This window comes from Pleuronectes platessa, chromosome 11 (assembly GCF_947347685.1).
Source record: "Pleuronectes platessa chromosome 11, fPlePla1.1, whole genome shotgun sequence".
NCBI classification, from domain to species: domain Eukaryota; kingdom Metazoa; phylum Chordata; class Actinopteri; order Pleuronectiformes; family Pleuronectidae; genus Pleuronectes; species Pleuronectes platessa.
Window position 1 is genome coordinate 24,456,152 of NC_070636.1, and position 258,883 is coordinate 24,715,034.

A 258,883-nucleotide genomic window follows, 5' to 3' on the forward strand; every position below is an offset into this window, starting at 1 on the left:
TTTGTATTTGCCCGGTAGGGAGTCACTGTCTGACTCTGCCCCTTCCTGGCATTGCCAACAGGAAGGGGCAGGAAGGGAAAATGGAAGGGGCAGAAAGGGCAACTGCCTTAACCCTAACCCTTTTCGTGGTGTTGCCTGGAGGCAGCAAAAGGCACTGGCACAAACTCAAATTTGGAAATAAAGTAAAACTGAAAAGCTTTCTTGACAATATTTCATTCACTTTTGAAATGGTTTTTAACTTCAGTTCATTGTGCGGTAAAAATAACATCATCATTCAAGATTTATCCTGCGGAGCACGACAAATCTATTATTGAGTAAACCTTGTAGAATATCTGACTTCAAACATCTGTGCCTCCTTTCTCCTTCCAAAAACTTATTACGCTCACATGAAATAATTCAGACCTAAAAAAAAATTTTAAGCCAGAATTCTTCTGTACATCATATTGAAACTGAATTAAATTTTAAAATTTGAATAAAATATTTATAGTGGTAATGGCTTTTGCCAAAAAGATGGAGAGAAGGACAGAAAGCCCCCTGCTGCTTCCCACTTTAGTCTGGTGTTTTTTTGGAGAAGGACAGAAGAGAGTAAGACACACAGAGAGACTGATAATATGAAGAGAGAGAAATGCTGTTTTAAAGATTGCTGCTAAATTGTATTTGAATAAGTTAACATGTGCAGTGGTACAGAAAACTGTATAGTTATTTTACATTTGATAATTGTGCATCATAGAGGATCACCATGCAAGCACAGTGCATTTTTCAAATAATATGTGGCACATGGAAACCAAGTCTTCCCTTCTGTCTTTTGAGGATAATCATTTTAATAAACTGTAGGTGAAACATTGAATGCAATTACAATAGTTGCTATAAGAATCACTCGATAATCCTTTTAGTTGTTTCTATGTATTCCTTGTTGATTGAGTTTTTTATAATAGTTTGAAATCATTCAGCACAATTTTGAATGAATGGCGATCATACAATCGAGTGGGTATCACACGTGGGTGGTTTGGTTTATTGAGTGTTTTCCTCTGGCAAACATCAGAATGTTATCTAAGGGACTTTGTAACATGACTGTTGGTTTGAGTATGTCGGAAACTAACAATCTCCTGTGATTATACAAAAACATCTGATGAGCTCTTGATGTCAGAGGTCAGCGGAGAATGGCCTCAGCTGTCAGAATTGAGAGGAAGACTACAGTAACTCAGATAACCACTCTTTACAATGTGTTGAGCAATCACGACACATACTTCTGTGCCGGAGCTATATACTGAAATAGTTGCTGTGATACATACAGCATAGACATAACTGCATGTGTCTAATTAACATTATACTTAACTCTGGTGGCAAAGCACTCTTTACATGGCTCTGGCAGCACGATACGTTAGCCTACAGTTTGCCAGCAACTACCTCGAACCAAAGTCGTAACAACAACAAAATGGTCAAAAGTACGCAGAAGTATTCCAACACCAGGACATGCAGCAAATCTCCGCACAAAAGCTGAGAGCAGGGAGCCAAGAGCTGGGACCAGCTGCTGCTGCTGCCTAAATCCAGGAGCAACAGCTCGTAGCGTTGGTGGCGATATGCACCTTGTTGTTAGTGATGCTCCGATAAACCACAGGAAGGAAAAAGGTAGGAACATGACACATTTAATGAAGCACAGGGGTGCTTTTGTTTGACTGCTAACGTGACTCCATGACAAGCACATCAGTCTGCAGTGTGGGGGTCCCTGACGCCAGCCTCGAGGAGACAATTAATGATGAGTTAGTGGGCAATACTATGCACTATTAAGCATTGCAACTCCTACTTAATATTAACATATTGTAGTTGGTTTAGGTTTGAATTTTTACGTGGTCTTTTTATGTAAATTTGAGTTTTGGCATTATATATTTAAATGACGTATTCCTGAATCTGTTAAAGTGTTAAGGGGTTAAATTTCTACTTCGAATTTGCAAGTTCTCTGTAATTTTATATATATATATATATATATATATATATATATAAAAAAAAAGTTCTGTGAAAGTTTAGGTCCTAGAACCTTTAAAAAAATATTGTTATGGCACTGGTATTGGAAAAACCCCAAATGATACTCAACCCTCGTCACCATTCCCAGATGTGATGGCAGAGGAACACCTGTGGGAAGTGATGGAATAAGAGATGGCAGCCTGATGAATCATGTCAACATGGAGCAGAGTCCCAGAGGTAAGTTTCCAATATCTTGTCACAAATCATTGAAGCTGTTTTGATATCAATTTACTCTTCAACATATTTCTGTTACAGGTAGTAGGAGGGAATCAGGGAGTGATTTTCGACTTAGTCTCAACATGCTGTATATGCACTGTATATCAATGGGGGATCTGCTGTGAAGCACCCAAATACTTCTAATTATCAAACAAGCAGAAAACATGTTGATTGGATGCTGGTAGATCCAAATGCAACATTTAGAACAAAAGCAGATAAATTATTCTGGGGAAATGAGCAGCGATGCTTATTCCAATGTCTCGCCTAGAATGTCTTCAGCCCTGCCCTCTTACAGAGTTTTTTTGTTTAGGTTAATTAACATGAGTCATATCCAGTAGCAGTTCATACCAGTGTCTTCAGACCACTTGACTTCTGCACACTTTGTGCTTGGTAGAAGCTCCTTTGGCAGCAATTACACCTCCACTGTTTTGGGGCAGGCCTATACAGGCTCTGCACACCTGGAATTTGGCGGTACTTCTCATTATTCCTGGCGGATCCTCTCAGGAGCTGTCAGACTAGATGGGAAGTCTCTATGAACTGCCAGGTCTCCCTGCAGATGTTATATCAGGTTTAATTCTGGACTTTGGCTGATTCGCTCAAGGACACCAGTGTTTTCTTGACTGTCTGCTTCAGTCCATTGTTATGCTGAAAAACTTAGCCCCTGAGTATTTGGCTCTGTTCAGAACTAGTATAAACATCATCTCTAAGAGAGAGAGGGAGAGAGAGGAGGGTAGAGGGAATGTCCCAAACGCAGCTTTACAATCAGTCAGATGATTGACCTGTTGTTTTGTGGAGTTACATTTTTTGTCTGATCAAATCAAATAAAGTTTTTCCTCGTGCTCGCTGTTGTATTAATGTCATCTGACAAATTCCAAGCAGGCTGTCATATGCCTTTTTTCCCTTCTTGCCCAGTTCTTGCCAAAACTGATCAAAACTACACCACTCTCTAATATTTGTAAAAATAACAATCCATTATGTTCTTGCCCTGCCATGTTTTGTATAATAGTCTCCCCTTGATGATCTGGTTTGTCTTATTTTAACATGAGCTGTGAAAACAAATGAGGGGTTGAGCAGACTCATAGTATCTTAGACTCATAAAATTGTGTTTTTTAGATAATATTGCAACAGTGGTATGAGCAACATTGTGCCTCTCTGTAGATTCATTCATTGAACATTTCCATATTTAGATGTATAAATATATTTATATATTTTGGTTGCTGTATTAAACATTTCATAGTGAATCAGACATTTGGCAAGTGTAACTGGGTTGTTGATTTAATTGTATTTGTACTTTGACCATGTCTCAGGTGCAGTATATAGTCAGTAAAACATGGGACTAACACCTGTAAAGCATGAAAAGAAAAACTGGTTCTTTCCAGGTGACACTTTGATGCTCTAGAAACCTTCTGTATTCCCCTGAACCCTGCATTTTATGGTTGGGGAACTAAATAAAAAAAGAGTTCTTCAAGAAACAGAATTTTAAATAACCTTTTGGAACCATTTCTCAAACGTTTATAATATTATCTGCTGCAGATCATAACATATCTAAAGCGCATGAATCTGTAGGACCAGGCTAAATTGTGTTTTTCTGTCTCAGAATAGTGCATGAAAAATACGTGATAGAACTGAAAAAGAGGGAGGGTAAAGAAGAGTGTGGTGGGGGAGTCACTGAGCACCGGGCTGAGGGAGGAGAGGGTGGAGGAAGGAGGGGACACAGGCGCTGCTCCACATCTGACGTCAGGGTCTTGCTCCAAAGATAAAGCTTCATATGAAGTACAATGTTCGATCGAGAAGAGCGGCGGACCTGGAGCGGCCCGGCGGCGCTGAGCACCTGAGGACGCACCTGATCCTCCTCCGTCTCCCGCACAAACTCTGGAGCAGCCGGCGGAGCGCAGCGTGAACCATGAGCGCAGCGTGCCTATGAACACGGAGTTTCTCTCGGAGGAGATAGAGGGGAAAATGGGAATGGCGAGTGAGGATCTGCTCGTGACTCTGCAGATACTACCTGGTTTCTTTTCGAACTGTCTCTTCCTCGTCCTGTACGACTCCGTGGTGCTGGTGAAGCGCGTCGTGGCGCTGCTCAGCAGCTCCAGGTCCGGCGGCTCCGGAGAGTGGCGCCGCATGTTGACCTCCGCGGGACTCCGCTCCATCTGGAACAGTTTCCTCCTGGACGCATACAAGCAGGTGAGCATGTGTCTGTTGTTAATGCTGCTCACTGTGACTCTATATAACCTCACGTCTGAGCTCCCGTCGGTATGACCTTACGACCTTTAGGACCACGTCTTGGGAAAGCCTTGCTTCTAGTTGTTTTGAGAACTCCAGGTTCATTTATTTCTGCGCATAAATTATTTAAAGACCAGCAGTCATGGTTAGTTTTATCTTCTTCAGATATATTGTGCCAGATGTTCAAATTAATATTATATAAATTGTCCCCCCCTGTGCACATTTTAGCTCATACACACTTTAAGAGTCTGACCTCAGGAAGTTGACTGGGACAGTGTTCATCCGTCTGTGACATCACAGCTCTCCAGTCCTTCTCTCTGTGACGTAACTGTGTCTCTGAGTTGTTCTAGCTGCTGACATTCAACGACTCACAATTGCTGAGGGTTACTTTGCTGTACAAATATTGCGGTAATCAACAGCTCTTGTGTAACTGATTGAATGGGGAAGGGAGGCATATGCATTATAAATGTATATTTGAAAGAAAATCACTGTTTGGATAGTTGATAGATCACCAGCTAAGCACAGGTCTTACTTTCACCTCATTCCCTCTTTAAAAAGGAACCGATGTCTGGGAGGTATTTTTATTAAATTACATTACATTCCATATCATTTCGCTGACGCTTTTATCCAAAGCGACTTTCAATAAGTGCATTCAACCATGATTGTACAAAAACTTCACAAAAGCCAAACTACAAAGTGCATCATGTAAGTGCTTAATATACAGTAAGTGCAACTTGACTTGGATCATCTTCTTAGGCGAGGTGTAGTCGAGTATTCTCACCACACATTGTAACTCTTCCTCCAAAATTTAGATTTTGGAGGTATTAAGATTGTCTAGAAAGGATCTTTTCAATGATGTGACATTAGAAACTGTTGAACTATACATATTTAACATTTCAGATCCACCACCATGCATCACCTGCTCCTCCACTATTACTACTGGTCAACCATGTAGGGTGTAATTTGACTTTAAGGGTTGCCAGATCATAGTTCAGTATCCGCCCCTCTTAATGAGGATATCCAGCATTTTGCAGAAATCAAATGGAAAATATATATTGGTATAAGAACAATTTTAAAACACCTTGACATTAACAATGGTTCTGACAAATCTTTGCCCATGATCACAACATCCTCAGACTATGTGTTATGTAAGTTTTTCGTTGACCCAGTTTCCTCATCAGTATTTTCTTCACCCATATGGCCCTTGTATGGCCCCAGTAAATCAAAGTCTTACTGGTAAATCATCAGTTTCACTTATCTGGCTTGGCACTTGGCAACTAGAATTAAACAATGGCATCTTTATGCATGAGATACTGAATCATTCAACTGTTGCCTAGTTTGAAGTCATACATTTAAATACTTGACACAATGAGGATTTATCGGCTTTGCTTTGGCAGGAATCGCAAGTTCTTCTTCAGACATATTGATTTTAATGTTTTAAACTGAATAAATCAAGATTAAAGTTACACTTTCAAAGTGCAAATGTATTTTAGTTAAATGCCTTTAGTTACTTTTCCTTATCACCTCTGTCAGTTCAGTTGAAGTGAGCTCCTTTTATGATTCTGATAAGCTGATGGAGTTTGGCGATGATGAGTTAAATCTCCTTGAGTTAATATTGGATTTTTGGGGGGGGCGGATGAAACTGTATAATTGAGTAGGCTGAAAAAGACTTGCACAATCTACTTCAAAAGGAGACTAAAGGGCATTGGCCTTGGCTCCTCAGTCCCTCTACAGGTGTGTGGTGGCTGCATCATCACTGTGTGGTAGCAGCTCTGCTGGAGACAAACAGGAACTGCAGCAACCATAAGCAGCAGCGTAGCCACGATCAGTGACATAAATAGTAGCAAGTGCAGAAAAAAAAAAAAGATTCCCTTGTTTACATTGTCTTTTTAATTGTATCTGTTTTATATCCATATAACTGTTTTTAGAGATACGCAAAAGTCTTTCTTGGATCTAAAACAACTTCAAAAAAGTATTACGGACTGTGCTTCATGTGGAGTATCATTTAACTAACGTCTTATCTCTCCATTTCAACTACATTCTCATCTCTTATGTTGCTAGTCAGACTGAATGGCAAATGGATGTACCTTGGCCTGGGTATACGCTGTATACATCAGAAGCCCCCAAATTATTGGCCAGTGCCCCCTAGAGGCGTATTCTTTGTCAGATGATAGCCAACAGCCCCTTGATGCTATGAGACAGGACTTTCTCCATCTCACTGAACAGTTAGCTGCAATGATGGCTTTTGTTTCGTATCAGGGCGTTGCAACAACTTCAACTTGCCAACTTGGCTTCCTTTTTTGTCATTCAGATATGTGGAGTCGTAATCTTATCACTACACCCTGCTCACGTACACATTTTTATATTAATTAACTTTGGTAATTGAGCTTTAATATGCTTTTTGGATTGTGTTTCTGGGATTGACATGAACCAGAGCTGAGAAACAAATTTTGTTCCATGTCACGTGTCCCTGTTCTGGAATGACCATATAAACATCCTCATCTGAAATAACTTTATCCATTAATATTCTTAGACCTGCTTGATGTGTGCATGGTGTGAGGTAACATTAATTCCAATATATGTCTCCATAGGTGAAACTTGGCTGTGCGGCACCCAACTCCAAGGTGGTGAAGGTGCCAGATGGCCCTCGGTGTAGCAGCAACATTAGTAATATGATCAATGTGCCAACTGGAGCCAGGATGCGAAATGGGGACGAGTGCCGCCTTCTGGATTTTGGCTCATCAGATCGCCCTCTGGTGGTCAACTTTGGCTCAGCCACCTGACCCCCCTTCATCAGTCACCTGCCAGCTTTCCGACAGTTGGTGGAGGACTTTAGTGGTGTGGCTGACTTCCTGTTGGTGTACATTGACGAAGCTCATCCATCTGATGGCTGGGTGGCTCCTCCTATGGGCTCCTCCTCTTTCAATGTACGGAAGCACCAGAACTTGGAGGAGAGACTTGGAGCAGCGCGCCATCTCACTGAGCACTTCTCACTGCCACCACAGTGTCAGCTGGTGGCAGACTGCATGGACAATAATGCTAATGAGGCTTACGGTGTGTCCAATGAACGAGTGTGCATAGTGCAACAGAGAAAGATTGCCTACTTGGGTGGTAAGGGGCCTTTTTTTTACAATCTGAAGGATGTGCGGCAATGGCTGGAGCAGAGCTATGGTAAACGGTAGGTGTAACCAAGGACAAGTACAGAGGAGGATATTTCCCTATTTTTGAGTTGGGAAATAAGATGTCATTCGGTTTTATCCAAGCACAAAAAGGCTTGAATTTGCCTTTTATTTTACTTTTGAAATAAGGCCAACTTTTCGCACACCAGTTTGTTCAATCAGATATGAACCAGTCAAAACTTGTGCCACCTTGCATTGAGCTAGGGAGCGTATTGATTGGAAGCCTCATGAGAAGATGCTTAATCTGTATTTATGCCTGCTTTTGTTGGTTAATCATATTTTACATGATTTTCACTGGAAGTAAAAACCAAATAACTGAAGTACGGAAGAACTCAATGTTCATATTTTATAAATATTCTTGTCAAAAGAATAGGTTTTTAATTAATTGAGCGATGTTTTAATATTTAAATATCTTTTCCGCTGTGGTCTATGTTCTTATGCACTATTTCAACATCTTAATTGTATGTCTAATCTTTATTTAACTTCCTTACTCTCTGGATACATGTTAATTCATACAGTATCACTTGTCCATCTGACAGCTCTTTTCTATAGTGCCTATAAAAAGTGTTTGCCCCACAGAAGTTTTTAATTGTGCAATACTGAATCATTGTTGATTAAATGTGCTTTTGTGATTCAAAAAACAGATAAAACGTGAAAATGCATCAATTCAATTTAAGCAAGTATTCACACTCTATGTCTAACTATTGGTGGGTTCAGTCTCACTGGACACTACTCAAGCTCTGTCAGTTTGTATGGAGATCACTTGAAACCCTGTTTCAAGTCAAGCTACAAAGTCCCAGCTGCCTTGAGATGTGGTTTAGCACTGCCAACTCATAGCAAAGAGGTGCCCAGCTCCAATGGTTTGGCCAGGGGCATGCCTGTCATGATTTCCCCATGTCGATATAGGTTTCGCTGGGTATTCCGGCTTCTTCCCACAGTCTAAACACATGCAGAACGAAATTAGGTTGATAGGAGACTGAATGGTTTTTCCCCTGTATGTTGGCCCTCAAGAGGATTAGCAATACATACTCGATAATAAATAGCTGAAAGTTATTCTCTGTGTAGCTTTGTGAACATGTTTGGGTGTTATTGCCTGCAAGCAAAGAAAAGTTAAATTTTTCTGTAGGCTGCATCACGTCTTCCTCTAGAGCTGAACGCTCTGGATTTTAAAGAAAGCATGTGCTGGCTGCTGTCCTGCCTTTTCTTCTCTTTCTACATTTCTCAATGATTTGGTCCTAGATGTGGTTTATCTCTCTCTCTCTCTCTCTCTCTCTATATATATATATATATATATATCTCTCTCGCTCTATATCTCTCTCGCTCTCTCTCTCACCCCCCCCCCCCCATCCTCCCCAGTGTTTGACTAACCAGAGGTTGGTTGTATAATAGTAAGTAAGGTAAAACCCCCTGACTATATTCAGTTGATTCCCTTTCTCTGATTCTGTAGCTTCTAAAACCAGTAGGCTGCACCTCTCATGTTTTAGTTATGTCCTATTAAAGAGTATGAATACTTGTATGTATGTATTTAGTTTTTTACTTTGTAATTAATTCAGATAATTTTTTGATTTTTTTTTCTGTGCCACCTCAGTCAGTGTCAAAAAAGTCACATTAAACCTACTATGATTCAGTGTTGTGAAACAATAAACAGAAACCCTACAAAGTTTTTTTCCCAGGCACACTGAATTAGTGCACACTAATGTTTGGTAACATCATGAAGACTTTACCTTCATGTATTGACTGAATTGGATTTAGAAGTAAACACTTTTTCTGCCGGTTTCGTTTTCAGGAAAACTCTTTTCCAGCCCAGGAAGTTTTCCTGTCTGGTCCAGCAAAGACGTGGTAGGAAGGACTGACACCAGTCAACTGGGTTTCATTCTGCGTGTGGTTAGGTGTAGGCTGCGAAACGCTTTGGTTAAGGTGAGGGAAAGTTGAGAATTTTGTTTAAATATTGAGAAAACAATCTCCATCAAATCGGCATTGACCCATCCCACCAGAAATTTCCCTGAAAAAAGCATCATTCACAATAATTGATCAGCATTGTCAGCTGCTTGTCGCTCCACCTCAGACACATGTCCAAACTTTACTTGAACCGACCCGGTACACATATATTTTCCAAGCTTCACCCAAGCAAAAATTAGCCGTTCTGTATTGTGAAACTGGTTATCAACTGGCTGTTGTCGTGACAACCGAAAATTATATTCAAACAGGTGAAATGACTAGAATAGCATTAGAGGCTTTAACTATAAATAAATGCAAAAATGTATGGTCGCATGCCTGTAACATAATGTGAGTCGAATGATATTATTTTCCTCACAAAAGACCACGGAGGGTTTTGTTTCAATTTGTCATCCGTCGCCTTGCTTTGGTCTGCGCTGCAGTGATAGAATAAGAAAGTAAAAGCATCAACACTGTCAGGGAATCTGTGAGGTGTGAAAGAATCTTTGCTCAATTAAAATGAAGCTATAATCAGTATTTAATAGTTAATCAATTGGGTAAATGTCCGTCCATTTCTTACAAGCTCAATTTTAAATCCACAGCAGACACAGCAAGCCTAGAACTGCAAAACAATTACACTGCTTTATGAACACGTCTAACGCTCTTTCTCACTGTCACTTTACTGGTCAATCTTTTGTCGCTGTCAGGACATTTTTGTAAAGGTGACTATTTTTTTTTTTGGTGGTTTGGATCTGACTGGACCATAGTTGGGCTGTGAACAGGTTTTGATCTGAACCTCTGAAGTTGCTGCTCCACAGCAGATTAACAGTGCAGCACAGGTTACCATGGTGATTCACAGTCAAAAGCAGCTTCGTGATACAGGAAAATCCGGAGATTAGAAGAGTAGCCCAGAGAGGATAACCTTAATCCCGCTTTGAGAGGCAGGCCCCTAGTCCAAAAATGACTTAAGGACAATTATAGACAGAAGTCAGATTCTGGTGGCAGCATGATGGTTCAGCAATTGAGAGTTGAAATGTCAAATGATGTTGAAGAAACTCATCTTTAAAAGAATTAAATAGAATTCCATCACATGGGCAAATATCACCCCAATTTTGTATTCACTTCACTGTCTGAACTTGCCTTAGAGACACAAAGATCAAGACCCAGAGCTGGTTACTATGTTATTAGAAACTGAGTGGACCTGTCAGCACCTGTATGATACACTTTCAAATGTCTTCTTGTCTTAAAACTGAACAAACATGTTATGGGTTCTTCTGCAGAGATTTGAATTATTTGGATTTTGATGACATGAAAGCGCTCTTAATGTTCTTAAATAGTGACATATTCTCAACATGTTAAGATTGACTGTTGGAGGTCTGTTAAGTGTGCGTGGTTATGTATGGTTGAGATGGGTACAGAATGTGTGAAGCTCTGTCAGTCAGTGTGTAGCATTGAAGCTCCATTGGAAGCACAGATGCTTTGGTCTGGTCTCCGTGACCAAGGTGTGCAAATGAAAACCTTTGGCGAAAGAGTCAACGACTCAGCCTCTGGTTGGATGTGAACTGCACCTGGTCAATGAGACACAGAACCGTTACATCTGCTTTCACTGTCAATGTGCTACAGTATAGACCTACATCTCTGTAAGTGATACACACAGAACTGAAACCTTCTGTTCTTTTGGGCTTTTTTCATTCCTGCTTAGTGCAATGTTTTGTTTTTCTAGAATGTCCAAGGAGAGAAATAAAAGGAGAGTGTTTGCTGCCAAAACGGTTTCATATGTTTTCTTTTTATACAAAAGAGATCTTGCATGTCAGAAGCAAACGGGGAAGCTGCCAGGGCTAAATTGAGAAAACATTTCACCAGCAAATCATACAACTTTTTAGTGGCCACATATGACTTTTTATAATAAAAATAACATAAATTTGTATAGTGCAAGTATCGTATATTCTATGTAGCCGAGAGGTCGATGATGTTGTAGAAGTTGTTGATGATGAAGAAAGGACTCCGAGGACCTAGTACCTTCAGTATAACAAAGTTTATTACACAGAAGTTTCACAGGTCAGGACGGGCATCTAGAAACCCGGAGACATCACACAGCCAAATGGTGAAAATCTGACTTGCAGGGGTCTTACACACAGTTATATAGGAACATTGGTTCCGCCTTTGACTTCAGGTAAATGACGTCCCCTTATGGGATGTTTGACTAAATAAGGGCACGTTTTTGTGTCCGAACATGAAGACACATTGGTCAAAAAGATTCCATCCACCAGCTGGTCAAGACAACTCCCTAGGTCAAAGGTCATACCAAAAAGGTAGAGAGTAAATAAGACAAACATCTGGTGGACTCTCTGAGAATGTCTGAGTGTCCAGAGGGCAAGCACCATAAGTGTAAGCCTATCATTATGTTTTAAGCACATGTCAACATGTTTTACTCTAACGAATACACGACATAACCCCCCTTCGAGACTAAACAAAGTCTCGAATAATCAAAAGAATAAAACATACAGGTGTGTGAACATGACAAAAATAACAATCCGTCTACAGCATAATTTTAACAACATAGCAACAGTTATGGAGTTTTAAGAGTGAGATTGAAAAACCTGTCAGGCAGCTATCTTTCCTTAAATATCCATCAAACAAACTAGACCCCTCTGCCCAGGCGGCCATACATCGTACTCCATGCTATTGAAATGAGGAATTTAGCAAAGTGTTTAAGGAAATTACTTAAGCAAATACATATGGAACTCTCAGCAAATAAAAACAAAACAATGTCCAAAGTCAGCCTGGTCATCCCATTGGAGCTTCCAATGGACCTTTCTCTGCCTAACACCACTATCCTTAATGATCACGGAAAAGAAAACATCTGAGATCCCAGTATATTTACTTAATAACAGAAAATGTCATTTTCCAAGTAAGAATTAACATTCAAATGATATAATTCACTTTTAATATCACTTCTACATTATATAAGAGAAAACATAACATAACATAACATAACATGCGTTTCTCAGCAGCATTGACTCTCAGTTGTAGTATCGATGACATGTTGAATCTGGATATTTTATCCTTGTCCAGAGTCCTTCAGTCCATCCGTATTTTTCATCTTTGAAGTGTCTGAGTCCCTGAACATCAATCACCCTCTCAGTGATCTTCCCCCAATATGTTCTAGAATGAAAGAAAAGAAAACCAGTATCTTTGCATACAAAACAGACACAAATTAAAACAAATATAGATTTGGAACAGACGAAGCACACTGTTGTACTACGACGTTGACAACTTAGAAATCCTGGATGAATCACAAATCATGTCATCCTCTGTTCTTTCTTTCGCTGATGTTTCTTCAGTATTCTTCTCCTCGATATTCTATCCAGCTGTTGCACTCACAGGCAAACTGTCCACAATTATAACATTCTTCTGAATGCTGTTCAAAATTTGGATCGAACCTTCCTCTCCAGTTCTGCGCTAGATCAAATTCTGACTCTTGGTAGGAGATGACTTGAGTCACAGATGATGCTGGAACGATTGGAGCTGAACCTGGTTCAGCTGTGATTGTAGTAGTGATTGTTCTAGTGGAGCCTGATTCTCTGTAACCAGAGCTTGCTTCTTAATTTCCTTATTATCCACCAGTTGTATTTGATTGAGTTTTCTAAGAACATCCTTGTCATGTTCCTTCTGGTCATGTTCCTTTTTCCTATACAGTACCACTTAATGGGCTATATGATCTGTATAAACACCTTTTTCCATGCTTCCCAGACCAACCACCTCTGCCAGTCTGCTCCTCACTGTTAGGGGCAACCCCTTCTGTATTTTGGCTCTCAAAATTGACTGCTCCATTTGATTCAAATCAGGATCATTTCCTGTGACATTTCTCCACACTTGATGAGCTCTTGACACATATGCCCTCGGGTTTTCTTCCTGTCCCAGTGGTTCAATAAGAATGTTGTCAGGATGTACATTTGTCGGAAACGTCTCTTTCAGCGCTCTACACACTCGACCTCTATTTGCACAAAACAGCTCTGAATCATTCACAGCAGTTCCCACATATTGATTAAGTCCTGCTTTCTGTAGAATATCTCCCATAGCATGAATTCCAAGGAGATTAGCCAAGAGTCTCTTAATATCTCCCATGGCAAGTTGTTCTCCCACCATAATCTCTTCCAACTTCGAGATCCAAGAATGTGCTCCATCTTGGAGAGTAGGTAACTTCTCAATTATGTTTGACATATCTGTAGCCTACCAAGGCCTATACTCCAAATTCTGCCCTCTTCTTCTTGTGTGTCAACTGTTTTCTTGAGCGCAAAGTATTTTCCATGCACAGTAATTGGATGCCTTCTTTCTGCAGCTTTTCCCTCTGTGTCTGCAACTCCTCTACCTGGTTCTTCAGCGTTATATGTCTTTCTGTTTGTCCCTCTTTTTCTACGTCCCCATCTCTCTTATCGTTTGCAGCTTTGATCAGTTTCTGTCCCTCATTTTCAAACAACTGGAGAATGCCAAGCTCCACCTGTTTCTTTTCTTTGCGTTTCTCACCCTTCTTGCCTCTCTTTTGCACTGCCTTGTACGTTGACACAAGAACTCGCATTATTCTGATAACATCTGGGTTCATAGTCCCCTCTACCGGCCATGGTCGTTCAATATTAGCCCAGCGTTCATGCCATTTTCCCGATATTTTTGCAATGCCTTTAACTAAAGGATTATTCTTCTGTACTACATCAACAGGAGTAATTACTTTTGGACTTTTAGTCTCCTTTTTACCCATAGTAGCAGCTACCTTTTGCTCCCTTATTGTAAATTTAAAAAGTAATTGCTAAGATTTAAAGCTGCTTAAAGCTTTTTAAGATTACTCCTCCCCCCTTTTAGGAATTGATTAATCAACAAATCAATCAAGCACTCAATAGCTCAACAAATTAATCGATTCATAAATCATTTGGTAAAACCACTAATTTACCACAGTCAATAGAAATGAAATTGACTTCCCAACTGCAAAAGGCAACAAAAAACAGCACAACCCAAAAGTCCCCTTATAATATTTGACAGAAAGATGACGCGCTCCCAAAAGTGACTGACTGTCACCAAATGTGCTCTTAATTGCAGCAAACAATCACCCAATATTCATCTCAAATCATCAAAAAGTAACAATAGTGTATCTCCAACACAGCTCAGATCAGAATAAACCACGCTCAAACAGTGAAACTCACATTTGCCACTCTCAGCAGAGTTTAAATCAAACAATCCTATTCCATTAATTAATTAAATGCATTAACTGGTCAGTCCGTTGTCAATCCTCATATTTGACTGACTACAGCATGTAGCTTTTCATGTGCATGTAAGCAGATGAATTTGCTCTATCAATCTCCTATAATAGCTCACAAATGAAAGCAGGTTGAAATGGTTTTCAGCAATAGTAACTATAAATGAGAACAAATACAAATATGTAAGATGCAGGTGTTTGCCAAAGAGTTTGTGGATAGATTGTACCCGCCTTGATCAAACTGGAGACTGAAGCTGCACACACTGAGGTCAGCAAGCCTCAGGCCGAGACCTGTAACGGCCAGCTGTCTTTTCGGCTCTCCACCTCAATTCTCACCCATCGTAAGGGAAAGAAAAAGACAATGATTTATTATCTTAGAACCCATCAGGTCCTTTTAACGGCAGCACAATCTATTCAGTATGATTTGCACACATTTGCACCCTTTATTTGCCAGCATTTAGGTCAACAGACGTTTTTTTTCCTTTAAACACCCATCATGATTTCATACCATGCATCATCAATGTATAATTTAGTTTATTTCGGTCTAATAATATCTTTAAAGTTCTCCATAGTTTATTATTTATTCACGGCTGTATTAAAACTCAACAGTCCTTTCGTAAACAAATATATATTTATGATTCTCCGTCTGTGCATCGCACATTTCTAACACCCAGTGAGGAAAAACAGATATGTTATTCTTATTTTATATCAGCCCATAGTGTAGATGTTGACACACTTGATAAAAGCATATTTGCACTATCTAGTAAATGCAAACAATCTTTTCACGTTATCACCTTAAAACAAAATTCTGACTATCTCTCCTTCTATCAAAATTATCATTATCCAGCATTTAAAGCCCAAAAATTTCAAATTAAACCCAATTTGTTCCCAAAGTGAACCCTTAACTAAGTATTGTCGAATTTAATGAAAACCAAATAAAACAAGAAAGTTCAAACAGTGAAAGATTTTGTTTAGAACTACAGACGTATCCAATCTAGCTGAATCAAACAAACAACTTTATGTCCTAATATTGTCTGCATAATTTCGCTTTACCACAAACAAACAAAGAAACAAATTGTCCTTTTTAGCTTTAACTAAAACCCCATTAACGAATTGGTTTTAAAATACTTTGTGACTCTGTCCCTGTGACTCACAGAAGGTTTGTTAATTACGGTGCAAATCCCCCTCACGTTTCTACACGCAGAGTCATGTTCATGCACGAGAGACACACAGACACACACACACACACACCAGAAAGGTGGGGGCTGTGAAGACAAGGGAAGACAGACTAATGCAATAGTTCCCTGAAAGGGGCTGTTTGCTTTCTCTAATACAGAGATCAAAATATCAGTCCTTATAAATTATCAAATTTCCCGTTCGCAACCACAACATATATATATTTAATCAATCATAAAACCTTTTTTGTTATTAACTTTAGATCACACAAACCAGTGCCTGCTGCAGTTTTTCTCACACAGCTAGAACAGAGCAATGTCCACATTTATCACACACTCACACCAGCACATGGAGAAAATGGTTATCAGTGGAAGGAATCAAAGATGTGGTTATATTAATTAAGTCCTCCTAAGGAGATTCATTATTTCATTACGTCTACTTTATAAGAGCAGCTCATAGTTTCAAGTCCCCTTAAATAGAGTCTCATTGTGTAATTGAAAGGCTCATATTTTATCAGTCCTCTCATATATTTATATAGTTATATTGATTCAATCCCCGACCGGGAGACAACAAAATACACACACAAACAGCACTTATCTCAAAAACAACTTAACAGTCACACAGTATATCCCTTCTGCATTTTTGTCTCACTCCCACACACACACACAAACCACTATTTGAGAAGGGGGGGCTGTTCCTGTTACACACAGCCCCACGACGCCCTGTACACAGACGCACACACCTTCTCTCAGCCAAGGCTCTCATTCACACCCGAGCATGCTATTAGCTGCTATTTCTCTCTAATTCTATTAAAATTTGTGCTACCTTTATGAGATGTAAATCATCCAATGAGGGGCTGCGTCAGACACTGTTCGTCAACAAATGTCAGAGTGGGAACATCTATAGAATTTTTAATTTTACAATCTTCAGTTATTACACTGACCTGTGGTGAGGTTAGTATGGGCCGTAAGAGCTCCTTCACTGAGGGCTTCCACTATCCAAATTTGCGGCTCTTCCTATGATCATTTCCTTACTCTTATTTTTCTCTTTTATTACTCTGCCTCTTATCACTTATTTATTTAATCAAATTGACCTGGGCCCAGGTAATCCCCAATTTTTCTCTTAAACTCAATTCTTGACTATGCCTTAGCAAATTGTAACGCAGTGATTAATACACACATGTCTTACCGTTAAAAAGTTGAGGTACCGTCTTTTATAATCTTGCACAATGTCATTTAACCACCTTATCATTACAATTAAGCTATTCTAAACTATATCCTGTACGTTTAGTACTTTTCTTCCTTTTTTCACACTTATATCTGTTCTATATTATTCCCCCTTTTTTAATTGCGATGGCCACTTCGCAAATAAAATCAAATTTAGCACGGAGCTTCACATCACATCAAACAACACAACATGCCCATAAAAACAGGTTCTTTAACGGTGTGGATAAACAGACACACACAACAGCCACAATGGACTACCAGCGTCCAGTCAAAATGAGAAATGCTCACCCCGTTGAAGCTGTTGTAGGTGTGCAGTAGGACAAAACACGCCCAGAATTCGCGACGCCAAGTTCTATCGTATATTCTATGTAGCCGAGAGGTCGATGATGTTGTAGAAGTTGTTGATGATGAAGAAAGGACTCCGAGGACCTAGTACCTTCAGCATAACAAAGTTTATTACACAGAAGTTTAACAGGTCAGGACGGGCATCTAGAAACCCGGAGACATCACACAGCCAAATGGTGAAAATCTGACTTGCAGGGGTCTTACACACAGTTATATAGGAACATTGGTTCCTCCCTTGACTTCAGGTAAATGACGTCCCCTTATGGGATGTTTGACTAAATAAGGGCACGTTTTTGTGTCCGAACATGAAGACACATTGGTCAAAAAGATTCCATCCACCAGCTGGTCAAGACAACTCCCTAGGTCAAAGGTCATACCAAAAAGGTAGAGAGTAAATAAGACAAACATCTGGTGGACTCTCTGAGAATGTCTGAGTGTCCAGAGGGCAAGCACCATAAGTGTAAGCCTATCATTATGTTTTAAGCACATGTCAACATGTTTTATTCTAACGAATACACGACACAAGGAACCAAGGATGCTTCACATATTTAAGGGACATCGACATATCTAAGACAAAGACACGGTAGTGCACAAAAGTGTAGTGTTTTTAGAAGGATTGCGTTCAGTCAGGTCATATACAGTTTTTTTCATAAAAAGATGAGTTTTGAGTAGTTTTATGAATGTCCAGATGGATGTGGAATTGCAAATCTCTGTGGGCAGAGCTTTCTAGCGGGTGGGGGCTTCCGCACTGGAAGCTCTATCCCCAGAAGTCCACAATCTGGTGTTGGAGTTAGTGAGCAAACTCGGTTCAGAGGAACGTAGATTCCTGGACGGGGTGTAAGGTTAAACGAAATAGGTTGAACATAAACATAGTCAAGGGAGATATAACTACCTTAGCGTTGGATGCACGTCCGCTTCATTTTTCTTTATCCCTGTACTTTTAAAGTTCCAATGCCCCTGATCATTGTATAGCATTACTGTCCTTTCACCATGTACCAGTCAAGAGATGATGAAGTTGTGAATATTTCCTTCTGAATTTCCTTCACTTATGATCCATGCACTCAATGTTATGAGTTTAAGCAACAGGGAGGAATTTGCAGACTTATTTGAGCGTCAACACAAAGACTCGCCTACCTTTTGCTCTCCTAAAAAATATTTGAACAGAACATCAAAATGATACAGTAAAGCAGGGAGCCCTTTGTAGTTTTTTTCGTATAGTACCTTTATTGTGGAAAGTATTAAAGCCCAGTAACCAGAAGTATTTGAACATTTCGTTGCTGTTTATGGTGTGGGATTCAGCATACATATAAACGACAAACTGACCAATTTGGAGATGAAGGCCAGCTCTGTGGTGGAGATGGAACTGGACAGTGTTGAGGCTGAAAAGAGGAAGAGAGGGAAACTACGAGGCATTATGGAGAACCCATCTCGTCCCCTCTCTGCTGAACTGAGGCTGCTCAGGAGCACGTCCAGTCACAGACTCATCCAGCCATGTGTCTCAAAGCGTTTGGGTGCTCTTTTGTGCCATCAGCCATTAAACCACACAACAGCACCTACAGTCAAACACTGAATCTATATTTCAAGAAAGAACTGCTGCACATCTTGTACATTGTATACTTCAGGAATGGCCAGTTGCACCATAACAAAACTTTGATCCCTATCTCACCATTGCACATTTTTGAAAAAATTGCCTTGTTCTGTAGCATTTATATTCCTACAATATTCTTCCCTTGCAGTGCTGTGTTATCTGTCAATTTCCTCTCCAGAGGATCAATAAAAGTACATCTTATTTATCTTTCTTACCTAGTTTTACTTAAGAGTAAAGTCTTTCATTTTAAGAGCAGGAATTATTTATTTCCATGTTACCCCTAAAGGTTTCCCCTTAAAGCCCTCTCCCTATAATAGCCCCTGGTCATGCGTACATTTACTTGGCTCCTGCTCTAAACTCCTTGTCCTCACTAAGATTTACTGCTGCTGCTGCACAAATGTCCCGTGCCTGTCTCCTCAGGCTTGCTCTGTGCACTCGCCAGACTTCTGCTCTCAGACTCCTCTTGTCTTGCTGTTAGATTGTTGTGAAATAACCTGGTCAGATCTTCCCAACCAATAGATTGCCTGCTATGACACTGACACTGTCTTATTGAGGGTGTGCTGGATTGAGTTGCGTGTACGTCTTTTTTGGTCAGGTTCACCTCATAGATTTGATTGCCAGGTCAAGCACCTAAAACAAGTATTTAAATCGTGCGTCATATTAGCAGCATGATAATACTTTGATGATAATATGCTTCAACTTCAAAATATAATTACACCGCTAGGGGCCATATCTCACATCCAGCAGACAGTGGCGGTTGGTTTCTTTGCTAGTTTCCCCACAGATGCAGTTTTCATTTTCCCATCCTGCATCCATCCATCCATTCAGTATTTATACCGCTTTTCCTTTGAGGGTGCTAGGCCCTGGAGCCCATTCCAGTGACTCGGTGAGTCAAGTGACTACAGTTGCTGTGATGTAGCTGTTGTGGAGAAGCCAGAGAAGCCAACGTAGTTGTGTGTGTTCACAAGACCATCTGCAGGCACACACAGCTCAGGGAATTTCAACATCTTCTCCAAGTGCGGCATGTGACCAACTGTGGTTTCCACTGCTCTCTGAGGCTGAGCCGTGGCAAGACTGATGGTCTGCTAGCTTGGGTCAGTATCATAAATGGGAATGACACAAATTGTGTATTTCTCACATAGCACCATAAAAGACATAAAATGATTGTCTTGGCATTGACTTTGTATGTAATATCGTAACATTTAGTTTGAACACAGCTTAAGAAACATGTTGGTCTTACATGAGGTTTGGTCAGGCACCAAAATGGTGCTTTTGACCAACAAAAATCTAGTCTGTTATTCTTAGGGCACATTATTGTGGTAGTAACATGCGCCTACACATGTGGGTCCACAAAGCAAATACACTGTCTTTGTTACACACAGAGATGGACTGCTCATGCGTTTCACGCCCTGCAGAGAGGACTTTTCTCTCTCTACCAAACAAGCGCATGTAGCTTTTAAAACAAGTGGGAGGTGGACCTTTTAATGGTTTATTGCATGTTACACTCAACCCACACTAGGATCAAGTGGAGAATTTTGGAGAATTTGAACCAGGCACAGTGACCATTTTCATGCTGTTACACTAACATAAGTGGGTTTGAATGTGCCCTTAATTCACTTGCACCATGAGCTTAGAATAGAGTTAAAATAGAGCTGGTGATCCCTCAGGAGGGGGAGGATGACATACCACTGAGATACCACCATAATCCTGCTCTTAAAAGACAAACCTGTTATGGTTGACAGAGAAATCTATGCAAATATCATCAAGTAGACCTCTTTCTCCATGACCATTTACAAACCCTAATTTTATTCAAAAACACATTATCACATTTTTTTAAAGCCTAATTTATTGTGACGAATCATCTAAAAACCAGGGTACATGTTTACAGAGCAGAGATTAACATATCACATGAAAAATTGAAGATTGTGCCTTCACTCTACAAAAATGCAGTTTTCTGATCATGACTCAATGACTCATGATTAAATTCAATGTTATTTGCATCGTATATTATTTCAAGGCACTTTCCATAGTTAAGTACCTAATGGGAAGCAATATTGCAAATGGTTGAATTAATCAATCAATCAATCAAATTTTATTTGTATAGCCCGTATTCACAAATTACAATTCATCTCATAGGGCTTTAATAGGGTGTGACATCCTCTGTCCTTAACCCTCAGCAAGAGTAAGGAAAAACTACTAAAAACCCTTTTAACAGGGTAAAAATACGTAGAAACCTCAGAGAGAGCCACATGTGAGGGATCCCTCTCCCAGGACGGACAGAAGTGCAATAGATGCCACGTGCAGGAAAACATCATCAAGATTAAAGTCTTCAAGATTAAAGATTAAAGTCTCTAGCAGCATTTGATGAAGGTAGACATCCCGAAGGACATGAACATGCCAAGCAGTCCCGCTGCAATCACAGTCCATGCTCAGCAACCAGCAGGACCACGATCCACCATCCAGACCAGACGCCACTCCAGTCCTCAGTCACCGTCCACCGCCGCCCACCAGGACCCATCACGAGCCACCACGCGCTCCTGGTCCACCGCCCGTGCCCAATGCCAACGCAACACAGGGTCCGCCACCAGCACCACGATCAGCCCACATAACTCAGAATCCGCCACACTGGATCCAACACTGCGACCCCCGGTGTACGATCCACAAACCGCAATCCATGGTGCGGCCACAGAGGCCCTGGATCTGCGGGTGATAAGGCAAAGGGATTCCGGGGAAGGGGGATAGGGATGGAGAAGAGGAAGGAGAAGCTGGAAAGAGAAGCTCCGTGTGTCATGTGTCATAAAATAGAAAAAGTTACGTTCTTCCGCACTAATTAGCTCTAACTATAAGCTTTATCAAAAAGGAAGGTTTTGAGCCTACTCTTAAATGAAAAGATGGTATCTGCCTCCCGAACTGAAAGTGGAAGATGATTCCACAGCCGAGGGGCTTGATGGCTGAAAGCTCTGGCTCCTACTCTACTTTTAGAGACTTTAGGGAACGACAAGTAGGCTTGAATTCTGGGAGCGGAGTGCTCTAGTGGGATTATAAGGTACTAACAGCTCTTTAAGGTAAAAAGGCGTTATATTATTAAGGGCCTTGAAGGTGAGGAGAAGAATTTTAAATTCTATTCTAGATTTAACTGGAAGCCAGTGTAGCGATGCTAATATTGGAGAAATGTGCTCTCTTCTCTTTGTTCTCGTTAGGATACGTGCTGCGGCATTTTGGACAAGCTGTAGAGTCTTTAACGACTTACTGCTGGAGCATGATAGTAATGAATTACAATAGTCCAGTCTCGATGTAACAAAGGCGTGGACTAGTTTTTCTGCATCTTTTTGTGAAAGGACATGTCTAATTTTTGAAATATTACGCAAATGGAAAAAAGCGGTTCTAGAAATTTGTTTTAAGTGACTATTAAAGGACAAATCAGGTCCGATTTAAACGAGTTAAGGGCGGTTCCATTAATGTTAATTAACTGTTTGAGTCTATGTAATAAAATTTGATCGTCAATTGTGTCGAATGCTGCACTGAGATCTAACAGAACGAGGACAGACACAAGTCCCTGATCTGAGGCTATTAAAAGGTCATTAGTGACTTTTGCCAAGGCTGTCTCTGTACTATGATTGGCTCTAAACCCCGACTGAAAGTCTTCATATATATTATTTTTCCTGGAGAAACTCACACAGCTGATCTTTTTCTAAGATTTTAGACATGAAGGGGAGATTAGATATTGGCCTGTAATTGGCTAAAACCTCTGGGTCTAGAGTGGGTTTTTTGAGTAGGGGTTTGATGACAGCCATTTTAAAAGACTGTGGTACATAACCTGATGATAATGACAGATTGATAATGTTAAGTAACAAACTATCAATTAGGGGCAGAATTTCTTTAAGTAATTTGGTAGGAATGGGATCTAAGATACAGGTTGTTGGTTTAGAACCTGAGATTATTTTGGTAAACTGATCACGGGTGATCAGAGAGAAACTGTCTAAATAATGGGTAGGATTCTCAGCCGTTTCTGAGATCTCTGTTGTTGGGAGGGTATTAGGGCCAATTGAGGGCAGGAGATGGTTGATTTTATTTCTAATAGTTTGAATTTTATCATTAAAAAAGGTCATAAAGATATTGCTATTTAGGGATGGAGGAATACTGGGTTCGGTGGAGGTGTGACTCTCTGTCAGCCTGGCTACAGTGCTGAAGAGAACTGGGGTTGTTTCTATTCTCTTCTATTAGTTTTGAATAGTAGGCGGCTCTTGCTTTGTGGAGAGCCTTTTTATATTCTTTAACCCTATTCTTCCAGTCTATTAGATTTTCAACATGGTTGCTGGAGCGCCACTTCCTTTCTAGTTTTCTTGATAATTGTTTTAACTCATTTGTCTGGGAATTATACCACGGAGCTAATTTACTATGTTTGACATTTTTCTTTTTTAGAGGTGCTATTGAGTCTAATGTTAATTGTAATGAATTAACCTGTTCAAATGAAGTAAAGTGTGCTTCTCTGGTTCACTTTTAGCAGTAATTTCAACTAGGTCCTCTCCAAGTCAAAAGAAGAGCCCACACTGCTCCTCTATGGAGTCCCTGCCTTGGCTTCCTGTCAGTCAGAGCATATATTTTATGATCCGAATATCTGTCGTTAAGTCATGCACTTTCCCCCAGGCTCTGTAGTTGATATGCTGCCAAGATATATTTCATGTGTTTCTCATATAGACTTGCTGCTCACCATGACAACACATGCTAATAATAAATGGAGAAATCTTTCTTTCTCTGCTCATATTTTATCCGTCACTCATTCGATCAACTTTAAACTACTTCTGTGCTGTTGTTGACCCAAACAGGTGCAGCATTTTATAACGTTTCTTATAATTATAGCAGTTCTTTTACAACACAAACCCGGCATTAACAAGCTTCAGCTACAAAGCAGTGCACAGGATCATCGTTTCCTTTAACTGCATGTAGGATTGAGAAAATGCAACTCACAGAAGTCTGCTGTTACAGTCTGTAAATCGTTTCTAGTATGTTCTTTTCCGTTATACGCAACAACTGCAAGTAATCCTCCTTTAGTAAAGATTTAAAAATGAGGATAAAAATGTTCAGCTTTTATGAAGTTCAGTTAAAGGATGTTTATTTGTTTTAATATTCATGTTGACTGAATTCTCCTCGGTGTTCCTCATCTTTTATCAACTCTAATTCATAGAAAATGGGAAATATAGAAGTACAAGGAACGACTCTCTGTATACGTCTGTAAGTATCACTTTAACATCTCAAATAATTTTCCATATAACTGTTGTATCATTATAACTGAAAGTTGTAGTCATGCGCTCATTTCTCCCCACACTTACTGAACCACCTCTGAGAGATGCGCCATCTGCACCGCACAGATACTGATGGTTGAGTTTTCTGGTTTTAGATATATACAACATATATAAACTCTTCTGTCAGTGTTTCACTCTTTTACATTAACAGCTTTAACAACAGCTGTCTTTTTATGAGAAGCCAAGCACATGAGAGTGAAAAGCTGAAGAAGCCATAGATGACTCCACAGAGAAGTTGGACTCAGTTTTCATGTCTACATTGTACGCATGCGTTCAGTAGATTTAAACAAAACTAAAGAACCTAATTTGAAGCAGAGATAACATAACTTTGAAGCGACACCATAATGGATATTAATGTAAGACACAGAAATGATGCCACTCAAAAACTTAACATGAATTTCAAATGCAACTTTAACTTCACTGTTGTTGTGAGGAAGAACATGAAAACCTTTTCCTCATATATGCTCTGAGATACAGTTGAATGGAAATCTTCCGTATGATGCCATCTCTCACTATATTTCACATCTTTTTAATAAATTGTGTGTAATCTAATGTTCTTGAAAACGTTGGAGGGGTTTCACTTTCATGCTGTCGTCGTGCTGAGATTACAAATGTCGCTGCAAACTGCTGGTTGAACCTCCAGCACATTGGATCACTGGTTCACAGAGCACATATAGTTCCATGCTGAGCTGTTGGCGGGACATTATGTTGTAGGCTCAATACGTTGGCTAAATAAAAAGCAATTTTCACATCTGGTCGTAAAATGCGTGGGAAAGGGTACAATTGGCCCTCATTCAAGTCATATATATTTATTGGTTCCAGCTCAGCTCGGCACATATGGAAACATTACATCCGGGTATAGTTTTTGCCACACTCCTGAAATAAGTTTTAATGACACACCTTTACTGACCCAAACATCTCACATGGAGCAACATGCTGGTGCGATTAAAGGAGCACCAGCATGTTGTTGTCCTTTGATGTCCCATGTAATAATATAAACCCCTTCCAAAAATTCCAGTAATTGAATTGTGATAGCTGTTTTGTTTTGTGTGTCAAGAATAAGGAAGGATTTCATATAAATCAAATTAAATTGTTGCGTCTGAATGTAGCAAAGGAAGTTTTTGGATCTTTGGTAGAAATACATATTTGTAGGTATCGGGGCCTTTATGCTTCGCTCTAAAATTACAGGTCTAAATATAACATCTGCCCCACCCTACAGAACGAAAGTGACTCAGAGGCCGGACTCAGTCATAACCTTGCATCTGTACCTGAGCCAATATATGGGGCAGACTTCCAAAGGGTGATGATTGATCTGCATAATAACATAATCAGGAGCTTTAAAGCAGACAGTGGTTGTGCAACATGCTATTGTCTATTGACCTACATACAATGTTTGGGAGTAATAGTGTTATGTATTTAAACAGGTACAGGTAAGCTTCTGCACAAAAAAGCTTTCACTCAAACCTGCTCAAATTATAAACCACAAACCAGAATGCTATAGGTCACAGAATTCCTCTCAGAACGCCCGCCTTGATCATAAACTTTTGGGCTTAAAGAGCTTCCACCGATGGCTCTGCTATTCCAAGGCTCTAGTTATTTGCTTAGACTCTGTTAATTGTTTACTTGATCTGTGACTGCTTGTCTTCCAGTTCAGAGCATGCAAGGTTTGTGGCTCTATCAGAGTAAAATGTTCCCAACAAGGCAGTTGAATGGAGTTCTAATTTATTAGGTTACTGTGGAAGACCTATTCCTCTACCAATGCATTACTATTCTGCTTCATACTTCCCAAATTGGGGATTTTCTACGAGCCACTTCAGTGGTGAGCAGTATTTCAGGACTGGTTCAATAAAATAATTCCTTTTCTAACTGGTGATCAATCAGTAATATTAATCCCCCCAGGAAGAGCGTGGGGATTTTTGATTGTTTGCATTAGAGATTTGATTTGTTAAATCAAAGTAATGGACTTCCGTTCCAACAAATCTAGTTCCAACAAATGTGTGTGAAGTGAATGTTGGATGCAATGTTTTTGAGGAATTGAAGCAGGGGGCCAGTACAAGTGCTGGTGTCCACAGGCAGAGCGTGAGAATGCAACACATGTGAAGCCAAATTCACACCAAGGTAAGCAGAACGTTTTAGTTAACCTACTGTCACTCATTATACACTGCAGCATCTATCTAGCTCATCCTTCAGTGCCAATGATGATGCCCTAGAGCAACTTCAAACCTAGACACGCACACACATTTCTAAAATGAAATGATGAACAGCTATGGAATTGCTGGAGTCCTCTTAGAATTGTATAGTTTATAACTATATATCTGAAAATATCTTATAGATCGAATCCATTACTATTTCTGCTTGTGGGCTTGTGAGTTTTATGTTACATAATTCTGCCAAGAGCATGGGAAGGCAGGGATATTTTGTAGATGTCGTAAAAAAGGGCTGAAGGGGTTAGACAATAAAATCTTCTCTTGTGATTGGAATTCTGCCAAAAGAGAGCACCGATGTGTAGTCCTGTGTGTGTAGATGTACTTGAAGAGGAGTAGGTTCCACTGCCCAAACACGCCGTAGGTCCTGAATTGAATCGCTTGCGTCCTTTTAGTTAGTTTAGTTAATCCTTTTGTTTGACTCTTAATTGGAATTGCGTGTTGGCTGCTGATGTGTTATACATTTGCTGGGGGGGGGGATACATTTAACCTTAATATATATTAGTTTACATTTAATTTAGCAGATTTAAGAAAATCGTTGGACTAAGTTGAGAAAAAGATAAGGAGGGGGAGACAGACTGAGAGAAACAGGATCCAAATGAATAATTTATTGACAATACAAAGGCTTAGTCGAAGGAAAAGGACGAGTGAGTGGGAAAAGAGAATGAGACAATGAAGGTGGTTTGTTAGAGTGACCATGTCCTTTGAATAGTAATGTGTACTTTGAGCTTGTGTTTTAGGAGTGACTATGATGTGGATTAATAAATCAAAGGGAAAGACAGAGGAGAGCAGATGTCTGCAGTGAGCATGGCCATTTTTCGAAGGACAGATTTACAGTGGATTCTGAAGAATGAGATATGGAAGATTGTGAAGTTAAAATGTGTTTGTGAACCTATATGAAGGTAACCCTGATGTATTATCTGGTCCTCTGTCAAGCAAAAAGTTATCAAAGCAATCAGATAAAACACAAAATTACATTTGATTTTGTTATACATTAGCTATGAGCTTACATTTACTGGCAGACTATCACGATTCAGAAACCGCTGAAAGCTTTTTACATTTTCCACAGCCCTTGTGGTGAAGATGTCCAGCCACTATAGAGACTGACATCTTGGTTCAGAGACTATAAAAAGCCCCCCTGAGCTATTAGAACAACAGAAAAGTCCCCTACACTAACCCCACTTATCTCTGGCCACACCAAAAAAATTATGAATAAAGATTACCATGAAATATATTTACAATTTCTGGGAACTTAAAAATGTACTTTTTTTTTTTCCTTTAGTTCTTTAAAAAGAAGGTCAAGACCATACAAAGTGAAGCCCGGCTGCATAAATACAAAGGCTACCCAAACCATTTTGCAAGCACACTGACATCAATTTGAAATGGTGTGGTCAAATTATTAATCTCTCGCTCGAGAACACACACACACACACACACACACACACACACACACACACACACAGTTTGAAACAGTTAAAGTCAATAACAAGGGTCCGTGCATTGTAAACAATTGTAAACACTGTCCAGGCCCTAGCTTCATCCATAAACAGGATCTTTGCATGTAACAGTCTTTATTCATGTGGTTCTGGTTACAAGAGAGAAGGTTAGAAAATACAATCATGACACCAGGCCCAGCAATAAAGCTATAGCTAAATCAAAGTCACAACCGCCTGTAAAGCCTTTAACATTCACCCAAAGTTGCAACTGAAGTAATCAAATAAATGATTTGAGGAATATATAATCACACACATAAATGAATGCCCATTGGGACTAACTCACTCTTCCATTGTTCACGCTCATTGGCAATTTACTCAATGAGTTGTGGGCAAAGAGTCAGAACTAGAATTATATTTTATCATTGTACGTTCATTATTGTGGCCATAGGTTTATTTAGTTTAGGTTTAGTTTAAATTGCCTGCTTCAGCCAAATCACCTCACAACCTGTCACTGATGTGGCTGTGGAGTAGAGTGGTCGTCCTCCAACCTGAAGGTCGGCAGTTTGATTCCCAGTCTGACCCATCTGCATGCCGAAGTGTCCTTGGGCAAGATGCTGAACCCTGAATGGCCCCCCATAGAATATCAAAGTGCTGCGAATAGATGCACTGTATATAATGTGTGTGTGAATGGGTGAATGTAAAACTGTACTGTAAAGCGCTTTGAGTGGTCATCAAGACTAGAAAAGCGCTATATAAATACAAAACCATTTACCATTTACTGAGCCGTGAAGCAAATTATAGCTTTACTTGTTCCAACTGTTAAATAGACACAAGCCATAAATAGAACAGGTTGATTGTACATCAACAGTTTAACTGAGGAAATACTCCATGAAACATACATTTCGTAAAAGGTAACACACATGAGTGTCCATTTTGGGCTGAAGAATGTATTGATATTTTTTGAAGACAATGTATTCTCAATGTTTAGGTGAACAAAAGTTTTTAACACCTTTACCAAAGTCTTTCAAATCAAGTTTTTGAATGCCACAATCAAGAGGTTTCAAATTTCTTGAATAAATTGAAACGATTACAGCACAGTTTTTTTCTTATTGTATTATTTTAAGGCTATGTTAAAAATATGTGTCATGATGGAGATTAATATGCATTGTTGAAATGTGTTGGACATAACAAATAGCTCGGTTCCAACAGTGTTCATCCATCTAACTACTGCCTACAAACCTGCTTCTGCACAACATGGAAGCTCATTTCAGGCTTCATAGGGCGTTAGATAAGTAGGTACATGTTTATATACAAGAGCTGGGCCTAAAAAAGGGGTTGGCGCTGGTATCATAAGGGTAGGAAACCCAGGCCCATTTACACTTATTACAGGGAGGAAAAACCCAGGCACTCACCATTTCACATTCACAGCATTAAAGGGTCTTTGGTTCTTCACATTCCAAACATATAACTCCTAAATTCCCCCCCTATTGAACTTTGTTGAAGGCTTAGTCAAAATATCTGCAACCATATCCCATGTTGGACAATGTTGATGGTGCAATTGCACCCTGGTTATCCTCAAAGATTTTCAATGGTGCATATTGGCACTCACTATCCATACCTCGCATTAGCTGTACCAAATACAAACGTTCTTGTGTAGTTGCAGCTAGCGTCATGTATTCTGCTTCACATGTGGAGAAAGCTACGGTTTGTTTTTTCTTGTACTTCCATGAAATAACAGGTCCATCGTTAGTCAGACTAAAACAGTAACCTGTTAAGCTACATCAGTCTCTGTGATCTGCTGCTCAGTCAGCATCACTGTATGTACTTACATTTCTTGCACACCATTGATTGAGTCATTATGATTTTCAGTGTGGGCCTCCTATGTCTCTTTTGGACTTGGATCCGTCACCTTACCTTTTTATTGTCCCTATGGGGAAATTGATATTGGGCCAAGATGCTACAGCAGCTGAAGAGCAGTACATTGTACAACAAGGAAAAAACAGTACACAAGAACATATCATGTAAGACCTAGAATGCAGAATAAACATTATTTGAATATTGCACTTGCCCCGAAAACACTTAATATGATAAAACACTTAAATGGTTAAGCTGATGAAGATGCAAAACTGAAACTGGAATTAAAACTTTAAAACCAAATTGTAAAAAATGTGCCAGACAAAGTGCAAGGGTTATTAAGATACATGGCCGAAGCAAGATGTTTTGTTTTTTGAGTAGTGTGATAGACGTTCCGATGAATGAGAGCTTGAGGCAGTTTGTCTTTTTAATGTTAAAAATTAGATGATTGACACACCAGTCTTTAAAGGTGTTGATCTCATCCAGGTACATTGTTGGACAGTCATCCCTGTGCAACAAGCTTAAAATCACTGTATCATCAGAAAAGATGTGATGTGATTATTTGTGCGGCTGCTCCTGCATTAATCAATCTAAAGCATTTAGAGGAAAGGAGAGCTCCCACAGCCTTGTTGGTTAATAAAGAATTAAACCAATTAATTATAAAAGGAATTATATGCATGTCGTTTAATAGTAGGTATGGTTGGATAGTGTTAAAAGCTGAAGAGAAATCGGCAAATACGCCCTGAGCGTAAGGGTTAGGGTTCTCTAGATGCTTGCTGATTAGATGTGTCACACTGGGGACCATATCCCCTGCACTTGGCCCCTGTCTGTAGGCAAATGGGAGGGGGTCCAATCTTGAAACACCTTTCCCTTTTACAGCATAATGTTCCCTCAATACCTTGAGACTATATAAGTCTTTTCTCCCGTTGTCCGCTGCCTCTCTCATTATCAGGGAAAGACTTTTATCATCCAAAAACTGAATCAACTCGGCATAAGCATCTTTATGTTTCACAGCATCATCTCTACCTTCGTCTTCCTCACCTGACTCATCTAAGATGGCCACTTTAAGTCCTGGTAGATGCAGGTGGCCTAAAAAGGTTCTCTTGTGGGCCCATTACCTGTTGGCTCTGACTTCATAAGGTTAGAAAAACTACACACACTGATCATCGGTCTTTACTTGAACCGGAAGAGATTCTCTTTATCGCGCATGCTCAATGGTATTTTGGACTCCAGTGTAAGAGCACACACTAACAAAGGCTTATCTTATAACTTAACAAAGGGTATTTGTAGTAACTCTCTCTCTCATATTCTGTAGGTATCTCTGACTGCAGGACTGCAGGATCAAGAACGGACATTACTCATTGAATATTATGAATATCACTGTTGTGCCACTTCACACTTAAAATGAACTTGTTCAAACAAACAATAAGTAAACATCATGTACTGATCAGGTCCTAATAACTTGTCATGAGTGTTGTTGTTTATGATTGGTAATGTAAGTGCAGGTCGGCAGGAGAGTGCAGGAAAGATCATCGTGCAGCGATAGGCCGTAGCAGAAACTTTCATTAATGACTTCTTTATATCTATACATATCACATTTATTATTTGCATTGTAACAACCAGTCTGACTGAGCTTAAATATGACAGTTACCAAACTGTACCTCTTTCTCTCTTCTCTCCCGTCTTTTCCACCCAACCCTCCTCTCTTCCTAATATTGCCCCGCTCACCCCAAGCAGTCGAGGCACATGAAGCCTGGCTCACTTAGAAGTATCGTCCTGTTAAATAGGAAGTTTTTCTCTTCACAGTCACGAGTGCTTGCTCATTGTGGGAAGTGTTGGGTTTTTCTATATATTTAAAGTCTCGACCATACTGTGTTTAGTGCCTTGAAATTATGTATGAAATTATTTGGCTCTATATAAATACAATTGAAATGAATTAAAAGCGAGGAATGTTAAGACAGTTTGCTTTGAGATCAAGAAGTCGAATGAAAGCCTTTATTAAATGGGCTTAGTGCCTGAGATTTTCAACAGACAATCTCCATCAGGGCATGTAAAAACAAGTGGCAGCCCACAAGTAAAGCTGGTGTCAGTTGTCAGGTAATCAGAGTAGCACCAGCTGCAGTCAGGAAAGGGCGTGAGTGTATAATTAGGTGAATTCCAACAAGGTATTGATATCTTAGAGGTTAGCGATGTCATCACTTAAAATCCGGAACCTAAGAGATAAACCAAAAGACATATAGGAAAAATTACACTAAACAATGTAGAAAATCTACAAAACTCTGTTGGGGTTTACAAATTTGCTAACGTTAAAGGGATGATGCTCCTTGACAACTGCACTGCCCTCATGTTTAGCACAGTGAAACCCCATAAACCAGAATGTAGCAGTGCATCTGGTTTTCGATCAGCCTAAAAAAGCACCTAAGTCCGCTGCACATCAAGCTCCCCTAGCTACCCATGGCTGATTGAATCAAATTCATGCTACTAATGCTTACTTACAGAGGGACATCAAGGTCTGCTCCTCCGTAATTGAACACCACCATGGGCTCAAACTCCCTTGCAACCACTGCGTTGCTCCAAGGATCACTGTTTGGCATTGCCGTCACTGAACCCAAGGCAATCAAAGTGCAGTTCAGGTTTATTCTTGCCTGATGGTGGCAAATGTGGGGTGGCTCCCCAATCTAGCTCCTACACCAGTACATTCTAAATTTTAAATGCATAACTTTTATTACGTTTCTGGCATTCCCACTACTTCCGAGTTTCAAGCCCCCTGAAATAGAGACTTCTTGAAACACAACTGGCATTGTTTTTGATTAAAGACTCAGGGGGTAAGTGTTTTAGTTTGCACAGGGAGAAACAGACCTGTACTCACTCACATCTGCTTGCTCGGAAACTTGACTAACAGTGTTGTACGCAATGCACTGCTAACTCTCACTGTCAGTGACGGTTCCACTTTAGCTACAAAATAATAGAGCCAAAATGTTCAAGACAGTGGTTGAGGGGAAATGATAAGAGTGTCACTGAGCTGTCATGCAGTGTGCAGTCCACAACGATTTTTTGAAAGTAAGTGAAGTGACTTATGTAACTGACTGACATGTTATCTGGAATATGATGTTAAAAGACATTGACACTGGGTTTGCAGACCTGTTAAATACTCTTATGGAGATTGGGACTTCAGGAAAAAACACACTTCCTCTTTGCACCTCGGGTTTTGTAAGGACATGGAAGCCTCAGGACTCATGTGAAGTAGAAGCCTTCCAAAGTCTGCTCTGGCTGACCCTGTTCATCTAGGCTGGACCTTTGTTCACTCAGATTTACCGATTAATCCAAGGAGAAAAAGCATGGCTGAAGGAGGACAAAGGTTAGTAAAGAACACATAAAAGGAAGGAAGGAAGAGGGATGAGTGCATTTGGTACACATGCCCCTGCTTTTCACACAACCGTCTCGCCCTGTATCAGGGATGTGCACGTATATTTTGTGGGGCTGTTGCTGTCATCTGAAAATAGGGCACCAACACTTTAATGTTCATGAATGTTGCAAACCATTGTCAACAGTATTTCCCACTCAAAGCTGCTTGGGCATGGTTGATCTACTTAAAATAGAAAGTACTTTGAATATACTTTGTATGTTCAACATATCCTACACAGCAAAATCACGATACCCAATCCGATTTCAACTCTTTTGAAGTGTCTATATAGGTCCACAGCCCCAAGTGTTAATTTAACTCTTTGTGAAGAGTTAGTACTGTAACACTAATTAAGTGTAATTATTAACTCTTTTTTAAGTTAAAATGTGACACTTAACGACACGACAGTGTTGCCCCCCCCCCCCCCCCATTAAGTCTCATAGGTGTTAAGATAGTTCTTCTTAATTACTAAAACTAACAGAAAAATGAGGATGGCTAAAATAAAGAGGCCATCTTCGGTTAAAACACGTTTATTTTTTAAACATGCACCAAATTGACATTTTAAAATTAAAACATATGACAATAAGGAACAATATATGCACATAAACATATATTTATATATAAATAGTTTTTTTTTATGCCATATTCCACCTTTACCAGCATTTTCTCTGAAAAGATGAGTGAGGTTAGTTTTCTGTTCAAGTTATCTCTACAATTACTAAATTAAGAAATAATCAGATCCAATATCAAGTAATGCTCCTGCAAATATTTCACAATACAAAAAAAAACGTTTTAAACAAAAGATTGGATACAGTCAACAGAAACGCTGGAGTTCTTTTATTTGAAACGCCTACAGAAAGTGACATGAATCAGATACACATTGAAACTCAGGTGAAAGTTCATTTTTACTGTTTATTCTGCAGTGAACCACAATATTTATTTGTCTAAGTCACAAACGTATTAAAAACACTTCCCATGCCCATTTCAAAGTAAAAAAGACGCTTGTCTTCATACAGTAGAGTCCTAGTATTTAGTTTAGAACAAAGTCTGAATTGTATTCAAGCAAATGCAGAAGACAATTAACAAGCTCTTGACAACAAAAAATATAAAATTCAAAAACAGACAAAAATAAACAAGAATAAAGACACAGATCATAAAAGTCATAGACATCATGCAATAAAAGCTTTTTCATAGAGATGGGTCTTTAAAAGAGAGATGAAACAGGCAACTGATTCTACTAGTCTTATTTATTCTGTCAGATTGTTCCAAAATCCATAGTGTAGGGACCCTCACGGCAAAGGCTCTATCTCCTTTGGTTTTCAGCCTAGATTTGGGAATGGCTACCAGAGGATAATCTGGACTACAAAACTGGTCAGCAACTGTTTCACTTAAACCTGGGTTTTCTTACGTGGCTAGGAGCAAGTTCAAGACGCTGAGTTGTTCATACCAAGCAACGTTGTTATAACCATGAATACATTACTTCACATATGGGAAGAAATACTGATATCTTCTGGTAGGGTTGGAATTAGTGTCATCCAAAAGTTATAGTCATTCGTTGCTGTGTCAGTGTGGCTGCCAGCTGCTTCAGCCTCCCAGGGTTGTGCCTTCTGGCTCCGCAGGTCGCAGGTCACCCACTCAAAGTATGAAACAGATGTCCAGCAACTGTGCCAGTCATTTCTGGAAGAGCTGTGCACCCGCATCATTCATTTATTGGGTCTTAACCATGAGGAGCATCATTTAGCTGAAGCATTTATCCAAAGCGAGTACAAACCCAGAACAGCAAGAATCACTCATGATGTTGTGCAGCATGTATCTATAGGAACAGGCTGTTGCAGCAGTAAGGAAGAGTTGACTGTCGAGTGTCACACCCCGGTTGCTTGCGGTCTGGCTGGGGGCGACTACAGAGTTGTCGATGGTGATAGTAAAGTCATGGGCGGGAGAGCCTTTCCCTGGAAGAAAAACTAGCTCGGTCTTGTCAAGGTTGATTTTTAGGTGGCGTGCGAACATCCACTGAGAAATGTAAGTCAGACAGGCAGAGATTTGTGCTGTTACCTTATTACACATATGACATCGTTAAAATCTTCTATATCTGCACACTTATCTTCACAAACTTCAAACTGCCCTGTGGTTTGGCATTTATTGTTGAGCTGCATTGTTGGTTGCTTTAATTTTTGCTGTGCCAACTAAATTCAACGTTAAATTAGTAGATCCCAGGATGATCTTTCTTAATTTCCTTGTCATTTCAAAGATCTAACCCTTTCTGAATGTTTGTGAAAATATCAAAAGCTACAAAATCCATTAACACAGATTACACAATCTTTGAATAACCACAAATAGGTATAGTAGGATTAAGGCAATTTATTTTAAATGTTATTGTCTTTATAGTATGCTACTGATACCATAATACATTAATGATGAATACTGATTAATATTACTGCAAATGTAAACACAATTTTGCTGTCTTGATATTAAAAATACATTTTAATATACACATTAATTTCATAAAATATGTACTAGCCCAAGTACAATGTATAAAAACTCTTTATGCTTCTGTGCTATAGAAAAATAGAACAACAAAAAAAGTAGATCACTGCAAAGTTTTTGTTTTTATATTTAAGCTAGTATTTAGTGCTTGACAATAAAACAGACGAGGATGAACAAATCACATGAAGAGCATAATGCAATGTGTTATCTTTTAATAACTTTCTTGGTTCTCTCTTTGTAGAGGCGCTGGCATTTAGTGCCACATATCCACTCAAGTTCTCAACGTAGTATATTAATGTACCTGCCCAAAGAGTCAACCACCACCAGGATCCATCTTGTGGTACCTCTAATGTTACGATAAAGAGGCACAGTTTGAGTTTTTTTAGCATGGCTCAAATACAATAAAAAAATACATATGTAACTTCTTTTTTTATTATCCATTATGTTTTAAAAATGGAGGCGCTGGACCAGTGGCAGAAACTTGGACTATGGGCAGAGAAGGTCTCTGGTTCGTCTCTGGTTCGACTCCACGGAGAAAAAACAAAAAGACGAACCTTGATTGATCCGTCCAAAAATCCAAGAGGATTCTCCCTGCCCTGTCTAGTGCCCCTGAGCAAGGCACCTTACTCCCCCAACATCTGCTCCCCGGGCGCCGTACATGGTTGCTCACTGCTCTGTGTGTCCTGCACCAGATGGGTTAAAAGCAGAGGTTAAATATCCCTACAATTGCATGAGTGTGCCTGTGTTTGGGATAAATAGATGTATCTTAATCTTAAATGTGAAAAATTACGGTAAAATATTGCATTCTGACTGACCATAACTGGTAATTGTCCTTCCTGGCCTCTCCAACTTCCATTCTGACAGTTCCTCCATCAGTTGCTCTGCCAGATGTGCGCTGAATTAATGGGATGAGTTTGCAGAACGTGCCTATGTTCCAGTCGGATGTGATGTCAGATAACTCTCAGTAGCCCTAAATCTACAACCATTCGTCGTAAGAATGACTGCAGATACCTTGGATAAGTTGAGGACAACTCTAACTTGTGTTTGTAAAGGGATGGTATAACTTGCTGGCGAGGGCTCGTGACGGGGCTCGATTACTTTGAGCATGTCTTTAAATCCTGCATTCTCAACAACAGAGAACGGTTTATATCCGTGCAATAAAAACACCTATACTGTTTGTTAAATTAATATCTCACATGTTACCGACTCTACTTCGCAGTACAGAGACATCCAAAAATCCACTCCTATGACAAAACACTCCCACTGTCATGGAAAAACAGGAAACATCCGCAGATAAAACAGTTGAAAGAGCAGGGGGAGGACCAGGAGGCTGCAGTGCAGATGTCCTACACTGTCATTCGTCCATGCAAAGCCTCAGAGGATCAGATTCCTCTGGTGGAATGTGCTCTGATGCTCTGTGGGGGGTCAATCCCTGATGAGAGATAAACCTGTGAAACAGCCTCACAAAGCCAATGAGACAGGCGCTCTGCAGACAGGGGAAGCCCCTGAGGATTTTCTCTATAGTGCACAAACAGGCGCTGTGAACGTTGCAGGAAAATTAGCGCAATGGGCAGAGGAGATGAGATGTGAGGAGGGGGGGAAAACTCCTCCAAGGTGATCACTCTCGATCTGTAGCTTGTGATATGTTAGGCATAAAAGCCGGATTAGGGTGTAAAATAGCCAAGCTGCCATCTCTTTGGATCCGGAGACATGAAGGAGCCACAAAGTGAGCAGACAAATCACTGACTCTCTTTGCATATGTCAGAGCCAACAGCAGAGGTGTTTTGACTGACAGAAACTTAAGTGAGATCTGATCCAATGGTTCAAAAGGGTTATGGTTAGAGTCAGGGCCCTGGCGCCCTGAATAGTGCGCACAACACCTGAGAGAGGTCCAGCCTGATCGCTCCCTCGGCCAGAGAGAACCCTGCGCTACGGCATTTCCAACGGCCGGCCCGATATCAGCCGCTGCAGACATGGAAACCATGACACTGCTGTGTTTATCAGTTGGCCACCTGGGAAAGCGTAAAGGAGCCGATGTGCTATCGCGTCCACTCCCAGTGGAGGCAAACAGATACGTTTCTGCTTTTCCAAGCCTGTTCCAAATCTGGGTCACCAGTTCGGGATGGAGGCTCCAGTCCCCATGACGAGGAATTCCTATGGACAAAATGTCCGCTCCCATGTTCAACATGCCGGGAATATACACGGCTCGGTCTCCTCCCTGGCGACTTATGTAGGCTACTGTCGCCTTGTTGTCTGTGCGGACCAAAATCTGCAGAAAAGCAAAATGCTGGAGTACTTTCCACACCGTGAGGAGCTCCAGCGCGTTGATGTGGAGAGACATGTGGGCTGGCCAGTCCTCCCACCACTTGTGACAGACACGTTCCCCCCCATCCCGAGAGAGATGCGTCTGTGAAAATGTATGATGTAACTCTGCCCAGCGGCACTCCCGCTGACAATGTGCAGGGATTCTTCCGGTAGACTAGAACAACCATGCATCTTCGCTGACGCACCGGATCGACGTGCAGACGAACAAACCATCTCTGCAGACGTCTCATGTGTAACAGGCCCAGGGGCACTACCACGTGACCTGCTGACATCATGCCCAGCAGGCGCATGACAGAAAGAGCTGTCACAACATTGGGGGGGGGGGGGGGGGGGCATTGCGCAGGGGAGAAGAGCTGTAAAATTCTCCACTCACTGTTGTGAGAGCGGCACTCGACTGCTGAGTTTAGCTCCACTCCCAGATAAGTCACGATCTGGACCAGGCTAGACAGATGACAGACCAGTGTTTTTGTCTGTAACGCAGCTTCCTTCCTTGAGCGAGCTAATAATAGCAGATTGTTCAGGTAGAATAGCCACACACTTGGAAAAAGTGGAGCCAGAGAATAACCAAACGGCAGGCGCTTGTACTGATATGAGAAGTGCAGGAATTTTCCATGTGTCGGGATGATGGACACGAAGAAATATACGTCCTTCAGATCTAAGGAGGTGAACCAGTCTCCTTAGTGAAAACCCTACAGCACTTGTCTGATCGTGAGCCTGTGAAAATGTCTCTCTAACGTCTTCAACGTCAGAGCATAGACGATTATCCTGTCCATCCATTTATCAAATATATGCGCTGCCACTCTTAGTAATGCTCTGACAGCCGGCGCAGATTATCCGACACGCTGTGGTTATCATGGTGATGAGCTCAGCCAGAGCCCTGATCACATTGTTCGTATCAGAGCACTCTCTGGAACAACCCATGGGGGGGCTTGGGCCGAAAGGGCTGGACAGATGCCCCCGGCGAAAGCACTATGCACAGGCTCCCAGCCGGGCGCTGACCGGAGGAATCATTGTCAGAAGTTGCTGTTTAGGATGCCTTTTCTTTTGATCCCCCTGAACGTGACTTTTAAGAGCAGTCAAACTCTCACTCATCGAAAAAGGGGGAGGGAGACGCTGAGCGCAGACAGAGGAGTGTGTGCGCTGTCCCCACGAGACGTAATGATGGCTCTCGTGGGCTCATGATCATACTTGTTGTCGACAGAAACGTGTGTGGGGGGACCCTCTGCATGTGTGACAGAGGAGATGTACTGACTTAGTGTTGCGAGTCCGTGCTGCTTGTTAACTGAGAGGTTAACGGCTGCCGGTTCACAGGGTGTGGGGGATGTGTGTGTAACAGCTGCAGCAGTCAGTAGAATTGCGGACAGACAGTTTTTTAAGGGATAACCTGCTCTTCAAGACCCCGTGGACTGGTTAGTGCAACATTAAACAGTCACGTACAGGCACATAAACGGTCACATAATAAGAGGTCCCATTAAACAAATCACAGCCGACTGTTCATTACTTCAAATGTTGAAAGCCACATTCACATTCACCTCTTTAGCCCTGTGTCTGTACATTTTTTCATTTAACCAATTCTCATCCACCACCTGTAAATTTCTCTCTCGGAATTTCCACCTCCTTCTCTCATTTTTTCCAATTCGACACACACATTCACCCATTTCTTGTTTTTTTTGGCAACAAATGAACACTTCATTTAGCCTTTTACATCATGTGAAACGTTTGAGGTACAATCTAGCGAATAGTGTCATAGTGTTTGCAAAAAAAAAACTCACCCTGTGCACTTTTTTGAGCATAAGCAGACACATGAATACACAGACACTTAGGCATGCTGAAGAGTGCAACAGTATACAAAGCTGGATGGGAAAGGACCAATTGGCTACACATGTTCAGGTGCCAAAGAGAAGAAAAGAGGAGCTGCTTTGTGTGTGTGTTTGTGTGTGCAAGAAAAAAAGAGTCATAAAGGGGAACCCTTTTCTCATGTACTTAGAGCTCCCATTGCCTGGCAATGGCCTAATTTAACTCGAACACACATGCTCTGATGAGAAAGGAACTGAAAGGAAGTTTTCAGTCTAGTAAAATGAATAGTGCAGAAAACTCACCACTTCAAAGGATCATCAAAACATCCAAGGATTCAGCATGGCACAATACCACGACAGGTAAGCAGTCACTATAATGCTTATGAGAGTAAAATATTCTCCACTTGACAATTACAATAATTACCATTAAAAATGTGTCAGGCCTCAGCAGAGCAGACGGCTTTTATCTTATTTAAAAAAAAATCACAAACAGCAACATGTGGTTTCGATGGTGGCAGATAGTACCGATGTACCGAGTATATATCACAATCATGCAATTTCCACACCTCTTTGAGAACCTCAGTTGTATAGTGAAAGATTGTGTCAGCAGGGTGCATGGGGACAAGTAGACACATTTTTTTTATCCCAACTGCTTTATTTTTTCTTTATTATTATCTGAAGAACCTTTACCATAAATATCTGACCTAATGGGACTGGCCTGGGTACTTGCTGTTTGGAGGTTGGCTACGTTGCAATGGTCTGCTACAAAAGCATAACACCTCCTCATGGATGACTTTCCCTTGTCCAGAGTAGATCACCAGCGTTTCCATTATATAAGGCACAACCTCAGGGGCCGGTTCATCAAATTTCCTCCTTACTCGCCCAGAGGAACTTTGTATGTCTTTCTGTTTGGAGGAAGTAAAACTCTTCTGGGTTGTGGACAACAGAATCAGCATTGGTTCTTTAACAAAACCAAAAGACATTCAAATTATCCCGAACCCCCCCCCCCCCAAAAAACCCTTGTAGTTCTAATGGCCAGTAGTTCGGCCATTGGCCTCTTCAACCCCTCTGCAGTGGCTCCCTGTACAGTGTTGTGCAGGTCAAGCATATTTTGCTCAAACGGTGAACTAAACGAAACAGTTGTCATATGAGTGACCGTCACGTCCAAGTTCACTTTTTAAATCATCATCGTATCAGGCAACCATGGAATACCAGGAGCGGGCGAGTGTGTGTCTGTGTGGTTCACTTGAAGCAACCGGCTGCTTCTTAATAGTGGAAACAGTGAAAACACAGAGTTTCTCTGGCCACAGCTGCTCAGAGATCAGCGCCGCAGCTTCTTGATCAGAGTAAAAGCTGCAGTCGGGTTGTGCAGAGCTTCAGTGTTTGTGTCCCCCTCCAGTCTGACCTGCTCTCACTTTTTGTTTTAATATTTCGTCAACTAAAATATATCTTTTTAAGCTATTAGGCTGCAGCTACATGATTTCATTTATTTCAAAGTGGGCTATTTCTTATTTTATACTTTTCTCACAAATATGGGGAGGACTCAAATAGGCCTGCATAGTTATGTATTTTATTTATTTCAAAGTAGGCCTACACTTGCCAGTGTATTTTTTTCTCCTCTTCATAAGAATTTATAATAGCAATGAAATGTCAACAGTTTTCTGTATTGTTGTTCTATAATTTCATAAATGCAACAAACTATAGTTTATAAAAACTATAGTTATATATATATATATAGTATAACTATATATAAAACGTTATAAGCCGAGTTATCAAATATGTTTTGCAGCTTGTGGAGGAAAATTCCACTGACCAGTGTCTAAGGTAGTGGAAGTCCTCTGACCAGGTGTCTCACTGCTGTGATACTGTCTACCTGACAGGATGGAACCTTTATTTGGCGGTGTCTCACTGCTATGATCTTGATAAACAGGATCTATGCCATTATTTGGTGATGTTTACTTCTAACTGCTACAGCGGAAGGACACAGCAGATAGACACAGATGATGATCTCATGTCTTTCGTGTCTTTCTACCATATTATGTCTTATGTACCGCCTCTTTGTATAAGTTCTGGCTTTTGTGAACTTGTGGCAGCTTCCATTTTGAGCACCCGTGATTGTTGTGTAAACTCTGCAGAGCTTACTATTTTAAAGACTCAAAGGCCACTCCAGTCTGATAATTTTATTATTTCAAATCTCAAGATGAATTCCATCACAGGCTCCAGTCAAATTAAATTTTTTGGGGGAAGAGGGGGCAAAATGGCTTTTTTCTTAATAAAGGTTGCCTACCCCTGTCCTATACGGAGCTGACCACCTCGTATTCAGGAAACAAATATTGCTGTTTTTTAGTCATGCTCAAGTGTGACACTTTGGCTGTGCTACCAAGGAATGGAGTTCAACTATTTCCATTTGGCCAATTCCTTTGCAATCTGATTCAGTCCACTTTACGTTTTGCCTCTCAGACTTTCTTTTCTTTCTTTGTGCTTTCATAATTTTTCAGATTCCCTTTAGCAGCTTCAACTTTAATTATATTTTGTGCATTTTCCTGCACAAGTTTGCTTTCTTCCTGTCATTTAGTGTCATTACTTGTTTCTCTGTTTAATGTTAAGGATGCTCTGTGATGCCTTACATTTACATTGACAATCTTATCAGCACCACTTTTGGGCGGGTTAGGTTGAAGTTGTGCTAGGAGTTCTATGGGAGTTGTATCCATTGACTCAGATTAGAAATTCTATGTTTCTTCTGTGGTTCTTTTCCTTTGGCTGTGCTCTCTCTGATCTTGCTTCCACTGTTGACTCACTTTTTCCTATTCATTTCTGGACAGCTGCGGCTTTCGCAATTGGTCCGTCTCTCTCCCTCCTCTGATAGCTATGAAACATGAGACCTAATAAACTGGCATATTCCCATTAAAAATCTCCAAGGTATGACTGCTATTTGAAAGCAATAAGCCTCACAACAAGATACATTTGTACAGACTTGCAGTGAATCAAAATACATAACATTATTTTTTATATTAGCAAGATATGCTTCTCTTCCAGCTGGATCCTTTTAAATGTTCCTTCAATCAATAGTACTATCTAAAATAATAAAAATTGTACCATTTTTCTAACCTAAAAACATAATTTATTTCATATCGTGACATTCCTTGCAGTTGCTTCTCCTGAAATAATCGTTCATCCACCCAAATAATTCTAAATAGGCTAAGATGCTACCATTAGCTTACATTACAAAATACATTCTATTTTTGCATAGAATACATAATTTCATAATAAAATGATATTTTCTGAGTTTTACATTAGTTGTACCGCCTTATATGCAGCAGCAGCGGCAGAGTTTGTTCAGTGGATTTCACCATAAGTTAATTGGGTTTTCCCCTGGGAGCAGATTTTCTGCAAAGGTCATATAATAACAGGTAATTGGCTTCCTGAACTCATTGGACTTCAGACACTGGTTGATGTCATTCCCAAGGAAAATCTTTGGTAAGGTGATGGCTGTAGTAAGGCTTGAGGAAGTGATACTCTCAGGTACAGAGAGCTGACACTGCTGCAAAATGCAAATGTGGAGGATGGTAGGAACAAGAGGAAGATTGCTTCAACACATTCTAACACATTCTAGCGGCCCATTGCATAGGTGGCATAGGCGTTTTTCAAAAGGCAGGGGGAATAGCATGATAGGCCAAAGAATGCAATTTCTTTTGCTTTGTTTTGTTTTTGTCATGTGTATCCTGCAACGAACAAATTATATTAGTCATGGTCACAGTAACGACATTATCAACAAAACAGCCCTCTGATTACATTAATAAACTTACAATGCTCCCTAAACTGGTTTATCGAAATGGTTTGAAAGCATGAAGGGGCAATGCATACCCTGCATGCATGTTATATGTATACTATAGGCCATATCATACTATGATAAATATGGTGAAACCTTTGTGTGAACAATAAGTATGAAGAATTTCATTACTAACCTGCATCCGCAAACCAGACCCAGCCCACAATTATCTCCAAGTCAAATCGGGGCTCGCTCAGAACCATTTATGAATGACTCGCAACCCGACCCTTCATCTGTGATTAAACGAACATTCTACATACATCGTCACTCAGTTCTGTTCTTGGAAAAAATATCGATCAGGTTTTGCAGCACCCGTGTTCCTGCTGCTGTCAATGTGTTTTGACAGTAACAACATGCCTGGGTAAACAATGTTTACCCATGGGATTTCCCCTGGATGCTGTAGCAACATTTATAAGAGAGGAACCGTATTGTGTCATTGACTTTAGTTTGAGTTTTGAGGGAAGCTGCTATTTTACTAATCCCTTGCTAAGTCTTATATCTTTCTTGACATGTCAAAGGGATGTCCACCTCTCAGTGGAGGCTGTCAGAGAGGTATTGAACCAGACTCCTAGGACCCATGAGAAACCTATTATACAGCTGGAAGATGACGATGATGACGATAATGACGATGATGCTGCTGCTAACGTTGTTAATGATAAAAGTAATCAAATGGAATTCATTATAAATTCAGTTTTCATACTTTAGAAAGGGTGCATAAATTGATTATTTGATTTGAATTTATTAGTTCATTTTAATATTAATTGTAGTCAGTGTACTCCACTAGACATTGTTAGCATGATATCAATGTTGACATAATATAAATAATATTAGGTTATGGTAGTGCAATGTTTGGAACATGGGGCATTTGGCTGCAGTTTGATGGCAACTGCATCTGCACATCTGGTTAGACATTTACATCAGCTCCTTCCTGTAGACGTTATTAAAGTTGTTGCATTCGAACGTTAGGGTCAGCTAGGCCAACAAAGTAGTATACACTCCTGTGTCATATAATGTGGGTTGCATAATCTGCAATTTCATTACTTTAGTCAATTCAACCCTTCACCCCCATATTACTCCATCTGAGTATTATGTTTAACTGTATTACGTACTACAGTACAAGAACCACAAGATGGTGCTAGTGACATTTGAAGTACAGCAGTGGAGCAGTGCAGGTCACTTTAGTAATATATCTCACAATAAAACCCTTATTAAGAAATAAAGGGATTCTGTTACCTGATATGCTTTTATCTTTGAAATCGATACAGAAAGATTTAATAATTTAATGGACATATAGGACTAATTACAATTTTACAGATCAAAAAGGAACAGATTTTAAAACAAGGAGGCCTTGTACCTTAATATAATCAAATATACTGATCAAAGGTGGGAACTACAAATAAATGTCTAGCCTAATATACGCCTGCTTCAAAATAAATGTCTGACTTGAGAGAGACTATGATTATAAGAACAAATACAAAGCAAATCAAACACCTACAACAGGTCAGCCAAACAACTCAATGCAAACACATGAAAGCTGACATTTAAGGTTTTATTGTGATGAAAATCTCCATTAATGGTAAAATCTAGTCTTGGTAAATGTTGATAGATAACATCATGTGCTTATGAGCATATTTGTGATGTCATATCGCCTTATTTGCAATCTGCCTTGTGTCAAAAGGTCTCAGCCTTTTACGTCTTCAGTTTTTTAATACAGCTGAATTCACTACAGATCTGGTCTCAGTTACATGTTTTTAAGCGGCTGTTTTCAGTCAATGGGAAGAGTGGTGTTCAGTTTACAGTCAGGGTTGATTTGACCTACACTTCCCCCTAGCGGATATTTTAATCCTCGAAATACAAATGTCATTTCTTAAGATTTAAAAGTGTACAACCAACATTTCCACAACCATCTTGACATTGCAGTTGTAGGTGAATGCAATGGCACTGATATCAACTTAAAGGGCTCTCAACAAGGCCTCATATGGGTTAATGTTTCATCCCAGTGATTTCCTTCACCTCAGCCCAGAATGCCATGATGTTTGTTGTTTCCTACAATTTCTGATGCACAGCACACCTCTGCTAATGATTAATATTGTCAACATCCTATAAGGCTTGTATGTACCAGGCCTATCCCCCACATCTAGCACATCTCCTTCGTACGCAGTCGTCCTCAGGAGAGACGTTCAGCTGTGGTGCCCACGACTCAAGTGTGGAGAATAGTTGAGGTATGACTTGGGGAAGATTTGTCCATCTATTGGCTCTTAAAAACGCATCCATTTTTGCCCTTGGGTTAATGACTCTGTCGCAGACAGTCTTTATAAGCCTCATTAAACAGTCAAGCAGCTTGAGCGGATCCATCTGTTCCCTCTCAAAAGCCTTAACAGCAGACTGCACCTCGCTAATTATAGATTTTTAAAAAGTGATGAGGAGGTTCTGCGGGTCACTGTACAGGGAATGTTCAACCTCTGCCATGAAGCAATGTTCACTCGCCATGATGAGGCTTCAACGCAATTTCAATTCCACCCACTGTTCCAGGATTCTGGAGACGGCAGACTACAGAAACCCACGGTGAGGCACAGAACTTAGTTATGGTCAAAGGCATCCAACAATTCATTGTCTCCTAGACAACTTCTTATTTCTCCCTGCAATGATATAGCGAATCAATTACAGGTTGGTGCAATGATTCAAATACATTTTTCTTGCATAGCGTCAGATCATAACATACATTATCTCAAGCCACTTTCCATGGTAAGGTCACCACCTTAAAAAAATATGAGCGAAACCCCACAGTTCCCGGTGGGTTGCTATCAATTCATAATATCATACAATATCATATCAAATCATATAAGTTAATGAAATAATAATAATATACTACTACTACTGATTATAATAATAATAATAGTTATTAAGTAGAGTCATATCTGGATCCTCCCCAGGCCAACCTATCCCAGGTTACATTCTGCTGTTGGGTCGAACCAAAAAACCAAGTCGCATTAACATTTCCCCCTTGTCTACCGGCAGCTCTGTTGCTAGACGACAGCAGTAAAGGCAGGACAAGCTGGTGACACCAACCAAGTAAATCCTCTGTAGACCAGATTGTCTGAGCCTACAAATATTGATTGCCCCCTGGTGGCTGGCTGCAGAATTAGTCATATATTAGTAATTTACAGGTAAAACAGAGTGAAGTGTCATGGCTGACATCTGACACTGACCTGTTATTTATTGAGTGCACGTATCAAGCTACATCGCAGCTCCACTTCACAATCCCTACTGCGCAAATGATGGCTCTAGCTCTGGCTCCAAAGGATATCAGCGGGGCAAGACGGCAGCGCCCGTGTCCGAGATATCTTGGCTTCACTTTTGTTACGTTGTTGGAAGTTGACACACATCGTCCAGCTTTATATACAGTCTTTATGATTCTGTGAGGGAATCAGGGCAAATGTCAAAGTGGCAGTATATCGCCATGAGGAACCATCGATTTCAGATTATACAACTATAGTATGATTTAAGAGAAAAAAAGAACGTTTTATTTGCTATGAATCTGGTGAAAAAAGGGTTATGGAATGTAACAATTGTAACATAAAAATGTAAATCCCTGACAAAAAAAGGCTCACACTCACATCTTTGAATGAAAATGGCTTAAAATGGAAACAGAAAAAGGCGATCAAATTGTGTCAAAACAAGAAGTTGCGATAAAGAAGTGACAAGACAATGATTTGAGGTGAGCAGTCACACCTAAAAGACACCATTTTAGCTTTTTATTAAAAAGAAATGTAAAGCCCCATCCATTATAGCCTCTGTCTCTCGGTCTTTGTCATATCTCTGACTTTATTCTTTATTCAAAAATAAACGACACTAGTGGAACCCAGAACAAGAAAGCCATAATACAGAAGGAAGGGCACCTTGTATTTGCTGGACAACTGCAAGTAGTTAAATATTCATGCAACTTTAGAAACATCTCTGGTTAGATCTCTAGGCTAACAATACATTTTATTCTTTATGAATATCAATATGATTCTCCACATTCTGATTAAAGTCTTTCTCTATGTAAAGTAACAGTTAATAGATTTCATCATGTCAAATACGCTGTTAAACCATATCTTCAGTCTGTACAATAGAGGTACTAAAAAATTACAACTGTCATGGTATATGTACAATTTCCTACCTACAAAGTACAACAGCTAGTGTGTAATAAAATATGTAAACAAATTTCTTGTGTTTTTTTGACACAGCTGACTGTGACAGCAGATAGAATTCACACTTTCAACATTAGATTTATTTTTGTATACACATCTGTTAACAGTTGTTGTAGTACTGCATTTGTCTTCCTCCTGACACCTCCATAGAAAAACGATATAGGCAATGAACCAACATACAATTTGTCAAAAAGATAAAACTACCACTTGGTTGTGCACCAATAATATACCTTTTCTTTAAGAGATGTTTTTTTTTTTTTTCCATGGTTAGCAGTTTGAAGGGTTCTGAAAGTGGGGAATTGGGCTGAGAGCTCTGATTTGACGACAACGTGTTTTGGCATTAAAGAGAATGTGGTCCAAGTCGAACACTGTATACTGGACTTTTACCATACTGTACTTTACTTTAGAAGTAGGATGGCATGCATCTCACAATAACTTGCTTTATACCAACAGAACTTTCCACTTCTCTCCACAGAGCTGACAGTCGCTCTGCCCGGCAGACAATGAGAATAGTTGTGGTGAATCAGATGCCAGAGCAGAACAGATTCTAAATTCTGCCCACGGCAATTTACTCACTTGGTTTCATTTTATACACAGAAACAGGATTTTTTCCTTATTGTTCTTTTTGTCATTTTTTCCATTTTGCTTGAAGCAAAAATAAGTAAGACACCACACTTGTATTATGTATAAACCATAGAAATTTGTCATATTCTGGTACAGCAGTCCTTTTTTACTTTTACAGTGATCATGTGCCTGACCCCTCGTTTTGAAGCACTACATGTTGCTTACATGCTGAAAATGTAGAAGATTATGAGCCATTTGCCATTAAGAATTTTACAAAAAATTTTTTTTTGTTTAACGCCAAGGATCACATAGCTCTAAAAGTCACTTAGGAGAATGGTGTAGCTGTGAAATATTTCTATACTGACAACGTCTCTGACCAGATAGAAGTATGAGATCTCTAAAGTTGCTATTTAGCCTTGTCGTTATGCTTACAATAGTAAGTGTGCTTTATATTACAGTACATTTCATCAGTTCATCTACTCAGCACAGTACACGTTTATTCAAGTTCCATGTTAATACCATCATTTGTCATAGCTCCTCACAAGGAAACTGATAAGTAAATGTTCTCTCAGTGCTTTCTTCCTTCATTCTCTTGTGTTCATCAAAGTCTCACAGTCACACATAATACTCCTTATCCTTATTTTTCTGTTTCTTGTTGCTGCCTTTCAAGCTCTGCTGTTTGTCCTTCATCACAGCGCCATTGCTTTGTACAGCTGAGTTGGTTATGTAGTTCCTGCTCTCGTCCACCTGGTAGGAGCCTTCATCCCTGTTCCTGTACTTATACATGGCATACAGGAGGATGAGGATGCACAGGGCAGCGGCCGCCACTATTCCGATGACCATCCCGGTGGTGCTGCTAGATTCACGGACCACTTCCGAGGGCCCTGGTACTCGCCTGACGCCCGGCTCTGTGGGGTGTGCTGTGGGTATATTACGGAACATTGGGGAGGTTATTAATGGGCCCCTCAGCTTGGTGCTGTCTACCTCAAAGGATGTGGGCAATGGAAGCAACACTAGGTCAGGCTGGGGTTTTAGCTCGCGGTTATTCATTTTGCCGGCCGGCTGTTTGGCCGGAGCATTGTGGAGGGTTGCGGTGGAGGCAGATGTGGCGGTGGTGCGGCTCTGGTCGGCGGTTAGTAGTATGGCGGTAGAGGTAGTCCTACTGCGTCTGGAGACTGAAGGTTTGTTAGGTCTAAAAGTCTTGGGTGTCTGAGCTTTGTAGCCACCTTCAAAGCCTGACGTGGACAAGGTCTTATCTGTTACCAAGGAGAAGGTCGAGTAAAAATCTTCATCATCAGTAGGGGGCAGGTTAGACTTGAATGCTTCCCCAGAGCCATACCCCGATATCACCAAGCCATCATCATCACAATCATCGCTGCCTCGGTCCGACAAGCAAGGTACCCCCGCCTCAGTGGCCTTGGACAGGGACTCTTTGGTGGTCTCAATAATGGTGAGGAGTGGGTGGTGGGTTGAGGGTGTGGGAATGAAGGGTGCACGAGGAGCTACAAAGGGTTGCGCTAATGGATCCTCAAGTACTGGGATGACTAACTCAGCTCCTAAGGTTAGAGAGAGACAGGTTAGAAGGCAGCATGGGAGTTTTGTGAAATAAGCAATATTAGACGTATCTGGACAAAAAAACAAAACAGGCAACTACTAAAACAAAAATCAAGTCAAAATACTTGCCATATCAGAAGTAAAGTGACATATTTCTAGTATAAACTTCCAAAAGGTTTAAGAGTTCTGCAAGGATGAGCCAGAAAGACAGAGCAAAGTTTTCTTTATGGTCAACAGGCTCACTCTGGTTATATCTCATTCTTCCTCTGGTATATCTTGAAAAGAATATGTTTTCATTTGAAACAGTGTTATATATCAGACATGATCTCTGTCTACACTATGACATGCTTGTCATACCACATGAACATTAACGAACAATAGACATGTATGTAGACAGGACGCAGATTGTTAATTATGCTCTAGGTTGCTTATTTACAGGAAATATTTAAGCTAAACTCAAAGGGTTTAAAAAGTGACCAGAGTGGTTTTAGTCAATAGTGTTGTCATTGCTATTTCCCTTCATTTAATAATGAAATAGAAAGAAGGAACTAATATTAAGAAAAAAAATCTAATTCTAAAGAATGTTTTACACCACTAATTTAGATCAATGTAGTGTTAAAACAGATAGAAACATACATCAGAGTTATATAATAATAGAAATGACCGACTCAGCAGTGTCACGTCTCAGTGGCTCTCACATCATCTTAAACCTCTTGTTTTTTACACAGGTCTGATCACTGCAGTTATAGTTCAACAAACATTTCTCAGATACAGAGCTGTTCTTTGGTTGTGTGGCCACCTCATCCTCAGATTGTATGTGAAAAAAAAATATAACCCCTGCCTCTTGATACAGTTATCTGATTTCATTTGGGTCTGATTTAAAAAAGGATGCACATCTTTAAATCAATTAAGCACCGAATGATTATATACATAGTTAACAGTCCTTATAGCCAAGTGCAAATCATCTGAATTGAGTAATGAAAAACAAATTATTAATAATCATAACCTAAAATTCAACACAAAATACCATTCTGCATAATAGTTTAATTATAAGTCAGTTTCAAATCTGCAAATTTCAGGAATCAGGCCGTATTAGTTTATGTATGCATCCTTCCAGATGGTGAAAGGTCAATTAATTAGCAAACGGAACACTGGTCATCACATATTCTGGTTTCATCCTTTCTCCTGGGCTGCTTTATTCACTAAGAACAGCTCTGTGACCAGGAAAAACCTGTTTAACTCTAACTTTACCTTTAGGTTTAGAATATGTCACCTGAATGCTCACTCCTTAGTTCAGTTAGAAGATCAAATAACAGTAAATATGTACCTGCACTTACTTCATACTACATTTTTTTCAGTTCAAAATTATGAAATCATGAATATTGAAACTTGAATCTGAACTCTACAATGTGTATACCACAGTGACGGTCTCCTTAGATTCGACTACAGAGCAACCAACCTCACATTTCAAAGTCTTTCTGATGAAAGTCTATTTGTGCTCACATAACATCTAAATTGCATGTGTATGCATGCATGATTTTTGACTATTTCAGAAGCCACTCCTGGTCAAATAAGGGATGTAGAAAATGGAAGCCTGCATTGTGTGTACAGTGCATTGTTAGTAATTTCTAACAAATAGCAACTGTCCACCCAATTAGTGCGTTGGTATTTGTAACTTAATTAAATTACAGCAGCGTGTAAAATAAATAAACTGAATAACTGAGTACTCTTGCTTCATCTGGTCACTGTGGCAAAGTTAATTACACTGGTATATAGATTGACTTCATGCTAAATAATGATTGATCATTGTCTTCTATGAAAACCATGTGGTGGCTCATCAGGCGTTGCTGCTACAAATACCTTCAATCATGACTTTATAAATCAGCAACAACAAAAAGTCTTGAAAAGACCAGCATTTTAACACTGTGATTAAGTTGCACTGTAACACTGCATATTTTTTTGATCCATTTAGCAGTGATAAATTTTTCTCCTCAGTCTTTGGAGGTCCTGTATTAAGTGTTGATTGTGCAAATAGAGTGTTTTCTTTGACTACAGCATGGCTGCGTTCAGTGCCAGCTGGGTGCAACTCTTGTTTTCCAACATGACACAAGGATTAAAAGAAACTGAAACCCATTTTGAAGTGAAGCGTTTGATTGACTTATAACGGAGGTGCAATTTGAGTGAACATTCATTTTAACATTGACAAGCAAAATATCTACTGCCATCAAGCATGTGCGTACTGAATCTTTGAGGCACATTTCAAACTCCATGCCAACAAAAGGAATATTGAACTAACAAATTATCACAAAAAGACAACACATACATTCACAAGCACACAAATCTGTAGATCAAACAAATGCCATTTTATTCTATAATATCAAACAATAAAACACAATATAAGATTCAGTAGTCAGTGTACACAGCTTGATCGCAGATGCAGTTTGAAATATCGGAAAAAGTGCGGCTTCGCACAAAGGATTTTCTTAAGAACAAATCCTGTAATTGTACCACAGGAGTTCATTGAGTGGAATCATATGTTATATTTTGTTTTGCTGATTTTAAATATGAGGAAGAGTTAGTTTGCAGGATGATTAACAGTGGCTGAGGGCAAAAACAGATAAGTGACTTGTTGAATCAATCAATGTGTCATTATATATGTACATACATATATATTATGATCAAATCAATACATAGTGTAATTACTTTCTGTAATTATAAATACATATTTCTGTAATTATTTATTATTTATTTTTATTAAGTCCTTGAAATAAGGACTTTAAATTTAATTTAATCTTCCCTTTTTTATAAACATAAATAAATGAATACGTATATTTAAAAAAATAAATAATGGGAAAGTCAATAAACAGGGCTATTGATACAAAAGTAGTTTTTGTGCATTTAATGCCATAATAATTTATTCATTAAGTGGTTTGTTTAATTCCAGATTTTTTTCATAGCAGTCTATACTGTGTCCATTACACACTTTGCTACAAGTGTGAGATACATTAGAATGAACATTTCGATTTTCTCCCACTTCTCACAATTAACAAACTGCATCTTTAAAACAAAGTAAAACAAAAAAAAAACAATTCAACAAGAAGAGAAACATATGTACTGTAGATTTTCAACTTACATCATCAAATTGCCCGCATGATTTAGGCATGAAGAAAACAATTTACAAAGGAAAGGTTGTGTAAGACTGTTGGATAGCCACTTGGTACCGTTAAATATCATTTTTATCCATTGTAGAGTTTGTTCTATCTTAAAACATGACGGTACAGGGAGGCAACAACACATACATCCACACCACATAACATAAAAAATAAACACCATAATTCTGTTTTTTTTTCTGTGTTTTTCTTTTTTCTGGTAAATAATTTCCTTTTACAAAAAAATGTGTATCTACATTTTTTTTCCATTGCAATAGACTTCAATATTATCTAAAATCTATTCATGTAACAGTTTTTGCTTAAATTGTCATTTGTTCTTTAGTGTTGAATGGATAAATGACTTTCATATTTTCATATCTCTAAAGACAAGGGAGAAGGTGAAGAAGGGGTGGGACCTATGAACACACTACATAGGAAATGAGGGTGATGAGGGTGACAGTGTAAGTCAGTTGCCATGTCCATGTAAAGGCAGTACGAAGCGGTCGGGCGGCATTAGAGCTTTTGGCTGTAAGGAAGGGATGGGGATATACAAACAATGAGCAATATACATGCCCATCTACAGAAAAGAACAGAAGAAATCTAACACTGACAAGTCTGACAAACCCTAAACTGCAACTTCTTAGCCATGCAATTCATTTGTTTTTTGTCTTACAGTCAAAATATTATTCAGCAAAGATGAATTTGTTTCGTAAAGATAGATTAAAAATATCTGAAAGAAATGGAAGGTATGTGAGAAGTAGATCTGGAACTGCTTCATATACCAATTTGTGGGTTTGGGCTTAAAATTTAAAAACACCAGTGGTTGAGATGATAGCGCATATGCTTGACCTTTTGCTTTTTTTTTCGTATTCAATATTTGCCAAGAAATAATACTGAAGGGAATAAAACACACAAGTTAGTCACTGAAGTAGTTCCAAATCACAAAGTCAAATTATATCAAAAAATATTCCACACTGTCATTTGAATATTATCTGATTGACAAAAAAACAAACCAAACATACTTAATAAGCCAAAAACCATAATCAGAACCAAAATGCCAGCGATCAATTGGATAAATGCAAAAGGTATGACCAGTTAAAACTACTAAATGATATGTGTTAAGATGAAAGAACAAAGCCATTTAAAATTTTGCACACACTACAACCAGATGCACACAATAGGAAACAGACGCGGTGAGAGAGGCACTCGACTCGAGGACGGGCTCCTCTCTCATGCCTTTCTGGATGACAAATCTGTAATGTTAGTCTTTAAACATGAACCGGCCGTGCAGTCTGGGTGTACATTAGAGGGAGACGGTACTGGCTGAGATGGGTTACTATTATTCATTTTTGGTTTCGTTTTAGTCGTACTGCAGGATGTTGATGCATGCTTAAAGTAAGTTGCATTTAGGGAGAGTAGAAAATAAAACAACACAGCAAACTGAGGGCAGGTAAGGCAGACTGATGTTAGAAAATTAGGAGACGGACACTGTGTCCCAATCCCAATACTATGAAAAACAATTGATCACTGAGGTCATGTGAAAGTTGGAACTGGCAAGAACTGTCATGTGATTCAACATGCATGCAGACTGTCCAACTGCAACTTTGTGAAGCTACGGTTAGTATTCTACCTGGATACAATGTTATCCATTATCACTGCACTTTGTATGTGAATCCAGTTTGTTACTACACCAGTGTGAACGCACTGCTTACCCCAACCCCACCACCCAGAAAACCCAAGTCAAATTTTAAGTGCAGTATGCAATTGGGACACAGCTCAGGATTAACTCATAGCGGTGGGGGAAACTAAAGAAAAAAAAAACACAAAACCAACATATATTGATAATACTGTGTTATGTACTAGATGTGGAATGCAGTTTCTTCCGGATTCGAAGTAGGATTAAAGCGTCAAACGACAAGCTTAATGCTGATATCCATAAACACTGTGCAGCAGTGGAGGGCGTGCTCCAAAGGTGGCAGCTTCTAGTTTATCAGAACCTGCCAAGGCTAACACCTGTTCCAATCACGGAAACCTGGTTCCAAATCAGGGAGTTGATGGAAGTGTTGATTTGGTGCATACAAATATAAATACTGAACATGTAGTGCTTCAATTACTGCCATCATCCAACCATGAAAGGTGAGAAGCAACATGTCAGCTCATGACTATTTCTGAGTAGCAGTTTATAGTTGGTCCAACTTTTTGAGGTAGCCAGAAGTAGGGTATTGTTTTCACTCTGCTGTGTGTATTTGCACAAAATATTTTAACAATTTAGGGACAGTTTATTACCTAACTTTGGGGGAATGTTACTGTGGGGGGTATCTACAGATCAAGTTTAGGAGCTAATCAGTTAGTGGTCAAAGTACAAGGACAAAAAAAACAAAACACTATATGGAAATAGGTATTGGGATTCCTACACATTACACCTACAGCAGCTTTTATGACATCCCATTCTAAATCCATAGGCATTAATATGGAGTTGGTCCCCCCTTTGCAGCAATGACAGCTTCCACTCTTCTGGGAAGGCTTTCTGCAAGATTTTTGGGGAATGTTAGGTGGAATTTTTGCCCATTCATCCAGAAGATTATTTGTGAGGTCAGACACTCATGCTGGACATGAGGACATAGCTCTCAATCTCAATTCTAGTTCATCCCAAATGTGTTTGATGGGGTAGAGATCAGGGCTCTGTGCGGACCAATCAGGTTCTTCCACAGCAAACTCACCCAACCATGCTTTTATGGACCTTGCTTTGTGCACTGAGTACAAGCATGCTGGAACAGAAAAGGGTCTTTCCCAAACTGTCCCCACAAAGTTGGATGCATATAATTGTGCAGAGGGCATGGAAACACTGCATGGATGTACCATCAGAAGACTGTAAACCAGTATCATAGCAGCGGCACTCCTCTGGGACAATCAGCACTTGCGGTTTGTTCAGTGGTTAAGATTAAGGATTACTACACGATTTTGAAAAGTACATAAACATTCATTGAAGAATATTATGGATACCAGCTTAAACTTCTATAGTGTCTTTTGACATATAATCTAAATATTTTGTAAAATGCAACCTACATGTGTTGTTTCCATGTAGGTAAAAATGAGAATCAGAGAGGAATTCCATAAGATGGCACATGTCTGACACTTCTATGCTCAAGTGAAAAAGAGTAGTGTCTAGTGATTGAAAAGTAGGAAGGAAATGTATTTAAAACCTTGTGGTGGGCTGTAGGGAGTGGTCAATACTTGTGGATGTCTCACTTGAGATTTATTAATAGAGCCGGTTCACCAACACAACATGTGTCCAAGACAGATTCGACTGCTATTATGTGGGTAATTAAATTAGTGATTAATGCACTACTAAGAAAACCACATGCTATTGATAAAGGTGCTTTCAGTTGATTGTTTATGAATGACTTGTTTGTCATTGTTGTAAATGTTGCTGGTTCAAGGTAAGAGGTCTGTATTTATATGCAAAGTAGGCCCTTCACTACCAAGCAGGTACTTTAGGGCAGGCCTGTAGGAATGAGAAGTTTGCTTGCCCTTTTGTAGCTACTTCAGAATTATTCCTTGTCATTCCTGAGTCCTCCTCGAATAAACTGTCACTTCTTCATTGTCTCTATGCTCGTCGCTGTTTGCCAAACCTTTTATATACAGTCTTTGTTAGAAGCTGCTGTTATTTTTTCATACAACACATGTAAGCTATTTCATCGGTCTGTTAAGCAATCTTCAGACCCTAGTTTACAACTTTCTATATCTAAAGCTATGTAGTTCAGCCCGTTGTAAATCATAGCAGCAACAAAAAGAGTCTGTTCCGCATACAGACAGACGTTTGTGGAATTAGTAGGTCGATGTTCATCGTTGTAATGAACTCATCGGCCTGATATTTACATGAGGTAACACAAGGTCTGGGAAGGCACTCAAGACTGAGTGGAGTGACTTTGCAACTGATAACGAAACATTTTATTTTGTAATGACATTGGCAGGGAAACTGTAATAAATGTCTAAGCTATCTAACTGTATTTCATGGCCTTATCACGTTAATAAGGTCATAATACTGATCCACCGTGTGTGCACCTTATCACAATCAGTCATTATGTTGCATTGTTATTAATTTAGCGTTGTGTTTGTGGTCCGCCTGATAAATAGAAAACCAATATTCAGTTTATTTTATCTCAGTATTTGGTCACAGTGTATACTCCTGACAGAACTACCTGGCTCTTTAACTGCTAACACTCCAGTGTCTGTTAGTGTCTGCCTCCAGGGGAGCCGAGGGAAGCTCAGTGATAATTCACTGCAGGGTCCTCACTATGGGAGACTCCTTTCACATTTCACATTAAGACCATTGCTATTAATGAGTGTGTGACTGTAGTGTGACCTCTCTTGTGTTTTGGTGATACTGAAAATATTGTCTTCACGTATTGCATTTTTCCCCCCGAAGTGAACAGGGGATCAAAAGCAGATATTATTTATCACTGATGAGGTTGATTTCAATTAAGAGGGCACCCTATACATAGCACAGTGGTTTTATTTCTGTTAATACAGGTCTGAGGTAGGTGTCTAATTTTATTGCCCTGACATTTTTTGCCATACTAGTCTTTTGCTCTTGCTTTTTAAAGCATTTCAGTTCTTTTAGAGATATCATCGAAAGGGAATGGTAGACACATTTTTGTAATGTATCAGGTTTAGTGCGGACATATAGTTATGATTCGTGAATATGTTTTTTTTTAAACTGCATTTTAAAACAGTATCTTATTAAATAGGTTTGTAATATTTGTCAGTGACTGAGCATGGGCCTGTTATTGGCCATGGGGTATTTTTCTACTGAGGTCATGTGGTATGAATTTGAACCAATTTACTTGTTCATCATTCAATCAGTTTATGGTTCAATGCCATCTTATGAAATATATTGAGAGAAGACAACAGATTCACAACAGAGCACAGAATCACTTGATAACTTCTCCAAACAGACAACAGCCACACAGACTAAATAAAGAAAGTGTGAGTAAAACAACATTCCAAGACATTCGATGACGCAACGACCGCCCCCCAAAAAAGAAAGAAATATTTCTAACTTAAACACGAGTGTAGACAAGTTTGTCTAAATGTTAGGGGGTGGGGTGTGCAGGGGTGACTTGGTGGTGTAAAGCCTCAAACAGCATGCAAAGAACTGACCCTTAGGAAAGTGATCTTAAGAGCTCACAAAATCATAGTACCAATGAAAAATAAAGTTTAAAGACTAGAATTTGTGGCAATTTTTTTTATTTTTTTGCCATCGACATTGGAATATGTTCAAATGAAGTAAAAGAGAGTAAATTAGGGAGGGATTAAAGAATTAAAAGTGATGTACGCTCCCAGTTTTCATCTATAGCTGTTTGTCATATAGGAAGATTCCATGTTCAGGACCAAAAACGTTGATGGCAAGAAAACATTTTTATTTGCTTTGGAAAAAAAATGTTATTATTAAAAGCTGCATGGTACAAAACCACATGGTACTCAGAGTATATGTGGAAACAATTAACACCCACCAAAACAGCATGCCACAAATGATGAGGCCAAAATACACAAATGTGCTTCTGGATGAGTGGCGAATAGACGGCAATCATGTCTCAAAAAAAAAAAAAAAGAGAGAGAAATAGTAAACCTAAACAGGATATAGCAGTGACTCCCAAAAAGAACAAAGGAAACTTGAAATCAAAGCATGCCACTGTCAACGTCAACGTGATGTTAGGTGTTAGAATGGTGTGAATTTCTGTGTAAACACATGACTGGATGACTGGGGCCCTGTCTTTGTCTTTCTTCACAAATCCCAGTGAATCTCAGGCTACACAGCACAGCTATGAATCTGTCGACACCACAACCTTTGAGCGCTTTGATAAAATTTGGGAATGGCCTTCTTCAATGAGAACCGAGCAGACAGCCCTAAGACTCTCAGCCAGTATGGGTGTAAATGTTATCATTAAGAATTGAGACGAATACTTTCAGGGAAATATTGAAACCTAAAATAAAGCAAACATTCTTCTTTACCTGTGGAGTGTCATGGAGGGGCATTCCCTCACACTCATCAGCAATCAAATAAACATTATTTCTTAAAACTATGTTCGTTTTTTTAAAACAGGTTTTCAAAATAAAACATGTAGAAAGAAATAACATATATTTTGTATTATTATTATTCGGTATGGAAGTGACAACATGCCTATTTGCTGTTTCCTACTGAAATTAGAATTACTAAAATATGGAAATTCCCAAATTCTTTCAAATGTTTGAGGTATCATAATTCTGGAACGTTTAGAATTTTCCTTAAATATTTTGATACAAAAAAGACAGAATAACAAGAACACCTAAAAAAGCAAAAGTATGACCCGAAAAGAAAGGAAGCTTGTACACAGAAATTCAATGATATCTGTTCTCTATTACATGTACCAACACAAGCCTCTTAATATGGAAAAAAAAAACACAAATGATAATGGAAATGAAAAATTGATCAATGTGGTCGAGACAACACGCTGAATATTTAGCTCAAAAGGATTTTAGATTTTTAAAGACACTGTCAAATGTGTGTTATTTTAAAGATGAACGTTTGCAGAGCAGTGAATGGACTCAAACATATGTTGCAGCATCAGTGCAGAGAACATGGTTCACCATCATTCAGATTTTGCACATTAATGATGACATGTGCTAACCCTCATTATTCCTCTTAGCAGACAAAATCTGTATGTGCCCTGGTGACCATGTTAACTACTTTGGAAGACCCCATGTGCAAGTGTAGCTCATGATATTAATTAATTACCTTCTCTGTTACTTGTGTCAACTAGCAACATATTAACTGGACTGTTATTTGAATTTTGCACATGGCATTCAATCATCCAGCTTTCTTTAGATTAGTTAAGGTACAGTGCAGCTTTCTTACCAATGCTTACGATTACCACACTGGCTGTTTTGATGAAGTTACACTTTGTCTAACCATGGGGCTGTGATGCTTTTGAGGATGTCTTCATCCTCTGGTGCAGAGATGAGTGAAAGCACAAAGAAAGCAAGCAAATTCAAACTAACCTAGCCCACCTGCATGGCTAGTCTCGCACTCCTCCAGGTCTTCGTCATCGCTCGAACACTCTGCGGAGGACACTATGTCATCTGATGGGTGCTTCGCGGCCACAACATAGGTCGTCAAGAGGTCACAGCCGCAGCAAAGATACCCAAACACAAAGAGCAAAACACAAAGGAGACACGGAAAGACGAGGGGAAATGGACAAGGGAAGTTAGAAGGTGAGAAGGACTCTGACCTTGGAAACAATTGTGTGACAAAATTATCTTAACTCAAGGTTCACTTTTTTTCTCTTAACTATTCCCCTTAGTTTATATGGGTTTGATCAGTTGCCATGGAAATGGCTCATTTAATATCACATGACCTTAATGGGGTCATATAAGCGGAAGGAACCCTATATCTATCTGTCAAAAGTATCTCTGGTGTCAGATGTGAACGTCATCCTTGAGCATTCTCTGTGGTAGGTTTCGCTTGACTTGTGGTTTTGTCGTTTTGTCTTACACTTCCTGACTCATCCTATTAGAAAAACTTAGGAGAGCAGATGGAAACTAATATTAATGTTGCCTACGGATTCACAGCACCTTACAGATACATTAGCTTACTTTTGTAATGTCTTTGTGTTGCCTGCATGCTTTTATAAATTGTCTCAATTGTTTTGTTGCATTCTCTCATTTAATTCTAAGTAGATGAATATAATCCATCTGTTTATTCGAAGGACAGGCAGCATCTTATAACATTTCTTGTTTTCGTAGAAGCTTTCTTGTGACACCTCTGTGACTTCAGGATACCAACAATAACGTAGAATAGTGTCTACTGGCCTTGCCTAATGGTGCTTGAGTTTAACTCTTGAATGCCAAGCACCATGCATATGACTTTCCATTTTGTAAACAAGAGCTCCACGTGAAGCCAACAATAGCATAATAACATATGGCTTATTGCTGTGTATCGAACAAAGTCAACTTCAATCATACTGAGAATGTATCCTGTCTTATGTCTGATCCCTTTTTGCAAAGTTATAATGAACATTTGACAATACCTGTACAGTTGAGGAGGACCTGTGTTTCCGTGTGGTCGTGGTGGACATCATGGTAGTTGTCTCAATGAAGGTTGTGGACATCTCTGGGGCCATGGCCGTGGTCCTGGCTGAGCCTGCCCCACTGGGCACATCCCCTACCAATCTCACGCTGCCGTTGATCTTGATGTTAGGGTTACCCTCAGCCGCCATGTTCAACACCTTGAGGCCATTATAGTAAAGGCCAGACAGTTGACCCTGAAAGGGCCGGCCATGATCACTACCTCCAATTGCGACTGATGCTTGAGTGTTGAAAATTGTCAACTGCCGCCCTACAGGAGAAATCCACATGGAATATGTATTCAACTGAGGAAATACAATTGGAATATACCTTTTTGTAGTTACACAGTTCATTTGCAACACGACTAATAGGCTTTATTTACATGGAGGCACAACAGCCAGAGGTAGTAGTGCTATGCAGCAGTATTTTTCTGAACTTTGAATACATTTTCTCTGTCTGTGTGGAAAATGCGTGTATATATGCATTTAAAATGTTACTTAATTTTATTAAAGCATTCTGCATTGGTTTGCTGTCTCTAATGGGCAATTATTTCAGTAACCATTGTCCACCGATATGTAAAGATGGCAGGACCGATACAATGGTAAAGCTAAGAAGTGCCAAAGTGATGTGACATCCAGTCCACAGTATTAACTGTGATTACATCAACAGGCTGTGACCTGTGGTCTTATCAGGATGCTTAGTTACAACTCAGTAGCCTGTTGTAACTGTTGTTTCGTGTATTTCTTGTTTTGTCACATTATCAGCAATCATCAGCATCAGTGATGTCATACTTCACTGTGATTGGCTCAGCTCTTTCAATTATAAAACGACACATTTAGCCTTTGCCCACTTGGCCTTCTTGGAACCATGTTGGCAGTGTGTGGTAAGTTGCCCACACAGTTTTTAGCCAGGACCTACCACTTTGCACTGGTTGTTGCACTTACACAATTAAAGTCCGATTCTATGAGAGATATCTTTTCAATTCGTTTTTTAAATGGATTAAGTTCTATTATATAATGAGTTATTTTACAATTGATTCATTCATTGATTTACACTTATTTAGTAGTTTAATAAGTATTTTGTTTGTATGAAGAAGTCATAAGTTCCATCGATGTGACATCTTCTGTGCTGAAGTGAGCCTCACAAAACAACTCAAACCAAACATAATATAAGCAGATGATATTTTCAACATTATACCAGTATCGTAACACATAAATAAAAATACATATTTGTTTGAAATTACCTTTCTCTTGTAGCCACTCTTCTACTGGTCTGGCGTATTTGAAAGGAATTTTCTTATTGGCCATTTGATAGCGTTCAATGTCGCTGTTCCCTTCAAAGTTTAAGAAGAAATTTATAAAGACATTTATTTATCATCAGAATTATGTCACCATGTCATTTTCTCCTCTAACATTTAAAAAATGTTTAAATAATTTTATCCAAGGATTTTTTTTTTTAATGAGCTTGCTTTAGTTACAGTATGGATCTTTAAGCAAATTTAATTTAAAAGATCAGGGGAAGAAGTTTCCCTGATCTGAACGTTTATAAAATGTAAAAAGAAAATAACACAATATAAAGACAATCAGTTATATCAGACAACAGGATTTGCTGTAGTGTAGTTTGCATGCAACACAAGAGTTAATCATCAACCACATTTTTTTTCTGGGCCTTGATTTTCATGATATGGCAGAGGCATTGAAGAACATGTCACCATACAATGCACATCACATGAGGGTATAACGTAAGTTACATGTCACTGGACAGCATATACGTTCATGGAACTGACGATTTGTTCGATAAGTGTTTACTCACAGCCGTGCCTTAGACGGGGAATTGGTAATTTACCAGTGTAAATGCCTCTGCACCTTTGAATTGTGATAACCCCAGTTAATGATGTAAGAATGTGTTCAATTGACCCAATGTAGGAGTAGCTAAGCAAAATTACATCTTGTGACTGTCAGGAGAATAGCAGGCCAACCAAATGTTTTCTTATGTAAAGTTTGTGGCTGACTTTAGTCTTGGATCTATGAAAAGATATCTGGAGAACCAGATGAAGTTTGATGTGAAAGTGAAGTCAATTTTAGAATCAGAATTCCTCTTGATTTTTCTAACAGATGCGGCAGTGTGTGTATATGTGCTGGAATATTTTCCTATGGGGTGACTTGCAGGAAGACCCGTCAGAGATTTTGGGAGAGAGATAAAGAGACATAAGAGTAAGAGATATGTTTTTCCTTGAAAGACTGCTTGGGTCAACTGCGGCTGAAACGGTCTGACTGTCTGCATGTAAAAAAAAAGACTGGCGCTGGACATGTTAGCCCAGAATAAAGTAAGCATGTGTTAACCATGGTGGGATGTTGGCATGATCTCTCTTCACTTTAATTCAAACACACTTTCAAATCTCTATATTCCTTCATTAGGCGTAGCCTATTCACACATTTTGGCTTCTTCTTAAACAGTCTGTTGGAGCATCATCAGTGGTTTCTATTTACTCCTCTCACAATGAAGACTACAGTGATGCTTTTTTTTTAAGAAGTTTCATCTGCTGGCTCAGCAACATGTCTTTTACGATGTAATATTTTGGTCACTAGAGATCTGGAGTTGAGAAGCCGATGTAAAAACTTTACTTCTCCAGAGGACCTGACCTTGCTCATAGACTTGAGATGGGATTGATGGAACTTCAGGTTCAGTTTCCATGAGGCTTTGAAAATAAAGAATTGTGGAACAGCAATTGAAAAGTGGAAAATGTATATGAAATGGGTCTTTCTAATTTGTTTTTACAGAGTGATAGGAAGGAAGACTGATGGTAGAGAGCATAAAACAAGGATATAAATGGAGATAGTAAACGAAAACTGTGGGGAAGACTGAGTAACATTTCATTTGGGCATAAAGACCCTACACAGTGAGCAGGGAATTACTGCACCACCCAATACCCCAAAAGGACGAACACAATTACCACTATCGGACACAATCTTGAAGACATATTAAACCTTTGGAGAGTTGTGGCTCAGCGCTGTGTGTGTGAGGAAGGCTGATAAGAAGCTCACTGAGACTTTGCCATCTAATCCCACGCGATTAAATGAAAACACTGTCACTAGTTTACTACAGTCATATTTCCATCATGCTGACACAGCACAGCTCCCTCCCAGTGTCAGTGGGAAAGAGAGTGTAGACAGAATAAAAGAGGGGGGAAACAGGAGGGCATGTCCTTGAACCACGATGATAATCCAACAGTATTGCGACACTGGCTGATGTGTGTTCAAATTAAGTCATTTAAAGTCTATGAGCAGCGGTTGCAGGGTTTTCAGCAGCTCCATCCTGCCAGTTTCACAAGACTCATTTTATTACAAAGAAGATCTATCTATCAGAATTATTACTCATTAAAGTCTAATCTCTTCCCTCAAGTTCTGCATGTTCCTCTGTGTGTTTAAAGTTTGCTTTATACTTACAATCTAGTTCTCTCTGTCACTTCAACAAACCTTTCCATTCACAATATTATCATCACCATAATCCACTTATGTTCTTCAAGCCAATCAGTCACTGGATGATATCTTTGCAATTCTGCCTGTGTTACAGACCTAATATTGCACAATTGTGCTATAGTACAAACATCATTGTTTTCTGTCATCACCTTTGCAGTTGTTTCCACTTTTGACAGTGTTTTGTGGATGACACAGTGATCACTCAGGAAGTTTATTTATGTATTGACAGCAGGTATCTACAGGCAAAGCTGTTACATTGCCCTTTGACAACTCTGGAAGGTCATGTGGTTTTTTGGTAGGTAAATTACAAAAAAAAACTAAAGTAACTATTGACAAACAACTATTTACTCTAGATGGCAACATTTGTAAATTTTGATTCTCTGTTAAGGTCTGAAGCATCAGTCATTGTGAGTTCAGAATGACAACACACTACAAAAATCTTTCACCAGGAGAAATCCCCAACTCATATGTATGTTCTCCAACTACATTTCATCACAGAATCTAAAGTGAGAAGAGACACGGTGAGTCTAAGAGAACTTTCCTATTATCCTGTTCTCAGAATGACACATCAGGCTGGAGGAGAAGTGAAATGCTTCAGTGGACATCACAGTAGTTTGGAGTAGAGCACGATCAGGCTGAAACTGCCCAAGCCCAAGAGAAAACCAACTAAGCCCAACCCTACAGGTTATTCTGTCCCTGAGTTTGTCGCTTAAAATGTGTCATTATGAGATTTTATACCAACTTAAAAAGGAGCCTAAATTAACAATCTATGCCAACAGTGCCAAATTCAACCTGTATGTCTTTGTTAATGAGTAATACGACAATATGATTAATATACTGTGTAGTTTGTTTATAAAGAGACCAAGAAAATACATAGGGTCTGATGCCAATTATTGACTTAGGTTGGCATCATCGGGGAGATAATATTTCAATAGAGGGAAGGGAGAAGAGTTGACAGTGGAGAAAGTTCCTTGATAAAATGGCGAGGACGAGAGGAGACATGGCTGACCGACTCCTAGAGAAAAATGTAGCTGTGTCAACACAGCAACATTTCAGTTGATTGGTCGTTGTGAGAAATAAATTCACAATGCATCATTGCAGTGCCAATTCACTCTCTAAACACATTGGCAGTCAGCTTCAAATGGTAAATGCTTTTGTATTTTCTAGTCTTGATGACCACTCAAAGCTCTTTACAGTACAATTTTACATTCACCCATTCACACACACATTCATACAGTGCATTTATCCGCAGCACTTTGTTATTCTATGGGGGGCCATTCAGGGTTCAGCATGTTGCCCAAGGATACTTCGGCATGCAGATGGGTCAGACTGAGGATCGAACTGCCGACCTTCAGGTTGGAGGACGACCACTCCACCCCTCAGCCACAGCCGCCCGCAGCTTAAGGGGCATTACTGCCAACAAGTGGACTGCAGTCTCTATGCTCTCATTGGTTAGTTCTAAGTCTCTAAATGTTTCACTTGGGAGCAATTGCTGTCTAAAATGAGACACCTAGATGCAACATTTGATATACCCATCTAGTCCACTTGATAAAAGCTCAGTTATTGGCTTTTTTTTTTCTTAAGCCACAATTGGACAATACACTTATTTTAGCTGAAGACAGTGAATAATTTGTTGTATGAAAGTGTATGTATAGCAGGCTATTTTGAATAATGACAACCCTGGAATTAGTAACGTGTCTCATAGCACAGAAAAAGAGTTTTGACAACCGACAGATATATTCCATCAGGTGCTCACGCAAAGTAGATGCTCATGCACAAGTTAAATACAAGAACAAAAACATTGAATTATGTTGTGTATGCACATCCTGTCCAGTGACCTTCTCAACTAACTCATAATGACATGATCCTGTTGCCATATCAAATCTTGTGGATAGTAATCATTATAATTTGGTTTTCACCATTAACTGACAATCTTTTGTATATATTTACTTAGGTGCTTAGTTTTAGATTAGTTTGATGAATTAGTGTTATACCTGTTGGAAAGTGTTCATTGATGGACCAGTTGTCCACCTGCAGTGTAGCATTCCCACCATTCCTGGTAAAACGGACAACATGATACTTCCCATCATTCACTGTGGTACCGCTTTCTTGCACACTGATATCCACGGTGCCAATGTTGAACGTCACTCCAATTTTCCCTTGTTGCTGAAATGAGAGAACACAATTGTTTATTATAAACAGTGAAACATATGTGTAAGGTTGTGGAATGTAGGGTTATTTAGTAATCATCCTTGACATGAAATTTACACACAATTTGATATGTGTTCCGAAGATATTCCAAAGAAAAGCCAAACTTAATGGCCAAGACCCACTGCCTTTTCTGCTCCTTTACCACTTGGGTCATCCTAATAAGGCAATCGGCATCTGCTTGAGTCCTGTGGCTACATTCTTAAATGTGCACTCTGAGAAAACACATCCCCAGACCTAGGGCTCCCAAAATAAAACGTATAAAATGTTGTTGTTTTTTTAAACTAACTTAGTCAAGGGGATGATTTCCTTATCCCTCACACTATATTTTATAGTTTTTTAAATTCTTGTGAAATAATACTTAATTACTGCTGCACCCAGCATGTTTCACATCTGTACATATTGGCTGTGATTACATTTAGACAACTGAATAAGAGGAGCTGGAGATAAAAACAAAACTTCTTATTTCAAGCGCTTTCTTTCTATTTTCGAAGTTGTAAAATATAACACGAACTGTTTTTTTACTTGAACACAGTTCATGTCAAAGTTGAATTCTATAAAATGTTCCCCCCAGGCAGTGCCAGCACCAGGGTGAATTCCGTTTGAAATAAATTATGTCCTGGCACCAAAGAAAAGTGTTATACCAGTGTGAGCACTGTACAGCTCAACATCTCAAAATGATCCATCCTATATGTCCCAAACAAGATGTTGGTATATATGTTTTCAATACAGGAGAGGACACTTTTTTAATATCAGTGCCAGAATAATTTATAGGTCTAGTTTGCAAATCTGGACGAGAAGCAGACCAGCAAAACTCAACCCGTACCGATTTTTAGTTGAATCTGCTCCAGTTTTTTAGAAATCAATTCTGGACCATTTCTAAAGAACACAACTAACTGAATATACTGTAGGTGTAGAGCTGCAACTGGTCTGAGAAGGCAAAAGGACAAAACCGAAGCTGCAAATCACTGCACGACAGTAACAGGCCACCGATGATAAATATAAATGCACCAATAGAAAGAAAAACATCACATTCAATTAAGTGTATTTGTTTTCCCTCTGCTCAGAACCTACTCCAAGGCACAAACGCACACTCACATCTCTTCAAAGTCCTGCTTACTTTAGGCAGTGTAAGCGCAGCATAGACACCCTCATGAATTATTTATACTGAAAGTCTGTTTTACTCTTTCTGTTGAATAAGTAACATACTTTGAAAAAACAAATGTGTTCATGTCTATTGGACAAGAAGAAGGAGAACAACTGCAAGAATAAATTAATTGGCCTTTAGCTCAAAGCTTTGCTCGATTATCCCTTATCGCCAATATTCCTGTGCATTAGTATTCATACATTTCTAAATAGGCTACTTATCACTGGATCGTCTTGAGAACTAAACCCAAGGCCTCAGCCAGCTCTACACCACGTGTTGAGCCCACTGAAGGTTGGTCCGTGGTGTGCAGGAGTAAGCACAGCAGCAGGCGGGTTTGAAGCTCAAAACAACATCAGGGTAACCGAACTCGGAAATAAAGTTGACCTCCTGGATTTTCAGGAATTCCCCCCTATGGCCTGTCAGTCCCCCGTGACCACGCAAGACTTGCTGGTAGTGCATCGCCACCCGGTGGACGTCTTCTCTCCTTCACCTCCGCACCTGAGGCCAGATCCCTCCTACATCATCCAACTTAGGAGGGGGGCTACTCCACCAACTGCACCCTGGCTCCAGCTCCACCTCGAGCAGAGACGCTCCCGGCTGCAGGTCATGCTCTTCCATCGGCGCTGGTGCTCCTGGCTTAGGCTCTAGTGATGCTGCTCCCTCGTGGAGTCGGGGTAAACCACTCAGTGGGAACCCAAGTATTAGCTACAAACTAACGGGCTGTTGCAAATGACGCTCCTTCGCAACACCCCCATAAGCCTCCCACAACCTTAATAATCGGTGATTCCATATTTAGAAATGTAAGGGTCTTACTCTTTGTTTCCCCAGATCCAAAGTGTGTGATATCAAAAACATAGTTCCAGAAGTAATAAAATCCCTCCCCAATGCTGAACGAGTTATCGTTCATGTCATCACAAATAACATTCCCAAGCAGGATTCTGAACTATTAAAACAGGACTTTGTCCACCTGTTTAATATCCTCAGTTCCCTAAAACGTAAGATCCTCATCTCCAGACCGATTCCCACACATGGCCAGGTATTGGCTGATTAGCCTGAACACCTGGCTGTCCTTTGCCTGTGCTGCTCGTGGTGTGCCTCTCATGGACAATCTGAATTCCTGGTAACGGGTGGAACTTTTTGATCCAGATGGTCTTCATCCAAACAGAGCAGGAGCTTGGATGATGTCTGCTTATTTGGTGAATGGACTCATCTGCTTGAACACACCACACGGAATTATAAAATCTGACAACCTGTCAACTGTAGTGACCGGAAATGACCAGATGTCCATCAGGTCCCTGTCCCTATCTGATTGGATCCACATTGACTATACAGACCAAACAGATAACTCAAAAATTCTGATAATCTCTGTAAACTGCCAAAGGGACTTTGAGATAAAACAATCTGGCGCCTGTCACGAAAATCTGATCTCTATTACAACACTCCCTTCAACTCTTGTAATCACCTTCATTACCCCTCACCCTGCAGCACACTCACAATCACAGCCCTCTGGTGCAATTCATAACAATTTCAAGTATCTTGACAACATCTTTTACCCCCCCTCTTTTAGTTCCACTCCAGTAAAATTTGCTCTTTTAAATATCAGATCCCATGTTATGCCATGATTTTATAACTTTTAATAATTTTGACTTTTTTATCATCACAGAAACTTGGCTTTCCAAAGGACACTATAGTTCTCTTATTGAAGCAATTCCTCCTGATTTTAAACACCTCCATCTACCCTGGCTGTCAGGCAGAGGAGGGGAGATGCCTTGCTTGCTAAAAGTCAACAATAAATAAACAGCAACAGCTGTTGCTATAAAATTTCATAGATTTTTTTTTTATGTAATCCCATTTTTCATCTTGGTTTTATAATTACCTGCATAAACCCAAAACAAATTTTAATATCCATAGACCGTCAAAGCCTGATAGTGTTTTTATTGAAGAGTTTGCGGAGCATTTATCACATTTTGTACCAAAATTTGGTAAAATCCTCATGTCTTATTACAGATTTTATAGTGACACTGGAATCATTAAACCTCACTCATTCAAATGTTACACACTTGATCTTGTCCTTTTTAACGGTCTCAGCCCCAAGAACATTGGAATAAAGGATGTATGTGTGTCTGACCACAAGCCAGTTTTATTTAATTTGGTTTTATCCCATTTACCTTTCAATCATGATGCACCTGTTCACTGCCGCATTTTTTCTCCTAAATGTGTTAGTACATTTTGTTTTAGTAATCAAGTAGTTTTGTCAATGTTGGCAGACAAAACTGTTAACGTAATATTTTACATTAAATGCAATAATGCAATAATGTTTGAGTTAACTCAACCAATTCGCATTTAAGTTGAAGTAACTTAACATTTTAAGTTAAAGATGAAGTTCTTTCAACTTACAATATACAGTGGTGATATATATTTGCAATCCATAGGAACACATAGTTATAAAAATTTAAGTCAGACCAGATAGCACCAGACTTAAAACCTTTGGCTCCAATGTGTCAGCAAAATAAAATAAGAATTTAGAAACCTGACTTTTTCCAATGTCAGCTTTCTAAAAATAAAAAAAATGCATTCTTTATTAGATAATACATAATTTGCATATTCAAACAATTAAAAAAGATACATTAAATACATATTTGTCTTAATTTGTGTAATCAACAAGTTACATTGTGATTAATTCTACTGTTCTTCCCCTATGTTTTCTCTTCTACAGGTATGAACACAGTGAACATTCAATATGTAATTGAAGCACTCTGGGACACAAAGTGGAAAATACCACACATGTTCAGATATTTTAGTTTCTGTGGCACATTCCGTCCTCCCGCCTCTCACCCAATGTCAGCTGACATTTGTTCCAGCCCCCCTTCGACCTTACAGGATAACCAGTATGGACTTCTCCATCCTTAAAGCCTGAGGAGTATTTCAAATCCTAAAGTCACTGCTGAACAAAGTGCTTCTATTCCTTCACCACTTTTCTCTGCTGCTGTTTAGAACGGCTGACACTCCATCCTCTCAGTTTAACACAGCAAATGCCTTGGAGTCACGTGACACTCCCAGCACACACACTAGGTGCACCAAACAGCAACAGGACAAACGTTGGAAAAATAAAACAAAGGAAAGGTGAGAAAGTGCCAGACACAAATGATACAAGCAGAATGTATGAGAACTTACTATGTGCAGCATGAGATAATCCCCCAGACCAGGAGCGCTGTCAATCCGAACCAGGATGCCGTCTTTCAGGGAGCTGCTGAATCCAACAGTCAGCCTGTCGGTCCTGGTGCTCGGTCTCTCATTGGCCGGCCACTTGAATGTAATGAGGCCTCCTCCTTTGCCGAAGATGTACGTTGTCCCAGCTGAACAGAAAAGAAGGAGGACGTGTGGATTTAAAAACCAAGAAAACTCAAATCAAGTTGAATAAAATATTAGTAACAAACAGGTTTATGACATTGTAACAATGATTACATGTCATTTAGCTGACGCTTTTATCCAAAGTGACTTACAATAAGTGTATTCAACCATGAGGGTACAAACCCTGAACAACAAGAATCAAGAAAGTACAGTTCTTCAAGAAAGCCAAACTACAAAGTGCTATAAGTAAGGGCCATTTATGTGCTAAAAAAATTGTTATTTTAAACTTTTATTCAAGGTATAGTTGGACATGATAATAATAACTAGACTTACAAGTTAGTGTAAAATTGTCTGAGCACATAAAATACTGATCATCTAATGATTGGTTGTTGAGCTGCAAAAATAAATAGAGTTGCCTCTCTCCCAATCACATTATTGGAGGACCAAGTAAAAAAGATGTGAGTTTTGATGGTACAACATACACAGAAATAATACAAAATAACCACCGTTTTCCAATTACAAAATCCCAGACACAGACGTTACAACAGCGTTGTAATGGATTAGTCATTTAAAGTAAAGATAAAGTTCAAGAAAAAAAAAAAAATCACCATTGTAGACCTTAAAAAATGTATTTGCTTGGACCTTTGAGTAGAATTCAAAGAGGTTCTGGAAAATATTAATAGGTATTTTTCTATACCTTTTGTCTTTTATAGATAGATGGAATGACAAAGTTATCATTAATGAAAACAATTAGTAGTTGCAAGCCTATATCTTTAAAAAGGCACCCAAACGGTTGAATGCTTTTAAAACACAAATAAACTGTTTGCTGCATTGATGATAAATAAAGACGGAGTGAACGTGAACTTTTTGTCTGAATTAACCCAGTTTAATAGAGGCCTAGATTTCACTATTAAAAAGGTTCCATAGACACTGTAGATATGGCAGATGATTATTACAAGGTGTCATGTTTTTTTGGCTGAAACAAACAGCAATCTGTGAACATTAGGCTGATACTCATTATCAAAGTAGTTGCAACCTGCCAAAATATGTTATTTCACAACATAAACTCATTAATGTTGATGGAAAATGTGATCTGGTCACATCTATGAAGTGTTTTCGCTGTTGCAGTTCAGTTTTACAGAAGCTTCCTTTTTAGAGACAGTGCTGCTGCCACCCACACACCATTCAGTCTGAAGCAGTATCAACATGACTCCCCATATGGGAACAACAGGACACTGTGGTAACAGGACCCAGCACTGCACCACAACAATATTTGCTTCTGCCTGATTTTGCCTTTTTCAGTCCATCTACCCGGATCAGCAGCAGAAGGCACAGAGGAAATGTTTCTAGGATTTTGTCCAGCTTTGAATGAGACTCTTACCGAGTCAATGACAATTATTGGTAATAGAAATTATCTTCTTTGCCGCTCAACTTCGCAGGAGGGGAAAATGCTAACATATTTATTCTGTTCACCTGTCTCTATGGGTTATTTAAACTCTATCTCATACAGAAAATACCTAACAATAAAACACTAAAATTCCCTCTTAAAGTTATTATTATTCACATGATGCTACACTATTTGTGGACTGATATTAATGTTAATAACCCTCTCTATTAAAGAAGTGTGTTTGCCATATTGTTTGAGTATTTAATTAACTGTTAGAGGTGATCAGTCAAATGCCAAGTGCAACAAAACACATGTTCAAAGATTTCTCCATGAATGATAGAGAAAGAAGATACATTTTTTTATTGATCAGAGAATGATTCTCCATCACTCAATGTCATATGATCAGGGACGTCATGACGATGTCTCACAGAAGTCTGAACATGTTCAAAAATGCTTCTTCACAGAGAAGCGTCATTCAACAGAATAAAATGGAAAGTGAAATTAGTCTTTGCCTGTTTCCACTGAACGTGACTTTTGACCGACCAGACCCACATGATATGTTTGTATTCTTCACAGTCTATTGTTTGTATAAAAATCCAGTTTTTGATATGAATTTCTGTAATGCATATGTTTAATAAAGCAAACCAAGTGTTAATTTAGGAAACAAGTGCATTCACATATATCATCAAATATATGTTAATATCTTGTATTTCATCTTTCCCTGATAAAAGTATATGAGAGGACTATTTATTATATGTTAAATGTAAAACCCTATTAAATAGATATTTAATAAAAATAATACAACAAATTTTGATTTATAGAGCGTCACAGATCGCAGCAAATTCAAAAGAAAAATTAAGTTACACAACACAGCAAGATTTTAACACAAATTAGCAAGATTAAGGAAAATTAATTAACTTTAATTGACAACTATGGGCTAAACATCTTACGCCATATTCATGTTATGCTTATCTACCATCTGATTATGGAATTGCTGCCAGTAAGAGAATAGTTGATTAATGATGGATAATTATTCTATATAGCACGGGCCTTTCTTTTTCTCTGAGGAGTGAGTCTGGACATGAGAGTAATAATAAAAAACGTCCTGAGAAAGATTCAACTTGGAATGTGTGAGTAATAGATTTTCACTTTAATGCATGTAAATAGAGGTCAACATAACTAATGCAAATATGTTTGGTGTTCTGCTTTGGCCAGTAGGACAACAGAGGCCAAAATACGGACATGTTGTATAACAGGTTTATTTCTAACCATTTATTTAAGTGAAATACGTCAATGCTTCATTGCACCCACCGAGTTGAGTGAGTGTATCATTCTGTATTTTGGCCACAACATGTTTTTTGTCTTGCCATATGCTGGCCCATATGACTGCTGCTACGCTGGGAGGCAGCGAGTTTGTGTGTGTGGATGTGCAAGCATGTGTGTTGGGGTACATGGGATTGTGCGTTAATATACTGTACCTCCCATGATTCCACCAGAAGCCAATGCAACCAATGCTTGCGCACAAACACACTTAAGTTTGCACCCAGAAATTCACACCTACATACACACACACACAGACGAGCTAATGCTAATAAGCAGGCCCTGGCGGATGTGCATGCTGTTTTCTGCGGGCAGATAACACCAGGCACAATGGCACTCAGTTGCCAGAGCCTGGAACAAATTTTCCTCTTTACACCAAGCTGCTTTAGCCTGTACTAATTAGGGCCTTCATGAAAACATAGCCTCCCCCTTGTGACTGCTGGAAAACTGTTTACACATCTCTACAATATGCTAATACTGCGTGGGTGTAACAGTTTTTGTTGCATGCTCCAAAACTCGCCCACCCCTCCAACTGTTCTCCATGTGGCTAACAGCATGCAAAAGCTGAAAGATGAACATGGACCTCGGCTGATGCCTCTGTCCCTTAGGAAGTGGAGTACATTGCAGAACTGTGTCGTGATTGTGTTGTCGTACTGCAGTCAGGGTCTGACGCCACGTTGTAAATGCTGCGGATGTGATGCTCATCAGAGCCACAGTGGCAAGGTCAGTGGTACAGGTTGCCCTGCACAATCCGCTACACTTGTGTTTGTTTAAACAGAGATGATGAGAGGGTGAATGGATCCACTGAGCTGGAAGAGAGCAGGATCAAGGGTTTGCTTGTGGTGCAGAGTTTTGAACAAAAGATTCCCAGCAAATATTTGTTTCAATTCTATCTCTTCAACATACACAGCTTACCTAGGCACATCTTCAACATCTTGAGGGGAGGGATTCCATATGGTTCTTCCTTTTATTAAACGATTGCAGCTCTGTGATCAGGTCCATCATGCTATGACATTTGTATTTTATGGGTCACCCATGATTTCTATCTATCTTCTATCTGTCCCCAAACATAGATGGGAGATACCCACTCTTTCCCTATTATTATGAACTTAGGTGCACCACAAGGAGGAAGCCTTGGTCCTTCTATGTTTCCTATTTGATTTAAAAACCCATTTCTGTTTCTCCTTAGTGTAGCTCCCAGAGTATTTGCTCTCGGTGGTGTTTCCCCTTTTCTGTTGCCAGAACCAAATATTTGCCTTTACTCTTCAGAATAGATGTGTTTCATGTTAAGGCAATTGCAAGGTGCCTACAATTTTTTTTTCTTCCACTGCCATTTCTTTTACTAGGTTGTTAAGTGTTTCAGCCTCACTCCATAGTTTAGGATTTAGGTGTTGGTGCCTGCTAGGGCTTTCACTAAAGGGCCATTAAAACCATTTGAAGGGAAGAGTAACATCAGCTCTCTGTCCACATAAATCGATACCATCTACAAAATAACCACAACAACTTCAACAGAAAAAATTTCAGTTTTTGTACACAACTAATGCTTAGTGGTACTTTGTGCAAAGATTTGAACTGCACCACTGTGACAGGGGTGATAGTGCCGATGCAAACTTGTTGCCCCATAATTAATCAACTTCAAATATCTTCTGGAGGGACAACAGTAGCTAACAAAGGACAGACAGTGCAGTCAAAAACAGTAACACACACCAACACAGCGACAGGTTGTCAGTCAAACCAAAGAAGCTTAACTTTGTGCATATACAGCCTGGACATTTTAAAAGCTTGTGGCTTTTATTTCTTGGTAAACTGGTGGTTGTTTCACTGCAAACTTCAAAGTCTGTGAGAAGGAGATCCAGCCATCTGTCCCTCTCCTCTCTCCCGCCAGCAGTCCTGTAGGTTTTCTATAGACTGCTGTTGCAACAGCATATAACAATGTCAAGCCACGATCACAGAGCTTCCCTCTACTTCAATGCACAGTATTTTAAAATTAAGATTCAGTGATAGAAGCAATGTGCAGCTGTGTTTTGCCCATTAAGGCTGTGGTAATGAATGTTACTTAGGGAGAATCGAAACTATGTTATTGCAGGAGAGACTAAACGGGCACCGTTATGATTATAACCATACCACCTTGGTTAAACAGCATGCTGTTTGAATACAGTGATTAAATATAGTTTTCCTCAACATGTCAGCTGCTCACTTGGTCATTTACACAACATTTTGAATCTGCAATGAAGTGAACTGTGCAGTGCAGCAGAATGTGATATCACAACCCCTGCCAGAGAATGCATTAGCCGCTTTACCCTTGCAAAGCTGTGTGTATTACTAACATAGCTACTGACATACTGATATAACACATTATACATGGATGTTCCACATCACGGCAAAGGGTGGAGTCCCGGCTGAGCAGTCTCAGAAATACACAAACACACACAAACACACACACACACACACACACACACACACACACACTCAGGATTGCTTAGATGGGTGTGAGAGACTCTTGTGAAAAAGACTGTTGAGCAGCTGACTGTTGAGCAGATATGATAAAATATATAACCCAACATAGGCTGGCTGTGAGTAAGAGGTAGTCGTCATTACCTTGTCCGTGTCCCTATGACACATGCACACACAAACAGGAGTACTAAAAGTACAGCATGTGCAATTCTGAGTACATTTCTCAACCCCATCCACACATACCTAACCTGTCTACCAGCTGTTCTCTGGGAAACAATTATGGCTACAAAGATTACATCAATAAGTGTCCCATTAAAATCACAGAAACATAAAAATAAAAGGCAAGATAAAACACTCAGCGCTAGAAAACCAACCAGAGACATTTCCAATCCATTCACCGGGAGAGGCGGTGGTCTAGTGGCAGAAACTTGGACTATGGGCAGAGAAGGTCTCTGGTTCGTCTCTGGTTCGACTCCACGGAGAGACAACAAAAGACGAACCTGGATTGATCTGTCCAAAAATCCAAGAGTCTCCCTACCCTGTCTAGTGCCCCTGAGCAAGGCACCTTACTCCCCCAACATCTGCTCCCCGAGCGCCTGTACGCGGCTGCTCACTGCTCTGTGTGTACTGCACAAGATGGGTCAAAAGCAGAGATTAAATTTCCCTACCTGCATGAGTGTGCCTTTGCATGACTGTGCATGTGTTTGGGATGAATAAATGCATCTTAATCTTAAAACTGGCCAGATATTGGTTGAAACCCTCATTCTGCTTGCCAAAATGAGAATGAGTTTGGGCAGGGCAACATGAAAAATCCTCCCAGCAAATAGATATAAGGCCCTTTAGGTAGATAAAACCTGTTTCAAAAGTTTAGAAAGAGGGTGCACTGCTCATGTCTCAGAAGTGGTTCAGCTTCTGAGGCAGATGGGTGGGGGGGGGACATATGATGCTGTTACCCAAGATATTTGCGCAAGCAACGTTTGTCCACAAGGTTTGATAGTGGAGCAGAGCCAGGTTCAATGAATGAATCATCTGTGGAAGGCCCGTCCAAGATTCAGATTGTACCAACCTCTGTCTTTGCCCTCTTTGATTCCTTTGCCTCCTGTGACAATGGAGCTCTTCTTTTTCAGGTAGAGTTTCTAGAATTACACTTATTCCACCATTTCTGAAACCTGGGGAAAACTACCAATAGCTTCTGTGGAGCACAATCACCCTAAACTCAGACCCACTTCTTTTGTGGAGGTGACCAGTGGCAGACAGAACAACTTCCTCTCAACACTGATGATGTCATCAGTGCAATCAATGTTTGTGAAATGAAGGCAAAACGCTTGTCTATTGCCTCTTTAAAATGAAAATCTTTGAGACTGTGGCTTTATCTATTCAATAAAAGATGTATCCTGCAGCAGCCCATCCAGGATGTGATTATATCTCCAAAACCATATAAAGCCAATGTTTCAGAATTTTATTGTTATCAATGTTTTAGACTTGAAACACGGAGAGAGAATTTTCAAGCTTCACATAGCTGTAAACTTTAAGGGTGCTTAGATCACTTTAGTTAACCCCTTGAGACTACACATTTGTTGGTCTGGATTTCCTTGATTGTCCACCCTGGACCAATGTATCCACAAGTACCATAGACTGTATGTATGATGAACGACACATCTCCACTTTATCCCACAATCAAGAAATTAAGCCATCTTACACATTTGGATCCAAAGTCTGTGCAGTAGCAATTTGAGGTGTCCTGTCATTTCCACACAGAGGATGTACATACAGGGAAACAAGTGGGTGTATCTTCATGAGGTCCCCCCCACACATACAAACCATTTTGGGGGGATGGGACAGGATTGGAGCTTCGTTTTAACACTGTCATTTATTCACTGCAGTTCCAAGGTGGAAATTGTCAGGTATGGGGTTGACTGCCTATGTTTGTCATGATATGTTTTATATCACATTAAAACGCAATATGGACATGTCACTTTCTCATGTATTATGGTCTCTAGATAAATGGAGAGGCTATAAACGATGTACTACAGCTGCTTGCAGCCATTCACCTACTTCACAATTAAAAAACATGCACAATATGAAACTTTAATCTACATTCATGAACAAATCATCAAAAATCATACATGAACTTCATTTCTATTTTCCAGATCATGACTTGAGTTAATGTGTTATTGCTGAGACCTTCTGCCCATCTCATCCAGTTCACCATTCACTTTCATTGAATACATAGACCCCTTCACTTCCCTGGTGGGATACAGCTATTTTACTGTCAGGAACACAATTTGCCTTGAAAAAGAAATTGCACAATTTAACAAAACTAACATTGGTGAACAAATTAAACAGGACAAAAATAAAAGTGAGCTGGCAAAAGAGCATGTATACCCCACCTCTCTCTCATACTGTTAGTTTATTAATTGGAGCAGAAAGCTTGAAAAATCGACCTGAAACTCACCATGACCACTCTTTAGTGACGCCGAAGGCCTGTACATGGAGATGGGTGGCGAGGAGCGGTGCCTCATCACATGCAGGTGATGTGGCTCAGCACGAGCATACGAAGCTGCTGCCACCCGTGATCTGCTGGTCACAGAGTTCTCTGACCTCCACGACAGGGACATGCCCTGCTTAGCAGACATGGCAATACATCCCAGAATCAGCCATACCACCCAGGTTTTCTGATAGAGGGCAATGGAACCAGGGGCTTGGCAGCCAGGGGTCCTTTTTATGGGACCCCGTAAATATAGAGCACCCATGGGGCGCATGGCAGAAGGCAGAGCAATGCAAACAGACACGGAGTACAACAAAGTGTTCTACAGACCAACGGCCTCATGATTGAGATAACCCCATAATAATAAAGCAGCAGCCAGTCAGCACCTGGTGTTTCCAGACATGTTAATCCCAAACCACTCAGAGAGGAGGCAAACTGAGTTTAGACAACCACAGACAAAGAAAAAAAACTGAGCCCGAGAGAAAAAATCTCACAATTGTCTAACATACATTCTTTCCTGAAGATGACTAGAGCTACAGAGAGAGGAAGAATGAGAACCTCTTGCCTGCTGCTCTGCATAGGACATACGACTCAGCCTTTGCAGCCATTTGTTAGCTCACTGCTGTACCTCATGCGCTCCACTCTACTCACAGTCCTACATCTCTGCCTATCATCACTTGTCCGATTCTTTCATCAAATCTCTCCGGGCAATCTCCTGAAACACATTCAGAGCCACAGAGAGAGGAAGAAATCCTCGCTGTCTGATCCCTGCGCAAGTTGCAAAGTGACTTTACATAGAGAAAAGTCCTGAAACAGATTAATCCACCTCTCTGCCACTTCGGAATGCTCCACTTGTTTGTCTTTCAATTTCACTTTCTGAAGACTTTACAGGCATCCATTGAAAAAATCACGGTTGGTCAGGAGCAAGAAATGAAAAAAAAAAATCTTCAATTTGCCCTTGGTTTCCGAGACTTCTTATGAAGTATACGCTCAATCTCGCCACACGCACTTCAACAGTGAAACGACAGACGATCTGGAAGCCAGAAGAGCTGCAGCCAGAGTGAGGGAGCAAGAGAGAAAGAGAGAGAGGGGGAGAGAGAGGGAGAGGGAGGGACAGCACTGGTGGTGGGGACGGGGGAATGTTAAGGCAAATAGAAATTGAGAAGTGAGCATTCTGATGCAAATGTTGACAGAGACAGTAAAGATAGTGAACTGGATACAGAGATGAATTAAATGAGTGAAGACACAATACTCCAAAACGCAGTGCATCATAGAGAGGAAGAATATAAATGAGAGTCAAAAATAAAATAATAGTGAAAGAGGGACCACACAAAGGGTAGCGAGAGTGTGTGTATGCAGGCAGTATCTCAGCACTATGAGTGACCAGAAGCAGAGAGACGTTTGAACTAAATACAGACTGAACGACAACAGTTTGAGGCTTCTGAAATCAGTGGACACACACCCCGTGAGAAACACATTACTCGTAGTTTAAGCTGTTTACAGGCATGTACTCCAGAGAATGTCCTTATAATTGTGTCTGGACTTTCTCCAGAATTTGCCTTTCACACAGTATCAATGCAGCAGGACAATCTCCATTCATACGTGTTCACAGCAATACAAAAATCTCGAGAGCGTTCAGGCGAGGGGTAGCACAGCAGGCAGGGGCAGGATGTAATGTATGAAATCCACTGCAGGGATCGTTCTTTCACAGCGCATTGACAGCGGAGTTGGTCTGTCTCACCATTAGGTCTCGAATTTGGTTGTCATTCTGGTCTTATAAGAGATCATCTTCCAGGAAACTTCCATAACACATATGACAGGAGAACCTCCGGAGAATGACTCAGACATTGGCTTTCTCACTTGCAACCCCTGTGAATAATTTCAGGAGATTATCCAGAGTTAACTGCATGTCTGAAAGCAGATTTAAAGTTATAGACAATACCTACTGCAACCGTAAGCCATTCAGGTACTGAATTAATCAAATATAATACCAGGAATTTAAATCCGGGTATTCTTAAACCATCTAACAAAACAGGAATTTTTCTTCCAGTGGTCAAGTCCTGGTAAGAATTTGTCAAAGGGCTGTTTCAGATTGTGTTAGTATAAACAAGAACCAGTCAAATGGCAACTGAATGTAGACAACCTACTTTGCGAAAGCTACTAACTTTAATTTTCAATTTGAAATTGACAAGTACGTAGATATGATAGAGGTGAACATGGAAATGACAGCAGGGAAATGACAGCAGAATGATGGGACAGGAACGCCCTTTGTTTTTACTGCTTTTACTAAGCTCTACCTGCCATCACAACAGTCAAATCATGTTGTGTCTGTGGACACCAACTAATGTCTCAGAGCCTCCCAAAATAGTAAATTACCAAAGCTAAGAAGCCTGAGGGCTGTTGATACTCATGCCAGTAATAGAATAATGGCTGAAAATTAAATCAGGCCAGTGTTCATGTTGCTATTTCGAGTACAGCTTTTGCACAGTAACTCTTACCAACAGGAGAGCAGCCAGCACAAAATCAGGCAGAAGCATAAATGGAAGCAAAAATGGTCCATTCAGTTCGGAAATATTCAACCATGATTGTACATGTGTTATTGAAAGTCGACGGTCTCTAATTTTGTGCTTGTGATTACATACTATTATTTTTTTGAAAAAAAACAACATACTGACTGATTATAGAGTGGATGTTTGCTTAATCTGTATTTTAATGGATCAGTGACGTTTATCTTTTTTTTCCCCACATTCAGAATTGCCAGGTGAAGTATCACAGTTTTCTTCTCGGCATTAATTCTGATGATAAGAATAATGTATGCAGCTCCACAACATGAGGACAGAGAGAAGCAAAGAATAGGTACAATTTAAAAAAGAGTGGAAAGGCAATAACTTTTGAAGTTCAGTATCTTGAAAACAACCCAGCATTGTGAGACAAGTTCATGTTCTTTATTAAAACACTGGGATTCCGACACCGGGCTCTGCTCTGCAGTACAAAGATTACACTAAATCATTTATTAAGTCTAGTTACAAAAATGTTTCCAATGAAAAAAAAAATTATAAATTATTTTGAAGCTAAGCCAAAGTTCAGTCAGGACAGCTCCTCTTGCACATGCCCTCTAACTCACATGAACAGTTCCTGCTTATAGGCTTCACTGGCTTATTTTCTCTTTTCATCCAATCACAGCCTGACGCTGGCCGTGAGCAAATCACCTGTAAGCTTTTAAAGTTTAAAATGTTCTCTCCTCCTGCTTCATCAGACATCTCATATCCACGCTCCATTCATCATCTTATCAGCACCTAATCATTAGGAGACTACATCCTCTGCAGCCAGAGTTTGTGCAGCAGTGATCGTGGTGAGGAGCCGCGGTATCGAGGTCCTCCCATTACATAGGCTTGACCAATCTTGAGTCAGTCTCAGCTGTCAATCATTTCAATCCTTGCTGTTTTAGCATCAAATTACACTCGGACATAATTGGAATCATTGTGTTTCAAACTACCTAAACTGCAAACACATTTAGAATAAATATATTTAGCATTCACTTTGACTGTTTAGTTTGGTCCATGTCCCATCTGGAATGAAGACCAGCAGCAGCAGCCCAAAGTATTTTCAGAATGTCTACGCAGTGAATAACATTGACCTTCACCTTTGACCTTCACATGGAGGTATAATCCCGTCAGTGATGTGACCCCACAGCTAAATCGATTATGACTCCTGTGGTGGGGGAGAATTTTGAAGTTTAACTGTATTGGCTCCAGCTTGTGCCCCCTCGTCAGGTCGTTAAAGTAAATTGTAAAGTGATAACATCAATTTGCCATGATGCTCCTAACCAAGGGAACCAAAACGCAGAGAGACTTAAAGACTATGAAGACAGGCCCCAACTTTACTTGGAAAGGATGTCAGTGCTAGAGTAATCCTATTAGCCCTCTTTGTATTATTGCTCAGTCACTGGATTTACTACTTTGCCCTTGAAAAAAAATCATTCTCCTCCAGAACAGAACCACCCGGATGCAAGTCTTCCATGTTGCAGTTTTTTGTCTTATCATTATTGTGTGATTTATTAACATATTTAATTTGATTGCTTGGAGTTCTATGATTTCTTTTGTTGGACTGCAAGCCACAGTCTTACAGCTTTATTTTTCATCATTTGGGTGAATCATGTAGGGTCCTCCACATGGCACGGATGCAGACAGGGAATTTGAATAAATGTAACATATACAAACAAAAAAGGATGGGAGTGAATGTGCCACAGAACATAATAAACATGAACATGAGAAGGACTTTGTCCAGCCGAGAAAAAAATACCTTGTACCTAAAGAAGAGCTTTCTGTTGCATGGATGTAGAGTGGATATAAACACTAGGACACAGACCATAAAACTGCAATTGACTGGTCCCCAAAACACCAATAACCTCTTTCACTGCTGATGCAATAACCATCAAACTGTATGGTGAGAGGCACTAAAGTACAGTGGAGCGGTTCAAAACAAACCCCTGATTCAGATGTTACAAGAAGCTTTTGTATAAAACTATTTAAAACTAGTTCTTTTATAATTCTTGATATTGAACTATTCAACCCTATCAACCAAACTCATATTTTATATTGCAACTTTATACAAAAAAAATATATTTTCTCCAGTCTTCACACTCATTTATATACACTTATTTACCCCATAATGACAAAAGTATTTCAGAAATGGAAAAATCTGAAAGTGTTGATGTAGAATATGATGTAGGTTTACGGTGAACGGGCACTTAAAAACATTACAGCTTCAATCTTTTCAAATTTAATGGAATACCATGTAAAATCTCACTTGTATACAAGTGGCTCTTCAGTTTTGTTATGGAGTCTTAAGCAGACCTCAATAAGCTAAATCCACTGTTATTAACGTCTAAGTTAAATGGAATGAAAATGTTAAGCCAAAACAAAGCATAAGCAACTTTTAAGTATGAGTGTCAAACTATAAATGTGAACAGTTTGTTAAACTGTGTTTGCATTAAATGTGTCCGAGATCACCAACCTAGTGAGACACCAAGATGTCTGTCCCACAGTCCAGACTGGGTCACTCAAACAAGAGAAACCACCATACTCCTATCCCACAGTGCAGATTCCATTTCATCAAGATGAATAAAATCCAATCACTAACATCTTCTTCAGAAGCAGACAGTGTTGTATTTCTCTGGTCTTGGTGCCTTCACAGTACCCACATGTGCTGTGCTGAGAATCTCTCAATTCATCACCCCAGTTTCTCTGGCAATCAGAGGCTGCAGAAAAGCACAGGGTTATCCAGGCAAGTGCTGCGAAAAATCGATCTGGCCACTGAACCGTGGAGGCCTGCCTCCGCCTCTGCCTTGCTGTGAGCCCGGGGAGTAGAGCGGAGTGATTCAAGATAAAACCTCAGAGCAGAAGACAAACTGCATTAAGACTGTGTTGCTCAAAAGACCACAGAAGAGTCAGTGAAGTTGTCCGCTTTGTGTTCTGTATTAAGAATTCCCTCAATACTCACTTGCTCACAACTTTTTAAAGTTTAAGGCAGTGACAGGGGAAAAATATTGAAGTTGGAATACAGGAGGCTTTATATGGCTGAGACAGAGCCACAGGATGGAGGGTGGAAGTAACTAACATTCACTTTACAGAAACGAAAAACAGCAGCAAATCCTTACTGTATTCAGCTTTTCAGAAAATAAATACTTTCTGTCAAACTATTGAAACGTTTTCCGTAAATTAACTTATTGACAAATTGATTAATTTCCCACTAAATCAACAAAAAAAAATTGTACAGCCTGAGCAGGACAACACAGACCACTGGAATTTCAGCCTTCAAATAAAGAAAGGCATGATGTAAGACTTGGTTTCTTTTCCACTTGTGTCAATTTAAGGGTAAATGTGCGCTGGGAGCTACAACAGCCTCATGGCCGAATGTACGATGCTTCAAGTCCCCATCTCTGTCGCTTTTCATTTTTTGAGGAGTTCAAAAGGTTGGCTGGTCATCTGGGCTTGAAAGAAGGTACCGGCTTTCAGGGGAACAAGTGCAAACTGTGAAATATCAGTTCAGTAAAATTATGAAAAATTAAGAAAAGATTGATTTTTAAAAACTACGCCTGGTGAGAAAAACCTATACTTCCTTGGAGAACAAACCTGGTACAACCCAAACTATTCATCTCATGCAAACTATTCCAGATTTTGCTACCAGCTAATTCCTATCTGTAGCCCCTGGGCAGGTAGAATAATTCTGTTTCCTGTTTGCGTTGCAGTGAAAAAGTAACTTTTGCAAAAAGAGGGTAAAATCCCACCTTTGCTGTCAAAACTCTTCCACATATTGAGACTACACTCTTTGTCTTTGTGGATCAAAGTAGGTGCCTGTGGAATGTCCTTGGTTTTGTCTCCACTCGTAAGAAATAATCAGAGGACGTCCTCTTGCTATAAAAAACAAGTTAATTCAGAACGGGTCTAAATCTCTCAGGTGGCTGTTGATACCAACACAACAGTTCCATTAAAGCAAAATTAAGTGCCACAAAGACGGTGCCTCAGCAGAAATATACAGCGATGCCTGTCACATTAACATAAAGCATGCCCTTCAGAAATTATTATACTTCCTAATCTCAAGAACACTCAAATGCAGCAGAGCACAAATGACCTGTCCAGTGTGATGCATGGATGTTTTTTTTTCACCCACTGACGAATTCCAGCTTCCCCTGTCCTCCCCTCTCCTACTCTTTATTTCTTGCTCTCCTCCTTCTTCACCTCTTGTGGAAGAACAGTGAGATGTAAAGCCAAGGCAGCAGCCGAGGCAAATGAAGGTCAACAAACCCATAATCCTACAGTTATCAAAAGTGTAATAATAGGCGGACGTTCCTTTTCCTCTTTCACTACTAAGATAAAAAACTGAGCACATCAGCGTCTCCGTTACTAACCTTTCTGCACCATATGAGAGAGAATGGAAAACACACCAAGAACATTATAATGACACAAAGCTTCATCTATAGCCTGTTATCAAACTACTGCCATCCTGCCACCCTGAGACCCTTCCCATTACAAACTGCAAGGGGGGATTGAGAGCTAGTCCAGGATTAAAGTTGCGTGCACATAGCTATTACATACGTTTGCACTGCAAAAAATGTATTTGTCTTAGTAAGATATCTAATTTGAAATTCCACCGATGTGATTTATTCTGGGGAGTGTTTTGATTATCTAATGCTGTATATGATATAAATATAAATGTATTGTCTCAATTAAAATGTGTATCTCATTTGGGGTTGTGTTTAGCTAGACACAAGAAAGAACAAATCTGTCAGGGACCTACTTTATGTCTTCACACTCGACTCTGACACTTATTGCACATTTTAGTACTGTGATTATCCTAGGACAAAGTTCGAATATATAGACTTTTGTTTTTACACTTTCCATGATTGCAATATGTCCTTCTATTCAATACGATACAAATGTTCTTGTTAATTTGTGTGCCATATTGTTGACAATATTGAACCACATTGATATTTCCAACAGACATGTCATTTGATTCCATCCCTATTGGCTATATATAAAACAACTAGAGCTGTGAAAAATAACGCGTTAACGCGTTATGATTAAATTACAGGATTAATTCGTTTTTTTTTTTTTAACGCATTTAACGCATGCGCAGAAGGACCTTCCAATTCCGCCACCTCTGCACTAGTTGCCGCTCTAACGCCGGGTTCACACCGGACGCGGAAGCGACGCCGAAGCGTGGCGTAAAGGCAGAATAGTCCCGCGACTGCAACCGCGGAAGGCAACGCAGCTGCATCGACGGACTCGTTTTGGTTTATACTTCTCTAACGTGCTCTCTTTTTATCTCTATGACTGCTTGTGTGGCTGTAGTGGATGGGCAGAGGGGGACATTAAATAATGTGGTTGGTAAAAGTGGTAAAATTAAAACTCAAAGACAACAGAACGTGAATACAAAGTATGGGATGCATATTTGATCATTTATATCATATAAAATATGTCATCTATATCGTTTAAAATCATTTTTCAGTGTGTTTCCTGTCGCGATACGCTCGCGTCAAGCGGAAAAAATAGACTCGACGCCGAAACGATCGCTTCACGGCGCTAGGCAGCCGCGGCACAACGCTACGCTTCAGCCTCCGGTGTGTTCAGCGCTGCGGTTTAACATGGGAGTGGATGGGAGCCAGAGGATTGGCGCTGCGCTTACGCCTCGCTTCGGCGTCGCATCCGCGTCCGGTGTGAACCCGGCGTAATGCAGTCAGACGGCAGCTGCCATTCAAACAAACAAACAACATGGATAATTCTGATGAACCTGAGGACCTTCTGGAGGGGAAGATCGTGTTCCAAAAAAACAAAGATCGAACATTCAGTAAAACCAAGGTGATATGCACACTCTGCGAGAAGACGTTATCGTTTCACCGTAGCAATACCCGCCTAACCACCGCAACGCGAAGCATGTGTTGGGCGAGGGGCGTTCAAGTGGAATGCGCCAAACCAGACTCACTCGCAGGACACATTGTGCAAAAGAAGCGGTCAGCTTTACTGTCAGAGAATTTGAACAAGTTAGTTTGCCTCACCAACTGGCTAAAGACCGAGTAGCTAAGAGGGCCTTTAGAGGCATTAGATTGTATCATGGTGTGGTTAATGGTTGTGTGACAAAAAATATAAAAAATGTCAACCATCCTATGGCTAAGAAGCTCAAATAATTTCTGTTTGATTTAAAAAAAAAAAGTTTTATTCAACCACACAATGGCTAAGGAGCCCGAATATTGTTTAGGATGAAGATTATATTAATATTCCATATGGAAAAGCAATGATAACTGCTGAAGAACTGTTGAGTTGCAGCACAAAAGAAAAGTTAAATGTCATAAATCTTGTTTTCACAAAAATATTCCGAGAAAATCGGTAATGTGATTAATCATGATTAATCCATAGAAACCTGTGATTAATTTGATTAAAAATTTTAATCATTTCACAGCTCTAAAAACAACACTTTAAAGAAACATGTTTATCTCATTATGATTGCGATAATAAGTTTGTCATTAACCCCACCAACCACACTCATATTCAGAATTTCGAAAGCACGCTTCAGTCGCATGGTGTTTGGTAGTGCCAAAGCCTTTGAGCGAGTTGGCTTGCTTCCCATACCTGGACACTGCACGTTTGATTGATTCTCCCTTGTCTGCCTGATCTTTGAAACTTCTTTCGTGCTTTGTCTCAAAGTGGCGCTTAACACTGGACGGTAGATAAACAACATTTTCACAACATAACCTGCACACAGCATGGTCCTTATGAAAAACAATAATTACCATTAATTTTGATTGGATTATAATTAGAAATGTGTCACAGTCCTTCTAGTAGATGACAGGATATGTTACAAAATAAGTAAATAACAGCAGGTGGCACTAAAGGATGCTTGGGGTATGGTAAAGGTCATTAAGATTGTCCGTACCAAATTTTAACCCGATGCAGACATTGACTATATTCACATACAAAGCAATATTCCAATAAAAACTGCCATGTAAACAGTGTTTTCTGATTACCATAACCTAAATATGGTCATACTCTGAATAAGCAATAATACTTTATTAATTCAGTGTCCAATTTAGTGACAACCAGAGGTGAACTTGCATGTTGCAACTGAATACCCCTCACTTCACCCTCCCCTTCCAAACATGAAAGAGAACCTGTGTTAAACTTCAGTTGTCATAAAAACTCAAAAGGTATTACGTTTGTCCTGTCTGGACTACTGTAGAAAACATGGCGGCCTCAGTAGAGAGGACACATGTACCTCATACAGTAAACAATTCTAGGTTGGGGTTTTAAAACTAGAATCATCAGGATTTGCTCTGTAACAATGATCAGGAATATGATTGGAATATTCTGTTAGCAGGTCATGTAAACACCATATTCGAAATAATTTCTTATTCTGGATAAGGTCAATAGAGTATTGGTGTCCATGTTAACATAGTCAATGATGTATTTGTATAGATAAGTGAAAACAGCTAACACAGGAAAAGTCAACAGGTTATTGAAGTAATTAAGATTTATCGTTTGCTGAGCACGACTATGTTCACAAAATGTCATAGCCTACCATGCAACGGTGAGCGAAAGACTAAACACATAAAAATCATTAAAGTCATGGTGGCAGGGATCATCAAAGTCAGAGACATCTTCTGGGGACCATCTAATGTGTGTGGAAAATTACATGACAGAAACAGTAACATAGTTGGTGAGATGTTATTGAGGAAAACTAAATTAGTTGACACACTGACATTGTTATAACTAGAGACACAGTACCAGCAGTCAGGTGGAGCCGTGGTTCAGTCATTAGCATGAAATAAAATTAAGTTTTGTTATCTACAATGGCCGTTATTTAATTTAAAGCCATTTTATCTAGATTGTGACTCCTTTTCAGAAATTCAGAGTAAAATAAGCAAACATGAACATTGCTTAAATCCTTGGCATCCCAATGAGCTGTTTGCTTTTCAAAGCCCATATTGGAATTGTTTTCACTTAAATTTGATAGGGTATGTTTACAGTGCAGTGCTGATGGTCAGGGTAAGGATGTGGAGACTGTTGGATCGATTGGAATGATCTAGCACAGAGCCCGACAATTATAAAGACCAGTGAGAGGGAAAATAGACTCCCTGACATCCTGCTGATTGCTGTTATCGTCTGCCAGACCACTCGCTTGTGACCAGCCCACCCCAATCAATGCCCAGCAAAGAAAATCCGGAAAGACCCCCGCCCCCGTCTCACACACACATGCACGCACACCTACCACGTCAAATGTTCATATCAACACTGAATTCCAGCAAAGTTATTATTTGATGGAATTAATTTAGAAAGATGTCAATGATTGGTGTGATGAGTGATCTGGGTAACTGTGCAAAACTAATTTCAACTGTTTTGTGTGACAGAAACTATTTGATATTCAAGAATTAATTCTTCTACCAATACCTGGTATTTAGGGCTGATAGTTACTTTACACTCTCTAAGGAGGGACACTTAAAAGTGTTGTTGCTGTCACAACTCCCCTGCCTGCATTATTCATACTGGAATATTTCCATGTGAGTAGTTGGAAATTCATGTACGTTTGGTTACAAACCAGTGTTTAAGACATACTAAAATATTGGTAGAATCTTGGATGAACTCACTGGCTGAATGATACCGGATGGTGGTATAAATGCTAAGCTAATGACAGTAACATTAATAACACTTCAATACCCTGTTCATATCTAGGAAATATGAACAGTGAATGAAAATACTTTCATTAATACTTTCATACAAATAAATCGGTGCGAGTGATTTAGAAACATCTCACGGTTAAACACCAAAAATTGGCAGAAAGTTGGGCAAATGTATTTTCTAGTCTAATATTGATGGCAATGGTTGTTGTGGCCGGAGAGGATAAAACAGATTTAATATGGGCATATAAATAACTGCAAAACATATTCCCACATGCTCTGTCCACATCACACTCTCACTGTTGTTGTTTTTTAACTCTGGCAGCCTCCATTTAACGTTTTGAACAAACAGAAACTGAAAAAAACCTTCTGAAATGCTTTTTTGATGCGTGAGTCCATTACTATCCCTACAAGTTTAGATCTCTGTTATCCCTCGAAACCTGTAGCTGTCTAGTAGTTGTAAGTGGGTACTAAGTCATAGTTGCATAAAAAACCTGTTTACATACATCATGTCACACCTCAAAGATATGGATATGGACTGAAAGATTAAATGTCATTTTTTTAAATGAATATGATTTATCTTTTAGGCTACATAGAGCAGTTAAACTGTATGTTCTATTAATTTTGACGTAGAGGTTGCATTGGTTCAAAAGATGTGGGAGATTCCCTGAAGACTGTTCTCAGCGATGGACATTTTATCCTGTGTCCATTTACAATGATATAAACTGATAAGAAGGGACATAATGGATGGTACACAGTAGACATGTTAGTCATGCAGCAATACATGTTTTCTTCCTGAATAACAACAACCAATTTTGGGGAGAGGAAATTTGCTTCCATTACATTATCTGTGCTTTGGCAGGTAGCAGACTCGGATCAGGGTGTATCCCTTATAGACACGCAAATGTATTGACAGAAATGCTGACTATGTCTTTTCATCAACATAGAGAGAATTCCTGCAACTGATATATGTGCACTGATGTAAAGACTGCATCCACAGTTGGTATGGACGTGCCTAATGGGACATCTGCAGACACATCTGTTTCTACTAAGCTACTTCAAACATTATCTGTAGGATGGTGGTTTACTTGCATCATCATCACTACACTGACTGTTTTCACTAACCAAGTCAGGTACTGCACACACTTTATGGTTCTTTTCCCAGTGCACACAGTGCTTGCTTCCCCCTTGCCTCAGTATTTTAATTGAATTGAATTGAATTCAGTCATATAAATCAATTGGGCCATAAATCTCGATTGGCAATACCTCTTTCCCCCTGCATATCCATGATTGATCCTCCCATTCACTTTCTGTTCAGAAAGACCAACACAAAAAATAATAAACGATTTCATTCTAGTCCCACGTGACCGCGCCTCACCACAACACTCTTAGCTGAGTTCACCCTGCTGTATTTCCTGTGGTGCGTTCACATCCATATTTCAGCGGCTGCTGGTCTGACCTGGGAGGTCGTTTACTCTCTTATTGCACCACTTCATCTTTTGTCAAACTCCTCATCATAAGCTCTGCGACAGACTTATGATGGATGAAAGCTCCAGCTCCAAGAGGTGTCCACCTCAGGTGGATCATGTTGCATGCATTATTAACAGAGGAACAGGTCAGCCACACTGACCAGAGTCGCACACACAAGATCCAATGTATTTCTTATATCATTCATTGTAGTGTTAGGAATGGTCATGTACCAGCTTTCTGAGACCACAACTAACTAAAAAACGGTTGGTTCTTCTATGGTAGGTCCCTTTTGATGGAGCATGTCTGTCTGCAGTGCATCTTGGTTTTCTCCCTTAAACATAAGAATCCCTCCTGCTCTATATGTCCCACAACATCAGCATCAAAGTACAACATTTTTTTTGCATTTAGTGGGACATGAGTGAGGCATCCTGACAAACCACAGACGCTACAACCAGCAGCCTAGACTGAACAGAACATCCATCTTCAACCAAGTTTATGCTGGACAGGGAATTTTTCTCCTGACCCATGTCCTGCACTAATCCATGTACCCTCGACAGAGCTAGTGAGAACACCAAACTAATGTAGTTCAATGATTTCTTGTAAAGAACAAAGGTTCAAGGCTTGTAGAATGATGAGACAGGCAAGATTTGGAACCAGAGAAATCAATCGAATCTGTTAAATAATAGAGAGGAGTCCAAAGTCCAGAAAACAGGCCAAAGAGTCAAAACTCAGGTTGAGCCTGGTGAAGCTGTGTCTCAATTCAGCGGCGACATCCTGTGGAGGACCCCCTCTATGCAGCCGACGTCAGCTGCATCAATCAGATTTTTGCTCATCTGGTGTGCTTAGGATCAGCTGTCTCAAACTGTATGTAGGACTGAGATGTATTAGCCTTCATTTGGACTGCTACTCTACTGGCTTTATATTTGATTTAACCACCCACATATACATTTAGCATTATAGTCCTAACCAATTCGTCTGATATTTGGAATAAAAGAGACTAGAAAAATTACCCCTATAGATCGTGTGTGAAAGCATAGTATTACAATGCTTACTTAGATTTTATTGTTATGTGACTTTTAATGACTATTGAATAAAATGGGAGCAAAGGAGGAAGTCAGGTGAAGAAATATAAAGTGCACCAAAATTAGTTTAGAGGATGCTTGGAAAAGAGGGATTAGTTGCCAAAAACCGAGGAGATCCGTGTTATAATTTTGGCTTTCCTAAACCTAACCAAGTAGTTCTTGTAGCTAAAAAGACTTCAGGATCGTGATCAAATATGTTTACCTTTTTACCATGATAACGAAGGTCTGATACAACTATTGCTCTGGGTAGTTCTGATTCTGACACTGTTTAGAAGACATTCAGTTCACCATAGGACTGTTGCTTTTTATTCAAAATATAAACATTCATCCGAATATGAGGGGAAAGTTTGTATTCTACCTGTAATGACCCGTTCAAATTCTACATATACGTATAAAGTCTGGAATAGCATCAGACGCTCTTAACAGTTTGTATTGGAGGGCGATTACTGTCAGCTTCACCTATTTCATTCCTCTTGATCTACCAGTAAACTACGTCACTAGTGTTAAATTGTTTTGTTATGAAAAAGCCGTCCTGAGCAGATAATCAACCTGTTTGTCGACTTTTTCACTAACTGCTTTATTACAAATCTGTGGGCTCACATGTTGGCAACAGGAGAGGAGGCACCATACACGAGCAGAGCAGAAGTATTAAACCTTATCTCACTCCATGTGCACAGGGGCTTGATCACATTCGACCACAATAGCTAAGCTCTCTAACTTATCTATAATATTTCCTATGAAAAACGAATACTTTGTTTCCGTGCACCCAGGATCTCCATGTCAGTCACAATGCACTGCAGTCTGCTCACCAGTTCCCTACAGTCAAGCCACAGCCACCAGCCACCAGCCACCAGCCATTCACTCTGCACTGCACTGACCTGCCTGCTCCCCTGCTCTATCTGCCTCCCTTCACATGATAAACGCATGTTAAACCAGTCAGAGTATGTCTGTGTCTGGTCCTGGGTCCACTATAAAAAATCTGAACGTCACATCATCTTCACTGAGTTAACGACTTTTGGATTTTACGAAAAGTTATAAAATCAATATGTTCAAATTTTCACATTTTCTTCATGTGACTACTTGCGGGCAGGTGGCTGTAGGTTTATCAGATCTGTATCCACCTGCTGCTCCTGGAACGATATGACCACTGAGACTTAACCGTACTGTAAAAGTGCTCTGTTCAAAACCATGAGCTAAAACAAACCACTTCTACAGCTGACATCAAGAGAGTGTCAGGTGGCCTTTTTTCTATTTTCCTGACTGTTGAACAGACTGTCTTTTCCCCAGCCTCTTTAAATATCCTGCATTCATCTGAAGTGAGATCATTGACCCGGCAATGGGCCTGCTAATGAGACATTTATCGGTATAGTTAATCAAATAACCCAGGATGGTGTTAGTGTACTGAAGAGGCTGAGACACAGTGCTGCTTTTCAGATGTATCTCAGCTGCTTTTCACACTGTCACTGATGCTGCCAAGGTCAAATGCGCAACAGCTGAAGGCCGATATTTACAACACTGTGGCCTTAGTGGAAATAAAGTCCACTGTTCAGGAATTGGATGAGAAGGCAAAATGAGCAAACCTGAAACACTTTAAAAACTGAAACCATTTTCTGTTCTGCAGTCTAAGTTTTGGAAGGATTGATACATGCCTTGTGGCAGTAACACAAGGCATGTATTACAGACACACACACACACAGACACACACAGACACACAGACCCACTTAGATCTCCCTTTGAAACAGGCAGCTGTCTGTCTGTTGACACAGGGTTTCATCATTGCTGTGGCCCAGATGGTGTGTGTCTGTGTGTGTGTGAGAGTATACAGGGTGTGTGTGTGTGAGAGAGAGAGAGAGAGAGAGAGAGAGAGAGAGAGAGAGAGAGAGAGAGAGAGAGAGAGAGAGAGAGAGAGAGAGAGAGAGAGAGAGAGAGAGAGAGAGAGAGAGAGAGAGAGAGAGAGAGAGAGAGAGAGAGAGAGAGAGAGTGTCTTTTCTTGTAGTACCTTTGGCCAAGAAAAAGTTGATCTTCAAGTCAATTCACAGAAACGTGACTCCTCTGTAGATGTCTGTGATAGTTTCATCCCATCCCCTTCACATACATGATGACCTAATGGTAGTTAAGATGAGGGCTAATCACATATTCCAAGAATTTGAAACTTTCTAACATCACCTAACCCTGCCTCCTGTGATATTTAACATGGCAACAAGAGGTCGCCTAACAGTAAAACATATGTATAGATCATCAAAAGCTGCTGTGTTGACAACCAATAGGCTTGATCTTTACAGAGGACAGTGTTGATACAGTTTTTAGCCTGATACAGGCTACAAACTTCTCACAACTACTTTTACAAACATCTATTTACTTTATTCCTACATGCCCACAGTTATTTGCAAAGTGTGGCCCTCAGATTTTATGTTCAACTACAACCAACTCACCCAGTCACCAGTTCCTCATGGGAAGAAAATAGGGCTACAGCTGCTTCAGATTGATGTGTGTTTGTTTGAGATGCTGGTGCAGGTCTTGGGGACTCATGGAATGAGATCAGGGGCTCAAAGTTGAATCTTTAAAGCCCTCTGGATGGACCAAAGCTTTTAAAAAATAACTTTTTTTATCATGGTACAGACTCTACTCCAACATTTTCAACCAAAAATCAAGACTCTACCTGAAAATATACGCAGAAATAGAAGAAATACGTGTACACGCATTATGCGTCTTCCTTGGTTTTTCGATGAAATAGGGTGTAAGTCCTCAGCATTGTCACTCTGCAGTAACGATAACTGTCACTATAAGACTTTTTATATTGGAAGAATACACACAGTCTGGACTCAGTTTAACATTACATGTGTGATGCTTATAATGTCCAGTTATTGTTTGTGCTCATAGAACTATTATGCTTTAGCTTGTGGTGCTATTTTATTCATGCATCATCACAATATACAATAAAATGTGTTCATCATAATTATGTTTTCTTTTGTTCAAACTATTTTCTCAATTGTTATGTGGGTCAAAGTATAGCACTTGGCACAGGTCCACAGTCAGTCAGTCTGTACAGCACAGTGCACAATGCAAAGAGATAGGCCACATGAGGAGAAGACTAGACAACACCATCCCATCTCCTTTGTCAGTTGTGCTGATGTGACTTTATGGAGATTTTTCAATTTTCAGCACATTTTTAAATGACATGTAGACAGAGATGTGAAAGCACAGGAAGCAGAGTTTTAACATGAATTCAAGATGATACTGAGAAAGTGCATCTATACACCTGCGTCAGAAGAATAATACTCTGTGTATGAAAGCCTACTTTTTCCAGTTTAAATTGGTAAAAAGTCTGTATTTTTGTTTTGCTTTTCTAGTCTCAATGAGTACTCAAAGTGCTTAAAAAGTACACTTTTGTCTATGGGCTGCAATTCTTTTTTATGTAGGGTCATTCAGGCTTCAGTATCTTGCCCAAGGACACTTCGGCATGCAGATGGGGAAGACTGGGATCAAGCGGCTGTCATTCTGGTCAGAGGACAACTGCTCTACCCCATAAGGCACAGCCACCAGTTTAAAGACTACATCCATGATGATGTAAATATCACCAGTCTAGAAGAGGATCCAAATTAATTAGTCTCAATTAATTAAAAAAAATTTGCAACACTGCCAGCCCGAATACACAACTATGTAGAGTTCCAAGAATCTTTTTAATTGTTTCCCTTCCTCATAGCATAGAAAATGTCCAGTTAATCAACACATATCTGTCTATGTTAACATTGACAGCAATATTCTGACTATTGGCCTTATTCTGAATAATACTTTATTTTGATTAGGATACTTTTGATAAATACTCCACATTTCTTCATTCCATTATTGCTTATTCCAAGTATGACCTTATTTGAGTAAAACAGAACATAATATTTACATGGCAGTGTCTGTCAGACTATTGTCTTAATTGGATTAACATCAGAATATTGATGTCCATGTGAACATGTCTTCTGACCGCCAATCATGACAGCAGATGGATTTGATTGGTACGGGTGTTGCAGGCACTATCAAATCCATCGTAATGCTGCTAAGATTCAATCTGATATATACGACATGATGACCACAACCACGGTCTCTGCCTTAAGAAGCCCCAAGAAAACGGAAAGGTGTAAAGATTCAGATGTAATTAGAGTAACCGTCACAAATATCCTTTTATAATTCACAGGTGAATATTCTATTTACCAATGTGGTTCAGAAGCCATTAGAATGCGGCTGAACCTTAAAACTAACATTTCAATGTTACACACAGTAGCTGCTTCCTAAGCCTTCAAACACACAGTTGTTCTGTGTTTTTTGTAGTCACAGCGAAGTCTGCATATATGTTTGCTTTAAAAATGTTTGAAAAAGATGCGTGTATATTTTCGTGTATCTGTGAGTTTATGTGTGTGTGTGAGTATTTGTGTGCATCTGTGTGTGCGTTCATCAGATGTTGGTACTGCACTTTGACGTGGCTCCAGTTTGTTAATGCTGCTGTTGTTGTTGTTATAAAGAGGAAATGACAAGTGCTCTCCCCAAAATGAGATTAATTTACAATGTAATGTCTTCGGACTGTAGGTGTGGTCATGAATGTACAATGACACTGCTGCTTAGGAGCAGGAGGAAATAAATAAAACGAACAGAGCAGCCACACAAGCAGCCATTAAAGACGCTTTAAAAAACTCCTTCAGAACAAACTCTCTCCCCAGACACTTGGATCGGATACATCTTCTTTCGTCTCTCTTACACACACACAGATACACACACACTCTCAAAAACAGTCAAATAGAAAATTTTAAGGAAAGATGAATTTTTCCACCATTTTTTAAAGATGTTTTGAAATGTTTTTATTTTCCTCTTATCTTTCAGTATAAATTTTAACATTATGTTTTGGATGAAATTTTGCCACATATAAATCTGATCATAGCATTGCATCTAGTGTAGTGTCGAACTGGAATTTTGTTGTATTATTTGTGTCATTTGGCAACATCTTTCTCATATATTACATATAGGTATGTACAGGATATTGTATGTCTGACATTTAAAGGACACTGGAAACTTCTTTATTAGTATATGTAATATAGTTTACAGCTTTTTAGCTCCAGTCACATTAAGCAGGGGCCTAAGAGAAAATATATCACGGCCCCCATTGTTGCCGAGCCCTGGTATAATAAATATATTAAAAAAGTGCTACTTCTGGTGCAGCTTAGACATGTCATATGTTCAATATTTATAAAGATGTAATAAACAGGCAACCTGGTTTAGTTGTGTGATGTGTGGACATATGACAGGTCTAGTGTTTCTGTCAGTCACAGTGAGAGAAAACATCACAAACCTAAACTCTGCACACAAGAAGAAAAAAGATCTAACTGCCTGACCATGTTGTCACCAGGAAAGACAGAGACAGAGCAGATAATTATTGTTATTGAACACTTCTTTAAACTACATTTTCTGAATGAATCCATGCATCTATGATAAGTGTGTGTCTAGAAGTTAGTTTTTCAAAAAAGAAACTCTGTGAAGTATAATCAATGTTTGACTGGAGGAACTTTAATATATTAATGGATTTAATATCGACATGAGTAAATATTCTCTGTGACAAGGTGCTACTAGAGTTAGCAGCTGACGTGCTAAAATTGTTTGAGATTCATTTCCTGTTTGTGTCAAATAGGGTTTCATAATCAGCTCATTTCCTCCCAGCTGACTTTGGCTGTCTTGAATATCAACTGTGCATCAGAGCTGTAGGCGTACAGGCATACACACACACAGGGAAGGCCACAGAAGAAAATCAAGTCGTTGACACGTTTAATGCAAAGTGACTTTTTTTGTCATGTTGAATTTGTGCATGCCGGAGTGGTTGTGCGGTCTGTCTGCCTTTGCATCTATAGCTATACTCATAAATGTGGTGTCAGCAATTCAAGCACTCATGTCACTACTTACGATCGTTGCACTGTGTGCCAGTGTAGGAAGTCATGGAGCAGTCACAGGTGTAGTTCTCCCACTGCTGGATACAAATGCCCATGTTGGCACAGGAGTCCTCCTGACAGGTGGTGCTGGGACCTGTGGGAGTCCAGCCATCGCAGCAGCCACACAACACAAACACACACAGTTCTGGTTATAATATTTGACAAATTACCTGGAGGGTTAACTTTAATAATTACATCAGTAAAGCCAGCTCAGAGACGCTGCGTTAAATCTCTTACTAGCTCTTGTTTTGCCCTGCCAACCATATCTGACACATTCATAGTCAAAAATGGAAATGGAACGTAACATCAATGCTTTGACCTAGCGACTGTGAGGTTAGCATGGATTCAGCAAAATATATGAATGTGTTCAAAGCTACGCCTCTTCAATGGTTTTGTATTTATATAGCGCTTTTCTAGTCTTGATGACCACTCAAAGCGCTTAACAGTACAGTACTTTACAGTTGTACATTCACCCATTCACACACACATTCATACAGTGCATCTATTCGCAGCACTTTGTTATTCTACGGGGGGCCATTCAGGGTTCAGCATCTTGCCCAAGGACACTTCAGCATGCAGATGGGTCAGACTGGGGATCGAACCGCCTACCTTCAGGTTGGAGGACGACCACTCTACCCCTCAGCCTCAGCCACAGCCGCCCGCGTTGTGTCTCATCATACAAACGGTTGGGGCTTTCATTAAATTACTACTTTTAATTAATGTGTCAGGTTTTTTAATTTTCAGTTCTCCATTTGTCAAATGGGTCTTCACACAGGATTTGTTTTTCACTGCTTTTCATCTTTTTATCTCAGCTTTAAAACTCTAGAACAAGCCTCAGGCCTCGTCTTTGGAAACTTTGTTCAAGTGCTAAAATGCCACAGCTTAGCCAGACTGAAAAGTAAGGCAGGGCTATTATTGATTATTGTGAATATTGTGTTGATGGTGTCATATTTTTTATATTAAATTCTTATATTATATTATTTAAAAAAAAATACTTTTCGTTATAAATAATATAATTAATAACTGTAGCTTTCAACCTAAAGTGTGTTTGCTGTGTAGTGTCTCTTAAGGGCGCTATGATACAAGGATAATAAATTGATATTTGAATGATACAAAATGAGGAATTTCCCTTAAATTGTACATCTAACTCAAATCAGGTAAATGTGTGAAGTGGAGACTTACCTGGTGATATGATGCAAGCTGCTATGTGAAAGGAGCTGTTCATGTGATCTGATGATGAGTTGGAGGAAGGAATGGAGCTGCAGAACTTACAGTGACAAATTAAATTGTTGGAATATCTGCGTCGTTATTGGCAACTCGTATTTCTTGGGATTGAATTCGTTGCTCTGAAATAGGAGCAGCAAGGCAGCATTACCATCTAGTGGTGAAGAAATATATTGCCACAACCTGAGCTGCCGACTCAGTAATCAATAATAGGCTTTGATAGGGCGAAACGTAAATCAATTCTATTTGATGTAAGTTCTGTCATTAAATACAGGCAGTGCACAGCAATACAGTTTTAATGAATAATCAAATGATCATGAAACACAGTGGAAAAAAGGTACACAAAAAAGCAAAGGAAAAAATGACACATTAGAATGCAATGGACAACAACAAACTGATTGATGACATTTTATTTTGAAAAAATAAATGAATCAGCCATTACTTTCTCGTATTACATACAGTAGAGGGAATAACATTGTTATCTACCCCATTCAGATTGTCACAGCGAGGATGACATACAGTAGATAAAACCTTATCTTCTGTTGTTATTAAAATGAAATGTCAGCACATTAATTTGTCTAACATGGGGCTCTTTATGTTATTGATAAAACAAAATTAAAATCATAAAATAAAGTCAATGCCCACTTTATGATATGGCAGACATATGAACAAAAAACCACAACTACACAGAAAATAACTTCCATGCAAACAAGAGCAGGTTGTGGAAGCTGAACCTGCCCCTTAAAAAGGATGACAGAAAAGAAAATGCATGACTCCCACAGGAGGATGTGACACAACAGTGACACCTTCTGATCATAAGGAATGTTTCACCAGCCCCCTTTGATGAAGTTTAATAAAATGCATTAACAACTAGAAATTTGGCAAGTGTTGCTTTGAGAACAAACAGCTTGGTCTGGAGTTCAGATATGGACTGATACCGACTTCTAATGCTGCTGGGAGGTACTGGCTTTTTTCACAGCTGCCATTTTGATAGGAATCAGTAAGTAAACACAGGTGGTACTAATTAAAACTCCCTAATACAACCAAACCTTCACTGATGTGATCAGTAACTGTTTCATTTCAAAATGGCTGCCGTGAGGTAGGGCTCTTCATAGAATTTTTAAATTATGCTTTATACATAAACATAGATATATTTATATTTATATATACAGTGACTGGCTGAATGACCACTAGACTTATTTAATTGTATCTTTGTGCACCTGTATTTGACTGTTTTCTAAACCCCAATCCTAAATAGAGATAGCTTAGCATAAGTAAGCACAGCTTTCCGTGTGAGAGGTCCGCTCAAGTATGTAGACATTGTGTCAGCTAGCTACATTATTTTGTGGGATTGAAGGGTCATGTTGGAAACATAATTGACACAACCACCAAATGAGAGGCGGTGTAAAACCAGGCACTCCCTGATGAAAACCATTCAGAGTTTAGGCTAACATTAGCAGCTAAGTCATACTGGGGTCATGTCTTCCTTTTTCTCTCATTACATTTCACCTTTCTGTCAATAAAGGGCAGAAGCCCAAAAATATCTTAAGAAATGTAGTGCAACTGTAAACATCAAAATATTCAAGATTTTAATCTTTAATTTCAACATGATCCAATATTTCCATGTCATCATAAATTACTTACTAGGGAAGATGCATGAAGGACATTCCCAAAATCTGCCACTGACAGGTGTCATTTGATGTATTTTATTTTTTGTTGGGTTGTATTTTATCCCGATTCCTAGTCTTAATGATAAACATTAAAATAGTCTGTCGAAATAAAAAGCTGTTGATATCTACCTCTGGCGAGGATCCATTGTTTCAAAATCCACAATAAATCTCCGGTGCAAACGTTATCACTGTTAACTGTATATGCACAGTGCTAGAGTGAAAGCTTGACAGGCAAAGCAACCATTACTAAGGGGGCAGGGCTTAGTCAAGAGTCAAGTACATATGCCATAGATTTTACATTAAAGGATTTTTAAAGTGCAAAATCTTGCTCTTAATGTTTGTACAATCAATTGAATTCACATATCTTTTTATCAACACACCTGAACTTGTCAGAAACTCTTCAGTAGATTCTGAAATTATAATATTATTTAAGGATCTAAACATTGACAAACTTCCGCAAAAAAAAAGGGACAAAACTTCACAAAGCATGAGAAATTAAAATGAAGCACTTGGCAGTATTAAATGTTACCACACTGGCAAAAACTGCTCTGTTATTGAGTGTGACGGCACTGTCAGCAGGCGACCAATGTGGCCAATAATGTGTGGTGGTGTGGGTGAGGAGGTATTTGATATTTGGCCTGACTTTAACAGTGGGTAAGTGAAGCAACAAGCACAGTTAATAGGAGGGAGGGACTTCCGTATGGTTGCAGAGCTGTGGAGCTACTGTTTGCATTGAGCAAGAAGAAAGGGCTGCCGGAGCTTGAGTTGCCGTTTGTGTAGTAGTAGTCTAAATTAGGCTGGGATTTGAGGGACGGTGTACCTTCACATCCACGCTCAATCTGCCCGCTGCGGAACAAGGCGTCACTGAGGAGGTCCGGCAGGCGACCGTTGAGGTCCACTGATGCCAGACAGCCCTGGAAGCCTTCTCTGGAGGCCACAAGTTTGGGCAGGCTGCCGTACATGCCTGGACCCAGTCCTGCAATGAACAGATCACCTGGGGCAAAAGACAGAGTACAGAAATATCTTATATTAATATGTCAATGTTATACATTCTTTCTGTAAGCGTCAATGTCTTACAGATCTATGCAGTTTTTAACTGTCAGGGCAAAATAAAATTTGATGTATTTCTTCGAGTAAATTGTAAATGTATTTAGATATGTGAAATAACTGTAACTCCCATTTCTTGAACAAATTATGTGTGAATAATAATCATCAAATGTTGGAAGTGACACAGTAAAATGTAAGACAATTGCAGATCAGTATATTTGTGATTTACGTATATTAACAACATTTATCATTATGTTATTTGCATGTAATATTTAAGTCCAACAGGCTTTTTTTATACTCAAGCAAGAAAGACTCCTGAAATTACTTAAATTTGAGCAATTAACAAACTTAAACCAATGTGGCTGATTGAAAGCAGTGCATATAGTGAGATATGAACATGTGGACAGTTTAATGGCCTTTAATACCTTTGAGATCCAGGTTCTTGGCCCCATTGATGCTTTGACTCGTGGCTGTTGCATCTACTTTCAGTGTGTGGGTGTTGGTGTTGTCTCTGGTAATAGCCACATTGTGCCACTGGTTGTCATTCAGTGCCCTCTCACTCTTCCCCTTGATGAGGTTCGGCCCATTTCCGAGGTCAAAGACATAGTGGATGTATCTGCAAAACAGAAAAGTTGTTGAGTTGTTATATTTGCTATATAAAAAAATGTCCAGCCTTCTAACTTATTACTTGTGATGTTCATAAACTTGCAGCCCTGGAATTGTGCTGGCCATATGTGATTTCACATCATATACATTTTTCAGTTAAATAAAGGTTGCAACCTAGAATAGTCAGTAAGAGCATGTAACAGATATTATGCAAAACACTGGCATGACTAAGCTCAAGCAGTGGTCATTGGGATGGTACTCTTAGAATAGAGCACCTTAAAACATCATCCATTTAATATTATTATGTATTATTCATTTTGACCACATGGGTGCAGTAGAAACAAGTTGATGTGGTGAACTTATTGACTCATCCAGCAGTTACAGAGCAACATTATCATTCACCTGGAGTTTCTCTGTCCACACGATGAATGTAAGTCCAATATTCACTCTATTTTCCCACTGCTTTAGTCTTTCTAATGTGTATACTGTGGCTTGAACATGGTAGCTGCTTCAATTCTAAGTTTCCTCTTACTTCCACACTACAAATGATTCCTTTCATACAGTCATTTTGTTTTGAAATGATCACTTCATACATTGTTATAAAAATACTAAAGATAGTCACTGTAAGACAATAATCAATTATATCAAAATTTCAACAGACAAAAGCTTTAACAGTACAAAAGTCAAATTTAAACTTACCCTTTAACCAGTTCTACAGCGATAAAATCATTGCCATCTCCAGAGTTGAAAATGATGAAGCCGTCTGGCGAGGTCGTTTTGAACTGGAAGAAGAGATGCATGGATGTGTAGGCCTGCAGTGTGGCCAGGCTCAGGTAGCTGCTCTTGGATTTGAAGGTGACAGGGTCAGCAATAATGGAACGAACCCCAAAGCGGGCGTTGAGCTCGCAATAATCAATGTCACCATTCTTGCATAGGTCGATGTAGAGCATGCCGTTAAATCTGTGGAAAGGAAAGGAACAGGTTTTAAATTACTCTCCTATATATGAGGTTCTAAAGATTTTGTTCATGGATAATTTAAAGTAAAGAAATGTTTGGATAAGGACCCTTTGGTAAGATCCACTCCACAGAGTCTTCGAGCCATTTGGGGCCAGAAGAGTTCCGTACCAAGCTAGCAAACACACTACCTTGTGCATCATATTTCAAATTTTATGTTCAATAAATGTTTAAACATTTGACTTTACATACTCAGGAGGCAAAGGGCAACATAAGCATTCATCTTGTATGAATGAAAGTTCAGTATTAACTCTGCACTCTGGTTTTCCCATTAACTAAGAAAAAGTACACCAGCTACTCAATAAATGTGTCGTCTGTTCATAGACAGAATTCTGGGACTAGACCAAAGAGCAAATGTGCTGTATAACCACAAAGATTATCAGAAAGGGGCAAAATAATCCTGGAGAGCAACAGAATATGGGTGGCAGTTCTCTGTGGATTTGCTAGCTTGTCATCTAATTGCAATCAGAATCATTATTTGCAAAACTTAAGAACCTACCTGAGGCTCTGCAGGTGACCAATGAAGCTGGACGGGATGCTGGAAACAAATCGACGCTCTGTCATGATGCCCGTTTCAATGTTGTGGAACTCCAGACGAGTGTGGTCGCCCACCATTTGGCCTGGAGACGGGGAGGGTGAAGGGGATGGGTTGAAAAGAAAGACAAAAAAACTAAAAGAAAAGAGAACACTGTCTGACACTAACACAAAAGGGCTGATTCAAGGAAAAGATTACATTGGCAGAATTAGATGGATGCAAACTGTCACTAATGGCTACAAATAGAGCCCGACTGAAGTGGATCTATCTATCTATCCATCTATCCATCTGTCCATCTGTCCATCCGTCTCTCTCTCTCTCTCTCTCTCTCTCTCTCTCTCTCTCTCTCTATCTATCTACAGTGGATATAAAAAGTCTACACACCCCTGTTTAAATGCAAGGTTTTTGTGATGTAAACAAATGAGACTTTTTCCACCTTTAATGTTACATATAACGTGAACAATTCAGTTGAAAAATCAAAAATCAAAAACTTACAATAACCTGGTTGCATAAGTGTGCGCACCCTTAACCTAATACTTTGTTGAAGCACCTTTTGATTTTATTACAGCACTCAGTCTTTTGGGGTAGGAGTCTAGTAGCATGGCACATCTTGACTTGGCAATATTTTGCCCACTCTTCTTTGCAAGAGGGCTCCAAATCTGTCAGATTGCGAGGGCATCTCCTGTGTACAGCCCTGTTCAGATCACCCCACAGGTGTTCAATTGGAATCAGGTCTGGGGTCTGGCTGGGCCATTCCAAAACATTAATCTTCTTCTGGTGAAGCTATGCTTTAGTTGTTTTGGATGTGTGCTTTGGGTCGTTGTCATGCTGATAGGTGAAGTTCCTCTTCACGCTTTTTAACAGTTTAACAATTTAATAAAAAACATAATTGGAATCTAAAAAGTAAACATAAGGGGACATCTTTTCTGCTTATTCTTTGAAAAAAGTTTTCATATTGGCAAACGTATCTGTGAAGATTCTCAGCCATCCTCGTCATGGTAACTTCAGGAGTTCAACAAGTGTACGTAGGCAACTAGACTTTCTTGCCTGGTTTCCAATTTACACTTGCACAACTCCTGAAGATACTGATATGTCTGTGAAAGGCTCATATCAGCTGACCTTTATGGACTAATTCACAAATCGGCCGGGCTCCAGTTACATGTCTACATGTTTTCTTTGTAGCAGTTACATACTAATACTGGCGGTCTCTATGGCAACACACCACAGTATGATGCAGTACCTCTTTGAAAGAAAAAAAAAGTACATTTCGTCAAGCACAATCCGAGTTGATGTAGTTAAGTACCTTCTGCTACATCATCGTCAACCGTTAGTTTGTAGGTTTTGCCGCGACGCACCACACGCACTGTATGCCATTCATTATCATTGAGCTTTTGCCCGGCAAACAGGTTCTCCGGTCCCTTGCCTGAGAACAATGGTCAATCACAGAGTTAAAGACACAGGACATGAGGCTAAAACCAAACCTTTGTTTCCTCACCAGTCAGCCTGGAATCTATGGCAGAATTTAAACGACGAGCTTTTAAGATTTGCAAACTAGTTTTCTAACTAGTTCTTACGCCTTCAGGAAACAGAGGTATGGTTTAGTCAGTGAAATATACAGTTAAACTAAACAAACTACTTGACACCTGTGACATAAAGTCATTCTCTTAAAATAAACCTGACCACCACACATAATTTGATAGGAAAGGTATGGAAAATTGCATTTACTTATGACTAAAGTAAAGACTTAAAGACTTTATTTTAATATTACTTTCCTTCCTTACATCTTTTTTTCTCGTTGTATTAAATGTAGCCACTTGGACACATGCTAAATTTGTTTAATCGCTTAGACTTAGCCTTTCCCAAATGTTTTTGATCTATTATCTAATGTTACCTTAAATAGGAAATACAGAAATGTGTAGATTGTTTAAAAAGCCGTGAGGTGAGATACTAGCTCCTAAATAACCATTTTTCAGTGTTTCAAAATCCTGATTGATTTGGAAAGACTTCTCACTAATTTCATTTGTAGTGTTTCCTAATGAGAAGTTCAGTTGGCAGGAAGACATTGTTTGTCGAGCCTTTCAAATCCCTTAAATAATAACCATTTAAAGAAACTATATGAACGTTTCTGGTGTTGGATTTGTTGCCATTGGAGCCAATCATACAGCTAGTTTTTGCCTCTTACACAAAGTATTTTACAAACCTAATTGTATTGTCTGTCAAATACAAAGCATTAATAAATGCAGAATCTGTAATGTTTCTAATGTGAGTCTTTCCAATTGTCTTTCACTTGTCTCTGAACTTAATCCGTAAAAAACGATCCATCATCTTTTTCTTTCCTTTGACTGTAGGCACCACACAGCAACAGGAACAATTTAGATAAGTGTTGTGCACATGTCTGCACAGATGAAACAGCATTGTTGACTGTATTTACATATAAAGGGCCATTCTAGGGTAAAGAAAACTACAATTTGTACAATTTAGATGAAACTCACTATTGAAAACATTACCACTAAATCTTACACACTGGACCTTTAGGAGTAAAAAAAGGTTTTTGGTCTGAGAATATGGATGCACATATCTGGTGTACACCATCACTTAATCATCCAATGTTTTATCTCTTAAAAAATTAGGTTTACCTTGGGTTTCTACACTGTATGACATTTCTGCATGTGTGATGTCTTACTGCATAAGATATATAAAGTACACTGATAGTTTTAAGATAGACATTTAAATTGTATTCATCAAGGGGGAAATGTTGTTTGCACCTATGTGCTTTGGCTATGTTGGTAAAGTTTATAACAAATATCTTTCAATTATTACCCTCATTCTGGACTGCTGTTTTACCAGATTTAAAAAAAACTGTATGTCAGCTTTTCATCTCTAGTCTTCTAAACAAATACTGCTCCATACTGATCAAGATGTTTTGGGAAACAAAACAAAGTAGAGTCTCATTTACTACTTATAAATGGTGCATTAAAATGTCCTTATAATTTATATTAATTATACATTTTCTCTCTAAATATCATTGAATTAAGCAATTTGCAAAAACCGTTTCTCAGATTTTAATCACTTAATGTTAACTAGTATAAACACAATGGATTTCCTTCTAGAAAAATGTAATATATAGTGTATTTTGTTACTATACAGTGCATAATTATGTGAGCATGGCTCTGTTTTTTTAGAGTAAATAGTAAATGGGAGATCAGGACTATTGGTAGTAAACAAAATGCCTGATTTTAAAAGAAAGACGTCAAGATTATTAGAGAACTAATTATTAGGGTAAGTCAGCATTCCTTCCATTTGACTGAGGCGTTTTCTGCTAAAGGTACTCAAACCAACTCATACTCATCCTCCTCACGATAGGCTTAAGAGAAGGTAGAGAGTGGTGACTCATATTTAAAGAAAAAAAAACAAGAAAAAACAACAACATATTTCCTTCGTAAAAATCATCAATAGATCATAAACATAGAAAGCAAAATGAAACTTGAGTGTTAACTTACTGGAGTTACAGTTTATCCTGATACAGTCTAGATGGGGAAGAATAAATGACAGATGAAATTGCATCCTTCAAGGTTACTGCTGCAGACATCCAAAAACAAAAAGTCCACCCTTCCGGGGACGTACACATGCAGAAAGGTGGCCATTTTATTCCTTTGATACGTATATTTAAATCAATGCCATATTATTTTGAAATAGATTGTACATATTACATTTTCCAAAACAAGCATTTAATAGTGCATACAATAATTGCTGGATTTGTCATAGAATTGTGCTAGATGCTTTTTTAGAGCTTGTACCAGACTTCAAATGTATGTATTGTTTAGGCACAGTATTTACACTAAAATGGCCACTTGTAGTACCAGCTACATGAATTTTCCAACCCAGCACTGCCTGTTGGAATTAGTTTTGAAATATTCCAATTAGAAAAGTCTAAGTCACTGGCTCAAAAGCCTCTGCATCAACAAGGTGCAAAATTGTTTTTAAAGCCATGGATCTTTTAGTAGCAAATCCAAATCATATTAGTAAATCGTTCAGCAACAATTTGAATTGGTAAGACAATAGTGTGACCATGACATATTTGGGCCAGAATAACAGCTGTATGTTGCTATAATGACAGTGAGGGTTGGTCGCCATGTGGCTGGTGGATTCATGTGTCGTCAACCGCAACAGAAAAGTGGGAGCAAACAGCCACGATCCAATCAGCACCAGCACCATGCAGAGGCACAGGAACCCCAACCACTGCATCTGGAGTACTATGCTATGCTAACAAGTGTAACCCTATGGATGGATCAGAGGCTAAATCTGTTTTTACACATTTAGGACATCACACAGATTAACCTGGGCTAAGAAACTAAAAAGGCACAGACCAATTTGAGCTGCAAACACTTTGAATTAAACTAGGGTATGATTTACATGAATTAATATAGTCAGATTAAAATGTATCTAGACTTGTTTTGGCAAACAAGCGTTAATGTCTGCTTACAACGGTATTATTCTTACATTTTGTGATATTTACTGGATATAATTTTTACAAAAAATATAAAGTAACTACATTTTCATTGTATTATTCTTTACATATTATGACTGGAAGTATTTGGGGTCACAGCCAGCTGTAGGTTTTGCTGGGCTCTGTTCTCGGGCTGTTCACCTGACGGGCCGCAGGCTTAAGGCCTTTGAAGGGGTGAATACCATCTTTTGACAAAGCATGATGGAAAATGAAGTTCGCAGGGGGAAAACGTAAAAACATAACACTGAAAAAAAAAAGCATAGACTTTCATAATAGACACCATTGCCAGCAAATAAAACAACCACCCAGAAAAAACAGGAGGATGAAAGAGAAATTACTTCATGTCACACTGAAGAATGAGGTTAGTGAGAAAGACAAGAATGGATTCTCCAAATGTCCTGTAGAATGATGGACTGAAGACCAGAGGGCATACTTGGTGGAGGTCACCTCTTAGAAAGTCTCAGCACACTTTGTTCTTTGAAAATACTTTATTAGAGATTCGACTTTAAAGCCCATTATCTCTACATCACAACATGTATTCTGATTACTGTGCTGTGACTGTCTCAAAAGTTCTGTAAATAAGAACATGGATATGACTATGGTTTGTCTTTTTCAAAGATGGGCCATACTCGTTAACCACTGAAATAATATAAGTTATGATGGTATAGCCCAAGCTGTTGTCCAGTATATAGTTGTATTCAGGAAGCAGTCCGTGGTTATCTGTGAGCACAAAACGCATTAACACCCATGCAAAAGATAAATACTCTCTTATCTATGTTTTAATGCTGGTAGGAACCTTTAAGGGAACATAGGGATGAATAAGTGATGAAAAGACGAGATAGACAATAGACAGAAAGAGAGTGAGAGGAGTGAAAGGAAAGAGAGGTCACTGCTCAACAGTAGACCATCTCATGGTGAAGGATGTGGGTGTGGTAGCAGATGGTTTGGGTGGGGTGGGGGTCATACGATACCTAGGTTGACCGTGAGTTTGACGCGACCCCCATCCAACTCCAGCCTGAGTGTGTCGGCTGAGTCTTGGGAATTGGTGGCCATGAGAAGGCCATAGGCTCGCTGGGAACGAAAACGCATGGAGACGTCCTCCGCCTCGGTGTGCATGATAATTGGCATCACCACCTTCATGTACATGCTGCCATCATAGGAGAGGATAGAAGCCTCTGTGGAAGAAATTCCGGTGCATAGAGAGATGTTAGCCATATGTCAAGTAAGGTTAAAGTCATTCCCTGTGACAACATGATACTTTGTGCCAATATTCAATCAGTCATGCCAGCGGTCTCAAGGCTGGCAATGTGGATAGCTTCGGTCAGTGCTTTGGTACAGACCATGACTTGATTAACCTGCCGAGGCTCCAGGGGCACTCTACAATGATGAGAGCTTTTCTTATGTTGGGATACCTTGTCTTAGGTTTAACTTGCAATTTAGACTCTTGACACATGAGCACAAAACTGAGAAATGAAAAAAAAAAAAAAAAGTCTAGACCTCATTGAATAATTCCAACAAATGTTCAATTATATGAGCATAAACCGTCTTGAGATCCTGTAAACGCTCCTTTCCAGACAAAGATATCTCATCTGCTATTGGCTAGCATCCACGATTCTCAAAGACTGAATTCTAGTAACTTTAATAACCAAGTAATAGTAACAATAATAATGATAATAAACAAATTGACATGTTTTGCCTTGCCAATGAATGCAGACATAGCAGCACTAAGGTCAACACTGTATAACATTCATATGTGGAAAAAAGACAAATAAACTTAACTTTGGTGCTCCTCCACTGGCCCAAAAGACTAGACAACTTAGAAATACAAAGAAATTCTAATGATAGCAATATTTTTTTCATTGATAAAGGAAAATTATGTGAAAAGCAAGGTCCTTTCTGGCAGTTCGGGTCACGATCAAGGTGAAAAGAACTCATTCAGAGTTGTTGCATGTCATCGAAGAGAAATTTCATCGTCCAAAAAGCAGCTGTCACAAAATCACATTCTGACAGAGACAATGTTATTCAGGCAAGTTTTCTGGTGAGTGAGCTAATGGCTAAGAAGCTGAAACCTAATTCACAGAGGAAATTTGTGAAGGAGCCTTGTTGTTGCTATGGAGGTCCTAGAACCAGAGAAAAGTTAAATATTTCCAAAGTGTCCGTTTGTCTAAAAGGACCATCACAGAGAAATGACGGATACTATTCTTAGCTAAAAACAGTGGCAGGTCAATGTTACAGGTACCCTGGATATAGGTTTTGTTTGTCTCAAGCTTGTGCATAAGGACTGATCAACAGGTGGTGGTAACAGGCAGCAACATACCAACAATAGCAAGGAAGAAGAAGAAGCTCATGAAGGGACATGGAGGCTAAACACCAGTGATTTAAACCAGGAAAGCAGGAAGTTGATTCAAAAGAGGCAACTTGGTGTGTAACACTCACTGTGAACATAATTTGCTTTGCTTACAAAAACCTTGTCTCGGTATATATAAATATAAATATATATATATATGTAATAATAATATATTATTATATACAATGACATGGTTTCACATGTTACACATGCTCGCCCTGCCTCCTGGCTAAAGCTCAGAAGATTCTTCCAGAGTCTGCATGCCAGACTGAAGGGCTGTGCAAGTCCTTGTCACGGTAGTATCGCACAGGAAGGAAGAAGGACACTAGTCCAAAAAGCCTTGAAGCTTGACCCATTTAGGTATAAATTTATTCTTTAGATTTATTATTCTCAATATCACCATTGTCTGATGAGTTGATCACTGAGTACTTGGGAGCTAAGACACGGATAGATAATATAGCACCCACCCAGGGAAATCATATTGAATGTGACCTTTCTGGATAAATTTACATTGAAGATAATAAAAAGGAATAACCAATCCAAGCCACTATGTGTCACTCAGCTGAGCCAAACCTGTGTCGTTCCTCTATTTGCCCTATTTGATTGCAGGGCCGGGTCTAGACAGGCATGTATGAGGGGGCAGCCACAAATCTTGAGGGGGCATTGTGCCTAACCCTAACCCTAACCCTATTTAGTTTGAGGGGGCACAACATTTATTTGAGGGGGCCAGGCCCCCTCTTGCCCCTGCCTAGATCCGGCCCTGTTTGATTGCCTCAAACTGTCCGTGGTACTACTAGGCACACAGTGGATACACACAGTGACCCCTGCAGAGCCAAAGGCTTGACCTAAACAGCCCCAGAACAAATTGGTATAGCAACTGTTAACAACCACACCCTTGTCCTCGAATGTCAGCTTTACAGCAGTAGACCCGGAAAGTTGTTGAATCTATTGTACATTTTTGATTATTTTGTCGCTTCAATTCTTTTAATTGTTTTGCTGTTGTCAAGGTCAGTGCTCTGTTTTTATGATGTTGCTACATTGGAATCCAACAGACTGGTGTTCTCCTGAGATCCACCTTGGCCGTCTGAGGTGTTACAGAGCTCACAGTGGTCACAAATGGCAACTGTGACCATGACAATACAGATTGTACGTGTTATCTGACCAATTACTTCACCCTCTGTGGATAAAACAACAACAGTCACAGCCAACGCCACCCCTAACCCTAACAATAATTAAGCCAATAGATATTACTGTCACTTGGGCTTGTTGCAGTTAGCCATGTTGATTCCATGTCTTACAGTGTGTAGACTCATGAAAACAAGCCTCTTTTCTCCCTTATCCCATCTCCCATCTCCACTGGCAGCATTTTGTTTGTTCAAAGAACTTTTGGCTTTTCAAGTTTTCAAGTGAAATGAGAACACAGCTTAAAACTGGATCTGCTGCTATTTTAAGACTTTAGTCCTCACCAGCAGAGAACAGGAAGTAGAACGAGGCGGCAAAAAACCCAAATGTGTTTAGGCAACTTTAAGCTCTCTTTTTCTTTAATGAAAGCTCACAGCCAGGATCCAACAGAATCAGCAGCTAGACACCACAGGCTGGTGTTTTTATAGCTGTTATTTCCCTGTTACTGCCCACTCTCTGTTCCACTTCATCTTACATTCATCCAAGCAGTGCTGGTTGCTGTTTTCCTGCACTCAATTGGCATCAATCTGAGGCGATTATTTGTCCTGTCACATTAAACTAATATGATAAATGGACCAATAATATGCTGAGACATTACGTGTCCTCTAAACGTCCTTTGTTCAGTTTTGCTGCATGACGAGAAGGATGAAGTTTTATCAAGTGGCCAGAGGGTGGAGACACAGTCTGTCTGTCTGCCTGGAAATTCTGCAGCAAGCAAGGCAGGGGGAAGAATACAGGAGGTGAGGAAGTAGAACTGATGGATGGAACCAAGAGTAGGAAAAAATAAAAACAAGCTATCACTTGACTAGTGATGAGCCTAATAACTGACATATTGAAAATGGAGGTTTTGAGAAACAAGATATCTGAGAAAGACAGGGAAAAATGGAGAGTGAAAAACTAAAAGTGCCAGTAGATGGACTTCAAGGACATAAATGTGCAGAATAGGGTGAAGATTAAACTATACCCAGGAGTGATATAGTTTAACTTCAAACGTCTGGAGCGTGCATTTAGAATAACAGCTTAAATAGTTTTGTTATGAGCAAATTTAAGGGTGCTATAAACTGACAATTAAAAATGTCATGTATAGTGCATTCATTAAAGCTATAACATTACATTTGCCTGTTAATAATTTGATTACCTTAATGAGTAATCTAACATGTAGATAGGGAAAGATACGCAACAAAAACCAGATGTTTCTATTCCTTTCTGTTCGTTTTTTCAAACATATAGTGACAGATGTGTACTGTCTATGCTATATGTTTTCTTACTGTCACAACTTTGGCACCACACTAGGGGTTGAGTGAAAATTGGAACGTTGATGAGCTCAGAAACCTGAAAGGCTCAGTAGGGTCGGCTGTACAGTTGTAACTCATTTTCTGGACAGACAGGCCCAGAATAATCCAACACACACACAGGAATGCACAGATCTAAAATGCATATCTGCATATGGATATTTAAACACTGACTGCGGACTGTAGTGAGGATTCTCAGGCCTGCAGACAGGTCCACAGCAGGAAACATCTGGACCAGCTCTTCCAAACTGGTTGTCATCAATGAAACAATACATTTCTGTATTGACTTTCCTATTACAGCTTGACAACATTGTCACAGGCTTCCAAATTGTTAGTTAACATTAGCAAACGTGTATGGTTATGATTTAAAATGTATGGAAAATGAACAGTGGTCTTCATGTGTCTAAATGACAAATAAACCTCTTTCCAACCAGGGCTTAGTTACTGTAAGAGAGTATGAGTCAAAGTGACAGATATCACTTTGTAGTAGTTCTGTTCTCTGTAAAGTCCCTGTCGTCTGCAGAGTTTGCTTCATAAGGTGGACAGTCTGTCAAAGTCCAAACCTGCTGGTGTACTGAACACACCCACATGTAAGGGCCACTCAACTGAGGCGGACATTCAATGGTCCCTCTGCTGAGGTTTCCTTTATACTGTCCAACTGCTTCAATATACTTAATATGCACTGACAGTATATACCTTTGGAAACATTGTCAATCAATCAAATTTTATTTGTATAGCCCATATTCACAAATCACAATTTGTCTCATAGGGCTTTAACAAGGTGTGCCGCTGCTAATTGTTGCATTGCCCGATATTTCTTTAAGATATTTTGCTAAACACAAACTGTAAAGGATATTTAACTTAAGATAGCTTTCATACGTATAAAGGTAAATAATTGAATGGTTATTATTTGTAGGCCTTTTACTTAACTGTACTATCAGGGTATCACTTACATTGTGGATATACAGTTTGTATAAGTACTGAAGAATGATGACCGTGTGATACTACGGTACTGTAGTGTTTTGGCTTGTATATAATTTTGTCCTAATGCTGTGTTTTTTTGCTCATGCAAAATAAAAAGGAATACGTATCTTTTGGTCTTAGCTGGTTATAAATTTACCTCCAAACCTTCATATGAACAATGAGGTGATGATAAATATCACTCTGCTCTCTGTTCACCTGTTTGTTCACATGTACATGTGCCCGGGTTCATCCTCAACTGCACATGAAATTAATGGCCATGTTTGGACACACAGGCATCTGGGAGTGATGTCTGTTTGACAAGGTGTCAGATGATGGCCCGGTGTAATATATACAATTTAATTCTCATTACAGCTCTGAGCCGAGCTGTCAGATTAACTCTGACATGTCATATTTCTTGGTTGTTATTTTGCGTGTGTGTGTGTGTTTGTGTGTGTGTCTGTAATGACGTGCATGTGCAATGTCCCTATAGAGTGTGACCAACGGATTGTTACACTTTTAACTGACTGACCTTGCCCAGCTAAACCCAATGACCATTTAATGCATGTGGGTTGTACAGAGGGTTAGATATATGAGGAAACTGTTTTCATAAAACCTGTGCTGCTTGGTCCTTAAGAACCAAAAACCAAATGAGTCTCATTATTGTTGGGAGGAAACAATTTCACTGAAGGGATTCCAGCGATCTCACAAAAATTTGCATGATAAAACGAGACTTCAGAAGAAAAACAAACATGGAGGATCGATGTTGCCTGCTGCACTTGCATGTGTTCTGTTTTGCAGTGAAAAACAAAAAAGAGAATGAAAGGGTGGAATAAGATTATGTAACGGGAGCTAGAGGTGAGCTGGAAATATATTGTGGTATCTTGTCGTAGCTGTACAAGTACGCAACCTAGGTAACACTTCCCGGTCAGCTCGCTCTTAGTGGCAATTGTGCGTATGCTCAGTATTTCGTTGGAGCACGTTGCTGTAAATACCAAACATGTTTGATATTTACAGTTTGAGATCATGAAGGCTCTGACAGAATCAGTAGCATTAAGATTACTTTGTAAACCCCTCACACTTTCGGATTATTAGCGCAAATAATCATCTCCAACTGGTTTATAATCAGTTCCCAACCCATAGTCAAATCGGGTCTAATCGGGTCTATAATCTGCCCGATAACCCTCAAGTTTGCCTCATCCTTTAAGGAAACATAGAAAATAGCTGCAGGGATTTTGATATCCTATATAGTGCATATTGTTTCCCACAATGCTTTGTTAAAATACTGTACAACTAAATGCATTTCTTCTAGATATAAAATAAACATTCAAAGTGAACAGTCAGATTTTACACTGGCCGTTGTTATTGTTGCTTGTCATGATCCTGCAAAAATGACATAATTACCGACGCAGTGAAAATGAGCCGAGAAGTGTCTGGAATTTATTTTTTATTTTGCTGATGAGTTTGCTATATAATCCTCTACATAGGAGACCCTGTATAGTTAAGTAGGGTTTGTGAATGAGTGGGTAATTCCATCTGCTCTAGTTTTGAGTTGTTTTAAATCCAAACTCAACACTTCCTCCATGATTACCTTTTGTCTTACAAAAGACCTCAGCATTGTGTACAATTCACAGCACTGATTGCATCAGTACAGTGACAGAGATATGTTGCATTTATCACTCTGATGCTGGGTTAATTTAATTTCCGTAATTAGCTCTATTTTGCTGTTTTCGTACTCGGTGTGAAGCTTCTGTCGATCATACTCAACACTTCCTGCACAGATGTTTCAGATTAAAAGTCCTTTGCGGTTCTGGGGGCATGATTTTCTGTCAAAAAAATAAACCAAAGATGACATGAATTCGCTCTGATATTCACCGTGATAGATGAATATAATGATCATGTGATTTATGTGTAGTAACCATCGTTTTTCACCCAGCCTATATTTAACATATGTAGTTCTTCATATGTTGGTGATCATAAATCACACTGACAGAACCATTCTTTGGAACCTTCTACAGACTGAAATACATGATCAGATCAGAATAGCATAATCTTTTAGCGTCACATTCAAAGCCACCCAGCTGAATCCCCTCGCTCAGGTGTATACATCCTCATTTACAAGCACCTGCAAACTCTTCTCTTACTGGTATTGTCATGGTTCTGTTACATGCAGCGTCTATTGCACTTCTGTCCGTCCTTGGAGAGGGATCCCTCACATGTGGCTCTCTCTGAGGTTCCTACGTTGTTCTTGGTGGTTTTTCCTTACTCATGTCGAGGTTTAAGGCCAGAGGACGTTGCATCTTGATGTTGTTTTGTATATATTTCGAAATTAATGAATTGATGGTGGAACCAGTTTTCCAAGGTCAACCGGAGTCCAATGTTTTCAGAGTCTACCTCACTGTCTCTATCAATCTGTCGCTTGATAAAACATGCAACATACTTAAATGTTACACTACATTATCCACCAAGCCTTGTTTCAGCCTTGTTTTTCTCAAGACCCTTTGATCTACTGTGCCTGTGATTGAACCACATTTGCACATCATTTTGCGTAAAAGCTTCTGCCATATGAATAAATGTCAAAGTCTGTAGTTCAACAGCGGCAGTCAGTCCACTTGAAAGTGCAATTTAAATATCAAACTAAAGATAAGGGAGACTTATACCACACAGGAAATTAAAGGACTCAACTGAAAATTGTTATTTGTTGTCACGACACGTCCTTGACCTCGATCTATGGTATCGTTAGGATTCCTACCTGTAAAGATTTCTCAACAACTCTGTTGTTTGGGCCAAAGATGTGTAGCATTTATAAGAAATGCCTAATCTTCTGTAAAAACTAATGTTAATTAGACCAAAATGAGCCTCTGCCCAAGAGTAAGAGCTGTGATGTATTTTATATATAATAAGTCTCGTGGATGATATAATGTTTTCATTTGGATACTGTTAAAGGAATGACCTAAATATATCACAATAGAGCGATGTTCTTACATGAATATCTATTAGAGGTGATAGTGTTAATAAAAAAGACATAATGAAATCTTCGGCTACTGGTAATCATATTGCAATATTTCAATAAAATGTCCCTTGCAAAATGATTTAAGGTGAAATATCAGATTGATCCACTGATGCCCCATAACTTTTCTTTTCAAGAATTAAATGAGATTCAGGGGAAATAATTATCCAGCAGCCCACTGGATGAAGCGAGAGAAAAACCTGCTATAGGTAGAGAGATATGATCGGAAAGCAGTTATTTGATATGCTAAAAAGCAGTAGGACCAATTTGTGTGGGCTGGGGATGTGTTAATTAGTTTTCAACTCTGACCAGTCTTTATTAAAGTCTGGATGCTGTGGCAGAAAAGGGACGTATAAGGATACTGGTGAGCTTTCAAAACCACTGTGGCGTCCTTTGGGCAAAAACAATACAGTCCGCATACTGATGCTGTCAAGACAATAACCAATATTGATTATTAAATATATCATGAAACATCAGTTTTGAGATGTAACAGTCAGATGCATTCTTTAAATTGTTTTATTGTCATGTAAATTGTCTGCTTGTCTGGACCTTGTATTAAAAACAACATGGATAAACTATTATTACTAAGTACTTAAAAAAACACTGTTAATCATTAAAAGCACAGCTTTTGCCCTTTGACACACATCAGTATGGTAGACATATGGAATTGTTCCAATGCAACAGAACTGCCAGAGATTTTATTATTGAAATCTTAGTTAGTTGTGGTCCTGTCACAGACTAGTACATTATATTGAAATGTCTTTTGGATTTTTTTGCCCCCTTGTGTGAGTTAATGGGGTCAGCATCAATGCAAAAACCTCTAAGTATAATTAAGTTCAGTTCACCACTAATGCATAGCTGAACATCATCATCTTTTTTAAAAGGTAAAATTAACCACGGAGCTGCCGTATTGTTCTGCATTCGATTTTGTGTATATGGAACTAAGTAAAACAATGCTGCTGTGAATTCTAAATCGTGCATAACAAACTCACTGTAATGTGACTAAAACGTATTTTTATTTGACTTTTGTAAAATACATAGGGTGGTGTGCTTTATGGAACAATAAATTCAATAGAGAAAATGCTTCATGCAGTTTTGAGCAAATACTCCGGCCACTTTTAAGTTAGAGCAAATAAATGAATCATTATAACAAACTGCAACTGTGTAAACAAACTGATTTAGACTTGTGTTATAGAGTTGCACCAGCATGTTGTCCAGGATCCAGGGGTTGGATGGGGGAATTCAGGCGGTCTGCAGGTTGGAGTGTTTGTGGCTGGCAGCAACTTTAGCACTTCTGTATCATCATTGTCATCTTCAGGGACAAGGCAGTGCTTTGTTCAGCTGTCTTATAAACTGTTTGTTGCTGTTTGAGTGTTCATGTTCATACACAGTGCATTGCCAACTGCAGTACCATACTGAGTACTTTTTAAACCTTTAACAACTTGGCCATGTTCATTTAACTTACTGTAACTTGGCAGCCTTACTGTCGAGACAAATAAGCTGACTACTGGGAACTCTACTGGTTGGTTCTCCCACACCAGTATTGGCTCTTCACTCCAAACATTCAGTTTAAAAGACACTGGGTCCTAAGTGTTATGAGTCATATGATCTTGGTTAAGTTAAAAAGCCATGCACACTGCCTTCCAAACTAAATAAGAAGTCAGAGGCCCAGGGTCCATTGAAGTAAGGTTCACCTTAGGAGGTTTTCAGAGATTAAAGCCATGGACTTGCAGTAACTCTGGGTTCTAGATTAAACTTGTCTTCAGTTGTCATCAGAATGAGTAAATTCATGGATCACATTGAACGCACCTTACATACGAAGACAGATGCGTTTCTGTTTGATTGGCGCTCAGTGGCTGCCTCATCTCTTTCCACTTGACTACTCTTAAAGTCTCAACGCTCAAGACTGGGCTCAATTTTTGAATTGAGAAATACCAACACTTGCACTTTCAATGGTCTCAATGAGAAAACTACATGACACAACAATTTATTTTCCGCAAACGGACAAGTACTTCAGTCTACGCTCATTTTGTCTGTATTTGTGCATGTTTTCTAAAAGCTACGGAAGAGAAAAAATGAAAAAGAGCAGTACCATGGGATATCATGGGGTGAAGTGCAGCTAGCAGTTGAAACAAGAGACTTTGCGTGTTGCTGCGAAACAACTTACCTTTGGCACGAGGACAAACAACCACTTATACCTTTTCTAAAAACGTACACGTCACATCGCTGTTGTCAGACGCTGTCGCTACTGTGCTGCCCTCTAGTTGATGTACTGCTTAACAACCATGTCTACCGCACATCACAAAATGCATGGAAGTATGTGAAGAGTCACGGTTACATCTTTGGAAAGTGAAGTATCATGTTACATGTTTTTTACATGCTGTTGTTGTTGACTTTTTAATGTTAACTTGTTGTTTACTTGACAATGGATAGGAGCATTTTTTTAATAGAGTGCTTAATTATGATCAATAATTATAAACAATAAATATTCTTAAAATATTATTGCAGTTAACTTTTTTTTATTTGGCTGTCAGTTGCTGACTACACACATTGATATACCTTATATTCAAATATATATTACATTGAATTAGAATGCTAGTTAGATGTCCGAGACCTTAGCTGGAGGAAATGTTCTCTGTCCGGGTCTCTCCGAATCTGTGATTAACAAAACACACCCCGATAGATCTTTTTTCATTATTGGTGACGTTGGTCATGTGGATTTGGTTAATTTGCAACATAAGATACATTTACATGAGATGTGTGTTTTTTTTGTAGGTCTATAATTTGCTATAAGGTCAACGAGTAAAAAGATTTGTGAAGCTCTTTTTTTTGTTGAAGCATTCTAGCTTTGGACAAATATATTTCCATAATAATCAATGTGAGACATTAACAGATATTTACTGCACATGAGATTTATGTGTTAAAACAAATCATGCATATAAGCATGAATTAGAAGTTGTTTTCAAGGTCAATCACTGTGAGATGAGCAGTAAACACCCAGCCTTCAGTTATATGAAGAAAGAGGTGTGATAATATAATGTCACTAAATCTAAAATGTTCTGTTTATATGTCAAAACTCTTTAGTGTATCACTTATTTTCTATGAATATTTGTAACCTGTTTTTATAATGAACGTGCTGGTCTGGCCCACTATATGAAACAGTCAGGACCAGTCACTCAAGAACTACCTCACAATATTATTTGACATGCTCCCTTGGTTGTTTAGTTTAGTCTTATTGAGCATTTGTCACAAAAAACTAATCTGCAGGTATGCTCGAGCCAAGTTCTAGTCCTGGCTGGTGGCCACAAGAGTAATTGTTGAGCAGAGTCTTTTTTCTTATTGACCTATATTTTCTCCTCCAAATAAACAAAGCCAACTTTGTTTGTTTACAGCCTGACTCTTCATGCTGCTTACCCAGCTATATTTCCATCAGTGATGTCATCCACATTGTGCTCAGCAATCAACTTGCCCATTTAAGTGGAATACCACACCTACTTGTAATCTCACAGGAAATTGTCCCATGTGAATCCAACTAAAAGGTCAAAACCCACAACTCAAACCAGATATAACAACAGACACATACAGCTACATTTAGCTGTTAAGATAGAAGCTGTGTTCATTTTCAGGGGCTCCTTCTCCATTTGTATGTGTTAACGAACAGATCTGTTGCAAAGGGCATGGTAGACAACTGTTCCTTGTATCTCTCTCCTCTCTCTTTCCATCTCCTCCTCCTGCCCCCTCTATCTCTGTCTTCCCTCCCATCTTTTCCATCCATCTCTCCTCTCTTCCTCATTTTTCTCTGCTCCCTCCAACCGGTCGAGGCAGATGATGAGCACATTGAGTCCAGTGTTTTCTCTCCACAGACGCCAAAGTGTTACTCATTGTGGGAACTGTTTTAGTTTTTAAGTTCTTGACCTTCGATTTAATGTGCCTTAAGGTACATTATGATTTGTCACTATACAAATAAAATCGAATTGAAATGAAAAAATTGAAGGCAACCAAATACGGTTGAGGGAGGAGGCCTATGCCTTTGTCAATCTGGAAGAGAGCAATACTACGTTCTAAAAAACCCTCTCTTAGCATCACATAATCTACAGCATGCCAGCTGTTTATATGTTTCTACCTTTTGTGTTGCACTCACAATGACATGAGTATAAGGTTCAGCCTATTAACCCATCTTCTTTCAAGAAACCTATTCTTTCAGTGGGTCCCAGTTTTCATCCGTCTTCTATTCCAGCATTCGATAAAGCCTTAGATCAAAACTTCTTTGATAAAAGTAACAATGACAGGTAAAATCTGCAGCATAAGGCACCCTTGCATCGTCTCAGAAGTGTGTTCTTAAAATGGTGTAAGAGAACTTGACATGCAAACATTTACCTCTCTCACAGGTGCGTGACCAGAAGCCAGTCCCAGTGCAGTCACAAATGAATCGGTTCCAGCCTTCCTTGCAGACGCCTCGGTTCTTGCATGGGTAGCTCTCACACTGCTTGCCTGGCTGCTTGTTGCATGACGGTTTGATGCCAGCACCATTTTGTGCCTCAGCAATTTGACGGATGTCCTTACTTCGACCGTCAATGAAAAGGTCGCGTATACAGCCAACATAGCCATAGTTGAGCATCGCTGTCCAGAGCTCAGTGGGCAGTATGAGGTTGGTGCGATCGTTGGGAAGCCCCCCTAAATACATATCGCCCTCCAGGTCTAGAATCTCACTCTCACCGCTGGCTGTGAATGGGGTCCTTCTGCTGTTTACAGAAATTGTACCTGTGGTAGGTATGGAGGGAGATTAGATTAGTGACATAAGTGCAGGAGACACTGATGTCAACCATGGTAAAAGATAGAACTGTGATTTCAGGAAGAAATCATTCTAAAAACATAAAGGGGAAAATGTAACAGTTATGTATCAAGATCAAATCACAAAAAAACATTTGGTGCAATTTGTATAAGACTAGGAACCAATCACTCACATTCCTGCAGTGTCTCTAATCAACCTAACCCCAATCTGCATGTCTTACGACTTTGTGTTTTTTCTAGTTCAATAATATAGCCCAACTTAATTGAAAACACTTTTCCATTCATGCGAATTGGACAAACAGTTTGATTTCATTTAAAAAAAAGTTATTCTCCAAAACAAATCTGTTCCTTAATTATATGGAAAATTCACAAACTTCGCCATCACAACTGACCTGAGCGTCCATCTCTCTGGATGTCCACGTGATACCAGGCACCATCATTGACCTTTGTCTGGGTGGCCTTCACTTTGATAGTCCCAGAGCCCATGTCTAACAGCAGGTAGAGGCTGCCATCCAGCAGCTCTACAGCAAAGAAATCCACCTTGACAGATGCGAAAGAAGTCATGATCAGAGTTAACCTTTCAGTCACATTAATATCATTACATTTGGCTAAGCCCCAAACACAAATTGTTTATCTCGATGCAGCACATAAATACAATATATTTATGTGAATATTTATTAAAAGTATTCAAATATAAATTGAGGGAGGTCCATTGGAAACATTCTTGGTTTAAATGCTTATAAGTCATAGATGTATGCAACCTGTTATGAAGTGTAATGAGTAAACATTTCTTCACTTCAATTGGCCAAAATGTTATATATGATCTCTGTGATTCTTGGTCCTCCATGTTATCTATAGTTTTTAGGTAAAATGCAACTGGCTTTGCAGTTTGTCTGAAGCACAGTCGTCAAGAGGATTCATAAGTCCTTCTGACTAAATATTAGCACAAATGGTTAGGAGGGCATTTCTTTGAGCAGAAGGGAAATCAAACATCAATGAAATCTTGATGACTATGGACTGACCTTGGTGTTCTTCTGGCTGCGGGCGGCATCTTTGCGCTCCTGGGGTTTGCCATGGGTGAAAAGGATTAGGCCATTGGGCTCAGTCGTGCGGAAGTCGAAAGATATGGATCCCATCCGCTTGGTGTTCCACTTGGGCAGGCTGATGTAGGCCTCGGGAGTCTCAAAAGAAATGGGGTCCAATGTGGCCACATTCTCACACTTGTAGGACACCTCACCCTGGATTTTCATCTTAGGGTCCACGATTCGAGCCAGGCGGGACAACTCGAGTCGGATGTCATTGTTCTTATATATCACCTGTGATAGAGAAATGATAGCATTACAATCAAACATCTGCTTAGGTGTGTTCAAACATGGATATTGAAACTTGGATTACTCAACCAAATACTTAATGGTAAAATTCCAAAAGTTAACATTGTTAATAAAGTAAGCTGCAAGTTTTCTTGTTAAACCTGAATGTAACACAAAGGTGATCAGTTATTGGATTCCAACAACAAATGAGTTGAACTGCTCTATATCGGAAACTGGGGTCAAGATTACACCCTAAAATCCTGAGCTTTATTCAATTGAAGATCCTGGATCCTGAAATGCAAAATGATGAATGTCGCCACACTAGACCGTATTTAAAGATAGAAAGTATGATATCCCCCCAAAAGTGAATCCAAATCATTTTGATCACACCTTGGTAGCTTGCTGCAGAAAAATTAAAAACCCTCCTCATCTTCTCCCATGCCTGGGATATTGAAGCTTCATGTTTGCACAAGGGGACACCGACTGTACACCAATGGTCCTCATCAAAAAGATGAACCACTGTCTGCTTCAAGTGAAACATAAGAGGAGACTGGGAAGTGATTCTTTGTCACATGAAATGGTCTGCTCTGCCTCACACTGACTAATGACTTGACAAAAGAAGCAGACACAATCTCTCTCTCTCTCTCTCTCTCTCTCTCTCTCTCTCTCTCTCTCTCTCTCTCTCTCTCTCTCTCTCTCTCTCACAATCATTCCCCCACACACACTGACTCAGCTGATGCGTGGCTTCCCTCAGCTAATTCAAGAACCTGACTTCAGGCTCTGGCAAAAGATCTGTCAACCATAACGTGGGTAAAATGACTATGCTGATCTGAAAAACATAATAAATGTTTATGATTTGCTTGTGGATAACCAGTGGTATAGCAAAAGAACCAGTAAAGTATATTATCAGAGTACATGTACTACAAGGTAAACTAGCCAACTACATGATATTTACTCATGCACATTTCTACATACCTGTCTACATAAAAATTTGATTTAACAAAACATCTTGTCTGGTACATGAGGGGCCGAGCTGCATTCACATTGGGAGAGAAGCGGGGGGGGCATGTGAAAAGGGTGGCCATTGATGCAGGACTAAAGCAGTGGCTGCCCAGCCTCCACCAACTGTTTCTGAAGATGAAGATAAAGTACGGCAATAAAAATCAGAATAGCACTCACTAAAGTCCTGAAAATGATAGTAAACAGCTGTCTGCCCTTTACATACGTATCTTTTGTAATCTGCTATATTCAAATGGTATTATGCCTCTGAGGGAGAATTGTAAAATATTACAGAACATTATTAGGATTAATTAAAGCAGCACATATTATACAAGTAAAATTAAGATTTTTATTCATCATAATTATGATTTTTATATAATGGAAGTAGTTATTGTTTGTGAGGTACAGATCTTTGACATGACAGAGTTGCACTGCTGAAGCATTTTCATAATCAAATATTATGGCTAGTGCAGTTGTGGACAAGTTCAATTCCCTATCGTAAAGTGGCTGTTCTTTGCTGTTACTGATCTATCCAAATGCATCCTGGGGCATTTTAGTCTGCAGCTGTTGATAAAGCCCCTTTAATTTGGAATTTGGAATTAAACAAAGAAAACAAAGGGGAACTCAGACCATCCTTCAGCCTGTAGCACTGAGAAACAGACAGATGTGTTGATGAACAACAAAAGGACCACATTGATTACAGCTTTTGATGACATGTGACGACCATTTCCAGAAATCTGCGGCTGACACCATGAAGTTCAGTGCTGTGCAGGATAATGTCCTCAAACTTAATTTTGTATGACCAACTGAAACTATTGTTAGAAATTAGAAAATTAGAAAATATTTTGGGATATTATTGTTAAGCAAAAATTTAACATAAGCCTGCTTCTAGTAATGCCCGGATGTCTTTGCAGTCTTTTAGGAGTACAACACATAACAAAAAAATGAAAGTAAAAAAACTCAGTGATTTGTAGTGCAGAGTACCAGACTCCACCTTCATGCTCACACAGTTCACACTGAATAAACCCTACAGACAAGCTACAGACCTTCCTGGGCTGCATTCATACCCAGATACACGGTCTACGTTGCTCGTCATGAAGCTCATTTTTAACCCATGCAGCTTCCTGTATGAGGAGGTGTCTTTTCAATGATGGAAGTTAATGAAAAACACTAAGTGACCAATCTTCTATCACAGTAGCACTAAATGATGTCAATAACAACGGGAGGATGCTGTCACGTAAGGGGTTGTGTGTGTAAATGGAAATCTCCTTAAGTAGCAAATTGAGGGCCGTTTTCCCCTCTAATTCTCTAGGCAGAGAAACACCCTCTGTCTGGCTATATTTTGGGGCACATACATGCACAAAACAAACACACCATCACTTCCATTTCCCTCTCTTTTATATGAATGTCTTTGCGCCTGCTCCTCGCCCGGGGTTCTCTCTAAAAGAGGCCAGTGATGGCTGAGTAGGTAGATTGAGGGGATTGGCCGAGATTATCGATATTCCACCGCAGATTTGACAGTAAATCAACTTATCCCTTAAGGTGCTTGGGGACTAGATGGAAGATTGTCTTTTTCCTCATCTCTCCTCACTTTATTGCCTTTCCTTCTCTTTCTGTTACATCCATTCTGCTCTCTCCTTCCAGATCCATCTATCTCATTCCCCCACCTCCCTATAAGAAATGACCATTATGTCTGCTGGCTCTGACTGAACATAAGTAACCTGAGCCCCTTCAGCAGCTCCATCGCTTTCTCTTCCAAAACAAAAGCCTAAATAAGAATGACAGTCTCTTCAGACTCACCCCCAGCACAGAAGGGAAAGCTAACAACCGGCTTAGTAGAGAATATTAATAATAATATAATCCACATTTCTGTCTATATTGTTAACTGTTATGATGTAATAATAGTGAGTTATTATGTATTTGTTGTGTTCATCTTTACTCTATAAAGATCTGGATTCTGCAGCACCAAGGATCCATACTCTCTGCCAATAAATTCCACAGATATTTTTACACCGGTTTCCACAACAGCCAGTAGCAAGGACATCTGCATCATGTACAAATGGCAGATAAAAGGTAAAAGGGCTTCTGTCCATACCATGGATGGTACTCTGAACCTTCTCATTTGATCAAAGTGTGACAGAGGGGTATCAAAAAGCTATAAAACAGCAGTCAATTTAACTGTACCTCAAGAAATAACACAGGTTGAAATGAATCTTCAGGATAACCCTCCTCATGGTAAGATGTGAAGGTGTCATATATTCAGGAGAATTTTTACAGAGATTGGTGAAATCTACTTATATACATTGTAAGGATTTTAGGGTGCAACATCATCGTGACAATAAAATGTCATCATGAGAGTAATGCAGCTTCAACATGTCAACCTCGATGTCCGAGCGACACTGGCTGCATGAGCGCCGCATGTGCGAGGCAGAACGTCTTACTTTCATTGTAGTGATCATACCACCACACGCTGCCTGTGCAAACAACAGAGGCCTGCGACACGCTGCAGGTCAGGGCTGCCGTCTGCTCATACAGCCATTGGCGCGGGCGTTAAGGTATAGAGCAGGGGTGTCCAAACTACGGCCCTCGGGCCATCTGCGGCCCGCCATCCATTTAAAAAAAACTTTTAGTAGCACTTAAATGACACTTACTTATAGCACTTTGTAGTTTTGCTAGTTCTGGGTTTGTACCCTCGGGTACCCTTGAATGCACTGATTGTAAATCGCTTTGGATAAAAGCATCAGCTAAATGAATTGTAATGTAATGGACTATGGCCCATTGTATGTACTTCTCAGTTTAGACACTAGGTGGCGTCCAACTCAGCCCTGACCTGCCAGCTGTGCCTCAGAACAGTTGGCAGGCCCCCTGGGGCGTGGCAGCGTTTTTTTCTGTATGTGCGAATTTTGTTCTGTATGTGGCCCTCGGGATAAAAAGTTTGGACAGCCCTGGTATAGAGGTTTAAGATGTGCATCCAGCCTCTTACCTGTTAAAGAGGAACATTCTGAAACATTCAGACATTACTTAGTTAATTTTCATTTTTACAAAGGGAGAGCCTACTAAAATATGTAATTTAGAAGCAATGTTAGTGACACCCATGAGACACAATTCCTCTTCTACCTAATCAGTTGAATTCTCAGATCCGCCCATAAGAAGAAGTTGGAATTCTTGAGACTCAGCACTAAAATGTGCACTTTACTTAACCTGGACCATTGTGAACATTGATGGAATTTATGGCCATGTGTCACTATTAAAGAGTCCTGCAGATAATTGGTTCTTTATTGTTCCCTGTGAATAGTAAAGTCCTCAGACTGGGTAGCAAAGGAGGAAGGTCTGATTAACCAATCTCACAGAGTCACATTTGCAAATTGTTGTATTTATAAGGTAATACATGATGTCTATGGCTGCAAATCGAGCATGTCCAAACCATTTGGGTTAGCAATTATAAAAAAAAAGCCTAATTAAGATCCAAGGAATGTTTTTACCAGCCGTGGAATATAAAAAAATCAATGAGCTGTCGAGAAGTGTTATTCTCTACTTGCACAATATAGTGTGACGTACTTCCCATTTCCGCAAGCCAGTCGGTTAGCTTCCTGTCAAAGCCAGACTGTTACTCTGGCATCTAACTTGATCTCCACACAGTGTTTCTCGATACTGTTGGCACTCTCACAGTTAACTTTTTATATATTGTAAATAGTATCTACTATTAGTTTTTGTATATAGCGTTCGATGTAAGAATTATTTTTTTATTTGTTTGTGTGGATGAGTCTGAAAGCAGCCTGTCTGTATGTTGAAACACTCTGAGAGCATCTGAGTTATGTCAGATGTCTGTCTGAGTCACTGTCTTTCAGTGACAAGCTGAGGGAAGATGACATCTATCAATCTGTGAAGCCAACGTTTCTTTGTTGTGGCTTGTTAGTGTTTTATAGTTAAAAAATAGCCAGTAGGGTGTTTGAAAGAGCTCAAAATGGAATGCATGAGAATCCAGAAATGTCTCTCTATCTGTCTGTTCTTCACATTTCTACCAATCAAGTTGAAATTATAGGCGGGGGAATTTCTGACAACCTGGGGGAGGTGCAGTTGTCGACTCGGGTGGTTTGGATGAGCGGTTATTGAGGCAACACTTACGGTGATGTCACTGTGATATCGCCCGACTGTCATAAGCTGCTCTCAGACATGCACTGAACTCTGGAGAGCCTTCGGACTTTCTCCACAGGGGCTGTATGTGTTCCTGTGTTCCCTTCAAAAGACGTGGGATCTTCGAAGCTCAATCAATAAATTACATCCTGCCTCTGCCTGCTGCACCACCCTCAGCCAAATCCTTTGGAGGATTTGATGCTGTTGTGAAGCTGTCTGAGCGGCGAATCTGTGAAAGGCAAACTCTGGAGGAAGCCTGGACCCATTTCTCAGGAGATCCTCCAGTGGTCATTGCTGAAAACGGCTTCATAGGCTCTTAGGACTTGATCTACTTAAGGTTTGCGCATGTAAAAAACGTGTGCAAACATATTGGTCAGAGGCATCTCTTCCACCGGCCCCCCCCACCTGTTTTATTTGCAGATGTTTTATTATGAGATATTTTTTCCTAGTTCTTCTTCTTATGTCATGCCAGCTTCTCTTAATTTCGGAGGTTGTTCTTTTTGTTTTACCCATAGCATTTACTCTCTCGCAGATACTCTCCCATAATTTTTCTTTGAATCATATTAATATTTCAAACAACATGTTTGTTTGCCTCTTCCCCTAACACCTTCAATTCCATGGCATTAAATTTCACTTTGCTCTTGCGGTCACTCTGCTCTCTGTAATGCTCCATGGCGGGAATTTTTAGATTACTCAGAGTGAATTATCCTTACACAGAAAACCCCGGCCTACGAAGAAGCAGAGGCTACAGAGCTAGACAGCGTCAGAGGCATGCAGAATATACAATTTTCTGACTGTTATGACAATTTCAGAATGTGCAGAAGATGGTGTGTCAGCAACAATCTTAAAATGGTAGCGTGCATCTGTGCATTTTATGTTTGATGGTTTATTTCCTGCAGAACAATGATTTATATCACAAAATATCTGTTATATTATGATGACTCCGGGGAACATGAATGTGTTACTTATATATGAGGATAGGCTACATGCACAATGCCTTAAGCCTGCATGAACTACATTAGACCGGTAATAACTATGATCCCTAAAGAGCTCTAATGGCAGCTCAACACAAAATGATCGTACAACGGTCGCATAAAGGACAACAAAAGACAAGATGCAGGCAGTCGATTGTGTACAGATCCTGTCTGCACGTAGAACAGAAGCTATAGAAATGTGTCACCTCAGCAAACATGAGATCTGCAGCTGAGTTCAAAAGGGAGGAAACACAATACTATTATCACTGGCTTAAATGTCAAATAAATTTAGATTGCTGTATTTAGACATTTGTAAAGAGAAATATCAAATCCTGACACTAGTTCAGGTTGGCATGAGTTGCTCAGCTTGTTCATGGATTGGACAATACATTTGGGATTACTATAAATCACTCATCTCAGACACTCATATCTTGGTTTTATTTGTAGAACATGATACATAACGTAGTCTTCAATTCTGAAAATGTCTCCTCGCATGACAAGGATTTTATAAATGTAGTCTTGTCACCAAGTTCAGGATGGTTCTCTTACTCTATCTCTCTCTCTCTCCCTCTCTCACACGCACACACACACAAACACACACACACATTTTTCCCTGTTACCCTGTTTGCTCATAAAATACACCATAACTCATATAAAATGTGGCTCTGGACTAGAGGGGGAAGGAGGGTATAGGAGGAGGGAATGGAGGGTGTAGCTGACAATTTGACAAGTCACTTTAAGGTCCCTGCCACCTCTAAACAATCATAGCAAAGGGGCCTTTCAACATGCAAAGGGAGCTTATCAGTACGCTACAGATGCAGGCTGCAGGTTAACATGAGAATAAGGTATTAACAGAGACTGATAGCAGACTAAGGGATATCCAACACAAACACACACAGACGCGCACACACACACACACACACCTACACAACATACAGTTAGTATACATATATGCAAACAAATATATAAAAATATGTACAGTATATTATACCCAAATACTATATACTCAACAGGCACTTAACCTGGAACACCTGTAAACCTACTCAATAATGCATTTATCCAAGTGCAATGCATTAAATCCTAGAGACACTATAATAATGGATGGAGGCACAGTGGTGTAGTGGTTAGCAGTTCTACAACCTTCCTCCAACAGTCCAAGGACATTCGGGTGAACTGGCAACTCCATATTTTCTGTAGCTGTGAAAAACACACAGTCATAGTCTCTATATCTTGCCCCTTTGAAAGAATGGCCTACTGCACAGTGTCAGTGGCTTTGACTGTGGTGTGAGTTTAGGTTCCAGTTATTGAGGTTATTGCCAATTCTTGGTAAAAGGATTTCTTGCCAATATCTAAACAAAACATGTTTGTAAATACTAAACACCATTAAAAAAATGCATAATGTTTCAAACAAATGCACAAGAATGTTCTAATACATTACGACTTTGGGAGAGAGAGAGAGAGAGAGAGAGAGAGAGAGAGAGAGAGAGAGAGAGAGAGAGAGAGAGAGAGAGAGAGAGAGATTCTGTTGGGGCAACAGAAAGCTATAGAAAATGTCCGACAATGGCCAAATGATAGAAATCCATCATGCATTATCTTTTGCAGCAGACCTCCACACACACACACACACACAAACACGCTAACACATACACACACACACACACACTCTTTTACTGTGTTTGAGAATAAAATAATATTATTGATAAAATAATGATAATAATTATAATAATAATAGTAATAGTAATAGGACTAAGAATAATAATAACCTGCATTATCTGCACTAATCCACACAAGGTTACTAAATGCTTTACAAAATACGTGGCATCTTCTTCTTTGTCTGGTTTATTAACGGGAAGCAACCATCGTCAAGGTTCATTACCCCCATCTACTACTTTATTTCTCTTTGCCAGATCGCCCCTAGAGCAGACATCTTGATCAGTGTCAAAAGCTGTCCCATTTAAGAAACTACAAAAAATGCAGTTGCAATAAAATTAAGATGAAAGGGAATAAAGGGAGTTAAAGCAGTAGCACCAGAATTACAAATTGCATGTTAAAAATGCTTCCTATAAAAATAAATTTTGAGCACTGATATAGCTAGAGAGTTAGTCAGTTTGGAGTTCCAGTGCCTCAGGGTCCTGAAAGAGAAAGTCAGGACACCCTGATTAGCCATCCCGGAGTGGCTGATCTCAGGTTTGTGGGGAATGCAGGGAGTCAAGAGCTCCGAAATGCAAATAGTTGAAAGTTATTTAAAGAATCTTAAATCAAGTTTAACTGGCAACAAATGTAGGGATCCAAGGATTGGCGTGATACAGATTGTTTAAGTTAAAATACGAGCAGCAGCATTTTGAACAAAATGCGAATTGTTACTGAAGTTTGACTAAGGCACGTATAAAGGGCATTAGACGGGAAAAGACAAAGGCCTGTAGGAGCTTTTCTAAGTCAGAGAGAGATTAAACTGATTGAATTTTGGATGTATGTTGTAGGTGGAGGTAGCAAGATTTTTTTTCATTGACATGTGTTTTTTAAAATTCAGTTGGGAAATTGAATGTGACACATCGATCTTTAGCTGCTGTTTTTATATTGGTGGCCAGGGGAACTGTAACTCTGTTAGGAAAAACACGCGGCTGATGTTGTCTGGCTTGAAAGACAAATAGATTTGGGTGTCATCAGCAGAGGAATGATAGGATATCCCATTAGAATACCTGATGATGTTTCCTAATAGCAGCATGTACAGGGAAAATATGATGGGACCAAGAATAGAACATTGTGGTCCCCCCTGCACATCAGTGGAGCCAAGGATGAGACATTATTTCCAATAGAAACAGAAAATCATCTGTCTGAGAGATAAGACTGGAACTATCTGAGGGCAGTTCCGCATAAACCAACACACTGTTTTAGTCTATCGATGATGTCAAATGCGGCACTGAGGTCAAGTAGCAGTAAGACAGAGTCATCACCAGCATCAACAGACATCAATAAATCATTTTTAATCTAGAGGAGAGTGGTTTCGGTATTGTGTTGTGTGCTAAATCTAGATTGGAATTTATAAAAATATTATCATTGTCGAACACAGCTAAAACACCAGCTGTCCCAGGGTTGTACTGCATTTTGTAGATTGTAGCCAAAGCAACATTTCATTGTTAGCGTCCAAAACTTCCACAAGAGAGAAAGAAACTGATGTGGTCAGGTCACTTACAATAAAGCATGTGTCCTCAAACCTTACAAGTACAATGGCTGTAATGCAAAATACATGGGAAGGTTTTGTAATGATCTGCCTTTGAATATCAGTGTTGGGATTGTCCCTGGAGCTTACATGTTGTCCTGAGGGAAGTGTTTGACTCAAGATTATGAGAGAGTTATGGAAAGGGCTTCCTCTCAAACACAGTTTCTCACTGTGTTCTGCCTCACTGGATTTTGATAAATTTCTTGTGATTTTCAGAGTAGCGATAACACACAGTTCGTGTGAAGCACTTAATTAGAAGATTAATGAACAACAGATTCTCAACAGTGAATTTGTTTTGAAGATAACGTAATGATAACTTTATTCTGTCTTTTAGTGAAAGAGTAAAAAATATTACATCTGGCAAGTCCCTTTTTTATGGTTTTGTGTAGTCATTGGTTCTGCTCAGTAAGGATTAGAGAAATACATTAGCTTCAAATTTCCATAACCTTAACCAAAGTGCTTTGGTTTTCTAAACCTGACCACAGACAAGACTGAGGTTGTGAGCTCCAGTCTCACATGTGCGTTGCTCCATCTTGACCACCTCCACCCACACCATGTGTATGATTCTGGTGTGGTACATGAATGTAGCGCTTCATTCAACCAAAAGACCATTGCCTCTGAGCATCAATACAGCCAGTGATGACACTGTACTGCACAATGAAAAGTATCTAAAAAGAATGTACAGGAGACACGGTAGGAATACAGGGCATCGTAATCCTGCCTCCTCTGCATCCCAAAAGAACCAAGACAAGGGGGGTCGCTCTCTCAGTCAGACACCACCATCTCAGTCTCCTGCTGCATCCAAAAACATCACACAACGCTAATATAAAGTGTACATTTACCTCTGCATAAGGCCTAATTTTTGGACTACCATTTAGCTTGAATCCTGCAGTCCTGCTATAATGGGTAAGTCAACATCATACACAAGAGATAGAGAGAGGGATGTCTGTGTTTGTGTGTGTGTGTGTGTTTGTGTGTGTGTGTGTGTGTGAGAGAGCACTGGGAGACAGAAACATTTATCATCCCCATATGTCTGCGGCTGCCTTGCACATGAATCTCCTCCCTACTGACAGCGTGTAGCGTGTGTGTTACATGTGTATGTGTCGCAAATACGGCTCTGCAGAAATGACAATTACCCAGGTCACAAAGAACTACCTGCTAACTACTCAGTTTATACAAGAATGCCTTCAGCTGCCGCTAACACCACATACTGTGTGTGTGCAAGTGGGAGTTTTCAATTTACTCTGTCAGTGCAAGTGTATATTCCATGCATGTAATAAGAAGCCATTTTTTATTCAATAAATTAGAAGGCTGTTAATAGTGCTAAAGAAAAAAAATGTATTATCCTACATATATGCTGTTGCATCATGTAGACACACCAGCAAAAAGCACTTGACAGTGTTTTGCCAAATCAGAGCTTTTGCAGTATGTGGTATTGCCCACAGGGTGGCATCATTTCCTTTGCTGAGCATACAATCTGATCTGGATCCTCCTTAGTCTGATGAAATATAGAAATAGATCCTCAGACTGTGGCTGGTGGTGTTTTTATGCATCGGTTTATTAATTAGATGAGGTCAAACCTTTCTTACCACTTCAGGACATCTTCAAGCATAAACTCTGACCTTGTCTGGATCAGTTGACTTAATGAGGACCAAAGCTTGCCCCTGATGAGGCAAAATGCAGTTTAGTTGAGGCTAGGGTCAAGTTACGTTAAGGTTTGAGTTAGGCATGAATTGGTCATGGGTAAGGTTAGGGATAAGGTTTTGGGCTTTCCAGAATGAATGATCCCCAAAGGATAGCTGCGCAAATATGTCTGTGTGTGTGTGTGTGTGTGTGTGTGTGTGTGTGTGTGTGTGTGTGTGTGTGTCTGTGTGTGTAATTGTGTGTATTTGTGTGTGTGTGTGCTTTCAGTTGGAGGGTATTTTGGAGAAAAACATATTTATGACAATGACTTCATAATTATTGGCCTATATATGAAGTAAATAAATCATTGAAAATGTATTATAAAGTACAGTTAATTAGCCTCATCCTTATAATATATTTCCATATAATCTTTCAAAAACACCAAGTCATCCAAGCTGAATGATTATATAGGTCGTCTGTCCCTTCTGATACTACATATGGGGGCAGGCATACAACCGTCATCATGGTAACAATAGAAAAAACATGGTTTAGGTTGTGGAACAAATATAGGTTAAAGAAACAACATAGATTATTGGTTTCACAAAGAAAACCAACATAATGTACTGTATCTCCTTGAAATGGCCCACACAGGTTCCAAAGAATTAACATAATGGAGCACTATCGACTGAAGAGCCACATTCATTTCTTCAGATTTGATGGAAACCAAACCAATGCTTAAATAGTGTCATTTGCACTGAAGAATGTTATGAATGCATGTTGATCTCTTTCTTTGTCCACAGAAATGTTGGTCAGCAGTGGTCAGCACTGTCACCTTGCAGCAAGAAGGTTCTCGTCTGAATGCCAGCTCAGTCAGGGCTTGTCTGTGTCAAGCTTGGATGTTCTCCCCAAGTTTCCATGGGTTTTCTCCCACAGTCCACCCTGTGGTAGGGTGGACTGAAAGCTCATGTAGCAGCCCTCTCCCCCAATGTTAAAGGATAAGCGGAAAAGATAATAGATGGATCTCGGGTTTTGAAAGTGCCAAGCGGAAAAGACGCAAATTCAATAATGTAGTTTTTAGTAAAACTGCATAAGAACTGACTAATCAGAAGTAAACCTACTCATTATGCAGCAAAATTACCCTTGTCTTCTGTTATTATGAGTCATGACTGTGTGCACAGCTTTTATCCTTGTTTTTTATATTTTGCACATGATTGAACAAAATCAAATGATGTGTATTTTTGACATTATTAAAATGCAAATTTAGATTGAAAGTGTAAATTAAAACACACAAAGATTTACTATAGCTGTAAAATAAATACAGTGGTGTAACGTCACACTCACCTGAACGCATTGGAAGCTTCAACAGGAATCATTCTAATTCATTCTATTGCTTCGCTTTGTTTGTGTTGCGTTGTGTTGTGTTGTAAAGGTGAAGCTGAGAAAGGCTCAACTCCTGAGATGCAGGGGGCAGCTGTACACCAAGCTAACCTTGCCACAAAGTCAGCCATGAAAGACAAATTTCTACAGACAGTACATACAGTATGTGTTCTGTAAGAAGAACATTGAATAGAAATATAGAGCAAGAACCGAGTACAGTACTTGAGTAAATTACCAGTATTTGGTTAAATTCCACCACTGTTTGTTTGGTACCACAGGGATATGAGGAAACGTCTGTGATTCCCTCTTGACAACATGGAGAACTAAACTTAATCACAGGTCATAACACTGAACTTCTTTTGGTCTAATTTAGTTTGGTTTTTAAATCTAATTTTGCCAAAATGTTTTAATGCAGTAGATTAACATACTTAAGAGTGGTCAAAATGCTATGAAAATATGTTTAATGTCAGTAGCAAAATCTGTTACTACAGGAGGAAAGTGAGAATAACAGTCATTGTGTTTGCTCATCCTTCGTGCACTGTCTGTGAACCAGTCCTTTGTGCTTCTTTGCTGGCTACAGTATACAGGCACAGTCAGAGGCCTCCATGTGAGTGGATGATGGAGGTGTAATGACAATGACAATTATAGCAATTATGTGTTATTGTAGGCCATTATGTATTTTGTAGGTTTGGAGATGTAGGCTTTCTCTGTAATTGCTGGCTTATGAAAGGCATAACAATCATGCGCCAGCCAACCACAGGGGCTACCAAGGGAGACCAGCACCTGGTGCCATGGTAACAAAACATTTATCCATGATGCCGCTCTGTGATGGCAAGGACAAGAGCATTGGCAGCAGGCAAATTAGCCTTAATGGCAAGGAGTGGAGGATGCGAGGGTGCTGGACAGCAGAGGCAGAGCTTGTGGGTTCTGCAGATGTGTGGGTGAGTAGCATGTGTGCGACTGTATAAGAGAGAGGGTATGAGGACAATCTTTCAGACAGGGTGTGTTTGTGTGTGTGAGACCATTGAGCATAGATTCATGTGAGTTATAGTGTAACATCTCATGCCATGCAGGAGAACAATAGTTCTCATTAGTAGTCTTATTAGTTTCATCTAACTAACTGTCCATCGGACGTCTGATGAATGTGATTGGAGTGAAATTCTAATTTCTTGGAAATTAACTGCTTGTTGCTGATGTCTTTAGATTGACAATTTATAATTATTGCTCCTGACAACAAACAAAACCTGTGATAACTGATTAATCATTTAAGTCATTTGTGGTGAGAAAACCTATTTTCAATCACGTATGAATCTTTTTCCTTTATTTTTACACACTTACACTATTGCACATGTGTTGCAAATATACTGTGAATGAAAGGCTGGTACTGAAAAATATAAACATCAAATCACAAACACACATTATGATTTGAAGATAGTAGCAAACAGACTGTGATCAGAAATTGATGAATTTGCATGTGATTTATGATGTTGCACTTTTTTCATATCCCTGTTTCATAAATCAACACTGAAACACAAGTGTGACGCTCATGCACAGTTTTTAGGTTGGATATTACTGAATATATAATGTGGGCATCAGCCCACATGAAAAGGTCTTTGTGTCTCATAATTGTAAAGTGACAACAACACTATCCTCGGGAGAACTCAAACCTAATGGGCATGTTTGGGTATTCGTGTCTCTATTTGCATGTGTGTGTGTGTGTCTGTGTGTGTGTGTGTGTGTGTGTGTGTGTGTGTGCGTGTGTGTTTGTGTGTGTGTGTGTGTGTGTGTGTGTGCGTGTGTGTTTGTGTGTGTGTGTGTGTGTGTGTGTCTGTAAGGGGTGGGGGGTACAGGGAATTGCAAACCTGCCCAGCATGGCACAAAGCAGGAAGTAGGCCAGAGGGGGATTAAAGGGCTACTGCACCATGTCCTCCCTCTCCCTGCAGCATGTATGACGCTGTGTACTCTGTGTGTGTGTGTATACATGTGTGTTTCTACGTGTGTGTGTACTACGGAGAAAGCTGGGTCCCTGCTGCCATGCTGCAGCAACTGGCTCCAGTCAAGTACTTCGGTATGACATCATCAGCTTGAGAGAACAATATATTTGTATTTGTGTGTGTTTGTGCATGTGGCATATGTGTGTGTGTTTTTGGTTTAGCTCAGTGTGGTAACTGTTAGTATAACAAAAGCAACTTCAACATCAGGCCCAGTGCTGCTGAGACTCCATTGACATTTAAACTGTAAATGTATTTATGTATTTATATTGCACTTTTTCTAATTTTGATGACAACTCAAACTGCTTTGCAGTAGAGTTTATTTCCATTCACCCATACATTCATACAGTATGTAAATACACTGTAAATGGTGCATTTACTGTGCCTTAACTATGAGGGGCAAATCAGGGTTCAGTATCTTGATCAAGGACACATCGGCATGCAGATGGTGAGAACTGGGAATTGGACTGCCAACCTTCTGGTTAGAGGTCGACCCCCCTATACCAGTATTTTTATATGTAAAACTTAATAAAACTTTGCAAATTACAAAAAGTCTTGTCAACCTTTATCCGTTCTCAGTTTTCTGTCTTTTCTCCAAACTGTTATTTTTACCTGCAATATGTGTGCACATTTTATGTAAGTTTATAGAAGAGGTCTTACATGTGGAAATTTGAATTCTTATATTGAAATGTCCTTTCTGAAGATAGTTTAATTGGGAGTGTCATGTTTGTGTCTCAAGAATGAATTGGAGCAGTTGAACAACCGATTCAATTTGAATGCTGAAGAAATATGTCCGTTCAGCTGAAAACAGCTGAAGTATCATTTGAAGTTTTAATGACGAATAAGATGTAAGTACTGAAAACAGATAAGGTGTGAGGCAGCTGAGATGTCAGTTAGGATGTGAGCAGCGATCCTAGTTGAACACAATCAGCTGGAGTGTCAGAGCTGACACCAGCTGAAGCATGATTAGAAGAACAAGATCTGGAAGTTTAAATTTATTTCTCAATGATATTTAAATCTGAACCATTTTTTAAGTTTTTTGAAAGATTTGGAAATATTTCTTGAGGGAAAAATACATTGTATCTCGATAACAGCATGACCCAGTAGATGTTTGTGTATTTATCTGCACAGACCCTGTCTTTTGTCTATACTTTCTTATTTTCCACTTATTTTGCTGTGTTCAGGAAATTTCTACACCACAAATGTTGTGGATGTGTAGCCACCAACCAATAACAGTGTACAGGGTCTTAGGAGGTGGGACGACATCACTGCATATACAGTACAGACATACAGTACATAATGACCGCACCCTAGTGTCGGGCTGCAGTATAGGTCATAAACTTTGCCCCCTTATTTTTTAACAGACGGGCCATGAAAATAATTTATTTTCCAAAGATGATTTCTTTCATGTAAGGTATCAGTGGAGTCTACTTCAACACTATCCTTTGACAGTTGAGAGTCCTCTTCAAACAGTCCCACAACACACTTGTGTGCTGGAACGTTGTGTGCTAAGCTTTTTATATCCAGTCTATGGTGCAGAGTGAATTCCTACCATGGTTTAACTGCAGTGAAGACTTTCAATGTTTTGAAATGAAACTATTAATGATTTACTGAACTGCTGTTATCTTTCGATACATTGCATGTCGGATATTTCAGAAGTTTGATGAGCAGTTGACATTCACACCCACGTTCTCTACTTTCCAAATTAAAAGCTTATACTTTAAAGTTAAAGCAATTAAATAATGATAATGCAATGAAAGAGAGAAGGCTACCATTTGCCGACCAGTGCTGTAGTTTATCCAAGGACGTAGGAACTCAGTCCACAGACTTACTGTTACGAATTGAATGGTCCATTGTGTAGGATTTTGGTGGATCTACTGTCAGAATGAAATATATTGTTCATAGTTGTGTAGTGTATAATCACCTCAAACAAAGAATTTAGTTTTTGGCATCGTCACAATGAGTTATCAAGGATTAGGTCATCTTCCACAGAGTCAGCCATGTTGCACGGCCATGTTTTTTCAGTAGCTCTTAACAGACAAACTAAATGCTGTTGCCTTTATTACTTGGAACGTGTGGCAACAGGTTTTCTGTTATTCTGTATCTTTAAGGTCTGCACCAGGTAGAGTCGAATGAAAAGGTACATTTTAAACAGAAAAAGACAATTTTCAGATTGACTACAACAACTTTTATCTAGTGGACTTAAGCAAAACACCAGTGTGAAGATAATTATTCTCAGTAAATTTCTCTTTCTATACCCAATTTGTAATTTAAAGCCTCTTTGTCCCAGCTTCCAAATATAGTCTGAAAAGTAACACCAAAAATGTATAATACATTTTAAAGATATACATCAAAACAGCTCCCACTACACCAGCATCACGTTCACTTTCACAACCAATTATCAAAATATCAGGTACTTTACCTCCTTGAGACAGCCCATGAAGTTGTTGCTGACTGGAGAACCGGGCAGGTCAGCGGTGCTGGGGCTTCCACCCACATAAAAGAAGTCATCTGATCCCAGCATGGTGTAGTCCTCCTGGGTGTAGCCTGTGGTCGTCAGAATTCCGTCCACTGATATTGTCACCTGATAATGAGGAGTGAACAGTGAGGCTGGAAACAAAAGTATTTTTTTCCCCATTTGACTGTATTAAAGATATAATCACTCTGAGCTATGCGAATTTTAAATCTCAGACCCTGTGACATTTTATCTCTGTTACGGATCGAAATAGTTTTTTTGCAAATTAGTGCATGTTAAAACTCTTGATGGGCATGCAAGATTAGTAAAAAAAACTAACTTGACTGGGTAAACTTGGCATTAGACACTGACAAACATGGATTAATATTAAACTTCATTCCACAAAACATGTGGTGTTTATCATTCTATGTGAACTTCTTTTATGTCTGAATATAAGTGAGGGACAAAAGAAAACAAGAATCACACTGACATGGAGGAAAAAAAACAGAAAAAAGACAAACCATTAAAGGAAGGAGGAGATAGTGTCACAGCACATAAAACCAAACACAAACATGCAGGACAGGACACACAGAATGGAATATTTGACAATATTTCTGCCATAACCGAAAGTCTGACCAGCAGATGTGGAAGGAAGCTCAGCAGTTCATCACCTGAGGAATTCATGTCATGCTTCTGTATAGTTTATTAGTTCAACACTATATCTATATGACAGCCAAATTTACCATTTACAGGTTGAGACTTCATTACATAGGCCATGAGTAGTTTATGAGCTGTAACATATTGTTATAATGAAAATACCATTGTATATAAAGCGTTGAAAGTTTCTTCAAAGTCAATAAGACTCAATGATTAAATGTTGCTTACATAACAGTAATAATAACCCTCCAATATTGTATAACACATTCACATTTAGTCTATTCTGCATTAAAACAAAGTAACTTTCAACACTAGGCCTATTTATAAGTTGACTACTAGCTGAACTTAAGGTTTCTTGCTTTAAGCAGGTGGTTGTGACGGTCACTCGCCAAGCGCTTGAGCCATCGTTGTGTTTACAAGACAAGACCTTAATGCTCCCCCTGAGCAGTAGATCGGACGCAGAAAAGACGAATCAACCCTTGCATTCACCTCTGGAAACAGGAGCAGGAATCAGGTTTGATGCTGAACTCTCAATGTTTCTTCTGCATCAGTAAGTTATTGAAGCTAACGTTGACTATTAGCAGAATAGCTGATAGCTACTTTAAGGAGTGTTAGCAGAAACTTTGTTTTAAAACTTTGATTGCTTGTGATGAGTATCTGTGCTCTGGCCAAAGTTGAGAGGAAATAAAATTATCCCTTAACTTCACTACAAGTATTTTAGATTTTCAAAATGTCATTTTATTCATGGTTTCAAATAACAATAACTTTTGTTTTTACTTAGATAGTAGATTAAATACTACTGTAGACCACTGTAAGATAAAGAAAAACAAACTGACGTCTGGCCTCAGCTAAAGGTTGAGGCGACTTTACCTGCTACTAAGCTTACTACTGAGGTTTACTGAAACCACACTGTGCCCAAGTCTGACTCATGCTTCAGTATCTATGACAAAACATGAGCAGGTACTCTGTCATTTCTCATCACTATCCACTGTTTATTAAGTGACAGTTTTCATCGACAGAAACATTTGCTTTGAAAGATAAATCCGCTTTCATATTCTCCTAGTATGTTGAATCCATTTATGCGCAAGCCAAAATGGTTATAGTTAATCAGTTTTCTCCAACAGTATTGGTTGCCACATATTTTCAAGTGTTCAGAAGCATGAATGAAGATGAAAGTCAAGTGTGAGGAGGATTTGGTTCATGCACTTGTATTGTACAGTTCCAGTGATTGTTTCTCTCTTTTGGTACTTCTGACAGCTTAGACAATAATATCACCCCAAAAACATTTACCAGCAGAATCTGGAATGAAACAAATTCCGTAAACCCTCGAGGGTAAAACCCAAGCAAACACCTAGAAGAAAAAGTGATGGGTGACCGAAAAAAGGAAACTATAAAAAATATAAAGGTACAAAAACAATGTGAGTGGATGAACCAGGAAAAGGACGGAGGGACAAGGAATGTAAAGTTATCATGAAAACACATTAGGGAATCATTTCTTGATGTAGAGAAGTCTATAAAGCAAAGGAAAAAGAACACAGCAAACCAAAAGATGACAATAAGAATGATATCTACCATACAGTGGAGTTTGTTTACCATAGCGTATCCAATGCCTGTTTGCTTTGCAGAAAGGTGGGGTAGGCAAGTGTGTTAATACATTAAAAAAAATCAAATGAAAAGCATATGATGAAAAATGAGAGTTATGACAAGTGTTAGTACAAAAATGGTTGTATAACCAAGTGCATTAAAGGGGAGCTGTATCAGAACAGACTTTAACAGAAGTGAGGGTGAAAAGACTGGAAAAGAAATCAGGGCCTTGTATCCCAAAGGTAAAGATGTGTCTAAACTGTCTTCTTATGTTTGTGGTGTCTTACCAGTACCAAGCCAATCGAGGACTGTTTAATGGATTTGTGAAAAAAACTCAAGAAATATAAAGGATTGGGGCCATCTATAGACAGGTGGCATTCTATATTTCTTATTGTCAATACATTCAAAAGCATCCTAATCAACAATGAATGTATACTACTAACAAGTATTGTTTGTTTATCCAAAGTCAGATATATCCTTTTTATTGTTTGAAATAGCTTCAAAAGCTCACATCATTACAGGTGAGGCAGGAACGGGTCAATGTTGGAGGAAATGTGGAGAACAGCTGGCAGATCATTTCCACATATTTTGGAGCTGCCCAGCCATTCAGCCATACTGGCAGGTGGTAATACAAGTAATACAGACTGTTTTTGGAGATGGATTTGACTGTTCCTTTTCTACAGTCTATTTGGGCAACATCGCAGCTCACCTATTGGTGAAGGACAAATATTTGTTAAAGATATTGTTAGCAGCCAGCAAGAAAGCTGTAACAAGAAAATGGCTACAGGCCAAACCCCAACAGAGACTGACTGGACAGATATTGTAACTGATATTAAAAATGGAGAGAATGACTTTTTCGCTGAATCTACGATTTGATACATTTTTGCGGTATTGGGAAAAATGGATTGTGTTTCTGACCTCACAGGATCATCCCTGATCTGTTACTGTGTAAATTGACATTTACTTCCATCAGTGTACCATCAGTTTAAATTTATAAGTGACCAACTTTTTGTTCCATTTATGTATGTATGTATGTATGTTGCAATGTATCTTTGTTTCTTAAAAAATAAAGTATAAAAAAAATAAAATAAGCTCACATCATTGAGCCAGATGAACCTACACTTTGAGTGTTAAACAGGCTGAGTTAATTATTCTTAAGATTGTAATACAGCTGAATGCCCTTAATATCCTGAAAGCTGATGTGCTGGAAATAACTATTTAAGTGTAATATGCTTAAAGCAAAATCAAACATTTTATTTGAGAGGACTCAAAGTGTCTTGTTCATTTTAAATACCAAATCAATAGGCATTTGGTTGGTTAGGAAACAATTTTTAAAAGATTCTCTCAGAAGCCATCATTAAACAAGACTTTCCCTGAAAAAGAGCGGAATCCAAAAGGCGAAAAGTGGCTACATGTTAATGGCAAATCTAAAATATGTGGACATTAACTGTGAAATGGCTCATATTAAAATTCACAAACATTTATGTTTTCAAGCTATATATTAATTCTGTAAACTATTTGAAGCGATACAGAAGCCTCCAACTTTTTTGCAGTCAGTGATCAAACTGGTTCATACTCGTCCAGTGATGGTGAAAAAGAACCCCCTGATGGCCGTGTGTTTGACTGCGGTTTACTCAAACCTATCCACAGCTGAGGAGAGGGCACCTTTATGAGTCATAGACCGACCGTGTCACAAACGGTTGTGAGAAGGTGGCGTGTTGTTGTCGTTAAATGAGCCCTGATCGTGCCCAGACAAGGTGAGTGAATAAGACGATTAGAAGCTGGCAAAGTGCTGCAGTGCTGATGAGGGGGGTGTGGTCCAGCCTGAAAACTGATGCATTGACATCTGTTCAGCTCAAAAACACACACACAAAACAATGACCCCTTTTTATTATAACAATATTCCAAGTATGATTAAGTAATGAAATCTGTATTTTTAAATAATATCATTTTAAATTAGTAAATTGTAGTCATGTCTTCCCAATCAGTAGATATGATTGAGTAAAGACTCAAATGCTCAGCTATTTTGGAAAGTTTTGAAACAATATACTATATGTGAGCTGTTTTAAAAGATTTACATCTTTGTTAAGAATGAATTAACTTGGGGCTGGCTCAGTGCCAAAGACAGGGTAGAGGTATCATGATGTGTTTAGAGATGGGCATTGTTGAGTTCCGTCTTTTTACAGGATTTGTTGACAATAACAACGCATACCTGTTCTTCTGAGAAATGTAGTTTAAAAATTAAATTGTGTTCTTGACACTATTTATAGTTGCCAACTTTTATGCAAGTCATTTAATTATTTACATTTTCTAATTACGTGGCTACTTTACATTGCAAGACTGAACTGTCCATCTTTTGGATTCATCTGTTGGATTCATCTGTTGGAGGATTCACAAGAAACAGTACATAATCCACCATTCCTTTCTGGAATTTGATCTCACTGAAATTAGGACCATATTAGAGCTGGATTCAGCTATTTCTCATGCAAACTGACAGTCCCTACTGTTCGACTGCTTCACATTAAAAGCACTCACCTAGCAATGCATAGGGTGGCTTTTATTGTGAAACAGTCGCATATGTCATAGTGCGGACCACAATCATGATTTGTCAGTAAATCAGTTTCAACCAGTGTACCCTGGAAGACGCAGGGTACACTCAGTGAGCTGTTGGATGAAGAAGCGCAGGCAACAAAGCTGCTTGTCTCCAACTTCTCAGAAGCTCATCCTCCTTTTCCTATGCTCTGTTAAGTGGAAAAAAAAAAACTAACATTATGCACAGCATGTAGTCAGACTGTAGTTGCAATTATTTTTCAAAAATGTTTTTTTTTACTTGGGGGTTTACTTGGATACACTGTGAACCGATACACCAGAAGGTCCTCTGTTGTATTCCTGACAAATTAGTTGGGACTCTGTCTGATTCTATTTACATATTAACACATACAGCCTGGAAAGTTTTACTAATGATCAGTTTTGGATAATCAGTCTTGGGTGACTACATCATATCTCCCTGATCACCCCAGAGATAGATAAGACGAAAGAAATAATGAGGAAGGAAGAGAGAATTGAAGGAAATGGAGGCCGGAAACTGTGCTCTAAAACTATGAAATATGAATTGGATGGATGGATGGATGCAGAGGTGAGAGTGGTGGAAGGACAGATAGATTGATGGATTGATGGATCGATGGATTGATTGATGGGTTGTGTGGTATGTAGGTAAGTAGGTAGTTTGGTAGGTCGGTAGATAGATAGAACTCAAATACCAGCTACTCTCATCATTAATAAGATGTGTTTTAAGGAAGCTTCAAACCTAATTACTCCATACACATTTTCAAATCATGCACCAACTCTGGGCCTTACCTGTCTGAGGTTGCGGGTCACTTTGACATCATGCCACGAGTTGTCATTGAACTTCCCATGGACGGGCTCCACGATGGCCTCAAAGGCTCCAGAGCCGAGGTTGATAACAAGGGAGACCGCGCCGTCCTTCAGAGCCAGGTTGACGTAGTCAGCTGATTTGCCGGTGTGAAGGATAAGGCCATTGCGCTGCCACGTCTTGAAGGAAAGAGTGATCTCATCGCTGCTGCTCTGGATGGGGTTCTGGGAGAGATCATAGCAGAAGTACTCTGAGCCACGGAAAGTGGCCACGTTCTCTTCCCTTGCTGTGGTGAGAAGAAAAAAGAGTGAAAGGTTGAGAATAGTATATTTTCAGTCCTCAGATGCAGGTTTGCATTGTACAGCCAGAGTTGGATAACTGTTCAACAATATCCATTCGTAGAGTGATAAAAAAGAGCTTTTTCAAGACTATTTTCAAACTTGTCCTCAGCATCATGGATTTATTAAAATGCAGAAACCAAATCTCTTTTTAAAGCCTATTGCTGCAGGTCCAGTTGACTTAAATCCTGTCACAGCAAGTCTCAAAACAAGTCTCAAATCCTTAAGGAAAGGTCAAAGTCAAGTTACAGTTCTTTAAAAACTGTGAGTGCTTGACAAAATATATTTATTCCTTTGTTTTCATTTTTATTGTTCTTGAATTGTATTAAATAATCAAAGTCTATTGAAACAATTATAGCACTAATAGTGTGCAGCTGTCATCATGAAAAAAAAACATTGGTCAGGTGGTGCTTAGTTCCATGCATTCACCACCATCACCCCTCAATCTCCATTCACACGAAGGTCCAAACATTACTTATTGTAGGTTGTTCCCTTGTTCCATTTATGTGATGGACTCCTGACCTCTTCACCCCATCCTTTCTATGTTGGAGAGTCTTCAGCAGCTCATCAAGCATCAATAGGATCATTGGTATACATAAAGCACATGTGTCCGGACAACATCTGTTTCTTGTGATCCGATCACAAGTGGACAAATCTGAGTTTAACTGTTTACATTCGGCATTCAAGTGCATCTCTAAAATATTGAAATCAAATATGCTGCAGTCGGCTTGAACATATATCACTGACTGCAAAACTTAGAAATGTCAAATACTTTAAGTTCATTATGAAACTGTAGCGGGTCAGGCAACATCAGTTGAGTGGGGGGTCCTTCAAAGCGGTCAAGGGCACATTTGCATCTACACTACTAAAAGAATGGGGCCACAAGTGCCTCAAACCACCTCCTAGTGTGGTCTGAGTGACTAGTGTGGGATCCAGTAACAACACGATTACACAAAATATCTTATAATATTAAAAGGACCTTGTAGAAATTAGAAATATTTCTCATTATAACTCCTTTTTTTTGTTATGACAGCAATACCCCTGTCTTCTGTATAGTGTAATTTCTTTTTCTAAATTCGAAGCTATTGTGTAGCTTCAAAGAAAATAATAAATTAGGTTTGTAAGGTTTAACCTGACCAATTACCATTATAACCCCTAATATGTACTTTTAAACAACTAAAAATGAGCAACAATTAAATAATAATCACCGTATAATTAAAATCCATCCTGACTGACTAATAGAGAGAGTCACCTACTCCAGAAAAAAATAACCTTCAGAAATGCTCAACACGTGCCAGAGAGGGATGCAGACAATGGGACAAGTACCGGGAGACTGCAGATACCTATCATCTGACAACATCAAAGGCCCTACCCTCCCACTAAAATTGGCATTTCCAGTCAAACAGATTGCTTGTGACACAGTGGTTATGCCTTTGATCAGAGAGAAGGAAAGATGGGAGGGAAGGCACATTGAAAAGCCAGCGTAGTGTGCACTGACTGTATTTGTGGCAGTGGCAGAAGAAAGAAAGGGGAAAACACTGAGAGAGATCCTAAAGGGCACCGGAGAGCTGAGAGATAACAAAGACAAATGGTCCAGTCAGGAGTCGTTACCTGTGAGATCATCTTCAATTAGCTCGCAGTCGTTTAAGCAAAAAATACTGGATTGGGGGCCAAGCTGCGGCACTAGCACAATCTAGCAGCCGCAAAGACACTGTGAGGATCTGCTTGAGCTCTGCGACTCAACCGCGACTGAAAAAAGGAGGAAAACACTGTGAAACTAAACACAAAATGGCCACAGCTTTCATCTCCTTAACACAGACACCTCCGGCACCTCTTCCACAGAGAAGACTCATCTACACACAATGCTCTGGCACAGTGTGGTGAGAGAAAGCAGTGCAGGCTTCACTGAATCATTTGAACGTCTCTGAAAGTTAGAGTTGAACATGAATCCATGATTATTTCTGTAAGACCTTAGAGACAGAGCGCTTACCTGCACTGCACCTTTTATTAACTCACATTGATTGCATATAAGCAAAATAAAGTAAAAGTGTAACCTTTGTGGCAGAATTTTTTTTAATTAGAATCAGAACGTTATTAATAGGTGGCCATGGTCATGGAGGTCTAAAGCTGCTGCCAAGTTCAGTCCAAAGATTCTAGTAAAACTACAAAAACCTTCCCAAGCTGCAATTTGGGATTTACCTTGATTAAAGAGTTGTATATAAAATGTATATTTCAATCATAAGCCATAAAAGTATTATTATGTAAATAGCTTAAAAGCCTTGAGCATCTGAGTGGCATTAGTTGGGTGGGTAACAGCCTGTCCTCCAGGTGGGGAGGTAAGCTACTGGTGGAGAAAGACGTGGTACATCGGCCATGTATGTTGATACAGAAGTTTTGTCCTATTCTCATCAAATCCATGTAGCAATAAAGCTCTCCACAACTAGCAACACAACTGTCCTTCTACAGCATTCAATGATTGGAATTCTTACCATGCTGGTCATTTCACATTCAGTTCAGAAATCAGGGTAATTACCGTGGCCACAGTGTTGTGTTTGTCCCATGGTATAGAAAAGAAGATTTTTTTGTGAGCTTGAATCAATATCTAGTGCAAGGCGGGAATGTTTCAAATGGCTAAATAACAAAATGTTGTCTAAAACTATTGATTTGCTAGCAACAGGGTAGGAGCTGGGAACCAACACCCAACCTATTATTTAACTAAAAGCCATTCTTTGGTTCCAGATGGTGTGATGCAAATGGCCAGACTGGGTACTTAAATATAGTCATTTAAAACTATTGACACACATTTGTGATTTGTGATAGTGGCTTATATGAATGTGTTGCGGTCACAGATGGGGTGTAGCAACAGGAATAAATCTGGCTCTTTGGAGAGCAGAAATAATACATTATGGGTCATATTGACAATTCCCATCCACTGCATCAATATACAATATAAATATATATATGCTTCAGAAAAGGAAATACATGTTTCCCTTATCCAATTTAAGTTTTCCAGTTTCCTCTCATCTACCTTTTGGGCTGGCAAAGTCAAACTGCATTTCATCTCCAACATCGCTCCCCAAAGGTGAGAGCGCATCCCTGCCTCTCTCTCCATCTACAACCCACTGCCAGGGGGAGTACAAGAGGAACCATGCTAGTTTATCCCTGAGGACTTGTACCTGCAGGGTTGGAATAAGAACAGTGGCCTGCTTCATACTGCAGACATGCAAAAAAAAAAAGAAGAAGCTCAGTGGCACAAAAAACTGATCAATATTGTCAAGTTACAAAAATGCCTTTGTTATGCTCTGCAATCTGCTAGATCTTTGTATACCATATGTGCACAATACTTATATACTACTGTTTTCTGGTAACTGGTGAGATATTAGAAATGTATCAGCCCGAGGTAGTGATAGCCATCTTGCTGCAATATAAAATACTAATAAACTGAGAACGCACAGAGCTTCCTTCGCACCGAAATGAGGGTGACGTGAGGAAATTGTTATCAGCTCGTAATGGTTTTAATGGCATCCGTACGCCGTTCCATTCGGAGGCTTCATTTGATGTATGAGTCCTGCGAGGGGTCATCCATAAAAATGTCAGAGGGAGGGTTGGCAGAAGGAAAAAATATGGCCACAGTAAAATTCCCTCATATTTAGGAAGGATGCTCTGGGTGGCACAGAACTGAATTCAACCTGTTTTGGTGTAAGGGTTACTTTTCAGCAGCATGTGCTATAAAGTATCACGTAACGTTTGCTCCCAGCTTTACAATTGATATTTATATTTTATTTTATCTTAATATTCCCATAGAGCATTTTCATGGTGTCCCGTCACTAACTAATGACACTTTATTGGCAGATCTGTGAGTTCAGGGACATTTGAAATACTAAATCTAAATCAGCTCAGATATTAGTATGAAGTCAGAGCCACATGTGTTTGGACTCTGACCACTTTAAGTAACTAATAAGTATATGGCTGAGATAAATAACTGAAAAGCACTGTTAAATGAATAATGTGGATTGTTTTCTGTGAATAATTAATGTTACAACTTGTCTCAGTGGCACCAGGGTAATGAATATGAATCAAATCTGTCTCTCATTCATAATTGAGTGATATCATGATTTATGATGTCTGTGTGTTTTCCTGCATATTTCTGCATGGCTGGCTGTGACAAATCAGTGTGTGGAGAGGCCATTTTGTATCTCTAATGTTGTAGATTAGTGAAGCCCTGTTCACAGTGTGAAACTCGGGTGAATACAAGTTTTAGAAAGAAGAATGGAGCCACTAAGATCCCAAAAATGTATTACTTTGGACATGGAGAAATGACAGTGTCATTCTGGGTACAAAATTATCCACTCATAGTCTGGGGTTAGTAAACCTACAATTAAATTACTCTCATGGACGACATTGATTGAATTAAGCTTAATAACATTCATGTGAGTATTGAGGTTACATTATGTTATGTTCATCTTAAATAATCGAATTATACATATACATATACATATTTAAATATATATAAACTACTGCTAATGATGCTTATCTATCTGTTATATATTATCCATCTCCATTTACTCTGAGAGTCGTGGGGGGAGCTGGAGCCAATCCCAGCATATCACAGGGTCAACATATAGAGAGAAGTCCCCAATTAAACCCGAACTGTATGTTTTGAGACTATGGGAGGAAGCAAGCGTACCTGAAGAAAACCAAACCAAACACAGGGAGAACAAACTCCACACAGAAAGACCCCACAGAACTGCAATTCAAAATGACGATGAGACATATATTTAAAATTGGTAATCTTGCTAATTTACTAACAAACGCAGATGAAAACATAACCTCCTTGGCGGAGTTTATAACAAGGCTTTAAGAGTTTTTAAAAACTTAAATCACATCAAGCTCAATGCCACAGTATGAACACAACTTAAATATTTCTTCAAACAGATAAGGATTCCATCTAGATGTCAACATATCCCAATCATTAATGAATAATGATCTTTAAAAATCGTTACAAAGGATTTAACTATCAGGCCTGAGACTGTGATTTCATCAATAATCCATCACGGCCAAACCAGTTTTATCTGAGAAACACCTCCATCAAATAATATGCACAGATTATTTAGTCTCATTAAGCCCCACATGCTAAACAGAGAGTTATAACCATCATACACACTGTAGATAAACAGACGATGAGCCAATTGGAAATTTGTATTCGGACACTTGGCTTTGACAAGGTTTTTATACACATCAGCCACGGCCACAGTCTTATGAATGTTGGGCTATGACGAAATGTCCCTCTAGACATTAGTGAATGATAGAATACCCACTCTCTTTCTATTTAAAGTTGTCACCTTACAATGAGCTTAGAAGCCCAGGTGTGGGTTGTCACATATCACTACTAACTTTTAAATTAGTCTAGAATCTAGGCTCAGGTGAAAGATAATTGTATCCGTTTATGCTGCTGTGAACCACAATCTGTCTATTTCACAAACGTACGTATTTCCACCACTTATCAACAATAATCCCTTTCAAAGTAAAAGCACTCCAGCGTTTCACTTTCTAAATCCATCGTATAAGCTAATTTGGTTGTGAGTGGTCAGTGAGCCTAGACCCACAACATGCCAAAGCACGCTGAAATGCATTTTCATGGACAATCTACAAGCCTCACACTGATCAGCACTGGACTGTTTATATCCTACTTCTCCAAGCATACTCTTCAAGACCATGTTCAGTCCTAAAAGCTCATTTTGCAAACATTTCCCAGTTCAGTATAATTATATAAATTACAAGTACTATTACTATGTCACTAGTAACCGTCACAAGGTGGCCACTGGCTGACTAATCAATCAACACTGCCCATTCTAAAACTATCTTGTATTCCCTTTATAACTGCACCTCTTTCTCTACAACTCTTTCCTAAAATGGCGTCCAGTGGACGTGGATCTGAAAATGGTGGCTTGGTGTTTCACTATGAAAAGGTAAAACCTACACTTTCCATAAGAATTACCTATGTGAACTTAGTGCCTCACACAATATACTGGCATTTAATATACATAATAAATGCCAGTATATCCAATCAGACAGCAGAGTATTTCTCATCAATCTGTTCTCATGATGACTTTGCTAGACGTTGTTGCGATCGTAATATTTTAACACTGCAGTGAAGCAGAGTTTGGATTGACAGCAATAGTGTTTATGGGCTGTGATTAAATTCCTGTTTCATAAAGTTCAATCGTCTGACAAGAAAAATAGAAAAAATGTAAGAACAATTAAAATTGAATTTGGCTTCATTAGATCATAGGTGTCAACAGAGGGCGGGAGGACACTGAACTGAGCTGTAACAGGCTGGAATAACCATTCATGTGTGTGTGTGTGTGTGTGTGTGTGTGTGTGTGTGTGTGTGTGTGTGTGTGTGTGTGTGTCGCGTAAACGTTACTGTTTGACAGCAAAGTTAAGAACTCTGTCATAATTTGTTTGATTATAATTTAGTGATCAAGTGTTTTAAAGGTTGATATAAGTGATCTCACAGCTAAGTTTTTCATTAATCTGTTTTTGTGTTGATTTTGCTTGACAACATCTTGACAAATACTGATGTGGTTGTAATGTGCAGTTTATATATTTATTTATGGTTTATTTGATATGGACTGATACTACGTATTTAGAAAAACTGAAAATAGCTGTGTGAAGTACAAGTGTTTCTGGCAGATGCTAATTTGCAACACATGCCTCTAGAAGGGCTTTAATGAAACGATTAGAGTAAACAAAGAGACAAATGATAGAGAGAGATTAAACAGGGTAATAAAAAGATGACAATATACACTAAAGCACCCATTCAAACATTACATATTTGACATGGGTAGAAGTTTGCTGCTGAATTAACCAGGATTTGGTGGCTAATTGAAAAAGAGTGGCATAAAGATAAAATAATTGAAAAAAATTATCAACTATATTGATATATTGTTTTTTTCTCTATGTCCTTTTTCTGGCTCTGTAATTTTAAAAGTGGTGACGTTTTTGCATTACATATGAAGTTATCAGGACTTTGCTCATTTCACTTCAGACATTACTTTCCCAGAAGCAGCATGGGTCATTTGTTCAAGCAGGGGATGACCTGAGTCTCTCCTAGTGTTGTCCATTACCTCTCCATCTTTCCTTCTCTGAGCCACTCACCCCTCATTAGACAGTCAATCTCTCACTGAGCCTGACCGCTCAAGACACCTCTTCATCTCCACCCACTCCTCTTCAACATTAGCAACGGAAAATTTAGAAAAAACTATGATATGTTTCATCACCATATGCTAGGAAATATGTGTATGGCATATTCCGAATCATCTTTGCTGTTGACAACAGTTCTTTTTAATTTGTATTAGGAAAACTATCAAGTAAAGTCCTCATAAAAAGACTTGGATTTGAATACATATGAATAAAAAAAAAGGTCACATTATGGTTCACTGTACAGACCACTGCCAACTTTAAGCTACACTCAAACACTTATAAGCCTCTTGACAGGATCATTGATTGATTGTATTTATCTATGCAGTCAGCAGGAATTCAATAAAGCTTCAGTTTAATAATTTACCGGGTATAAATATGTTTCAATCAACTAAGATGGGTGTTTACAGCAAATAGTTTAGGTCATAATTTCACTGTCTCTTCCAAAATCAATTTGACAAACCTTGGCACTATTTTTTTATTTGCCAACTCTCTTACTCCACATTTTAACTGTGTTATGATGTAACCATGTTCTCAGATCACTGCTATCTTCGTGATGTGCATTATGTTAGAATACAAGATGAGAATAATGGTAAGGCTACCAAAACTGGACCCAGGGTCCATTAAACCAAGTTCAAACTTTGAAAGTATTCATATCGATGTGTAGGTCAAACTACATACTACGAATTGCTGTTTTGTGAGCGGGAGTCCACAAATTGTTGTTGTTGAATATAAGTTTGAATTAATATGCACTGTTCCATTAAAATAAACACATTTGAATTATCCCCAAAGTCCTAAATTTGGCAAGTTACAAATGTTTAAATAGCTTGAAAGTGCCTATAATGGCCTTTACAATCTTGCTATACACTTGACATTGTCATATAAATGTAAACCACTGAAAATGCTCTCTATAATACGATTCTTGGATTCTCCCTCCTAGGGTGGAAAGTGTTGATGAGAAGTGAATGAGACACGTGGGGGTGGGGGCAAAGTAAAACAGCATGTATGCCCTTGGCTGCACATCACCAGCGTATCCAATAGAGGTGTTCGCCCACACCATCAGAGTAGAGTGGGCTCAAGTATAAGAAGTGGACACAGTAGAAAAGGCACAAAATGGCTGCTTTGTCCAATCATTTGTACCTCACATTGGTTGCATAAACACATATGAGGAAGATTTTTACATTGAAATTAAATGAGCTTACAATTCCAGGTTAATGTCTCTACCTAGAGAACCACACTGTGTTTCTAAAATACTGTACATAAAACACAAAAAAGCAGTACAACTCAGGCTGGGAAAACAGTTGGAGTATTGTCTCTGGACCCTGGCACTGTAGCTTGTGCTGCGGACACATCTACAGGAAGCTAGAATCTATGAACAGATTCTCAGAGTGAATATGCAGAATCTGTAGGTGGGGGACAAAATATTAGAGCCAGACACCTTCTGGTTTCCATTTATAGTTTGACCATTCATTTTTGAGCATATACAATGATGCTGTTTTAGAATGGAATAACTATTACACATCTTGATACCTATGTGACATGTTTCCTATATTTTTCTTTTCCTCAAGATGATATCAGATGAAATATTCAATAATGGATTAGTCCATCTTTCAGTCCTTTCTCACAACAATGTTGTCTGTGAGGTTCTGCTCCAAACCCATTGGTCTCCATGCTTATAGCTTCCTGCTCAATGTAGTTTCTACCAGAAATAACTCAAACCGGAAGAAATCCAGGAAGGAGAAAGCGCTACCAGACTCTAAAGGCCAATGTATGCTTCTCCGAGTCTGTTACGGACGGATGGACGGACGGATCGTACGGACACTTTTTGATTTAAAGTTCTCCGGTGCTGAAACTATTGTGCGCCAGAACAGTAGGTGGCGCAACGGAAGACGAGCTTAGAGAAGCCTACCTCATGAGTTCTCAGAAGAAGTCCACGTTCATTATTTACCTTCTCCCGGCTTTTCACACACACAGTGTACGATGGTAAATAAATAAAATAAAGTGACACCCAGCGGGTCATAATGCTTATATTATCGTTTCTTAGCGCAGCGGTTCCCCAGTCTTGTTTCTGAACTGTGTTTCTAATTCCACTACTTGAAGCTACATGGAAGCAGCTAGCTTCCCCTCCAGCTTCCACACACAGTCAGCAGGGACTCCCGATACTAACTACTGCCAAGTGTTTGCTTCTAACCTGACGGTGTTTGAGAAACAGTGTCATGATAGCCGTGGAATTAAAGTCGTCACAGCATGTTTTTCACAGATACCGCCGCAGTTAGCATGGTGGCTAGGACGCTAGCGCCGTTATGAAAGTTTGTTTTAACCGTATGTGACCGTACACACATGCCGTCAGGGCTCTAACCAGCCACCGTCAGCCGGACAACTCCGCTGGCTTAACACACTTGTCACATTAATCGTAGAATCGTAGTTGTGTTTGGGTTTATTGTTATATAGGAAATGAAACAGGAAGTTAGAGGTCCTGAAATGCTGTCGTTCCGAAATGCTGTCGTAAGCGGACCAATCACAGCCAATGGCTATCCGTAGGCTCTCTGCCATGCCGAAGTGTAGTTAGAAAAATCAGAGCTGCACGAAGAGCTCTCCGTGGAGCCTGGAGAGGAGGTTCCACGGCAAAGAAGGCGGTCCTATCTGTCCGTGACCGTCAAAACGGAAAAGCATACATTGGCCTTTAACTCTCTCTACTCAGATACAAATTATTAGAGTTACGCCACCAAACCCTCAGAAGCCGGCTGAGTTTGTGCCAAGCAGCTGCCCTGTTGGGGCATTTTCATAGCCAGCTAATACAAATTTGCCAGATCTTTTTTATCTCTTGGCATTCGAAGCATTTTGTTCATTGACACATCTTTTCAATTATAGTTTCAAGACTACAGTGAAGGGGAAGTTAAAGGTAAGGGAGCATAACACTAATATGGATCCCCTAAAAAATCCTCTAAGTATCAGCAGTGATGTTGTACTTATACTCAATTTGACCTCTATGTAACTGCTATGTGATGACCCCTGCCCACCTTCCTGTCATCCTGCTTCTGTCTGCATTTCAGCTGTCCAATAGATTTGGCAGGGATTATCTTGACTAACTGGTAACACAAACAGCACACTGTAACACACAGTGTGCTGTTGGTGTAAGACTTTGCAGACAGTCTCTCTATACCACGGTTCCTGTAAGGAGGAGTATATGTGGCTTTAGTTCAATCAATCAATCAATCAAACTTTATTTGTACAGCCCATATTCACAAATCACAATTTCTCTCTTAGGGTTTTAACAAGGTGTGACATCCTCTGCCCTTAACTCTCAACAAGAATCAGAAAAATCTATGTCATTTTTTTTTAACAGGGTAAAAAGAACGTAGAAACCATAGAGAGAGCCACATGTGAGGGATCCCTCTCCCAGGACGGACAGAAGTGCAATAGATGCAACTTGTAATCAATAACATCAGAAAGATAAGAGTAACAGTCCTTCTCATATGTCAGTACAATGTTTTTATGTGTTTTAAATGTGAATTGTGTATGTTTAGCCCTGTTGAAGAAGATTTTCATTCACTGATAGGACAGATGATAAACATTAGCTATCCGTCTATCTTTCTATTATTTATTTACTTTATTTATTTTTCATGCACTCACAACATTTACATCTACAAGTCCACTCTCATGCGCAATCGACATAATTTTGACGTGAATTTAAATATTTTAGTTCGATTGATAGATTTTCTTTTAAATGCCGAAAATGTTATGCTGCCTATGACATGGCCTTAGTGTTATGGAAGTTTCCTGAAAGCTTTTGAAAGGAGAACTAAGGCAGCATCTGATGTCTTATGGAGAAGGTGGGACAATATACAAAGCTGACAGGTTAACATGAGCAATTGTCACCACCAAGTCTGAAGATGTCTTCCACAGCATCAACATACAGTGCCTTGCATAAGTATTCACCCCCCTTGGACTTTTTCCCATTATGTACTGTTACTAACTGGAATTCAAATAGACTTAAATAAACTTTTTCCCGTTTGATCAACAAAACATGCATAGTACTTTGGAGGTGCAAAATAAATTTTATTGTGACACAAACAATAATGAGAACAAAAAAGTTGACATCTGTTGGGTGCATAAGTATTCACCCCCCTGTGTCAATACTTGGTAGAACCCCCTTTTGCTGCAATTAAAGCTGCAAGTCTTTTGGGGTTTGTCTCTACCAGCTTTGCACATCTAGAGATGGAAAGGTTTGTCCATTCTTCTTGGCAAAAAATATGAAGCTCAGTCAGATTGGATGGAGGCCGTCTGTGAACCGCAATCTTCAAGTCTTGCCATAGATTCTCTATTGGATTGAGGTCTGGGCTTTGACTGGGCCATTTTAAGACATTAACATTCTTTAATCCAAACCATTCCTTTGTAGCTCTGGCTGTATGTTTAGGGTCATTGTCCTGCTGGAAGATGAACCTCCGCCCCAGTCTCAAGTCTTTTGCAGACTGCATCAGATTTTCTTCAAGGATTTCCCTGTATTTGGCTCCATCCATCTTTCCCTCTATTCTGACCAGTTTCCCTGTACCTGCTGAAGAGAAGCATCCCCACAGCATGATGCTACCACCACCATGTTTCACTGTTGGGATGGTGTGCTCAGGGTGATGGGCAGTGTTGGGTTTTCGCCACACATAGCGTTTTGCATTGAGGCCAAAAAGTTCAATTTTGGTCTCATCTGACCAGAGCACCTTCTTCCACATGTTTGCTGTGTCTCCCACATGGCTTCTGGCAAACTCCAAACGGGATTTTTTATGGATCCCTTTCAACAATGGCTTTCTTCTTGTCACTCTTCCATAAAGGCCAGATTTGTGGAGTAGACGACTAATAGTTGTCCTGTGGACAGATTCTCCCACCTCAGCTGTGGATCTCTGCAACTCCTCCAGAGTAACCATGGGCCTCCTGGTTGCTTCTCTGATTAATTTTCTCCTTGTCCGACTCTTCAGTTTGGGTGGACGGCCTCCTCTTGGTAGGTTTGCGGTTGTGCCATATTCTTTCCATTTTCTTATGATGGATTTTATGGTGCTCAGAGAGATGTTCAAAGCTCTGGATATTTTTTTATAACCTAACCCTGCTTCATATTTCTCCACAACTTTATCCCTGACCTGTTTGGTGAGCTCCTTGGTCTTCATGATGCTGTTTGTTCAGTAATGATCTCCAACAAACTCTGAGTCCGTCACAGAACAGGTGTATTTATACTGAGATTAAATTGCAGACAGGTGGACCCTATTTACTAATTGTATGTCTTGTAAATGTGACTTGTGAATGCAATTGGTCACACCAGATCTTTGTTAGGGGTTTCACAGTAAAGGGGGTGAATACATATGCACTCAACACTTTTCAGATTTTTATTTGTAAATAATTGTGAAATCCATGTAATATTTCCCCCCACTTCCAAATGATGCACTATTTTGTGTTGGTCCATTACATAAACTCACAATGAAATAAATTTTAATCTGTGGTTATACCATGACAAAATGTAGAAAAGTCCAAAGGGGGTGAATACTTATGCAAGGCACTGTATATCTCCCTCTACTTGCGTCACCCATTCTTACAGCACATCCATGAATGGCAAGATTTGCTTTCACTCTCTATGTTTCATGTAGGAGGTGGCATCCTATTGGATAGTTAAGCCAAACACATGCATACCCAAATCACATTGTGTCCTTACGTCTTTCCACTGGTGAAATAAGCAAAAGAGTTGGAGTTTGGTGACTGTCTGTCTGGGGCATCTGAGTTAGATATGAAAGTACCTGTGCATAGACATTACAATGTACTGTTAGTTGGCCCTTTATCTATAACCTGACCTTGGGTACTGCTTCGAGAGAGAAGGGAGTATCTGTTGAACTAAATGGCCCCACTCCTCCAATGCTGTACAGAAGATATATACACTGTATACATAATATATAGTGGCATATATCTGTGTGGATGGTAAAAAAATTCCTCAATACTTAAATATCAGGGTTGTGACAACTTGAAGAATAAACCTGTTTGAAGAAAGCATCCATTTATGTCTATCATTCCACAAAAGCATGGAATTACATTTTTCAAGTTTATCTCAATACAATATTCATATGTCACAAGTACAAGATGCCCTCATACCAAGACCCCAATGTAAGAGCCTGTTTTGTGTGAGAACACAATCAAAAGTACAGCTGAAGCTGACATTGGACAAAATTAGACAAATCAATAGAGTATCTCCCAAAGCCACAGGGCCAGATTTACTAAGGCAATGTAAAGAATGACCCATAGGTCATCTGCGACACCAGCTTAGACTACAGCCCATAATTTTTTCCTTTTTTTTCTTTTTTTTACAACAAATTCTGTACAGACAGGAGGTCAAAGTGGATTGATGGGATGGACTCATGAGTAGGGTGACCATACGTCCGTATTTCCCGGGACATGTCCGTATTTCACGTCCTGTCCCGGGTGTCCCGGGTTATTTTTAGAAAGTGAGGAAATGTCCTGGTTTTTAAAATTACCTTCTTTGGACCATTACATTTACATGCACTAGGGCACTGCCCACGGCGCTGCGTGCGACGTAGCCTAATCCCCGCCCCTATGCTGTCAGCCCTACGTGACTGTCAGTCATACGCAAGCAACATGCCGAAGCGCAAGTGCTCGTTTACCGACGAATTACTAAAGAGTTTCCCGGCTTTCAGACCGGGTCGAGACAAATGGGAAGCCTTGTGCACAGTGTGCAAAGCAGGCACATATGTCTCGGTGTCCAATGGAGGTGCAAGAGATCTGAAAATCCACCTGGACACCGAGAAGCACAAAACAGCTGTCCGAGGCGAGGGTAGTGCTAGCTCGATCACACAGTACTTTCTCAGACCAGGGAACGAGGATGCAGTGAATGCAGCGGAGGCTGCATGGTCATTTCACACAGTGAAACACCACAACAGTTACAGATCCATAGGCTACCTGATTGTAAATTAGCTCATTTGTTATTTATTTTAATTATTTTCAATGATTGTAAATCAGCTCATTGGTTAATCCCCCCCCCCCCCCATAGCCCTACAAAACAGACTTTATTTTGTTCATAACTGAGGCTAAGTGAGTGTTATTTCGAGTTCAGAGTTATTGATAGTGAAGTGAAGGATGTTAAGATGCGACATTATTTCTTTCATTGTGCTGTTCATTCATTACAGGAATTGTTGACTCAAGCATTTTGAATAAATACATTTTGAATAAAATTATCATTTGTTATTGGAGTTATTGTTATTGACTTTTACTGAAAAGCATTTTTAATAAACCAACTGTAAATATCTTGTTCTATCTATATAATATAATATACCGGTATAATTGAATAATAATAAAATACTATTAAAGCAGCAGCATCCTCCACATGACCGCCCACCCCCCAGCCACCCCCCCCCCCCCCCCCCCCGCCCCACCTTCAACCCCCCCCCACCGACAAGGTGTCCTGGTTTTCCCAAATGAAAATATGGTCACCCTACTCATGAGGATGTTCTCTGTTCAAATCTGTAGCCATCATTGTTTCTTCTTTCCATGACCCTTTCAGAACCTATAACGCTTGATGGTGGGCGTGTCTAATACTTGTTAAAACCTATGAGATTAACTGTGATTTGTGAATATGGGCTATATAGATACAGATGGACAACTTGAAAATATAATACCTAATAATGACACAGCGGGTGCTGGAGTGGAGGCACAACTGCATTGGGTAATGTTGGTGTAGATAAAAGCAGTCATGTAGCCTAAATTCTGCACACACACATACACACACACACAAACACATGCAGAGGCAGGGACACACAAAAAGGAAGTCATTACACACCCCAGTGAGTGCGTTATGATCTCACACCTGCTAAATGATAGCTTCTGGTGCTCAGATGGCAACAAAGAAAAGGAGCCACCAAGCAGGAGATGAAGAAGATTTCTGCAGGCGCCAAATTAAACCTGGGATGTCAACATAAAGACATTGGTGCCTCACGTGCATATGCATGGATGAACACATACACACGCACACACAAACACTCACACACACATTTAAACACTGAAACATTACTTGGATTAGAACATATATATGGTGTAAAACTTGAAAATCGCTTCATTTGTTTTTTTCTACCAACACCTCATTGAGACATTAGTCTGATTATTATTATATTTTAGTGTGTGTGTGTGTGTGTGTGTGTGTGTGTGTGTTTGTGTGTGTGTGTGTGTGTGTGTGTGTGAGTGCCATTAACTAGAGCCATGCTAAAATGGCTGTTTCTGCACACTTTGGTGCCCTGGGCCAGGCGTCCGCCAGCACCAGGCGATTCATCAGAAAATGTTATGCCTTTTTTAAATGAAACTTTTACTATTATTCAACTTCTGCTCTGTGTGATGTCATCAACATCATTTGTCAGTAAGTATCGGCCTTTACACAAACCCTGCTCCATTTTTATGTCACAAACTGAGCTGCAGGCATCATGACTGACCTGATGTTTTATTATTCACTATTTATTTCAACACAATAATTTTTCTTTATGACGCACAATGCACACTTTGGGCAAGTGATAGAGCAATCGAGATGTTTTGCAGCTGACTAGCTCACATTAAAAGAAAACATTGTACTGGTTTCCTCTAATATATTGTAATATGTCCCGTAAAGCCCACAAAGAGAGGATGCCAGTGCGGATCTGTGGCAGGAGTGGTGGGTGTATTGGAATTGGCGGGTGTATCTGAAGGGCCTTGATACTGCTGCTCCTCTCCATTATGACTGTTGTGCAGTTATGTTGTCACCTCAAGATGGTAGCACCTAAATCTGAGATATTTTCTCATTTATTAAAAAATGCCTAAGACATATTTAATTTATCCCAGTTGTAAGCAATATAGACAGCTATATGGCTAGATCATATTTATGATTGTAAGTGCGATTTATTACTTGTTTATCACTTGTTTATTACTCTGTTACTATGCGTATAGTTTTGACATATGTATTTCTTGCATTTGATGCATGTATACTGAGTCTTCCTGTCCATCTTGGGTCCACCCACATCGCAGCGATTCTTTTTGTTGCTACATGGGTTGATCCATTTCCTTCCACCTCTCTCTAAATCTACACTGGCCCTCCACATTAATCCCATCTATAATGATTTTCTGCATGGCATTGGGGATGAAGAGTTCAAAAGAAGACTTGATTTCTTGCACATGAGTAACTGCGATCCGTGTTGGCCCTGGGTACATCTTATCACATTGGCGGCCATGCGGGTGGCTTGTTCCTTAGACAAAAAGACCATTCAATTTCACCATTTTTTGACATCCATATTTCTCCACTGACTGGCTGTTTTGCCAGTGGATGGCTGCTGACAGACTGGTCCTGTGGCTGGCTGCTTTCTATTGGAGCTGACTGATGTCAATCTCATCCTCTTCCTCAAGCTCACTGTCAGACTCTGAATTGACAAAAATGGGATCCTCATATTCTGAAAACTCTTCCTCTTCATCACCTTCCAAATCTTCCAAAGCTTCTCTCTCTTCAAAAATCATTTCTAAGGCCCTCTGAGCAGAGAATCTTTTCGCTTCATCGATTGTGATAAGGAGCCACACAGGTAAAGCTATTTAATAGTTGTATCCTGCCCCCTGCTGGGATAGAGTGTGAGAAAACATAGAAGGTTCCCGCTAGACAGAGGGTAAAATGTGCAGGAATGTGCAGAGCAGAGAAGTGTAGGTGCTTAAATGTAACAATGTTCCAGCCTTGGATTAGCAAGTGCAAAAAAACGAAATAAACGCATGCATGCATAGACACTCACAAACACACACACACACACACACACACACACACACACACACACACATATACACACTAACAGCAGGTCTAGGTAGGAGGAGGACATAATTAAAAAACTACAATTCCACACTTATATTATTGACCCTGGATTCATTGGACCTGAACACCACATGTAATAGAAATGAACGTGGGTGCGGTCATTCAAAATGTGTTCTATCTTATGTTCTTCCGAGAAAATTATCAAAGGCCAATGAGTCTGAGTTGGAAATAATTATTAATCGCAACATTGTTCCTTGAGCCAATTGGTCTAACAGACGTGAACACCACACAAGGCTTAGCTCTGCTCGCATTGTTCACTGCTGCTGCTGTCATTTCATTAACTGACCAATCTTTGTAGGTATTCTACGGCCCTGCCTCCACCCACTGTATTTTCAGTGTTTTGAGTTATTGTGAATTCTTGACAGCTGCCATTAAGTTAGCAAACATCTGGACTTATTGACTACTAGACAACACCAGCATCTGTAGTGTGTTAACTCTACACACTAACATATGTTATCCTAGTGTTGATTTCGCCTGGATCATAACTAACCTGGTCTCTCACATTATGTGATTCTCATGCAGCATGGTGAGCAAATGGACACCAACAGTATGACGCTCCTCATATCAGCCACAACATCTGCTTTACTAACATCTGCTGCTCTTTGGATTTACTCCACAACTCAGACTCTCCTTAGCAGAGACGTTTTGTCACTCATCATTTGATCCAAATACCACATAAAACAAATGCTGTTTGGAAGACTGAAAAAACCTCTAGAAGAACCTCCTGTCACTATCATCGCTACCACCCTAACAAAAATAACTAACTCTTACTGTGCACATGTGCACTAACGTTGTTACCTTCAGGTCTCCTGCTGGACTGAAGCTCTATGTTGCCCCTTAGATCAAAATGTCTGAGTAAATGTAAATGACCATGATGAATGGATTTCTCTTGATGGCTGCAGATGGTATGCTCACAATTTGCAGTCAACAGCAGGAATCCATGCAGCCAACCTGCCTTGTGTCACCAGCCCATACTGCTGCTGTTTTTCATGGTGATAATAGAACAGGATATTGTCAGCATGAATGTGCAGCAGAAAAATTCGAAGAAATTATGTGAAGCAGTTATGTCAAGATTAGAAAAAGTGCTACATAATTCCAAACCAATAACTGGTTACAAATGACAATTTGTGTCACTTACTTTGGTGTGTTTGTGTGTGTGTGTTACTATTTAAGCCCAATCCTGATGAGGCTCTTAAAGTAGGAAAATCTCAAATGTTCCCATTGTTACGTGGGGCTGTTGGGGGGCTCCACGCTTCAAGCAGGCCACACCTAAATTAGTACTGTACTTGATTTAGTACGATTTTTGGTGGTAAAGACCGTGTTTCTCAATCATGATACAACATTATATCTCATCCATTTCACAGCATCTGTATAGAGGATAAATGGGGAGAGGGATATGAAGGAATGAAAAAAAATTAAGCGAAAGTAAATCCTCAGCCGCCTGTGAACTGAAAAGGCTGGTTGGTGGAGGATGGCTGATGGAGACAGGAGCGAAAGAGAAGAGGCTGGAGGGAGGGAGTAAGTACAGACGCGGGTGGTGGTAATGGGGGGGGTGAGAAGGATAACCATCAGTAATTTCAGCAGGCTGGCGGATTTCCATTTGTTCGGTTGCTTGACCAATGGTGCGTTGGGATGTGTGCACCAAACGGCGGTGTGGAACTGAAACAAAGAGCAACGGGAAGGGGGATGGAGCCACTGAAGCATTACCTCTGAGCAAGAGAAGAAAGAGGTGCTGCCATTTTGATGGCATCCAGAGAGCGGCGGCTGAGCTCACTGTGAGAGAAGGCCCCGTCGTGCTCAGCAAAAACATCAACAAAGACAACGTCATTTCACTCAGCGGAGATGATCCCATATAGAAAAATGTGAAGAAAAAAAGAATGACCGGCAGAGGCTACTGATTCACAATGTGGATTTACACGCGGCAGGAATCACTGCATCTGTACAGAAGAATAGACTGAAAGTTGTCTCCTCGACTCGACAACAGAGAGCTTTCCTGCACCTCAGTGAGCAAGCACACTGCCTGATTCTCAGCAGCTCTGGACAGACTAGGACATTTCTTGTTTAAACAAAACACCAGTCTCTGGCGTTGTTGGATTATGATTCATTTTTCAGCTGTTTTTAATAGTTGTTAATGAGTGCTTTGTTGTGTCATCATCAAAATCATGAGGTCACTGAAAAGCACTTAAAAGTCAGTGGCATCACATGCAGCACGTTTGGCTACACTTTGTTCACAATAACTCAGGCATAAATGACCAATTTGTCTAGTCAAAATAAATAAAAGTTAATTTAAAGGTTATATCCAGACCATGTATGAACTAAGGATTTCGGATATTGAGTATAAATCTAGCCCAGTAGTCCTCAGACAGACCTATTACTTGTATTACGTGTATACGCAGTGTACATTTATACATATATGTATAACCCCCCATTTTTTCTCCTCTACAAAGGTTTCATCCTGTGTGTGTGTGTGTGTGTGTGTGTGTGTGTGTGTGTGTTTGTGTGTGTGTGAGACAGAATGTGTGAGGGCGTGCATATGAACAAGGCATCCATGTGTACATGTATGTATGTACACATGTGGGCATCTTCCCACCTATACAGAAGCAACGGATCACTGTATCTCTTCTCTCTCTCTCACTCTCACACACCCACCCACCCACCCACCCACCCACACACACACACACACACACACACACACACACACACACACACACACACACACACACACACACACACACACACACACACACACACACACACACACAGACATAACTCTCTGAAGCATGAAAACAAGGATGACTTAGTCCCAGGGGGCTTTTCATTTACTACCCAACATAATGCCACATCCCAAACCCCCGCTCCCAATCACACACACACACCTACACTCCTCCTTATTGGCTATTATCTGGGCTGTCGGAGCCAGTGTTGATACCTAATGAAGGGCCACGGTTGCCATTTCTCAGCTGACTGTCACCATGGTTACAGAACAGAGAGGGAGGAGGAGGAAATTGGGGAGGACCGGGGGGGCACTCTGATCGGGAGAATAAGAGATGAGGAGAAGTGACTGAATGCAGAATCGTATTTGATGTATTTGTTTTTACTGCTTGTTCTTGAAAACAGATTTTTCCTTGAGTGGCAACATATCAATAAAGACTAGAGCTGATGGCAGAGGACTCCTGACACGTCAAAAACAGCAACTGTGACGAGTGGTGGTTCAAAGACAATACATCTTAAGAGACCATTTCATTTAACCAGCTCTCTTAACAAATAATTTACTAAAAGAATGTGTCTGACCCTAACCTAATTATTACCACATTGGTCTTACATCTTTCGTTCAGACTATCAACTATGTCTGTGAAATAGCTGAGGGGCTAGGACAGGAATAACAAAAATACTTCTAAGATTCACATTGAAAAAACTTCAAAACACACAAATCTTTGCAGCGTTCTGTCAAGTGGTGGTGCAGCAGGCAGAGCCAGGAAGTGACGTATTAATTCCACTACGGAGATCATTTCTTTTTGTTCATTCAGTAGATCATCACGGTCTGCCCATATCATCATAAGCTCTCTCGGCATCTTCTTTCTTTTAGCCTGAACCAAGGCCTTACGTTTTCTAAAAAGATCCAACATGTTTTGTAAAAGGAATGAAATATAGTGTGAAGAAATGTTTATTTAGAAGAAATGTCATGTTCAGGTGAGAATTCTATCTGCTTGATTTTGAAATTCAACACTCCTTGTCCTTTGTTGTTATCTGTTCAATAATTATTAATCACTGACTGATCTTAACTGGTCTCCAAAAATGTACCTCTTTTACACTTAAATTAATACAAGGTTTAAGCAGGCTTTCTAAATGGGGGTAAACCAGTTAAGAAAAAGGCGATTGACTACTTTAAGAGTTATGATCAATGTCAAAAATGCACTTGAAACTGAGAAGTTCTCTCACCTCAGTGTCTTGCAGAGTTGCACTTGCATATTGTTCCCAAGATGTAAAATACTACACAAACATGGTACACAAACATTCACTGCTATATATGTGCCAATGCAAGTGAATGCATTAGGCGTTATAACATCATGTAGAGTGGACCATCAGCATCCAGACTCCCAAAATAAATTGTGAGAAGAAATTAGCCGGGGTGTCATGTTTCCATCGCTGCTGATCTGATTCAGAGCCGAATAAAACCTGTGTCTACTGCAAAGTCATTTGAGTGAATGTGGATTGTGTCCCTTCCCTTTGAGGACAAAAGCCAGTGATTGTTGGTGGGATTTTTGACTAGTGGAAAAGGAGCTTGAGAGAGAGACAAGGCGCTACACGAGCTGTTCCTCCACTAACAGTCACCATTTCTGTATGAGTTGTAATCAGGCTCAGCTGATGGACAGTTTGTCCTTTACCCAAAAGACATAATTGCATTTTGAGAGAGACAGATGACACGCAGGCCACATTAATCACAACTCTAAACTCATTTCTGAAGGACAGTTGTAAGGTGCTGGGCTACAATTCCACACAGTGTCTCCACGCAGGAGCGTTCGTCTCCAGCAATGAGATGTGGCAGGCTTAATACTGCATGCTCACTGTGGCCTAATGAGAAGAGGCTCAGGTCAGGATGATGAGACGCCTGTCAGCCTCCGGTGGACAGCAAAAGGCTTTGTGTGCATGTGTTTTTGCGTGTGTGTGTGTGTTTGTGAGCATGTTCCTATTTGTCTATGCTACGTCTAGGGGTATTTTGGCTGGTCCTCATAAATTTCCAGTTGTTCTACTGTCATGTTTGAAATTAATTTTGTTAAATTTGGGGTTATACATTTAGTTGTAATGTTTAGGGCATGCATTATTTAGCCGATGGAAGGCACTTAATTATTCGGCTAATAGGGAACGTTACTATAACATTTCCTAAAAGCTCTAATCGTGTTTTAAATAAAGTGTTTTAATTTAAGGTTCAAGGTACATTTAAAATTCCATGGCATAATAATCCAACTATCATCCCTGTAATGGACTGGTGAGCTGTTATCACTTAACATTCTTATCATCTCCAAACATTTTAAGAATGTTTTACGAGAGTGTTGTCCAACAAAGAACATCCAAAAAACATGTATAAATAATAAAAATATTTTTAAGATATTGCATGAAAACTTTTCTCATAAAAGATTTGGTCTCAATATATTTCCTGAGAGATCCAATCACAAGAAGACATCTTAACGTTTGTTCCTGTGACCACTTGAGGTCGGTTCGCACTTCTCGCCTCAGTGTGAGAACTAGAATGGCACATACCTCTGCCAAGTCCCAGCAGTCACATTATGAAAACACATTTAAATTCACTAGGTCCATTTTTATTATGACCTGCTCCAAATTGCGCACACTTATAAATATCACCCTAAACATGTCTGATTTTATAAAGTCAAGATTAAAGATATTATTCTTTGAGAAATCAACAAAAACATTGAAAAATACTGAAACAGAGTTTAATTGTATGACTTCCCAAATCTGCTTTTGCGGGTATTTCATTTAGTCAAAGTAACAATTACACATCATGTGTTTTCACATTGAACATTTTAGTTGCATCTACTGCAAATTTACTGATTGACAATAGATTGTTTACAAAATAATGGTAAATTGTTTTATTATCTAGTTCTGTTCATCAAAAATACAACTCCACTGTGAACATTTGCCTGTTTTAACCTAGTTTATCTTCACACGTGCACACAACGTGAAGCTGACAGGGGCAGGGGAGTGTGATGGGTTGAGGAAAATAATAAGTGATTTTGGATTGCAGAAGGAGCCCATCACAAACACACACAGACACACGCGCACAGACACACACACTTGCAAGCTGCGCATACACACAATAGGCCTCAGCAAGCCTTCCTGGGGCTAAGTGGCGTTAACCTCTTTCTCTCATGGGGCCCAGACAAAAGCCCCAGAGGAGCGCTAATAATCACCTCTCTCTCCGCCCCCTCCCCCTCCCCCTCCACCACAACACACCAGCTTCGGCCCTCATGTCTGGCCTTTACAGCATCACATGGGGAAATCTACCCACAAAAATGTCATCAAAACGCAAAACGATCTGAGGCTGTGTGTAAAACGCAGTCCTTGTGAAAATAATTGGTAGAAACAGTTGGATTAAGGCTTGCATTAAAGCTCATGCATTTAAAGAACTTAATCTAAAATGTTGTTTGACGTAAATGTAACTCTTTGGTGAATTCTATCAAGAAGACTTAAGCTACAATTAAAATAGAAAATCTATTGATAAAAGGTGCATCCCTATACAAGCGCCGGGGCTGTGTTGTTGAAGGAACCTAATATTAAAATTGTCCCAAGAAAGGGACAGAAAATGTGCTAGATTATACACCTCTTTTTCTTTCTTCCCACTTGATAACTTAACATTATAGGGTTAGTATTGGACTTCGGAAAGGGGCTGCTACGACCCAGCCTGTATTCCTGAACCGAGCCTGTGTCTGTGTGAGAGTATATCCTTTTTCTGGTTTCGTGAATTCAGTTTAGGGGAGTGCCTGCTGCTGATTGGTTCCAACATAACATTGTGCCTTTTTAAAATGCATTGGTTTCCAGCAGACCAGCGGCAGCTGTTTGACAGCAGAACCTCCTACTCTTCTGTACTTCCTCTGTGAGGTTTTTGGATCACTGTCATTCTGGGAGATAATGTAAGGCCAAGTTCCCCAGTGTGTATAAAAAACAATACTGTATGATGCCTATACAATGAGATTGTGTGCGTGTGTGTGTGTGTGTGTCTGTGTGTGTGTGCGTGAGTATGTGTGTGTGTGTGTGTGTGTGTGTGTGTGTGTGTGTGTGTGTGTGTGTGTGTGTGTGTGTGTGTGTGTGTGTGTGGGCTGTAAAAGGGTATAGTAATCAGTCAGGGGTGGGGGCGGTATTGAAGCTGGAGTCACTGGTGTGTATCGGCACACATGCTCCACCTTGATTGCACATCCAGCTCTGGACCAACACAGCAAACAGTAGCATTTATGTTTATTATTTTACATTATTCATGGTAAATAAATGAAATATAATTCCAGTGTGTATCATTGCAGCATACAGAGACCTTTAAAATGGGATATATTAAATATTACGAGTATTCTATTTTATGGGTTAACCTTATATTATCTTTAAATCTGTACATAATTAAAACACAGAGCCAGATCGTTGGTAGAGTTATCCAGCATTTAGAAAGATAAAAGTGGGAAGAGAAAAGGAACGGAGCCCTGTGAAGGGGCAGTGGGTTTGTGTGCGTGTGTGCGTGTGTGTGTGTGTTGGGGGAGGGGGTGGAAGTGTAGGATCTGGAGGGAAAGAGATAACAGCGCTCCCACTTTCTGCGTTGTCATGTGAGTGGCGTGTCACAGTGAGCAACTGGCCGACAGAGATAAGGCCCGGGCCCCACCGCAGTAATCTGCTCTACAAACACACACACATGCACTCAAATCCAGAAAAAAAAGCACCCTATCAATGATCAGATTTACTCAGGCGAGGTGTTCATCAAAACCTGCTGCGCTCAGTAAACCTTGACTATTAATTCAACAAAGCACCGTTTGAGAAACCCACCATGTACCTGCACACATGTGCATCTGTATGTGTGGAGGAAAGTGGCTGAAGGAAAATGGACCTCACTAAACATAGACACTTTTTATCTATCTTTTACATTAATATCCACACAGATGCCTGGCAGATACATTTAGACTGCGGACTGTGGACCTGTGGACCTGTAGGTACCTGCAGCATGAGGAGAACACTGGGGCCCATTTAGACCACAGAATAAGGGTAAAAATGCAATGATTCACCCCTGTCTCCAGTTACATGTTACATGTTCACCAGCTAAACAATTTAAGGCCACTCGGATTAACAATGAAGTGCAAATGGCAATAAGTAGAGCCAACAGAATGTAGACAGGCTACCTCGGCACTGAGCATAAAGCACTGATGCTGTTTCTAAAGTATATTGTTTTATAAATTGCATGCATCATGTAAAATGTCCCATCTCTCCACCAAACATTCGTAGCAAATCAGTAGAATATATAGCTCAATGGTCAATAGTAGTAGAGAAAATTTGTGTGAAATATTTCATGTATGTGTCCTCATGGTATACATATTAAGATTTTCTTTGTTGTTCTGCTTTGCTATTGTTCATTTCTTTCTTCTATTTTCTCTTTCTTTTATAATTAATTTCCTAGTGAATTTGTGTATATGTCATCATATTAGGGCCGACTACGTTACCTGCCTCGTGAGATTACTGTGAGTGATATGGTGCTTTCCCTACCTTGTGAAAATAATTACTAAATAATAGTAATTATTGGTCATGTTCCAATAGACAAAATAAGACAAAAGGCTTTTTAATAAATCCATTTTTACTGATGCAAACATGTTAAAAATTAGGAGTTCATCACAATTTGAATCAGATGTACACCTTTCACCATCCCTAATATTCATTGCAATATGTTGTGACATTTCACAGCAACAGTGATAATAATTGTGGGCAAACTACCAATCCATTAGAGGCAGTTTAAAGCATCTTTTTTTTAAATGCACACACAGCTACACGGCTGTGTGTTGTGTCTGTCAGACTGTCACTGCAGCAGGGAAATTAACTCGCTGTGTAATGTAATGAACCAAGGCTGAGCTGCTGTTTGGATGATGAACAACTAAAGGCAGACATCAGGCCGGGCTCGACCACACTACAGTAAAGTAGAATAGATTGGATCTAAATAGAGTGCTGTGTGGCTCCTACTGCCGAGTAGTGACAGTAATGAAGTCAGACCGGGATCAATGGACTTCCTTAAAATGACTGAGGACACCGCTGCTGCCCTACGTATGGGAACGCCCCCCCCCCAAACACACACACACATACAGAGCTTCATCAGTGTCATAATTGTATCAGTCTAGGAGAAGGGATAGAGCACTGATCACTGATTGCCCTCTGCAATTGGACTAATTTTGCTCCTTGGACCATGTGCTCTAATCAGTGTCAGCAACACACACACACACACACACACACACACACACACACACACACACACACCCTCACACACAACCTGTGTCAACATAGGATGACAACAGAAACACAACCTAAACATGGACAAGATGCACTAGTAGCCCCAAATACACACACACACACACATACATACACACACACACACACACACACACACACACACACACACACACACACACACATACACACACACAAACACACAGCCCACTCACCCACAACATCATGACTCAAAGATAATGTCTGGACAGTGTCGGTCCCTGCCACTGCTCTCACTTGGGGCCTCGACAATAGATGAAGCCACTGATACAGCCCACAGAGGCCCCACTCCAAACAGCATAATGTGACAACTGCTGCCACTGCACAAGTCGGTCATACGCTAAAGAAAATTTGCAGAGAGGATAAATAAAAGTGAGAAGTTCAGCATAAATTTGAAATACTACTAATAATAAATGAAAACAAAAGAGACTAATTAGACACTGTTCTTAAAGGACCACACAATTATAATAGAAGGCAATTAAAATTAAAGAAAAGGATCAAAACAGAACAATGAACAAAAGCTAAAATAATGGCCAAAAGTAAGTGTTTGCTTTTTTGGGGTGTTCTTTTTTTTCATTTCATGTTCATTATATTTTCCTTCATTCAGTAGAACAGCATGTAAAACTGGCAAATTCGCACATGTCATGCTTCTGTTACATTTCAAAGATCCCCTCTGTTACTGTGTTTAATATCTGACAAAAGCTGTGGCTCCTCAGCAGCTCACTGCTGAACAGCTGTTGGTGAAGACAGTGGCATATATAGGATTTTTCTAAATCAGTGGCCAATTCAATTCAATTCAAACAAATGTATTTGTCCCAAATGGGCAATTTAGTTTGTCTACCAATCCTCCCAAAAAATGATATCGTACACCACACGTATGAGCTAAGAGTGCATCAAGGTTAAGCACAACATTAAAAAAGAAACACGAGACCATGACTCAATGGAACATAATAAATTGATAAATAATAAGTTTACAAAACCTGGCATATGAGCCAGTTAATGTCTGCTGTCCACAGCATTTAAAAGCCTAATGGGAGAAGGAATAAAGGCATTTACGTATCTGAGGCAACATTAAGCCGTCCCGAGGGCATCAAAGAGAATTCACTTGAAAGAATGTTTTCAGATTGGGACATGATTGGTTTAGCTTACTGGACCACCTGTTTCTTCCAAAGGGAGTCCAAGGATCTACGGGGAGACTTTGAAGGCCAATTATATGTCCAAGAAAAATTATATAGATGCATATTTAGGTAATTTCCTTTCCTTTACTCCTTGCTCTGTAGTCTTAAGCAAAGCCACACATCATCCGATATATTTTGAAAACTGCCCTGTGTTCAATAACAGGAAAGCTTGAAAAAAGCTTGTAAATACATGTTTTAACAACTAGTAAAATGTATTTAAGTTAGTATTGAAAATAAGTGACATTTAATTGAAGAAAGACTAGTGACAGGACAGGGGCACTTCAGAGGCCAATCAGATTTAGGCTTGGGCCAGTGCCCCTGGCCTCATCTCTCTATGTGCCCCTGAGTGAAAAGTTTGTGATCTGGAACATTTTGTACATGACACTGTGACAACATGGTTTCTTCATACTCTTTATGATGTTGAACTTTTGCATAAAATATGCATTGTGTGTGAATTAAGTCAAGTGGAAACTATTGTTGCTTGGCAAACTACAATATCTCACAGGTTTTATATGTACCTTTTTACTTGAGAGAATGAACCAGTGTCAGTGTTTGTACTAGCCCGGGTGCATGTCGTCTGCATATACAACATGACATGTGTCAGAGGAACACACCTAGACACACACACAAACACAAACACACAAAAAGTGCAGTCGGTCGGGTGCAGTGGTGAGCCACCTCCACACAGATGCAGAAATATGAGGCCATCCTGCCCCTGAGATGCTGCTGGTTCTACAAGGTGACTTCCACAAGAGAATCCCGGAAATAACAGTCTGATGTACAGTTGTTGTCTCTGGCCTAGCCCTCACCTGCAGCCTCACTTTGTGTCATGTCAGCGTGAAAACCGCCTGAAACAGCAGCTAACCAGGACGGGAATGTTTTGTTCTCCCAAACAGTAGGTCAAGCAGTGGTCACCATTTTCAGTCAGGACCTCTGGATAGATAGGTCTGGTCTTTCTGCAGAGGGTGCCTTTAACAGATCCAATCAGACACGTTCACATTAACACCGAAATCTCCGGGTGTTCAGGTGGGGGGTGGGGCAGCAGGCAGAAGCAGAAAGTAAGTCAGTGCTTCGTCTTCGCAGATAGCAGTTAAGGTGAATATTGGTGATGAGAATAGTTTATAGAAAAAGCTAATTTTCTCCCTGATTGTCAAATTTTCTGTTGTGGGTCATAAAATTGCAGCAATATTAAAAAAGGACCGTTTCATAACCAGTTAAAAACTCCTTGTAGGGGCTTTAAGATGCCAAATTTGGTTTGTATCAGTGACTTGGCTTTTTTCTAATTATTTTATCAAAGTTTTGGATATCCAGGAAAGTTTTTCTGTCAACATGGTCGTTTGTCGTAGGGCAGGACTTCTCAAAGTTTATAAATATGCAGGGTTGGTCACAAGGTACAAAAAATTGGATAATACTTATTTATAATAATAATAAAATAGGTAGGTAGAGACCTGGGTTCTTATTCAAGGGTATAGAACTTTCAATTACTTTCAGAGACACAGGAATTGCTTTTTGGTTAGGGTGCGTTGGGAGGAGTAGTAGAAAACACTTTAAGCAGCAGGTCTCCAGTACAACTCCCAGGCGAGCAGACCATGTACTGTTTCACTGTACTTCACCTGTTTCAAAAGGCAAAAATGCACCTCCATAAAAATGTTATGATGATATGGGCAGAGATACATTATCTCAGACTCAGGACTCTATCACCAGTAACAAATATAATTTTCAGGGAAAGTGCATCGATTATACAAATTTGTCAGTCACCACAGACAAGAGTAATATGAATTAATAACATTTAGATAAGATTTATTTTAGAGCCCAGGCTCAATGAGTTTTAAGCACATAAACACTTGGCTTTTCATTTTGGTCTGATTACATACTGATTTTATGGTATTGCTTTTGATGAACAATTTAATAAGTCAGCAAAGACTAATACACTTATATAAAGTGTATTTGAAGTATTTCACGGTAAAATTATTGTCGGTATTTTACTTAATATACACGCACACACACAAACACACACACGCACACACACACACACACACAAACATATACACATACACAAACCTTCAGCAGCAAAATCAAACAATGCATTAAATTAACTCTGCTCGCTCCTCTGTTCCATCAAGTCAGTGGAATAAAATACTAAGGAACAACCGAACGATAAAAAGCCCAAAAGAAAAGCCAAAGGTTAGTGTTATTAAAAGTGGCGGAGCTAGGGAATGGCCAGGGGTGGCTGTGGCCACCTCACGCTGAATCTTGGCTACCCTATTGGCCACCCAGGCAACATGTCACAGTCGTCACTGGTTTCCCCTGTGCAGAACCTTCCTGCACTGGCACAGGCACACGGCCGGACACACTTAAACCGCTCACAAATCCTGTGAGTCGGTCTGGATGTGAGTGGAGGTGTTTCAGCAAATGTGCGTTGACTTTTCGCCTGGCAAGTCTAAACAGTGGTTACAGGTAAGCTATAATATCAAAACAGAGATTGCATTTCAACGCTTTTAGTAACATTAATTAACATTAATAACTTTAATCATTAGCACTAGTAGCTAGAGGTTAAAAACTTTGCTAAATAGATTGTCATGGGCGGGATGATTAACATTACTAAAAGTGTCAAAATGCAATCTCTGCTTTGATATTATAGCTTACCTGTATCCATACTGCTGCTGATCACCATAGGCTGAGCTGAACATCTGCTCCTAGAGGAGTGGTAATAGTCAGTACTTAGAACAGAATCATCATACAGTTGAAATATAGTGCAACTCGAGGCACTACATACAATATGAATAAAACCATCAGCAACAATCAAGCATTGCTACTCTACTTACAAAGTTTAAGAACTAGTATGAATATAAAAAATAATATAATAAATAATCTGTTTATCAGTGGGTTGTCTGTATATTGCACTACATTTGTAAATTTGTATAGTATAAGCTTTGCCTTTTTTATAGCCCCGTATTTTCTACTCAAATGCATTTTTATGTTCATGTAATAGTGATTTTTATGCTGCCACCCCAAAATGATCACAGGCCACCCCACGGAAATGTTTTTGGCTCCACCACTGATTATTAATTCACTACAAAACATCGCAGATTTCAGTCAAGGAGGGAACGCCCTCTTGGTGAGGTACAAAAAGGGACACAGACACTAATTGCGTGTGTGTGTGTGCATGCATGTTGCCGCGCATGTTAGCGTGTAGTTTTGGAAAAGCTTCCAGGCTTGGCTAGCTCCAATTCTCATGTTCACGCCGTTTTACCACATCAACCGTGACACACACCCACAGCAGAGGAGTTGAGGCAAAAGCAGTGCGGCTTGCTTTCATCTCCACACACCAAACACATCTCCAACAAGCAGACAGGCCGAGCCAAGATAACACTCTCTTAACATGACACACAATAGGGTAGCAGGGTGTCAGTCGGTGGGAGAGAAACAAGTGGAATAAGGTCCTTTTAGGGATCCCTGGTGAGAGTCTGGCAAAATAGTCACAACCGCATAAATGTTTAGCCACTATAGTTTATTTTCAAAGGTAGACATTTTTTGCTGAGCTGTTTGATAATACCAATATAGTGCCCGTTCTTCTTGTTTGGAATGGACTGTTTACTTGACCTATGTTAATGCTCTGGAGTTACCTCAGAATTACTCCTTGCCATCAGCGGCTGTGGCTCAGGGGTTAGAGCGGTTGTCCTCTAACCAGAAGGACGGCAGTTCGATCCCAATCTTCCCTATAACGAATGCCAAAGTGGCCTTGGGCAAGATACTGAACCACAAATTGTCCCTTCTCATGGAAAAAAGTGCTGCACAGGGAATAATGTGTGTGAATGGATGACTGTAAAACTGTAGTGTAAAGTGCTTTGAGAGTCCTAGAGACTAGAAAAGGGTTATATAAAAACAGAGAATTTACCATTTAGACCACTTACAATTAGTAAGTTCAATCAAATTTGATTTGTGTAGCCCATATTCACAAAGTATAAGTTTTACAATATACTGTCATCTTTTCATTATTTGTGTGACATTGTGTGAATAGCTTTTGATAAAGAGTGTAGGGTGCAGAGTGAAATTAGAGAACTTTCATCCTTCCTGGTTTATCAGCAATAAAGATTTTATAGTCAATGTTTTTCATAAAATGAAACTCAATTTGCTCTATTACTTTTCATGTGTGTGGCTTATGTGAACGTTTAAATGATTTACTGAAGTGTTGCTTTATGATACATTGAGTGTAAACTATATCAGTGGTCTGTTAAGCAATTGACCAAATCTTTAGACCGAAGTTCACAAGTTTTCAAAATAAGAGCTCTGTAATCCAGCTCGATGTACAGTGTTTCATTAACAAAACGAACGTTGTGCTTTTACTTTGAGGACAAATTGCCAAACAGAGAGTGAGTCTAAGAATATTGTTGCCATGACGGACATCAGCTCTTAAATGTCTGTGTCAGTCTGATATTGTAAAATAATACAAAGAAATGATCTGGCAGCGATTTTTGACCCAATGTTTGACACAGCTGACAACCACGGATGTAGTTTATTGGACAACGTTGAAGACAACATGTTCGCCCGCTAAAGGCACTTATCTCCACCTCCACTGACTGCTGTAGAGCACTGGTTGCCTGTTTATTAAATTGTTAATATTGAACGTAACATGTACAAAGTAACATGTACAAATCGCACCAAAATTGGCACTGCACTTTCAAGGGTAATCCGCTCTTTCCTTAAAATGCCAACACACCTGGCAGGCCCCTTATAATCCTGAGTGACGACTACAATCTGGGTGATTATGGATGAAAACCTTAAACAGGCAGAATTCACCTCTGACAGTCATAGCATGGGAGGAGGAAACAATGTATGTGGATGTTGGAAACACGTGTTAAAAGAAAAATAATAAATGTTTGGTATGATGAAACATCATTTCATCGATGCTTTTTAAAACTACCGTAAACACTTTCCCTTTTTGAACATAGGACAAGATGGAGAATATCCCTTGAGCGTCCCTTCGCACTAATTAATGCCTAGTGTCAGTTGATGTTATCGGATGTTAGGGACCACAAGCAGATGTTAGAGACTTGTCTTCAGTTGTATATACAATACATTATATGCAGAAAAGTATTGGGATGCACCTCTTATTCATCAAATTCAGGGGTTTCGTTCAGTTACATTACTTTGTGGGAATAGATTGGGGAAGGCCCTTTTCTGTTCCAGCATGCTTGTACTCAGTGCACAAAGCAAGGTCCATAAAAGCATGGTTGGCTGAGTTTGCTGTGGATGAACCTGAGTGGCCCGCACAGAGCCCTGATCTCTACCCCGTCAAACACCTTTAGGATGAACTAGAATGGAGATTGCAATTTATGTCCTCATGTCCAACATGAGTCTGTGACCTCAAAAATAATCTTCTGGATGAATGGGCAAAAATTTCACTAACATTCCCCAAAATCTTGTAGAAAGCCTTCCCAGAAGAGTGGAAGCTGTCATTGCTGCAAAGGGGGGAGCAACTCCATATTAATGCCCATGGATTTAGAATGGGATGTCATAAAAGCTCCTGTAGGTGTAATGTGTAGGAGTCCCAATACCTTTGTCCATAAAATGTAGCTGTCTTTGTGGGTTGATCATTGTGGTGCTCACAGTGCTCAACCCACAGATAATTATTAATATCTTAAGCTGTTAAAAAGGATTAAACAAATTACTTTTGCTGTCGGAACATTAAACAGTATACAGTATTGCAAAAATATTGTGAGAGGTTTTATCCAAGACAGAGTGCACAGAGACAAAGATTAACAACTCTGCAGTTCACCAGAGTGCATTACTCGAAAGATTCTGACTTTACAAGAAGCAGCCAAATAATTACACACATAAACCATAGAACAACACAGGATCCATATCTCCATGAATTATGGAAAAATAAAATGTAATCCCATCATATCTGGGGCAAGAGTTTGTATATATATATATATACAGTATATTGTCACCGGCAAACTTAAGGACATGCAGCTTAATATCTTATGATTGCTTCGGTGCTCTGGCACAGCTACAGCATTTTTGCATTTTTCATCCAACTGCTCTGGTTTGGATGGAGCCTTATCAGTCTCGCTTCCAATCAGTGCTAATGTGTTCTCTGTGTGTGCTGGATGTGTCACCAGGCAGCAGTTGGGTAACACATTAAGTGGTAACTGCTACGAGTGTAGATGTTCACTGTAAAAGGTGTTGTGTCGATGTGGCAAACTACTGAGTGAGGACACAATTCACTCATAATTTCAAATATTGAATAAATTACTAATGCTGTCATGTATCAAGGTAGAAACGTATTAATATACAGTTTCATACAGTTTTATACAGTCTTGCTAAATATGTGAGAAGTTGTCTCCAAGAACAAGGACACAGACACAACGATCACTCTCTGATTCCACGCTGACCTCTGAGAAAGTACGCTTTCGCAGATTCTGAGGCATCAAAGCCAGTGTCTGACTGTAATGAGCATTCTGCATGAGACATAATGGACTCCCCTTATCTGAGCCTATAAATGTTCAAAAGCTTAGTGGGCCCTGAGCCCTGAGGTCATAAAAAAGCCATCTCATTTCCAATAACAGTACACAGTGGAAATGTTTTTTCTTTCTTCTTCTTCTCGCACTCATCTTCCTCTCAGGGAATTTGCATTAAATCCAATGCTAAAGGGAATATTTTTGCTACATTTAGCTGACGGGGAATTATATAAGACTAGGGTAACCTAGCAGCAAGATCAATCAGTGATAGGCGTTCACCTCCTATGTATGTTCAGCCAGCCTGATGTGGTGTGCATATCCGCTTAGCCCTCTTCCATCTGATAGCACTAATGTTTTAATTTGCTGGGCCATAATGCTGAAGGATCAGAGGTCACCTTCAACACTGGTACACTGCTTCTCCAGTTTTTTTTTTCTTCATTTCCACCAGACCCAAATCTTTTGAAGCCAGAAGCCAGACACCAGCTCTACATTAATGATTAGGCTTAAATTATTATCATAATTTATATTAATAATCAGGGCTATTACTATCAATAACATGATTATACCTGGTACCATCTAGTGACACAACGTGTAATAAGTAACAGAAATTTTCCAATTTTTTTTATTTATATATAAATAAGTGAACAATAAACATATACATAAATAAATGTGTTCACAAAATATCACAAATTTATGCAAATAAATGACCGAAATAAAGCAAGTCATTTATCAGATATTTTTGTGGGCAAGAAGAAATTAAAATAAACTATTATGTAGCAGTATAAAACAGTAATTGAGTTCAGCATTGAAAATACCATAATGAGGTCATTAATAAAAAGAGGAATTTAAATTGCAGTTTAAAAGGACAACTAAATAACTAATAATAATGATTTGAATCAAGCATTTAAAATGTCAATTTCCTTTCACATTTGCTTGTCCTCTTCCCTGCTGCTCTTCCTTTTCCTAATAGCCATTAGATTAACTTAATAATGTACCTACTTATTTGAGCCTTTCACTGATACTTTGAGCCTTATGCTTTTAAAAACCAGGTAAAACACTTCAAATTAGGCATGATAGAAGAAGCTCTCTGATTGGCCATCACTTGACATGTCATATGGAGATGTACAACACAGGAGAGATGTATGTTGTATAAACTGGGAAGAAGACGATCAGTATGTCTCCAAACTGAGGATCGGCGCTCCATTTCACCGGCAATGTCCCTTAAAATTCTGAATGTATCAGTGTTGGACGCAAGCACAAACACTTACGTTGCCTTCAGAGTCTTTTCAGCCAGGAAGACAAGCTATGAAGCGGGTGCAGCTACTTTATATAGTTTACCATGTTTACCAGCACAAGGCCACATTGTCACTGAAAGGCTAAATGGAGAGGCTAAATGATTTAGCTAATAAAATGGCTGAAGTTATTGCAATTTACAAACTGTTTTTCAGTAGATATTTAAATTAAATTATTTATGAATTCATTCATGAACTTAAGGAATGTGTTATGCTTTTTGGATTTTAAGAATTTATTGAATAATTAATATTCCACGTGTATTTATTAATAATTCACCTTTTACCATCACAATATCACATTTCTTGATAATTTGTTCATTTATATATTTATAAACAAATGTTTTCTTTCTTTTCTGGTCTGTCTCCCCTTATGTCTCTTCATTCCCCCATCTCCCTATCCAGTAGAGGTAGATGGCTGCCCACCCTGACCCATCAGAGGTTCCTTTCCTTTTTCTCTCCACTGTCTCCAAGTCCTTGCACATGGTGGGACCTGTTGTGCTTCTCACTATTATACTGTTCAGTCTCAACCTTTCAATATAAAGTGTCTTGAGATAATGCATCTTGAGATGTGTATAAATAAACTTGTATTGAATTGAATTGAAATTTAATCTCTCACATTTTTAAGGGATCAGGGATCAAATTTATTTGACAGCGGACAGATGAGCTTTAAGATTTATCCAGGAGCGGGACAACACCTAAGCATTTCTCTCTCCAATAAGGCCAGTCATAACTGTATGAATGCTGCAGTTATAGTCGAGTGAAAGCGATCAGATGATCATTGGAACTCAGTCAAGCAGAACAATGCCAAAGCCGAAAAGATAGGGAAGGCACACACTGACTGTCAAGTATTGAGCACAGGAAATGCAAGCAAACCCTCTTTTGGTGCAGTAGCAGAGAGCGCAGCAGATTTCACTCTCTGCTGACCACACCCTGAAGGAAATTAACTACAGCTGAAGAGCATCGACAAATGTTCCATTTCACTGACAACCTAAGACACTCCAAGAATTGATTCAGTCCTTCATCCCTTTACTGATACAATCATCATCTCCTGAATAACATATTCATAGATCTCTGCCAAGACATCTCCAGCAGCCATATTTAAAATAAAAGGGTCTGTTATGAACTGGTGAATACACTGGGCCACACTTTGTGCAGCACTCATCACGCCGGGGAGTGTAATGCAATTCCACACTCGAGCCTCCTGGCAGATACGTAATAGATGCAGGGCAAATATGTGGATGAACTATGCAATGATAATGAATCCATTTCTTGGAGCAAATCAAAGCTTTTCCAAGTGGAGCTGCTGTAGCCAGCAGACACACAAGAACACATGTGAATACATACGAAGGGGAGGAGGCGTGCACTGCACAAAGGACATAGCAGGGTGGGTAGAGTGGACATGCAAAGAATAAGAAAAATAATAGTGAACAGAAAAGTGAAAAAACACCATCTTAAAGTAACTTTGACCACAGCCAAGTGGAAGTTAAAAGGCTGCGAATTAGCAGGAGGTCCATAAGGTCTTTGAAGGCAAACCACAATTCAGGCTTCATCTGTTGTGGAACACAAATGTCATAACCATTCATCAGTATTTCTGTTAAACCAAAGGGGTGGACAGTGACATTGTCATCCCCAAAGACCCAAACTAATTCTATCAATCAATAATTGATTAGAAATCCAGTCATGCTTTAAGGCAACAGGTTCTCAACAGCATTCAGCGGAACTTCTGACCCAAACTTTCTTGCCTTTTTTATTAAACTTGCTAGACATCCAAAATGTTGAGACACACAGACAGAGAGACGGACATGAAGCATTGGCTTCAGGCGGTTTCCCAGTGTCACTTCATTTGTTCATAGCTGCTCCCTTAACACTCATAAAAGTTAATTTATTTCAAATGTGACCGGTTTGAACAGGATCCAGTGCTGTGTGCCCCTCGCTAACTGGATCCCATTAAAAGCCCATTAAAACCATTTCATTGCAAAAAATACACTGGCTATATATAGACACAAGATCATACAAGCAAACATTAAGTTAGGTGTGTGTAAGAACAACTACACACAATAAAATGATAATACAGACACAAATGAAAATGCACATCAAAACCCTGGATGTTCTAAGCAATGCAGTTGTCTGTTATTCAATTAGTTTCTAAAAGTATAAAGGATCCCACCTCATGAATTCATAAGAGAAAGAGCACACACAAACACACACACACAGAGAGAGAGGACTACAGCATCTGTGACACAGAGCACAGGTTTCTGAGGACAGGTCTCTTGATCCCACAAGGTGATGGCCCGAAGTAGAGTGAGTCCCATTTGGATTACTCAAAGATACCTTTGTTGTGCAGACTGAGGGAAACTCACTCAGCTCTGGTGCTGGCCCTTCAGGGATTCATTATGTGTGTGATTTCGGATTTAGAATCGTTGAGAAATTATTTGTATTTGTATTTTTCAGAAGAAGTTGGCTCCATATTGAGCACAGAGCAGTGAAATGACCGAGAAAAAGGCTCAGCCCCACCCACTGGGCTGACAGGGCTCAGCAGGTGCAGTGGGTCATTTGTCAGTGGTCTTAGTGTCCTAAAGCGCCTTGAAACTGGACCACAATGATTTCAGATTGTTTGGCTGTACTTTGAACGGTAGCTCGCTGCCATCTTTGTGTGTGAATGAGAGGAACGTTTTGGACCACATTATAAATGCAATATATTTACTTTCACTTTAGATCATATTTCTTGTTTTTTGAAAAAAAAAATTGTGTTTGATCGACTTCATGACATTTGCATCCAGAATTTGCAAATGTTTGGTGAAAGAAGAATATTCCCACCCTAATATTTATCATCAACTTTTTTTTTCCTCCAAACACAAACAAATTGTTCACTGCACTTGTCTCCGAACTAGATATTGCTTTGCACAATTCATGCATTAACTTTTGAATTCACTCTTCCCCTAATATCTTATATTGTCCCCTTAAATGTTCAAAATAAAGCCTTACAAATGATGATCAAACTTAATCAACACATCTCAGTTTCAGCAAGAACAGAATCCTATAACCTTCATGAAGGTAGAGTTTATTGCAGGGCTGTTGTGTTACACTTCATGAGCTTTAGTCAGGTAATACCCATGCACCTGCGTGCATAATTGGTAATAATCATATTTATTGACAGTCAAGCACAGTCACTGTGTAAAATAGGATAATAAGAGATGATGAGAAAAAATAGTGGAAAGTAAAACATAGTGTAAAACATAATTAGCCATGTGTAAATGTAGACTGAGAGATGAAGGGATAAAGTAGCAAGAAAAAAAAGGAAGTGAACGAGAGGGAGAGGGAGAGGGAGAGGGGGAGAGGGAGAGGGAGAGGGAGAGGTGCAGCCCGAACAGGGAAAGATGAATGATGGGGTCTAAATGAAATGTCATTCCCAGTAATGGGAAAAAACCTCTGCCAGGAAGGGTCACATAAATTGCAACAGATATACTTAAGCAGTGTTGCCTGCAGCACAGTGCGCTTGACATAACTGTTAACATTAACTTTCGCAAAATCAAAAGGGCTCTCCCTTTTTGATTGTAGGCCAGAAGCGGAGGAAAGGACAGAAAATAAAAATGCATTGCTTTTTTATTTTTTATTTTGTGACCTGTGCAGCCTGGATGCTGTGACTGGGATGGTATCAGCACTGGCATATATAATGCTCAGGGGTGAGACACACATGCATGAAAAAACAAACACACACAGACAACAAGACCGTGTCCTTATAATGAGACACCTTTGCAAATAAATGCTACTCTCCCTCTCTCTCATGCATCATCCTGTGTCATCTGTTCCTAAAATTGTCAGTGCAGCAGAAAAGCAATACCAAAATTGCATCTGGCAGCTGTACATTGTTTCTTGGAGCTCTGCTTTGATTTTTGCTTTCAATGACTATGTGAATGGTTTGTTGACTGCATAGTGGCGTCGGCCATGAGTAAAGAATAGAGTCTTTAAACCAGCCTCATAGTGCAGACTTTTCCTTTGAAATGCACACATTGCCCCTGGCAAAAATCAATAGGAGGAGGATAAAATGCACTTCCATTTAATTAAGATAACCAGCACAATCCTTCTCATAATCTCTCTCTCTCCTCCTCCATTGCTCTCTCCCTCCATCTTTCTTTCTGTGCCGCTACCCATGTCAGTCCCCTCTGGGGGGGTGAGAAATGTTGTCAGTAGGAATCTGGATTTAATCGTTTCACAGATCGACGCCATGTTTTTCTTCCCCTGAAGCGTGTTCTCGCTCCCCCAACCCCCATAACCTCCTCTCTCAAATGTCGTCTAGGGAGCATTCTGCAGCCAAAATGTGTTTGCTGGGGGGCAAATGGACTATAGGGGTTCAGCTCTTCAGCTGAGCGGGTTGCAATTCATTGTGCAGGTCTGTGTGACAATGAAGTGCTGCTTTGGCTTCATGGGACGAGAGAGAGCAAAATAATCTGCATTAGAAAAACATACACTCCCTGATTTTCATACCCCAGGTTTATAAAGGTTTATCAAATACAACCATTACCGGCCACTTTGGGGGTTTTGTCTAAAGATGAAATGGAGAATTATTTGAGTTTTATTGGAATTATAATAATGGTACTGGTATTAATTCCCAATTTTTAATACAACGTGTAATCATATTATTTCACAGCTAATATGAATAATGATAAATATTTTTTTTTTTGCATTAAAAACTTCTTAAGCCAGGGGTATAGCATTGTGAGCTTAATTGGCCAAAGAGTGTTTCTCTCTGTGACCTTTTATACTGTCATTTACACCTGACATTAAAATGCCTTTTTGGTTTTAAGATTGAAATCAGTTTCAGGATGGTTTGTGATCCAATTGTTTATTAAACACAATTTTAAATTCAAATACATTGTCAACCTACACAGATCTACTTTATGAGCATAAATATGTCATAGCATGTGATTGTTCCAAGGCTAAGCAGACATTAGCCTGTTAAACACAGGGAGCAGTTCTCTCCTCAGTTCTCACATGTGGGGACTCAAGACAAATTTAAATACTGCATGTAAATGTAATCAGGATCTAATCATGTTCTGTTACAAATGTCTGTGCTGTTTCCTGTCATAGATTTTAGAAAAAAATATGTGACTGTTCTTATATGTTCTTATTGTTTTCTAATGTAAGGAAATGTGCAACAATCATGTTGCCCGATAGGTAACCACCGTGCTGTATTTGTATGCCAGTGCTTAAATGAGCCTGCTCTCAGCTGAGTAAAATCTAGAGATAGAGTCTTTAATAAAACTCTGAGGCTCCACAGCAGCTTTGGCTCAGAGACGCCTTCCTCAGCAGAATTAGTCCCGTCTAGTTTCACAAACAAGGTTTCCCTTGTAAAATGACAAAGCTCCTCCGAGAGATACTCAAAACCTGTGTCCCAGTGCCCTGCTTACTTCAAGATGAATAACTAACACTCTGTGGACTGACTGCTGGCTGAGAAGCTCAATGGTCGGGGAGTTTCAGGTTCACGTGGTGACTCATAAAGTGGACGGATAATGTACCCAGGGGTTTCATGGGCTTCAGTTTCATTGAGTGCATAAGAGAAGGCCTACAGTAAATGTGAAAAGCTGACTATCTTTATAATGAGATCTGACATACTCTGTGTACAGTATTGTGGGAACAAAACAAACAATATGCTTTTACTTTGAATACAAATTTCCAAACAGGAAGTGATTCTGTGAATGTTGTCGTCATGACAGAGATTAGCACCCGTTGCGGGTCAGTCCTTGTGTGTTGTCTGTCCAATATGATAAAGATATCAAAATAATTTTGACCTGAAGTTTGACCGCTACTGTTGCTAAACCGAAGACGTAGAAGAAAGACATACTTAACTTGAGACTGAAAGAACACTGCCCCGCCCCACTGACTGCTACAGAGCACGGCAGACAAACATCACTGTTTTTCCCATCATTTAAAATGTTTGATTCTGAAATTGATGAAGTTCCCTTTTTTTTATTTAATGTTAAAAAATTCAAGGTTATGAAAAAACTAATTCTCAGGTCAAAATATGTTAGAACATTCACATGTACGGTTTATCTGTCCAGGCTGAACCTAATAAAATGAAGATTGTTGAATCATCAGAAGGCAATGAGGGTTAATTGAATGCTTTACTGCGGTCACAGTTATGTGGGGAAAATGAATGAATATCTGACTGTCTGACTGAATGTCTGGGAAAACATTTTCATGTCAGGCAGAAGATGTAACAATTCTCAAATGAACCCTTCAACCCAATGTACTGTCTTTGCTTTCCTGTTATAACAAAAGTTGTTTTCTTTCCAGAATGAACACTAGTGCACATTAATCAAAACATTTCTATGCAACCTTTCTTTCCGCTTCCTGCCTAAAGCTGATGTGGACAAACAGATTCATGAAAATATGATGCACTATAATAACATATCTATGGCTCTCACTGATAAACTCTTCTTGGGTTGTTGTCAAGAGTTACACACATAACTCCAGCTCTGAGTTCTTTGGATATATTATATTTGGTATGGCTAGTACTATATGATTATGTTGATCATACTATATTTGGCGTTAATAGCTTATCAGAGATATATGAGTCGCCGGTAGAGTGGATGAAATTGATAATTTATTGTTATCCTTTAGCATCTCATATTCAACATTTTTTAGTTTAAGCATTCCTTTTGTAAAATATTTCCTTATGTAGAATGGTTTAAAAAAACAACTTGTCTCCAATAATTCTTTATTCAATCTTGACCATGAATGACTCCGTGGAACAAACTTTTCAGTGTAAGACAACTCGAAAACAGACAAGGCTAATCAAGGGGAAGGTGTGTGTTTAATGGAGTTTCTATTCTCTTTGAGCGAGGGTTTTAAATTACACACACAGCCGCGTTATCAGTGCCATCCATCTGAGGTGAGGTGCTGAGGTGTTCATGGTTAGAGGCAGAGAATCCCCAGCGCTCATCAACTCCTGATTATCAGTGTCTTCTCAAGGTGAGCAAGAATCGGTCCCTCTAAAGCAATCAAACCTGATTAGCTGATTACCATACTACTTCCATATTGTCAGCACAATTCATTACCTATTCAGTGAGTTCATTGTTGCTCTCCAAGAAACATTGATCCTCCACACACACACACACACACACAGTCACTCTGGCTTTGTGTACCATTTTTAAGGGCACAAAGGCTTAACACCAGGGCTTCAAGGCCATGAAATGAAACTATGATATAACCATGTAAATGATACATTTATAATATTATATAATGATTTATATATTTCCTCTATCAATAACATTATATGTTAAGTTTGTGTTCACTGCTTTGTGGCACTTTCAAATCCCGATTTGTCCTGGTCGGCCTGGTGCTAGATCTGTGTTAAACTATTATAATCCTGGATTTCCACATTTTCCTATACCAGGCTACAATTTTAACCCAGTAGTGGAGCGATAGTTAAGGTAATAATTTACCAGACTAGCCAGACTCATTCTGAGAGCAAACCAGCCCAATGTGACCCACACAAATATTCCTTAATCTACGACCCCCGCCATTACTCTTGTAAGTATTATTTTATTTTTTAAGTGTAATTACTACTGGACCTGGTTTTTATGAGTTGACGTGCTCATAATTATAACCCAGCCCTGACTTCTACAGCGTTTCACTTGATGTTTTCCAATAACAATTTGGAATCTAAAAAATAAATGAGATTTATTCTTTTTAATAATTTAGGAATTATTAAAAAGAACAGACAATAAAGAGACAGGGGAGAAATTGGCAAAATCAGCTGGGGCAGTAAGGGCAGGACATCATGGCCAATGTTGACATTTGTTTGCACCAAAAGGCCGAAATAAGGGGTTTGCGGCTGTTGTGGCCCCTTCTGAAATTCCTGCCCTGCTCATAATATTGTCTAACAAACACTTAACTAATGAACACAATTTTTAAGTGAATCCATCTTACTCAGGATGTGGAACCTTTCAGAGGAAGCCAACAGCAGAGACCATAGAGGGCAATACACATTTCCCTATAATATCAAGACCTTATAATCATTCACCTATTCCTCCTTAAAGTGTTTTTTTGAGATTAACATGTCTCTTGTCAGATGTATAATGTATTTTTTTGTCCACCAAAGATGATCAACTATAATCAATTGAATAAGCCTAAGGAGCATCAGCCATCAAGACACCATTAGTTAAATTCTACACCAGGACCAAAACCTAATATTGTTCTATTATCAAAATAATATAGGGAAGCAGAAAGGTAGAGGTCCCAGACAGGTTTTGTCTGGGTCGGTTGTTTGTGTTGCTGTTGCTGCTTGATGGCATATGATCAATGCAGTTTGACTCTGCATGAACAGTTTGATTATATAATGAGTACAGAAAATGATATGTGTACAATGCAAGTATATTTGTATGATCACTCATGTCCATTACAGATATATAGCTACGCTATATTCATTAATTGTACACATGCAGGATACACCGGCACAGAGCTCAATTTCCATCACCTTATGATAATTACTTTGACCATGACAACATCCTGTAATCTTAAATAAGTGCTTATGTGAACCCATACCAATCTTTTCCAAAACCCAACCAAGTCGTTTTTGTGAATAATTAACCAATAGCCAAACAGTGAATGCTCCATGAGCTCCGCCGCATGTTTTGTTACTATGGTGGTGATGTCTGGCACGAATGATGCAAAAGGGGGCATTGTTTGAGGAGACACCAAACACATTATTTGTTTATGAATAGATACGAGAATCATCCGGATCTTTGCACTTATGAATTTACTCTACTTTTCACTTTTACTTCTCTTCATATATCTGCAAATATCTGCTAGTTCTACTCCACTACATCTTTACAATAAAACATGTTCAATGAGTCAGCAGGCATTTATGTCTGTTGAATATTCAGTCATCGAGCGCCGTTCTTCCTCAGTCATTGTTGATCATGAGAGAGCAGGATGGAATAGGATGAGTTTAGAGCAGGATTAATTCTGACTGATATTCCACACGTCTTATTTTCACCTCTTGATCCCATATTGAAGACTGACATTGTGTGAGACTTGACAGAAGAGGGAAAGTCAGGACATAAAGTTAGGGAGCATGCATCTCAATGGAGCATGTCATTGGGTCGAAGATAGTTTTTTCAGTTTTAAAAAGTAATTTCTGTTCACAGTTCTTTTTTTTATCTAAACCTAATCCCATTGTTTGCCCAATGCACACTTCATGCCCTCTAGACACAACAATATACCCAGCCCCCACTGTCAGTGATGCTGGGCTATCCTCCCGCTCTCCATGTCTGGCTCGTTCCAGCACTCAGTCAAGCGCAAAAAACACAACTGTCCATGCAACGCCACCACCATCCACCCCCACCCTCTTCTTACCAGTGCCCCCCCCCCAACATGTCTGTCCTTCTGTCCGACTGTATTAAACATCACTGATCCAGTCATGAACAGATTTTGGGTATGGAAGGAATCTTTCAGAGGATTCAAATCATACCGGTGATTTCTAACTGAACTAGAATGGTATACCTCTGCCAGCCCCAATAGTTTACCATGAAAACACATTTAATCCAATATATCCAGATTTTATTTGTATCTGCACTAACTCATAAACAACCCCTATTTATTTCATTAAGATCCATGAATTATTATCTGAGAAATCCACAAAATTAATTGAAATATGCAATCTTAAAGAACATAATAATACAAAAAAATACTGGATAAGCCCCCTGTCTTGGATCTGTACCAAAGTTTAATACTACTCTGGGAAATGCCCCACCTGTACACAAAATTTCATGGAAATGGTTTGCATAATTTTTTACGTAACCTCGTTGCTGGAGGTAATTAGTAGGATTTTAGTAGAGGATCTGCCAGGGTCAGATTTACCTTGACCCTGGCAGAGAGCCCTCTCTCTCCGGCTCAGGTGACTACCTGATGGGGGGTTTCATGTGTAATCTTTTCAGTGCAAGCACTTTAAATTCATGTGCTGTAAAAAAATTGTTACTAAGGAAGCTCAAATGTTGATCATTCCTGGATTAAGAAAGTACATGACGGGCATTTTTTGTGAAACATTTCTTACTTCTGCCTGGAGCCACATTCACGTTCGAGCGCACACCGCACAAGCTTACGTCTATATGCTCTTGCCCCAAGGGCATGTGACAATACCAATACTAAATACATGGTGTAAACTAGGCTACTTGGAGGCCATGTAGATTTGAATGTCAGGGCTTATGGACACTTGAATTAGGCCACAGGAGCAGTATGGAGGCATGTTTTGTTCTTTTTTTCGTATTTTTTTTACGTTTGAAGAATTGATCACCATTCACTTTAATTGTATTAGATTTGGTTCCAACGCTGTTTACTCCTGAGACTCCAAATGTGTTTCGTGGACTCAAACACTTCACCCACCCTTCCATTGGCATAGTGGTGAGTAGAATTAAAATGTTTCTGTGAACTATCCCTTTAATACCTGGAGTGTTACCTAGATACAACAGCGCCTCTCCTGGTGGCGTAATGTTTGTTACAGGTTGGTAGAATAGTGCACTTCCTCCGGGCCAGACGCATGTCTCTGAGCACTTCTTGTTCTTTTGCCCGTCAACTCTTGAGTGACGAGTTTCGAGTAGCTGTATTTTATTCAATGATGAGATTGTAGCCAAACAACCGGGCTTGTTGATGTGTAGCTTCTGTTGATAAAGAACCAACATGGGGAAACACAAGCACATGTGTGACTGAGTGTTTGGTTAATGTCTTCAGCTAAGCTATCTCCACCACGAGACACAGACCCAAACCACTACAGCATTCTGTGAAAACACTGCATCGTGTTGTACATTTGGAAGAATTTTTCAACAAGGTCAGGACAGCAACAATGATTTTAACTTGATGATCAGCATCCAAACAACAACAAAATGCCGTTCATGTGACAACATCATGTAAGAGGACTTCAGATTTGCACATAATTGATTGGCCTGTGCAGGGCATTGCTGAGTAATGTCGCATTGCGTTGCAGTGTACGTTGAGCCACATTCCGTGACCTTGCCCCCCTTTTCTTGCCCAAGCCCTCTGTGCTGGAACTGCTGCTGTGGTATGAATCACAGGTGTATTTAAAGTAAAGAGGTAGGTGGAGAACACTGCATTAAGACAGTGGGCATGAACAAAGAGTAGGCTACAGCTAAAATGGCCAAGAAGGGAAACTGTTACTGATTTCAGAAAAAGGAGCGAGTCCAGGTACAAAATATGGAAAGAATAATTATGGAGTAAATGAGGCAGTAGGTGAGGGGGAGGTTTATCACGAAAATATCAAAGAAGAGTAAAAATAAGTCTCAAAATCTAAAATCAAAAAAATAAAATAATGAAAATATCAGTTAAGCACACGTTTGAGCCCATGACAGTAAGATATGACTCCTCCATGGCTAAGATACAGTTTTCTATTTCCCCCCGTCTCTCTCTATCTGCTTTACCGCCACCCGAGCGCTGACATGCAAATAGAGCCAGAATGGAGCCTTTCGTCTGCCTAACAGGAGGCGACAGGGAGCCTGATGCCTAATAATGTCTACCATCTCGCTTAGGGATTAGACAGCAAAAACTAGCAGAGATAGGTTGTGAGGGGGACAGGAAACTCTGAGAGCTGCTGAGAGATTTGTGCTGTGAATGGGGGAAGCCATTACAGGTGCAGCAGACCGCAGCCAATCACAGCCAATCTCAAGGCAAATACTGAAACACAGCCGTCTTTCTATATTGGAGCTCTGTACTTACACTAAACAGAGCCTATGAATGCCACTTTTGTATGCTTACACAATTGGAGTTCATGACTCCACAAATATAGATTCCCTTTAGATTTAAGACGTTATCAAACATGATCCCCATAAGAAGTCTGGAGAATTGGATCTCCGCTCGGACGCATTCACAACAACACAGGGTGTTCAGGATGTGACGTACTAATTCCACTGCGGAGATAACATATTTTTGTTTTCAGCACATCGTCACCGGTGTCTGCGCATATCATCAACAGCTCTCAACATTTTCTTCGGTGTCTTCTACAAGTAGCACAATGACCCCTCTTTTTCATGCTGAAAAATTCATTTTATTTTTCCTTTTTTTATTTTTGTATCTATCGCATGTTTGAAATGTCATCAACACACCTCTCTCTTGTAGTGAATCCTGTGGAGGATCCCCTGTTGTATTTTCACATCAGCTCCTCCAGACTTTCTGCAGACTTTATTATGTGGGGCTGGCCGGACAAAGACCACAAAAAGTCTGGAGGCTCTCGCTCGGCATTTGAGTTCACACATACCGCCCCTGCAGAGAAAGTCTGGAGGATCTCCTGAGTGCAGCATGTCATTGAGCGACCAAGAAGCTTTTATGAAAATAAAAAAGCTATAATGTAATTATTGTACTCTTTTATTTATTTAATTACTATCACATTTCTATGTTATATTAAAAAAAATTGTAATTATATCTTTTGAGGTGGTGAGATAAACTTGCAAAACAGGTTTTGATGGTGGATTATGTGAGTAGATTATGTGAGTAGATGAAAATAAAATCCCCAAATAAATAATGTGTGCAAAACATGAAGCCACTCTGTACTTTGGCACATACGTTCAAATCAAGTCTTGAAAAATTTTAGTTAATTGAATTTAGACTTAAAAGTTTTTTTATCTAACATCATTCAATTAGTTTTGAAAATATAAATCTATCTGAGTGAGGGTAACTTGAGAAAACAAGTCTAAATATTGATATTATGTTAATCGAATTGGCAGTCCTTCAAATTATATGTGCTACTGTATGAAAGTCATTTCTTTGAGACACAAATAATTGAAAAAAAGTAATTCACTTTTTTTAGGCGTGAACATGGCCTCAGTCATTGAATTACAGAGTGTGTTAGTTCACAGCCATGAAGAAATCCAGGAATACCACTGTATCCATCAGCCAATCCTGAGAATGAATTATAATTGACAGAAAAAGAGTGTGAAGCAGGTTGTTCTTATGAAACCTGATCCACAGAGACTGTTGGTCACTCATAAAACTGTCTTACAGTGTCCCTGCATGCACTGCGTAGCCTTCTTACAAATTGCAAAACATACACACTGTAGGAAAAACAAAGCGACACATTCCCTCCTTCTCCTTTAAATAAGGTTAGCTTAATTACTTGCTTAATCCTAGCACTCTTAGTGAGAAACCATAACAGAGAGACACTGAACAAAGACAAGCAAACACATGAGAGCATCAAACACATTACACTGCAGCACTCTCAAACACTCACAGAGCAATCGTCGCTTTTCATTGAGATGGAAAAGGAAAGATTTCGAAAAAGCTGTACCTTTGCTTTTAGCTAGAAGAGCAGGAGGAGGCGCAGACAGAACAGAAGATCCACAGACGAGAGTGCCCCGACGAGGAGGGAGAAGAAGAGGAGACTTAAGTTCAGATTCTGGCAAACACCACACCAACAATATCTATGTATATATGAATACATGTAGTGAAGAGAAATCAACGTATGCTTGCAACTGTACATCACAAAACACTTCAAACATGCAACCACATCAGGTATTAAATGATGTAAGAATAATAAAATCACACTATTGCACAATGTTTACAACCATCATATACAAGCATATTATGCACCATCACCAAAACATGCAGTTCCACTCACACACACAAGACAAAGACATGATTGAGAAGAGGCAAAGAGAGGTCTACCTTGTTCTGCCATCATATGTGCAAGGCCTTGAGACGGAAACGAAGCGATAAAAGAAAGGGAAGAGAAAGAGTGAAGAGCTATTCAAGAAAAGAGAACACTTAGTTTCAATACGCTTACGTATTGTGACGATACATATTTCCCCTGGAGAGAAAACATGACATCAGAACACACACGTCACAAAGCTTCCTGTGGTTGAAAAGGAGGCTTCCTATTGAGAAACAGCAGCATGCTAGTGTATGTTATACTCTGATTTAACACATTTAACCTAGCTGGACCTTTAGCTGCTATAGCTCTGCTAAAGTCACAGCTGGACGCTAACTCTCTCTCTCTCTGTATGTTTGTGTGTGTGTGTGTGTGTGTGTGTGTCTGTGCATGTGTCTTTTCTAAAAACAACTTAAAACACTGTGACAATGGCAAAAATGAACCAAGGAGATTATTCTAAAGTTCCATGAAGCTGAGGGGAGCTGAAAACTCAGGTGAAAACTCTCTGTCGGTCAATCACTTAGAACAAACCCTTGCATGACTTGCAGCAACTGTAACAATGATCTTTCTTTTGGTGATTTAGTGATACATGTGACATCTCAATCAGCTGTACCACATGTTTTCAGTGAAATTGAACTGTAGCTCTATCCTAAAGTGACAGAATAGAACCTATTGTCCAGTCTCAAACCTCATGCGGCTGGTTTGGGATGAACTGGTTAGATTGCTGGAAGTAAGCAATGTATCTGTGTGTGAATTGGATTTCGAATCTAGAGAACAAAATATATAGATTCATCATAATGTATTTATTTATTTATTTGATTTAATCAGATAAAACATTAAGTGACCTACAATATTCTTTAAAATTTTGAGAAATGTAATTCGAAAGACAGTTTCCAATCTTTGATTTGATATTTTGCAAATAAGCTGAATATCAAGAAGTAAAGAAATCTATATAGAACATAAATTGCATTAAAACACAGTTTTTAATAATTATACAATCTGTCTCTTGGTTTATCTTCTATTTTCCTTTTTTTTACTGTACTCTTAGGCAGCTTTTTACAATGATGCTCATTGTGATGGATCATGATCTTTGTGTTAACCCAGCCTGTCTCTACATCTACAGCTATACAAACAATGGGTTGCCATGTATTTACATTTGACATTGTGTTCACTCACCTGGCATATTACTGATGACCTCTGGAACAGAAGGAGACAGAAAGCAAGCAAACAAAGACAGAATTAGAAACACAAATATTGCTTGCATGTTGACTGTCATGCAAATGATAATACTCTTCATCGTCCATACAGAGAGCTGGCAGTGGGCACAGCCATGTGTATGTCTGTTAAAATGTAGAAGGTTTGAGCAAGTGGGAGATAAAGCAGCAACATTTGGTTTCAGACCATCAGCCAGTGACAGGTGAATTTGCGAGACAAATGTCCAGAGCGAAGAAAAAGTTCCTTCACAGACACACACACACTTAGCTTTCTGTTACCTTCCAGTGCAGACACATCACCATATCTAATCTGTATTCACACGGGCTGTTTTACAAATTTACAAAAGGCAATAAAAACCCAGATAACAAAACTTTGATCCTGTAAAGTGACCTGTGGCCTTTGTTCAGACAGAACCATCCTTCAGGTTTAAACCTCCTCCACACAGAGTGGTTCATACAGGCTGCAACGAGTGTGCAAGTGTTGGACAGATATGCAAAACATGGATGATTATGTTACTTTAGCAGGAAATGCAGGAGTTGGGCAAAAGTGCAGTGCACCGAAATCAAGGTTCCCCTGGAGAGGGAGATAATCCACAGCCAAACCTTTGGAAATATGGACAATACTACTTGAACTTATAAAGGTCTGCAGGTAACAACATGTTTTCTGAATGGTGTAGATTTCTAAGCATGAAAAAAGTACGTTACATTGCTAGTATCACCCTTGTGAAAAATTTAAGAATGGTAAGAGTCAGCTCCTTGTCAGGAAAACAGGAAAATCAACCAAACCAAGTTTTTTTGATTTATTTATTTGTTTCCCTTTAGCTGTCTACACAGATTAATAATCAAAGAAACAAATTGTTAAGATAAGATAAGAGATCAATTAATATTATGATTATACTAGAATGGCAAACAGTGGCCAAACTTATGAAACCACATTTAAATTCACAAAATCCTGATTTTTGTTTGGAAACATGCCGGATTTTCTGTCATCAAGATCATTGAGTTCTTCTCCGAGAAAATCAATGAAATGTTGAAAACCACCCTTTACCCTCACAATTTTGAATAAAGTGAAAAAAAATTCGACTCAGCCATGATCCGGCTCCACAACAAAATGTTATTAATTCTTCTTTTGGTCATGCCCCATCACCACATACATATTTATGGAAATCAGTTGAGAGGATTTTGAGTTATCTTACTAACCAACAAGAAACTAAATAAATGCACACATGCCATCCATGGCAGAGGTAATGACTAACCACATTCAATACTAAATATAGTACCATATGCAGATTTGTAATAATGATTATGGTTAAAAGAGTAGGATCAGACATGTAGATAGTGGTATCATCCACATGATACACATGTGTTTGCCGTACATCTACTAAAAAAGCTCTAGGATCTCTAATAACCCACAAACAAATGTGTAAAGGTATGTAATATTACAGTTTTAAAACAAGACTTTCATGTCAGGTGTCATGGGACTGTCAATAAGATGCATATAGTGTATGTGTTAGGGAATCATCATCACAATATATCTAGTGCTCTACTGAGCATCTTATTACTATGTTATTAAAATCGTTACTGACTTTTTAGATACTAACTATATTAGACAGAAACATTTATCCTCTTATTGGAGTGGAATTTAGAATTTTTGATATTCAGCTTAAAAGAAGAGCAGGGCAGGTTCTAGCTAGGTTCCTTGAAACCACCGCCTTTCTGAGATTATTGAAATATAAAAGGCTTTATTTGGTTAGGCCACTCTGAAATGAAGTCGCTGGAAAATGAAGTAAAAGGTAATTGACTTGAGACGCATTAAATGTTCTTGGCGAGGACTAATTGGGCATGTTAGGGTATTAATGTGAACACAAGCAGATGGAAGTCAATCAGATATGCATTAGATATTAATTCAGTTTCAACTGAGGACTTGTGTCCGCTGTGCTCCAACATGGAAAGAGTTGACCAAATTGTCTCTCTGTGTGTGTGTGTGTGGGGGTGTGTGTGTGTGTGTGTGTGTGTGTGTGATTGTGTGTGTGTGTCTGTGTGTGTGCGTGTGTGTGTGTGTGTGTTTGGATAATCTTGCTAAAGCTTCAATATCTTTGTCTGCTTTCTGAACGGGTTCATTTGAGATTACCATAGTACTGAAGTCCACATTCAAATACAAACAGAAGAGGAAAACTCTTGACAGGGTAGAGTCAAGCGGATTAACTGTGTATGTGTGCACACACAACCACACACACACACACACACACACATGCACACATATGCACACACAAAGGGTATGGAAACAGAGAGTGACATGAGGGAGTATTTGTAGTCTCCTTGATTTTTTTGTGCCATTGACCTCTGTCATTCTGTCACTGTTTTATTATAAGAGAATACACTTAAATGTCCACTATTCCATTTCAATTCAAGCATTATTAATGTGGATTTTTTATCATTTGCAATGACTGTGTTTCTTATTGATGCAAAATTATGTTGCTGCCACCTCTATTGTTATAGTCTGGTTCTGTTTAATTCAATGCTTGTGTAGAACATTTCTTAACCATGTTAAAAAGTGCTTTGCAAAAAATAAATGAAAACTGACAATGTAGATAAAAAGAAAATAACACAAAAGAAGAAAGAAACACGACCAGTGAAAAATAGAAACAATGGCCTACATAAGATCAGATAAATGGATTAGTCAGAATATATAAGAGCTATTGTTAACCATTTGTAAAAGCTTTACTAAAGAAAAAATGTAAAACGGGATTTCAAAGAAACTAGAGACTAGGTCTGTTTAAGTTCAATGGGCTGTGAATTCCTTAATGTGGAGGCTTTTCTAGAAAAAGCATGGTCACTCTTTTGATAGAGATCCGCAAATCTTAGCAGTCAAGAGGGCATATTAAAATATATATTTTTCATCAGAAAAAATAACAGTTTAGTTTATGACCATTACACCAATGATAGATTTTTTTCTCTGTAGAGGTAAGGCTTGTATGTGCAGTGAGTAAACGTCCTGTGATGGAATGACAAGGGATGCTTCCAACCAACTGAGGACAGAGCAGATAAAAGACGTAACAACAGGGAGAAAACTGATTAACAGATTCAGCTTTCAGTTTTTTCTCCCACTTTTGTTAGACTTTCTGACTAATCCATCATCTGAAGCTCATTCTCTCTCTGCCTTTCTCCTGATGCTCAGCTGTATTCTCTTGCCCTCCCTCCTGCTCTATCATTATTTTGTTCTCTATCTTGACCTACTTCCTTTGGCAGTTTACTTTCCATGTATTGTGCCTCTGTTCCCATCAGGTTTTAGTGAGTATATGTGCACTAGTGTTTGTGCGTGGACAGATAGCAATGCAAATACATAAATATTTAATAAGGTACCAGTCAACAAACCAATCAAACACTCACGGGTACAATTTCCAGGGGCAGGTTTACCAGCATTTAATTTACAATTACTGCATCAGAGAGGTACAAACCATTTCCCCTGTATTATGAATGTAAGAAATCCTCCAGGTCTCTTCATAGATTCATTCTAAAAAAGGAAGTCTAAACACATCACCATTCTTTGGGGTGACTCACTGGCGCTTTGACAAATTTATTTATTCATCAGTGGACACATAATCTAGGTTAGGCTATGACTCGTGTTTAATTCAATACCCAAAAGGTGATGCAAGGATAGTGGGGGATTAGAGCTCAAAGTGGATTACTTAAAGGGATGGATTATTTAAAGGGATGATTCATGATGTGTTGGATAAAGTGGGAGAGCACTGTTATTAATGAGGTGTGCCAAATTCTGATTCCTTTCAACACTGCTGGCTTAACTGATCGTTCTCTGCATATTATATAAATGGAAGGTAAACCAGAATAGGGAAGGTAGGCTGGAGCAGGCAAAAAGCTACATGCACACAAACACACAGAGAGAATTATACCTCTATCTTGATCGTTAACAAGAAGACGCAACACGAGCAGTAGGGAGACATGTTGTGTTTTTTCTGTTGTTTTATTACTTCTGACGTCTCGGTCTCCAGTTACTTAATTGTATCGGGTTCCGCTGCTACAAAGTTTACTTTTGAGACTCTACAAGTGTTTTGTGGACTCATATAGTGGTAGACTTTATTTGTGGATGGCTCTCAGAATGTGAAAATGATTTAAACAAATAAGATAAATATTGTTTCAGAAACCACTTACCAACCCTGCCTTTAACCTAAAACCAGTCCCTTGGATAATACCAGAAAGTGAGGACCAGACAAAATATCCTCACTCTGTAAGGCCAAATGGTTATATTGGTTACATACACTAGTCCCAAAGGACAAAGGATCATGTCAGTACAGTGCCTAAGGTTGGATTCTTATTGGATTCTTCATCATCATTGTAGAAACAATAATCTCCTCATTGATTTCACCAGCAGCAGCCATGTTTTATGTTGCTATGAACACATGGACAGCTGGGGGAACAGCCAGGGAGGCCCGCACAGGCCATCTGCTCCTGTTGGGGTAACGGTGGCACACAGATACTAGACCTTTGGCTGAATGACGGCAGCACAGACTGAAAGAGGTAGTGTTTTCTAGGTAATGCTCAGAAGAAAGGAAGGCTGAGGAAATTACTGAGACAAATGTTTTTGGATCTGAATGAAAGTTAGGAAATTCTTTACTCATTTATATCATGTATTGGAATTCTACAATGTTTATTCCTAGTAACTAACAATGTATTTTACCTGAAGTTAATAGTATATGTAGATCATATTATAAAGTAATTTTTTTGTAACTCTTGCCAATGTTAGACACAGAAGATGGAATAAGAGAGCAATCCACTAAGAGCCTCCAGGAAGTGTTCATGTGCCAGGATCCAGGGAGGTACCACAGAGCCTCTTCAACCAATCTATCCCTCTAAGTATCTGCTCCGGTCAGGGAACATGCGCAGAAGGTGACCCAGACTGTGCAGTTGTCTGTGTCTTGGGAGGATAGAAGCTGAGTTTGATCGGTCTGGGCAAGTATGGTGTCATTTTGGATAAGGTTGCATCAGGCAGCATTTTACAGGCAGCAGAGTGAGTCCAAGTCAAACACATCAAGCCTGCAAGCTTGACTCTTGGTGAGAGGCCATGGCTCAGCGCCCCAGAGGAAGACAGGGATGACAAGGGTATTAAACATCCTTATATTTTTGTGACATGAAATGCTTTTCCTTTTTCAGAGAAAGCTGGCTATATCTTCTTTATCCTCCAGCTGAGATATTGGAGCCAGTTTACCATGAATAAGCAAGAGCCACCAGTGGGGGGCCTCAAGGGGAAATGCCTGCCGCATAGTCTGTGCCTCTCAACATCACGTCAACCAGGGGGATATCCAGCTAGGTTCCCGCTTTGACAGCAGGCCATGGTTTTTTGTAAAATGTGTGATGGAAAGTCTTCATCTTCTTATTTTGAGTTGACACAAGGCTCGGTTACTAAAATAACCACTGATCGCCACTATGGTGAGCAGAGAAGCATCTCAGAATTAACAAAATGTTCCTGAGGTGTATGTATTACAACTACAGAGACCACATCAGGTACCTTTCCTGTCAGCCACAAACACATCTGAGGCTGGCTACATTGGACACTGACTCACCAACACTGGACAGTTGAAAACTGGAACATGTAGCCTTGTCTGCTACATCTGGATTTCTCCTGAGGCTGCAGATGGTTGGATCAGAATCAAGAGACAACCTGCCTTGACTCATAAGTGCTATAGCAGGGCAACTTTTTTTTCACCTCTGTGAAGTTTTGTGAAATAGTGGCTGGCGCAATCCTTTACCTCAAGTTTATTTCAGAGTGTATTTAAAAATAAATAAAAGTTGGTCCATATCTGTAACTATACAAACTCAAATACAGGTTCTTGCAGTCCAAATCAGGTGCAGGCTGATTCTACAGATTATATCAATGCATTATGTCCAACCATTAAAGGGATCGTCAATAGCTTTCTTTTGGATTCTCTGTTAGACTTAAGCACTTCCTCCATGTTAACCACAATGTCATTTATTTTTTGTTTCCACTCATTTATTATTTCCAATAGCTTATTTTTACCTTTCAGCAGCTCAAAGGGCAGAAACAGAAATTCAGAGTGAAAAAACGTTTCTGAACTGAAGTAGGACATCACAATGGCTGTATTGGTGAGGCGGCTGCTAATTTCGTGCTGGTATGATTAAGTATGATCCAATAATCCGTTTAAGAGCTTATCAGATCCAAGAACACTGCATAATGGTTTGGAATACTCATAACCAATTTATTTACATTTTGCTGGGACAATCGTGAGTTAAACAATAGAAATATGCCAAGTTCAAGTTACAAGGCAAACTACCAGGTATGTGTGTTAGCATGTGCTTCATTGGCCAATGCAGCACCTTGCCAGATGACAGGTCATTGCTTTAGCAGAGCCATCTGTGTGAACAGCCCCTCTGCTCTGACTGGACAGGCTGTAGTCACGTGAATGATAGGGCTGTTTTTTGTTTTTTTCTGGTAGGGCTCAGGTCAGTCTGAAGCCAGCATCCTGTTCCTCTTAGTACTCATACTCCAAAAGTGAATGCCACCAAAAATGGCAAAGTTACAGGAATGAATGAAAAGTAAGAAGAAGATAAGAATGAGATCAGAGGGGTGAGTCTTAGAGGGACTTTCTTTTTTTCAGTTTATTGCATTTTTTTTATTTACTGTAAATAATGCATACACTATATTTTAATTCAGATAGAATACTGTATAAAGTACTGGGTGGTATTTGTTCCGCATTGTGATTTTTGTTCTGTTTACATTTATGTGATTTTACTGTTAGCTTCTATATGAGATGCTTAAGCCCATTTGCGCGTACACTTGTAGGGGTGTGCTGTCCCAATACCTCAAGGTATGAAGTGTTAGGGCTCTATAGCCCTCGAAACGAAAAATGTTCAGACCCACAGTTCAAACCATGGGGTACCCAGAATGCGGTGCAACTCTCCGGCAAGCTGGGGGAGAGACCCACAAATGTAGTATTTTCTCCATTAATATGGATTTAAAAATGATGATAATGATTGTAATATCTTAGTTTACAGTTTTTCTCCATTGCTTTGGATCATTTCACGAAACAGAAATGACATTCTCAGAGCTCTAAGTGCAAATGGCAAAATAGCCCATATGGTTCAGCACAACTACATAGATCACCTTCAAAAGGTCATATCTCACCCAAAACAGTTAACTCAAGTTTCAAAACCAAATCATTTTCAAAACCAAATCATTTTCTCATATAAATAGTCAGTGCCCCCAAAATGAAAAGTTCCTTCTCGATTGCTGTGGCTCATCTCTCAAAATAACATAGATGGTTCAGCAAAACTCCATAGCACACCTGAAAAAGGTCATATCTCTTCCAAAACAGCCAACTCATCAGTCAAAACTAAATCCTTTTCTCATACAAATGAGTGCCCCCAAAATGAGTGCCCCCAAAATGAAAAGTCCCTTTGGCATTGTTTAAACACTACAGGTCAAAATGTTTAGATGTTTAGTCAGTATGGCAGTGGACCATAGAAATATCCCTCATGTGCACATTTCAATCTTGGCTCAGTCCTTGAATGGTCACTGAATGGTTACAGTAGATGTTTTCCTTCCAGAATATTATGTGTATCAAACAGAAAAAAGATTAATTCAAGGTTTCACATAAAATATGTTTATTGAACTCATACTGCCATGGAAATTGTTACAGTAGTTGCCATACATCATGCTTACAGTAACAGAAAATGTGTGCAGCACAATATACTGTCAAACAATAAGCACATCAAAACTAAAATTTGGCATAGTGAGATATGACCTTTTGAAGGTGATCTATGTAGTTGTGCTGAACCATATGGGCTATTTTGCCAATTGCACTTAGAGCTCTGAGAATGTCATTTCTGTTTCGTGAAATGAGCCAAAGCAATTGAGAAAAACTATAAACTTACTGTGTGATTGGTGATCAGATGTGTGAAACTCAACCTTCATTAATAAAGTTCTAGTTGCACCTGAAAATTAAGCCAATGATCCAAGATATCCTTATTACAGTATATACCATGATGTTTTTCATGGTATTATGTGCCTGTACGATTTTGACAGTAGAGTGAACTATTGTGCAGGTGATGATGTAAACAATGAAATTATGCCAACATGTTCTGCAGAGAACAACCACTTGACTGAGAAGCGACAGTCAGTTTTCACCAGCAATATATATTCAATTGGTAATTGGGCTAACTGGCGGAAGTTGTACCTAACCGTTTGCAAAGGTGTTCTAAATCATTTGAAATTTGTGCAAGCTGTTGGAAATTGTACTTGTCATTGAAAGGATGTGCTAATACAATTGCAATTTGATTAAAGGAATGAGATATTCCAATCTGTTGTGAACAAGTGCCCAGTGGTTTGGAGGTTTGCACGTGTTGTTTTGAGAATGTCATTTCTGTTTCGTGAAATGACCCAAAGCAATGGAGAAAAACTGTGATATCGTGGTATTATGGTCTTTTTAATGTTTGATTGCGAGCGCGCTAGCATGCTAATGCTAGTAATGTTTTGTTTGCATTATAGTCCAATGTTACAGAACGTAACTGCTCCTCTAATAACAAAGCATCCTGGCAGGGTTGCCTACAGACCCCTTGTTGCTCACTGAAGCTGTTTGCTTTTGATTCATACGTGGAATAATGCAGAGGAGCCAAGCTTTTCAATTTATAATGTCATCGATTAACCTGCATTAGCATAGATGTTATTTGGATATTAAAGGCTTGTCACTTTAGTAACTTTAGTAAACCTTGGTTTATTTAAGATCTCAACATTGTTATCACAATGACATCACCGCCAAAACTCTGTGTCTCGTCTGTTTACATCGACAAATACTGGTGACGTTTCGGGTTTTCGTGACAACTACTGATGATGTAACACCTTCTTGAAGGGCTGTTCCTACGAATGTAGGATAAGATTTCAACACTAGCCCTTGTGACTCCGTTTCAAGGGGCAAGATAAACCTCGAAAACAAGGGGTAGGGATGGGGCCAAGGGGTGAAATTGGATTTGGCCTGATTGAGCCCATCAGTCAAACACTATGTATTGTGTAAAATGCACAGCCATACGTTCATGTTTTGACTTTCAGTCATGTCATATTCTTCCTCTAATGCAGTGGTCCCCAACCACCGGGCCATGGCCCGGTACTGGTCCGTGAGGCATTTGTTACCGGGCCGCACAGAAATAATTAATAATTTATATAATTTCCGCTGTATTGATAATTAGAGTCTGAAAGGTGTTTTATTTTGAAAAACGACCAGATTTTCTCCAACGTAACATTCGCCTGTAACTCTTGACACGTTAAGACTTTTGTCTCGGTCCCGTGAAACATTACTCACCAAACTAGCTAAAATGAGTAAAAAACAAACGTCTTTGTAGAGCTTCTTTAAGCTATTTTATTAAGTGACTCTTATTAACCCACCGCCGGTAGGTTCTGCGTGTAGTCCCCCGGCTTCTCCTCTTCATGCTCCTTCGCTACAGGACAAGGGGTCACCCGAAGGAGGCTGCGGGTCTGAAGAGCCGCTGGCGGGTAGTGACACCGGCACGAGAGCCTCGCCAAATTGTGTCCCGTTCTGGGAGAGCTATGAGACAGCCGGTTCATTTCAAGGAATATGTTGTTTAGGAATAACTGATCTGTTTGACAGTTGTGTGGGTTAACTGATTTTTTTGTTGTGGTCCGGGTGTATGTGGTACATGGTGTGACGGGTAATAAACGGGTGCTATGTCCCGAGTTGATGACCCTCTCCTGTCTTCTTTTGGCTTATTCGATACAACTAAACGCACGGTTACACTGTATTTATCTGCCACCCCTTGAAGGCCGGTCCGTGAAAAGAATGCCTACATTAAACCGGTTCATGGTGCAAAAAAGGTTGGGGACCACTGCTCTAATGTATTCAAAAAGCCGGCACAACCAACCTACCTCAGCCAGCCTCATTAAGCATCTTATTTATACCTCAACAATCAACACTCCAAATTCTCCCAGAGCTGCTTGACTTCCCCGCTTCCACTCACCTATCAGTGCCTGGCAGGAGGCGGCCAGGCGGCCAGGCGGGAGAGGGAGAGTCAGACGTAAATCAACGCTGGGAATGGTTCCCATTGTGGAAGCTTTAAATCTGGTTTGGGAAAAAGTGGCCTAGCAACCATACTCACCAGTGCTCTCACACTGATGCCTCACTGAGTCACCCAACACGGCACTTAGGAGCAGGGGGTGGTGAGGTGGTAGCGGTGTGTCTATTTTGGAGCAAGAACTGTATGAGTGAGTCATGAGAGGCTAAAAAGAGGATACCTTCAGATACTTACAGCATGACAGAAGAGAGAACATTATATTCACATATCTCTCACTTGTATAAATCCAAATAGTTCCACTGTGCTAAATGTTATTTTAACTTTTATAATAATATAACAATTTTATTTGTATAGCACTTATCTAAACAAGGAGAGAGACCAGGACCAGGTGTGTAACCTGCTATTCTAAAATGTCAGACTTCTTAAGTGTCAGGTAAAAAGCAGCAGTGGCACTACATGTCGTCGAAAAGGTCAAGTGTGCCAACTGCTTCCTGGGTGAACACCCTGATAGTTTCATCTTAAAGGACGATTCCCAGGATCCCCATAGAATAAATTCTATGCTTTTAGTTACTCCCTTCGCTATAAAGCTGTAATTTATATTGGACAAAGACAAATTAATGGGCAATTATTAAAGGTGAATATTACGACGCATATTAATGCTTCCCAGAGGACAGGGCCTATGAGTATTCAATCATTTGTGTTCCTTGAGTTAAAATTGAAAACATAAGATGATCTAACAAGGATATTGCCATAGCATCTACTTAGCACATTCATATCATCGTCCAACTCTTCAGAACATAAACATTTTTGATTTGAATCCTTAAGTGTCACCCTCATTATAGATTTCAAATTTTAGCCCCACTGTTGTGGGGACCACGTAAAGAACGATCCTCAATATGTTGTACTGTCAAACACACAGTGGAGGGTAATGAACTCTTCAGCCTCCAGGATCTTCTTATAGGCATTTAATTTCACAGCAGTGTGTGCTGGCAGGAGGACCAGGGGCAGTATTCTGCAATGCAAGCGGTAACAAAACCGAAAATGGGGAGCTAATTAAAAAGTAAGCATCATCTTTGGGAGATGTCCCTCTGTTCCTGCCATCTCAGCTACTGATATCATCAGGTTTATCCTCGAGTTCGGCCTCTAGACAAACTAGTCTTTACGTCCAGATGCTGACACACATCTGAGGACAAACACTCCCTCAGCTGGGAATAAGGAAAAGTGTCTTCTATGGTTGGTTCGTATCTCTCTTAGTGCCTTGTGTGCACAAGAATAACAGGCCTTAATATAAACTTTGTGATGGATTATATTAAAGGAGAAGTAGAAGAGGATGTGATATAACATTCAGAAGGACTGTGCGGGAAAGCAGCATCAACTCATCATTTCAAGCCAAACAATATTTCTACAGTACCCTTTTTGTATCCTGTTTTTTTATTTAAGCATGTAAACGTCATATACTGATTTCAGCATCCTGAGTAAGCCCTTATCCTGCTCTTGAAAAACTGATTGATTTAATTATCTGTTTGTTGGTAACAACCTGCGCCAGCACGGCTTCAGATGTTCCCATAAACGGTTCAACTATGACACACAGCCGGCAGAAGGATACTACCTTACTCATACAAACAATGTTCACTCCATTCGGTGCCATTGAACTCCACAATGACTGTTGATGAATTTTTGACTATTCTCAAATATTACTGTATATGCCAGTATTTATTATCTATATTATATCTCTACAGGAGAATGGTGTCTGTCTAAATTCCACAGATACTCCCTTCTCTCTTTAAGCAGTACCCAAGGTCAGGTTATAGATAAAGGACCAACCAACAGTACATTTCAGTGTCTACGTTTAGGGACTTTCATATCTAACTCAGATGAGCCAGACAGAGAGGCACCAACTTCAACTCTCACCAACTCCAACTCTTGAGTATTTCACCAGTGGCAAGACATAACGACACAATGTGATTTAGAAATGCATACTTTAGGCTTAACTATCCACCAGGATGCAAACACCCACGTGTAACATAGAGAGTGACTGCAATTCTAGCCATTCATGGATGTGCTGTTAGAATGGGTGACACGAGTAGAGGGATATATATATACTGGGATGCTGTGGAAGACATCTTCAGACTTGGGGGTGACAATTGCTCGGGTCACTCTGTTAGCGTTTTATATTGTTCTAGCTTCTGGTCCCCTTGATGCATCAAGTCTACATTAAGACATCAGAGTTCTCCTTTCAACAGCTTCCAGAAAACTTCCATAACAATGACGACCCTATCCCACCAGTGACAGCAATCGTAATCCACTTCATTGTGGTTCTGTGCAATGGCATTGACAGCAAGACAATGGCCGACATGAAGGTTCAATAGCTGCTGTGGCTCTCGTGTCTGACTGCTGACAATAAAGTGCATAAGCCAAATCGGTAACACGATGATAGCAGTTATAAGTGACTGGAATATTTGTATCTATCATGGAGAATATAAATAACCAGATTTATCTAAACCAGGATTAGCAGCATAACTGGGATACTAAAATGGTTTTTATTTTTTAGATAGCGCTTTTCTTGTTTTGATGACCACTCAAAGCACTTTACAGTACAGTTTGCCATTCACCCAGTGCATTCATTAGCCGCACTACATTTCGACGGGGGGAAGATATGGATGGAACTGCCAACCTTCAGGTTGGCGGACGTCCGCTCTACCCCTCTGCTACAGCCGCCTGATACCCAGGCGATACTAGTGCACATGTAAACACAGTAACAGACTTAGAACACATTTTATCTTCTAGGATTAGTAATTTAAATACTTTTATGCTATTTCTATATTGATATAGTATTTATGAGTAATTTGAATAATATTTCTCCTGGCAGTCCTCAAACATCATACATTCTAATTAAATTAACTTAATTTATTATATAGAGACATACGTTCTGTTGTAGCATGGACTGGGTGAGCTTATAAAACATCCATCTATATCAGCCAGAGTACACAGTTGTTTAAATGTTACAGTGTATACTGTATTTATAGCGTCAGTATGTGCACCCTTCCCAAAAGCTCATCAGCATGCCCAGCTACTGGAACAGGCCGCTGTTTGCAGAAGAACAGATACTGCCATAAAAGTAGAGGTCTTAGGCCTACACCACACTTACTGTTCAACCCCGCATACAAGAAGGCTACCAGCTGCGTTGTGAACGTTTTGTTCACGAATTTGCTTAGATGCTACTTACGGAATTGTGTGCAGCAAACATAAAAAAAGATGGTGAAACTTGGTGTTGATGGTGATCAATTGGGCTACTGTTAAGATCAAGACACGAAAAGTGTAAAACCGTTGCGTACGCACAAATGGGGCCTGAAACATGCGTCCACCACTTCTCAAGCAAACTTTGGGATTTATAAAGACAAAAGCACTGGCTGAGCATGCATATTTTAATTAATTATTTTTACACCCCAGCTAGGATTCTGTTGTTCTCATGTGTCTGCACTGAAAGACAACTAAACCAACGGACAAACAGTTCTGCCCTCAGAGCCCTGCCATCAATTTAATCAGCTGAGCGAAAGCAAAGCAGCTCAGCCATCACCCAGACACAGGGATGAGGTAAAGCCCTGACACCATCACCATCACCCTGCCCCCGCCATGCATTCCCATTTATTTTAAACACTGGCAGAGAAAGATAAAAAACAACAACTAATCTTAAAATCCCAGATTCCCTGGCCTTTTAATGTAGCAGTGATTTGGCATCAACCCAAATGGGATGTAATTTCCATATTTCCAAAAGGTTCAGCATTAGAAATTGGAGGAAAGATGGAGTTAAAATAACAAATATGTTAAAAGAAAATACCTGTGATCTAAATTAATTCATTGGATAAACTCATTAGAGTACAGCAGATTTCTTATTTAAGTGGCGCTGATTATCTTATTGAGAGGCAATATTATTGTTTACTCCTCATTTGCTGGAAAACGTGGTATTGATTGTGAATAATTAAGTTCATGTTGAGAGTTTTTTACCGAGCAGAGGTGCCTGGATCCATTTTATGCAGCAAGTGCACATTCACTGATTTCCACAACCAAACAGGCATTATCACAGAGAGTTCTGTGCTCAGGATTGATCAAATTACAAGAAATCCAAGTTCCTACATAAAGCAGGTGAAAGTGCCTTACATTTGGCCTGCACGGAGGAAATACATGGGGGAAAAGAGTAAAGGGCTTTCTTTTAATAGACATCAATTTTGGTGAGGGTGAAGCCAGCTGTAGAGCCAAGGAAACACAGCTTGGGGAAAATTCTCAACACAAAAGGATTTGATATAAAACACCTGCCATCTTGTGATTGGGTGAAGAAAGGGGGCTCAGGAGGCCTCATTCTCTGTAAAGGCATCCTTATCACTGCCTGCAGGAGCGACGCCATTAACCTGCGCCTCACTGACTAACCATGCTTAGATTAGCTTTTTGATTTACAGTCTCAGTCTCTCTCTCTCTCACACACACACATACATCGCATCCACCAATAAATATAGGGATAATATTATTATTATATTATATAGAGAGAGCCAAGAAGCCCCAAAACCTCTTTGAGCCCATGAAACCATGAGAGATAACAGAAACTAATCCATTGACTAGAGAGATAAAAAGGCAAGTGTCTGAAGTCATGAGATTGATCTTTAACATTCATATACTGTAACATGACAAATACATTTACGTTGAACAGTCTGACAGGTGAAATCAGCTGCATCATTTCACAGGTATGGATTAACATTATAAAATCTATCAGAGGGAAATGTGTGAGTTACCTTCATTGCAGAAGCGGCCCCTGTACTCGGTTTTGGAGCAGTCGCAGATGGGCTCTCCATCCACCACTGAGCATGTACCACCATTCTCACATGGGTTCACAGTGCACCATCCTTCTGACTCCAGGGGCACCTTGAGGCTTCCCAGTAACAGGGGCTGCGAGATGCCATATTTGAGGTCTGTAATTGTGCCCTGGAAGGGCTGCATGTTTCGCGCTGTGGGCAGAGTGAGTGCACCGTTGCGGATATCCTGAGGCACTCCACCCAGGAACAGGTCGCTGACTATTTTCATGAATTGTCGCTGTGGCCGCACCTCATCAGCTGTGGCCTGGCCATCCAGTACCAGCACTGTACGCAGGTTATACCTGCTCAGAGTGGCAAAGTGCCAGCTGCCGTCGTCCACCCGTCTGTCTGACACAACTGTGGTCTCGGCACAGTCGATGCTGAAGCGCAGCTGCAGCTGGCCCTCCACCACCGACAGCTGCAGAAAGTCACAGTAGCCTCCGTCATCGAAATACAGCATCAGTGCCTCTGAGGCCTCTGTCTTGAATTGGAAGCTAAGGTCACCGCGGGTGCTGGCGTCCCAGCGCAGGTAGCGTGCCCACTGACCTGGAGTGCCTAAAAATTCCAGTCCAAGACATGTGCTGAGGAACATTTGCAGCCTGATAGAAAAACCTACAAGATCCATAGCTGCGAAGAATCTATTCATCCAAAAAGGTATCTGAGGGGATTTCAATCAGATTGAAACCTTAGGGTAGCTAGACTGAGTTACAGGGATCCACAGCTTTATAACAGTATGTGCACTATATGTATATATATATATATATATTTATATATATATATATATATATATATATATATAAAAGGAAAAGGGCAGTAGCAGGAGAACAGTCGTTGAAGTTAACAGTCGTAAGGTCAGTTACATCTGTGAATTGTCCAGTAGTTGCAGGGTGGTCGTGTGAAGGAATTGTTGTTTTCCTCTGTAGGGTAAATGAAAGGACCGGGAGAGGGGAGGAGGTGGTGATGTTTAAATTTGTTTTTTTACTCTTCAAAAGAGATGTTATCAACACTCATGGTGTAAGGTCTGATGGGATGGACCTCTCTGTCTATCAGGGCGAGTAGAATTTCCTCCTTCATGTTGTCTGCTGGGAAATTGAGCTCACAAGGGATCCGCTGGCCTCTCTCAATTCCATCACTGTCAAAAAAAGAGGAACAGAGAGTTACAATGGCTTCATCACCATCCATTCCACTGATAATATGAATATTAATAACAGTAATAACAATAGAGAACACATCCCGGATGCATTCTTGCATCTAAACCCCATGATGGTAGTATGTGCACAATCCTAACAAAAAGTTACATATGTGTGTACATGGGATTTAATGTACTATACAATTTTTTTTAAATATTATAATAATAATACATAAGAACCCTTATGTATATTATACAATTTCAATTTTAATGCTACTTCACATTTGTAATCTACAACATTTGTTCATTTATTTTGTATCATTTTGCTAACACAAAAAACGGTAAATTGATATAGACCAAACAACCTGAGCAGCTATAGATTTATCACCATGTGAAATACAAAGATGCCCTCGGAGTTCATTTTTATTGTTCGTAATAATGGGTCACATTGTATCAGGTCAAGGTGGTGCTAGCTTGAACTACTGAGAAAATGCAGTGCAATTCAAACAAGTGAATTGAGTTCTTTCAAATTAAAGTTGGCAATTGTGATAATACAACTTTATAAGTTGAAAAAGTATTTATTTTTTTAGGTTGATCCAACAATATTCATTTATGGAATGAATGGAATCTTAAGTATCAAACAACTGTACCTCCATCAACCAGTCAAATATTAGTTGTTATATCTCGCCCACATTGATTAAGAGTACTTTAAATTGTTACAAGAACAACAGCTTGAGGTGGCATCCACTTGCCAATCAGCTATGGGCTATTTTCCACAGGCATCGGAGCTAAGCATGATTTAGATATATCACATCTAAGAGATTTTGATTTTTCAAATGATTAATGATGAAATCACAACAATTCTTTATTTCCCAACAGCAAATTTCCCCGATGTGCTCCTAAAACTTGACATGTAGTTGTGTTATTATTAAGGTGTGTAACACTGACTTTTCAGGTAATAGTAAAACTTAATTTAAGAAGAACAGGAATTTCATATATTTTAAAAACTATCTGTGAACTGCATCACCACACATAGTCAAGAATAAAACTGGTAGAGAAAGTGATGGCTATTTTTTTATTTGTTTATTGGACTTATAGCAGGGCAAACACATATTGTAATCAGGACATTCAATATCCCTCCGTGTAAAAAGTAAACTCCCTGAGGACCCCAACTCTAAGTTCTAAGATCTCAGTGTCTTGATGGACAGTACAAGTAGCCCACATATGCATGACTCTGCTGTCAGGAAACCAATGTGTGTTTTAAAAACACTCTTAAAAATAGAATCAGTGCAGTGGACTGTTCACAGCTAACATGCAGTCTACTGTACTGTTGGCAGCCACCAATCCTAATTAAAAGTGTGTGTGATGGTGCTGCATTTTTCTCTACCCTCCACAAAGGTTGTGGAGTTATCGGTCATCTGCTGGGTAAATTAGTCTCATTATTCTCATGGCAGTGCATGACTATCAGTCAGCCAGGCAGACTGGCTTTATCTGATGACCAGCCGGGAGAGACGGCTCTCTCCTCAATCCTGGTGAATACTAAGAGGCACAGTAAAACCCCAGTAAGTACTGATGCAAAGTCAAGTTTTTCTATTTTGTTTACATACAATCTACCTTGATATGATCATATGATACGATATTGATATGATGGGGGAAACATTTTTTAAACGTTGTGTCCTGAAGTAATCTAAATGTATCATTTAAACTGTCAAAACACAAAGTAAAAGGTTTGGCACCCATGCAACAATGCCAAAGTTCATTGATGTTATAGTGAAAAGAAGTAGATACAACTCATGTATCAAACACATTAACAATGATTGTTTCCTCAAATGTTCAGACATCAAATGTTAAGAGATATAACAGTTGCACGTCTCTTTGGTTCTGATCTATGTCTACATTTAACTCTACTATTGCAAAGTGTTAACACTTAATCGTTCAACCTGCATCTCAATCAGTGTTTCAAAAAACAACCTGATGAATATTATACAAATGTAAGTTATGGCTGCTTTAAGATCCTAGGTTCAGGCAGCTCTACTTTTGCAATTAAACAATTGTATATCTTTTGATATTTTATCTAATCTCATGTTTTGTGTGGCTTTCTTTATTGAATTTTTAAAATCATCTGATATTGTTGAACATAAAAACCCTACTCTAACTGCAGTGTTTAGGGCTAAATGCTGTCCTCATGGTTTAGTCCCCACCTGACAAAAGAACCAAGGACTGTTGTGGCTGGTGGTGCTGAGTCAAACCATCAGTGCTTTAACATCACTTTTTATGCAGATGATTAAATCCGCCTTTAAGGCTTTACAATTATTTCCACTCAATCATATCATTGTTTTACATATAGATAACAAAAAATGTAAAATCAATCCAGTTTTTCTACATAGAGTCAACGGCTGTCTTAAAACTACTGTTCAGTTGACGTTAATATCTGCACTTGTTCACAGATATATTCCATACTGTTCCACTGCCCTATCATTCATTCAGCAGTTAAACCCTGCTTATCATACTGCATTACACTTTATCACAAATGAAAAAGTTCATACTCATCATTGCTCACTTTGTATCACAAAGTTGGACAGACTTCCCTAATGAGAAGAAGGAATTATCTATAAAGCTTTACAATTCAAACTTCCATCTTTTCTTTGAACTGCAAACAGCCCTCAAGCTGGGTATCTTCATTCTCTATTACCAATTTCTATGAAGCTTATAGAAAACTTTGTCATCTGGTATTTATTTTTGAGGCTAGCAATTGTTCTTATTCGTGGTATTTTATCAGCTGCTTGTATGGTTGTCTGATTCTAATCTTTCTTTTCAGGTCTTTCTTTTAAAATTTCAATCTCAAAGAGACCTACTGATCAAACTGTTTTAAAACAATATCGTCTTCAAGTTGAATGCAACTATACAGTGTACAGTTTGGTCCGCATTGTCTTTCAGGAAAATGCATACGTCTAAGAGCTGATCAGCCAAGACTAATTGGAGCAGAGAGACATCAGAAATGGATCAAGATCTACGCTACACTATTTGTAGAAACCCTCGAAAACCCTGAAAACAATCAGTGAATATACTTGGAACATCTTTGAAAACTGGAATTACTCTAGCTCCCCTCTCATTCACCTATTCATTCTACATATGTCTTTCTGTATGTGGTACGTGTATATATATCACACTTGCCTTGCGTATTGTAATTGGCTCAGTGAAGTGTAGGACACTCAATTCAGAGGGAAATAATGAAGGAAAGGTCCTCATGATGGAGAAAGAAGAAAACAAGTGCCTTACTGGCTGCTGCTTACAGTAACACTGGTGAACAATGTTGCCCTGCATTATGCAAGAGCATTTAGTATGGATGTAGATAAAAACAGAATGAGAGACAATTAATTACCAGAGGATCACAATGCTGGTCTGATACTGTTCCTTGACAAAAAGGCAACACATCCAAGTACCTCCATTGATTAAGACTGGTACTGAAGTGTGTGATCAATGGAAAGTGACGTATCCTAGACATCAAGACAGGTGTGCCCTCCGCAAGCACCTGATACTCAAGACCTCAAGATATTAGGGTTCTTCATTGTCTCATGCAATAGCCTCAAATAAAAAATGAAAAACTGTTCCTCCTATACCATGAGTTTTACATAAATAAAAGAGAATACAACTGCAGGAAGAGTTAAACAATATCTCTGTACAGTGGAAGATACGGAATACCGACCCAATGCAACATGGTTCACTAAATAAGAGTTTGTCCTTGTGTTGTCAATAGGGTTCTCTCCTCAGCAGATTTACCCTTGACAGAGGTACTTAGGTACATTAGAAATTCTAATTAGCATCTTTATACAGAAATAATGTTAGCCCACTATCAATGAGACAAACATCGCTTTTAATCTCATGACGTGTTAAGGACACAGGACTTGCAACAGGGTATAATCATCCTGACCTGTAACACAGTGGCCCTGCATGGAAACAGAGCTGACAGGCACCAACCCTAACCAACTCATCTCGCAACCAAAGCTGAGTGAGGCCACAATGCCTTTGCTAAAGTGTTGTACAATGAAAAACCATGTGAGAGATTTACCTACACCTGCTCACAGCACAGAACAGTAGAGAGCAACTGCTGGTCAATGAATGTGAATCAAGTCATGTGCGAGAATCATTAATGAAAGACAGCTTTAAGTTATATTTCAAGGTGATGTTTATGCAAGTTTTGAGCTACAATTTTTCTGTTACAGCAAAACTCTCCAGGTGTTGTTGGCTCATTGAGGGGAACTATGCTTCCTTTTGATACAGGTAGGTAGTGTGGCTTGAACGATGAAGTGATGAACCTTTATACTGCAAAAGTCAGGATGACTGTTGTTAGCAATTCAAAAGTTGTGCTCTCTGGACAATATTAAAACAAGGAACATTTTTGTATTTTTCAATCAAATCAGACTCCAAACCCACTTAACACCTTTCTTAACCAATGACCAAGCACATTGTGATAAAGTCGGATTTAATGATCACATAAAATCTGTTGTGCCATTTATGTTTGAAACAAAAAAGAAAAGCCCATGTTACATGTGAAACACTTCACATGTTATAAATTCACATGACACAGGGACATGCGGTTTTCAGATTGTACACGTCAAACCTAAATTTCACATGACCTGATTTTGCTTTACTATTAGGAATAAACACTTGATTCCATCACATCAAGACTGAGATGGTCACTAAGCAACACTGACATGAGGAGTTGACAACAATCAGATAAAACTTCAGCCATGCAAGTGCTTTGGATGACTATCAGCTATAAAAAAAAGGGACTGTCACATGTTTCATCATCCTCTGCACCCCGGAGCCTTATTAAAATATATTTTAAAGTGTTATTAGATGAATGGCCAATTTATTGCAATCAAAGAAACATTTATTTGATAATACTTTTTCTCAGCCCTACTGAGATGAAAATCAAACATTGTTATGTCAGTCCACATGAACTGGGTAATTATCCATTAATTGTCAACTTCTAATTAAAAGAAATTATACTAAATAAATTAAACCTGTATTTCTGTAGTGTGTAGCACTGACGTATAATTATTTTAAATCTATCTAGATTTATATATTAGAAATATATGTTGCTCTGCCAACCATGAGATTTATTTTTATTTATTCAGAGCTGTTATCAAACCTGAGCAGAGCCTCCCTCCCAGTGCCTGAGGTTTGGATCTATACATGTGAAGCTGCTTATCAAGCCTCTATAAAGTGAAATATATCAGCCAATAAGTGCTCTCCAGCTCTGACATCACATTTTCCTCCTCAATTGAATCATTTGGATTATATTCTAGGATTATCCGAATCAGTACAATTTATTAGCATATGTTAAAACAATGTTGATTTTTATTAATTGTATGCCATTTATTACAGACTGACCATTAGCAGCAAGATTTTACCTAAACAATAATTAATATCTGGCTTTAATTATAATTATAAACTCAGCTCAACTCAATTAATTATTATTTCAAATAAATTATTGTTTTCTTTCAAACATATGTTTATTTAAATTTTGGGTTTTCGTAAATACTGTATTAATGTGCTTATTTAATGTGCATTAGAATAGTCAGTTGTGTTGAAAACTGTCTCCAGCCTCTGTCCTATTTAAATCATATAATTGGCCTTAATTGGAGTCAAAGTTGAGCTGTCTGTTCTCTCAACAAATTATTTTGACATTTACAAAATAACATAATTTTCCTTTTATGTTAAGTAGCAGTAGTTTCCCCCCCACATTACATATCTTAACTCGGCCTCCTTCAGTTCTACTCTCTGCTGATATCAGATAAATCTGAAATGGTTGATACACACTCTACATTTAAAGCATGTAAATACTGGACACTAGTGTTGGAAAGACTTGTTCAGGCATCACTTTCAGCTTGCCTCAGCGTGTGTGTGTGTGTCTGCGTGCACGTCTTTTGTAGACCATCGGGGGTTAAAAGGCTAAACTGCATGAATCATTGTTCTCAGTGAAAGGCGCCTTTGACAAACCCCACAGGGACGAGTCCACATACACACACTGACAAAAGGCAGTGGCACTCTGGATCCTATTAACAACCACGCGACCTGGGATGGAGAGTTTTGTGTGTGTGTGTGTGTGTGTGTGTGTGTGTGTGTGTGTGTGTGTGAGTGTGTGTGTGCGTGTAAATGCAAATAAAGCATCCCACTGGTAGGCCCTTTCGTGTTTAAATGGATTCCACTTGCCAGTAATTTCACTGCAGGTGCCCTGAACTCTTTCTCTCTTTCTCTCAAACACACACACATGGACACATCCGGATGCAATGACAAAATGTCCTCCAGGCCTTCAAAATATGACACTCTGGTTTACATCTTACAGTAGCCTCAAAGAGGTCTGCGATGCTGCAGCGGGCGACAAAAGGATTTGAGCAGGACATGCAGTCTGACAGGAGAGAAAAGATGAGTGAAAACAGAGAGAGGGAGAGGGGGAGAGACAGAGAAAGAAGGAGGGATGTTCCACCTCATCCACTCCCACTCATGCATTTCATGAAACAGCCCTGCCCCACGTTACTCGTCCTCTTCGCTCTTCATCACGTTGCAAACACACACTTCAAGCCCGCCACAAACGTCTGTGGGCACACACAGCAGCATTGAGCGACCATCTTAGGCCGATTTCCATCTTTTTGGTCTCATTACATTGATTTTAAGTAATAAACCATGGGATGAGTGTTGAATGACAATCTCCATCATTGCACATTGTTCGTAATTTTGTATCACCTTGACAATATGTTGTGTATGGATTGTGATAGAGGAAAGACAGTGGAAATGCTGTTGAGGCTGATTATGGATAAATGACAAAGAACAAGAAGACTGTTTTTGGCCGACTCAAATTATTAAAATGTACACAGATCAGAAGAAATATATATATATATATATATAACAATTACTGTCATCAGAGAATCCTGTTCAGTGGCCTAATATTCCCTGAGATTATATAAAATATAAAGGAGACTCTTAAAAAGAACATTACATAACATGAGTCAGTCAGAATGACCACACCAAGTAAAATCATCAACTAAAATACATTTAAAAATTCTTCTATTTAGACTCTATTTAGAAAATAAAACAATGCAAAATGAATAGCTGACTAAAATATCCTCAGTTTATCATCAGCCGTTTTTAATCAAATGGATAAAGTGAACAGTCACCACATTTCAGGAAGAGATATAATGAAAGGATGTCCCCCAGCTTCTTACACATGCCCTAAATTTCAAAAGACATGACGACATTGATCAGCAGGTTGACAGTTATACAATAGAAACTGATTTTTTCAATTAGAAATCAAGCAGCTGATCCTTGAGTGATATCTAAATAAGGGAATTATGTATCGTTATCAACATTTTTGTATCTATCACTGTAGTGGTGACCAATGTATCTTAATGTGTTCTGCCTCTGCTGCTCATTTTACACAGACAGGGCTAAAAAAATCAGACCAGGAAAAGGATGGTACATGTCCAAAGGGAAGATGCGTGGAAGTGAGGGATGGAGGGTTGTGTGGTTGTGGGTGGGGAGGTGTTATTTTGGCTATGTGTGGAGCGTGGGCACCGTGTTGTTATCCAGCTACTCTGCAGGCAGGACACGCCTTCTCTGGGCTCTGTGGTTCTGCTGCAGCACCCTTCACGGCATTACATCACCCAGTTAGAGAGCACCCAGCACCCCACAAACGCCTGCATACACACACACACACACACACACACACACACACACACACACACACACACACATGCCTGCACCATACTGACATCTGCATATAGACCACACCATATATAAGAGACACATACCACAAAAATCGAATTATACACACCACATTTATAACTGCACGCACATGCACAAAAAGACTGCAGACACAAAAACTAACCAAACACCTGGACATACACTTCTACATCAGCTGCACACACTTCTACACACTCACACACTCGTATTGTTACACACACTCACAAATCACTACACACTCCACCAGTGAACACACCCACAAATACCTCGCCTTTTTCCTCACAACCACCACATATAACGTCACACTGCCACTCACTCTGCCGATCACTTTTTTTTCTCTTTCATCAAACAATCGTTTTTCATGCGATTTGTTTTATTTTTCATCGTCTGTGCATCTTACAATTCTCCGTTTGGATAATCAGCATTTCAATGTCGTTTAGATGTTTTATATTTTCATATGTATTAAAATAAAAGGAATTAATCAAATCGGTATAGGTGGTAGTTTTTTGTAAGATACAGACATTACATCTTTAGAAAAGAAGGACATTAAAAAGAGAACGTGGGTGTGTATTCTAAAAGAAAGGAGCATTCTCCAAAAATCCTGCGTAATATTTGACGCTCCCCGCCCAGAGGGATTAGTGTTACCTTGAGAGCCCTTGGCTTTTTGCGCCTGATTTGTCAGCGCAGTTAATCGGCTGCCAACCAGGAGAAAAAAAAGGGGAACAGCCAAATTACCCAAAACAGCCCCCATCCCAGCCCCCATCTTAAAAATACAGGGGGAGAGAGTGAGGGTGGAGGGAGGAGGCAAATTAAATATGGTGGTTTCACATTTTTCAGAAAACGAGCACCGTACATGTTAGCACGATATACGCTCAGAAACGAATTAGATATAAAATAGCTTCGTCTGTATTTATATCTTAGTCTATATGATCTATAATCATATGTTCATAGAAAGAAATGTATTGGATTTCTATCTCAGCAATGCATCAAAAATAATGTTCTTGTTTTAAGTCTACATTAATATGGTTTGGATAATATAACAAAAAGAAACATGAGACATCAAATTAAACCGTCTCTTTTGGAATATCTTCGTTTTACAGAAGCAGGTGATCGAGCATCTTTGGGCCCTGTGTAAGAGGGAGACGAAGAAGAAGATGAAGAAGAAGAAGACGCATTCTCTGGCTGGGTCACACCCATTCTGAATCCACTTTTTTTGAGGGGGGGGGGGGGGGGGGGGGATTAGGAGCCTGATTAGGAATTCCCTCTGCATAAACACATATAAACGCACGAGAACCATCTAATCCTATTAACTCTTCACATCAAAATGTGCTGCAGCGATTAATAAAAATCGAATTGTCATCCTCTCGCCGTGAATTTGCATCAGCTAAGAGTGGAGGTGCTCAATATCTCTGTGGATGGGAAGAGAAAAGGCGTAGCCGAGGCGCAGAGAGCACCGAGGCCCGGACGTGTCACTGCTTATTTTGCGGCAAAGTATAGTGGCTGATTCTATGGCGCAACGCACGAGGCCTCTGATTCTCCTGCAATGACAATAATTGATGTATTAATGGACATGCTGCATTCGACGCAATGCAAATGGGAAATTGTTAAAAAAAAATAGCAGTGCGCTGATTTAAATGAGATCTCTATCGGAGGCTGGTGCACACAGCAGGCCCCACTGTGCCTGTTCAGGTGTGGGCGAAAAAAAAAAGTTGAGCGGCTGAAACGTGCAGCACGAGATGCAGATTGCTGAGAGCAGAGCATCGAACCTCCCCGAGGACGCCATTTGATCCTCCAGGGAACTGAAATTATCCAAATCATTATTATTTGTTTTAATTTATTAAATAGAAAGAATAATAAAAATCGTATAATAATTATATCATCCGGTTTCCAAAAATTATCTCAGGTTGGTTACATTTATTTCGATACTTACGGCAAATTTGATCATAAAATTAATGTTCAGACGTCTCAATTTAAAAGACATTCGTTTGTCGAACGTGGTAAATGTATGAAAACTGCAGGAGCACGTTTTGGTTCATATCTATGCAAACGGAGAGGAAGAGGGATAATGGAGGAATGTGGTGGTTGTAGCGCGGCGCGCAGCCTCCGCTCGTACCCGCGGTCCATCTCCGTGAACACAGAAGGTCATGTATCAGACTGCATGTCATAAGTACTGAAGGATCACGTTACACATTAAATACACCATCTATATTTAAAGAAGGCATTAGCCGTGCGCGCCGGGCGGACGAGTGAAACGTGCGCGCCGTTTCAGTGTGCATTTGTTTGGCTTTTTAAAATGAGGCTGCAGACGAGAACAATGCGCGGACACTGGACACCTGGAGTTCACCTTATCTATTATTCATCCACCTAAAAACAAGGTGGAGGAGGTCCGGCAGGTCGCTGCTTCACTCACTCCCCTCATTTCTTGGCTGGTGCTTTATATTTCACACACAGGAGGCTTCAAACGCTTCATGGGCGCATTTGCAAAAATATGATAAACACAATTTTAAAATAAAATGGATGATTCAAAAAGTCCTTTAAATTAAAACTGTATGACAATGAAAGCCATCGCCTCAGGGCAGCGGAGAGGACGTGTGTAATGCTAAACCCGCCTGTCAGGTTGACTCTCCTGCACAGGGAGACTTCACAGGCCAACATGGCAGAAATGCTCCGCCTCACTCCTCTCTTCCTTCAAGGAGACTCGGACCTGCATCCATTCGTTCCTGATCCCCTCAAACTGGGAGGCAAAAAAAAGTCCGGACAAAGTGGCAAGTTCCGCGACACCTGCACACCGGGAGCGGACAAGTCGAGCCCCTTCCTGCCGCATATTCCCTCTAGAAGCTGCTTATGTATTAATATTATTATTATCATTGTTATCATTATTATTATTTTTATTTGCCCCGTAACAGTAGACAGTGAGGCTTTCTCTACGCGCAAAACCGACGTGAACAGGTTGGAGTGAGATAAGACGACGCTACTGACCTTACCTCCACAGACCACCGAGAGTATCCAAGTGCTAAAATCCAGCTGTAAACTCCACAGAGGCGTAGTTTGGTAAAATCCAGGCTGGTGTGTTTGAGATGCTCACGGTGCTGGAGCGGCGGCGGCGGAGAAGGAGGAGGGGGAGGAGGAGGAGGAGGAGGAGGAAGAGGGGGACCAGGCGGTACCGGGCTGGGTTTATTGTGCGCACAGGTGCGTCGAGCACGGTGCATCATACGCACAAAAGCCACCGTCAGCTCCGTGCGACTTGCAGTGAAGGCAAGCGAGAGGCGCACGCGCGCGCACACGCACATATAAATACATGCACATGCAAGCGCGCTACTAGGGTCCGCCCTCTACTCAGCACCAGCGTACGCCATTTAAAGGAGCACAGGCGCTCGTGAGCGGGGCCGACAGACGCACGACCGCACGCACACGCATATGGCTATATGTATGCTTCAGATACCTCCAGGCTCTCATTAAATACAAGGAGCGTCCACGATTGGTCGGTGGGTTTGACAGTTGAGCACTTGAGTTTATCACTGAGGCTCAGTTACAGAGTAGAGAGTTTGCAGGCTTCACTCAGTGAAGTCCACATGTGACACTGGCAGCAGATGAAGGGCTTTAGTCTGCTGCATGTCATCTATGACAAACCATTCAGTTACTCCCATGTACAGCCTGAACACTAACCACCAATATACTATTAGAGCAAGTTAGACGAGATGGACTTTGAGAAGCTCACTATGATCAGTTACGAATACTATTGATAAAATAATAATTAACAGACTGCAGTCACTCTAAATCCGCTTTTTCACAATGAGTGTGACCTGTGTATAATATATGACACATTTCTTCTATCTAATTGATTCACAGTAACAAGATTCAATTTGACATTTAAAAAGAAGATGCCTTGATATGACAAATTGTAATACGAGAAGGACAACAATGGACTGTATTAAACAACAGCTACGTCAAGTTTTGTACAATTCTAGACACTGGAGATGTCTAGCAGCTTATCTTTATATTCAGAGAATCATAACCCAGTCATATCGTTATGTAAAGAAAGGACGACAACGTTTTTTATATGGCAAGCAAGTCTCTCTCTCCTCTCTCTGTATATTGTCATTTGGTGCTATACAAATAAAATTGAATTGAATTGAAAAATATGATCTTATTGATGTGACCAGAAGTCACTGACTTCAGCTTTAATAAATTGTATCTCTTTAACACCAAAATTAGCAGGTATATGCAGGCTTTTTAAGCAATTTTTCCAGCACGTTTGGTTTCAGTTAGCTAGTTTATGATATAAAAACGTAGGTGTAAGGTCATGATTAAAACTGCGACTGGCTCACAATTAGTTGAACTCATGTATAGGAGGAACTTTGATATCATGACTTCATCTCCTGTTCGCTACTGGATACATTTTGGGTGCAAATGACGTTAAAAACAAAAAATGCGGTACGCAGCACAACGGCGGTATTTTGGCTCAATTTGTGCTCAACAGGAGATGTGTCTGGCATCGTTATATATGCTACAGTCTATGGTAAAACAAAATGTTGATATGTGAAGAGCAAGATCCTAAACAACTTCATGGCTCTGCACTAAAGCAGAGAGCCTATTGTGTACACACTGAAGTGTCCAATTTGAGAAACAGCAAGATTCAGGTGTACTATGATATAAGTGGCTAATGTATTCTCAACTAGCAGACTTAAAGGAAAGATCAGGAGCTGGCCTCAGAGGTCGGGTAAGCTCACTCCTTTTTTCTTCAAACTTGTGGAGTTCATATCGAAGTTTCTGTATACATTAATTTCCACATTTACAGTCGTGATCCCTGGAAACAGACGTTGTTCCCGTTAAAGGTTTGGTGAAGTTTGATAAACTAAAATAGCTTGATTACAGCTGGGGATAAACATTTATCAGAGAAGCCATTAAATACACAGTGTCTATAAAGGAAGCAGCTGAAGAAGTACATTATAGTGCCGCAGCAGATTCAGTCTTCCATGTGTAGCGACACTGGATGGGTTCAGATGCTTTGGGCCACATCTGTTCTTTCAGAAGTGTGCAAGGTAGACGCCAGTGTCTGCAGAAGATTGGATGTAACTAGTGATCAGTCAGACACTTTGTATGACCAGTGATTGACCTCCTCTGTATAACAACTTTGGCAGTACAGACAGCAGTTTAAAATGATCATGTGTTGCGCCAAATTGATTCAGAACAGTAGATTACATGCATTTCTGAACAGCTGTTGACAGATGAAAACCTATTCTATTAAGTTGGTTGTAAAGATGTTAAATAAAAAGCAACAATATCCCTGCAAAAGATAATATTCTTGTTAACAGGGCTGGATCACCCCATGCCTCCTCTAGCTGATGGAACATTGACCAAACTACTAAGTCAAAGTACATGTTATATTTTTCCAAAGTAAAAGTTATTATCTCACTGAAAAGTGGTAATTTTCTGATATATTAATTATAAATGATCGTAAATTAGTTATTTGGTGCAATAAAAATTGTATAAGAAGTCATGATTGACAGCTGAGAATGACTTGCGATTGATCTAGCTCACGTCTCCGCTGGGCCTTTATAAGGTGATTCCAGTCAACGATCACTACTTCGAAGACTCAAATTCCAAATTACATTACATTACATTACATGTCATTTAGCTGACGCTTTTGTCCAAAGCGACTTACATTTTTAGTACACTCAAACATTTTTATGAGGGGCCATTTAGGGGTTCAGTATTTTGCCAAGGACATCAGCACCACAAGGTGGCAGCTCCCGTATCTCTGGATATTTTGGCTTCATTTTTGTACAGTGGCGACGTGTCATCCATTTTTATATGCAGTCTATGGATTTAACAGATGAACTGCACATTTGTTTTAGCTTCTTTCTTCATCTACTTTACCTCCACCTTCACAGGAGATTTCATTTCAATGGCACACCTGTTGTCATCAGGTGTCCAGTTACTGTGATATCTTATTCTGTCGGGAGAACACATGCTGTGGTGTGAGGTGTGCACTATACTCTGCATTTCTAATCTGTCTGATTTATAGTGTGTTGCCACATGTACTTTCTTTCTTGAAAATGTAAGGGTCATTTCATTTCCGTTGAACGCAGCTATGAGGTGCTTTCAACAAACTGCTGACAACAATAGTTTCACTGACCACAACATATCCACATTTCCACAATAACTTTGTGTGACCATGAGCCGGAAGAAGCATTGCTATAATGTTTTTTGCCTTTAACTAGGGCCACAATATTCCTCAAAAGTATACTATAAGATCATGAAATAAATAAAATGTACAAAGTTCTACAAAAAACAAATGCACAGCTGTTGCACCTGTAAAGTAGTTTTGTGCATGTGTTTGAAACAACGCTGCTTGTTTGTCTGTACTGTGATATTAGGGTGGTGACAAACAATTCTAAATGGTAGTTGGATTATTCTCTTGTGTGTGCACAAACCTTGTCATGCCTTCCAAACAATCTCCTCTTTCTTCTTTATCTGTTTGCCTTAAATGCAACAAGTCATTGCTTGTCACATACCTTTATAAGATAGCTATATTGCCATTGGACAAGATGGTGCTCTTCAAGAGTTTCATTAAAAAGGTACAAATTAGACTTCTTCAGCTGCTGCATTCTGGATGAGCTGCAGAGGTTGGATAGCACTAGCCGGCAGACCTGCCGGAGGGAGTTTCAATAGTCTAGGCGTGAGATGACCAGAGCCTGGACCAGAACCTGCGTTGCATGCCTTCTGAGTGAGAAGGGGACGTATTCTCCTCATGTTGAGCAGCATGCATCTACAGGAACGTGTTGTTGCGGTAATGTTGGCAGTAAGGGAGCGTTGACTGTCTAGTGCCTACCACCAGAGACCACCTTTGAACAGGTGTCACAACCCACACCTGCTGGCAGTAAAAATCCCCTGCACCTCTGCTAACCTTTGTTCCATTTCAGATTATTCACTTGACCGCTACAACTTTATTAGAAATGGAAGTTTTTGATAATACACAGTTTTTTATTAATTTACACAACAAATTACTGATCTTATCACAAAAGAAAGTGAAAAATACAACAATCTAAAATTAGTTAAATACTGTCTTTTCTACACATACTGTACCTCAGACACATGCACACATGTGTCTTCTCCATTTCATCCACATATATCTCATAGCTTGTGTTATTAACTCATTATTTGCTCTGTCACCATGAGTATACTGCAGCATTCCAGTGAGCGATGTGTCCTGTTAGCTTCCCAGCTGATACACCTGCTAATAAGCTTGTTGTGGCACTTCCTCTCTGCCTTGACCCATTTATCTCTCCTCAAACACCTCCAGATTTCTCACACTCTTTTCACTGGATAATTTTTTTAAGCTATGGCATGTAATCCTGTCTGTTTCCAAGATTGCCTTCTGTTTACCATACTTATAAAGTGTTTTTTATTTTTACAAAAGTAACTTTAATTTATTCATTTGAATTTCATTCTTTATCTGAAGGTTTTGAAGGTGAATGCCAATGCTTAAACTCTGAGTACTAAAGTTGGTGGATTGGCCGAAAATCTGGTCCAATAAACCGGGTTACTTCCCTCAGCTGGCGGAACCGGATGGGAACAGCAAATAAATATGTTGTCAAATTGATGTTTTCTTTCATTGTCTTTGGAATGTAATACATACAGCAACCTAGACCTATGCCTAGTACAGTCTTGGCAGAGGGATAATTTGATTTGTGGTTTTTTAAGTCTACTTGTCCTTTAACTCCACCAATGGCTTTGGCAGCGCAACACACTACCTTACTCTTAAATAAGGTAGCTCTTAAATAAACCATAAATTAATTTAGATCTGCATTAAATTCTCTACCTCATTATATTTACATCGTGTATTTATTTGTGTCTGAAGTATCCACATTGGAATCTTTGTAAATCTAATCATATTTTACAGCTCAACAATTTAACTCTCATTTGTACAAGTCCAGGGAAATAAGACGCAGCTAAAATTTATAGTTAGAAAAAGGATAAAGAAAGATTGAAGTCATCCATGCTGCAAAATTATCGTATTTTTTTGCCTTTCTGAATATGATCGATTTATAAATGACCACACAACTAAGTCAGTCGAAATCCTTTTCGGTACAGCATGGGAAAGATCTCATCTTATCATGCAAAATAACGTACACATTGACATAGACATTGGTGACAACAATGAGCACAAGGTTTGATAGGACAATATCACATACAATTATAGTATTTAGAGTATGTACTTCATGATAGATTTCAGGGTCATTATGGCTGTGGGGAAATAACTGCTTGTGAAAAAGGATGATTTGGTCTATGCAGCGCCTCTTACAGGGTAAAAGTTGAATCAGATGGGAGGGGTCAGAGATAACTTTCTCTGCCCTTGTAGTAGTGCGTTTGTGGTACAGTGATTCAACAGATGGGAGGGGGTTGCAAATTATCTTTGATAATTTGTGGACTATGCATTGTACTTAACATAATTGAGTGTTGGAGTTTCTGTACAAAACTATTTAAAAAAAGTGGATATTGTTTCAATGATGACTGTGTAGCACTGGGGAGGAGGTTATGTTTTCGATTCGTCTTCACTTCATCCACAGCTGTCTTGTATAATGTGGGTCTGAGGAAAGGACTGTGGTCACTGGTTCGGAACAGTCACGTGTGTTAATTACTTCGACCTAAATAGTTGTTTTAATCATAGTGCATTTACACATTTCAATGCTTTCACAATACATTCCTCAGCACTTCCAGAGGTGGTTTGGCTGATTGGAATGCAGTCCATCCTTAGTGCATCTATACCTTTACTCTCGTACAATTTTATTTGTATCTCAGGTTTATTTGGGCTTGCAAGAGCCATCCATAAGAGTCAAGAGATTAGTATTAGCTCACTTGGTGAAATGCAGTTACCAGCTGGTTTAGAACTGATACAAGACCTTGTTATGCTTTAGAAAATAATGCTCATGAATTCTGTTCTGCTCATAGTGATGTTATTTACTGATTGAGCTACATTGGGATAGGCTACTAACTGTAAGGATCAATCGGGATTCGAATTTGGGTGTCCCGTGTAGTAGACAGATTGCCTACCACTGAGCTACGAGGGGTGACGACTCAGATACAGAGACAGAGAGAGAATGCTTGGTTGTATGGAATCAATATAGGTTTCTTTACTTGAGTCAGGCAGGGGATTCCACACGGTTTGAAGAGCAACTCAAAATACCTCCAGACAACTTAAAACACAGTCTGGGCAATTTAACAGTCAACTAAGTGTAACACTTACTACTACTTGCAGTTATGTTGGAAACAGGACCAGAGTCTAGGTTCGTGGGAGCAGTAAAATAGTTGAAATATAAATATAGTGAACACACAAGACACCATAGAATAAGTTGAAATGCCGGCTTCTTTTATATAACAATAAAAAAAGGGAGTAGTTTTATATAGAATAATTCACAGTTACCATATAACACATTTAAAATACCACTAACATATAACACACATAATACATACAAATCTTCAAATGAATCCAGTTCAGTGTGTATTAACAAGTTCAGACGATCTTTCTTACGACCACGTTGTAAGTCCGTAAATTCCATAAAAACACGTGCTCTCCTCCAATAGAACAGGACTCCGTTCCGTGTGGTCACGCTCTGGAAAGTGTGTGGTCACTCGCTCGGTTGGTTCGCCATCTATTCCACTGCACGCATGAAGCTACGATGTTAGCATGGATGCTAAGCTCCTCGCGATCTCTCAGTAACTATAAATCACTTTTCAAATGTCCAAAAAAAACATAGTCTACAGACGTAGACAGAACACAACTCAAACACTTTTAGAAAATAAAATGAAAGTTTACAACAGTACAAATCTAGTCTTTCTAGTAACTTTAGTTCACTGGCTGCAAACCAGAGACTCTTTTTCTCTGTCTCCCTGTCTTCTAGCAGGAGAACTACCTTGTTTCTGATTGGCTCTTGCAACTGTGCTTTCTTAAAGCAACAGTGCACTTTAAACTACTTTCAAAACTAATAATATGGATCCTTATTGTATTAGTTTTGACATTCATTTTAGTCTTTGTTAAACAGTTTATTCAGATCAAATCATGGATTTGATAACTAATATAAACTTAACTCAGGTAAATTTTAATAATATTTATTAACTAATTTATTCACTTATTTATGTTCTAAATCATTAACCTGGGTTACATAAGAATGTCCCAAAAACAGGTAACAAAAGGATATCAAGAACAAAAAAGGTTCAAAACAGGTATTAGCATCTAAAGCAGAGATTCTCAGAGCAACTCACGTAACTTAACGGTAGGGTGTCAATTTCAAGATTCAGCAAACACACAGAAGATCAGGTGGCTTATAAAGGCTAGCAAACAAGGCACAGGTGAACACAATGAAAAAATCAAGTCAACACACATGTGACAGGGAAAACAGGAATACTGAGGACCCCACATGGTCATGAAGGGTATAGCAGTCCAAAAACCCTGACAGGACCCCCCCTCCCTATGAACGTCTCCCGACGTTCCCTTGAGGGCTATCTGGATGACTTTGGTTGAGGTCCTGATGAGGGCTGGATCGAGTACATGCTGAGAATGAACCCAGGACCGTTCCTCCAGACCATAGCCCTCCCAGTCCACCAGATATTTTAGACCAGGGGTTTTCAACTGGTTTTGTCCGGGGACCACCATTCTGACTAGAAAGTAATCTGCGGCCCACTGAGGTGCCTACGCGCGCGTGCATGAGGATAGAAGGAAGTTTTAACATTTGGTTTTCCATGTTGGTTTTATTTAAAAACCTTAAACAAATCTAGACATATCTACTTAACAAATCTAGAAAAATCTTGTTTGTAGTTGTACTGCATCTCAGAACCATATGTGCATCAATATATAACGTTAATGACTTAAATGTACGGACATGTAGCTGACATGTTGAGAGAACGTTAAAGTAACGGTGATCAATAACAATCATGGTTTGTGCCAATTGTAGGGGCGTGCTTAGGCCCGATTTAAGCTTGTCTATTCATTCTGTTGGGAGAACTGCTACTCGATAGACGTAAGTGTTATAACTCTCCTAGGAAATTGTTTCTCAACCAGCAAACGTGGTAAAGTTGACTGTTATTGCAATTAATTGTTTTGGCTATTATGCCAATCAATTTTTGTCATTGCAAAGTATTTGTATTTTCGCTCTTTTGATTTATTTAATATTTTCATTATTAATGCTGCCCTTTTGGGCCTTCTTTTTGGGAAAATAAAAATTCCCATCATACAAACTACATCAGCTCAACCGCTCTTCTTCATCTCCCTTTAACATGCATGCACAGGGGAAAACTACTGGCAGTTTCTAGCCCCAAGCCAGTTTCAAGGTTCCCCTCATCACCTTTATATATTTTAGACATTTTTCTTATTTTAGATATTTTTCACGATATTCAAGAGTAATCTGGAAATGTGTTGAAATATCAAAGTTAATTTCACGGACCCCCTGCAATGCCGTCGCGGACCACCAGGGGGCCGCGGACCCCTGGTTGAAAACCCCTGTTTTAGACCCCTCCCCAGCCGGCGACAATCCATTAGAAGGTGGATTGAATAAGCCGGACCGCCGTCGATGATTCTGGGGAGCGGAGGGACCAGTTAGCTCGTGGCGACCAGGCGTAGGCGGGAGACATGGAACATTGGGTTTATCCGCATGGACCGGGGGAGCTAGCTTGCGGGACTCCACCCGCAGAGGAAGGTCTTGTGTTGACAGATAGACGCTCTGTCCAGGACATAGAAGGGGTGCAGGTCTGCGGCTGCGGTTGGCATGGTGTTGGTACTGACGGACAGACCTCTGCAGGGTAGACCGGGCCTTGCACCAGTCACGCCTGCACCGTCTGACAAAGCTCTGGGCTGAGGGAACACCAACCTCTACCTCTTGGTCGGGGAACAGTGGAGGCTGAAACCCAAACCGGCACTCGAATGGACTGAGTCCTGTAGCAGAGGAGCACAAAGTGTTATGGGCATATTCAGCCCAGATCACAAACCTGCTCCAAGACGAAGGATTAGATGGGGCCAGGCATCTGAGGGTGGTCTCCAGGTCATGATTTAGTCTCTCCGTCTGTCCATTGGACTCTGGATGGTACCCAGAGGAGAGGCTGACTGTCCCCCCAATCAGTTTGCAGAAGGCCCTCCAAAACTGATCCGTGAATTGGGGCCCACGATCCGAGACCACAATCAAGGGGAAGACCGAAGATCCTGAAGACGTTTCCACACACAGCCACAGCAGTCTCGAGAGCCGAAGGGAGTTTGGGCATGGGGACAAACCGACACGCCTTAGAAAAGCAGTCGACAATCACCAGAATAACAGTGTTTCCCGGAGAGAGGGGAAGACCTGTAATAAAGTCCATGGATATGCGGGAACAGGGTCGCTTGGGGATGGGTAGAGGGTGAAGGAGACCATGGGAACTCTTGCTTCGGGCACAGACAGAGCAGGCAGCAACAAAGGACCTCACATCCGTGTTCATTCTAGGCCACCAGAACCGCCTCTTAATGAACTCTAGAGTCCTGCCCATTCCTGGATGGCCGGTCAGACGCGAAGAATGCCCCCACTGCAGAACCTTGGTTGTCCGTCCAAACCACAAAAGGGGGCTGGGCACTTTCCAGCCAGTGGCGCCACTCCTCCAAGGCCATCTCAATAGCCAGGAGCTCACAATCCCCCACATCATAATTCTTTTCAGCAGCCGAAAGGCGAGCGGAGAAGAAGGCACAAGGATGTGGTTTGTCATGAGCCGGACGCTGGGACAGCACCACCCCTACTGCCGCATCTACTTCAACCATAAAGCGGAGAGAGGGATCGGGTAAGGTCAAGATAGGGGCGGAGGAAAATCTCACATTCAGTTCACAAAAGGCTCGCTCTGCCTATGAGGACCACTTAAAGGGGCCAGACTTCTTCTTGGTGAGATCGGTCATGGGGGCGGCAACAGCACTGAAGTTTCTTATGAACTTCCTATAAAAATTGGCAAAGTTGCACCTCCTTGACCGAGGATGGTTAGGGCCAATCCCGAATGACTTGTGTCTTCTTGGGATCTGTGAGAAGACTCCCATTGGACAGGATGAAGCCCAAAAAGGACACCTCAGAGACGTGGAACTCAAATTTTTCGGGTTTGACGAAGAGGTGGTTTTCAAGCAGGCACTGGAAGACGACTCGGACATGATGGGGGTGCTCATGGAGGGATTTGGAGAAAATCTGAATGTCATCCAAATAGACAAAAACAAAATGGTTTAGCATTTCTCTCAGTACCTCGTTAATGAGCCCCCGGAAAACCGCTGGCGCATTTGACAACCAAAATGGTTTTACTAAATATTCATAGTGACCTGTAGGTGTGTTGAAGGCCGTCTACCACTCGTCACCCTCCCTGACCCGGACCAGGTGGTAGGCGTTACGGAGGTCCAATTTGTTGAAGATATTTGCCCCTTGCAGGAGTTCAAAAGCTGTGGACATTAAGGGCAAGGGGTAACGATTCTTCACCGTGATGTTGTTCAAGCCCCGATAATCAATACATGGCCTGAGACGCCGTCCTTCTTCCCAACAAAAAAGAATCCGGCACCGGCAGGAAAAAAAGAGGGGCGAATGATTCCAGCTGTCAGGGAGTCCTTGATATAGTCCTCCATAGCTTGAGTCTCTGTGGATGACAGTAAAAAGAAGATCCTTCCTCGTGGAGGGAAGGACCCTGGATGGAGATCAATAGCACAGTCAAAAGGCCTATGAGGGGGCAGGGCAGTTGCCCTCCTCTTGCTAAATACCTCACTCAGCTCATGGTACATGGAAGGGACTTGGGACAATTCCAGAGGACTAAGAGGCTTAGGAATCGAGGACACAGCTCTAGTGAGGAGACAAGAAGATTTGCACTTTGGACCCCCACTCGACCACAGTTCCCAAAGACCAATTGATATGAGGACTGTGGTTAGACAACCAGGGGAACCCTAGCACAACAGGGAACTCAGAAGAGTGGATCAGATTAAACTGAATCTTTTCATAATGTTTCTCAAAAATGGACAAAACAACAGGAGCGGTAATATGGGTTACCGTACCTTTTCCCTAGGGCCTACCATCGAGGGCCAAGAGGATGGTCCAGGCTAGTTATGGGCAGGTGAAGGCTGCTGGCGAGGGTGAGGTCCAAGAAATTCCCAGCAGCACCAGAGTCCACAAGTGCCTGCCGGAACACACTCAGTTGCCAAGGTGCAGAAGAGCACAGCATACTCAGCTACACTAGCGCTGCCTTGATGCAGCTGGAAAAAGGCAGTTAGCTGCATCTCTACCCCCTAAAGGATGGTCAAACACCCGACGCATCTCACCCGTGTAGGTGCTGAAGACATCACAGGAGTGGCCCTGCTGTTCCCAAAGAGTTGTGGTCCATCCGGTCAGGAGAGTTATGACGTAGGGGAACGAAGTTCGAAAGTGAGAGAGCATTGGGTTAGAAACGCCCGGCAGTCCCTGTTGTTGCCGTCATCCCTCTCGTGAGCAGGTAGTCGTGGTTCTGCAGGTGGACGTGGATCACATGTTGGCACTGGAGCTCCAGAGTGGACTGATGGTGGCAAGTGAGCCAGTACATCCATCAGAGTCTGTTGAAAGCCATGCAGGGCTGGCCATTGCCGCATAAAGTTGATCCGCCTATGTCGGTGTCCGTGGGGACTGAGAGGATAGGGGATCCCTTGTCTCTGCTGAGTCTTGCCTCAAGGATCAATCGGGATTCGAACCTGGGTCTCCCGTGTAGTAGACAGATTGCCTACCACTGAGCTGATTTTCTTGGATGGAATCAAAAAAGGTTTCTTTACTTCAGTCAGGCAGAGGATTCCACACGGTTTGAACAGTAACACAAAATACCTCCAGACAACTAAAAACACAGTCTGGGCAATTTAACAGAGTCAACTAGTGATGTCCCCAAAACAGGTAACAAAAGGATATCAAAAACAAAAAAGGTTCAAAACAGGTATTAGCATCTAAAGCAGAGATTCTCAGAGCAACTCACATAACTTAACGGTAGGGTGTCAATTTCAAGACTCAGCCAACACACAGAAGATCAGCTGGCTTATCAAGGCTAGCCAACAAGGCACAGGTGAACACAATGAAAAATCAAGTCAACACACATGTGACAGGGAAAACAGGAACACTGAGGACCCTACATGGTCATGAAGGGTATAAAAGTCCAAAAACCCTGACACTCACTTGAGAAAAATGTTATCATGCAGTTCTCACAGTTCTTGGTTTGCATCATCAACCATTCCCAAAAGCCATCTGTAACTTTTAGTGCATATAATAGCTTAGAAGACTTAGAAGACCTATAGTGAAAAACTGTGTAAATTAGTGAAGCAAAGGTACTATAGTACTACCTAATTTATACAAATAAATAATGAAAATTTGTGTGGGTATGTGAATGAATTATCTCCATGTACATATACGCTAGTGGCACAGGAATGTGATCAGGTAACAATTACAATTTACCAATCAATTTCAACCTTTTTTGAGCCGCGGCACATTTTTTACATTTACAAAATCCTGGGGCACACCACCAACTAAAATGACACTCTATGGACTAACACAGTACATATAATACATATAGTTAGTAATATAATTTCTAAATGTATTAAAAAGCACTATTTTAAATTATTTCAGCCCTTTCTTACTCTTACCTTTTAATGAGCACAAATTGAATCAGATTTATGAAACAATCTTTGATTTAACTAAACTTTATTTAACGGAGACCTATTATACCCATTTTATCAAATTTGATATGGTTCCTTGGGGTCTTATTGAAATGTCTGTAACATATTTTGGTCAAAATACCACAAGGATCATTTAAAATAGGACCTTTTAACCCTGTCTAAAACAGATTGACCTGTTTTGAGTGCCAATAGTTACTCCCGCCGTTTACCCGCGCTTCATTGAATTTCTTCACTTTGACATTCAGAGCACTGGGCAGAAATCACATCGCGTCAACACCCACCGTGGGCCTTCGCGATGCTTTGTTTTAATTAAACAGTCGGATTCCCCTGGTCTGCACCAGTTCTGGCTGCTAGGCGCCAGCCGAGGCGCACCGCCGGAGGGGGCCCCCCGCGCGAACGGAGGGTTCCTCCAGCGGGCGCCGTAGCTGAAGTGATCCGCGAGAAGGGCCCGACACGCGTCCAGAGTCGCTGCCGCCGACCGCCGTACCCGGTCCCCTCCAACGGCCCGCCTTCCGCACCGGCGACGGACACCGCCCAGCGGTCCAAGAGAAAGAAAGCACCCCGCACCACTGACGCCGTGAGGCACAGCGGAATAGGACCTCCCCCCCCAAAAAACCTTGAGGCGTGCCGCACGCCGAGTCTCCGGCGGCATTGAGAGGAGGGCGACTGCTCCCCCAGCCGCGGCACCTGCCCAGCGGTTTAACCACAAATACCAATGATATCGGTGAAAGTCAAGTTTATTACCGATGTGCAGATGTCGGTAAACGAGGCAAATATCTGCCGCTACCGATGTTCGGCCGATACTTCGGTGCAACACTAGATATTAGATAATTTCCCACGGCACACCTGACGATCTCTCACGGCATACTAGTGTGCCGCGGCACACTGGTTGAAAATCACTGCGATAAGCCAATGCAATACGAGTCCCATCAGGTTGTAAGTGAGTGAAAGACTCACAAGCTACTTAGAAGCAGAATGTGTTGTGACAGTCCTCAGTAGGTTTGGGTCATCATCAAGCCCATGAGCCATCGCAAATTTCGTGCAACCATAGACAGTATTCAAAGTTGGACAACAGTGAAGCTAAAGCGTCTCGATTACCCCCTAGTGGCTGGCTGCAGTGTAATTAATAAGTCCCGCCTCTTCTATTAGTGGGTGGGACATGGACCAAATTAAGATGTCAAACTACTCATCAAATACATTTTTCTCAAAGATGGTTTCTGTCATTTGAGGTAATTCTTATCATATTGATGTTTGTCCAAGTGTTTTTCCTCGAAGTCTATCATGAGAACACAACATTTATTTCAGTGCCAAAGTCAAACAAAACATCTCATCTTTATTGCCTCAGACAGCAACGCACTATGGGATACAAAAGTAGGTCCACTGCTACTCAGGCAACCAAGCATAAAGACAAGACATGACACAGCTTGACAAAGAACTCATGGTTCTCTAGAAAGAAACGCTGGAATACACCCTGACCAAAGACATTTTAAAAAATATGTTTCATGAAAATTTGACATTTTTCTGACCCAGGAGCCAAAACAGTCTGAGACAATACTAAATGCAAAAAAGAGGAATATGTACCAACCCAACATGTTGGTTCAGTGAACATTGAATTATTAAGTGATATTGATAATAATTCAAGAAAACTAATACAATTTATGTTAATACACATTATGATGAACATAACAAGCTTCACATGAACCTGAAGTATGAAGGTCATGACCACCATCTGTCTGAGATGTATTTCGCCATAGAATTAACACAGAAGCATTCATGCAATGCATTAAAAACAAATAAGGCATTTTGATATTGGCAAACTGGATTGACAGCTGTCAAAATTCCCCACTAGCTTTGAGAGCAAGTGACCTGCTGAGCAACATCATCTAAAAACGTCTATAAAATAGCAGTTCAAGTTATATAACAGCAACAGAGAATGAATTGAGTGAGCAGTTGTTTTGCATGTAATTCAGGTAAAGTCACTTCTACAGAGCTGTTCTTGGTTTGACATTTAATGCTGAGGGTAATAACACCTTCCTGCTACAGAGGATTGACATAATTTCTCTTGGTAAAGACATAAAGTATGATGTCTAGAGACAGCCCTGTGTTCAATCTGAAAGTACTGCATAGTCTTTCAGATTAAACACATACAACCATTAGACTGACAACAGACTAGCCAAGAGAGAACCATCTGGAACATTATTATTTATTTTTATTTGACTTTTATTGCAACCACATTTTATGCAGTTTCTTAAATAGAACAGCTTTTGACGCGGCTGCCTATGAAGATGTTTAGTTTAAAAAAAGCGTAGAGGTAATGATGTCTGATCTACTGAGCGGGCCACTTTCATACCAGTGCCATACAAGCCAGTAGCCAGTCAGATTTACCTTCAGCCTCAGCGTACCCTCAGGTTTGGGTTTTAACACTATTTCGATTGAAAGGCTGAAACACCTGATGACAACAAGTTACAACTGAAGATTATTATGATTTTCATTATAACACCCAATCTGACAGATCTTAATAGTTATGGTTTCACAACTGTTCCTGGTCTCTAGCTATTGCAGCAGCTCTGGGGGTTGTCACTCATATGTTGTTTTGGGGCATTTGCTGAAAAGACTGTTGCTATTAATTTTCTTCTAAGTGTAGTTTTTTGAAAAAGAGCATGTAACTGGAACTGGAATTATTAAAAGATCATTAAACATATAAAAGTAACATTAACATGATCCAGCACTCAGAAAAAACGTACTGTACATGTTATCACTGTATTCCAAAAATTAAGAGCTTTCTTAGAACAAACAAAAAGTCAATTATTTTGTTTCACAATATAACATTTAAAAAAAACTAACGGTTGGCACAGATGGTCCCGCCTATCCAAAGTGCTGCTCAGAACATGTGACATACATTTGTGGCACTCAATGTGTGTAATGGAACTTCTAACTGCTAAATCTATTCCTGGTTGTATTTAAGTGGTTGCCACAAACACACGCACGCACACAAAAAAAACACACACAAATGCAATGATTATTTTGTCACTGGAGGGGGAAGGAAACCAATGATACTCACACTCCTTCGGGTACATGCATCTCAAGAGCCATTTGCATCTATTGGGTCTAAAGCATTATGACTAACACCTGTAGAAAGAAGTCAAAATAAAATGAAGTAGGATTTCAATGTGCAAAAATGTACAGGTTTTCTATAACCACATCGCAGTGTAATACTGAGAATTGATAATGAAAATGTTTGCACATTGAACATAAAAACATATATATATATATATATATATATATATATGTTTTTATAGTATAGGGAGAGAGAGAGAGAGAGAGAGAGAGAGAGAGAGAGAGAGAGAGAGAGAGAGAGAGAGAGACTGCATTGCTTCTTCAACATCTGCAAATTACTTTCTGCAAATGTTTTTCAAGCACAAATTCCTTCAGAATATGTGTGGCGGCTTGATTATAATCACTCCCAGACTAAGATGACAATAATTACTATCTAAAATAAGAAAATAGTGTAATCACTCATTACTAATTCTAATATGTAATAACCTATTTCGCACAACATTTGGAAAAAGGAACTTAACTAATAATTTAGGGAGGCACCTTATATCTATTATCTTAGGAGAGAGGGGCTGCAGGTTAGATGCTTTATTGATTTCACTCATGTAAATAAGAGGGTAACACAATTTCAAAGAGGATTTTTATACGCAAGACTAATGACAACCATCAGGTTATGTACCAAAGTCTTTTAAAATAGCAGTAATCAAACCCCTTCTCAAAAAACCCACCCTAGACCCAGAGGTTTTAGCCAATTACAGACCAATATCTTATCTCCCCTTCATGTCTAAAATCTTAGAAAAAGTTGTAGCCAATCAGCTGTGTGAATTTCTCCAGGAAATAATATATATGAAGACTTTCAGTCGGGGTTTAGATCCAATCACAGTAGAGAGACAGCCTTAGCAAAAGTCACCAATTACCTTTTAATAGCCTCAGATCAGTGACTTGTGTCTGTCCTCGTTCTGTTAGATCTCAGTGCAGCATTCAACACAATTTACCATCAAATTTTATTACAAAGACTCAAACAGTTAATTAACCCTTAACTGGTTTAAATCGTATTTTTCTGCTATGCGGATGACACCCAGTTATACTTATCAATAAAACCTGAACAAAGTAATCAATTAACTAAACTTTGAGCATGTCTCAAGGACATAAAAACCTGGATGACCCGTATTTTCTCTTATTAAACTCAGACAAAACAGAGGTTATAATACTTGGCCCCAAACACCTTAGAGATACATTATCTATGGTTATAGCTGTGCTAGACGACATTGCCCTTGCTTCCAACAAAACAGTCAGGATCCTGATTTATCCTTTAATAGTCACTTAAAACAAGTTTCTAGAACCGCCTTTTTCAACTTGCGTAATATCTCAAAAGTCAGACATGTCCTTCGCAAAAAGATGCAGAAACTAGTCCACGCCTTTGTTACATCGAGACTGGACTATTGTAATTCATTATTATCAGGCTCCAGCAGGAAGTCGTTAAAGACTCTACAGCTTGTCCAAAATGCCGCAGCACGTGTCCTAACGAGAACAAAGAAAAGAGAGCACATTTCTCCAGTATGAGCATCGCTACACTGGCTTCCAGTTAAATCTAGTATAGAATTTAAAATTCTCCTCCTCACCTTCTAGGCCCTTAATAATATAGCGCCCTTTTACCTTAAAGAGCTGTTAGTACCTTATAAACCCACTAGAGCACTCCGCTCCCAGAATTCAGGCCTACTTGTCATCCCTAAAGTCTCTAAAAGTAGAGTAGGAGCCAGAGCTTTTAGCCATCAAGCCCCTCGGCTGTGGAATAATCTACCACTTTCAGTTCGGGAGGCAGACACTATCTGTTCGTTTAAGAGTAGGCTCAAAACCTTCCTTTTAGCTTATAGTTAGAGCTAATTAGTGCGGCAGAACGTAACTTGTTCTATTTTATGACACATGACACACAGAGCTTGACTGAGGTGACTGAGGACTGGAGTGGCGTCTGGTCTGGAAGGTGGATTGTGGTCCTGCTGGTTGCTGACCATTGACTGTGATTTCAGCGGGACTGCTTGGCATGCCTATAGTGGGGTTATCCTTTGGGATGTTTACCGTCATCAATGCTGCAAAAACTTTAATCTGGATGATGTTTTCCTACACTTGGCATCTATTGCACTTCTGTCCGTCCTGGGAGAGGGATCCCTCACATGTGGCTCTCTCTGAGGTTTCTACGTATTTTTACCCTGTTAAAAGGGTTTTTAGTAGTTTTTCCTTACTCTTGCTGAGGGTTAAGGACAGAGGATGTCACACCCTGTTAAAGCCCTATGAGATGAATTGTAATTTGTGAATATGGGCTATACAAATACAATTTTATTGATTGATTGAACTAAGCTGTAGATAACAGCTTGTGTAACCTGGCCCAACAACAGACTGAAGTCAAAATGGGGTAAGCAAATCGACTTATAAAATCAGCTGACCAATCAAACAGAATCACATTTGAGGCCCTGCACCTGAAATAGCAGGAACAGAAGTTAGTTAGGTGCAGTCAATCAGATGACAGGCGAGGGTACTGGTAGGATATGGAATGACGCCTCTCGAGTAAGGTTGGGATGGAACTGTCGAATTGGTGCCACAGCAGTGGTACATATCACAAACACAAGCCTAAGCACTTATCTGACACTTGACAGCAACTCTCCCTTACTGCCAACATTACTGCAACAACACGCTTGTGTAGATACATGCTGCACAACATCAGGAGAATACGTCCCCTTCTCACTCAGAAGGCAGCACAGGTTCTGGTCCAGGCTCTGGTCCTCTCACGCCTAGACTATTGCAACTCCCTCCTGGCTGGTCTACCTGCTAGTGCCATCCGACCTCTGCAGATCAGCCAGAATGCAGCAGCTCGACTGGTCTTTAACCCACCTAAGTTCACTCACACTTTACTGCTCCTCAGCTCCCTTCACTGGCTACCAGTGGCTGCCCGCATCCGGACATGGTCAAAACTTACATCATAGCCCGTCCAATCCGCTCTGCATCAACCAATCAGTTTGTTGCTCCCTCACTGCAAGAGACACCTAGCTGCTCAACAAAATCACGACTGTGTGCTGTCCTGGCTCCTAAATGGTGGAATGAGCTCCCCAATGACATCTGGGCAGCATAAAGTCTACACATCTTCCACTGCAGACTAAATACACATCTCTTCCAACTACACCTTGGATAAGAAGATGATGTCTATTAATGATAAAGTTTAATCGCACTTATTAATTGCACTTGTAGCACTCGGTAGTTTGGCTTTTTTAAAGAAAATTATGCTGTTCTGGGTTTGTACCCTCATGGTTGAATCCACTTATTGTAAGTCGCATTGGATAAAAGCATCAGCTAAATGAAATGCGATTTAATCATTTTTTTTAAAGGGTATTGGGTTCAGTCTTGGAAAAAGAAAAAAGCAGAAATCTGACCAATATATGTTTTGTAGTCTTAAACTGTCCAGTGTTAGTGAGTCCGTGTCACTGCAGCCCAAACATGAGTGTCTCAAGCAGTCTGCCAGTTTACAAATTACATTTGCTGAACACATTCATGACCCAAATGAAGATTTGAATTAAATGACTGCATGCAGCACCTTGGTAAGGCTCTAAAATAGCAAAACTGTTAGAAGTACAGATGGTTACTGCGTTTGCCTCTAGTTGGATTGAACAGTCTATCGTCGTTGCATTTTGCGAGTTACATAAATCATGACAGGAGATAAGGCCATTGGAGCAATGGATGGATCATTGCTAGGAGATTCAGTCTGCTGTCGATATTCTGAATTTACTGTTGTGAAAATATCTTCACAATAGATTTTTTCCCCGTCACCCTCTTTCCAGTCTCATCTAATATTTAAGTTATTGAACCACATTCTGTTCATATAGATGCTGATTCATCTATAGCCACAAACTGAACTGTTACATAAACTCAAAGCTCTGAGTGGATCTTTTTGAGGATGGAAACAGCTTCTTTGCAAAGAATAGCTCCTGGAGAGAGAGATATTTTACAGCAGCGAGCACTCAGGGACAGAGATGGTAATAAAGATAAGGTGAAATAAAGTGTCAGGAAGAGAGGGGTTGAATCCATTAGGATTTTACTGCCCCCAAAAAATATATATCCTAAGGGCATGGGGACAGGGAGTGGTTGCCACCAAAGTGCTATTGATCACATCACTGTGTTATCTTCCTCACGTCAGAGTATATAAGTCATGTCTGCCTGCAAGGAATATTGGTGTTTGTGTGTTTGTTTAGATGTGTGTCTGTTACAATAGATATCAGCAGTGTGTGTGTGCGTGAAGCACGTATTGACAGAAGCCGCCTGACATGCCTGTGACCTGCAGTATCAAGTTATTGAGCTGGTCCATAATGCAGAGTGATTACGCAGCAATGTTAATTCACTCGAGCAAGTCCAATACCAACAGTGTCACCCTGGACACACGTACACACACACACACACACACACTGAACAAACACATCAGTCCGTAGATACCCAGTCTAGAAATAACAACAGCAGTCAGTGAATCTAAAGTTGCCAAAGTTATATGACACAGGAATATTCCATGTAAAAATAGTTAGTAATTATCATCTGATCATAGCGTAATAGTTTTCCAGCAGCACTTAAAATGCAACAACCACTAACAAAAGTAACACAAATGAGATCAGTGCAAACACATTTAATATTTGTAAAGCTGTAAATACATGGAAGGGAACTTCAGAAAGATAATTTGATTGGATCTATAAACCTGAAGTTGAATGAGTGGTCAAGTTGTAGTGAATTCATTTATAAAGTAGTTAAAATTTTTCTAATTGTTTGGTAAGTCTTTCGTGGGTTTGGGATGCTCGTGTGTGAACACCATAAATTACCCACAACCACTCACAGATAGCCAGAAGCGGGGTCTTGCTTTCGTCACTGTGTGTGTGTGTGTGTGTGTGTGTGTCTGTGTGTGTGTGTGTGTGTGTGTGAGAGGGAAAGTGAGAGTGAGAGAGAGAGAGAGGGAGAGAGAGAGAGAGAGAAAGAGAGAGAGAGTGTACAAAATAGCTCAATATCTCCTAAAAAAACATTTTAAAGATATCTCTGATATAATAGGGGTAAGTGACAATCTAAGTTTCATATAATATGTGACATCATGAAGACGTCACTAAGTAACTGTAGGATTACAAATATGACCAAAGCTTATAGAGATCAAAAAATCATTATGGACATCATGAAATTATTTCAATTTTCAAAAAGTGTAGTGATAGATTTACTTTGGCAACCTATAGAGACACGATTTAGGCCTTATTTTGATCAACCACTAATTCTACATCATATGGTATAAATGGCATCACAATAATGTCATGATGAAATGTCAATATTTCAATGTAAAAAATTTGCATCGCCTGTTTAGGATATAAACATGGTGTGTAGGGTATGCACCATCCTTTGATGCTTTTCATTGATAATAAAACATGCATTTGTCATCATTGACAATAATTTCTCTCCATGGTTCAAGCACTTACAGTGGCATCACAAATGCATGATCGGCCGTTCTCTATCACAGATATCTGTAAGCAAATCATTAAATAATTATGATCATTTATCGATAGTGGGCTGATGATTAACTCATTTGATTACAATGCATAGGCTAAACATAACTTATGTGGTTGGCTTATGTTATGTCCTCATACATATTTATACATGTCACATTATATGATTTGTATTATAATTTTTGTTTTCTTGCAAATCTCATCTTTCTCTCCTAAATGTTTAATATAATTGGTCTTTTTGAGTTTGTGGTGGATCCAAGCTTGAGCTTGGTAACACAGAAATAAAACTACACACAAGGTCTGTCGGTCTCTTGTGAGTCTCCCAACATGTCCTGCAGATGTCTTGAATTGTTAAATTTGTTCATGTTTGTGTTAAGTCTTTACAAACTACTTACCAGTGATGGAAAGAATGTTCATGTGTTACAGTGACAGTAGGACATTTTTTATAAATAAAAGAAAACATAAAATTGCCTCAATTTAATAGAATATGTATAAAGACAAGCGGATCTCTGTTTAGCAGAGTGCTGCAATCAGATTAATGATACATTGATTTCACTGTAAATCTGAAGCCAATGAAGCCAATTTCTGGATATGGCCAACATTATTATATTTGCTAAAGATGATTATTGAAAAAGAATGGTTCGACCTTGTACCATTATCTTTTGTCCCCTTCTGTCAGTCTCTGTGCCAAAAAGCTCTTTGTCAGCATATCGATATAACATCGTCTACACTGCAGTTAAAGCAGAGATTGTCTGTGAGAGGCCACAAAGCCAAAATATCAACGATCTGAAGTCAAAGTCAAAGAGGTGATCAAGAACAATGGCACAGTGAAGAATAAAGTTCACATAAAGGACTGAGAAGATAGTCATCAATAATAATACAACATATTATAGTTTATAGCATTCTCCGGGGTGAAGAGTAAGTTTTATAGGTGTTTACACCCATACCTCATGTTAGCTTGTCCACAGGTAATGGATGATAGATGGACCCATAAGTAATTATCTAAAAAAAATCCAAGTCAGGTCTGTATTTTCTCAATCTTTGAAAATTATGAAGAAAATAAAAAGATTTCAGGAGACAAGAGTTCCAACTGTTCATCACCTCTTAGCTGACCAACCACAACATGAATGTCATATCATCAGTTTAGTTTCAAAAGGACACAGATCATTATACAAAACTGTCCGTGTGGGAAAAGGTGTTTGTTTCCTCCCTCCAAACCAGCAGATTCAGATGAAACATCCTGGCAGGTTGAGACTGAGTAGCTAATATTGCTATAAACACATGCAGACACAAAATCGCACGCACAAACACGCACACAATTGTCCTCGACACAGTATGTGAGGCTGTGTGGCCACCGACTGTCAGCTGTGAAATTATATCAACCACCCTCCACAGATATGATGGCTAACAGGAAATGCAGCGAGGCACTTTGACAGACACACGGCCGCAGGAGAATGAAATGCGTACAGGGGCCTCATTTGTTGCCCTGTTGCTACTTTGACTCTAATTCTTATTGAATCAGTGTTTGAATGACAAATGAGGGAGAGAGGAATACACATCCTAAAGTAAAGCAGACAGAAAGCAAAGCAAATGTTAGAAGAAAGGGGAGGAGACAACACAATATGAGCTATGTGGTCGGGTTTGGAAAAATGTTTTAGGTATGCATTCCAAGTAAGAATAACTGTGTAGATTTCACACATTTTTATTTATATTTAGTTAAATCAAAGTTTTTCACCTTTGGACAAAACTATCCCCTCTTATTGTTATTCAGTTTAACCCATCCTCAACAAATGGAAAAATGGAATCCTGAATGTTGTACATATAATGCACAGTGTATCTAGGAATTATTATGTCCACGTCTTTTTCTATCTTTTGTCTTTTTTTCTTGTGTATGCATCTGTTGACCTTCATGGTGAGCTACATTGCAGAGATAAATAATTTTATTGAACTGAATTGGATGATTTTATAATTTTTATAAAAACAAGTGTTAAGCAGTTTGATTTGAGAGAGAGTATATACTTTAAACTAAGAGTCAGATGCAAGGACATTGGCATGTATTTTAATGGGCTGTTGCTCTAATCTGAAAAAGGCAAACATGTCTACATAGACCTGAATGTTTACAAGTATGGTTTTTACATAGGTTCTTATGGTGCTATATGTTTATATACGTGTTTTTTCTTACTTTCTGCCTGTATATGCTGCCGTTTCATGATGTAGCTTTAAGAACACAGTATCATTGTATCCGACTGTTTTTTTTTTTTTATATGGCGTGTATTTATATATATAGAAACTCTCTCACTCGGTCATCACCACCCTCACATGTCCCTGTCTGATTTGTTGCCTGATGCTCAGCATTCCATCCCTCAATCTCCGGTCTGGAACCTTCTGTTGGTGCTGCATCTTAAATGGGATTATTAGAATCAGAATAAATTACATCATTGTCCACTGCATTTTCCACTCAAAACTGCTTCGGCTCAGTAGGAGTACCCTATCTATAGGGTCGACTTTTAACTGTGATGACTTATCATGCTTCTCTTGTGTGGGTGTTTGTGACCACCACACCAGGCACCCAGCTCATCAGGTGGGAACACAGGCTTCAGGAGTTCACCTTCACTGTGGAGAACAAAGGAAAGTAAATCACCACCAGATGCCTTATCTTAAGCCCCAACAGAAGATTAGCCAACGATACTTGTGTGTTCTACCATCATTTCTGCTTCTCCGAAACCATCAAAAGAGCTTCCCATCTCCATCGGACTGCCAGACCCTGTACCAAAGGTTTCTGAAAAATAGAAAAGGTGTCATCAACTCAAACATCTCCTTCACAATATTCGGGGATCTCATTTACCCTGTTGTTACCATCCCACACAAAACCATCTACCAACGCTGCATACCTATCTGCTTCAGGATGCAGCTTCTTGACTACTTCAAGACCCCCCTCTCTGTTCATCTTGTGCCTTACAAGACCTTCGGAAGACTGTAGCACCTGGTCGTCTTGCTGAAGCTGAGCTAGGATGTCCAACAGCATATACTCAACCGTCTAAATTAAACATTTTACAAACCGGACAACAGGTAGGAAAACTTCAGCAAACCATGGTCCAACATCCCTGGGAAATGCTTTGGTTAGATCTGATGGGCCCATTTCCCAAGCGCTCTAAACAAAACGTCCTCTTACTGGTTGCCATGGACTAATACCGGTGGGTGGAACTTGAGAAATGCCACTGCAGAGCCATCTCTCAAGTTCTAGTGAATGACATCTCGACCTGGTGGGGCATACAACACTTCATACTCTCCAATAGTTGGACACAGTTAGTCTCTTCTGTCTTCATAACCGTGTGTGTAACCTGGAAGGTTGGTCACAAATTGACATCCACCTTCTACCCCAAGACCAACCTCAGTGAGAGATTGAACTGGACGTTGTATGGCCAGCAGCCCATATCCGGCACTTTGGCTGTCCCTGACCGTCCCGCATGAGGTTAATGGGAAATTAGGAATCAAACATAGATAAGTTTACATCATGTACAGAATACAACTACATTGCTTTATTTTTACATTGCATTTTAATGAATTAGGGGCAGAATTTCTTTAAGTAATTTAGTAGGAATGGGATCTAAGATACAGGTTATTGGTTTAGAACCTGAGATTATTTTGGTAAACTGATCACAGGTGATCAGAGAGAAGCTGTCTAAGTAATGGGTAGGATTCTCAGCCGTTTCTGATATCTCTGTTGTTGGGAGGGTATTAGTGCCAATTGAGGGCAGGAGATGGTTGATTTTATTTCTAATAGTTAGAATTTTATCATTAAAAAAGGTCATAAAGATATTGTTATTTAGGGATTGAGGAATACTGGGTTCGCGTTTGAAACGTCGCGTTTTGTACTTCCTCCCCCATATGAGTCAGATGGGATCACACTCGTCAGTCAGCCCCACCCAGCCGGTACCAGTCCAGCCTCTGAACCCATCAACCCCGCTACCCACCACCACCGCTCCACACCGAACGCGACACCAAGCAAACTTGTTCGAAGATAATTTGTCCGTGCCATTTCTCCTAAGAACGTTACTGTTCAAGACCAGCGGTTACACTTTAGTTTTTCTTCGGGACGGAAACTCTGTTGTGAACCTCCCTTGTGAAACTCCGTACTGTAACTCGGGACGTTACTCCTACATGGCCGACTGTCCTGCTCAAACTTGAACAAACATGAGGACGGTGTAACTTACCATTCAGAAACATCCTGGTGTAACTGACTGCCAATGTGTGGCTTGTCTTCTATAATGGTATCCAAACATAGTGTGACTTTCAGCTGTATTACCAGAGAGATCTAGCCTGGATGCCAGACGAATTTAGCCCCGCCCACAACATTTTTGGTCGGGCAGTTCGGTCTGGAGTCGCTCCATTGGGAAAAAATTATGGGGCGTGTTTCAACTGAGCAGGAAGTAAAATTCCTCTTCGCTCAATTGGATAGACCTACAACCAATCAGAGCAACGTAGTATGTGACGTATGCTAAGCAACGCATTGCGAGTTATTTACTAACGCCGGGTTCACACCGGACGCTTCAGCGCAGCGCCAAGCCTTAAATAACAGCTGGCTCCCATCCACTCCCATGTTAAAACTTTGTGCCGGTCACACCGGGGGCTGAAGCACCGCGAGGCAGCCTTGGCGCAGCGTGGTGCTTCAGCCTCCGGTGTGACTGGCACAAAGCCGTGCAGCGATCTACTGGATCAACGGGTGATATTATTAGCGCTGCCCGGCGGTTCAGCGTCGCTTCAGTGTCCGTTGTGAACAGCCAAGCGCCGGGGCGATAGGGATTAGCGCGGTGCTTTGGCGTCGCCTCCACGTTCTTTGTTCCTCTTTCAAAATGAATGCGCTGTCGATGTCTTCTAAAACAGACTCAATGGCAGCATCTACACATCTCAGCTCGCCAGCGGCAGGCACGTTTGTTGAAAACGAATTCAACCTAAGCGCACTGTGATGACGTGGTTGATTACGTTACCGTTGATCATCTGTCAATCATCGTATAAAGCCCGCCCTGACAACCTGATTGGCCCGGTCGGGCCATAATTTTTTCCCAATGGAGCGACTCCAGACCGAACTGCCCGACCAAATCTGTTGTGGGCGGGGCTAAGTTCGTCTGGCATCCAGGCTAAGAGAGATCACCAAATGCCCCAGAATGAAACTGGTGATAAGCCTGGTCCTGTGTCACTCAAAGTGCAGTTAGCCAATCAGAGAAGGGGCTCAAGAGGATGGCGAAAACAGCCTGTTCTGTCTGAGGCTCTAGAGAGAGGCAGAAGAGAAGACATATGTGAAAAACACATTGCAGCAGTTTTTTCAACTTTAAACCACTGATAAATCATCTTAGGGGTACCAATACCTCACCTTAAATCCCAGAAAGCATACCATGCCTTACCCTTCCACTAAGGGGGGAGGAGTGTAGCAACCAGTGCTGGATCTCTTGCCAATGACTTCGCTGACACGCTCCCATCGATGAGGATTCCAGGACTTATTGTGACCTTGCCCGCAACTTTAGATCATCACACAAGACCCAAAACATCAACTCCAACCAGGGCTAAGTTTGAGGTTGACTGACGCAGGAGCTAACACAGTAACAGAAGGGCTCCAACCCTCACTCAAACAACAGGTATACAACAGGTATGAACTGCAGTTTCAAGATGACGTATGGGAAAACTCTAACCGAGAATGCTAACCCAAGCAGAAAGGAAGATCAGACCAGGCAAAGAAGCCCTAAAATCACTGGTAAATTGAGAGCCAGAAGACACAACCTGAAAGTTTCTCCTGAAACATGCACTCTTTTGATTGGCGATGCCATAACCAAGCATGTCAAAATGTCAAAGGCTGAAAATGTGTGTTTGGATAACTGAGCTAACGGGGCTACTCAACATTATACTTACAACACAGCCAACACATTTGAGGGTGATTGTCCAAGGTGGGTCCTTCTACATCCATCCAGCCCAGCCCCATGCTATCTCTTCCAACATACTAATTATCTCAGGCAGCCAGTGGCATGATTCAAAATTAGATAATGTGTCAGCTTCAAAACCTGTCTTCAAATCACAACAGCTGAAGTTAACTCTTCTTTATGTCAGATCTTTGGCCAACAAATCATTTCCAGTCAACAGTGATAACAAATGATAACATTTTGGACTGTATGTTCCTGTTTGACAAAATGGCTGAACAGCACTGAAAGACAACTGTCCTCCAAACTATGAGTTTTATCAAACTAATTTCTTCTTGATGATTTGTGTGATACATTTTTAACAATGGATGTATATATTCAATTATTAGTCTTAAAATATTTCAGTTTAATATATTTATTACATTACCTGGGATGAGGATCAGCACCGCTAAATCTGAGGCCATGACTCTTAGCAGGAAACCGATGGATTGCTTACTCCGGGTAGGAAATGAGTCCTTAGCCCAAGTGAAGGAGTTCAAGTACCTCGGGGTCTTGTTCGCGAGTGAGGGTACTATGGAGCGTGAGATTGGCCGGAGAATCGGAGCAGCGGGGGCGGTATTGCGTTCGCTTTACCGCACCGTTGTAACGAAAAGAGAGCTGAGCCGCAAGGCAAAGCTCTCGATCTACCGGTCGATCTTCGTTCCTATCCTCACCTATGGTCATGAGGGCTGGGTGATGACCGAAAGGACGAGATCGCGGGTACAAGCGGCCGAGATGAGTTTTCTCAGAAGGGTGGCTGGCGTCTCCCTTAGGGATAGGGTGAGAAGCTCAGTCATCCGTGAGGGACTCGGATTAGAGCCGCTGCTCCTTTACTTAGAAAGGAGTCAGCTGAGGTGGTTCGGGCATCTGGTAAGGATGCCCACTGGGCGCCTCCCTTGGGAGGTGTTTCAGGCACGTCCAGTGGGGAGGAGACCTCGGGGAAGACCCAGGACTAGGTGGAGAGATTATATCTCAACACTGGCCTGGGAACGCCTCGGGATCCCCCCGTCAGAGCTGGTCAATGTGGCCCGGGAAAGGGAAGTCTGGGGCCCCCTGCTTGAGCTGCTCCCCCCGCGACCCGACCCCGGATAAGCGGATGACGATGAGATGAGAGATATTTATTACACATTTCCATCGAGTCACGGTTGGTCCCCTGTATGGTCATATCAGACAGGCTAGTCCAGCTGCGCCCTAATGCAGATGATAAAGATCACAACCACTTGAGTGATGAATGTGTTTGTGTCAATGTATCACTTGTTTCCCCTTGTGGTGTCTTTGACACTGACTGATAATGATCTGTATTAGAGCAAAACATTGCTCAGTTACCTGGGATTTGCTTGGAGCTATCGGTGTAGTATGCACCTCCTTTGTCTGTGCGTGCCCTAAACCCTGTTTGTCTCAAGCCACCATATCTATCTGTGATCACTGCTGCCAACATCCTCAAGGTGGTTGCAGCTTGTCTCTTTTCAAACAGACATGCAGAAACAAACATATTCTACACAAGACAGGTCAATGGCACTGCCCTTGTACCTTTTGTAAACAAATGCTAGAGTGGTATGCACGTTCTGGAACTGAAGGATGTTCGTGCATTACTGTTAAGCCATTGTGGAAGAGAGGCCTGTGCAGACATTTTAATTAAGAATTGCTACATATTATATCTTTGATTGATGAAAAAATAACTGTAGATAAATGTTGCTCATATCTTTCTCTGTCTGTCAAGCACATCCTATTGACTTTACCAGGCCACCGTTCGGTCTGGATCTCATGAATTTGTGAAGGAATGCATATACACACTGGCAACACAATGCACAGTCCTGCTGACAGTTTCACAATATTTTTCCCAGACAGATCCTCACAAGAGGAAGAAGAGTCCTGGCAAGGAAACATGTAAACTTCAAACATTTAGCCTTATGTTAGTTTTTAAAGATATGTGCAGTTTTGGGGTGAAACCCTGGGAATTCACTTCTCTTATCTGTTTACACATCTCCCTGTGTCACTTTAACAGCTTTTTGTCACTATAGGTACAGAGTCACGCTGCATGTCAGTGTCAAACTCAGACTGAACAGCCCCAGGCACTGGGACGTTTTGGCTGACACAGTCTGCCTAAGAGTTTTCACACCCCAAGGTTTAACATTCACAACAACCAGTTCATAAAATGGGATGCATGCAAGAGTTTAAAGTCGTCAGCAGTATATGAGGCTGTTGAAGGAGCCCTGCTTCTTAGAGATGTGTTCATATAGGATTTGGTTTATGTTCATCTGCAGTTATAGAGCTCAACAACGATCCACACTGTAGGGTGCAACATGATGATATGGAGAATTTGTATCTACAGGTTAAGGGATGATGGGTCTTGTATATGCAAATTTGTGGCAACATGATTTTTTATGTGAATGAACAGTAACATAGTACATTAATTACAGGTGGGAGAAGAGGCATGCACTGGTGAGTGAATAATTAAAATGAGGCAGCACACAACGGTTTCTAGTGTAAAGTCACTCTGCTGCAAATTTGGTCGTTTTTTTTGAAGACTTAACTTACTACTAGAAAAAATAATGATAAGTTTGATTAAATACTCTCCACCCAATAGATGCACTGAAACTGGCATAAAAATCGACCTGTTAATGTGGTTGATTCATTAGAGCAAACAAAAAAGAACAGAAAAATAATGTCTTTTACGAGGCAGAAATCAAATTACCAGGTTTATTTTAATTTCCATCTTAAGGAGGAATGAGGTGGCAGCAGGCAAACAGAGGTAGGGTCCTTCAATTAGGACAGACAGTCACTGCCAGCCCCAGAGGCAGTAACCCCAGAGGATCACCACTTCACACTCAGCTGCACACCGCCTCAGTGTACACAAAGTGTAATGAAGCACACGGAATCACATCATCTGCAAAGAGCAGGGAAAGATTTTCAGGTCCCCAAACTGGACTATCTCTTCCCCCTGGCTGCGCCTGGAGATCCTATCCATGACGAACACAAACAGAATCACAGAAATGGGTGTGACTTCCAGCTGTGGATACGGACACACAAACATTGCTTTCACTCTGGTCATACAAGGATAGAATGGCTCATAGCGACATCACGGTACCTCAAACTCCAACGGCCCCCCCAAAAATATATTTTTAGTGTCTCCAAAAAACACATGATGACAGGATGGGCAAAATCCCATGACCTGTCCAACCACTCTGCATTAGTGAAAAAAATGACCCCGTTCCAAAGCCAGAGCACAATCACCAGCAGGACATTTTCAGCACATTGTATAGTGACTTTTCCATTTGATGCAGTATTTGATGTTGTTTATTTCCATGTTATATCAAAGTTTTCTAATTTAATTAATTAGTTATTTAATGAAAATGCAGGACTTTTATTGATAATGCATATGATCATAAATCATAGGTCTGAACACTCCTGGTTGTACCTATCTTTCTGAAACGGTAAAAGTGACCCGCAGTATTGGAGGGGCAGTAAGTCAAGACTGAAAGTCAGACTCAGTCCTCAGAACCCTGAAGCTGCGCCACCGCTGCTGCCAAAAGAACTGTTCACCTGTTTATTCAAAGTCCAGTGACTCTCGTCTCAGTACACAGAACCCTGAACTGCAGTTGTTGTTGCTGATGCCATGAACGCGTCTTTGTCGTTACTAACAACTTAACTTTCGCTGGTGAGTCCCAGCAACCACTGCTACAGAGCGCTAGCTGTATGTTTATTCAAAGGTTATTGATAATGAGAGTATCATGTGTCCAAAATGCACACAATTTTACATTTCACTTCCTTGGGCCCTTATCAATACACCTGCAAGTGTGAAGCCGATTAGATGAACGGTTATTGAGGCATGCGTTCCACAGGCAGACTGACAGAGAGGGACTTATTTGATAGATAATAACAGTTGCAGAGGCAAATGTGTTGATGATTTGAAGACATAATTCATAGTGTTTTAGACAAATGTACAGAGATGTAGGGAGATGTCGTAAAAACACATCACATTTTCATCAAGTAATTAAAAGGTCAATTTTGGCAAATATATATTGAAAGAATTTCACTTTTTAGTTTATTTTAAGTGAAAAAAGCTGAATTGAAAGATGGACAAGTCAGCTAAGATATTAAGATTTAGGAATCGCAGTATTTGGCTCTTAGGGACTTTTTAGATGACAATGTGTAGATGAGGAGCCATTTCTAGCTGAGCCGGGGTAAAGATGAGGTCAGTGAACCCAGCATCCATTCTCTGGGCTACACAAATTTCCTCACAAAATAGCACTTCTTTTTGGCCAGCAGCTGTCAAAACATCTTGTTGTGGACCGAAGTGTTGGAAAGACAGAGACACTGGGAGGGACCATCACGGCCACTAGACCTGCTGCTTGCATGGAGAACAGTACTAAGCCCTGAGGAAAGGTTTTTATAATATTTTTCTGGGAGGACATAAGTGAGCTAAAAAGAGGATTTGGAATCAATTCACCCGGCCTCGTCCGACAGACAGCAAGTGCACTATTGATTAATTCCACTATAAATTTCTAATCAAACAAACTGCATCACATCGATCATGCTGTGGGCGGGCCACAGTGACTGGCGTATTGGATTTTTAAAAGGAGAAAAATATCAAGCTCACTGTAACTAAGAAACCATCACCCAGAGGCCTCGCTGAGTGAACTTTACTGTCAGGAGAATAAAAAAGGATAGAGTCAGGGGGGGGGGGATAAAGGGGGGGATATAAGAAAAAAAAAACTAAAAACATTTAACTGTGCACTTACCTCAGCAGTGAGTTAGGCAGTGTGGTTTGTGCTGTGTTGTGAACAGCGTGGGCCAATCGACTGTGACACCTCATTTATTACCCAGAACACACTGGAACAGACAATGACACTACCATCGCCCACACTGCAGCACAGGCCACCGGCATCTTTCTCCAACACGCATGGTGTAACCACATTTACTTGCCATGTTACCTGCGCGTCAGTGATGAATGATTCAGCGTTGGGTTTACTGATTTTCCAACTGAAACAGAGACTGCATAGTTTTGTCAACGGCTCTGCCCACAGCCGTTTATTTTTGTTTATCTACTGACGTGAAAAAAAAGTTAAAAAGATGCACAAAGATGTATAAAATGAAGAAATATAACAGTGTGGGTTGTGTTTGAAGTCGTCATCTTGGATAGCTTTCGTTATGCAATAAGACAGCTCAACGGTTTGGTTCTGGATGTAAAACTCCAATAATGTAGTACTAATAAGTAATAGTATTTTAACCATCCAATGTAGACTCAGCACGAGGTGAAACTATTTAAATACTCCTGCAGAAGCCAAAAGACTGTATGATATCAACTGCGTTTTCAGAAAATGATTTGCAATGTCAAGGAGAAGTATTCAGGTGTAATGGCGACCTCTGTGATTGGTGAAGATTACTGTTACCATGGAGATTGTGGCAATTGACGATGCCACTGGGGTCTCCCACACACAGCCAGAGACAAAGGAGTTGCTAATCAGCATTTGATTTCTTCCTCAAACGCAGCAATCATAAATTAATCTCAACTTAAAGTTGCCAGCTATTTCTGCTGGTGCCTGGACTTTGCAGCTCAGCCTGGCTCGGGCTCTTTCAGTCTCTTCCCCATGCGTCTCTTCCTATGTGTGTCCATGTGTCTCACCTGAGTGTCCCCCCCAGGAAGCTCTGCGGCTGCCTTTTGTACGAGAGGATCGATCAGCTAACAGCCCTCAGCTGCAGAGTAATCCTCTGGTGCAGGTGGAGTTGCTCTCCGAGCCACCTCCATGCCGACAGAGATGTTTACCACATCCGTGAAAATCATCAATTGGCTCTGATTGGCTGCGATGATCAGAGCAATCGGGTTAACATATAAACAAGAGACAAAGTACAATATATTTTTGTAATATATATTATACTATAAGACTATATTAACAAGGTTAAATAGAAGAAAATCATGCTGAAAGTTGTTGGAAAGGGATCATTCGCAATGGTTTATAGGATGTGTAGTTCCCTCACTCTTTTAATATTAATATTTATAAAGTTTATTTGCCTTTTTTCCATTTTCAATAAAAAATTTTTTTCCAAATCACGTTTTATAGTAACGATTCATCTCATAGCTGGTCATCTATGTTCCAGATTTAAAAGTCATTTATAAGAAGTTTCTGAAACGAACCAGAGCTGTTAAATTGTGGGGGCTACTCTGTTTAGCAATAAAGGCAGTTGTGTATTTATAATTGGTTGTGTATAGATTGGGTTTGGAATTGCTTATAGCTGGTGCAAGTTCAATGTATGCCTATTTCACTGTGGGAGCTCCTTTGAGAAGCAAGGATGTCATGAACCCTGAGTTTTCACTTCTACAGTTAACTGAGGTTGAAGTAACGATACGTTTTCTGCAAAACAAGCGGAACGAAGAATTATAAATGAAATAAACAGCCATCAATGTAATAGCACATATTAATCATGCTTTCCATGAACCTTCTAGCCACTGTAGGGAAATTACTATAAGCAATCAAGTAGTACAGTTTAACAGCTTCCAATAAACACAATACTTAAATAATCCGAATTGAGTGGTTAATGTTGCCAAACAAACATTATAACACTATGATACCTGTATGCCAGAAAGAAAGGTAAAGGAAAAGTTAGCATCCCACCACATGACCCCTAATCCTAAACATGTGCTCTAGCTTGCTAGTTAGTTCAATTACCCTTTTGTCAATTAAGGAAATGTCTGCAAATATATATCACAACTAACATACTAAACCTTCTAAATTTGAAGTGCAATGCTGTGTACAAGCCCAACAACAGGTCGACAATCTGAACATTAAACAATACTCGGACTCAACTCAGAGGGAAACTGTTGCCAAATGCCTGTAACACAGCCGAGGACCCGCACAAAGACACCATGGCAGTGTGGACTGCCCTTACTGTGCCTGATTAGGGAATTCCGTACAGAGCCAATCAGTAGAGAATGAAGTGGAGTTGTTGTTCGGTTTGAACATAAGGGTCCAGCTAAATGTTGTTCTAGTAGTGTTTGTAATGTTGGTGCTGACGTCACGCTAAAATACTTAGTTATAGACTTGACCCTTGGGATTAGTCTCTGTAACACAACAGTCCTCAAGCTTTTCAGAGGGTTTCAAGTGCATCTCATAGCCTTCTTCACAAAACATTGCATGCATTTTAAGGGATAATTCCAGGTTATACAGCTAGGCTTGTATTCTTTAAATAGTTTAGCTGTAGGGTCCAGAGCATATTGATATGCACCTGGTCTTGTAAGACCTAAATAATCATACACTCTTTTACTTGTGATACTTTGCCTTGAACATGTGAGTGTGTGACCTTTCATCATCCTCCAGACCACTTCCACAGAGGGAGTGAAGGTGAAATGAGGGAAGGAGGGTCAAGGTGTTTGCTCTTTTTTCTTTCTTTGAAAGGAGTGAGGAGAAAGCTGTTCTTATTAGCTAAGACAGGCCTGGGTGGCTCTGTCTGATAGAGATGGATGCTCTTGCGATGGCTTGATCACGCACGCACGCACGCGCGCGCACACGCACACACACACACACATACACACAGAATAAGATCATATTCTGTGTGTGTGTGTGTACCATGTGTTATGCTGGTCTAATCTTCTGTCACAGCCCAGTTGTAGGAAACGTGTCTCTGACATGCAGAAGATATGCCAACAAAAGTGAAACTAATTTCAATTCACCCGACGGGCATTGCAAATAAGCACAGCCGCTATCCTGTTAAAATACCTATTACACTGGCTCGGATGTGCAGCTTGCAGACAAGGAATACTTCTCCCCTTCTCTTGGAAGTTTTTGCAATTATGCACTTTAGCTGGATGAATCCACAGAGAGCCAAATTATCAGCAGGTTGACGAGTGAGTGTATCTGTGAGGTTGGCTGCTGCAGGGATTAAAGCATGTGAGGCAGCAAATATGGAGCTGATATTCAAGTCCTGAGCAGGATTTCCCAGAGGAAAAAGAGAGAATAC

At 39.9% G+C, this 258,883-nt stretch overlaps 2 protein-coding genes and 1 long non-coding RNA gene across 4 annotated transcripts in view; 2 read left to right on the top strand and 1 right to left on the bottom strand.

Moving 5' to 3' along the window:
• LOC128451124 (uncharacterized) overlaps positions 1-2,958 on the top strand; it is an 11,328-nt gene extending 8,370 nt beyond the window's left edge. Inside the window, exons 1-3 of one of the 2 annotated variants that reach the window (XR_008340068.1) lie at positions 1,237-1,629; positions 2,111-2,199; positions 2,278-2,958. This is a non-coding gene — a long non-coding RNA (uncharacterized LOC128451124). Of the gene's footprint in view, positions 1-1,236; positions 1,630-2,110; positions 2,200-2,277 lie in introns of those variants that run through there. The other variant, XR_008340067.1, reaches the window with a different exon arrangement.
• Positions 2,959-4,010: 1,052 nt separating this feature from the next.
• Positions 4,011-11,342, top strand: dio2 (iodothyronine deiodinase 2). Its single transcript, XM_053434897.1, has 3 exons — positions 4,011-4,422; positions 7,053-7,639; positions 9,427-11,342. Exons 1-3 carry the CDS (start codon positions 4,159-4,161, stop codon positions 9,491-9,493), a joined length of 918 nt encoding a protein of 305 aa, XP_053290872.1. The 5' UTR covers positions 4,011-4,158; the 3' UTR covers positions 9,494-11,342.
• Positions 11,343-49,164: 37,822 nt separating this feature from the next.
• nrxn3a (neurexin 3a) lies at positions 49,165-223,990 on the bottom strand. The gene is made up of 23 exons (XM_053435201.1): positions 223,733-223,990; positions 211,814-213,005; positions 196,936-196,956; positions 195,777-195,803; positions 146,744-147,045; positions 141,113-141,274; positions 124,085-124,378; positions 123,455-123,602; positions 122,649-123,032; positions 110,452-110,655; positions 108,474-108,500; positions 106,277-106,396; positions 104,938-105,058; positions 104,124-104,384; positions 103,244-103,434; positions 102,592-102,765; positions 98,852-98,971; positions 71,367-71,548; positions 66,832-67,003; positions 62,602-62,691; positions 61,322-61,629; positions 60,303-60,384; positions 49,165-49,805 (listed from the first exon to the last, which is right to left on the bottom strand). Exons 2-23 carry the CDS (start codon positions 212,517-212,519, stop codon positions 49,165-49,167), a joined length of 4,737 nt encoding a protein of 1,578 aa, XP_053291176.1. The 5' UTR covers positions 212,520-213,005; positions 223,733-223,990.
• Between the last annotated feature and the right edge of the window lie 34,893 nt (positions 223,991-258,883).

Bases quoted from the DNA above. Each gene is read 5' to 3' on its own strand.
- nrxn3a (XM_053435201.1), bottom strand. From the start codon at position 212,519: ATGAATAGATTCTTCGCAGCTATGGATCTTGTAGGTTTTTCTATCAGG. The intron at 195,804-196,935 runs GTGAGTGAACAC...TTCCGTCTCAAG, and splicing joins GGTCATCAGTAATATGCCAG to GCCTTGCACATATGATGGCA. The intron at 67,004-71,366 runs GTAAGTTCTCAT...CTCTCATTTCAG, and splicing joins ATTATCTCATGCTGCACATA to CAACAAGGGAAAATTGGAGT.